The 288,358-nt window shown below is 42.1% G+C and overlaps 9 protein-coding genes across 11 annotated transcripts; 4 read left to right on the forward strand and 5 right to left on the reverse strand.

Moving 5' to 3' along the window:
- Nucleotides 1-9,109: 9,109 nt before the first annotated feature.
- cdk5 (cyclin dependent kinase 5) lies at nt 9,110-19,360 on the reverse strand. The gene is made up of 12 exons (XM_079569440.1): nt 19,167-19,360; nt 18,817-18,905; nt 18,652-18,719; nt 18,490-18,550; nt 17,910-17,966; nt 17,723-17,818; nt 17,543-17,617; nt 15,534-15,630; nt 13,184-13,253; nt 11,450-11,510; nt 11,280-11,360; nt 9,110-9,405 (listed from the first exon to the last, which is right to left on the reverse strand). The coding sequence occupies exons 1-12, from the start codon at nt 19,201-19,203 to the stop codon at nt 9,319-9,321; spliced, it is 879 nt and encodes a 292-aa protein (XP_079425566.1). The 5' UTR covers nt 19,204-19,360; the 3' UTR covers nt 9,110-9,318.
- A 1,213-nt stretch (nt 19,361-20,573) lies between these two features.
- abcb8 (ATP-binding cassette, sub-family B (MDR/TAP), member 8) lies at nt 20,574-27,457 on the reverse strand. Its single transcript, XM_079568910.1, has 16 exons — nt 27,280-27,457; nt 26,130-26,457; nt 25,848-26,003; nt 25,329-25,423; nt 25,054-25,159; nt 24,825-24,986; nt 24,193-24,278; nt 24,021-24,118; nt 23,822-23,927; nt 23,686-23,719; nt 23,454-23,590; nt 23,107-23,201; nt 22,628-22,761; nt 22,133-22,280; nt 21,106-21,356; nt 20,574-20,838 (listed from the first exon to the last, which is right to left on the reverse strand). Exons 1-16 carry the CDS (start codon nt 27,372-27,374, stop codon nt 20,755-20,757), a joined length of 2,115 nt encoding a protein of 704 aa, XP_079425036.1. The 5' UTR covers nt 27,375-27,457; the 3' UTR covers nt 20,574-20,754.
- A 256-nt stretch (nt 27,458-27,713) lies between these two features.
- atg9b (autophagy related 9B) lies at nt 27,714-40,137 on the forward strand. Its single transcript, XM_079569390.1, has 14 exons — nt 27,714-28,420; nt 28,554-28,597; nt 29,085-29,149; nt 29,516-29,686; nt 31,565-31,706; nt 32,769-33,517; nt 33,960-34,113; nt 34,595-34,774; nt 34,867-35,112; nt 36,257-36,498; nt 36,586-36,679; nt 36,791-36,881; nt 39,073-39,224; nt 39,366-40,137. Exons 1-13 carry the CDS (start codon nt 28,312-28,314, stop codon nt 39,204-39,206), a joined length of 2,421 nt encoding a protein of 806 aa, XP_079425516.1. The 5' UTR covers nt 27,714-28,311; the 3' UTR covers nt 39,207-39,224; nt 39,366-40,137.
- Nucleotides 40,138-46,631: 6,494 nt separating this feature from the next.
- Nucleotides 46,632-123,771, forward strand: obscnb (obscurin, cytoskeletal calmodulin and titin-interacting RhoGEF b). Its single transcript, XM_079569498.1, has 86 exons — nt 46,632-46,723; nt 48,149-49,211; nt 54,765-55,034; nt 55,352-55,612; nt 55,830-56,135; nt 57,750-58,016; nt 58,114-58,220; nt 59,059-59,227; nt 59,307-59,582; nt 59,813-60,088; nt 61,587-61,862; nt 61,977-62,258; nt 63,240-63,797; nt 63,873-64,148; nt 65,645-65,917; nt 66,020-66,286; nt 66,370-66,639; nt 68,287-68,553; nt 68,817-69,083; nt 70,109-70,221; nt 70,306-70,459; nt 70,543-70,704; nt 70,855-70,959; nt 72,090-72,356; nt 73,891-74,160; nt 74,287-74,553; nt 74,929-75,195; nt 75,400-75,666; nt 75,734-76,003; nt 76,421-76,690; nt 76,831-77,097; nt 77,719-77,985; nt 78,989-79,255; nt 80,853-81,119; nt 82,781-82,849; nt 83,722-83,802; nt 85,036-85,086; nt 85,366-85,413; nt 85,555-85,629; nt 85,928-85,978; nt 86,134-86,181; nt 87,502-87,582; nt 87,657-87,725; nt 90,227-90,493; nt 90,602-90,868; nt 91,806-92,072; nt 92,446-92,715; nt 94,271-94,537; nt 96,363-96,641; nt 96,970-97,227; nt 98,065-98,331; nt 98,426-98,695; nt 99,917-100,183; nt 100,716-100,991; nt 101,061-101,333; nt 101,734-102,024; nt 103,543-103,572; nt 103,662-104,918; nt 105,198-105,479; nt 105,553-105,631; nt 106,375-106,496; nt 106,682-106,879; nt 106,966-107,097; nt 107,747-107,965; nt 108,055-108,088; nt 108,174-108,226; nt 108,308-108,406; nt 109,461-109,517; nt 111,239-111,378; nt 111,469-111,669; nt 112,972-113,048; nt 113,123-113,293; nt 113,381-113,540; nt 114,758-114,874; nt 114,948-115,112; nt 115,195-115,353; nt 116,780-116,957; nt 117,032-117,145; nt 119,008-119,175; nt 119,346-119,448; nt 119,534-119,663; nt 119,739-119,832; nt 119,968-120,010; nt 120,574-120,896; nt 121,922-122,077; nt 122,673-123,771. The coding sequence occupies exons 2-86, from the start codon at nt 48,161-48,163 to the stop codon at nt 123,212-123,214; spliced, it is 18,894 nt and encodes a 6,297-aa protein (XP_079425624.1). The 5' UTR covers nt 46,632-46,723; nt 48,149-48,160; the 3' UTR covers nt 123,215-123,771.
- A 722-nt stretch (nt 123,772-124,493) lies between these two features.
- On the reverse strand, nt 124,494-134,243 carry guk1a (guanylate kinase 1a). Of its 3 annotated transcripts, none has more exons than XM_079569210.1 (7): nt 131,376-131,550; nt 128,945-129,058; nt 128,817-128,858; nt 127,157-127,392; nt 125,628-125,712; nt 125,469-125,554; nt 124,494-125,388 (listed from the first exon to the last, which is right to left on the reverse strand). In XM_079569210.1, exons 1-7 carry the CDS (start codon nt 131,425-131,427, stop codon nt 125,350-125,352), a joined length of 654 nt encoding a protein of 217 aa, XP_079425336.1. In that variant the 5' UTR covers nt 131,428-131,550; the 3' UTR covers nt 124,494-125,349. The 3 variants fall into 3 exon arrangements, with proteins under 3 accessions (XP_079425336.1, XP_079425338.1, XP_079425337.1); XM_079569212.1 differs by lacking the exon at nt 131,376-131,550 and adding an exon at nt 134,078-134,243 and having other exon boundaries at nt 124,495-125,388; XM_079569211.1 differs by lacking the exon at nt 131,376-131,550 and adding an exon at nt 133,244-133,396 and having other exon boundaries at nt 125,110-125,388.
- On the forward strand, nt 133,445-137,236 carry cUnh1orf35 (chromosome Un C1orf35 homolog). Its single transcript, XM_079569197.1, has 8 exons — nt 133,445-133,971; nt 134,615-134,765; nt 134,835-134,880; nt 134,950-135,032; nt 135,170-135,242; nt 135,312-135,397; nt 135,475-135,612; nt 136,740-137,236. Exons 1-8 carry the CDS (start codon nt 133,875-133,877, stop codon nt 136,975-136,977), a joined length of 912 nt encoding a protein of 303 aa, XP_079425323.1. The 5' UTR covers nt 133,445-133,874; the 3' UTR covers nt 136,978-137,236.
- A 2,792-nt stretch (nt 137,237-140,028) lies between these two features.
- Nucleotides 140,029-143,474, reverse strand: arf1 (ADP-ribosylation factor 1). The gene is made up of 5 exons (XM_079569218.1): nt 143,365-143,474; nt 142,816-142,986; nt 142,633-142,743; nt 142,414-142,538; nt 140,029-141,033 (listed from the first exon to the last, which is right to left on the reverse strand). Exons 2-5 carry the CDS (start codon nt 142,958-142,960, stop codon nt 140,872-140,874), a joined length of 543 nt encoding a protein of 180 aa, XP_079425344.1. The 5' UTR covers nt 142,961-142,986; nt 143,365-143,474; the 3' UTR covers nt 140,029-140,871.
- Nucleotides 143,475-156,619: 13,145 nt separating this feature from the next.
- Nucleotides 156,620-183,482, reverse strand: wnt3a (wingless-type MMTV integration site family, member 3A). The gene is made up of 4 exons (XM_079569436.1): nt 183,340-183,482; nt 173,318-173,559; nt 161,142-161,407; nt 156,620-159,173 (listed from the first exon to the last, which is right to left on the reverse strand). The coding sequence occupies exons 1-4, from the start codon at nt 183,453-183,455 to the stop codon at nt 158,694-158,696; spliced, it is 1,104 nt and encodes a 367-aa protein (XP_079425562.1). The 5' UTR covers nt 183,456-183,482; the 3' UTR covers nt 156,620-158,693.
- A 22,964-nt stretch (nt 183,483-206,446) lies between these two features.
- Nucleotides 206,447-241,870, forward strand: wnt9a (wingless-type MMTV integration site family, member 9A). The gene is made up of 4 exons (XM_079569217.1): nt 206,447-206,586; nt 236,506-236,765; nt 238,083-238,345; nt 241,018-241,870. Exons 1-4 carry the CDS (start codon nt 206,495-206,497, stop codon nt 241,501-241,503), a joined length of 1,101 nt encoding a protein of 366 aa, XP_079425343.1. The 5' UTR covers nt 206,447-206,494; the 3' UTR covers nt 241,504-241,870.
- Nucleotides 241,871-288,358: the final 46,488 nt, after the last annotated feature.

Below are 288,358 nucleotides of genomic sequence, written 5' to 3' on the forward strand. Positions count from 1 at the left end.
AAATTAACACTATTGTTCTGTTTTTTGGTTCTAGATGACAAACATCATAGTATAGGTATCAGAAAAGGTACTGTTCAGGTATCAGTATCGTAAACCAAGTACTGGTTTAACGGTGCCCAGCCCTACTTAAAGGCACACTGCGTAACCTTTTGGACTGTACTGTTTCCAGCAGTACAAAACATGCTCCTGATGATGATGTTACATTTGCAGTGGTAATCAAAGACTGGATTTAGGACCTAACCTTATTTTTGGCCGTCTTTAGTCGGATGGAGACGTCCCCGCTCCCGGTAAAGTTACAGTCACGTCGTAGGAGAGGTGAGCCGCTCATTTTTAGGTAGGTTTTAACAATAAAAATATCAGTAAATGATTGTATTTAATTCTACTCATTGGGTAAAATGTGGCTTTAACTATATGAATAACATCAGAATACTCCATCTCTATATGAGCTTTACCAAATTAATGAGGTCATTCTAAAGCAGTCAAAATCATTCTGTATCTTATTGTTGTAATGATTCCGCAGCATGTAAACACAGTCAATGTAATAATCAAGCGAATTGACATGTGCTTCTTCTAAACTAAAGCATTGTTGTTTGGAAAAAAACAAACACAAGAATGTAAGCTCGGAGAATGTCTGCTCACACGGCTGTTATAACACTGACCCACAGCCAGACAGAAGTTACAGACTGAATGTACCGAACCAGACGGTAAAGTTATACATTTTTTATCTTTGTTCTGCAAGAGAAATTCAACACATTTTTATCGAACTTGAAACGTTCTATATCCAGCATCCGCTACAAAAGCGAAAGTGTTGATGACTGTTCCGTCAATGCGTCTGCAGTATACACGGGTCAGATAGAATCTCCAAAATCTGAATGTGATTGTATCGCTCCTGGTGTTTGTGTTGCCTTCTGCTTCTCATTGGGGCTGCACAGATCGTATTCATTAGTCAAGTGTGCTTATGGGAACATGTTATTGTAAATACACTTACTGGGATTGAATGTAGAACCTTGAAAAGACTGTTCTGGGCGCTTTCGATGGATTTGAGTTTTTTATTCATTTGTATAATAAGGGTTAGAATCATGATTGTACCTTAATCCACTGTAAAGTCTTTATTTTGGTTTCCATATTGGATTTGGTTGTGGTAAAGAAGAGTCCATCAGCAGCACAACGCCCTGTGATAGTATTCTATTGGCTCTTGTCTAAGGCTCGTGGAGACGTTCTTAAACTTGACCGAAATGTGTAAATAATCACAATCAAATGCCATTGAGAAATTCCGTACCACTCACGTGATTTGTCAAAAATACAATATTTAAATAGCTATATAGAATATATATTAGAAGTATTTACGTATAGAGAAACTGTTTCTTCATCTGTTTGGAAGCAGATTGAGATGGCGTTTTCATGTGTGGACCGCAAGTGTCTTTGAGTTCCTGGTGATAAATAACCTGACCGTGATTTCATAGATTTTACCTGAGAATTGCCTCAAACCATAAGAACTGCACACCTCAGTCCGCTTCATTTTAAAATGCATTGTACAAATTTACCATTGTATTCTCTTCTTCCTACTACTACTACAGAACATGTAAGTCACAAATAAGAGTTTGTGATGTATAAATGATCGAGTATAATAAACTATATTTACCCATCTTATTCACGGACTGAACTCCTTACCTCTGTGTGCTTTTTCACCCTCTTGAAAGGGAGTCATTCTTTGAACCGTGGCTGCATTTGGATCTGTTCCTGTGAGCCAGAACATAAAAGACATGAGGGGTACACGTGAAGTCAAGATGATGACAGATGAGGATACTTATCACTTTTGTAAACCCAAAACATCAGCACTTGGTTTTATAAAGTCTCTTTTTGGAGAGCTAAACTATGCTTTGGCATCGTAACTCCGCTGCCAATGCAAAGCTGAACATTTAGTATCGTACTAACACGGTATTTATCAGTATTTATCGGTGTGTTTTTCTGCCCCATTTCACCAACTAAAGTGAATCGACAGAATTTGTGCTTTGTAATCACCAACTTCAACTGTCAGTCCTTTTCAGTGGAGGTGCCTTGGCGAACGTAATCCATTCACCATAATATCGTTTTCTTACCACACTTTCTGCATCTGTTCATGACCGGGTATAGTTACACGCTGACATGTCAGTCCATGCACTCCATACCAGCGTAGCTTTATAACTGTTGTCTGTAAATGACTGTTGACGTGAAGCACAACTAATCGGAAATCAGCCATCACTTTGAAAGCCACCGACCAGGCGTCTTTGGTGGTTACTACCTTGTGGCTCTTGTTTTTGGGAAAAGAACAGGCAATATCAGGACGACTCATGCCAGAAAGTAGTGGCCTGAAAAAGGTTGGGAGTAATGTTTATTATTGCGTGAGGTTGATTGACGTGAAGCCACAGGTCCGTGTAAAGTTTCTTTCCACTTGCATCGGGGGAGGAGAGCCCTCGTATATGAACCTCCAAAGCGGCTTCCCTCAATATGGATACTCGGTTTCTTCAATCATTTATAACTCGTTGATTTTATGTGAATGATCGTCAGAAGAACATCATTCAGTTGAAGTAGACCGAAAAGACAAAGACAATATCGAAGAAACAAGAAGAGTACAATTCCAATAACATGTTTTATACTTTATCTTCCAAATATGAGTTTGTTTAGTTTAGCTTTCAACTTTAATCATGAATAATGATGTACAGGGCTCGAGTTCATCCTCGAAACAGTTCCACACATACTCACTTTGAACCGACAATTTTTCCATTTGTTCACGCTCTAGATTTGCAAACATAAGTGATCGTCTAAGTTCACATTTCAAACAATTCCTGAACACAATCTGGAATCATTTTTATTTCACGCTTTAGATTGCTAATTTCATAATCAACGAAGTCACTACGTTTCAGGACTTTTGAACTGAAACTTATTCAGTTCAAAAGTCCCGATTACATTGATCGAGACGCACTGCACGCTTTTGTATATCGATAAAGTAAAAAGCAATAACCTCATGTGCGCAAACAGCCTAATGCAACATCAGATCTCAAGAATCCAGAGAGTCGGGTCATTGTCACTGTCACACCAACTACCAACAAGACTCTTCTCAATCGTTTCCAAGCTCACCTCCTCGGCTAATACTTTCTGGCATCAGCTTTTCAGGCACCAAGAGCCGCCATCTCGATGAGGAGACTTGAACGTTAAAATGTGGCGTTGTTTTTTTTTTTGAGCAATAAACGCACCGGGTCCGATACCACTGTTGAAAAATCTGGGTTCTCATTGGCATCGATGCTACAGAACTGTATAAACCTTTGAGAGGCTGTAAAGCTAGTTCATGTTACACTATGATGCTGTCTCTGATAAAGCTGGGATAGTGTTGGCAGCATTGATGATTTGTAAAAAGTAATAACTATGATTTTTAAAAATAAGTACTGCTGTTTACCTCCAGCCTCCGCCTTATATCCAGTCCCAGAACAGCAGAGTGTAACTGAAGTGGCATAAGCTACTAGGCCTAATGTTTTGTTTTGTTTTCTTATTTGAACTGTTTCCCAAAACTTCTTTGACAATTTCGGGCACATTAGCTGCTTCTACCTTGCATGACCATTGTGTAATCCTTATATCTCTGCTCTCAAATGTAATATTACCCATGCTCTTCACTTTGTATCGTTGACAAAAATGTGCTTGAGAGCCAGATGAAACAAACAATGTTCTCCGAAGCAGCCCGAGAAGTCTCCCAAATCCCCCTAAAGCTGTCCTGGGAATGGGAAGATCTGAGATTGCATCGCCCGACGCTTCATTTAGATTTGCACGGTTCAGACTAGTGTGCCTTTAAGACCGGTTTTTACAGGTAGCGGAGGAGATGCGAACAGCCGAGGGAGCTGGCTTTGCTTCATCTGGCTCAACATCTAAAGTGCATTCAATTGTAGATATGTGATTTTATCTCTCAACTGTACATTAAATAGTTATTACACAACACAGCTCTGCGTACTTCCCATTATTCAGGGACAAATGGAGACATGCTCCACTGGTTTGGTTTGTTTGTGTTTTCCAGATTGGAAAAAAACAAAGTCATTGTTTAGCTCCGTTGCCCCCACTCAATGAAACCCACTCTGGCTCTGGAAGTTAATTTCCCAGAGAGAGCAGTGGTTCTCAAACTGTGAAAAGTGGACCTCGAGTGGTAGTCGGGCTTCTTTAGCTGGTTTTCATCCCAAAGGCTCAATATTTGGTCAGAATAGTCCAAATCCGTGTGGTTAATGGCAAGCTCTCCATTGATGACATGACCAGGTTGAAATGGACATTTTTGTCATATTGTGTGCTCCCAGTATAGAGTTTGGGATGAAATGGTTAGTGAGTACTAGCAAACATTTTAATAAACAAACATTGGCTAAATGTTAAGCTATAAAAAAGAGAGGCAATAAAGCCGTGGAATAACTGTATTAGCTGCCGAGACACTAGGTAAATACATCTATCACACTGTGGCGTCCGAATGTTAATTTAACGTTTAAAATCTCCATTTGTTTATTATGGAAAAAGCCTGCAGCAAATCCCATGATGCTATATGACAGGGGTAGGCAAGTTTGCGTCGTGGAGGGCCAATATTATCATTGCCAAAACACCCAAGGGCCAAACTTCAACATTGTATCCTAAAGTAAAGGACTATTTTCTGCAAATGCCAATGTTTTCATCAGTGGTTCCGAAGTGGCAGGGCTTTCGGACCCACCATTATGTCATTATGTCGTAACAAATATTGTATTTTCCACACAACTTTTGTTGAACAAGCAGTAGATATTCCTTTAAGACTGAATTTCTGATCAAAACAACCCAATAACATTACATTAACAGACACAGTTAGTGTTTCCATGCAGTTTCAGATAGAAAATATTGAATAATTGGGTCCCGACCCACCAGTAGAGAATCACTATTTAACGTATATGACCAAGAGGGACGTTCTGACAGGACATTTTTAAAACACTGACACTATTTCCTCACTTTTTTAAACTACTTGAACAACAGGTATTTGATCTTTTATTTGCATAATAATATTTCTCAAAATCATCTCGGGGGCCAGAGGTTCTGTGCTGGAGGGCCGGATTTGGCCCCCGGGCCTGACGTTGCCTACCCCTGCTATATGACATCATGATCCTGAATGATATACCAAACTGTTTTTACAGCTCAAACAGCAAAATGTATGAGCGTTGTGGGTGTCTGGCCGTCCGAGGTTGCAGGGAGGACCTTTGATGCTGCGTTCATTCTGGCTTTGACCTGGTCCAGAGCATCCAGCGTCTGTGTGTGAGAGCCAGGGGTTTGAAACCAGACCGACCCTCCGACACCCTGACCTATACTACTGCCGTCTGCGCAAGCCTTTATATGGCATTCATCGCACTGAAATAAGTATCGGCACCTATAACTTGAACACAAGTGAACCATGTTGTCGTGACAGTGGAGAATGCTGTGGTGTGGGCCAGTGGTGAAGTTGCTGAACATTGAAAACCACACTCACACCTGGAGGTTGTGGGATCAAATCCAGCCTCTAGTACTTGGTCGTTTCCCTCTTCCCTCTCAATAAGGTCCTCTTTACAAATAAGACTATACGTTAAAGCTACTACCCACTGTGAGTCTGTCTTTACTCATGTCTTAGACAGATTTAAACTTTAAATTATAGGTAATGGAGACCCAACAGAGTTCTCCAGCAACATCAATTAAGTCATTCAATATAATTAATCTGAGCAAAATGACTTATGAACTTCCATATAGTTAATAATATAATAATAATATAACTAGGGCTGGGTACCTGCTGGGAATTTAAAAGAAAAAAAGTGAAACACAAGAAAGATTTAAAGAAACCTGGGGGGAAATAGAAAAATAGAACATTTTGGGACAATTTGGGGAAAAAACTGTATTGTTCTGGTATCGGTATCAAAAACCAAGTATCGTTAAAGTACCGGTATCGGAACCCAGCTCTATTCCTGACCATCTTTGTGTACCTGTGTGGCCCAGTGGTTAAGTTACAGAATGAGAAGTGTTTCTGCTGCTGGCTCAAATGAGGCGTTGCTTTGTGCTCTTGCTTACACAGACGAGGGCCTTTGTCTCCGCTTGCGGCTTTAATCTCAAATTATAAATTTGGCGTTTAGCTATCCCTGTTTGGTAGAGGACTTTTTTTTTTCCATCAGGATACTAGTAAATAATATAATAAGTCAAACAGATCTTTGTTCTCTGGGCATTTAATTATTAGTGATGGATGTACCGAGCCAAGGTGTCGACACGACGTGTGGAAAGTGCAGAAAGCAACGCCTGAGATGAGCTGCAGCCATTTGTGTCACTTTTGAAGACACGCAATGTCTACAGTTACTCGTTTCTAAAAGAAAAAAACAGAGCTCAAGAAAGTGCAGAACAGTTTTATGTTGACTTTACTGAATAGGAAATCTGCACAAAATACCAATGACAGCATTTGTTCCAAGTTTCGAACAACCCTAGCTAAATGTACGAGCAAAGTGCAAAATCCATGTTTCATTCGTCGTATAAAATCAACTACAGGAGTTTGTCTTGAAAAGTCCCGTTGTCACAAGCAAAAAGTCACTGACGTCTTCGAAGAGGAGGATGAATCTCGGAGACCTCCTTGTTCGAAATGCTATTGGAAACTGCACTAAATAACGTGACGCTACATTTCAAAAGAACAGATTAAGCAGACATTCCTTCATTAATAAATACATGCATCCAATATCTGGCTCTACATCAGCAAAAATCAATACGCGACTATGAACGAGGTTATTTTAGCACTCCAGAATGCAAGCTTTGACAGTGAGTGAAAGAGCACCGTGCTTTGGGGCCAGCTTCACAAAGGTGTTGAAAATTTAGTTTCAATTAGGACTACATGAACTACATTGTTGATATTTGCAAAGGATATTGTGCAGCCTGAATTACTGTAGTCTTCACTGATTTTGCAATCCTTCAAAATGGCAGTACCCATCCGATTAGCAATTAGCATTAGCATAAGGCCAGAAAGCAAACAAAGAGAAAATAACTACCCTTTCTCTCATTACTCTACAACTACTTGAACAAATGCTGAATTATGAATATATTTCCTGCTAGATAAAGATACAGAGACATGGAGAGGAGCAAAGTGATTCAACAGCCCATAAAAACATAAAGAAATGAAGAACGCTATCTGTAATTGTAACGTTAGCTTCATGCTACATGCTAACGCTAGCTTTGAGTGCCGGTTTTTCACTTCTACTGGACAATTTACAGTGTCCAAGCATTAATACAGACCCAGTTTTGACTCGACTATATTTGTATGTGATAAATATGTTTATAGGCCGCCGGAAATCTTCACATTGCCGTCTGTATCTGTGACAAATATTTCTTACATTTCACCTTTTAATTTTTTGTTTGTTTGTTATAAAGGCAAGATTCACCATTTTGGTAGTAACTCATATCCATAAAGTAACATTATCCAAATAATATAAAGAAAAAAGAGAAAAGAGCCATTGAACCCCGTTAGCTGCTAGCATTACCCATTCTGATGAATCCTTTTGAGTGAACTCTAATTTGAGTATTTTCAGTTTAACATGATTGCAAGTGAAAAAAACTGGATCTCTACACCACTTCGCAACATCAATTAAAATACAAATATAAATGCCATGTTAGCCTTCGTAAAGTCGCCACCAAAGCGAACAGTATACATTTTAGTTATTCCTTGTTAGCCGCTCTGTGCAGAAGCAATACAAAGGTAATTGGCTCACCACGAGAGAATAGCTTTTAAGTGCCTTTGTGAAACTAGACCCTGAAGTCGAATAACAGTGCGATCTGAAACCTAAAAAAACGCCAACAATGCAAAACAATGACATATTCTTATCTCTAGAGTCAAATCTTACAAAAGCGTATCCAAGAAAAGCTAAATACAAAGACATGTGTAGCTGCTGGTCCACTAGTCTAAGTCTTATATTGGCCCATTAAGTTATAACCGGATTTTGTTCTCGCTGTCAGTGTTCAACATGTAGGCTACTGTACTTATATAACAAATTAATCAGCAAATGGAAAAAAAAACAAAAGTGCACAGAAAACAAAATAGCCTGAGAAACAAAATGGTAACATTTTTTTTTGACAATCTTTGCAATGGTTAGTGGCACATCTAAAGAGTTAGGAATATGTAAATCATGTCAAATTGTGTGTTTTGCCTCTCCAAAAGTGATTCCATTATTGGCAAACGTTCTTAGCTGCCCAGGCTTTTGTGACAAACAGTGGGTTCAGGAAGTATTCATACTCCTCCATGAAATTTGACGCTCAAATTATTATTTACAGCCTCCCCCTGCTGCTAAACAGACTTTGGGTATTGGGCCAAAATCCTGCCATCACTGTTGTGGGCTGAATATATGGTAAACATCAAAATATTAATTAAAATTTCAACAAACCAGTTGGTAATTTGATCAAATGCAGTAAAGCAACTCAATTATTTTTATAAGGGCAAATCAGCATAATTTAACTTTGAGTTTTAACTTTCACAATGATTTTAAAATTGAGAATTGCCTCAGGGGCTGGGGGTCTGGATGTGGACCACGGGCCGCATGTTTTGACTATAGGATGTACGGCATGTACAATTAATGATAAATAGGTTTTGGGGCCAGTTAAAATATAATCAAATATGTCTAACTAAATGACTAAGAGCCTGAGGGGCCGTTTTGTTGTCCACTACGGGTGGTTTAAATATGCACCCAGCATGCCACGCTTTTAAAGATTATAAATTAACAAGCCCCTTCAAATTAAGTATTTCGGAAAATGTAAATAGAGAAACTTAATTCAGGAAGAGTGCCTTGGCTTTTCTTTTAAGTTTTCGCTTCTTTAACATCAAAGAGCACCTTCCCCACGGAAAAACTGACAGAACTTGCACAGCACTTTGACATTTTGAACTTTTCAAATTTCTACATTTAATGCAAGATAATCAGTCATGTTTCTTACAAATAGAATAGAAATGTAGACAATTTGAAAATAGGACTGCTACATGATAAAAAATAAATAAGTCTGAAAACTTCCGAAACCCACTGCAAAAGTATACATTAAAATGGAGCCTCTGAACAATCTCATCTTTTTAAACAAAAAGAAAATATGCCCCGTTGAAGAAACTAACATGAAATCTGTGTAGCTTCTATATAAAAGTGGTTTATCACATCCCGAGTATCGCAGGGGGAGTTTGTTATCAGCAGACATACGTTAAAAGCTTGCAGAGTGATTTTGTTCCACGCTGAGGCACAGAATACAGAGTAGGTGATGAGGAAACCGCTGAAGACTGAAAGATGATTGGTGGAATGGGTGGAGCTGAGGGCCAGATCCCTATGGAGGGCAGAAGTCGGCGAAGTACGGGTGCTGCAAGGCCTCCTCCGCCGAGATCCGCTGCACTGGGTTGCACTTTAACAGGTTCTGTGAAAGAAGGAGGGGGGGAAAGTATAGTGAGCAGTGCTATTTTTGACAGAGTTTTGTTACTGAAGTATCTTTGCTCAAAGAAACCACACACAACAGTTTGTACAATGCCACATTTTATGAATACAACTTCAAATTGTTTCATCAGAAGCTTAGACCCAGCTGTTCATTTTGATTACCTGAAAAAATACATATATCAATATTTAATGTTTATAATTGAAAATCATATAAGAATTTAACAATGAAATACAGGCTGGTGAAGAACTTGACTCCTCCCGCTGGCAGCTGTGGGAATAACTTATTTAATTTAAAAAAACAACTTCCAATTCCATTTTACGGCGTGTTTTACAGCTTCAGCACGCCGGGATAAACACACCGAGCGCAGAACAGCTCAGAACATACATAATGCTGGATTATGGGCTTTAAAAATGTGAATGACAGTTTAGGGTTTTAACAACGACGCAAGTGTAACCAGGAAGTACAGAACGAGGCGCTGACACCGTAGAAGAAGAAACGACTGAATTAAAGCATTTCTCAAGGTATGTCAACATTATAACATGAAGCTACACAAAATGGAACACCTTGTTTTGATTTTTCTTTGCTAAGCTCTATATTAAAGTAGTTATTCATTTCTAGCTAAACATGTCTATTTAGTTTTGAACCGTTTTTCATTTGTGTAATTTAATATCAGACATTTTTGCTACTTTTGCTGTTCCTTTACTTGGCAGTCGCAAAAAATATCCCTAATGTTGAACAAAATCACAGTGGGCATTACGTTGTTGAAGAGTCAATTACTTCTAAATTGCAATACTCTCATACAAGTAAAAAGTAAAAAACTATTCTTGGGAGAGCAGTACTACCCGCCTCCTAATACAATTTTAGGCGCTTTGGAGACCCATAATCAAGATCGAGTACTTCATTTGTATGTAAATATTTGGGCTGGAGGAAAATAGACGCATTCTTTGTTTTAAATGAGATTTGTTGTCTTTTCTTTTTTTTTTTTTTATTGAAAAGCTAAACCATTTTCCTGCTCTCCAGAATTGCTGGGGGCTTGATGCTATGGATGTAAATCAGGGTTGCACTGTGGCAGGGTTATTAGAATAAGCCAGCGCAGCACAACCCACAGACTCACTTTGGCAGGCGGCAACAGCAATTTATTCATTATGTCTTTAGTTCCAAATGTGGAGTGGGAATTTGCTAAACCACGTGCCATCCCACTCGAAAAGTCTAAGGCGGAGTTCCCCGGATCAATGGCTATTCGCAGGACACGCTCGGTGGATGAAAAAAGGCACTGCAGCTACAACTTCTTGGGAAATAAAAACTTGCTAATGCTAAATACGACACATGCTCAATTGCCAGGTCTGGATACGGCCCTGCCAGTTGGTCGGGCCTGTTGTTTATTTGTTTCCACTCAGCATTGATTCAGGCCGACTCCTTTTCTTTTATCCTCTTTGTTAGAGAATAAAATTAAAAAGCTATTTATCACACTGGGTCATGCTGTAAAGTCGTACTATCTCTGTCATAGCCTCGACTGTGGTGCTTCCCTCAGCCACTGAATGATTTGCCTGCATATCAGTATGACGCTCGACAGAGGGTATTATCTCTCTTCTGTGGAAGCATAGAGGGACTTGAATGGTAGGACTAGTCTAGCGCAATGTCTCAAGTTCGTGTCTCTCCCGCACCGATGGTAAATAAACTTCTCCTGCATAAGACATCAGGACTGCTGCCTGTTCTTCATCTATCCTCTCAGACGCCATTGTTATTTCTTCACTCTCAACCCCCACCTGAACCGAGCATCCCTAGTGGGAAATTGGGAATTGAGGATGTTGCGATAACAATGAATTAGCAACGCATTTCTTGCTTCCTGGCATTACCTGGAGTAAATCCCGTCCTGTGCTACTTAGTTTTGGAACCACGTTGACCAGCGAGGTGGTGGCTGGATACATCGGATATGGCTGTGGACAAAGACGCAGCACAAAACAAAGCCAGTGTTTTAGTCAGAAAATCAAACTTTGTACCTGCTGCTGGAAAATCAATAGCTCACCTTGTAGTCTGGCAGCTTGGTCATTGTGGGCCACTGCTCCTCCGTCGGGGTTCCCAACAACGTGCGCCGGGTTAAAGAAACACCAACGGAAGCGTGTTCCTCATCCTTCGGAGTAAATCATTCAACACACTAGGTCAGTTGTTCTCAGCCTGCAGTGCGTGCACCCCTGGCGGTGCTTGGGTCACCTGTTATTCTAAACTGTATCATTTTGTTACTTTAGTAGGTATTTTAAGTTATATTTAACCCCTTAACTCCCACCTGAACCGAGCACATTTTCTCCAGCTTTACCCCAATCCAAAAGCTTCTGGGAAAAAAGGTGTGAAAATAGCAACACAACTGAGACGAAAACAAGGATGAAAATGTGAAAAAAGTGAGGAAAAAATTGACGAAAAAGTGACAAAAAAGTGACAAAAAATTTACCAAAAAAATTGACAAAAATTTGACAAAAAAGTGAGAAAAATTTGATGAAAAAAATGGACGAAAAAGTGATAAGAATTTGACAAAAAAATGCGAATAATTTGCCGAAAAAGTGACCAAAAAATGAAAAAAAATATATATATATCGAAAAATTTGACGAAAACAGTGATGAAAAAAAAACTGATGATGTGAGGAAAAAGATCAATTTAGTTTTGTAGGTCTTAGCTTTCAAATGAGGTGTTGCACTGGCCTACAGGATTTGGGTAAAGCTGAACTGGAGAAAATGCTCTCGGTTCAGGCGGGAGCTAAGAGGTTAAGTTACATGTTTTCTTGTTTCGACATTGTGTTTAGAGGTCATTTTGGACGTATTTTAGACCTGGTTTAGTCCCAGAAGTGTGGTTCAAAGTCATTTCTAAGGTTCCTAATGCATTTTTAAAATCCCAAGTCTTCAAATGGATGATTTCATGAGCATGTTTCACTACTGTTTCACAACTTTCAGGGAGCAATATGTCAGGCCACACAACAACTAGCTGCTACTTCACAATCTCTAAAAAGGCTCATATGATGCAAAAAAGGTGTTTGTTTTACAGCAGACTTGAGGACAAAACTAACTTTTATTACAATGCTGGGGGGGAATCAGATATAGGGCCTTTAAAGAGGGGGTATTACGCTTTTTTCAGGTATTTGGTAAGAACCTTGTCATCATCTTACACTTTGCTGTTTAGTAGTAAACCTCCCATTAACCTCCTTCCACCCTCTACTCTTGCTCCCCTTTGCTACGCAGCCGTTTCAATAAAGAGACAGAAAAAATGCTGTTGGGAAGCTGTGGCTGAGGATCGTTCATTTGCGATAAAAGGATTAAGCTCAGCAAGAGATCGAGAGGCGAGGAAAGGATAGGGGTCGTCATGGGTGTTTAGCCTTTGATTAGCCTCTGGGGATGATACAAAGATTACTCAAAGATGCGCGAGTGGCTCAAAACACAGCTGGGTATGTTTTTGATGAGAGAATCGAAAGTGGTGCGGTGGTTCGTGCTCATTCTTCAACAGCGAGAAGGTCCCGGCTTTGACATATGAACTGACAAACTTAAACATGGTTTCTAGAGATTGGCAGGTTTTATACACAAAGCCCCATGTAGACTGGACTACTTGTTTGCAGAGGCATTGAACTACCCAAATAACCGCAGCCGTTGCCATTTTCTAATGAACCATTCCAATTGTTATTTCATTTCAAATGCAATGAATCTCCTAGCTCTATCTGAGATCAACACAAAACCCCTTAATTTTGGACTCGCTTTGTCAAATATTTCCAAAAGGATATCTGAAGATTCTCTTGAGCTGGTCGTCCACGTCGTTGCCAGGGAAAAGCGGCCGCCCCGCGTTGGCCAGTTCTGAATGGCACAAAGAACACAAAGAAAAGCATTAGGGCTGAACTGAGAGGTAATGTGATTGCGGTTACACTTGTGTTCTCGTTTTCAAAGTCAGGAGTATGAACACAAGCAGAGGTCTAGTTACTACAGAGCCAGTGTGCCTGCGTGCTTCGCTTTTCACGACCCTTCAAGTGGCGATTTGTGAGACTAGTTTTCGGGAGCTGCCTATAGAAGTACTGTTACAGTGGAAGCTGGACCCGAGGCGGCGTCAGGGGTTTTAAATTAGAGTCGAAAGTGCTGAGCCAAAGCTTTCAGGTTCTTCTATTGCGGTGAGGGTCTTATTAAGCCTATTAGGTGAGCTCACTTTTCAGAGCCCGCGGGCAAGGATTTGACGGAGCGCTGGTTAAGATATAGCGGCATATGCCTCTAATGAAAACAGAAATATAGAAGCTCACGTTGAAGCTCACAGATCTCTAACTCAAGGGGTCATAAGTCACTCCTGGCACTGGTTAAAAATTAAATATGGAAATAGTCTGCAAGTTTTCCATGCTATGTAGGCGTCTCATACTGTGTAGCAAGTTCTTAGCCTGACCGGCCAAGACCAAGTGCTTTAAAGGCGCTGTGCCCGATATTTTTTCTTTTTTGTTTATTTACAGAAATGAAAGATGGAGGGAAAGTTTAAACTGTTCCTGAACTCATTCCCTAACACATTTCTCACGTCCCAATTCCGCCCCGGGGAAGAATTGGGATGCTAATATAAGGTTGTAAGCATGTTGTGTAGTCTCACTTTTATAGTGTCTTTTTGGGGTCACGGTTTCAGTAATGCTAAAATATAAACAAGCTCACAATCATTATATTTAGATACAGACGCGTCATACAAGGTGGCGTGGCCAAGCTGAAGGGGGAGAAAACCTCTCATGGGAATCAAAATTTTTCATTGTTTTTACATATTTATCCCACATAAATAAAGTCAAGCCAAAATAGGGTCCATATGGATGTTTATCTACAGCAAATTGTTCAAAAACAGAGAATTGGTTACAAACAAGAAGCTAAATTGCTCAGGGTATACGAGGCGCATCATTACGCACAAAATTATGCACATACATTACATTACAAATGCGATTTGAAAAAAAGCAAACTATAGCATAAATCAATAGGTTTTCATTTTACAAAACACAATTAGGCTTAATGCTTGCCAGTGTTTATCGGGTTTTAGCGCATGTGCAATTCTGTTCGCAGGACGTATTGGAAATTATAAAATAACGCAGGTCCCCCGTCAAAAGAAGTGGGGGAACATAGGACCCAGGGAACATAGGTACGCACCCCATACATGAAGCTTGCATAACTTCCTGCTTTGCAAAGATGCCGTCTGTGTCTATGTACAATGAAGGATGACAAAACTAGTTTCATTTCACTACTGGCAAGAAAAATCTATATATTGTTGTTACTCCTGAAGTGTTGTCCTTTGGGATTGACAGATGGATTAACCGATCACACAAACACATACCGTGTCTGCATCAGAACAATGAAGTCTTGGAAACCAAACACTGGTAATCAGAGGCTAGAGAAGCTATAAAGTTTCCTCTGAATGATTGGGGATTATACAAGAAGAAATTTGAGGTTGACCGATATATCGGCCAACTGATATACTGGGCCAATATTTGGGGATTTTACAATATCGGCTATTGGCCGATGTAGCGCAGAAAGTGATAGAGACTTCCTGTTTATTTGGCGAAGTCAGGGCTCTAAAACGAGACCTCCCACAACTTCCTAGGCCTCAGGGGAACAGTTAGATACAAGTTTGTTAAATACAAGTTTCACTAAACCTCAGTGAATATGGATGCATGCTCTATGTCATTTTGAAACACAGAACCCGAAGAATTCAATCGGTGAGTGAGTGTGAACAATTGTATTTTTGAACGGAGATCAAAATGCCACGGCTAACAGTATGCTAATGCTAACGACAGCATGCTAATGCTAACGGGAACTAATCAAGGCTGGGACAAAAACTATGATTGAATCACCTAAAGTGATATAATACAATCAACCACTGTTAGAGTGGCCAAATATTTATGTTTTTACAGGATTATGGACCAGACATTTGAAAAATCTGCCAAAAATATCGGCCAAAAATATCGGCATTGGCCAACAAAAATCCCCCCAAAATTCGGCATTGGCTTTAGAAAAACTCATATCAATTCATATTTATGATATATTTATTTATTTATCACCTCCAGTGACCGAACCGTTATTAAACCTTAATGACAAAAGAAAAAAAAATAAGTGAATTGCAAATCTCACCTGCAAAAATACAGCCTGCAGACCACATGTCGATTGAGGTAGAGTAGAGCTTGGCGCCAAAGAGCACGTCCGGGGGCCGGTACCACAATGTCACCACCTACGACACAAATCACACCCGTCCGCTCTTACTGATGACAAATGTGCAGAGATTATAGCCACTATTCTGAGAGCGGCTGGACATTTTTAAACTGACAGACTTTGACAGATACGGCTCGGGCGACTTGGCAGCGCTGTCACTACCCGCCATCTGCTCCTGCCACTGTTTCTTGACATTTTTAACAAAGTCCTGCTGCGCAAGTCGGACGTTTTTTCATTTAGTTACGAGTAGGAGAAAAAAAAAAGTCTGTAATGAAGTGCACATCCACGCAGGGCTCAGAGATGAATTATGAGAAAGTGAACATTCCCAGCGTGCGTGTGGGCGGGTTGTATGCAGAGCAGAAAGTGCTTGAATTTGTTTCTGACGCGACATCTCACCGCCAGCTGACCCTCAAAAACTTTTACCGGCAATTTGGAAAAATAACAGCAGCAGTCAGCAGAGAATCATTTGGCAAAGTGGTTTGAAAATGTTGCAAAGTCATATGCAAAGTGACTTAAATACTTTCCATATTGAAATTCAGATACACAAACTATCAACAGAGCTAAAAGATAATGTCGGCTTTTTTTTGGTTGTTTAGGACTTTTGAATGGAGATCTAAACAAAGTCATGCGTGGATCATTTGAAGTATTTCAAAAGCGACTTCACTGCAAACAGGATTGGCTAATCAGCAAAATGACTAGACAGAGAAAGCCTAGGCTGACTAAATCTCAGGAACAACATTTTTGACAGATCCGAGTTTTGAAATGAGGTGAGACCTGTTCACAACAAGGACAATAAAGTATATCTTAAGGTTAAGGTTAAAGGTGCATTATGCAACTTTTTATGCCAAAAAAAAAGTTTATATTTGTACACATTTGAACTGGTAGAGTCCTAGCCGTTGTATGAGGGGTCAGCATGACGCCTTTACTTTCCATCACAGTGGTCTCTAAGGCGCTCCAGGATCAATTGTTTTGTTGGTTTTCTGGAGAGAGTGAAAACCTTCCACACAATTGATCCTGGAGACCACTGTGATGGAAGGTACAGGTCCTATTCTGACCACTCAAACAGTGGCTGGGTCACAACAAGGTCAAATACACACAAATATCAACTTTTTCTTTTCCACATAAAAAGTTGCATAATGCAGCTTTAAGCTCAAGTTGTCAAAAAGTGAGTTTGTGTTCTCAATAATAGCAATCTGACTATAACATACAAACATTCATTTAGGCATCTTGAAATGAAAATGTGCAATGCAACACCAATTATTAGAGGTGCCCCATAGCCTTCTACAAACAAAGTATCTGTGGCTTTTGCAGATGGCTATTTCCTTTCTTCTGATGTACACACGGGTCAGAAATGCCTGTGGTACTTTGTATACAAACAAAGGGGAAGCATCTTTGTTTGTTCCAAGTTGAGCAGGGGGTAGAGAGAGGAACGGATGGTGCTTTAAAAGCGTGGCAGGCACCAACTCAAGGCTAACTACAGAAATTAACGACGCTCAATAATGCCGCCTGATTGTGCGTGTTTGCAAAAGGCTCATGGTATATGACTCACATCAGATCTACAGCTGAAAAATATCAGATTGAGACTTCAAATATGCAACCTTGACCATCTAATAGCTTCAACATTAGTTATGATTGTTGCTAGGCTCCATGCATTAGTAAAATAGACAGCCTTAGAGGAACCATTGAACTTCCGCCATGTTCCGCTCATTAGAACGCAGTGATTTCATATTATAATAATTTTAAATTCAGTTTAAGCTTCCCTTTTATGCTTTTTTTTTAAGTTCATTGCTTTATTATCTTGGCGTAATTTGTACCTTGAATGTGTGTACAGATTTTTTGAAAAACATATTGCATTAAAAGTCTTGCTACAACATAAAAGCAACATGCTTTCATTTGTTTTATGTAAACACCGAATTTGGACCTAAACGTACCTCTGCAGAATAACACCTCACAGGAATGCCAAAAGCTCGTGCCAAGCCGAAGTCTGCCAATTTTAGCTCTCCATTCTGAGGAAAAGAGAAAATTAAAATATATATATATATATATATCACAGTCTGCATGAAAACAAATGAAGGAAAATACCTTCAGATGACCAATAAAACCAGCCTTACTCTGTTGATGAGCAGATTCTGTGGCTTCAGGTCCCGGTGAAGCACGTTTCGACTGTGGCAGAAAGCGAGGCCCTTCAACAGCTGGTACATGAAAGACTGAAAAAGAACATTTAAAAAAGACAACACGATTATTATCTAACAATAACTAAACATCGTATAAGGCAGTACAAAACACGAGATGTCTTACCTTCACAGTTTCTGGATCTAGATCACCGTTACAGCTGTCAAAATACTTCTTCAAATCCTGTAATAATGGTGATTAGTTAGTCTTTTTCCAATTTACGTTTTTAAATGATTCAGCTCAGAACACACATTTTAAAGTGTTCAGTCGCATTCAGACTCTAGAGAAGACCTAAATATAAACTAATACAAAGAATTGCCTGTGTTTGCAGAGATTAACTCTATATTCTATAACATGTTTTTTTAACGTGTAGCTTTGATAACATTTGGCGTGGCATTGTTCACTGTAATGTCAAAAGATTGGTGGCTAAATCATGGTGAAAACTAGGCCTCCCTGAACCGCCCTTTCACAACTTGAGCTGGATGAATCCTGATTTGGCTCATCAGGGAAGATACAACGTATTGATAAAATGGCATAGAGGTTACTCAGGAGTTGTTAGACCTTACTCTTACAGCGCTTAATGTTGCTGACTCTACACCTGACAACAAGCAGCAACACCGGAGCCTTGGCCAAGCGGTGTAAGAGCCCACAAAGTCATGTTTAAATGTGAATTAAAAGCTAGAAGAAAAACAAAAATCTACCTCACCTGGTCACAATATTCAAACACCAAAGTTAACTTCTTGTCACTGTGCAAAACATCATGTAGCCTATAGAAATAAAATTAATACATAAACAATTATCACAATGTACATCTTTAACATGGCAGATAAAAGCATACATCATGCACATAAGAAAATTATACATTTACCTAACAATGTTTTTATGTTTTAATTCTTTCAAGAGACAGATTTCTCTGAGAGCTGAGCTGGGCACCCCCTGAGATAAAGACAGATCATGACTGGTCAGTGTACAAAGTCATTATTCACAAAGTAACAGTGTTTTTTTGTTAATCTTCAACATAGGAAAGACATACCTCATCGTCGTCGTCTAGTCGGACTCGTTTTAGAGCTACGATTTCATGTGTTTCTCTATTTTTAGCCTTGAACACTGTGCCATAAGTACCTGTCAAAATAAACATCATTAGCTTAGCATGTCCTTAGCAGCTAGCTGGCTGCTGATATTTCATATGCATCGAAAATAAAGGCGAAAAGATTCCTGACACCGATCAGAAGCTGAAACTAAGGGGAGGTGCAGCTATAAAAAGATGATGCCGTTCTCAATCTGCAAAGCCCTTATGAATGAAGGCTAACATTAGCTCTGCTCAGCTATGTGGATGCTAGCAAACCACAATTTTATGTCTAAAATAGAGCAAGCAGAACTCACCTTCTCCGATCTTTTCAAGCTTTTCATACTTCTGCATGGTTGGCCCTTGTAGCCAGCCTCGACGATTTCTACAGAATAAATCTAGGGGAGTTTGAGGCTTTTTATTTTATTTTATTTTTTAGCTTTAGCCCCAAACAGGCTCCACTTGATGCTTCTGTCGCTCTGCAGCAGACAAGCTTCGCCTGCCTCTGCGGACCCCTCCAGGCCGAGCGAAGAACTGCAGCCCCGTGAGACGTGTTGCGGCTGCTGTACATCAAATGCTGGCTTTATTTTTTAGAGAAGCCAAAAATATTCAGTCAATTTACTCTTACTTGAGTACTGTAAGCGCTTCAGCAAAAAAGTGTGATTTATTTTCAATACGCCATAAATGGTGTGAAACAAAACATAAAATCATGTGGAATTTGTGATATTTACAAAGAAATTTCCAAGAAAATACAGAACAATATAAATAATTGTATATTTTATAAGTAACAATTGTTTTTGACTGAAGTAAGAGTACAGATACCAGTGTCTGCCTACATTGGTGTATGAATGAAAGAGTGAATGGGTGACTGATTCCTTGCTGTAAAGGGCCTGATGAAGGTGGAAAAGCGCACTATAAGTTGAGACCATTTACTTGAACTTTATCCAGGGCCACTCACTCACTCACTCACTCACTCACTCACTCACTCACTCACTCACTCACTCACTCACTAACTAAAGGACAACCCACTCACCCTAAGCTACTGTTATAATTGGGGGTATAATCTGGCCTGGGGAGTAGGAAATAGCCTAGGCCATAATATACCCCGGGGTATGAAATGGCCTAGGCCCCTTTAACCCCGGGTGTAGTCCAAATGGGGGTTACACTCTGGCCTGTTTCACCGGGTCACAGAGGCAGCAGTTTCAGCAGAGATGCCCAGACCTCCCGATCCACGCAGACCTCCAGCTGTTCTGGGAGGACTCCGAGGCAACACCGGGCCACAGAGACATGTCCCTCCAGCGTGTCCTGGGTCTTCCACGAGGCCTCCTCACAATAGGACATGCCCGGAACACCTCCCAAGGGAGACGACCAGGAGGCGTCCGAAACAGATGCCTCAGTACCAAAATGCACGACATCAAGTAATTTGTTGCATGATGTCTTGCATTAGAACCTTGAAACACCAATGAATATGAATTAACACAATTGCGAAATTGAAGCTCGAGAAAGTATGCTACAGTATTATTATGTGTGCATACTTTTAGTATGCCACAGTTTTAGTAAGTTTTCATGATGTTATATATGGCAATATTCTTATACTTTGCGTACTTAAATTACTCTATACATACATTATATACTGACAGTGCACACTTCACATGTATGTTTAGTAAAATAGTTTATTATTATACATTTATATAACAATAAAATTCCACATTTAAAAGAAATGCATTTAAGACAGTACACTAGTATTTCCTTGTCACTGGTCCATTACATACAGTATATCTCAAGAGGTGAATGTATGTAAACTTTCAAGCATAAGCAAACACCCGATTCATTTCCTTACGTCTATCCACACCACTTCTAAGCACATTTCCCCCCTACAGTAGTTTTGTAATGTCATCGGAGTGTTCATTTCTGCTCCTCGGCTCTTTGCCTTCGGATGAGATCTGCGTACAGTCCTCCTTTGCTCAGCAGTTCCCCGTGAGTCCCGGCCTGGAATAGAGGAGGAAGATGCTTGAGATGGTAATTAAATCCTACAGTTCACTTATAAGGAAGTGTTCACTAGAAAGGCATGAATGAACATTGAGTTAAAGGCATTTGCTCGAGTGCTACAATCAATCTTTTCAATATCGGATAAAATGTTACACGAGAATATTACCAGAGGGACAACCACCCAGGTCAATAACCTGCACTCAAACAACTTCTCCAGACAGACATTATACAAGAGGCCCGTGAGAAACTTTTAAAATATGACCATACCTCTACAATCCGTCCATTGCTCATGACACATATGAGGTCGGCCCCTTGTATAGTGCTGAGCCTGTGCGCGATGATGAGCACGGTGCGCCCTCTTGTGGCACGCTCCAGCGCCTCCTGAACCACTCGCTCCGACTCCGCGTCCAAAGCACTGGTGGCTTCATCCAACACCAGGATGCTGGGATTCTTAATGAGCGCTCTGGCTATGGCTATGCGCTGCTTCTGTCCACCGGATAACGTCACGCCTCGCTCCCCTGGGGGTGAAAATGTCAAAAAAAACATTTACAACTGAAGGTGGTTATTTTACAGCAGAAGTCAAACTTTGCATTGACTTAATTTATTGCATGTTGATGTTTCTGCCCTTTGGTTCTAACTTGGAAAAGGTCTTACTGTGTTCGTGAAGAGGATGGATATCTAGCAGGATATTTGTTTACGGCAAAATATAGCTGTAGACATCAAAGCAATAAAGCAACTGAATATTTAAGCAGCATCTGTTTTTCCATTGTGGCCGTGTTGTTAATTGGTATTTTAAAAATGTGCTTGTTGTTGTCGGCAAATGTAAAACACACCCACTCACATACTGTCAAGCGGCCCAAACGTTTGATCGCAAAAGCACTATTAGCTCGAGCCTTTCAAAATGAATTGTGAGACTAAAAAAAATTGTTTGGCCATCCAGCGAGCAGAACGAAGGAAACTTTGGCTATAATTTTATGCACACTTCTATTAATCTGTAGAGATAGGGATATTTACTTCTCAATTCAACGAAAGTGTAGCCGATTCAGATTTCGCTCAAAGTGCCTACCGTTGTACCCACTGGGTAAGACAATCCACTAAGCCCTTTTGTGAGGTTAATGCGAACATGAAGGGCATCATGTCGTGGGTCTCTGCGGTGAGAGTTCATCATAAGGTTTCTTTTGATATAAATAACTCTTACCCGAATGTTAATGCAACCCCGTAGTTTTCCGAGCCTCTTTATGATACGATACAAGTGGGTGATAGGTTTTAATTAGCGGTAAAGGGAAGCACATACCGACCACTGTGTTATAGCCGTCTGGGAAGCTCATTACGAAGCCATCCGCGTTGGCCTGCTTGGCTGCATTAATGACCTCTGCATCTGTGGCCTCGGGCTTCCCAAAGCGGATGTTCTCCATGATAGATGATCCGAACAGGACCGGCTCCTGCGCAGAGAGGAGAGGGATTCAAGCTGCCAGGACTGACAATAATTAAAAGGCCCTGCGCATAACTTTGTTGTTGTTTCCTCGGAGTATTGTCACTCTTGAAAAAAGTTTGTTTTAAAAGCAGCAATTTGAAGAATACTGTGTACTCGGAGGTCGCATGCTATGTACATCAAATTACACATGATTTAAATGATCCTGATCTAGTGTAAGAGACATCAACCTCCCAAAACAGAATGAAGGCTTGTGTGCATAAGGGCTTTGTTAGAGCAAGAAACGAATTGGGGCCTACAGTATCAAGGCGATGTACTTAAATAATTTGAACCCAATTAGCTTTCAGTCGCACACACCTGATTGATGAAGCCAATAACTTGTCCCCTGAGCCAGGATAGGTCCAGTGTTCGAATGTCCAGTCCGTCCAACATCACCACTCCAGTGTTTGGGTCGTAGAAGCGCTCCAGTAAGGACGCCACTGTGGATTTACCTAATGAATAACAAACAGTGAATAAATCATGGGGTTAAAGTGGACATATATTGTGTATAGTGTGGCCTGTAAACGTTCTTTTTGCCACTTCAGCATTAATATTTCACGTTTGCAAAGAAAAGAGAGGGTTCGCTCTTTAAAGCATATCATATGTTGCTTGGAGCACTCTCCAATGGCAGCAGGGGGAATTGCCGTTCATAAAAAAAAAAAAAACAAGACACAAGCTAACTTTTTTTTTTTCCCAGTGGCATGCTAACAAAAGTAAACATGTATGTATGTAAGATAAAGTTAAGTCAAGCACTTGTTATACATTTTTTTGAGAGTGCTGCCTAAAATGTATATTACCTCCGCCTGATTCTCCAACTATGGCAACGGTTTGACATGGGGGAAGTGTCAAGTTGAGCTTCTTCAAAACTTGCTGGCCAGGTCTGGTTGGGTAACTGTAAACACAAATAAAAGGCACGTATGATTTTCAAATAATAATGTGACAAAATTGTGATAATGTTGTTGCTTTTTTTTTCTAGACTAAATCAATATAGAGACTTTGTGTAAAAGAATAGTCATTGGTTGGCTACATTAGTATTGGACAGAGGGTGGGGTGTGGCTGTTCCACCTTGGGGCTTGTGCGGGCAGGGCATGAAAAAAAAGTCAGGAATAGTGCATTATTAGACCATCACACATATTAAACGAACCAAAAAGAGACATCCATGAAGTCCACTCTCCCGACGAGAGAATGGTAGGGGATGCGACCTCCACCGTTGATGGCAATCGTAGGCATCAAAGTAAGATATTCAAAAACACGGGCCCCAGAACTCATTCCTCTCACCACCTAAAATAAGCACAAGAAAGTATCAATACAATAAACATCCACAGAAAACATGGCATCAAATAATAAGCTTTTTAATCAAAGTGTCTGGGGCTTACCTGCCCGAACAGGATAGAAATGCTAGCCAGTGACCTAAGTTACAAAGACAAAAGAACAAAGCAAATAAGAGATCATTTGATACTAAGCTGACTTTTTTGAGCTTTGTGGTATTTCTTTTTTTCTTTTTTTTTTTACCTCTGCACTGTCTGGGAAGCTACCAGGAAAGACATGAGATCTCCAGGGGACATTTCATTGCTAGATATCATCGTACCTCCAGCAAAAATAGTTCCAAGTACAATGCCTGAGTCAGCGGGATACAGAATGTATGAGCGCAGTAACATTTTACACAATATACAGAATGTAGTTCATTGGAGAAAAAAAAATATATACTTACAGTTCAGTGCCATGTTTGACAGTCCTTGGAATATGGCTATTCCATTTCCAAGAGCCTCATTTATTTCACAGGATTTGTCAACTTCATGGGCATATAATCTTAAATGAAAACCGTGAATGATGAGTCAAGTATTGCGTTGCATCAAATTAAATTTGAGTAAAAAGTAACTTACTGAAGCTCTCGGTCTTCCATGGCAAATGCTTTTACTGTGCGAACATTGCCAAGTGCCTCGTCTGCGACGCCGGTAGCTTTGGCAACCTTTAGGGAAAGAAAATAAACATTATGACATCTAGATACTGTGGATACTTTGAACCGTCTGCACATTAAATTGTATATTTCCCATCTGGCTGTTAGGAATAAAAGGAATTACATGCAAATAACAGCAACTTTGAATCATAAGGAAAACATTTCTCTAAAAGCTGCTTTGTCATTTAACTAAAACACGAAATGATAAAATGGTACACACATTATTCAGTTTTAGTCGAGGTTAGGTCAACAAAAGCTTCATTTGGTTAATGCGAAGTTCATTTGTGTATCGTATGGCTTCAGGGACGTTTTAGCAAATGTAATAATGATCAGACTTGACAGAAAAAAATTGACTTGGAAGACCGGTCCTCTACTGCTCTACTTTGAAACTGTCTGGGAGAGAGGATGGGGTGTAATTACACATCTACTAATGATCCTCTATAGCAGTAGTGCTGTAGTGTGAGCCAGTGTCCCGGTGCTCCCGATGGCCAGTCCAGCCCTAGTTTTTAAAGAGTTTGGATTGTCAGCATTTAAAGTTATGTGTAAGTCACCACTTGCCTGTTCTTGGGCAGCTCGGGACAGTTTACGAAGAAGCGACCCGATCAGGGCTCCGGCCCCGACTAAACAGGGGAGAACCACCACCGTCAGTCCAGTGAGTTTGGGAGAGATGAGGTAGAGAGACACAAAGCACCCGACTGTTTGTGTCATGCTCCGCAGTCCCTACGAAAGAACAAATCAGTGTGAGGATTGTTCCGACGACTGAGCAACAGGTCCTTTATGAACCTACCTGAGAGATAACTAATTTGAACGATGACTTGAATTCTTGGATGTCGGCGGTCAAGCGATTCACCAGCTGCCCGGTTTTATTGCCATCAAAGAAAGCTACATCCTGCCTAAGACAAAAACAAAAACGTTTTTATCAAGATCAAGATTTTAGTGCATTCCAATTCCATTCAAAAAATCTCAGTACTGTAGACCATGAAGCACAAACATCAATACTTTACAATACTTTACATCTAACATCCAAACTTTTTGTGAGATCTATTTCTTTGCATCAAGTACCTCAATAAGGAGAAAAACAATGTCTTCCTCATGTCGGCTGCCACTCTCTCACCCACTCGCGACAGAAGAATGATGTAGCCGCTGGTGAGCAAGCCCTACGCACAGATGATGATTAATGACCAGTGAAAGAGGCCATTTTCCAGTAAACGACAGACTGACATTTATTATTAGTTCGTTTGGGTATTTGTTTATGTAGAGGGGTGGCTTGCAAAACAAGGCAGAGATATGTGAAGAAGTCATTTCTGCTCAAAGTCAAGGTGAGGTTATCTTTTAAATATTGTATTTAATGTAACCTTACAACAAATGTCCGCTGTTTACAAAAAAGGTGTGTAAGGCTGCAGACAAAAAACTCTTCTTGTTCTTTCCAAATACACAGTCTCTTAGAGTTGTCTCCTATGTATAGTCTGCCATTATTTTACAATGTATTCACCTGCCTCACTCCCAGTTCTGACCTTATCTCCACATTGTACACGAGCTCCCTCTTTGACGTACAAGAGCTGTTTGCAAAAGATATCGTACCTGCAGCCCGTACAGACCGAGCAGTTTCAGCGCAGGGCCTCTTATCTCCTGAACATAGTCTCCTGCTTGTTCTCGGAGATATCTCGCCACAACATTCACCAAGTCCCCGAGCATCAAGGGGATCTGAATATTGAGGATAGCAGCACCAAACGCAAGCTGGGAAGGAAGGAAGAAACAATCCACTTTAGAATGTACTTTACAACATAGCATTAAAACAGTTTCATGTGACCAAATACAGCTTAATGCCTGTGTGTGGCATTTAATTCCTAGTATTACACTCACCACAATAGCACCGATGAGAGCAATAAGCTGAGGTTTAACAAATTCCCAGAGAAGATGCCACTTAAATTCAGGGGCAATGTCTGTTGCATCAGTCTTTGTTGGTAATGTATTGTTGTTTAAATCGGCTTCACAGTAGGCTACTTTAAAAAACACCCGCCCTGATACAGTGAGAAGTGCTGGTCCCAGGATAAAGCGCAGGGCAGATTTGGAGGATCGGGGGTCCTTGGGCGAACACTGACGGACGGTTCTCTGAGCCAAGCTGCAGAAGCGACGGACAGCATTGCTGGGATGTGGTGAGGAGATGGTAGAGCCTGGAGACGTGGGCAACCTGTGCAGCAAAAGCAAGTGCAATAATAAAGGCACTGCCGACTTATTTTACTTCATAGTATCTGATAACATTGCGTATAATGGAAAAGTGTCTTAAAGGTGCATTTTGCAACTTTTTTATGGAGAAATAAAAGTTGATATTTGTGTGTATTTGACCTTGTAGTTATCCAGAGGCTGAATGAGTGGTCAGCTTGGCGCTTTTGCTTTCGATCACGGTGGTCTCTACAACGCTGCAGCATTCATTGTTTTGTAGGTTTTGTGGTGAGAGGGTCCATCAGCAGTGAAAACCTTAGAAACGAATTGATCCTGGAGCGTCCTAGAGACCACTGTGATGGAAAGTAAAGGTTCTATGCTAACAACTCATACGGCCGCTGGGTCACTACAAGGTCAAAAACACACAGCATCAACTTTTTTTCCACATAAAAAAGTTGCATAATACACCTTTAATATCGGCCAATAAAGACATTTTGGTTTCAACACTGTATAACGTGATTGTATTGTAATGTGGATATTTAAAAAAAAAAAGGATACAGGATTCAGTTCAACCTATGTTTACAAGAAAGGTGTTGCGAGATCATCATTTATCAGTTAGAAGAAATTCAACAAAACTGTATTATTTTTAGGGAGATGTCAAGCATAAAGTAGTATGCCCTTTTCTTGAAAATTATCATTGCCGTATTAGTCATACATCTGATAATGATTAAACAGTCACGTCATTGCAGCGATTTAATGGTATTAGTGCAAAGTAGTGTCATTTCATGTGAACACACTGCTCATATCAGCTGATTAGCCACACTAGCACCAGACACATAACAACACCCACCGTGAAAGTCTGCAGAACTCCGCCGCTTTTCTGCTCCTGCATAGTAACAACGCAGGTGCAGTCGTGTTCATACGACAGCAGAGTAGATGAATCATTGTGCAGCCTTTTCCCTCAATAACAAGCTCATAAAGCAGCAATAGTCATTAAGCTGTGTAGTAATCCACTGCAAACCTGCGGGCTGCCATATTGACTTTGACCCACAGTGCATTTCTGTCACCATCCATAGCATTTTCTCTTTTTAATGTACATATATCAGTCACATTAAACAAATTTTAAATGTATTTTGTGTACTAAAGCGCACATGTTAATTTTCTTAGTATAATTTGTACAGTTGACAACTCGAGAAAATACTTTTGACTTCATTTTGGACCAAGTGAAACTACAAGTACGTACAGGAAGTGGCGCAGCGCCGAACCCGGAAGTTGCGTCATTTGCGTTTTGTTGACATTTGTTTGTGTAAGACAAAAACAGTGGACGCGCACGGAGGATGGTGTATTTTTGGACACTGCTTGACCTCGACAGGCGCTGAAAAGAGGGACCTCGCTGCGATTCCAACACAGCTTTGTAAATTTGAAGTCGTCGGACCAAGAAAGGGCAGCGGGCTGAGCTAAAACCACAGTAAAGCTGAGCAGATGGACAGAGCAAGTGGCGAACAAAACAAAACCGTGTCACCCTGACTACACGAGAGAGGCTGAATCATCCACAGCCTATCATCCCCAGCATCGCAGATTTAATGGAGATCTGATATTTTATGACATATATCTGAATCGGCTACAGCCATCGCCCGTTTAGCTTCGTGGCTATCGTAATCTGTCCCGTGTTATTACGCCGTTATTATGTTATGCATCTCCGCCAGACTAGCGTGCTAACAGTGAGCTAGCGTTAGCTCTAGCTGCCCTTATTTGAACTGCTACATTTACAAGGCGATCTGCGACAAAATGTAGCGGGATGTTTTGTATGAAAATAGCCCAAGACAGCGCTCACTAAATGTAGATTCACTTAAGGAGTGGGCATGAGAATGTAAAGAAAACAATGGCGAACTTTGAAGCGTATCAGGAGTATCAGAGAATAGAGGATTTTGAGGAGGACTCCCCACCAGGAGAAGAAGATCTGCTGGTACACGTGCCCGAGGGCCTCAAAGGTAGTAAACAATGATTGCGTAATAACATGTTTTTTACTCATTGCTGATACAATTTATTTGACTGTTTATTACTACACGTGACTTGCGTTTTAGGATCTAATGACTCATGTTGTGTTTTTGTGCGTTTTTTCAGACTCATGGCATCACATAAAGAACCTGGACAACTTCTTCACAAGAATATCCTTTTGTCCAGTTCTGTAATTCGAACATGAAACATTTTCACGGTGACAGTGCAATATAGCAATACTGATATTATAGGGATATTTCACTAAACCATTTCAACACAATATGTTTCCATTCTAGTTAAGCACACATTGTAGGTAACTAGTTTCTCAGCCAATTGTGTCAAAACAAGGCATCAAACACTACATCAGAACCAAAACAAGACTAGAATTGAACTAAATTAGGACATGTTTAACTAAAACTGAACTTAGTTTCCCCCAAAAATGTGTTATCTCAGTCAGATGAAGAATTTAGTGATATTGCGATATAGTGTGGCCTCTTGCGATCCAGATATTGCATCACCTAATATCACAACACAATATTTTTTATAATATATATAATATATATATAATATATTGTCCTGCCATCATTTCTCCGTATTCCCCCTCAGTCGTAGGCCATTTGGTTCTCTGTTCTTGTTTTCCTTGACCTATTTATCTACATCTATCATTTCCACCAAAAGAATGGATTCGCTTGTATGATGCTGACCGAGTTTTTCGAGCTTGTGTGAGTCTGGGTTATGTTATGTTTTCCGTTAATGAATGTGTCTTTATCGGCTCACAACAGATACAACTACAAATGCTTGTACTGCGACTTCATGTATGACACAGGGAATGTGCCTGTGGATGTTATTGTAGACACATGCTCCAGGCCTAAGCATGAACAAGCTCAACCAGATGATTTGAATTGTTCCTGATGACCCCAGTTGCTACAAGTCAAGTTAATTCTTGCTTCTGGAGCTTGTTTTGTGTAATAGGTTGGAGAATTACTAAAATGTATAATTTAGTTAATGATGAGTTTTCAAAAAGTCTGCTCAACTTAATAGTGTTAGTGTTATCTGATTTCTATCCCTTTTTCTTCTGACCTAAATAGTCAATTATTGTTCGTCGTCACTTTCACGACCTTCCTCGTCAACTGCGTGGAATATGACGTCCTATTCGCCAACCGACCCGTCAATCACACCGAACCAGGGCACAATCCATTGGACCGAAACAAAGTCACCCTCCCTGATGCCATCCTACCAAGCCAGCAGTGCACCCAGAGGTAATTACACTCAAAAACCTCCCTTTTGACTGCTTGGAAAGGGGATTGTAGTCTTAATTCCTCCTTTTGACGCTGGTTAAAAGCTTTGTTATCTCTCGCAGACAGTTCTTTAGAGGAGTCTATTGTAGCCGGCTTAATACACTTTTAATCACAAGCCTGTAATTCTTGTGGGATATTTTTCAGACCATAAGATAGAAGTCGGCGTCCCAGGCTGGAAAATTGGCAGTGGCCTATTAATCTATAGCCGTGGGCCGTTTGCTTCAGCCTGAGACATGCCTATTTAAAACAAGATATCTATGGTTCCATGAAAAGGGGGTTTGTTGCAGTATTACAGGCATAGATGACTTTTGAAATTAAAAATGAACCATTTAATAGATACAAAGACCTCAGATCAAAGCTTTCAACTTCATGTCATACATTTTCTAACTTACGTTATGAGCTGAGACAAAGTTTTAATTGTACTATTACCTAATTGAAATGATTGTGTGTGAGAAACCAACCGTGGATGATAAATGGTTTGGTCAGTTTCAATTTGAACCATTATAATAATAATAAGGAGCTCAAATTCTAAAACTTGAGCCTCAGTGCTTATTTTAATGGATTTTGTAGCACTTGTAGATATGAATTTGTGTGTATCCTTGAGGTGGAGTTTGACTTGTGTTGTGGGCAGTATATTTTTCCCATCCCCAAAGCTTCCTCGTTCTCTGGTTGGCTCTAGGGTGTCATTTAAGATTGGTTGTTTATCACATCTAGTTGCTCTTGATTGCGACATTCCTTGTACTTATAGTTGTCCACACGACGGCATTTAAGTGCTATGTGTCCCTGCTTACTTCAGGGAACAGAGACGTGTAATTGATAGCTCTGCTGAGGTAAAACTGTCGTGCCGGCACACTGTGGTGACTGCACTGGGCCAGCAAGATGACACTCTACCGAGGAACATTTTCTGACAGTACTTGTCCTGGCATGTCTTTCCAAAACACAGGCTTTTCTTCATTTCTATATTTTATATAATTGTGTATGTACAAGCAATTTATTATCATAATGATGCATAATTTCATCATTTGTAATGGTCTTTTTTTTCATAGCAACATTGTGCAATGTCACTAAGCCTAAAATGTGACTCTTAAGCTTATGTTTATCAGAGTGTAAGTGAGTGTTAGGCTGCTAGTATGGATTACTGCTAAGAAGGTTTTGACATGGAGTACTTAGAAGTTTTTATTTGTATAGAGTTAAAGTGAACAAGCAGACCTGAGTACTCAGAATGAATTGGCTCAAACTCACATACCAACCTTACATGGAAAAAAAAAACAGATTTTCATGTGACTTTCTAGTCAAACATGGTAATGCTCACTTGGAACAAAGCGAGCTGCACTGGCAGAAGCACAGTTTACTCAAGTCTGAGCTTTGTTTCACACATTCTCATCAGAAAGGACTCACCGAGCTGATGTGTTGATGACGTACAAACCCTTTAAGTGATATAAAATCCACAACGTACAGTAGTTTTAGCCTGTCCTTTAGATACCGTCAACAATGATAAAACAAATGAATAGAACACAAAGCCTTGTATAAATTATAGTTCAAACTATATTGATACATCAATTGCCTACAGAAGCATAAGTTAATATTTAGGTGGGAATATAGGCTGAAATACAATGTTCACATTTGTTTAACCGTCATGTTGCTGATATAATACCTACTTAAAATAAGGTGTATGTTTCTGGGTAAAAAAGAAGGTGACGAATCAGCTTTCTTTGAGACTCTTGATATCGTCTGTGTGGTTGTGATCATGTTGTGTGTGACTGACCGGCTGTTAGTCATGTTATTATTTATAGACTTAACAAACCACATTTGTGGTTGTTTTGCTTCTTTCATCTCCAGGATTCAGGAAAACAGCTGGATAATATTTCTTCTCATCATGGCGGCAGTATTCTGGATTTATCGACTTATCAAAGTGTTTTGTAATATCCTGAGCTACTGGGAAATAAGGCAGTTCTACATCAAGGCACTGAAAATCAGAATGGTAAGAAAACTGTCGGCTCATAATACATTTTTGCCTTACCTAAACCTAACCTCTCACAGCAAAAAGTGCAGTTTTTGCACAATAACCATAACCACATATTTTCTCACTTGTTATGATTTATGGACATTTTAGATGAAAACGAATATTATGCCTTGATTTGTTTGCCTGATAAACCACACCCACAACCTGTTCTCAAACAACGGCATTAAAAACTATTCTGATTCTGATTCTCTGCGTGGAAGAAGGTGAGTCTGGACATACACGGTAAACAAGTGACTAATTGGAGGCTGAGCCCGAACCAATCACGACCGTCACAGAGAATTGACAAGGTTATGTCACTCACTGCATTGTTCTATCAACAGTGACACGTGCAGAAGTTATTGGCCAAAACTAATCATGGATGAAGGAGTCGAGGATTTTGCCTCCGCGTTCTCGCGAGTTTATATTCAGTTCATATTTTCTGAATTGGACTACAGCTGTCGTCATGTCGGCTAATTGCTGATTGGTTTATTTCACTGACAATCTGTGCATGCTAGGCCCGCCCCTTCAAACTGCTCCAATTGCTCTGTTACCAGACTAACTTCCCTGCGTAGAATGGACACGGAATAGTATGGCAGAGACAGGCAATTAATTTGTGCATTTGCGTAAAATACAATTTGCCAACAAAGAGGGTCTTTAATGAATACAGACACCGAAGAGCAAGTGTATGCTAGAGACTAGTATGTAGCTATTTGTGGGCAAATGTACAGTTTGAAGTTGTGTATTTTATAGTCATGGGGCCTCAAATCTGAGATGTAAATGACAAAGTGTTGCATGAGTAAAAACTTTGCAAATGACTATGCTGCTGATTCTCTTTTGCATATGCTACTCTCTTTGCACAAGAGTAAATAATAAGTCTATACGAAAGTTGAAACAAGTTCAAAAGGCGTGTTTCTCATCTTGGAGGTTCTTCTTGAACAGGTTTCTTGCATAAATTTCCAGTGTGACCTGAATTTAGGCTTTGCTCAAGGGTTAGGCTGTGTCATGGCTGTGGCGTAATGTGTTTTTTGCTCTCTTCCCCAGGATGAACTATGCAACTTCACCTGGCAGGAGGTCCAGGACCGCCTCATCAGCCTGCAGCGCGAACACCAGATGTGCATTCACAAGAAGGAGCTGACCGAACTCGACATCTACCACCGCATCCTCCGCTTCAAGAACTACATGGTGGCTATGATCAACAAGTCCCTGCTGCCGGTGCAGTTACAGCTCCCCCTGATGGGCAATGTAGTGTTCCTCACCCAGGGCCTCAAGTACAACTTCGAACTCATTCTCTTCTGGGGTCCTGGCTCGCTTTTCCAAAACAAGTGGAACCTCCATCCCAAATACAAGCGCAGCGGGAACAGGCTGGAGCTCGCGCAGCAGCTGAGTCGGGTCATCCTGCTCATCGGTTTGGCCAATTTGCTCCTCTGCCCGTTCATCCTGGTGTGGCAAGTGCTTTACGCCTTCTTTAGCTACACAGAAATAATCAGACGAGAACCAGGAAGCCTCGGGGCGAGACGTTGGTCGCTGTACGGCCGTTTGTACCTCAGACACTTTAATGAACTGGATCACGAGCTGCACGGGCGGCTGGGAAGGGGATACAAAGCCACGTCGAAATATATGAACTCCTTCACCTCACCCATGCTCACCGTCCTGGCCAAGAACGTGGCCTTCTTCTCCGGCTCGGTTTTGGCGGTGCTCATCTCGCTCACGGTCTACGATGAGGACGTGCTGACAGTGCAACACATTCTGACTGCTATCACTGTCCTGGGCGTGGTCATTACCATAACCAGGTGAGAGCGTTCGTAGGGAAGTCTGGCCTCCTCCATCCATTATCCACTAAAAATGTATAATCAGAGGAGTAGAGCAGTCTGTATTATGGTATAGGTTTTTTTTTTTACGTAGCAATTTACCACAGTAGTTCCAATACCAGGTGAAACATTATTAATAATAGTAATGACTTGGATTTTGATTGTACTTAACAACAAGCTTGACTTTTCAAAGCAACTTACTCATACGACATGCAAAGTATGCGAAGTGTCTTCATCGAAGCTACGGAGCTACGCATTAAACAAAACATGACGGACGTTGACTTTAAATCCCGAGACGCTTTAGTGTAAGGGTTTGGACTCTCTTGAATTCCATTATGAACTTCCTAAATTCCCCTTTTTGTGCTGCCTGTGACTCCTGTTGAAAGCCCAATGTCTTCTGTGTTTTGTCCCCGTGTGGTGCCAGGTCCTTCATCCCAGATGAGCATATGGTGTGGTGCCCTGAGCAGCTGCTGCAGTGTGTGCTGGCACACATTCACTACATGCCCGACCACTGGAGAGGCAACGCTAACAAGAGCGAGACCCGCGACGAGGTGGCACAGCTGTTCCAATACAAAGCGGTAAGCAAAGCGCTGATTGGAAAGGAGCATCACACCTGAGGCATGGCAACTAGAGCAGCATCGAAATGACAGGTTAATTTGGGGGGAAACAGGCCCATTCTGTTCCATTACAATGCTTATCACAGGACTGCTGTCTGTCTTCATTGGGCTGAGGGAGAGAGATGTCATTATTTAGTGAAGGATATCTACCACATATACATATAAAGGGTTAGTTTAATGGTATCTGTACACATATTTCATGGGGTGGGTTATTTAGATTCAAATTAAAGTTGTGAAACATACTTTAAAGTCATGCATCTCATCTATTAGGATGTGATAAAGAAATTGTGAGAGCTATAAATGCTTAAATTGAACTTCCTCCCTTTGTAAACGTTTGAGCACGGAAGAAAGGGGGTACGACGCCTTTAAAACATCGATGTGGAATTATGTAGATGACAATATACACTAGAAGCTTTGTAATAGTAATGTTTGCCCAAACCAGGTGTTCATCTTGGAGGAGCTGCTCAGTCCGATAGTCACGCCCTTCATTCTGATTTTCCACCTGCGGAACAAGTCTCTGGAGATCATCGACTTCTTCAGGAACTTCACTGTAGAGGTGGTGGGGGTCGGAGACATCTGCTCCTTTGCTCAGATGGACATCAGGCGCCATGGAAACCCAACGGTAAGGGCTAGCTTCTTATGTCAGAGGTCCTGAACTGTTGAAGGAGGGGATTTGAAAGACAGGCGGTTCTGACTGTAACCGTTGCCTTGCAGTGGATGTCCGAGGGCCAGACGGAGGCCTCCATTTACCAACAGGCAGAGAACGGCAAAACGGAGTTGTCCCTGATGCACTTCACCATAAAGAACCCGCGCTGGCAGCCCCCGCAGGAGAGCTCCGTGTTCATCAGCCACCTGAAGGAGAAGGTCCATCACGACGCTCTAACTGGGCCCAGCACACAGCAGCTCCTGTCCGAGGCTCCGCTCTGCACCTCCCTGCAGTCCCACGAATCTGCCACTGGGGTAAGTCGATCAAAAGATAAGATGGAACTTTATTGATCTTACAATGGAGAAATTCACTGAGCTATATCAGCTCTCAAGAAACACTCCAGGGGTGCAAATAGTAAATGAAATAGAAAATGAAGCTCTGTTTGGTGCAATAACGAATGGTTTAAACTTTAAATAAAAAACGTAGCATCTGTTGTTTAGCAGTTAAAGTGTATTTAACTTGATTATAATACAGACGGCATCGCTGGAATCACCCATATATGGTCATATTTGAAGCAGTTGAAGATAAAAATCTTTCTTTAATTACTCCTAAACTTCTTTAACAAATGCTGAATTATTAATACAGTTTTCTACCTAATAAAGATACAAAGACATGGAGAGGAGCAAAAAACAGCCCATAATTACCTAAATGACGGAGAATGCTAACATGATGCATCATGCTACATGCTAACGCTAGCTACGTTTTTTCGCTTCTACAATCTGTTCAAAAATCATCCATATGGACCCGATTTAGACTTGACATTATTTCTGTGTGATAAAAGTTTATATTCTGCCAGAAAATGGCAAAAAATTGTATTTCCCAAAACATGCTTCCTTCCCCCTCGGCTAGGCCACGCCCCCTTGTATGACGCGTTGCCTTGTGTATGTATATTGCAATTGTTTTTGCCTAAGAATAGCATATTTACATCAACAGACCGCTATACTTAGATCATAATACTTCACACTATTATAGCAATACATTTTATACAACTCCGGGACAAGGATGTCATTTTCTGAATTTGAACAAATTTTCGGCTTCTTAAAACCCAATACAGAAGACTACTTTTGCTTATGAGAGTGATGTGTGCTGTAGTTCTTTATTGCGTTTGTACTATGGCTGCACAATACATCGCCAAATGATCCCAATATTAGGAGACGCAATATCCAAATGTTATATAGTTTCTGACTGAGATCTTCAATTTTTTTTGTTAAACACAATAATGTGTGGCATCTTAGAAATGTGCAATGGTCCCGATTTTTTTTCTTCTTGGCTCAGATAAGATTCAGCAAGTCTTGTTTTGACCGAAATTTTTAATTTTTAATTCAGCAAAACAATAATAGCGTTGTCTTTTCTCTTCTCACTCTGACGTATCCGTAACAGTCCTGTATAATTTTGCAGCCTGAAAACCTCCTGGCCAGCGTGTTGGCTCACCCCATGCTGACCGCATCCGGGCTGCAGGGCCGCGAGCACCAGTTCATCCCTCCCAGCACCGCCGCCTCTGCCGCTGCCAGCGTCCTGGCCTCCCTGTCCACCTCGCAGATCCACGGGCACGCCAGCAGAGGGCGCCCCCACGGCCTGCTGCCCACCTCCATCCACCCAGAGAGCACCATGTACCACAGCGCCCACACCAACAACGACAGGTACGGTATTCGCACGTCTGTCAGTGGAGTGTGCTGTTTATACAAGAACATCAAAACAATAATGCTAATAACAACGTGTTCTTTCAGTATGTCAAACAGTGACTTCCGGATAAGAAGCAACGCACTGCACTCGGAGTTTGCCTCAGCAGAGATGAGCCTCCATGCCATATACATGCATGAGGCAAGTTTCCATTTTAAAAAAACCCAGAGAAAACAAGCGTTACAAGTCAACACTGAAGTTTTACCGTTAATTGTCCAAATGTTTTAAAAAACGTATCTTCTTTTCTTCTAGCTCCACCAGCAGACCTCTCATCCCCAGAGACTTTCAGGACATTGGCAGAACCCAGTTCCAATGAGAGATCTCCATCCTCAGCATCACTCTGGTATTGATATCTTTTATCCTATCCATGACTTTTCACACGTTTTTTATTGTTATTTATTTCAGTTCTGTTCATCACAGAGCTACCAAAATCACACAAAAGGTATATTAGAGTGTCTAGTTTCATAATTTAAAAAAACTTGCGGAAAAAAGATTTTCCGTTTTTGGCACTCAGCGCATGGGAGCGGAAAACACGTTTTTTCCGTTTTTGACACTCAATGTGTTAACATACAAAACAAAAGTCATAACTATTATTAACATACAAATACAGTTATGGCGTCATTGAATTCTACATTCACATTCTCAGAAACATCAGTGTGGTAATAGTGGATCTGTTGTCTTAACCAGTTCTAAATGGTTTCCACTTGAGTTTGTTGATGCGATACCTAAGTCACTCCTGTCCGTTTGCTCTGAATCCGTAAATTTCACCGGTTGGCTCTTACTGTAATACGGACACAGTTGCAACAGTCTCTCTTGATACGAGAGTAACCTGTCAAGTAGGGCTGAAACAACTAATCGATTAATCGACAACTAATCGATTACTGAAATAGTTGTCAACTATTTCAGTAATCGATTAATCGTTTTCTAGTAAACACAGACTAAAATAGAGCTAAAAAGACATGACAATTATGTATTTTGGATGAAAACCTACTTTGTATTTTTAAAGTTCGGGTCTGCAGTGTTTTGTACATTGTAAATTTAATAAATATCTGTCTTTGTCTCAACCAATCAGAAAGCAGAATTAGCACAAAGAGCCTCCTACAAACGTTTACTTTAAGTTTACTCCATCAACATGTCCTCAAACGGTGCCACTTTAGCTTTATGTGATAAAATTAAAAAAAAAATACAATTTCCATGCACCTTTCACAGTCAAGCGATTAATCGATTAATCGTAAAAATGATCGGTAGATTAATCGATTACCAAAATAATCGTTAGTTGCAGCCCTACTGTCAAGTAACCTTTTCCGACCCCATATGCCGATGGTTTTATTAATCTCTTCTGAGGTGCATCTGTACATATTTAAAACCGCAAAGTCGAGATCATGCGGCATGATTTCCACCACTTTCCTCAGGACAAGTATACTTATCATTCGGATCAGATTGGACCACACAGCAGAGAGTGTTGATCCCATCTCTAATGTCTTCTTCACCAGGTCAATCACACTGTCTTCATCCTGTTTGTCTGAAGCCAAATGTCTGTCATGGATCTGGGCGCGCTCATCTCTGCCAAGGGGTTGTGTGACAGACATTAGACAACACAGTTAAGCTCCCTCATCGACAGTGTAAACGTTAATCAGTGGCCACTTCAGCTTCAGATATTCTCCCATTTCTGTAAAGCTTCTCTCTTGCTGCTTCGTAGTCATAGGAGCCGGTGTCCTTCAGAATTGACTTGGCTAGACAGAGCCTGTGTAACATCACTGTCAGACATCTCAGCCCGAGGCTGTTTATCAGACATCTTAGAAGCTGCCCTCTCCGAGTGCCTTGACATATCAGTGCTTCTTTTTCCCTGGGAAGAAATGTGTCTGTGCAAAACTACAGTCTCTTCCTTGGTTGGTGAGCAGAAAAAAAAATCTTGCAGAAGTTGCAGTTGCTTGAAGCCAAATTTGTACTTTCAGCTTAGTGCATTTGTCTTTGAAGATTTGTCTTCTTCTTTATTGATTTGTCGTCGGGTTGACTCTCGCCGGTCTTGCCTTCAGAGATTTTATCCCCAAAGCACTGCCCGTTGCCCCCTTGTCTTGCCCTTTTCGGTTATTTCCAGGAAACATCCTTCAGTCACTCACTAAATCTGTCAGCTGGACAATAGGTCCAATATTGCACAAAAGTTACTTCCGGATCAGACACATTCTTCCACTCTTAATGTACTGAAATGTTCGCACACACACATGTACAGTGGATGTTTCCATAGGTCTGAAAACCTCATTCCATGGTTGAATTAGGAAATACACGGATGAAAATTTCTATTAATGTGAACAATGAAGCAAGTTATAGATGAGACATTTCCATAACACAAAATATCTAGCAGTTTTAAACGCTTTTCTTGGCAGCAGAGTCTTTCGATTCTAGGGATTTTTGCCCTTTCTTCCTTACAAAAGTAATTCAATTGAATCCTGAATGATTACTTTGTGCACCCCTCTGCAGTAAGTATAAACAGACACAGCCTCAGTGATTCAACTGTACTTATACTTCTTTCCCAGGTGGACTCAGCCTCTCCATGCCCGCTCCTGTCCACCTCGGAGGCTGGAGAGAAGAGGATGAGGAGGAAAATGAAGATGATCAAGAGATTAACAGCGGTTCTACTTCCAAACAGGACGCTGGGGGGAGCTGCTGATGCCTTACGTCATATAAGGTATGACTTACATTTCGTCTTGCATTTTGGAGCTCAACCAGGTCTATAACAGAACTATAGTGAGAAAAACCTAGCGTGAAACAGGCGGTGTACCACAGTGTGAGAACCACTAATGTTGTATCTGATTTCTTTCTTTTTCAGTGTTTACATTCAACTTTCTTCAGTGAACATCGTGGCCTTAGAAGATCTTGATTTGGGATATAGCGTGGACCTTTCGGACACCCATCGAAGCTTGCGTCAGGGCGGGCCCGTTCTGTAAAAAGGAAAACCACTGTCTCACGGCACCTTTTTGCCTGGTCCTGTCCCGAGCTACGACAGACCACGGCATCAGGGAAAACTTTTTTTTTTTTTCGGTCTTCCGTCCGCTCCATCGAAATACATGCCATGTTCTTGTACAGACAAACTGTGTGAAGTGTGTGACAGAAAAACGCTCACCTTGTGGAGGTTTTCAAGTAGGAATTTCATTTAGGTGTTCACAATGTCTCGTTTGTGTTACCGTCTCTGTACATCAATAACTCTATTTTATTATGTAGTGGCAGTCTGATACTAAAATCGTCAAAAAACGTGGAAAAAAAGGAACATAAATTTTGGTCTTACATATAACAGCAACAAGCAGAATAAACAGAAAGGTATGCATACTTCCTGAACCCACCTCACTATTTTAACATGACCCTCACCTCACTTGTAAATACACTACGGCTTCTTATTTAAGCTTTTAGTTTTAACCTACTGAAACGCACCGATAAAAAAGCCGCATGCCTGGGTCATTGTCCTACTAGACGTAACGTACAAGCTTTGATGCTGCTACTGTGATCCGAATACATGTTTTAAACAGTATTGGATGAACTGACGAAAAAACATGGCCACCCACCTCTTGACTCGCTCTGGAGTAACATTTCCATTGGATTTTCTCCTTTTTGAAAGGTTTATAGAAGCAGGCACAACTACAAATCGTAGTGTGTTTGTTAATGAAACAACATATAAAAATGCGAAATGCTTACAATACTTTTTTTCAGTGCACAAAATTCCAGTTAAATATTTTAAATAAATATTTGTTTTGTGGTCGGTCACCACATAGAAATCATATAAACAGCGGACTTCTGTTAGCAAAAAGCTTCCTGGATCTGTATGAATTGCGCGTTCTTTCCCCGCACAAATGAATTGTGAAGCCAGTTCCTATATTTATGCATGGGGAGGTATGCTAAGTCCGTTTCATGGCTTTTTCCTATCATTAACAGATCATTAACATATTATGAGATGATGTTAAGTGGATATTGGCTGTGTATCCGACCTCATGAAAAGTAGAAACTTAAAGGAATAGTGTTTAGCATTGAGCTCAGAGGTCACTTTTATATGCGAATTCTTATCTAAAATGTTTCTCAAAATGTATTAATGATTTATAACTCAGCTTTGACCTAAATGTAGTGGGTTGACAACAGCTGAAAACATCTGGATTATTCATAATTTGCAGTGTATGATGGCTAAACGCTAACAGCTACGAGCGTGCATGCTAACTGTCCGCAGACGTTGGGATAGATTATTCTTTCTATGAGGAAGCAAATAGCAAATGAGTTTCCTTCAACCTTTATATGCAAGTTAGCCATTGTTTACAATCTTTTACCTGTATGGGAAAATAAATGGAAAATGTACTTCCAGAACCAGAGGGGAGGTCTCCGGGTGGGCAGATTTTGTTGCGTTCCATCGGACACAAACTAATGCAAGATGTCAAAAAAAGAGAGAGAAAAAAAAAGCCAGCTTCTTGCCTTAACACCAGTATAACATCTTCCTTTGATACCTCATTGGTGGTGGAAAAAAATATCTGTACCTCGTACTCATTTCACTATGTGTAAATATGAAGATACGTTTTGTTTTTTACAGTGTACAGATAAAGGCGCATCACTGACCTTGTTTTTACAGCAAGTTGTACATTTGTAATGCTAACTGACGCTTTTATGCGCTTGCTTTCCTCTAAATATCGGAGCCTCGCATCAGTGCTCCCTGTAAAAAAAAAAGAAGAAGAAGAAAAATGCGAGAAAGAGGATGAATCATGTCTGAAAACAGGGTGTGATTGCTTTTACAAATCGAGTATGGTGTTCTCACGCATGATGTTGTGCTAAGTGATAGTTTGGAAAGATTTACGACTCAAGCATTTCACAGTATTCGATTACACAGACAGTATGGGAAACCCTTGCTTTGCTTATTATTTATTATCTGTCCCCTAGTTATTTAATTAGACAAGCTTACTATTTATTGGCAAAGTATTTAAATTATATAGAAGACATTATTTACCTTTACCTAAATTGTATGTAGGATATATGCCCCACCGATGTTAAGAATGTTTTACATCACTTTTGAATCATCATAATAGTTCAAATACAAAAAGACGAGAAAGGCTTTGTTGCACGGAATGGTTCTGGCTAACTTCCTGTCGGCCGGTGTAGAGTAAACCCTACTTCCTGTCCACATTTTAATAAGATTTGAAAAGCAGGAATAAACTTAAATAAACGTTCCGCCGAGTGTGTTTCATAAAAATGTGTTCAAATAGTAGCGATATTTTACCATTTGTTAGTTTTGAAAGTAAAGTTAGCCTTTAGCTTCAAAGCTAAAACACTAAGTTATACAGTTCTCCTCTAGTGAAGTATTTACATCCTGAGTAAAGTTTTTAACATGTTGTAAGTGATTTTCCAACTGTTGCATGTTACATGTACTAGATATGTCTAGTACATGTAACAAAAGACATAGCCAAAAGACATAGCTAACCCTCTATAGGAATAAAACATGGACAGGAAGTAGTCGTTACCCCAGGAAGTTAGCATCACGCTGCTATGCTACATTCTGTGCACAAAGCCTATTCCACTGCATATTACTGTACGTTTGGCAGTTAGTAATTATTAAGATTTATCAACACTGCCAATTTATTAGGGATAAAAATCACCATTGTGATCATTGGAATATTGAACATTATTAGCCACTGTTCAGGTATAAATGCTTTATTGCATACGGTTATGTTGAGCAGTAGGAAATAATCGTTTGGAAAATAAATTGCAATCTACTTTAGTGTGTGTTTTCTCTTTAATACCCCCTAAGCTGTGTGTCATGGTTTTTTGAAAGCCAGCAAAAAACATTTCTTCAGAAATGTTTACAATTTAATGCAAAAATTACGAGTAATACTGAAATAGCATCCAGTTTAATCCCTTATTACGTAAGAACTATTACCAATTACGTACCCCATAGTGCTCGACACCATATCATGGATTGGGAAATGCTGATTGAACAAAATCAATGTAGATATAGAGATCTGGAATGCTCTGAATTTTCAGTTAATGTAATCATGTCAAACCAATGTTGATTTTAAAATGTACAATGCTTAAGTCATTTTGACAGCATCCTGTGTTGTATGTAATAACTGGCTAAGAGAGTTATTCCGCTGGTCAATTCTCTACTTTTAATTTTTTTTATTTTGGTTAATGTTAATATCTGGTTGTGGTTAGCTAGATACTGAGTGAAAATGGCGGATTTTGCCTAAGATACTCAAATATATCATCCGATCTTGAGCTCCATATTGTACTGTCCCTTTATGCACTGAGTTTTTCACATAAAGAGACACTTGCTTTTCATCCATTTCAGTAATATCTACACCGTGACAACTTTTATTTTGTCATTGTACGTATACAGCATAGCACATCCAACTATTACGCCCGTCCAAAATGTTTTCTGTTTGTCACTATTGTCAAATGCACATTCTTAATAGTATTGCGATCACTGCTTATCTGTGTGTTACCAATGCAGTGAGCTAACAGACACCGGCTGGAACAAGTCCCCATCTGTGTGTACAACTCCGTGTAAGGTTTTCATTTAAGCAGTGCCTTGTTGTTAAGGATTTGCTCACTGTGAAAAGCCATTTTAGATTTATTGTCACAGCTTGAGCACTGGATACTACATGTACCTTTTCATATCATTGGAAAAGTTGCTTGACGGACTAGTTGGCTCTTTGTTTATACTAACGGTGTTCCCGCACGCTACCACAGGACTATATATCCACAACATACCAGTCAAGGCGTCATCGTGACTGGCAAAGGTGCTACATTTTCAAAACTGAAATTGTGACTGTTTTGTTTTTGTTACATAGTTTGTCGTTTGGTTCCTAAAGAAAAACGCTAGCTAAGAAGAAGTCGGACATGCCAAAATGTCTTTGTTTTGGGCACAGCTTTATGACCCGTGTTATCTGTGTGTGAGTAGAAGAACCAAACCTATCTTCTCTGGAGTGTATTTAATCGTTTTAAGAGTGGCTGATGATGTGATGTTTACCTGAGAGAATAAAAAAAGAAAATCTACTGAATGAAACATGGTGTGTGCTTTTGAATCATTTCATGCCCTCTACTGGTGATTGTTTGTCAGTATCCAGCATCCAAAGTCAGTTTGACATTTATCCTGTGCGGTGTGAAAGGGATACAGTCTTAGTTTTGAATTACAAAGAGTGAGGCTATTCTAAAGGTCATGAAAGCTAAAGTATCCCTTGTTTACACTTACAAAATGTTCCAGCTCTGTTAACAGCAGGAAAGGTGCTACTGTATGTGGCTATAAACTCTGTACTTAAAGGCACACTGCGTAACATTTTGGGCTATAGTATAACCATTAATACTCTTACAAGTACATGCTCCTAAATTTAATGACCTATTTTGCAGTGAATAATCAAATCATTGATTTAGTTGACGACCTAACTTACTTGGGCTGAAACTCATATTTGGCTGACTTTAACCTCTTAACACCTGCCTGAACCAAGAGCATTTTATCCAGCATTAGGCCAGTGTAACATCTCATTTGAACGCACTTACATCTCATTTTTGTTACATTTTCATCGCTTTTCGTTACATTTTTTTGTCACTTTTTTGTCACGTTTTTTGTCACTTTTTGGTCAAAATGTTGGCTTTTTTTTTTCACTTTTTCCCCCGCTTTTTTGTCAAAAAAAATTGTCACTTTTTTTCACTTTTTTTTTTTCACTTTTTTTGTCACATTTTCATCCTTGTTTTCCTCTCAGTTTTGTTGATATTTACACACTTTTTCCAGAAGCTTTTGGATTGGGGTAAAGCCAAACTGTAGAGAAAATATGCTCTGTTCAGGTGGAGGTTAAGGGATTAATCAACATCTCCAGTAAAGTCTCATTCATTCAGGTGTCACAGCAAACGCACATATGTGTTCTTTTTTTTGTATTTTTAAAAGCTGAAAATAGAGTTTAAATTAAGAGCTGGTTTACATGGTCTTACAAAGCAGTCTGGGCATTAACAACGCAACAAAAACTAAACAGAAACACAGCTTCAAATGTTTTGCACATTAAAGTATAAGTATAGAAACGAAACAATGGCATTTGAAAGTGTCAGTTCCATGACTCATGTAAAGTAGTAAGGCCCTGGTCAATGAAACAGGAAGTTTAAAGGCCCTATACCTGCTTTTAGGGAGTGAGTAAATGAAACTGTGTATCTTTCCTTGCACAATTCTCACATCCCAATTGTTCTCAGGGATGAATTTATATGCACATAAATACAACATTCAGGGTCACTTTTCAGAGTCAGTGTAACAGAAATAAAAAACTAGCCTGTTCACAAAATGTATACAAATGCTTTATAAGATGCACATATGTCTGAGTTTACACTAAAGGAGGACAAAACACAATTTTGTTTGTTGAAGGCCTGTATGATCTTGCTCCTTAATCTTCTCAGATACAGCTCTAAAATATCACATGACAATGAAATAAACCCACTTGTTTTTTACGTTGCCAAATTTCCATAACGGATGTACTGGGCATGATCTTTTCCATTTGGTCTCACTTTGTTTCCAACTCATAATAAAGCAAAGCGAGCGCAGCAGCCAGGAGCAGATGGGAGGCGAGCAGCAACAGTGGATTACCGTGTGCTAGAGTTTCTGCGGTTTAAATCAGGGCCGAACGACCTGCTGCTGTCACTCACGCGCACCGGGGGAAAGCCCACTGCAGAGACACAGTGACTAAACACCATTCATCCATCAGGCGCCGAGTGAGAAGGACCTGTGTGCAACAAAATCGATTGGCCAAGTGACTAATGCCAGCAGCTCTGATTTATCTATATTCTTTATATTTAACATTTTTGAACATTTTATAACAACAAAAAACAAAGCATCAGCAACCATGTTTTTTTATTTATTTTGTGTGATGTATGATATGGTGCACATATTTTAACCATTACATGTTTGGTTGGATTAGGGCTGTACAATGTGATGTCATGTTGTAATCATGAGGAAGAACAGCTGATTCACACAGCTGTTCAAACCCACAGTGTGAGTGCTGCCTGTACACACCACTGTAAACATGGGCTACAAATGACACATTTGACACAACGTGAAAATCACATGAGAAAAATATGAGAATTTAGTATAATTAATTTGCGTAGATGATCAGATTATATTGTGTATCTCACTTGCTAAAAAAAAACATATAGTGTTTAGGCCAAGGATATTACAATGACATACAAATACAAGGCTAGAGGGCAGGCTCATTTTACAATTGCCAGATCATAGCAGGGTCCAGACTGACATAAATGTAGGTGCTCGTACTACTAAATAACTAAATATTTTTCAATGGATGGACCGGAGTGACCAGTTGGATCCGTGTCACACAAGTGACATAGTGTTCTTTTTGTAGTTTAGGAGAGGAACAGCCTACAAATAAAATGCAGTCTTTTAGACCTTTTCCTATTTAGTTCATTGTAAGATTATATTTATCTTAATGTAAAATATATTGCATGGCTGTAGAAGATTAATTTAAATATTGTAAATAATAGTGTAATTATTTGATTTTCTGTGGGAATGTTTGACTTGTATTATGGAGTAAATCAATTAATACAATTCTGAGGTAATCTGCTTAAATTATTCTCCAGTGCACTTAAATGAAAATCTTGAGTACATCAGTGATTTTTTTCTTTTCTTAAACATTTACATGTAATAGACAAATCCAGGCCTTGGTCTATATGTATGTATTCATAAGTAGGCAACTACTAGTAGTAGCAGTGGTAGTAACTATTACTGGAGTGCCTGTGTGTAAAGGCCTATTGACCTATGTGAAAAGTACACATGTACCCTAATACTAGTTCGTGTCTACTTCAAAAAGCCTGTGCATACAACAGTGTGTGGTCCAACCATGGATGCATTAGGCTGAACAGAGGCCAGTGTGCTCTTCTCCTGAGTCCGACCTCTCCACTCACTCCTATCTCTGCGGTAAATGACAAGTCTATTTTGGAAAAGAGGCCGCGCCAAAGTAGGCACGTCAGCTATTGGCATCAGGAGGCTCGAGAGAAGAAAGAAAAAAATAGGTCTGGTCAGCCGCCCACTGCAGGAGACTGGGGGATGTTCCACCACACTGGATTTACAACCATTTTACGGATATTTGAGCACAAACAGCATATTTCAGGTGGATTTATTTTAACATCTGAAAAAGGACATCAAGCGAACCACAGTGAAGAAGAACCAAGGTGAACTGAAGTCATTGAAGCTTAATATTATTGTGGTGTTTTTTTTTGTAATAGCATAAGCTACAATACATTAATGCTTACTGCAACATTTAACAACTCGTTGTTTTATTTTATTGATTTTTACTTCTATTGTGCCACAGTTTTGGACACTTTTACGCGCACCATTAGCGCAGCATTTTACTCAGGCTAGCTTACTCTCAGGGGACTTAGCTCAACAGCTGGACAAATTTTACATCGTCAACGAAATTAATTTAATAAAATAGTTCACTATGACGTTTGTACTTGCAGTGAAATATTTAAGTGCGCTTTATCAACCAGCTGATATCTTTTCTCTTCTACAAATGGCCATGGGCAGAGACGGGCCCTGACAGCTGAGGTTATTTTTGGGGGCAGGCAGTTCCAGCAACAGAGGTGACAAAGCAGGCAAATGTCACTGTGAAAGGCACATATCTGTGCAGCATGACCTTGTTATGCAAAATTGAGTCTGAAATGTTGTAATTATTGTTTTAATCACTCTTAATGACACGGCTGCATTGTTCTAATGTTAAAGTTGAACCAATGTGAAGCCTCACAAGCCAAGCCAACACTTAAGTCCTGTAGCCCAAAGAGTCCTGTGTGGCTGACACTGACATCCTGCTGTAAATGCCAAACTGAACTGAGGATTTATGTTTATTTTCATAGCATAATAGACGGCCAAAGGTCACCCACATAGATAGCCTGTATTAGCCTACTTCTAATCTGCACCAACTCAGGTCCTTCTAGTAGGCTACTATAGGCCTACATTTACTATGACTGTAGTAAAGTTATAAGAAATGAGTGTCCAAGTCTGAGTCTCTTGTCCGAGTTGAACTCCAAGTCCAAGCCTGTTAGAGTAACATAACAAGTCCATAGTCCAAGCTCGAGTGTTCCTAGTTCGAGATAACTTCTATAATTCTGGTGACAAATGACTGAAACACAAACCAATATTGTTCAGGGATAAAGTAATTCTACTTATTACCCACCACTGTAATTCTGTCTCGGAATTAGTTACTGTATGGTTTCTCGTATTTATATGTATAAACCAAGTTTTTAGATGCAAAATGAACACTAACCTGTTTTCCAACTATAGAGATTAGCAACAGTGTGGCAACAGAACAGAAGGCGCATGAGTGTCTGTTCTACATTGTTATTACTGCTTTTGTTTTGACACCGAGTCTGGAAACCCTGAAGCTCTGTTTAAAATGAAAAAGAATTGCATCCCCTCTATAATGCACTGGACTCAAATGTTTGTTTTTTCACATTGGAAAATGTATTTTTTTTTAAGTGGATGTACCTTTTGTAGTAGTGATATAAATACATTCCCCAGGGGATTGAAAAAATGCTGAACAACCACAGAGATGCATTGTAAAGTATTTCAGAATTGTAATAGAGTTTTTTCTTTCCCAGGAAGAACACATAATGGATCCCAGCCTGTTTGGTGGCGCCCCCAGGTTCCTCACCAGGCCCAAAACATGCTCCATGTGCACTGGGAAAGATGCCACCCTCAGCTGCACCATAGTGGGCAGCCCGACTCCCCTCATCACCTGGGAGAAGGACAAACTCAAGCTCAAATCCGGCGGGCGCTTCAAAACCGTGGATGATGGAGACGTGTACCGCCTGACCATCTACGAGCTATCGCTCGAGGACAGCGGCCAGTACATGTGTCGGGCCAAAAACAACGTCGGCGAAGCTTATGCCGCCGTGACCCTCAAAGTAGCTTTACCTGCGGAGATGGCACAAAGGGCGCCTGTATTTTTGGAAAAACCTACTTCTGCGCGAGTAGGTTTAGGCGGCGATGTTGTGTTCCACTGCAGGGTCGCCGCCCACCCAGAAGCCAACTTCGACTGGGAAAAAGACGGCCGCTACCTCGGTGAAAGCAATCGCATCAAGGTGGTGAGCGAGAACGACCTCAGTACTTTAAAAATCCAAAGCGTCCGCAACTTGGACAGCGGCACGTACACTTGCCGAGCCCAAAACTCAGTCGGACGGGCCCACGCCTCCGCTGCCCTGGTCGTCGACACCCAGGATTCCCGCCAGATCACCGCGGACAAATCCACCTCGCTCCTTTCTCACCTCCAAAAGCGCAAGGAAGAAATGAAGAAGGATATCGCAGTCTATCGCACCGAAGAGAGAACCTCCACCACCATCACGGATAGTTTGGACCTGCAGCTGAGAGCGACCATGTTGGCCAAGCTGCCCAAAGGCGTGTTCACCCGCACCTGCACCGTCACGGAGGGGAAGCACGCCAAGCTGAGCTGCTTCGTGACGGGGCACCCGAAGCCTCACATCATCTGGAGGAAAGACGGGAGTAACATGAGCGAGGGCCGCAGACACGTCATCTATGAAGACCAGGCGGAGAATTTCATCCTCAAAGTCCTCTACTGTAAACAGAGCGACAACGGGCTGTACACCTGCAACGCCACCAACATGGCCGGACAAACCTACAGTGCTGTGCTGGTCACCGTCAGAGGTAAGGTTTTTGAGAAGAGAATGGGGTAATGGGAGAGGATTCGAATCTCTTTTACAGGATGGCAGGGGATGATCATGGTGAACATGGGTCAATCCTTAAACCGAGCATTCACTTTATCACTTTAACCAGCGCTAACTTCCGCTACCATCCTGGTTAAAAAAATTGCGATGCTGGTGGTGAAGAAAAGGAGATGGTTCTGCCGCTGTGGAAGAAAGAGTGTTGAATAACAGAGATGAAATGTCAAGATGATGGCGGTGAGAGAGGGTATTGAGGTGAAAGGTTGAAAGGCAAAAGTAGAAGGCTGGGATTGACTAACAGATAATAGGAAGTTGGAACAAGGTCTGGAAAGTTTTGTTTTGTTGAACAACACTATCTTCAATGAAGGTTCGCGAGTCGTCTTCTGTACTCTGTAGTTGAAGTGTGGAAGGTTTCACCTCTCATCCAAAAGGATTCATCAGCGACACTGACTGATGAGAGGGTTAGGGTTAGGGTTAGGGTCAAGAACTTTCAGTGAAGATGGACAACTCCTGTACGACTGAGAGCCTACACACCCTTGAACAACACTATATTAAAATATGTTTAAGGCTAAGATTTAGTGGCATACTGTGTACAATATAGGTGAGTAGAGTAGCCGAAATATTTACAAAAGTGACACTATGAAGAAAAGAAATTAGAGCATAAAAGTCTGATTGTTGTTTTGTTGATGTAATTCGGCGCAAATGTAAATTCTCTTAAAATTCGGACATTTACAAATATCAGAGCTAATATAAATATGTGATTAACTGAATAAGGTAAAAGCTTAAAATTAGATAAAAATGACAAGGTCAAGGTCTTTTCTAGACACACCACCTATTGCTTAAAGCTACACTGTGTCAGCCAATAAAATGAATAAATACATTTTTTTTTTTACTACGAATATTTTTATTGTTGAAGAAGAATACCTGAAAACATGTTACAACCAAACATTTGCTGTCAGTGGTTCACGTCTCTTCAGACTGTAACTTTAAATGGTAAATGGACTCAACTTATACAGCACTTTCCTACCTTATCAGGCCCAAAGTGCTTTACAGTAAGGAACCAGTCACCCATTCACTCTCTCATTCACACTAGTGTACGCACACACTGGAGGCAAGTCAGGTGAAGTGTCTTGCCCAAGAACACAAGGACAGTGTGCATTTGTGGGAGCTGGGCTTCGAACCCACGACCCTCCGATCACGAGACCAAATGCGCCACCGTCGCCTGTACAGGGAGCGGGACGTCTCCAGCTCGTCTCCATGGTGATGTGGATTAAAGAGCCATTCTTTGATTACCCACGGCTAAAACAGCATTGTCCGTGTCTCGCTGGACGCTGGATGCTTGGGTGGTTAGCACAGCACTGTACTTAAGAAGCCTGAAATAAAATGTAGCCAGCGGGATGTAGAGGCGCCAACCTAACCGCCAATATGAACGCTGGGTCACTGAAAGGTCAAATACGCACTAATGTCAACTTTTTTAACATAAAGAGTTGCATAGTGCACCTTTAAAGGCACACTGCCTAACATTTTGGAAGATACTGTTGCCATTGATGCAAAACATAAAAATATCCATAATGAAATAAATGCTTGTGTTTATTCATTTCATTGACTAAAATGTTACAAAGTGTGGCTTTAAGTGAAGAGGGGGTATTATGCTTTTTTTAATCACATAGCACCAGTCTATAGCACACCACAATGATGACCAAACCTTCTGTTGGTCTGTAGATGCAGTAGATTAAAATAGCTGCCTTGTATAAAATTGCTCTCTCAAAATGGCTGTAGTGAATGTCTTGAAATAGGCCTCTGTCTCTTTAAGAACCTCTGAGCCTTTCCGACACGCCCCCTCCACACACTGTCTGTGGCATCAGTGGGGAGGGGGTTCTGCTGAGGAGCAGTGGTTGGTTACTCGGCTGGTGACGAAAGCTCGGAGGCGTCTCCAGGAGGTGGGGGCGTTCCTAGGAGGACTCAGGCAAACCTATCCCTAAAATGGCCGCCATCAGAGTTTTTACAGATTACTCAAAAATACGTGAATGAGCCAAGGCAACACTTCAGGCATGTTTTTAATGAGGGAATGACATAATAACATGATGTAAAGCTTGAAAAAGTCGATTTTGCATAATACCCCCACTTTAAGTAATGCTTTACTTGAGTACTCTTCCACTTAAAGCAGTACAACGTGTTTACCTTAATAAATCCTTTTCATAGTCCCTGTGGGGGTGTTTATGGGATGATTGGAGGGTCTTTCATCTCCCCCTGGTGTCTCTGGACAGAAAACCATGTTTGCAACTTCACTGCCACCGGTCCGGAGAAAGCAATACACACTAATGGAATCACGAAGAAGAAGCTAACATGCTAACAGGCAAAGCTAACTGCGGGCTAGCGTCACTTTAAACAGTATTTACAGCCAAGTTTGTGTGAAAAAAAATATTTCCATTGTATAATTGAACGCACAGTACCCCTCTCACCCTTCGCCTTTCCTGTCAGCGTAGTATTTACTCTCCAAGACAATTAATAAGTAAAAAAATCGTAACTTGCTACTACACCTGCAGTTGCGCTTATGGCCTCTAGGGGGAAGAGTTACTTTGTACCGCTTTAATATATGAAAATGAAATGTAATAAATAACCTTGACATTTTTAATCTAATTTTAAACTCATAGATTTTTACCTTATATAAAGAATGATCTTTTTTCACATATTTATATTCATTCTGATATTTGTAAATGTTTAGTCCGCTGAATTACATCAACAATACTACACAACAACATCAGACTTTTACGCTCTAATTTCTTCTATTCATAGTTTTATATCATAGGTGATATAAAAGTCACACTGGATTCTTCTCAGTTAGGGCCGTGTTTAGGTTTGACAGAGACACATAAGCTTCATGAACTCTGGCTCTCGTGTTTGTGAGTTTACTTTATAAAGACTAAACATATCTTTACTTTGAACTCAACCGTGACATTCTACTGGGGTTCATGATTACCTTAAACAGGGGAAGGCAAATCCACTTACCCAAACCCTCCAGCCAATCCTAAATCATTTTTAGCATACCACTAATGACCTGCTCTCACCCACAGATATAATGAGTGTGATTATTTGGAGCCCTAATAAAAACATGCTATTTAAAGGTACTAGATCGCGCCTCTCAAACTTTCTCATTCAGTCTTGGAAGGATCATTGTTGTGAGCAAGTGTAATTATGAAGTAATGCCAGTGTCATCCTCATAATCAGAGGCTCGCTCCGTGTTAAAGCCTATACAAACTATGCGTGTCTTTTTCACAACAACGCCGGGCTGTGCGCTCACTGTGGAGGGGCGGTGTTGTGTTGCAGCTATTTTCTGCTGGTGATGAGTAGTTCGCAGATTCTAAGATGGCCACTCACTTACCGGAGCACTTTGGCGCCGTCGCTAATGTGACTTCCCCCGGGCAAAGTCTCAAACTTCAAATCAAATGGGTTCATGAAATGTTTTATCAAGTATCAAATCTTGTCAATAGAAATGTAGTAAATAAACTTTGTAGGGATTAGATTTAACGTGTTGAGACTTTATTTTTGTCTGCTGGCAAAAACAAAATATACAAAGGGACTTTTCTATCAGTACTCTTTACTACATATTATTCTTCAAAGCATGTGTGAGATTAGTACTTATATAAATTGTTAATAAAACATTGCAAGCCTTATATACATATTTTATTATGCTAGCCTTTTTGAGCAGTGGGTTCATGGTTTGAATACTCGTACTACCCTAATCTGTTGGAAGTAGTTATTATGAGTGTATCCAGGAAGTGTGAGTGTATCTACCAGGTGGACAACTCACAGTGCTCTGTACACAGACAATAAGAACGTGCATATTTTACCCAGAAGACATTTTAAACTAAGTTCCTCATTCTGTCCATGAGGTGCCATAATGTTCAGAGTGTGAATGCAAAACATTTCTCTCTGGTACAACCACATCGATCTGCTACTCTTTACATTTTGTTTGTTATTATGAGTATTTCAGTTTTAGTATTTCAGTATTGCAGTAGTTGCAGCAGTGAAGTTTTTTTTGCGCTCCTTCAAAATTGTATTTCAGATTTTGTCTTTGTGCCCCTTGCCATAAACATGGCCAGGCCACTAATGCATGAGCTAAAAAGAGTGAACAATACAACCCAATGTGGCCTTTGGATAATGAAGTTTGCCCATGCCTGATATAGTACAAGAGAGGCTGAATGTGCTGGTTACTGTGTTCCCTCTGCATCATAAACACCTAAAACCTGCTGTTGAGCACTGTTAGCAAGAGAGGACTTATTATTGTTGTTGTTGTTGTTGTTGTTGTTGTTGTTAGCATTACAAGATGGTCCGCTGTATCCAAATTCTTTTTTTTTTTCCTAACACATTTTTAACATCCCAATTATTATTTACAAATTTGGAGATAATACATTTATCAGGCCAACAATCTGTTGATGGGCCAATATAGATAGATAGACCTTTATTGTCCCATGGGGGGGACACAGCTGTCACAGAGGCACACACAGACAAAGAACAGAACTCATTTCAACACACTACATAAAAATATGTAGGATTTTTCACAAGAATGACTGGTCGTTTTATGCGTCTGTGGTGGAGGGGACAAAATGTTTTCTAAAGCGTGCACTCTCCCACCTCGGAGTCCTGTACCTGCGGCCTGTGTGTATGGAGTCAAGTCAACGTATTATTATTATCTAATTATCAAGACAGGCTTTTGGGGAAACAAATGTTGGAAAAAGTATAGTGCTAAGTAACTACTTTTCCTGTTTAGATTGTAAGTGGGTTTAGGGGTGTCAGCGACACTTCTGTCGTACATTTCCCTGTAGTACTCTTTCTTAGTCTGGCAGTGATCCAAAGCTGAAATATAAAACCGTTTGAAACACCATCTCATACTGGTATGTGCAGTGTAGTAGTTAGTTTGAACATGAATCCACTGCCTGCACACTCTGCTAGTTTACTCAAGGTCAACAATGGGTCTTTTTTTAGTGCCCCATAAGCTGTAAAGTGCATTACAAATTAAAGGTATTATGATTATTATTATTATTATTATTATGATTATTATTATTATTATTATTATTATTATTATTATTATTATTATTATTATTATTATTATTATTATTATTATTATTATTATTATATAAAAGGATGTAAAGATACCTTTACCAAACCAAGAAAATCTTTTTTGAAGTATATAAATAAAACCTGTTCTAAAATCAAAAATCAAAACATTAAAAAATGCAACATCTGATACTAGAACTGGAACAACCCTAAAATATAAAACAATGTCATGATGACAGTTAGGAAATATTTACCTTTTCCGATCTGTTCTTTTTACCCATGTTGAATGTATAAGTAAAATAGTAAACATAATAGACATGAGCCAGAGAAAACTAGATATTTTTGACACAGGTAGTACTTGTCATATGCACAAAGAGAAGCTGGAATTATAATATTGGAGTGATATATTTTCTGCCCAGGTGCTTTCTGGGAGTTTCACTTGAGGATCATTTTTCATTGATTGTGTTATTGTGTACAGAGCCTAAGGTGCCGTTCAAGAGGAAACTGCAGGACGTGGAGGTTCAGGAGAAGTCCTCTGCCACCATGATGTGCGAGGTTCCTCACAGCATCACCCAGGCCAGCTGGTTCATGGAGGAGACCAAGCTGGAGCAGAACACCAAGTTCCGCATGGAGCAAGACGGCACACTGCGGCGCCTCACCATCCACAACGTCACCACCAACGACGACGGCGTGTACATCTGTGAGACGCAGGAGGGCAGCCGCACCGTGGCCGAGCTCACTGTCCTGGGTAAGGATCACCTGCAGCGCTTTGACTATGGCAGCCTGACAGAAGGGAATATACGTATATGTGGGTATAACTTCAGTAAGAGCTTGAAATATTGTAATGTTTGTTTTGTCACAAGGAAAATATGTCAAATTGGAACAATTATAGCAAGCATAAATAAAGGCTCCAACTTGCTTGTTGCTCAATAACTGAATCAGTTTAGTCTTCATTTTATTTTCACTAATTTAATCAATGCATGGATATTTGTATCTCTCACTATCTTACTGCTGTGACCTTTGTGTTTTTAAATATTTTATATTATAAATTTGATTTTTTTTCAGGAAACATCACCAAGAAGCTTCCCCGGAGGACCGTGGTGCCGGTCAGTGACACAGTGATCTTCTGCGTGGAGCTGGAGCACCCCTGCCCCGACTCGTTCTGGACCCGTAATGGGGAGAAGCTCAAGCAGGATTCCCGCATCTCCATCGGCTTCAGCTTCCGTCAGTACACCCTCACCATCCGGGACTGCCAGGCCCTGGACTCCGGAGAGGTGGCCTTTGTGGCTGGAGACTGCAAGACCTCCACTCGCTTCACCGTCACTGGTCAGGACACTTTGATTTGATTCAATTTTGATTCAAGCTTGATTTTGATTAAATTACACATTTTGCTAAATCTTGAAATTGATGCATTTATTGCTCTTGTGGCATGTATGTTTGGATATTGAAACAGCATTAAAAAGCACTAAATTCATCTTCTTTCCCCTTTCATAAACCCTGTATAAAGAGTACTTGATTAAATGTACCTTTGGTTTTTCCCTAGCTGCAAGAAAGCACCCCCCTGACCCCCCAGTCGACGCCGTGGTGCACAACAAGACCGACTCGTCCATCACCTTCCATTGGTCCCCCCCTGAAAGCGACCGCCCCGTTCCCATCAAAGGCTACGTGGTGGAGAAGAGGAAGATCGGAGCTCAGCAGTGGCAGCGCTGCAACCCCGGAGAACTGGCCAATGCAACCGAGTTCACCATCTGCAACTTCACCGAGGAGGCCACCTACCAGTTCAGAATGTCTGCCGTCAATGACTTTGGCCAGAGTCCTTATCTGGAGGTGCCTGGGAGCTTCTACCTGGGTGAGTGCACTATGGAAGCTCTGATCAACAGTTAAGGCAAGGTACTGCAGGGGAACAGGGGGAAAAAATTACACATTAATGATACTGGAAAAATACGATATCGGGTATCGACTACAAATATCCGATACTGAACCGATATCTGTTTTGGCGCTCACCGTTTTAATAACACAACGTTCACCAACTAAATCTAAGTGAAGACGAGCATGCTGTACCACAGAATCCAATCGCCGAGTTAGTTTTGTATATATATTTGATCGCCGCACAAATTGCCACGGCTAGTAAGCTAAAGCTGGCGGCAATGCTAGTGCTAGCGGCAGTATGCTAACGCTAACGTTAACCAATGAAAGCTGGGCAAGAAACTATGATTGGATCGCCTAAAGTAGCCTAATAAAGTAAAATAATAGCAGTTTGATACTTTTGCTGTAGATTACTGACATAAATATGAGGGAAAAAAAGTGTATTGCAAGTTTTTTGTTATTTTATGTCTAGGCCAAAATTTCCTCTATGGGCTCTATACACAGTGACCCCACGTGATTTCCGCCTGGACAGTCAGCCAGACGCTGTCCTTCCTGTCCGTTATCTCTTCCCATTAAAAATGAGCAGGTCCCACAGAAATGAAGCAATAGCTTAAGATTTGGTAAAGGACAGCGAGTAAAAGTTAAGATGTGACTGGAGCAGGTTAGAAAATATTACATGAGACGTAACGACTTCACTGGAGGAAACCTCCGTGTTCATAACGGTGGATGTTTTTGTCTTGAGGCTAACGCGGCTAACAAAATGAAAATGAAATCTAGCGCAACGTTTTGAACGAGCCTGCGCAAAAAAGGATCGTCCTGTTAGTAGTTTAAATAATATTTACTTGTTTACATTTTATATTATCATTTTTTAACACAGCCTTTATCAGCCTTTAGCTCTAAGATAAAAGCTCCTTCCCTACGACAGCTGGCGTTTCCTTTGGGTGCTGGATTCACAGTGAACATGATGTTTGTAACACGTTTCTGTGACTGTCCATCAGTAACTCGTTGTCCTTAACCAGATCCTGAGCTATCTCTATATTTGTGTGAGAACCTGCAAATTGTGAATGTAAACGATCGGCGACAAGAAGTCCAGCGTCTGGCTGACTGTCCAGGAAGACGTCACATGGTAAAACTGTGCATATAGCCTATTAGAGATTAGAAATCTATAGAATAATTGGATCCAGGTTTGAATTCAGTGTTTTATTTTACTGATATATTAGTCGGAAGAATTTTTTCAGACGGGGGTTTTTCGATAACTTGTTTAGTTTGGGACCTTTTTAAAGCTACTCTACAGTATAGGTAAGGTAAAAAATCTGTAAAAATTCAATTGTTTTTTGGGGGTTGAATTTTAAACCCAAAAAACATGGTAAAATTAGAATAAAAAAATAAAAAAAATATAATCCCTCAAAAATAAAGTACCAGATAAAGTACGAGCCTGGAAAGTTTGGAGGCTGTCATACGGAGAAATACATGACGCTGTGTTGTGTGGTTCAGGCACCTTCATCAAACCTTCTCTGATCCTGTTCATGGTCAAACTATCTTTTCCGTGACCGCAGCCCCTTTGCATGTTATAAACGTGCGTCTCTGTGTGTTTCAGAGCCCACCGCGGAGCTGAAGAAAGGCCTGACCGACAGCGTGGCCATCGCCGGAGAGGAGTTCTCCATCTCCGTGGAGCTGTCGGCCGTCTGCTCCGGCTTCTGGTCCCTGGGCGGACGCTTGTTGCGCAGCGGAGGAGACTATCTCATCACCAGAACCAAGAACGTGCACACGCTCCTCATCCGCACCGTGACCATGGAGATGAGCGGGACCGAAGTCAAGTTTGTGGGAGGAGGCTCTCAAACCTCTTGTGTCCTGAATGTGAAAGGTAACAGCCACTGCAAACTTAGGAAGGAAACCATCTTCTGCAAATGCCTTCTTCAAAATGGCTACTTTTATTTGTTAAAGTGCGTGTGTGTTTTTAGCTCCTCCTGTTAGATTCACCAACAAGTCATCGCAGCAAGGGGCGGTCACATGCAGCGTCCAGGACACGGCCGAGCTGACAGCAGAGGTGTCCGACTATGATGTTAAGGTAGTTGAAACTGTGTATTTGAGATCTTTCGGTTCTAATTAGAATGTACTAAAACATTCACAAGAACGAAAATCATGGAAAAGAAAATGGCAATATTTATTTCTATTCCTGTGCCCCTTCAAGGTCAACTTGCTCATGCCAAACCAATGATATGAGATTAATTATAGATACTGGCAGAGTACAGCCTGGACATGAAGTAGCCAAGATGATATTTCAACAAAAAGAAAGAACATTTATTTATTTTCTTTTTGATGCTTTACTACGTATAGTTTCGTTATTTGTTCACAAACAAGAATTAAGTCAATAAAGAGAAAATGCATCTGTAAAGCTGACTTCAAATGAGGCGAGAGAAATGTCTCGATTGTACCCAAAAGCTACTCCTAGTTTGCAAAAATTAGGAGAAAAAATCAGGCTTCCCTCCTGATTGTACTTGATCGGCCGGTTCACAGGAAAGCTCGTCTCATTGATCAAAGTTATGCCACTGGGGATTGTGATTAGTTGCTATGACTCAGCAAAATGTTTTATTATTTTGTATTTAGTATTTGTATCATTGTACTATTTAGTGTTGCTTGTGTTATGGCAAATTGCAGTACCAGGCGGTCAACTATATATAATCGAGCAAATTTGTAAAATATTTAAACTTCCAAACTGTCTCTTTAATATGAGTTGTTTTGCTAAGGCAGTCATCACATGACTCCTCAAATCCTTTTGGAAGCTGGAGAATCCTCCATAAACCATAGGATCTAAAGTAGTGGTTTATTGTAATTTATTATTGCTACTTCTGTGGAGCCAAAATGCATTAATAATTCCTGATATATTTTTGCGGATTATTTTTAAGGTTATCTGGATGAGGAATGGACGTGAGATTAAAATGGGAAAGAAGTATGAATGTGTGACCTACGAGCGCAGGAGGATCCTCATCATTCACAATGTCACAGAGGAAGATGTGGGAGTTTATGAGTGCTCTTTAGCTGAGGACAAAATTGCACTTCAGCTTGCACTCAAAGGTACTCCTCTACTTGAAGACACGTATAATATTGCATCCTCATGATATTGGTCATAAACCTTTCTTTGACTTTTTTAAAGATGAACCTGCCAAGTTCCTGAACAAGGGCAGGGGTCCCATGGGCATGGCCTCCTCCCTCAAAGGAGACCTGGAGCTGAAGTGCGAGGTGTCTCCCGCCAGCGCGGCGGTGGTGTGGAGGAAAGATGAGGCGGAGATCACAGAGGACCAAAGAACCACCTTTGTCTCCAATGGCACCCAGAGGAAACTGGTGATCAAGGGCGCCAAGAAGAGCGACGAGGGGCATTACTCGTGTGAGACGGCCACAGACAAAGTCACATTCCAGGTCAAAATCAAAGGTGCGTGACCGAAAATGATAGAAAATATGGTCTATCTTCAGTGTTTAAAAGGTTTTATTTGGAAAAAGGCACATTCGGTTACAAGAAGAAATGTCAATATTTCCTTTGACAAAATGTGAATAATGGATGCTAGGCTTGAAATTCTGAGCTTTGGGGATTTGTTTCACTTTATATTGGTTTAACACTGTGTTAGAAAATTAGCTATAACTCAAACATCTTTTTCTTTCCAGAAACTCCAGCTGCCTTTTCCAACAAAGAATCTGTGCAGAAAGACATCAAGGCCGTCCTCACACAGAAAGCCTCGCTCAGCTGCAACGTGTCCGACAGTAAGACGGAGGTGAAGTGGTACAAAGACGGCAAACAGATCATCTCCAGCCGCTCCGTGTACACAGAGGTCAAAGGCACCACTCGCGGGCTGGTGATCGAGAAGGTGGAGAAAAGCGACGCCGGGGAATACACGTGTGAAGCTGCAGGAGAGAAACTAGTCTTCAAGATAGCAGTTACAGGTAATTCGGATTGGCCCCCGCTTGGCCGGAAATGCAAAACAAAACAAATGTTCACCTCCACTCTCCCACAACCCCTCTTCCAGACTCCCTTCCCGGCCATGGAGTCTGGTTGGAGGAAAAAGCGTTTCTCCTCCTCAGTACTTCCCACTTAAATGCGCTAAGTTTGGAGCTGCAAGATCACAAAGTGCGCTCCTTCTCAGCGCTAAATGTTATGCTATAGTCTGCGTTTTGAAACACAAGATCAGGTCCATAGTGTTGCTGAAGCCCAGATAGTAACGGTCGGTTAAATCCAGGTACAGGAATTGTATGTAGCTAGAAAACTACATAAATGATTCAAATTACAAAGGTGTCCTTAAACCGATATTTGAAAATAGCAGTAGTCTGTTCATATTTTGGGGGAAAATATTTTAAATTAGAACAATTTCAGTTTCCTTTTTCCTGCAAGTTATTGCTCAGTGACGAACACAGCGTAAAGTCAAATCCATTTTACTGTCAAACTTGTTCATTCACACAGTTAAAGGAATAGGCCACCGTTTTTACATACTAAAATATGTTCTTACCTCACTTTAGACGTGTTAATATATCCCCGTCTGGTCTTTGTCCGTGCGCTCTGTCAGGCAAACGGAGCACATACGCAGCCTCTCCCACATGTCACATAGCTCCGAAAAAGCTCACGATAGAAGCTACCAAGCTCTTCCACGTGTTCCCTATTTAAATAAAGTTACGTGAAGTGTTTTCATGCGAAGTATATTTACACAGAAATGTAACATGTCGATTTTATAAGCAAATAAAAAGGGGGACTATATTGTGAGGCGTAATGATACGAGGAGTAAAACGTCCGCGCAGTAACTCCTAAAGGTTATTGACGGAAGTGAGCGGGGGAAGTCTTTAGGAGTTACTACGCGGACGCTGTGCTCCTCGTATAATTACGCCTCACAATATAGTCCCCCTTTTTATTTGCTTATAAAATCGACATGTTACATTTCTGTGTAAATATACTTCGCATGAAAACACTTCACGTAACTTTATTTAAATAGGGAACACGTGGAAGAGCTTGGTAGCTTCTATCGTGAGCTTTTTTGGAGCTATGTGACATGTGGGAGAGGCTGCGTATGTGCTCCGTTTGCGTGACAGAGCGCACGGACAAAGACCAGACGGGGATATATTAACACGTCTAAAGTGAGGTAAGAACATATTTTAGTATGTAAAAACGGTGGCCTATTCCTTTAAGCGCCGACATGAACTCATTTAAAAAGATCATTCTCCAAAATAAATGTAAATGTTTGAAATGATCACAGGCCTCACATCTCCACTTAAAATGAGTTCAAATGTAGAAAAAGACAAAGGATCTGAAGCATCTAAAATAGAAAAAAAAAATGGATACAACACCTAAATAAATGCTTCAAAATTATTAATTGTGATTAATTAATTACAAAGGCCATAATTAACTTGATATTTTTTTTAAACTGAGTCCCACCGTCAAATTTTTTACTTCCAGAGCTGCAGCCATCTTTCTCAAACAAAGAGTCTGTCCAGAGTGAGGTTAAGGCCACTCTGTCCCAGAAGGCCACTCTGAGCTGTGAGGTTTCGGAGTCTAACACTGAGGTCAAATGGTACAAGGACGGCAAACTGGTCACTTCCTCCAAGACGGTCCACGCAGAGGCCAAGGGCAAGACCCGGCAGCTGGTCATCGACAGCGTGGAGAAGAGCAACGCCGGAGAATACATGTGTGAAGCTGGGACTGAGAAGCTGGTCTTCAAATTACAAGTGTCAGGTAGGAGGAAGTATGAGTTTCATATTACAGGCTAATATTCTTCCTTTGAATTGCATGTTTTCAAGTATTAGCCACAAGTTCTTGGTGTAATGTTGACAGTTTTGCCCTTGACAGATGCGAAAGTGCGGTCTGCCTTCTCCAACAAAGAGTCTGTCCAGAGAGAGGTGAAAGCGGTTTTGTCTCGGAGTGCCACTCTGAGCTGCGAAGTGGCCGACTCCAAAACTGAGGTGAAATGGTACAAAGATGGAAAACTACTGACCTCCACCAAAACGATACACGCAGAATCTAAGGGCACGAGCCGGCAGCTGCTCATCGACAAAGTGGAGAAGAAAGATGCAGGAGAATATATCTGTGAAGTTGGAACTGAGAAGCTGGCTTTTAAAATGAACGTTGAAGGTGAGGACATACAGTATAGAAGCATTGCTTTAGCTTATAGGCTGAGCCCTCTTCACAATGGGAGTGGGATCTCCATTGGGACAAAAATGTGAAAGAAGGAGGCAAAATTTGAAAATCTTGACTGACGCTAAATTAAATTTTCACACCTGCACTATTTGGTCTGGAGTGGACCTTCTGTTTGCTTTGATCTAAAGTGCCAGGTGTTAATGCTCTTGTGGATTATTGGTCCAGGAGAAAGAGTTGAACGCATCCCGGACCAAGGTCTGATTCTGTGTGGAATAAAAGTTAAAAATTCAGAGTTTTGGATCAAACACATAGAAATTAGCAGAGCAGAGACAGATTTAAAATACAAGCACTCACAGAGGGGGCCATCTTCCCTCCGGGTAAGCTGCAGCAGCCCCAGGCTTCAGGGCAGAGGAGAGTACAGTGAAGGAGACTCTCCTTGTGTAATTGATTTAAAATGGGCCTTAAACATCCTGTTGCATATTGATATTATTGATATTATTGATAATATTGCTTATAATAATAATAATATTTTGCCCTTACAATAAATACACTTTCAGGAAATGTTTCCTCCAGGCTCATGATCAAACTTTAGTAATGTGTTAAACTAAAGGTTTGCAGATCAAACCAAAATTAATAGAACACTTTCTTCATTTTAAGTCTATGGAAGACTTTCAGTTGTGGCGACAGTGGCGCAGATAGTCGAGCAGGTCGTCTTGTGAGGGTTGGCGGTTCAAATCAGGTGCACACTGTTGTGTCCTTGTGTCATTGTGCAAGACATTTCACCCACCGTGCCTCTAGTGCGCACATTGGTGTATGAATGAGAGAGTGAATGGGTGACTGGTTCCTTGCTTTATAAATGTGACCATTTACTTAGTCAAAAGACCAATATTGAAACTAGATTGAAATGTGTTGTCAAAATAAACCTTGTTGCTTGAGACCAGTTTGTAACCGGACGTTTGTTGTTTGTCTTTTCAGAGGCTAAGTCGTCTTTCCTCAGTAAAGAGTCCATCCAGAGGGAAGTCAAAGCCACTCTGTCTCAGAAAGCCACACTGAGCTGTGAAGTGGCCGACAACAAGATGGAGGTGAAATGGTACAAGGACGGCAAACTCCTGAGCTCCAGCCGCACCGTCCACATGGAGTCCAAAGAAAAGACTCGCCGGCTGATCATCGACAGCGTGGAGAAGAAAGACGCAGGAGAATACATCTGCGAAGCCGGGACTGAGAAACTCTCTTTCAAGATACAGGTCACAGAAACCGAGCAGAAATCAGCATTCTCCAACAAGGAATCGGTGCAGAGGGAGGTTAAAACCACGCTCTCACAGAAAACAACTCTGAGCTGTGAGTTGGCCGACAGCACGACCGAAGTGAAATGGTACAAAGACGGAAAACTGATCTCTTCCAGCAAAACTGTCCACGCCGAGTCTAAAGGCAAAAGTCGGCAGCTGATTATTGAAAATGTGGAGAAGAAGGACATGGGGGAGTACACTTGTGAGGCCGGGACTGAGAAGCTGCTGTTCAAGATTCAAGTAGCAGGTAAGAGATTGCAATACATCTTTCCGCCCTGCTGTGTCTAGATCATCTGCATTGCTGTACCGCATGTTCTTGCAGATGCCCCAGCTGGCTTCGCTAACAAAGGATCGGTCCAGAAGGAGGTGAAAGCTTCTCTGTCTCAAAAAGCCACCCTGAGCTGTGAGGTCTCTGATTCTAAGACCGAGGTGAAGTGGTACAAAGACGGCAAACTCCTTGTCTCCAGCAAAGCGGTTCATATGGAGTCCAAGGGCAAGAGCCGCGAGCTGGTCATCGAGAAAATGGACAAGAAAGACGCCGGAGAATACACCTGTGAGGCTGGGGCTGAGAGGCTGACCTTTAAACTGCAAGTGCAAGGTGTGGTTTTAAAGGTTTTCTTACTGATACAGAAAACTCACATCACAAGAGCAGGTTGTACACAGCAGATCAGTGGTTCTCAACTGGTGGGGTGAGACTGAAAGTGAGTCGTTGGCCTTTTCTGTTCAAAATTGTTTTGAAAGCCAAAGGACCAATGCTTGAATCCAAAGAACTCTGTGAGGAATTGTAGTATTCTTCTATTTAGGATTAAACAAAATGTCTTTATGATTTTAAAGTTGAAATTTATATTTTTATTTGGGTTGCTGATTCTTAGGGATGCATCTATCCAGTTTTTTTGCTGCCAATAGATTGATTGATTGATTGATTGATTGATTGATTGATTGATTGATTGATTGATTGAACTTCTGCATTACAAGCATGAGGTATCAGTTAGTCTTTAGCAGCATTTCATAAACTAAAATACAAACTCCAGCAGTGGCCAATATTATTGTATTACTTTAGATCAGTGGTTCTCAACCTGGGGGTCGAGACATATTTGGGGGGTCGCCAGATCATTTAGATAAAATATACATATTTTCATTCGCATATAATCTAATGTTTTATTGTAGCATGTGTTTGCTATTGTACCAGAGTGCCATTATTTGTTCCTAGTTTCATGAATTTTATTTCAGCCATTTTGTTGTTGTTGTTGTTGTTGTTGTTGTTGTTTTTTTTACAATTTGTCCATTGACAAGTCAGAACCACTGCTTTGGATGACCTAATCATAGTTTCTGTCCCAGCATTAGCATTTCTCTCTCCAATCAAACGTTTTTGATAAAACTAATTCAATGATTGAATTCTTCAGGTTCAGAGCTCCAAAATGATTTACGTGAAGTACATATTCACTGAGATTTAGTTGGTGAAGGCTTTGTTTTTAAAATGGTGAAAGCCAAAATAGATACCGGTTCAGTATCGATTATATTTGGAATACTCAATATTGTATTTCTTCCAGGATGGGCTCTAATATCCGATTCCTGTATCAGATCGGTGCAAAGTGGGTCTTATGGTCCATTGGAATAGAAAGGCCAAAATCTGGGGATAATCTGGAGACAAATTTACAAGTGTACCTTGACTGCAGCACTGTTTTAATCAAAATAAGGTCTTCCTTCTTGGGCAGCTATCGCCTATTAATTTATTAATTTATATTTGGTAGGGACAGTGCATATTAATGAACAGCTGCACTGTAAATAAACCAGATTATAGCAGAGATCCTAAGTGGCATAATCAGTTTTTAGAAAGTAATTGTCATGGTAAGGTAAGGTATACTTTATTGACCCTTGTATTTTGTGGTAATTTGTCCACTGAATTTCACCCAGTCTTCAACATCAGAGAGTTGGAGGATTATTAACCTGTTTAATATTGACGAGGGAAACCTGAGTACTCAAAGAAAACCCTCAAAGACACAGGGAAAACGCACAAACTCCAGACAAAAACACCCGGCCCCAACATTCTGGCGTTGAGTGCTACCCACATCTATTTTGCTTTTCGTTTTGTAGAAGTAGCAGCAGTCAAGTTCCAGAAGAAGACTGTCACGGATAGCTCCGTTCAAACCAAGGAAGACATCGTGTTGACCGCGGAGCTGGCCACGGAAGGCGGCACCGTCAAATGGTTCAAAGACGGCGTCGAGCTGAAGGAGAGCGTCCAGTGTCAGATGAAAAAAGAGGGCCTCAAGCGAACGCTCGTCGTCAAATCCAGTGAGGCCAAAGACGGCGGAACCTACACCTGCCAGACTTCAGACGACAAGCTGGAGTTCAAAGTGCAAGTTAAAGGTAAAACTAATGCAAGAATCACTGGCATTTCAGAACATGGTTGTGGAAGAATAAAGCGTTCCATGCAGCATTCCATATAACCGTTTTTTTCTGTATTTTCAGAGGTTGCGTTGAAGTTTACAGTTCCACTGAAACCCGCTGCAGTGGAGCTGGGAGGTACTCTGGCCCTCGTCTGTGAGCTGAATCTGGCTACAGGGGAGGTGGTGTGGCGCCATAACGGCCGCGAGATCAAAAACGGAGGCAGGTACAGCCTAAAGGCCGACGGCGCCAAACGATTCCTCACCGTGACGGCTATGACTAAGCAAGATGAGGGAGAATACAGCTGCGATTGTAAAAATGACAAGACGACAGCAAAAGTCACCTCTAAAGGTTAGTTAGTTGCTTGATTTTATATAAAGCCTTGTTAACTTTGATCGTTAAAGTAAAGCAGTACGGCATTTTGTTCCTGTCAGAGCCTAGGCAAATGAAGATTACGACCAAGCTGAACAATGTGGCAGCCATGGAGGGCAAAGAGGCCGTCTTCAAGTGCGCCGTCACCCCTGCAGATGCTAACGTGAAATGGTTCCACAACAACGTCCCGGTGACAGCGGGGCCGAAGTACAAGGTGGAGCACGGCGGCACCAGCTTCTCACTCACCATTACGGCCGTCACTCAGAAAGATGCGGGAGAGGTCAGCATGGACGCAGAGGGCAAGACATGCAAGGCCACTCTACAAGTCCAACGTAAGAATGTAGAACGTTTTTTGATCAAATCTGTTTTTCTCATGATATGGTAAAGTGAACTCTATAAGTCAAAAACTGGGATCAAATCAAAATCCACCATTTTGTTGGTCTACAGCGTCCATAGAGGAAACTTAGTCAAGACAGTGAACCAAACAGCCGCAGATCTACTGGTTTTTCTGCTGGGTCTCTACAATAGACTGTAGAAAAGCAATGGACTGAGTGAGGTTGGCTTCCCCATTGTGTTGAACACGGGCTAACGAAGGTCATTCATGCTAGCAATTTTACTGCGTTTTTTGTTTTTTAGAAGAGGGAAATAATAAACATTTAAAAATGTTAAATAGCTAAAGGAAAAAATAGGATTATGTTGCGCTTGTTGTGACAAACTCGTGGAGGTCAGAATGACAAGCCTATGTTAAAGTGATAGTCTGTAGGATTAAATGTTTTACGAATTGAATATATTACATGTGATTAAACGCCTGGGCCTGCAATTTGATGTCAAGTAAGTACTATAAAATGATAAATTTATTTCTAAAGTCCCTCCCTTTTCTAATCTCAGCAACTAATCAAAATCCTCAGTGCCATAGCTTTGACCAATGACGAGCTTTCCTGTGACCCGGCCCGTCAGGTCAAATCAGTAGGGGAGAGGAGAGGGCGCTTGATAGTTTATTTTTGAAGTCGTTATCTATCTCCTCATCTTGTAGACCAGGGGTTGGCCAGTTTGCTCGGTGGAGGGCCGGTTTTCTTCATCGTCAAAAGACCAAGGGCCGGACCCTCCAATTGAAGCCATTGACGTAAAGCATCATTTTGTACATCATATACACTGGGAAAATGTAAATTTAAGATGAGATTAAAACGCTAATGACAATCGAATAAATAGAAATCCCACTGGAAATCAGACAAATTAACTTTTACTGTAAAAAACATTTCTTTTTCACTTGAAATTATACAAAATAATCTGAATCAAGAAAAAACTTGGAAAAAAACGTGCTTGTTCCATTGGCAAGAATAGGTTTTATCTGCTCTAAGGCCAAACCAGATCTATTCAAACTTTAGATTTAATCTCTTAATTCAAGTAGATTTAAGTCATTTCTTCCTTTAGATGATTGTTCTTTAGGATTATGGCCTTAAAGGGTGCTCTGCTAAGACATTTTAAGGAATTGACAGTATTTTTCACATTTCTAGAGTACTTTAACAGGCATTCGATCTCTGATTTGGGTCATAATATTTCTCAAAATCATCTCGAGGGCCAGAGTTTGATGATGGAGGGCCGTTGCCTACCCCTGTTGTAGACTATCACTTTAAATAATAACTTAAAAGAGAGGCAAGCAAGTTTTAATGGAAAGTCTATTAAGCAATGAGCCTCTGGCCGGCTCCCATTTTCTATAATGCTTCCCACAACTAATTGTAATGCTATGTCCATGTTTTTTTTCCCAACAGTCTCTGGTCACTACTGATAAACACAATTAATACACTATACTAGTGTCAGAATATATCTATTTGATCATTAGTATTGTGTTTGTTTATGTATCACAGCAGTTTTACTGTTCTTTTGGCGTATTATATAACTTGGAATGTTTGGCTTTGGACGCAAAACCGGACGTATACTAAATTTGTTATCTTTTTCACCCATTTGACTTTTGTTTTCAGATGAACCGGTCACATTCAAAAAGAAGCTCGAAAACCTGACCGTGGAGGAGCAGAGCGACGCTAAGCTGGAAGTGGAGCTCAGCAAGGCGTCCAATGACGTGAGGTGGATGAAGAACAGTGTTGTGATTCAGCCCGCGGGGAACATTCAGATACAGGTCAACGGAGCCAAACAGACCCTGGTCATCAAGAGCGTCACAACGGCCGACCGCGGCTTCTACTCCTGCGAAACCCTGGACGACAAGACACAAGCCAAACTCACCGTGGAGAGTAAGACGTGCAATTCAATACAATTTGTTTGGTTCAGTTCAGGTCAGTGGAAGCGCAGGGAAGCTTCATTCAAAAAGTTTGTAATGTATCCTCAGACATTGGGTTTCAAGGTGGGACAAAGTGGGTAAGACTATACCAAACTAGACTATAAAGCTTGAAGAAAAGCGGCTTGCCAGGCTTTAACAAGCTCTTTCAGATCTTATGGGCCATGAAACTATTCAAAAGTAAAAGTAGAAGTCTGACTCGTTCATTTTTCTGCACAGTGAAGAAGATCCAGTTGGTGAAGGGCCTGAAGGAGACCAAAGCTTGTGAGACGCAGACTGTGACTCTGGAGGTGGAGCTGAGCCAGGCCGATGTGGAAGGATCCTGGACCAGAGACGGATCTAAGCTCAGATCTGGGGCCAGCTGCAAGGTCACAGTTCTGGGAAAGAAACACGTGCTCACTCTGTCCAGTCTGAAGAAAGAGGATGCCGGTATGATCGCCTTCCAAGCAGAGGGCGTCCACACTTCCGCCAAACTTATTGTCACAGGTAAGAGAGCTTTTTATCTTTTTCTGAACTGGTTGTTCTGTTTTTAAAACTTTTTTTTTGTGCCCTCTGCAAACCTTAATTTGGATAGTTACGTTGATTCCATTGTTATTCATTTAGCCGACCATTAACATTACATGTTAGCTCTCTGGAACCAGAAATACACTGCAGGCAAAATTACATTTTTTTGGCCAAAATTGGTCTCTTAAAGGGACTAGACAGTGTTTAAAAATGTTAAAATGATGCATTTTCCTCCACCTGTTCACCACAACTGCCTCTAAAATCCTGCACTGTTTATCCAAAGATTTTGCTAAAATATATTTTTCTCACGTTGGTGCGACAATATCTCCACATAAGTAACTCCTACAGACAAACTTTCCAGCCTTAGACTAAACATTATTTTGAAGATTTTTTTTTAATACATCTAATTGCTAACCTGATTTATTGAGTTTTGAATTTAAAAAAAAGCCCAAATTATATATATATATATATATATATATATTTTTTTTTACAGATTTCTCCACTAAAAAAGTGCTTATTTTAAAACTGAACAAGATATCTAAAATCCCCTCTGATAAAGTCTTAAATAATATGTCAGCGAACTATAAACAAACCAGTATCGATCCATTATTCAGGTTTTGTCACTGAGAATATGGGAAATTTGGGGCATTTTTTGGCATAAAGGGCTTATTTTCGTATAAAAGGTAAATGAAAGAAATCTTGCAATACATTTTTTCTCATATTTACACCAGTAATTCACAGCAAAAGTTTCAAATTAATATCTCTGAATTTAAAAAGTTTCCCTATTCACCTGCATTGTCTCACCTTAAACGCCTGGTGGTACATAAACATGCTCCAAAGAAATTATTAATCACCAGGGAATTTTTTTCACTTAAAAAATACTGCATTTTTATCATAAGTTACCAGGGACATAATCTGGTAATTCTGGTGAACAGATATCTTAAGTACAGGCAGATAAAAAAGTACCAGCCCCAATAAAAAATAAAAATATGGTGTGGATTTTACAGAACCGCCCGTCATGATCTGCAAGCCCATCCTGGACATCACGGCTGCTGAAAAGGAGAAGGCCACATTTGAATGTGAAGTCTCTCGAGCCTCTGGAGACATTAAGTGGTTTAAGGTCGGTAGCATTGAAACATAAAAAATGTGCCCGTCATGATTAAGTTATTGTAGTTTTTTGAGTTATGAGTGCACTCATTTCCAGGACGACGCTGAGATCAAATCTGGAAAGGACTACTCGATCCATTCCCTGGGCAAAAAGCACTCTTTGGTCATTGGTAAATGCACATTTGAACACACCGGGATGTACGTCTGCCGCACTCCCGACGACAACACTTCTGCCAAGCTCCAAGTTCATGGTACTCAAACTCAACTCCAAATAAGTCAGTACAGCAAAAACACAAACAAAAACACCCTAATATTTCTACATCTTTGTCAACAGCCAGAGAGATAAAGATAGTGAAGAGGCTTGAGGATGTGGAGGTGATGGAGAAGGAGAGCGCTACATTTGTCTGTGAAATCTCCCATGATGATGTGGACTATCAGTGGTCCAAGGGAAGCAGCAAGATCAAAGCCAGCGACAACGTCAGAATGAGACAAGAGGGTACGAGAGCATTACATGTGTTAAACAAAGAAGGGTCAGTTTGATGTTTAAAAGAGTAGAAACATATGAAGAAAAAAACAACATGACGCTCTTCCTGCATACAATTTTCATACACATGTTCTAAAAACAATGGTTGTTTCATTTACGCAGGAAAGACGTATTCTTTGGTGTTAAAGTCTGTTTCCATCGAAGATGTGGGTGAGATCAAATTCACAGCAGAGAAAGCTTCTTCCTCAGCAAAGCTTAAAGTGAAAGGTAACCGATGTCCTGTGGTCACAGACGTGTCTATTGTTGCATGGTTCATGTCAGTTTGTGGATGTGGTTGCAAATGGATTATTTCGATCAATCACGCAAATCATTGTCGGGCGACTGCAACAGCAGCACACCAAGATGAGGGCAAGATTTAAGGGTGGTATTTATTTATTCATTTGTTTATTTGACAGGGACTGTACACATTAATGCATATATGAATATTAGCTGTTGTCCCTGGCAACGTGTATAATTATAAAACAATTTAAGGATTTTTAACAATTATAAAACATATAGAAAATGTAAAAAGTTGAAGCTACATACTTACATAACATAGCAATTATTCAGCTCAGAGGCCTCTTACTGTATATGCAAATTCTTATCGACACTAGTCGTGATTGAATGATTTCGAACATGGTTTTGACCTCAACTAAGTGTGGTTGATTGACTGATAAAAAAAATACAATGAACTGGCTTAACAGATTAATCTTATCTACAATCTTATTTACAATTGCAGCTTCTCCTTTGTATTTCTAAGGCCACAGCTAGAGGGAAAGTTCCATAGGATTCAGACTCACTCATTTCTCAATGGTATAAGATGGTTGGCGCAGGAACAGTTCAAACTTAAAAGTGTTTAGTGATATGTACAGTATGCCACATCTTGACCATGTCCTATACAGAAGTGAAATGATAAACATCACAAAAAATCTCAAACTAAGGAAATCTAGCTAAATATCTCAGCAATATCTTAGGTTTATTTGTGTTAACAATTTTTTTGTTTTGTTTATTTTGTCCGATGTGTCACATGCACTTTGAATATATGAAGCTAGAATGAATATTATCAAAAACATTCTTAACCACTTGTGCCATGAAGCCACCTGACAATGCTTCGGTGGGTGACTGAAACCATCCATTTGCATATACGTTGTTGTGCCTCATTGAGACCTGATGGCAAAGCAAAACACCAACTCAAATTTGTGGACTTATACAGTAAAGTATACTGTCCTTTATGTGGAAAGGGAATTATTGATGCACAGCAATTTGATTCCACTGGCTGTTCAGGACATGACTGCTTTCTGCCTCTGAAATAGCAACAGAGCTCCTGTTATAAATTAAATTGTGTTGATGAATTGTAGAACTGCCAGTCAAGTTTGTGAAGAAACTCAGGGATAAGATAGCCATATATAAGCACCGCGGTCACCTGGAGTGCAAAGTGTCCCGGGCTAGCGCCAAGGTGAAGTGGTACAAGAACAAGACGGAGCTCAAAGCCGGCAAGAAGTACGAGATAAAGAGCGAGGACGTTTACCGCCAGCTCACCGTCAACGACGTGGACTCGGGAGACGAGGACACGTACGTCTGTGACGCCGTTGATGACAAGACGTCGTGTAAACTCCTGGTGGAAGGTAACTCAGAAAAGCAAACACGAGGTTGTTCTGAGCTGAAAAGATGAGCAACACAGAAACATTAGTGCCATCAGACTGCTTTTGCAATGAGGTATCTGTTGTCTCATGTCTGTTGTTTGTTGTCATTTTATTTTCTCTGATCACTTCCGTTGTCAATTCTTCTGAGGTTCCACTGGTAGGGCACACACTGCAGCTGATCACTTGGTATAGCGTTTATTCAATGCTTGGCGGTCTGATTCCAGCTCCCAACAGTGCTTATCAATATATATCATTGTATCCTATGCTTTGGGCAAGACACTTAACCATCCTTGTGAGATCTCAGTAGCTTAGAAGCGTCCAGCCTGGTTAGTAAAAGTAAGGGAGACCGTGTATGTACAGTGGGGAAAAAAGTATTTGGCCAAAATTCAATAGAAAGTCTATGGGGAACTGACCAAATACTTTTTCCCCCACTGTATACCAGGTGCTGTAGATCTGAGCTGACAGTGGCTCTGTGGTTAAAGGACTTTTGCTGCAGATAGAAAGATCGGTGGTTCAAACATTATACGCTGTGAATATATATGTGAAAGAAAGGATAAGTCATTGTAAACAACCACTCTAGTTGCTAGTTTATCTTCTCAATTTCTTCTTAAAATAACTACACTTTACTAGCCTTAAAAAATATGAATTAACACTTAATTCATCATAAATAATTAATTAGTTAAGTGTTAACACTTATTAACCAGTTAATTACGACAGTTAATGAATAGTTAATCACATACTTCACTCATTCATTGTTAAGTAGTTATTAAGCCATATAAATAACCATATACATTTCTGTGTTGATAGAGTAATTTTAACCATTTTGCATTTAAAATAACTTGTGTTTGAGCAGCATCAGCTTCGTGGTTGTATAAGCTACGCAGCAGCGGAGTGATCTGCTAGTAAATAGTCCCTCAAAATGCGATCATTCATGTGATGCAAGGTCAGTTATATTCCAAAAATAACATTTACAGCGTCTGGCGTTATAAGTGATTTGCCTCAGGTGCACTGTGGAGTCAGACTGTTTTTAATGCAGGCTCACTGATACCATAGAAATGCACTAACCTTGCACTAGCCTAGCACCACGAAACTCTTCAAACATAAGAACTGCATGAATTACAAAAAAAATATCTCCAGAAATCAGCAACACTCTGGATAACTAGGAAATGAGACCATATGTCAAAAATCCTGAAATATCCCTTTAACAAATGAATTGTTCATGGTGAATTAAGTTAACTCATCATTTAATAAGGCTAAATAAGGTGTAGTTATTATAGAGTGTTACCAGATTGCCTCTTGGATGAAATGTGGAAAAAGGATAACAGTATTATGGAACATGCATGGATGACAGAGGGATTACACACTCACATAAACATAAAATAATCAAAGCAGCTAAATACTGATAAGTTTATCTGTCTGACTGACGCAATGAGAAATATATATAATACGTAACATTTTTGTTCTTCGGCCAAAACGTCTTTTCAGTACTTGTTTGTCCTTTGATTGCCGTCTACAGAGCAGGCCATCAGTATTGTGCGGGAGCTCAGTCCCGTCGAGGTGACGGAGCCGTTTGCTGCCGTGTTCGAGGTGGAGATCAGCATGGAGCTGGTCAAGCCTCCCGTGTGGACTCTGGGCGGAGCAGCAGTGAAGGAGAGCGCAGACGTGGAGCTGGACAAAGAGGGCACTCTGCACCGACTTACATTCAAGAAGACCAAAGCCTCCATGACTGGCCTTGTAGTGTTCACGGCCGGGAAGAGCAAGTCTCAAGCACAGCTCACTGTCAAAGGTATTTCATGCATTCTTGGTGGTGCTTCATCTGGCAAAATCTAAGCTTTTAGCCATGTTATGATGTTGTATCTTCACCTTTCCTCAGGTTAACTTATGAATTAACCAAAATGTATCTGACTTACAGAGCGTCCTCTGGAGGTTAGCGAACCCATCAAGAACGTGAAGGCCAAAGAGAAGAGCTCGGCGATCCTCAGCTGCAAGTTCTCAGCTCCGCCTAAAGACGTTCACTGGTTCAAAGGTGACACCGCTCTGGCCACGTCAGACAAGTACAACATAAAGCAGGACGCGACCCGGGCGCAGCTCACCATCCAGCGGCTCGGCGAGGAGGACACTGGGGAATATCGCTGCCAGTCCGGACCCGCTGAGACCAAAGGCACTCTCACAGTTGAAGGTACATGTTTGCACCACTTTGGATCGGGTCATACGCTGCTTATTCATCCTCACTTGACCACTTCTAATGTCAGTCACCGTGGAGGTCACCTGAACTGTTTGACGGTGGGACAGTCCTGGGCCAAAGTCCAGGACATCGTGGCCCGCTTATTGATCCAAGATTCTCATGGGGCCCCCCAATAATAATAATTTACCCCAAAATAGTTTTACAGCTATAAAGTAACCACTAGCAGTACTTCTAAAGTTGTTACCATCAAATTAGCAAATTGCACAGCTTATCCCTTCAACTCAGACAGGCAAAAACATCCACCAAAGCTTTGCACCAACCATCGCCACCTTTGGTTTCACTCTGTCTCCCATTGTATGTTCTTGGCAGTGCGTGACATACAGATCACCAAACACCTGGCGGACACGGAGGTGGATGAAGACGGCGACGCTGTGTTGACGTGTGAGATCAACTACGCAGACGAAGACGTCCAGTGGCTGCTCAACGACAAAGTGCTCTTCACCAACGAAGTCAACACTATCAGCCACGAGGGGAAAGTCCACAAGCTCACTCTGAAGAACCTGGCGCCTAAAGATGGCGGCACTATCAGCGTTCAAGTGCGTAAGGTCAAGGAGTCTGTCACTCTCAAGGTCAAAGGTATGGAAAAAATTATATATTCGGCTAAACTGCCTTTTTTTTTTAGCTTTTAACCATAGATTATAGAGTTGTACTGTTATGTATATTTAAGTTTTCCTACCTATCATACTGTACATTATTTTAAGTTTCAAAACATGCTTCAATGCACAAAACATTTAAAAAGCGAAACAGTGATGTGACAGAAATTCCGCTTTTTGCCAACAGAAAAGCGTGCCGTGTTCCTCAAGTCCCTGGATGACGTTGTTGGCGAGGAGAAAGGCATGATAACGTTGGCCTGTGAAGCCAACAAGCCCAGGGTCTCTCCCACGTGGAGGAAGGATGGTAAGGTCCTGAAGGCTGGCCCCAAATACGAGCTCCTCCACACAGGCAAGTCTTTGGGGCTGATCGTCAAAGACGTGACCAAAGAGGACGCTGGAGAGTACATCTGCGACCTGGGGACGGAGGCTTCCAAAGCGATCGTCACTGTCAGAGGTTGGTAGAATTCATTTCCTTTAAAATACTGATCTTCAAACATAATATTGTTTACTGTCTGTTCTAGAAATTGGCATCGGCATCACCAAATGGCTGAAGTCTGCGGAGGCCAATGAAGGGGAGACGTGTGGTTTCGAGTGCATTTTGTCCCGTGAAAGCACAGACGAGTGCTCCTGGACTGTGAATGGTAAAACCGTCACAAACGGAGGCAAATACAAAATCAGCAGTAAAGGTCGCAAGTACATGCTGACCATTAATGACGTGACTCCCGCTGATGCTGGAGAGGTGGTGTTCAACATCAACGACCACAGCTCCAAAGCAACATTAACGGTAGAAGGTATGAAGTCATTTCACGTAAAGATCATTATGCTAAATTGTTTTTGTTACCTTATTAAAGACATACTGGGGGTGATGTTTTGTTTCTGGCATGTTCCAATCATGGCAATGTTTAAATTACCGCCACTATTCATTAGCTTCAATTAGCTTTCGCTTGGTTTGGACACGGGAGAACAAAGATTCTGGATGATTTTAGAGAAACTAAAATGTCTATTGTTTTCAAACAGGGCATGGAATTTTCTCTACATACATTACGCTAGGCTAAACTTCAGGAAATAAAAGACTAATGGGTTCAAAGTAGTATAAAGTCTGTTAGTAGTTTACCTTGACTAATGCATTATATTCAACCTATAATCATTATTTTCTTACCAAGTGTTTCTTGGAGCTCAACATACTAATGCAGTCCAACTTGTTCCAGGAAAAGCTTCGTCTGTTTCAAAAGCTCTGGAAAATGTGAGCGTCGTCCAAGGCGAGGACTCTGTCTTCATCTGTGAGGTCACAAAGTCCAGCTCAACTGTAAAATGGGCCAAAGATGGAAGAGCCATCAAGAAGAGCCAGAAGTACGACATCATCCAAGAAGGCACAGTCGTCCGGCTGATCGTCCACAACGCCTCGGCGCAAGACTCTGGAGAGTACAGCTGCGAGGTGGTCGGAGGGGCCACCACCAGAGCCCAGCTCGAGATCAAAGGTGCTCGACTACCTACAGTAGCTTCTTATTCAAATGTACAATAATGTTGATAGAAAACCCAGGACCACAGCCCAGGAAAACTACGTACAATTCACCTGCAATAACAATCGTCTTGTCTTCTTTTTTTTGTTCATGTTTAGAGCCAATCCATAAATTCACCAAGGCTCTGCAGGACAGCCAGGCCGAGGAGAAGGGTTCGGTGACTCTGCACTGTGAAACTGCCCAGACCCCGTCCACTGTGGTGTGGCTGAAGGGACACACTGAGCTGAGAGCTGGAGGGAGGTACGAGATGACGCAGAAAGAGGGCCTCCTCACTCTGACCATCTCAAACCTGGAGGAGCAGGACACTGACATCTACACCTGCGACGTGAGCACCGCCAAGAGCATGGCCAAGGTCACGGTCAAAGGTGAGGGTTCGGTCACGCTCTTGAAAATCTCAGCTCTTTTCCATTCACAATAACTGTAATTGTAGGTGCAGGGCTTGACATGAACTTTTAAGTTAATGTAGCTCACGGGCCACAAGTCTTTTTCAAATGTCACAAGCAAATTAGCGGTAATGTTTCCACTTAAAGCTCCTGACTTTTTGTTTATGGAGTGTTTATCTTCAGTAAATATTTTGAAACAGCACAGTTAAGTGGTGAGTGAGGCTAAAAACAAAATCTGCCAGAATTTGGCGAGCCTGTTAATGTCAAGCCTTGTGAAGGTATTTTGACTTAAAACTAACAAGCATCACAAACACACTGTTTTTGGTCATTTATTTAACAACTTGTGCTTGCCCACATGCTGCAGCCATGAACTACTAAAGGTAATAACACAAGCTCACTCTTCCTACAAAATGTGAGGTGTCCCCTGCAGAGGTTTCATAAACAATACAATAAAACGTGCATAATCACAGCTTATGTTGCTACAACCCTATTGACAATACTTCCTTTCATCATCAAATTCCATTGCTTTGTCATAACAATAAATACTCTAGTGTACAAAGAATTGCGATATCATGTCTGAACGCGTGAGCTTGGATTGTTCAGCGCTCCCAGCCACCTTTACAAAGAAGCTGCAGAGCCAGGAGGCCGAGGAGGGGGCCAGTGTGCGCCTGTGCTGTGAGCTCTCTAAGCCCGGAGTCCCAGTGCAGTGGAAGAAGGGCGCTCAGAGCCTCACGTCTGGAGACAAACACCAGCTGAAGCAGAGCGAGCGCGTGCACGAGCTGCTCATCGCCAAAGCTCAGCCGGAGGACGCTGGAGACTACAGCTGCGTGTGTGGAGAGCAGCGCACCACCGCCACACTCTCTGTCAAGGGTAGGAGGGGGGCTTTTTTTATACTAATGACTAATAAGAATCCACGTTGTATATCTGTTTGTTTGTCCCGTGTCCTGGCAACAATTGTACAGCTTTTGTCTGCTAGTGTTCTCCTCGACCAAAAATGTGATGGAAGCAAATTGTAAATCTTGGTTTTGACACTTAAAGGTTATTCAGGGCACAAACTGAATATATATATATAATCTATACATGTGCAAATGAGTTGTTCCATCAAGTAGGGCTGGGCAATATTAACAAAAATGACTATCTCAATAATATATATTGGGGACTTACTCAACAACTACAATGAAGCGATATTTACAAACCATCAGAAATATGCAAAAACGCACTGGAAACTAAATTTACATTGCTTTGTCGCTCAAGATAATTGTCCTGAACAGACCACAAAAGGAACCATCTTCCCACATTTGACCTTATTTACCACATTTTTTTTGTGCTATTTTTTCCTCATTTCACCTCCAGATTTTTTCAATTTTTTTTCTAATTTTCCCCCAAAAATTCCCTAATTTTTGTTACTTAGTTTTTATCCTATTTTTACCTTATTTTTTTCTCTAGTTTTTCCCAATTTTGTTTAATTTTTACCCCGTTTTCTCCTAAGTTTTCCCAATCCCCCCACATTTCTTGCCCTTGGAGATCAACTCAATATTGTAAATTTGCATATCATCCGAACTGCAGTTTTGATATGATCTTATAGGCGATATATTGCCCACCTCTACCACCAAGACAGTTATCAACTTTGACCTCCTCAAGCTCATGTGATCTTTAAGGTTCATTTTGAGGAAAAAAGTATGGATGAAAAGTCTTGAAAAGTGTGTATTTGCATTTTTTTTTGTCTGGATCTCAGTAATGAAAGCTTTCACTGTCACTTGTGCAAAGCGACTTGTCAAAGCAGTGCCGTTGTGTTACTTGTGTTTACTTGCAACACTGTCTTTAATGCTGTCTTGTCACGTCCATAATAACGAACTCACTAATACTCGCTCAGCCCTACCAGCGACCTTCAGTCAGCAGCTGCAGAGCCAGGAGGCCGAGGAGGGGGCCAGTGTGCGTCTGTGCTGTGAGCTCTCTAAACCCGGAGTCCCAGTGCAGTGGAAGAAGGGCGCTCAGAGCCTCACGTCTGGAGACAAACACCAGCTGAAGCAGAGCGAGCGCGTGCACGAGCTGCTCATCGCCAAAGCTCAGCCGGAGGACGCTGGAGACTACAGCTGTGTGTGTGGAGAGCAGCGCACCACCGCCACACTCTCTGTCAAGGGTAGGAGGAGGATTACTGCACGATCATGAGTCCACTGTTGGAGATGTCTGTCTGAATCTTTGTCGTCTCAGTCCTTGGTCACTCCGGTTTGTTTACCCAGTGCCATGTAGCAAGTCTACGTGATGAGGCTTGAAACTTGCGACCTTAAAGTGATAAGAAATAATCATAGGGTGAATGAAAAGTGTCTATCAAGTGACTTTTTCCAATATAAGTAACGTCCTGTTGCAAAGGAGTTGTTCACCTGTTGATCTGCTTTAATGTGCTAGGATTACCTATGAACTTCTACACGCCAAAAAGTAATCTAGGAATAAGTAAAATTGTCTTGAAATAAGTATATTTGTCTTTGATATGAATGACTATTTTTTAGGAAATCTGTCCTTGGGGCAGGTTTTTCACCCATAACCTGTTAAACCCCATCTGAACTGAGCACATTTTCTCTAGTTTGGCATTATTATTATTATTGGCAAATCTAAAAGCAAAAAAGTGGCAAAAGAGTGACAAAAATATGCTGGAAAAGCAAGAATAACACACGACTAAATAGTGATAAAAAAATAAAAAAAATTAGATGAAAAAGTGACAAAAACACGAAAGCAACGAAAGAGACAAAAAAAAGCATTTCAAAAATACGAGAACACAACAAAAACAGTTCCAAAATGTGACAAAAACGCGCTGCAAAAGCAACAATAACACAGCAAGTAAAGCAACAAAAACACGACTAAAGAGTCATGAATAATTAACAATAAATCAAAGAAAGAAATCAAAATTGAAATGTGACCAAAAACTACAAAAAAACACCACGACATCATGACACTGGCCTATAGGCTCTAATCTCCAGTCAAGAAGCTTTTAGATTTGAGTAAAGCCGACTGAAGAAAATTCGCTCCGTTAAAGCGGGGCTTGAGAGGTTAAAGGCACACTGCGTAACATTTTGGATCATGTTGATACAAAACATGCTCGTAATGAGCAGCTCGATACAGAAATGACTATTTTTGGGCAATCAAAGAATGTTTTTGGACGAGGACCTGATCTATTTGAATCTGATGTTTGGCCTTTAGTCAAACATCTCCATGGAAACGACCGGAGATGCGCTCTGCCTGGTCTGAGTAGAGTTGAGCTGCTCAGAGCAGAAACGGACGTGTGATGGGATTGTTACTCAAATCAAGGACAAATGTACTTCTTTTAAGGAAATAGTAATTATTTCTCGATTACTTTTTTGCCGTGAACATAAACTGACCTAATGATTCATGAAGTAGACTAGTTTAAGTTTCACCGCTAGTGCAGGTGACTCCCCATTTAAAATGTGTCACCCCTTGTTTCAACTCAAGCTATTTATTGGTTCAACAAATTATACTTTTGCTTATTTTGGTATAAAAATATAATGTACAGTATGTGATGTAAAAATGTAAACATGCCTCGTGCTTTGCCAAAATGTGCTGTGGCCCCAAAGGCTAAATCTGTGTCAAGCTTTTATATATGTACACATGTAAGGCTTTGGTGTCAGCATACTGTGTATCGTGCCCTGCTATATGTCAGCTACTGTCATGTCACTTCATGTTGTCTTTTGTGTGAATCTACTAATCTGCGAATACTCACTCAGCCCTACCAGCGACCTTCAGTCAGCAGCTGCAGAGCCAGGAGGCCGAGGAGGGGGCCAGTGTGCGTCTGTGCTGTGAGCTCTCTAAGCCCGGAGTCCCAGTGCAGTGGAAGAAGGGCGCTCAGAGCCTCACGTCTGGAGACAAACACCAGCTGAAGCAGAGCGAGCGCGTGCACGAGCTGCTCATCGCCAAAGCTCAGCCGGAGGACGCTGGAGACTACAGCTGCGTGTGTGGAGAGCAGCGCACCACCGCCACACTCTCTGTCAAGGGTAGGCAACGTGGTTTTGTGCGGTTTTCATTCATTGTTGTTGTTGGAAAAAGTATACAAGCTCACTTTGTACCATCATTTTGGAATAATAGATCCAGGTCTGACATTCTGCTCCTAATGGCATACATAGCATACGTTGGTTAATGTTAGTTTGCTGAATATTTGAAGCTGGGATGGAAATTGACGAGTAAACTGTTCTCTGCCAAAATCTGTCCTCCAGCTTCAAAGCCACCTGTAGTAGCTCCAGTCACTAAAGTTGAATCTGAATTGGCCGCAGAATCATTACAAGGTATGATGAAAGGAAGGCAATGCGCTGCTCCACGTGCTTTCTCCATGTCCTGTAACTGTTTCCTACAATGTACACCAGCTGCAATGTAAAGGTGGAAGAAAATGTCCGCCTAGCTTTTGCTTTTGTGCTTTTTGCGGTTTACAGCATTTGCTTCTATGGAGATTCTGTGTTTCGAGTGTGTTACAGATGTGCAAAGTTGTCATGTCATTGATTGGCGTAAACTTAAGTGCCCTTTGGTGCCAAAGTTGCATTGCTTTTAATGGAGTTGGACCGATATATCGGCCCGATATTTGGGTATTTTTACATATTGGCTATCGGCTGATTTAATTACTTACCGTTTTTTGCATTTGAAAGAGTCCAGTCAGAGCTTTAACATGAGTCCACCCACAACTTCCCAGGCCTCCGAAGATCAAAATCACAAGTTTAAATTTGTATATTTTATGTTGCAGACTATTGATTATAATTTCGAAACCATTAGCGATAAAGACACACCATTTTTAGTTTTGGAATCTGCTGATTTTTCTCTTTAAAACAAGCTCCATCTGAAGAATCTGCTAAACAGGAATGTTTTTGATAAATCAGCCCTATGCCCCTAATAAAGCACCCCCTGCTACACATTTTACAGTTTAGAAACATGATACACAGGATTATAGACAAGACATCGGCCAAAAATATCAGTGGCCGTACATTTTGGCATCAGCCAATAAAAATCCCCAAACATCGGCCTCTAGCTTGTACCATCGTGATTTGTTGTAGCTTTCTTTCTTCACACAAGTTGTATATTTCAGCCAATAAACCTGAAGCACCATCCATACTTCTCAAAGACAAAGATAAGCAAAAGAAGCAGGTGGTTGATGCAACAGCGGAAGGTAATTGAGAGTCAATTGGGAGCTTTGTTGTGAGTCATTTCATGTTGTCTTTGCTCCACTGTGTGTGCTTTGGTATATTGTTTTCTTTATTGTTTTAAAAACAGTCAATCAGACCAATTTTTGTAGCTTTTCTGTCATAAAGCTTTCGCTCATAGAAGATGTTCCATGTTGGCTGTTCATTGCTGGGCTGCACAGTTCTAAGAATATCGCAACAACAATTACGTCTAGAATCAACATTTAGTTCACACTGTTCTCTCTGGAAACATTCTTCCCCTAAGAGAAGACCAAAATATAAACTGCTAAACTTATACATACTGGTAAAGGTCTAAACTAAAATGATATAGACGTGTTATAGTGTGGGATAATGTGCTGTTTGTGAATTGTGCAGCCCTAGTTCACTTGTGTTTAAATTGTATACAGTCGTACGTTTTTATTGTCTCTTAAACAAAAACATTTGGAGAAAAATGGCATGTGACCAGGTTTCTGTCCATATGTGTCCTCCAGCGTCGCAGTCGTCATTAGCAGCGGCTAAAGTTGAATCTCAGAGGCAGGTGGCCGCAGAAACATCAGAAGGTATGGCAAAAGGAAGGCAATGCCCTGCTCCATGTGCTTTCTCCGTGTCACGGTTTTCTACTGTTTGCATAAGCTGAAATGTAAAGATGGAAGACAGTGTCCGGCCGAGCTTTTGAGCTAACTGGCATGATACAGATATGTCCATACTCAAGTCCTCATGTCATTGCCGTGTACTCAAGTCCTCTGTGGTCGTCAAAGTCGCTCTGCTTTTGGGTTACTGTCATAAATTGAGTTTTTTGTTGTTTTCATCCTTCATACATACTGTATATTTCAGCCAAAAAACCTGAAGCACCATCCATAGTCTCCAAAGACAAAGATAAAGACCAGCTAAAGAAGCAGGTTGTTGATGAAACAGCACAAGGTAATTTAGAAGAACAACTGGGAGCTTATGTGTCATTTCATTCATTGTCTTTGTTCCACTTGTGCACTTTAGAGCTTTTGGTAATGATGTTTTGTTTTCTAAATTATTATTGACTGAGACCATGCAGCTTCATGTAGCTTTTGGCAAATGTCTACTTTTCTGTCAGCTTTTGCTCATGGAAGGTGGCCTTGTTCCACCATGGTGTTCATTGTTCACTCGACTGCATTTTATGGCAGCAATTTGTCTCGTGAATAAAATCCTGTTAAGAGGAATGTAATGTCCATGTGCTTTGTCCATTTCATGTCCCGTGACTGTCACCGTTTGTACAATGTTCATGAGCTGAAATGTGGAGAGAAGGTGGAAGAAAGTCTCCATCTGTTCGGCCTATTTTCGCTTTATTTCGGTTTGCGACATGCCTTGTTTTCGTTGGCTGGAGTTTAGCTGGAATTCACACTGGACAATTCAAGTTTTCCACGTTATCAAAGTTACTCAAACTATTTTTATATTTCAGTCAAAAAGCCTGAAGCACCATCCGTCATCTCCAAAGATCAAGACCAGCAAAGGCAGCAGGTGGCCAGTGAGACAGTGGAAGGTAATATAAGGAAGAATTGGAGCTTTGTTGTTTGGCCTTTAGTGTACTCTCTTCCTCGTACACTGTATGTGTGGCTTTCTGGTGTCTCGTGTCGTGGCTGGCTTTGAGAAATACACATTGTTGTTATTAGTTTAATTATTTCATTCCTTTACAATGTTGCTCATTCGTCTTGCGAGCTTTATAGTTGTGCGGCTTTCTGTGGCAGTCGTGGTGTTGGGTTTAAAGTGGCACTGCCGTGGTGGTGTTTGCAATCAGAGTGACTTCTTCCATTTCTGTGATCCTCTTTTCAGACAGTAGGAGTGGAGCAGGGGCCAAGCAACAAAAGCAGGAGGTTAAAGAGACAGTAGAAGGTAATGCATTTGTCAGATGTGGCTCTGATTTGTCTGTATTTGTTTTAGCAACAATTAAAGGCACTATCAGGGCCGGCGCCAAGGGGGGACAATCGGGAAAATGTCCCTGGGCCCCAGAACCAGGGAGTCATATGTATATTTAACTACAACATTATTGCTCCCTGAACGTTCTGAAGCTTATGATATGATGCGAATGAACTTATCCCATTTATATACTTGTTTGTAAACGTAAAAATCAGGTAAAGGGCCTTAAAGTCAGTGAGAAAAGATGTAAATGTGAGTAAGAAGGGGAGACATTATAACTTGTGATTGGCTAAAATATGATCAAATTCATCATCACCAGCATTATATATTTAGCATTAAATTGTTGTATTTCTCACTGTTGTAGCTGTTGTCCTGACGGCCACCCAACAGATTCCTAAAATTCAGCAGATTTCTCAGCAGGAAACAATCACAACAACAACACAAGGTAAATTAGCCCGGACTTTACACATTGATGCTTTTGCCTTTCATTTCAGCTTAAAAGTGGTTGCTTTTAAATACACGTATGTTGCTTTTAGTTTGTCGCTTTTTTTTATTGCTGACCATTGAAAGTGTTGTTTTCTCGCGCTCTCATGTGTCGGCTGGTTTCATGCATTCATTCATTTTTCACTTTGCAAAAGCTTAGACCGGGAAAGGCTGTTTATGCTTGCACTGGTTTTGTGGAGAGCGTGTGTGTTTCTGCCTGTGGAGCTTTCTCTCTGTTTTGTGTTCAACGTAAATGGTTGGAGATCATTTCAAAGCTTTCACACAGGAAGTCTTGTTGGAAATAATTTGCTTTTGCTGAGGAACTTTCCTCTGTACTCTTTTGAATCATCAGAATTAAAATTGTTTTTGATCGTAGTCGCTGTAAAGCAGGCAGAGCAGCAGCAGAGGACCAAAGATGCTGTTGAAGGTACGGGAAATGTTGCCTCTAAGAAACAAAATATTCACGAATATACCACAGTGAGGTTCTACTTTTTAGATTACTAACAAAAGATGTCTTCAAATTGTATTTTTTAATAATAACAGTGTCTTAATATGTAAAATGGCTTTGGTAATCCTCATATCCTGTAAAGAAACAAACTCTATGGCATTATGTTGAGGACTATTTAATGAGTTATTTAATTCAATCGGGAATAGAAATGGTGTGGCTGCAGTATGAATAAAGAAGGCCTCAATTTTGTCATGACAGAAGTGAAGTTGGTGGAAACCTCTGTTCAGACCAACAAATCCGTGGAAGGTATGTCTTTCTCTCTTTCTTTCCCTTCTCTCTTGTCTGTTGGTTCTTGTGCTGTCATTGCGGTAGCTTGTTGGATATATTGCTTCCTGTTTGGTAAAGGCAAATGTTGTGTTGTCGTAAAATAGTCCGTTTGAATTGCAGAGAAGTCTCTTGCTTCAAAAGAAATCCCCAGTGCTGAGCGTAAGAAGGAGGAGTCAGAAAAGTTGAATGGTGAAGGTATGTCGTGAGTGTTGAACGTCGCCGGTGTTTCTTTGTCGTTTCTGAATCGTATCTTGTTTGAATTTGTCCGTATGGCTTTTTTGACGGCTCGTGTTTCTACTTGTGGAGCTACTTCAGTGTTTTTTTGTTTACGTGTGTTTGTGTGGATTTCTAAAGGCCGGAGCTGTTTAAAGTGGTGTGAATGTCAAGCTTTTTTACAGTCCGTCTTGTTGGAAACCACAATGTTGGTGAATGTGTTTGTTCTTGTTGTTAGTCACTGTTTCGTAAAGTATTTTAACACAACATCTGATCTTAGTTGCTGCAAAACAGACACAGCAGACACAGAGGACCAAAGAGGCTGTTGAAGGTATGGAATCAGCTTTTGATTTCACATATGGAAACTCAGGTTGGGAACGATTACAAAATATGAAACACAACTCCTAAATACTCTACCTTTGAGTTGGAAATGGGGCTGAAAATAGTAGTATTTGACTGAAGAAGGTCTTGATTTTGTTATAACAGATGTGAAGTCGGTGACAGCCTCGGTTCAGATCAGCAAAGCAGTGGAAGGTATGTTTTTATTTCACATGTTGAGTGCTTGTTCTATAAATGAGTTGTTTTTTTTAAGTCAAGCTTTTGGACCTGGCTGCGTCTGTCGTTACAGTATTTGTGCTTTCATTGTGAAAGACGTCTCGTTACCTGTTTACCAATTTATGTTAAAGGGATGTTTCAGGATTTTTGACATAGGGCCTCATGTCCTAGTTATCCAGAGTGCTGTTGATTTCTGAAGATATTTGTTTGTTATATTCATGCAGTTCTTATATTTGAAGAGCTTAGCGGCGCTAGGCTAGTGCATTTCTATGGTATCAGCTAGCCTGCATTAAAAACATTCTGACCCACTCCACAGTGCACCTGAGGCAAATCACTTGTAACGCCAGAGTAACCATATAAATGTCTGTGTTAATAGAATCATTTGAACCATTTTGTATTTAAAATAACTTATATTTGAGCAGCATCAGCTTCGTGGTTGTAAGCTACGCAGCGGTGGAGTGATCTGCGAGAAAACAGTCCCTCAAAATGCGGCAATTCATGTGATACAAGTAGGGCTGTGCAATTAATCGAAATTCGACTACGATTTCGATTACAACAGTAAACGATTACAAAATTAGCATAATCGCAAAAAAACGATTATCATTTTTTTCCTTTTTTTTTTCCAAAAAAAAATAAAAAAATTCTTTGGCCAATTTTTTTTTTGCAAAGCCTACTTGCATTATTTCATGGCGCTGGGATTATTTTCCCTTCGCTTTTCACGGGCCATGGCTCATGCTTTTGTCTGACATAAAAACAAACAGCGCTGTGTGATGATGTCATCAGGCCGCACTGCTTAGTTTACTTGCGCAGGTGTGAGGGCTGGCCAGCAGGGGGCAGGTGTGAAACAGGGACCTCTCTTTAATCAAGGCGTACTTGAAATCATTTGTACTTTTATGACTGTCCAGAAAACATAAAGTGTAGTGTAGTGTTTTGATTAATAAATAAATAAAATAAAGATATACTTTTTTTTAAAGGCAACAATTAATCGTTTGAATAATCGTGATTTCAATTATGACAAAAATAATCGTGATTATTATTTTTTCAATAATCGAGCTGCCCTAGATACAAGGTCGGTTACATTTCAAACGTGATTCTATTAACACAAACATTTATATCATTAGTCTGGTGTTTTAAGTGAATAGAAATGCACTAGCCTAGCGCCACTAAGCTCTTCAAATATAAGAACTGCATGAATTTAAGAAAAAACACATCTCCAGAAATAAACAACACTCTGGATAACGAGGAAATGAGGCCCTATGTCAAAAATCCTAGTAGTACTGAACTTAATTTGAATTGCAGCGGAGACGTCTCTCGTTATTTCCAAAGAAACCTCCGGTGTTGAGCTTAAGAAGGAAGAGACAGAAAAGCTGAAGGTTGGAGGTATGACTTACGCGTTGAATGTTGCTGGCCTTCTGTGTGTGTGTTGTTTCTGAAGACACTGTATATGATTGTAGCAGCTGCTGAGGTGGCTGTGAAAGAGAAAGAGGGTGAACTGAAGCAGAAGACCAAAGAGGATGCAGGAGGTAGGGAAAGCCATGACTCTTGTGTCCGTGATGTGCTGTTGTTTTGACATTACATAACATGATGGTTTGGTAGAGCGGCGGTTTGAGCTTCTGCCATTGCATTGTGTCATGGTGTCCGTGGCTAAGATACTTATCTCGCCTTGTCCCCATTTTTGTCTGTGTATGAATATGTGTGAGGATGGGGCGGGGCTTAGTTTATTTAGGTAAATGTATCCTTGTGGCCAGTGTAATTAGGAAAGTGCTTTGTATATTGTGACCAGATATGTGGCTGACTTTTTTGGAGCTTTTTACCATGTTGTTATGTTGGTCTCTCCTCAAAAACATACCTGAGTTGTGTTTTGAGCCGCTCACACATCTTTGAGTAATCTTTGAATCTTCTCCAGTGGCTGTTCTTAGCATCGCAGCGACAACTCCCAAAAAGCTCCTTCTTTTCTCAAAAAAGCCTCTCGAAATGCTTTACTTTCCTCTTGATGTCTTGCTGAGCTTAATCCTTTCATTGCAAAGTAAAATCATTCGCCATAGCTTCACTACAGTTACACGGGCTGAGCAAAAGTGTGGAAATCAAGAAGTGAAAGTTGTTTTCAATATTGCATTTTCTAACAAATTCCTGGAAAAAAAACATCATACCCCCTCTTTAACCCCATACCTCCCACCTGAACCGAGCACATTTTCTCCAGTTTGGCTTTACCCCAGTCCAAAAGCTTCTGGAAAAAAGCTGTGAAAATAGCAACAAAACTGAGACGAAAACAATGATGGAAATGTGACAAAAAAGTGAGAAAACATTGACAAAAAAGTGACGAAAAATGGATGAAAAAGTGGCAAAAATGTCACAAGAAATTGACGAAAAAATGACAAAAATGTGACAAAAAATGACAAAAATGTGATAAAAAATTGACAAAAAAATGACAAAAATGTGATTAAAAAAATTTACGAAAAAATGACCATAATGAGACAAAAAATGTCAAAAAAAAATGACAAAAAAATGACAAAAAAGTTACAAAAATGAGTTGAATACCCAACAAAAAAATGATGGAAAAAAAATCTGATGACGTGAGGAAAAAGATGCTCTCGGTTCAGGCGGGAGTTAAGAGGTTAAATAATACAGTGTCAGTATTTTCCTTTTTTTTAAAAATCATTTTATAAAACATGACCCCCTTTTTGTGAACCACTGCTCTATATTGGACAAATCTGTGGTGCTGTTTTGATGCTTTGGTGCTTTTGGACATTTGTCTTGTTTGTCTTGTTGTTAGGCTTCCATTGCTGTTGCTGTATTGTAATGAATGTTGTAAGATGTCGATATCCGAGAGAGCTGATTTGCTGGCTGGTTTGTCAATTTCCGGTTGTTGCGGAAGTGCAAGTAAGCTAAAACGGTTGAAAATGTTGAAACTGACTTGAATTGCAGCTGAGAAGTCCGTTGCCCCAATCGGAACCCCCAGTGTCGCCCCAAAGAAGGACGCAGCGAGGAAGGTGAAATTTGAAGGTATGTTTTTGTGAGATCGGTGTCCCACAGTGGCGGACATCTTGTGTTTGTATTGCTGGTGACGCTGTAGGATGAACATGCTGGTTGTAGATCTAAGCTGAAGCTGCTGCTGAGGCATTTTGTGATGTCATCCCAAAGCCAGTGTCTACAAAAACTCCTTGGATGGATATTTTCTTGAATAATTAGTTTTCTACAGTAGATAGTGGTACATGCTGTGAGTACCTGCAGTTGTTGGGTCCTTTTTTAGCTTTTAGATGTTGCTTTTAGTTCAGTTGCTAATGACGTAGCTGGCAGATTGTTTCCTTTTGTTGTGTTGGTTGCTTGTTGCTGTGGTAAACACACTTCACATTGTGATTGATGGCTGGTCGGACAGAGTGCTGTACTAGGCTGTTAAAAATAATAATGTGCATAATTGCTGTAAATTAAGAATGGGCTTAGTGAGGGTTGCTTTTCACCATAGTGTTCAGTGTGGGCTAACTGAAGCTTGTTTATGCTAGCAGTTTGGCTGTTTTTTTTTGGAGCCAGCTGTTACTCTTTTGTCTTAGGTACGTTACATGTCATTCAGCTAGGGGGCACTGGTGCTTGTGTAGCACATTCGAATGGTGGACCACGGCGGTTGTGGAATAAACTTGCCTGAACTAAAAGTGGAGTTATCTTTTGGACAAACACCAGCTCACTTATTTAGAACAGGTTGAAATAAAGAGGACGACATTGCGAGTGTTAAGATCAGAATGGCGGGCCTGTGTTCATTAATGACTTAAAGAGGGCAGAAAAGTTTAAATGGAAAGTGCATAAGAGCAAGAGACTTCTGGAGCCCAATTTCCTTATGTCTTCAGGAAGTTGTAGGCCTAATTAGTCCATTCTTAATTTACAGTTTATGGTGCCCACATGTGATTGACTTCCAAAATGTTTTATGTGCCGACTCTTTCATCAGTTTCACACACTTTCAGGGTGCTTGTATGCAACCTCCCATAAACTATAAAGCACATCAGACGTGTATTTGTTTCCATGTACTCTCCAGTTGTGCCGGTGACAGTGGTTGAAGGCCTGCAGAACCAGGAGGCCCAGGAGGGAGGCAGTGTGACCTTCCGCTGTCAGCTCTCTAAACCTGAGCTGCCTGTGGAGTGGAAAATGGGAGCACAAGTGCTGGGTTTTGGAGAAAAGTACCAGAAAAAGCACACTGGATGTGATTATGAATTGCAAATCTTTAACTTGAGGCCTGGAGACACAGGCAGCTACTCCTGTTGCTGGGAGAACAACACCAGCTCTGCCTCTCTGATAGTCCATGGTAGGATTTGCAATTTCTATCTTTCATTTTTGTCGTTGGTGTTTTTGCCATTTTTGTGTTTGCGATCAGTGACATTACAATTACACTTTTGTGTTCCCTTTTCGATAGCAATTCCAGTGATTTTTACAAAGGAGCTCGATAGCCAGTCAGCTGATGAGGGGGACAGTGTTACGTTGCAGTGTGAGCTGTCTAAAGCGGGCATTTCTCTGGAGTGGAGAAAAGGAGAGCTGGGCCTTTGTCCTTGTGCCAAATATGACATTAGGCAGATGGGACAGCTTGCCACATTAGTGATCCACGACGTAGACTTAGAGGACGCAGGCTCTTACACCTGTGACACCGGACACAAGCAGAGCACGGCACGGCTCACGGTGAAGGGTAGGCTCACAAATGACCTATTTCTACTACAACAGATAAAGATGCCTTTTACAAATGTGGTTAATGAGATAGACTTAGCTTAAACAAAACAATGCACACTTTCCTCTGTAGTTGTCCCTTCCAAGGGCCTTTAGGGAATGAACAAAAAAAGGGTTGATCTATTTGCAGGTGAAGGCAGTCAATAAAACTTGTAAAACATTTAAACTTGACAACTATCACTTTAAACGTGCTGATCATTGTGATTAATGGTGATGTTGGGATTACAAAGTAGCCCTAAGTAATCTGATTACTAATTTCTAATTTCTAGTTACTTTTTCTTTTTTTTTAAGGATTAGTCCAGGCTGTTCAGGTCTTCCCTTGCCTTGAAACCAGACTCACCACTCACCAGGCTAGGATTTTCCTTTTTTTTTTTTTTTTTTTGCAGTTGAGACAGTCTTGTTTCCCATAGAACCAACAAAGAGCCACAAAATACTTGAGTGAGTAAGACATTTTCAGCTGTCAAAGTACAAAAAGTAATCAATAGTTATTTCATAAATGCTGAAAAAGTAATCTATTGGCAACTCAGGTGACTCATAAGTGATTTAATCAGATCCACATTTTGATTAACTTTGTGCAAGTAAATTGTACAGCCTTTCTAATTAAGCACATTATTTCCAGCTATTTTAAACTTCTGGATGTTTATATTTAAATCAACATCACCCTAATTGATCAAATTTGCCTTGTGATTTTAAAAGGTGTAATAGACTGGAATAAAATGTGATTCTATTGTAGAGTGTATTGTATTAGATCATTTTTTCTTCATCCAGGATGCGTTTATCTTGGATTGATGCCATTGTCCTTTAACGCCCTAGTGCTGGAAATGGAGAGACTTTTTTGCCTTTATCTTAAACTCTTTTTAACATTCGTTTTTTTCCCCCCACATTCACCTTTCCTACAGCCCAGCCCGTGCTTTTCAAGACCAAACTGAAGAACACTGACACTCATGCTGGCGATAGCGTCACTTTCCGTTGTGAAATCACCAAGCCCGGAGCTCCCGTCATATGGAGGTGCGGCGACAAGACACTTGAGTCCAGCAGCAAGTACCATCTGAAACAGGAGGGAACGATGGTGCAGCTGGTCGTCTACAAGGTGAAAAGAGCGGATTCAGGAGAGTACTCGTGCGATACAGGCAGCCAAAAGACCTCAGCCGTCCTCTCGGTGAAGGGTAGGAGTCTTTTTTTTTTTCTGTTTTTGATCTTCCCTGACACGTTTCACTTCTTTTGACAAGCACTGAGCATGTTTCATACTAGAATGTCACCGTTTTCAAACTTCCTTTTGATCTTTTTACCTCAACCTTTCAGAAATTGTTCACTTTCCCCTTTCACCTTTTCTGCTTGTTACTCACACAACCACGGTCTCTCATTCTCACATCGCGCTTTTACAAAATCCATACTCCTTTTTATGCTTGCTCATTTGACGTCTTCCTCTCTCAAACGTTCCCACATCCCTCCTTCCTTTATTTGAGTTTCCCCGCCATTTCTTTGACCCTTGAGTGAATCCCTTCTGGACATTAAACGCTGTTGGGTTTCCTCGCACAGAAGCCGACGTCAGCATCGTGAAGTTCTTGGACAGCCGCGTCGTCCGCGAAGGAGACGACGTCCGCTTCGAGTGCGTGCTCTCCCACGACGAAGCCCCCGATGCCCAGTGGAAGCTGCAGGACGTCCCGCTGCAGAACAACGAGATGAATGTGATCGAGGCGCAGGGCCGGGTGCACAGCCTCACTTTAAGAGGGGTCACTGCAGCAGACTCGGGCACGGTCATTTTCACTGTGGGTAACAACACCTCCACTGCCTCTCTCACTGTCAGAGGTAAGGACGTCTTTTAACTGGGCTGGCAGGGAAATAAATGTGAGCAAACGCCTTTGGTTTTACTTTTTGAGCTTGAGCTGTAAGATTTTGGCCCCCATACATACTGTGCATACCTGAGTTTTTGTTTCAAGGATTTCACTTCATCCCACACATTCAATCCGTCTCCAACTCGAGATCTTTAAACACTTGCCCTCCACCTGCTGATGTCATGTTGTAGATACAGGGGGAAACGCATCATACAAGGGGCGTGGCCTAGCCGAGGGCGAAGAAAACCTCTCATGGAAATCACAAGCAGATTGTGTAGTGGAAACGAAAAAACTGCACTCTTTGGCATCGTTTCATCGCTTCCTGGTTCAGTTTTTATGGGCTGTTGAACCACTTTGCTCCTCTATGTGGAGAAATAGGAGAAAGTTATTTTTTTTTCGCTTCTTTGTTTCCCCCCATGTCCTTAAAGCCCAGACAGCTTTACCAGACTTTTTATTGCCATTTTATTGCCCAATTTTCCCACCACTACAAATCGTTTCTTGTAAATAGCTGCCAGCAATTTTTGTTAACTTTGTTTGTTTAACTGTTTTACTCAACTCTACGTTAACTCAAGCCAACATATATACAGTACATTATAAGCCCTTTTTACGTACCGTTATGCTTCTGCCTTTTTCTCTCAGGGAAGTGTAGACATCTTGTAAGTTTCTATGAAAGCTTATGGAGAATTGAGCAGATCTCTGGCAAATAAATCAATATTTTGAAATTGCATGCTGGACAGCAAGTTTCACTGCGATAATCACTTAAAAGATGTTACAAACTGTCTACAGCAGGGGTGTCCAAACTTAAAGGGCCATGGGTCGGTGGTTAGTTCCACGAAACCTTCGAGTAGCAAAGGTTTAAATTGTTCCTCATGCCTTTATTTATGCTTAAAACCTAATGCCAGCTCTGTCTCACAATAAAATGCTAGTTGTTAGGTTAGAATTGTGTAGAATTATTACATATTAAATAAAAAGGACCATCTCTGATGATGTGAACCGATTCAACAAGCAGCCCGAGGGCCACCAAAAATTGGTCTGAGGGCCACATTTGGCCCGCGGGTCGCACTTTGGACACCCCTGGTCTACAGGATGTGAAAACATGAATAAGCAATGATTACGTACCACAAACTGCTTAAAAAGACTTTATAAAATTGCAAGTTTTTACAGAGCACATTCCAAACCCAGATAGTGCTGTATTTCTATATTTTTTTAATGTAAAAATCAAAACACTGGGGTATATTTTTTTGTTGTTGTTGGCATCTGTCGGGCATCTTTGCCTCGTCAGGATTGGATTGTGGTTATAGATCTTCAATTCACACATTTATTTGGAAAACTATCAAAGTGTGCTTCTGTGTCTGCTGTATACATTATGGACTCGAAGTCTGACTGTAAATTTCGCATTGTGAAAATTTTTAGCATTGTGACACTTTCAATTTTTGGAAACACTATGTTGCATCCGATGGGGATATTCGTATTTTGCGAGGTCTTGTTCTTCTGGGCTTACGCTAATGCTTACTCAAAATTTCTGACAGCCGCCCTGGTCACGTTCACAAAAGCCCTGGAGGGTCAAGAGGCCGTTGAGGGAAGCAGGGCCACGCTTTCATGTGAAACCTCCAGCGCAGACTGCAGAGTGAGCTGGCGCAAAGGGACACAGGTGCTCAGCCATGGAGACAAGTACAGCATTGAGGAGCAGGGCGCCGTGCACAGTCTGCTCATAAACAAGCTTAGTGTCGGAGATGGCGGCGAATATACGTGTGATACGGGAGATGAGCAAACCACTGCCTCCCTCACTGTCAAAGGTAAAAATGATCCCAGCTTCCGTCGTCTTCACCGCTCATCCAGTCCATCTCTCATCTCATTTTCACATGGAAAAATAACCGTTCAACTTGTTACCTCATGGATGACTGAAGATACACTTGCACATTGCCTGCTACAGCGTCAAGTGTTTGAGGAATGTCTGTCCCTCCTCTTCATTTCATTTCATTCCCAGTCCCACTGAAGTCTACAGGCCAGTTGACAATACTGACTGCCCTATGGATAATTGAAGATGCCCACTTTTTCTGTACAGGCTCCTATATTTTGCCGAACGTCTCTCCAAGCTCATCACGCCATTTCATGCTGTTGTATTGTTTAGGCTCTCTGTTGTTCCATGAGTACTCCACTTAACGTCTCTGCTACGATTTATGGTGTACTGTATTTCAAAGCCAAGGTTGTCCAAACCTTGTGGGCGACATGTTGTGATCGGTCCTCAATACAGTGGGAGGAAAAAGTATTGCAAACTTCAAACGTGCAGCAATGGTTTTTAGCCAGCAACGGCTTCCTCTATGAACCCCATTCTCTTTCACTGTTTTACATATTGTAGATGTGGCAACAGAGATGTTGGCATGTGCCAGTGATTTCTGTAAGTCCTTAGCTGAGACTCTAGTGTTCTTTTTTACCTCATTAAGTATTCTACGCTGTGCCCTTGGAGTCATCTTTACAGGACGGACACTCCTTGGAAATGAAGCAGCGCCAAACTGTCTCCATTTATAGACAATTTTCTAACCGTGGATTTATGAACATCATGATTTTTAGAGATGGTTTTGTAACCTTTTTCATTTTTATACAGGTCAATTATTCTTGATCGTAGGTCCTCAGAGAGCTTTTTTGAGCGAGGCATGGTGCACATTAGACAATGCTTCTCTACAAGAGACACTTGTTAACTGGTGTGTGTTTTTCAGTGGACAGGGCAGCTCTAAGACACATCTCAGTGATAGGACCTCAGGTTGGCTCACACCTGAGTGTAAATGTCTGCATACATTTGTCTAATCAGCTCTTGGAGCATCCTTAGCCAGTGGGTGTACTCACTTATTCCTCCCTGTCCTGTGAATGTTTACATGTTATGGCCAATAATACTATGACAACATGTAATTGTTTGGGTGGTATTAGTTTAAGCAGACACTGCTTACTCATTCTTGTGATTTAAATAAAGATCAGACCATACTTAATGACCAATTTATGCAGAAAGGTGAGTAATTTCAAAGGATTCACATACTTTTTCCTCCCACTGTAAGTGTAAGTGTAGGTGGTTCTGGACCACAGATGAATGGTCAGTGCTGCGAAAATGTCAATGAAAGTGCATATGACACAATAGACAAAAAGTTTGCAAAAAAACAACAACAATACCTTTAGTACACCCATCTGGCCCACTGGGTGCACTTTGGGCACCCCTCGTGGTGACAACATATTTGTCACCACGTGAATAACTGAAAATGTCATAAAGGCACTGCACAATGGCCCAAGGGTTAGTTTGCAGTACTCACTCTAAAAATCTCCATCATGAGTTTGGGTGCTGGCTCTCTTTGCCCCATTTCTTGCTTTACTGTCCCGTCAAAGCCTATGGTCCGAATGGAAAATTTAAGATGTATTCGCGGTTGTGCTGTGTAGTGGCCCAGTGGTTAGGTCATAGAGCACATGGCATTGTGTTTGCCATAGCAACGAAAGCTCAAGTCCTGGCTCCAACAGTCTCGTCCTGCTCTACCATCAGATGTATTCCTAATTACTGAGGAATTAGAAGACTTTCAAATAAAGTAGCTATTTAAAACACTAAACTGAGCACCTTCTGATAATTCCATCATTCCACAGAGCACGTCCGAATCATCCGCGAGTTCAGCGACATCACAGTCACCACCGGTCAGGACGCTGTTTTCGAGGTGGAGCTATCCCACCCGGGAGTCACCACGGGGGAATGGTGGCTCGGGGACAACCTCCTCCAGAACAACGACCTGAATCAGATGAGTAGCCAAGGCGCGGTCCACAGGCTCGTGCTGAAGATGGTCACCACGGATGAGTCCGGTGACGTAGCCTTTGTCCTGGGGGAGGAGAAATGTGTGGCCTGTCTGCTGGTGGAGGAGAAACCCAAAGGTAACGGACGTGGCCAACGTTGAATTTGGGGATGGCAAACCTTTGAATTTTTTTATTGTGTAGATGATACAGTATGTGTCGCTTTTATTGATCGTTTTAAAAAGAAGACCTTGTAAAATCCTTCATAAGTCTAATAGATTGTCAGATATATATTTTTTCTTAGGATGAGTTTTATGTTGATCAAATTGACATGGGTTACTTTTTTGGAAATTATTTTTCATTGATTCATTGATTCAATCCAAATTCAATCAATGACATAACAAATTTAGTTCTTAACAATAAATCGATTACGTGTAAAGATATAGTTTTGGGTTTATCATTTTTCCAGTGACGATTTTGGAGAAACCTCAAAACACTGTGGGGGTAGAGGGTGAGACGGTGACTCTGGCCTGCACCATCTCTGACGCTAACGTTAGCGTGACATGGATGAGGAACGGCGCTGCCCTCAAAGCGGGGCTGAAGTACGACCTGAAGAAGAACGGGGCTTTCCAGCAGCTCCGCATCCACAACCTGAAAGCGGAGGACTCGGGCACCTACGCCTGTGACACTGGAGACGACCAGTGTGAAGTCACGCTCACAGTGGAAGGTAAAGGAATCAAGACTGACGCTTGTTCTCCTCTCCATCTCGATGGCACAAAGATTTTCAAAAACGAGTCATCTGGACCTGGTTGTTTATTATGTTTCTCCTCTCATCCAAGAAGCCTCCTCGTAGACTTTGCTAGAAAATGCAATATTGATCTAAAACAGCTGAAACTAAATATTCAGTCTTTTCAGTTCCTGATTCTCACACAATCTCCCTGTAAGCTCCTTCTACCTCCCTCTTTTTGCTCTCCTTTGTGGTATAGCGGTGTCAATGAAGAAAAACAGGTCCATGCATGGAACGGTTAAGCTTAGCAAGAGATCGAGAGGTGATGATAAAAGCATTTCCGGGATGTGAGGAACCCCAGGAGAAGCTTTTTGGAAGCCACAATGCTACAAATAGCTACTTGACAAAATTCAACGATTACTCAAAGGTGCGCAAGTGGATCAAAACACAGCTCCAAGTATGTTTTGAAGAGATATCAAATGTGACTTGGTCTAAAAAGCTGGTTTTGCATGTTACCCCCCTTGTAAAGGCGGCAAATGGGCCTTTTGTGAGCTTTAAACCGTGTTATAACGTTGTTCCCAGAGCTAAGCCTTACTCCTTCACTTAGGGCAAGCGCATACTTCCAACTTCATACCAGAGGGTGACCAGAACTAAGAGGGCTTCTTGGATGAGAGGCGAAACTGCTTTAATTTTCAACCACCTAGTTTAGGATGACCGCTCATTGAAAACCTTTGCTACAATGGAGTTGTCCTTGGACGGCTGAGAACTTTCACAAGCGTCACAACCTAAATGTCTACCTTGTCCACGTCTGATATCCCTGTTTCGAAATGTCATCAGGTGCCCCGGCCTTCTTCCAAAAAGAACTCAAGAACCAGGAAGCTGTTGAAGGCGATGATATTGTCCTGCGTTGTGAGCTGTCTAGGCTGGGCGTCCGTGTGGAGTGGAGAAAGGGAGGCACGGTCCTCCATTCCACTAAGAGGGTTGACGTAAGGCAGGAGGGGTGCGTTCAGGAGCTCCGGATACACAATGCAGAGCCAGAGGACAGTGGATTCTACACTTGTGATGCCGGGGATCAGCTGACCACAGCCTCTTTGACTGTGAAAGGTAGACCTGCTGTTTTAAGTTTAAAGGGAAATCAATATGTCCTGTCTAGTTTTGAAGTGTTCAGTCCATGTCTGTGTCTGTCTTGACTCGACAGCAAAAGAAGTCTTCATTTTGACTGGTCTAAAGACAGTCGATGTATTTGTCGGGGAGTGGGCAACTTTCTCCTGTCAGCTTTCGGGCCGGGCGCCTGGTAGAGTGCAGTGGTGGCTGGACGGCACGCTGCTGGAGAACAGTGCCTTTAGTGAGATAGAGAGCCAGGGCCACATCCACACGCTGACCCTAAAGAACCTGGCCACAGACGACTCGGGCACCGTCATGTTTAAGACAGGCAGCCTACTCTCCACTGCCAAGCTCTTGGTCAAAGGTACTGCTTTCAAAAGAGCGAGCAATGGCTGAGACAAACAGTGCTTCACTCACTGTATGGAAACTCTCCCAGCTTCCTAACAATGGTTGCTTCACCTAAACTCATGCTTTCAGACACTATTGTACTATGACTATATCAGTGTAGCATATACGCTTAGGAAATTACACTTATACAATATCTGCATGGGCAAACCTTTATACTAATAGTGCATATCAATATAGCCATGCACTGGCGATGGCACTGGGTGCAGCATCACGTCATTATAAAATGGGCAGCTCTAAGCGCTGGGCTGCCAGTGTAATCACGATTATGTGCATCGTCACAATGTGGCGGTTTTGAATCCCCTGTATGTTTACGTGGCCTATCGCTGGACTAAGAGTGGAAGAATGTGGCTGTGCTGGGGTTTGTTGTCACCAGAGAATGGTGCTTCTTGAAATTTAACTTGGAGGGTTACCTGCCCTCAGTAAGAGATCTAGGTTTTTTTTTTTATATTTCCCTTGTGGTGAAGATTTGATGACATGAAGGCTTGCGATGAGTGTTCATCAGGACTGAGGCGGTTGAGAAGGTGATAAGTTCAACTCATTCAGTGGCCAGTCTTTGCAAGTATTATCTGGCTTGTCATCATAGTGAAAGGGCACACAGACTGTGCCAAATGAGGTCTGTTGAATGTTTTTGGAGCTGCTTCTTTTCCTGTGTGAAACAGTTATTATTCCCAAGAACCAGAGAAAAGTGTTTTATACACAGCACATCATTTTGACTGGGAATCAGACAAAAAACATGATCGTGATTATGGTCATCTTGCAGCCCTTTAAACTGTTATCTAAATAAAAGAAAATCTGGCTTTGGTGATGAAATATTGAAAGAAAACAAGGCTTAAAGCTTAAGTGCTGCTCCACCCATCCACTCTCATCTGCTGCCATTCAATAATGAAATCCCCATTACGCCATTCCATTATCATGCATCAACCCTGATAACGTTGAGTCTGTGAGTCTGGCTTTTCTTACTTACCATGCTTTCATGCAGTTGTGACAACTTCTTATTGCTGACAGAAGGGTTCTGACAGTTTTCTTTTAAATTTAACAATAAAATGTCAGACCAATGCATACAGTGGCAACAGTTACTTTGTAAAGCAGAGGCTTTGGCTAAACCTGTCTGTAGACAGCAGGCATGTCCTCTGCATGTGGCTCAGATAGTGGCCTGCTGACCCTGGCTTCTCCTCAGACCCCACAGTGGAGGTGGTGAGTGAGATGCAGGACCTGCGGCTGTTTGAGAAGCAGCCGGCTGAGTTCATCTGCCAGTACTCGCGGCCCGTCAAAGCCCAGTGGAAGAAGGACGGGCACGCGCTGCAGCCAGACGGCAGGAGGGTGTTGGTGGAGCAGGACTGGACTGTGGCGCGCTTGTTCATTAGCCATGTGTGCACTGAGGACAGAGGCGTGTACTCCTGTGAGGCAGAGGGCACGTGTGTCATGGCTACACTGCATGTGGAAGGTGAGCTCCTCCACAAGAGGGCGCCAGTGTCTCTACATAAGGGTGTGTTCACACCAACCCTGTTTGGTCACATTTAATCAACTTCCTGCAGAAATATTTATGTCAAAGTTCAAAAGTTTATGAGCTTTGACATGAACTTTATGTTTATCATCATTATGCATAAACACATATGTTTACTTTAGTGGACGTTTGGTGTCAGGGGCAGGAATCATTTACAATATATATTATCATCTCTCAACAGTTTTGCCTTGGTCCTTAGAGAGACAGCAGACAGTTAAGTGTGAACACACCTTCACTCTCCTTTGTTTACTTCATATTTTTATAGCAGCCTTTTACGCTACATACTTATGTTTCTCATTGACAGGACACGTCTGTCATTCAACTGGTTATTGTGTTATTTCCGTCCTATTACCTAGTTATTAATGTCCTGTAAAGTGTGGCCTTTTTGCTACACATGGTCCATCATATGAATTGTGATTATTTTTTACATTTTAATATAAATATGACTCATCATTATGTTTTATTGCTATAGACAAGCCAATCACCATCGTCCAGAATCTGGAGAACATGGAAACATTCGATGGCGGCGAGGCTCTGTTTGAATGTGCCCTGAGTCGCCCTGAGATCAAAGACTGTCAGTGGCTCTTGAACGGACAGCCAGTGAAGGAGTCTCCCAACGCGGAGTTGGTGTCGTTCGAGAGTGGCCTCCGTCACCTGCTGCTCCTGAAAGAGCTGCGTGTGGAGGACAGCTGCACGGTGAGCTTCAGAGCAGGCGCCGCCACCACCTTCGCTCAGCTCGTCGTCAAAGGTCAGGCATCCATGGACAAAAACATCAACATTTTCGATCAAACTTGCTTCACATTTTCAATTTCGGCAGGCTGGCAGCTCGACGTGGTGACGGCCCTGGAGGATAAAGTAGCAGCGGTGGGAGAGAAGGTGGAGTTCTGCGTCAAGCTGAATGAGCCCGTGCCCATGTCTGAAGTGATCTGGTACGCCAACGGAGTGGAGCTCAAGCCCAATGACCTCTGGTCGATGAAGACTGACGGCAGCTCCTACCGCCTCGTCCTGAAAAGAGCTCCTCTCATGCCTCAACAGGAAATCACCTTTGCAGCAAGAGATGCACTGTCTATAGCAAAACTCACCATTATCAGTAAGTGGAAAATTTAGCATTCAGATAATGTTTAGGTCTCGTCTTTTATATTATGTGACAATTGAATATTTAAATATTGTAAATATAATTCTAATAAAATATCTACACACACATTAAACATGACATTTCTCAGCTATTTTCACAGCTGATGTTTTAGAATGTTTTAAAACATTCAAAAGGAAATAATGAATGAATAAAAATATTTCATAGTAAGTAAGTATTCAGAGTAGGTATTCTACACTATTGCTCTCAATCATAGTTGTTCTGTTTTTGAACATTCATATAACATTCATTATTGCTCTTTTTTTTTTTTTTTTATCAAGAAAACTCAAATAAATGACTCTCTAAATTCACAGTTTGTCCAAAAACAGGCTTTAATTGTTGTTAACTGTCCTCCTAGCTGTGCCAGACCCACCAGAGGATCCTGAGGTCTTATTTCAGTCTAACCATTCCGTCAGCCTGTCCTGGTTCACCCCGCTGCACAATGGAGGGAGTCCCATACTGGGCTACAGAGTGGAGATGCGGCTGGTGGACAGTGCTCTATGGACGCCCTGTCACTCAGAGCCCGTCTGTAACACGGAGTTTGTGGCGGAGAACCTCACGCCTGGAGCAGCATACAGGTTCAGAATGGCCGCCATCAACAGAGCTGGGACTGGAGAGCCCGTCGAGCTGCCCCAGACTGTGCAGCTCGGTGAGTTACTGTACCAAGTTCTGCTTTATGGAATTGTCACTAAAACCTTCTACTACACCCTCCTCTACCATAGAAATATAGGAAAAGACCAGGCCATTAGCCTTTAGCCATCAAACATTGCAAATTATGAAAGATCCAGATGTTCCTAGAAGTTGTCAAAACATCGATCACATTTAGGAGCGGTCAAAGCCTAGCTAGAAATCATTAATTAATCATACATGTCATCTGAGCTACTCATAAAACGGGAAAATGATGATGCATGACAGCTGAAAGAGGTCCAGGAAGCCTTTGGCTAACAGAAGTATGCATTTGTTGGTGCAGGCTCAGGTAACCAAAGACATGATTTCTGTGTCCCTTCCTGATTGGGCCTGAAAGCCCCTCCTCATTTCCTGTGCACGTGATTGACAGGCCGGTTCATAGGAAAGCTCATCTCATTGGTCATAGTCCTAGCAATGGGGATGCTGATTAGATGCTGAGATTAGCAAAGGGTGACTTTTAAAAGAAAAAACACATATGATTTAAAGAGATATTTCAGGATTTTTGACAGAGGGCCTCCTTTCCTCATTATCCAGAGTGCTGTTGATTTCTGGAGATATATATTTTTTTAAATTCATGCAGTCCTTATATTTGAAGAGTTTAGTGGCGTTAGACTGGTGCTAGTCTAGTGCCAGGCTAGCGCATGTCTATGGTATCTAGTAGCCTGCATTAAAAACTTCTTCAAAATATCAGGTAGTCCTCCAAACAATGCCGTATCTGCCAGCTGCAGGTAAACAAACTACTGTAGATCCGGTAACCTAGCAGATGACTCTGCTGCTACGTAGCTTACAATCAGGAAGCTGATGCTGCTCAAATATAAGTTCTTTTAAATGCAAAATGGTTATATTAAAAAAAAAAAAAAAAAAATTCAGTCAACACAGACATTTATATGGGTAGTCTGGTGTTAGAAGTGATTTGCCTCAGGTGCACTGTGCTTGGGTCAGACTGTTTTTAATGCAGGCTACTAGTTAGCATAGACATGCGCTAGCCTAGCACTAGCCTAGCACCACTAAACTCTTCAAATATAAGGACTGCATGAACAAACAAAAAAATAAATCAAGAAATCAACAACACTCTGGATAACTAGGAAATTAGGCCATTTGTCAAAAATCCTGAAAAATCCCTTTAATATCACTTAAGTTACTTCAAACTTGCAGACCCAGGTGGTCAATCTAATAAATTTGTAAAATAATTCAAACTTACAGACTATCTCTAAATAATCAGTGACATTATTACTTTTTTGCCAAATATACCACAGATTTGAGTTGAGAGCTGCGTATATGTAATTTATGAATCAACATTTAATGTGCTAAATGGGGCACAAACATTATACATAAGATAATTTCGTTGTGAAAGCAGAATCCTCAAAACAAATAACAAAGTAGAACTGCCACTCATTTGACCACTGTTGTCACGCTGTAGTTAAGCTGTGACATCACCTACATACCCTCTATTTCTCAAATGTTACCTTTTCTTTTACAGAGGAACCTAAGAAGCCAAGTGTCTCTCAAGGTAATACGCTCTCCTTTGTCTAATGTTCTTAATTGATTTAGTAATTTCATTTTCATAAACTAACAAATGGATGTGGTCTCTGCGTACAGATGAAAAGCCAAAGGAGGTCAAGGCTCCTGTGCAGCCTAGTCTTCCTCCAAAACCTGCTGATGAAGCCGATATCCACGTGGTCAAAGGAGACCTGGCCAAGAAGAGCCTAGAAACCACTCAAACTGCAGTGGACACCAAAGTTAAAACCGCCAAACAGGAGGCAACCACGGCAGCGGCAGTCATGGAAGTGAAAACCACAGAGAAGGAGCAGGCTGTAGCTTCAAAGACTGTTGTTCAGACCAGCTCCCAAGAAGAGGTATCTCTTGTTTCCTTCCTCAAGCAAAGCAGCAAGACTACGGTCAAAGAGGCCGCGGTTATAACTAGCGAGAAAACACAGATCACACAGACGGTCCAGCAGTCAGAGGTCAAAACGGCTACAGCCACCTCCGCAGTCGTGTCCACCGCAGTTTCCACCGAGGAGAGCGGGCTCTTGGTCATCAGCAAAGAGGACGAACCGGAGCTCACGGAAGCCGCCATTAAGATACAAGCCGCTTTCAAGGGCTTCAAGGCTCGCAAGGAAATGAAGCCGGTGTTCAAAGATGTTTTCAAAGACCAAACCAAGGAACCCAACGGCACCATCCACCTGGAGTGCATGGCGGAGGGCAAACCTGAGAAAGTGCGCTGGCTCAAAGACGGAGAAGTGCTCGCCGACGGTAAACACCACCACATCGACATCTACAACGACGGCACATGCTCGCTGGTCATCACTGCCATCACTACCAAGGATACGGGCGTGTACACTTGCGAGGCGACTAACAAGTTCGGGGTTTCCACTCACAGCGCCAAAGTGACGGTGGGCACGGCGCGAGAGTCTTCCGGGCGCAGACCCCTGACGGTGGGCTACAGCGCGGACAGCGAGCCCGACAGTTCCTCGGGAAGTGAGATGGACGAATCGCTGAGGCAGGCCAGCAGGCGCCTCCGCCGGCTGTGGCGCACGCGGCTGCCGCCCGACGTGGAGGAGGAGCCGTTTGTCAGTGCGGATGAGGGGGAGCTGAAGGCGCCCGACCCGCACTCGTACAGAGAGGATGACACCTACATCTACATTAAGTTCGATAAGCGGTCGGATGCTGATGTCGCATCTAAGAGGTTCCAGCAGATGTTCACGGTGCACGGGGTCCCTGTGGAGACAACTATTATAGACGCGGCGGCTCAGAAAGTGGAGCTGAGGATCAGGAAGATGGGATACACGCTGGACGGGACTGAGACACCCACGCCGGACAGACAAGCTCCTCCCGCCTTCATGACTGGAGCTGCTGGTGAGTGTTATGGAGACTTAGTTTACTTTATCAGACTTTACTTGTCTTGAAGACACTTTCATTCCGTTAAATTTATTTTACCTCACTATTATTTACATCTTTTTACTACACTTTACTTGACTTGAATACGTGACTTCACTTTGCTATGGAACAAATAAACAAATTGAACATTCAATTTACAACATCTGATTCTGAATTCTGTACTTTATTTCCCATACCTTTTCTGTACTTGACTATACTGTATTTAACTTTATATGTATTTCTTTATCCCTTCTCCAGCCGCTCCAGTTTTCCTGACAGAGCTGCAGAGCCAGGACGTCCCGGATGGGTACCCTGTGAGCTTCGACTGTGTGGTCATCGGTAAACCCCCTCCCGCTGTCAAATGGTACAAAGACGGGAAGCTTCTGGAGGAGAACGACCACTACATGATCAATGAGGACCAGGAGGGCTGCCACCAGCTCATCATCACCTCTGTGCTGCCCACGGACATGGGCGCGTACCGCTGCACTGCGGAGAACAGCAGCGGCATCACGGCCACCAAGGCGGAGCTCAGGGTCGATAGTAAGTTAGAGTCACGAAATGTACAGGGCGGTCACTACAACAGCTTGCTCTTAAATTGTATCTCTGCTCTTAGTGTCTTGCAGCTCGGATTATGACACTGCTGCAGATGCTACTGAGACGTCTTCATATGTCAGCGCCAAGGATACTTCCAGGTAACTCGCTGCAATGAAAGTTTGGCTTATTTACTTGAACGAAAAGCTTGTAACATTACACGCAGTGGTCAATGTTTACTTTTTTTAATTATTAAAAGTTCACCCTTAAAGCAGTACTAAGTAACTTGTTTACCTCAATAAATCCTTTTCGTAGTCCCTGTGGGGGTAATACAAGTGTTGATAGGATGATTGGAGGGTCTTTCATCTCCCCCTGGTGTCTCTGGCCAGAAAAAACACAATTGTACCTTTGCTGCCACCGGATCGGAGGCACCAATACACACTAATGGAATCACAAAGAAGAAGCTAACAGGCTAATCGATCAAGCTCCTCCCCCTTCCCCTCCTGATTTGATCTGGCAGACCACTTCATAGGAAAGCTCGTCTCATTGGTCAAAGTGGTATCCCGGGGATTCTGATTAGTGTATGAAATCAGCAAAGGGAAGGACTTATTTAACATTACGTACTTTAAGAAATTTTAGACCCAGGCGGTAAATTATACACAATCTATAACATTTGTAAAACATTTAAACTTACAGACTATTACTTTAAAATCTGAATACAGCCTGATTTATTGAAAGATGAACTGCAAAAAGACAGACAAAGATAAAATCCCCTCTGAAAAAGTCATTGTAGTTATTACGTCAACAAAATAAAACCAAAAGCTAATGGTATATTGCCCTCAATTGCAAATGAAAACAAAAAACAAGCCTGTTTTGATGCATTCTTTCCTCAACATTTCTACAGGGAAACGGAAACATTTGAGTCTGTTACTGAAGACGATCAGCTTCCTCAGGTGGTGGAGGAGCTTCACGATATCCATGTCAGCCCAGGCTCCCCTGTTGTCAAGATGCAGCTCAGAGTCAAGGGTATGAACTCCGATTTAATCAAAGCGGGGTGTTATGCACTTTATCCAGGTGTTTGGTGATCATTTCAAACACACCTCAGTCACTATCTTATATTTGATTGGTTAATCGGGACATGAGAACAGGACATTTTGCATAACTCCCCACTTTAACTTAATAGAATACCTACTCTGATCTTTCTCCTGTAGGATTCCCCAAACCCCGAGTGTACTGGTTCAAAGATGGCCAGCCCCTGCGCTCATCAAAGCGAGTGTCCCTGCAGGCTGAGAGAGATTCTCACGGCGTGGAGATCGTGGAGGTGACGAAGGACGACATGGGCGAGTACTCCGCCTTCATCAGCAACGCGGCCGGCTCTGCGTACTCCTCTGCTCGGCTTCTCGTGCTCAGTATGTCAACAAATATATACATAATTGACTAACAACAACATGATATCCATTACTGGTCTCGCTAATTTTCTTATGTGCATTGTAAGATCCGGGAGAGAGGCTTCCACAAGACAAGAAGGATTCTAAGTTGCCCCTGGTGCCGCCCCGCTTCATCGAGAGGTTCCCCAATAGGAAAGTCAAGCAAGGAGCCAGCATTACTCTGTCCGTCAAAGTGGAAGGTTTGTTGCCCCCTTTCTGCTTATTTAAGGCGAGGCACTGCAGGTGAATAAGGAACAAATACATACATTTGGATATATCAATATGAACCTTTTGCTGTAAAACATTTTTTTGCAAGTTTTCTGTCATTTTATGTTTAACAATAAGGCCAAAGTTGCCAATATTTTCAGCAACAAAATCAAATCAATGGATCAATTTTAAAGTTACGGACATTTTTGTTGATATATTTGTTACAAAGACTTTTTCAGAGGGGATCTTTAATTGCTTTTGAATAAGCTGGTGAAAAAATCAGTAAAAATTCAAATTTTAGCCTTATTTTTTGAGGTTCAAAGCTCAGATTAGAAGTTACATATTAAAAATCCATGCAATTACAGCTTTAAAGTATTGTTATGTACAAGACTGAGAGCATTGTAGTCTGTAGGAGCTACTAAAGTGGAGATATTGTTGCAAGAGTGTAAAGAAAGTTTGATAACGTCTGTGTACAAGCCTGTATACTGCTCTAATCTTTCTATCTGAAATGCTGAGGGAGAAAATTAGCTAAAAATCTCAACATCAACCACCAATCCATGTTTTCACCTGCCGTGTCTCGCCTCAAGCACAAATTTACGCTTGTGCTGCATGAAAAACGACACCCACCTATGATGATCTCAGGTTCTCCCGCTCCGACTGTGAACTGGCTCAAAGAGGAGTCCATTGAAGACGTGCTGTGGATCAAGCCCGACACCAAAGGGTACAAAATCGCCAGCTCCGGGCGCCAGCACAGCCTCATCTTAATGGATGTGGGCACAGAGTACACCGGCGCCTACACCTGCATCGCCACCAATAAGGCAGGGCAGTCTATTTGCACAGCTCACCTCGAAGTCGATGACTGTGAGTGCCAGTCTATTTGAATAATACACTTTGTCTGTGTCTGTCGTGTTCATGAATGTGGTTTGTGGTTGGTTCGTTCCTGTTTGTAGCACCACAACCGAAGAAAGAAGCCAAAGCAACCGAGTGAGTTTTGCTGCTCTTAAACTCTTCATGTTATCAAATCCTAATCATGTTGCACAACTTTACACAAAGCTGTTTTCTCTCTTAGGGTCCTTGGGATTACAGTAAGTCCACCAGAGGATGAAGCGGCCCGGCCAAAAGGTACTAAACCACTTCCACTGTGTTTTCTTTATACTAAACAAACATTAAATATATTTTCTTCTGCTCATCTGTGAACTTTAGAGACCAGAATCCCGTACCTGGGTGAAGTCGGGACGGAGGAGTTCCTCATGAAGCTGACCTCCCAGATCACTGAAATGGTGTCTGCCAAAATCACACAAGGTACACACACACGCACACAGACACACACACTCACGCTCACGCTCTCCAAAAGTCATAGCTCTTACCTCATTCTGTGTTTCACCTGGATTCAAATAACAGCAGTCAGTCATCAGTGTGATATTTTTGAGTGATAAATGTTGTGTTTTTGTAAATCTAACTTTCACTTCTCAGGTCACAATTCAGCTCTTTACGGGAGTGGGTTCTGACCGTTTCTTTCAGATGCATACGAGCTGATTGCATAGTTTCTTGTGCACGGAGAGCTTTGCTTCTGGCACTGCGAAATGCAATTCACGCCGTATGCATCTAAGGCATCACAGTGATGTCATTCCAAACAACAAAATGATGTTCAGCATCTGTTGCATTTGAATTGGAATCTGCTATGTAGTTGATACATAGATACATAGATCATAGATTTAATATTGCTTATGCTGCATTTATGTAGTCCTCAGAAACTCAGACTCAGAAAGGACAGTTGTTTCTCAGATAAACGTGTAGGTTTACTTATTCAGTGTTTCTGCGGGGCATTAAAAAGCAATGAAAGACAAATTGTGCAAAAATTAAGGTCTTTAAAGTCATTACAAGCATTCAATTCAACCCGAACCTGGCATGAAATCATTTTTTTGTGGGAATATGATGTCATTGCTCAGCTATTATTAATGCCTAAGTTTATTGAAAATCCCCAAATGATGGTTAAACACATTCAGCTGCAGTTTTGGTTGGAATTGTAAAAACCTTTGACCAAAAGTAGCTTTTTGTATCCAGTTTGCTTTTGAATATCACAATTACCCCTCATTTGCCATTGTGGCATTAAAATATAGAAGATTAAGATAAGTTGAAGTTTCTAAGCTAAATCTACATGTAGTAGTCAGGCCAGGCAAAACGAAATTGCAAATATATAATCATGTGTGTATAAGCCTAAGGACTAAAGAAATGCAGCAAAGGCACAATATGGAGCATGTAAAACCCCATGAGCTTCATGCAAACATCTGCCATTTACCATTCATACATTAGCTTCCCAGTCACTGACCACTCACAGAATCAATGTGTTATTCAGACAGCTCACAGAATCAGGAAGTGCTCCAGTGGATGAAATCTTGGCCCAAAAACACCAGTATGTATCCCGAGTGCACCAGCCTCACTACTGCGCTTTGACTATTTCAAATATTGAATATATGGCCTGTAAGCGCAGACAGGGTATTCTTTTCTTTTTAACAAAGGGTATGTTCAGTGAATAGAGCAATGACACTCTCCTATTTACTACACACTTTTGTCTGTGCATGTTTTTGAATGTAAATGTCATCTCTGTGTTTGTATGTAGGGTTGCAGTGACCCTCTGAAAGCTGACATGCTGCATGGTGTGCAGAAAGGCATGTGTGTTTCTTCTCTCATAATCGATCCACTCTGTCACTAATGAGTAAGGCACGCACTAACAAACAGGGCTTGACATGAGTTATTCACTTATTTATATATTTATTGTTTTATTTGACAGGGATGTTGTTTAGAAATAAACATGCACCGGAATTTGCCAAAAATACTGATTTCGTCCGTAGTCCCGGTCCGGACAGCTGTAAATAGTAAATATTCTCCCTAAAAGCTGACAAGTGATGAACATGGATCCTTGATGTTTAGGGGTGTTACACCAGATGTTTTATTTTAAAGCAGATTCATTTGAGTTGTCATCCTATAGGGGTGTAGTTTTTACATCAATTGTAGATTTCAAAATATCTTTTAATCTTTTTTATGAGCTTTTCTCATCGTTTTTCCTGTTTGAATGTCCTGTCGCATGAAAATGTCTTAAAGGTACATTATGCAACTTTTTATGCGGAAAAAAAGTTGATATGTGTGTGTACTTGACCTTGTAGTGACCCAGTTGCTGTATGAGTGGTCAGCATAGCATCTTTACTGTTCATCACAGTGGTCTGTAGGACGCTCCAGGATCAAGGTTTTCCGGTGAGAGGGTCTGTTTGCAGTGAAAACCTTCCAAACAATTGATCCTGGAGCGTCCTAGAGACCACTGTGATCAATGATCAAAAGTAAAGGTGCCATGCTGACCACTCATACAGCCACTGGGTCACTACAAGATCAAATACGCACAAATATAACCTTTTTTTTTTCCCACAGAAAGAGTTGCATAATGCACCTTTAAATATTATTATAAATATTCATACTTAAATAATACTAGTGGGACCTTAATGCAAACGATGCAATGGTTTAAATGATAATGTATAACTACATTTTGCACATTTTGACAAGACCTTATTATTCTTGAGTGTGAGACTGCAAGACACACTGTCACACCGCAGGAAACTCGACAAATTAATATTCAAATAAAATATGAATACATTATTTCAAAATATTTAAATATTATTAAATAATGTCATAAACGTCATCATCACATAAAATAGGTTATATAGCATGTAGCTATGTTATAGTTTAGACTTAATAACATAAAAAATTGACATGTCAAGTACACAAATACCAAAAATTGCACTGTAGATATTACTTACAAAAGAGTCAAAAGATATTATTTACTAACATATGTTGGTACATTTGTGGTTTGGCCAGTAGTAAAACCTTTGAGCTCTTGCTACTTTGACCAATTGTACCATTAAGTGAGTGAGCAAAAACTTTAACGTCAAGCCCTGCTAACAAAGTAATATGTTTGAATGAAAACAACTGGAGTTTTAATTAATTTTGCAGATAATAAAGAGTGTGTTTTTGCAAGGACTGGATTTGAAATGCCTCCAACACAAACGAGAATCGATACAGACTAAAGGATCATCAAGAGACTGTTTGTTATTGTTCTTATCTGAACCTGTCTGTGCCGTCCAGCCTCCCTACGCGTCCCCGGTGCGGACAGTGACGAGGAGACCAAGACGCCCTCAGCCACGCCTCACCACGGACGCTCCAGACCCGCCTCCCTCGTCGCAGACTCCTCCTCCGAGTCGGACGAGGGAGACGCCCGCGGAGAGGTGCACTAGTAGTAGTAGTTATTCATTTCAAATCCAAATTACTGTCATGAATTTGCGTAATTTGTGGCGTATGGATGTGTCCTCTTCCAGATGTTCGATATCTACGTGGCCACAGCGGACTACAACCCGACCGCTGCCAGTAAAGAGTCCATCTCTCTGAAGGAGGGGCAGTACGTGGAGGTTCTGGACTCGGCCCATCCTCTCAAATGGCTGGTCAGGACCAAACCTACCAAGACTACGCCGTGCCGACAGGGCTGGGTCTCTCCGGCCTACCTGGACAAGAAACTCAAAGTGAGAACACAATCCAAACTGTTAGAAATGCTCAGTGTTCGGGAGAATACTTTGAAATTGTGCCTTAAAATGTATTTTAGAGTACTGTATTCTGACTACTTTGAATACTTTTAGATTATTTTCACATTGATTGTCATTATATTTATGTATAAATATGGCGTATAATTACAAAAATGTAAACTACGATTGCTGAAACACCTGCTATAAACTCACTTACTCTTAAACTCTCTTGGCAAATGGAGCAGCAGATAGGCGTTTTAAATCACGAAGAAGAAGTAGACAGGCTAACAGGCAGTGCTTAATTTGATCTCCCGTTTGGGGGAACGCATTCCTCCAAATTTCAGTTTTTCAGGGTAAAGGATCCGGGAAATATTAAGGAGTATCTGGCCAAATATGGATCTGTTCCGGCAAATGTTTTGGCCTGAAAATACAAATTTACAAATTAAGCACTATAACGGGCAAAGCTAGCTGTGGCTAACTGTAACTAGCGCCACTTACACAGTATGTACAGCGAGGTTTGAGTGAAAGAAATGATCTCCATTGTGTAATTGCATGTACAATATCCCTCTCTCCCTTTGTCTTTTCTGTCAGCGTAGTATTTGCTCTCACGGACAATTAATGAGTAAAAAACTCAAAACATGCTCAGACTCCTGCAGTGGCGCTTATGACCTCTAGGGGCATGTTTCTCAGTACTGCTTTAATAATGTTGTGTAATATGGAGCTAAAATGTAATGATTGATACGGGGGTGTATTCCCATGATTTTAGGAAAGTAACTGTATTCTAAATACCCTCACATGAAAGTATGACTTTACCAGAATACAGTTACTCAAAATGAAATATATTTAAAATACTCATTTTGTGTTTGTATTTAGTTACTCCCCAACTCTGGAAATGCTGTATAGTTAAACCTCTTAACCTCTGCCTTAATCGAGTGCATTTTCACCAGTTCAGCTTTCCCCGAATCCAAATGCTTACAGCCTATAGGCCAGTATAACGCCTCATTTGAAATTTAAACTTTTCATTGTGTTTTTGTCACTTTGTTGCCACTTTTCTGTTACTCTTTTGCTGCATTTTTGTCACATATTACATATTTGCGTTTTTGTCTCATTTTTGTTTTTTCAAGAAACTTTTAAATTTAGGTAAAGCCAAACTGGGGGTAAACAGGGTTAACTGCATCTTGCATATTCAGTCCCTTTGTCAAGAGTTCAAAAATAATAAAAAGTACTTTAGCATCACTACTGGATGGATATGATAGAACTTTTAACTTTTGAGTAGATCCTAAAAGTACCATGTGATTGCAGCTCTCTGCTGATACCGGAGACGTTCCAGAGGCCCAAGCAGAGGAGGTGTCTGAGGCCGAATACAAGAGAAAGCTTTTGTAAGTTAATAGAGCCTATATTTTATCTGCCCATGTATTTATCTGAATGTATTTGTACCTCTTTCTGTTTGAAGCCAAATGATCCAGGACCTGATCAACTCAGAAACTCAGTTCATCAAAGAGGTCGACTTCTTCACCTCCCACCACCTGAAACACGCTGAGAGCGCAGAAGCCCCGCCAGACGTCCTCAACAACAAAGACACCATCTTCAGGAACATCCAGGACATAAAGGTCTTCCACAACAGGTGAGCTGGTTATCCAGAAATGCATTATATACAGTATGTTTCACTGGTCAGAGCTGTAAGATCATCTGCTCTGGTGTCATTTCCCAGAGCGCTCCTCCCGAAGCTGAACGAGTGTGAGACGGACGACGACGTGGCCATGTGCTTCCTGAAGAACAAGGAGGGCTTTGAGAAGTACCTGCAGTACCTGGTGGGCCAGAGTCAGGCGGAGGCTGTGGTCAGCGAGAAGACCGTTCACCGCTTCTTCAAGGTACTCCCGGCGCTTTGAGAGGAAGTGAGACACGGCAGGTCAAAACATTGATGTTAGTTAGATTATATAAGACCTACAAAATTGATCTTGTTGCTGTGCTATTTGTGCGATTTCACTGCACTTTTGTCACTTTTTTGTTGATTTTCACCCTCGTTGAGGTCTATTTAGACACATTTTTCAAGAAGCTTTTAGATTTGGGTAAAGCCAAACTGGAGAAAATGTGCGCAGTTCATCTGGGGGTTAAGAGGTTAAACAAGAGGTCTTAAATCATACACTTAAATCTGCCTCTATCCATTATTAAGATTTAATCATGAAAGATACAGTCAATTTGTGGAATTTTTATGCATAAAATGCCTTGTTTTAAAAAAAAATGGAAACATAAAATGACTGACCACTTGCAATACATTTTTTCATTCATTCATTCATTCATTATATATCACTAATTTACAGCAAAAGTTTCACATTGATATCACTAAATTACATTTTCCCCTTTTGACCTGCAGTGTCTTCCCTCAAATAAATATGACTCTTGTTTTAATTTTGCCAGTGTTCATTTTGTCAACATTATTTGATCTGAACAGTCACTTCCGATCATGTGGCCCCCTCTAGTGGTTATAGTGCTGAATAAATACATGTAGTATTTATGCAAGGTGGTTGAGAGCCTATTATTCTATAATTACTAAACTATTACCTGAAAAAAAGAAGAGACCAATAAAGCATATCCAAGCTAGGAATAATCTAGGACTCTAGGATTAGCATGTGTCATGTGTTTACTGTTTTAGTTGATGAAATTGCATTATAAAATGTCTTACTCTTCACTCTCAACAGGCTCTGTGTCCAGACACATGCCCAGTGGTTGGTCAAAGTACTTGACTTCATCACTTCAGTAAAAGCACAGACGGTTAAATGCTACTGGTTAAATGTTACTCCATTACAAGTAAAAGTTGCTCGGTCAAACTATTACTTCAGTGAAAGTACTGAAATATTCAAAGTTGAGTACAAATCTGTGCAAATAAGTGTTATGAAGAGTAACTTAAGATTTTAAGTGGGACAAAATATGCTGCTGATTTGGACTGTTCAGTATGGAGCCTTTTTAGAAATGTAGTGAAGAGTGATTGAAAAAGTTTACCAATCTTCAAAAACTTTACTAAAGGTACTCTCGTCCGTTATTATGTCTGGTATACTGTAGTTGTGATGATCTTTGTTCGACATTTCAGGAGTATACTGAAAGTGAACAAGCCAGTGCGGACCCTCACGGCCCCCCTGTACTGAGCATCAATGCCTCTCTCCAGCAGCCGATGGAGAGGATTCAGAAATACAAGGCGCTTCTCAAGGTGACGGCTTCAACCAGTCATTTACAAATAGTTTTTTTTTTACGACAGATCTAACTTGTATGAAAATGTGCAGGAGCTGATCCGAAACAAGGCGAGGAACGGCCAGAACTGCTGTCTGTTGGAGGAGGCCTACGCCATGGTGTCTGCCCTGCCCCAGCGCTCGGACAACACTCGGCACGTGTCTCTGATCGAGAACTATCCCGCCACTCTGGAAGTGCTGGGAGAGCCGATCCGACAGGTATTCATTAGCTCCTTTGCAAGACATTATTATGATCCCGAAAGATTATTTGTATAGGGGCTCATTCTTCTTTTTTCTGTAGGGTCCATTCCAAGTTTGGGAGGGTGCGCCTGGTATCCGATCGTCCTCTAGGGGTCACCACCGCCAGGTTTTCCTCTTTAAGAACTACTGCATCATCTGCAAGCCCAAACGAGAGAGCAACACGGACACGCAGAGCTATGTCTTCAAAAACATGATGAAGGTAAACAATTCATGAAAAAAAACTGAAAACTTAAAGAGCTGATTTTTCTATTTGTTTTCTCACATCAAGAGTCACAGTGCACATTTTGCTGCATTAGCACAGAGTTTTGAGTGAAGACCGAAATAAAAACACTTCACAAACATGTTTGTTGAGTTTTAACCTACAGAGTTAGTTATAAGAATGTTTCATAATTTTTAGCAGGCAAAACTATCACAGTATTGTAAGCAACAACATTTCACCTTCTGGTTTACGACAGCTAAAAACTGTAAAGGTTGTTTCCCAACAGCCTGAGTGGAACCTTTGAATAAAGAGGGTTGAGACTAGAACAAGCTAACCCCTCTGTAGTCGGCCTGAGCAAAAGGCCTTTGTGTTGCTGACGAAGCCTTTTGGATGAGAGGCGATAGTACAGGCGATGACTCATGAACCTTCATCTAGGATAGACAACTCCTGTACAACTGAGAGCTTACACTGACAGAAAGGCTTAAAGTGCATATGACAGGTTTTGATGCTTTTGAAAATATGACTTATTTAGATAGACAAAGTTCATCAGTTGCATAATTATCATTTTATTTCAGTGAAGCAGCAATTTTGATGAAGAAATTACAGAAAAGTTATTTTTTATTTACATTTTTAAGCTTCTGACAGGAAGCGACACAGATGAAGGTAAAGTTCAAGAGCAGTTTGACTCATTTCCTAACAACTTAACATGGTTGCACGGCAACAGTTTAAAATTGTTTGCCTCTATCTATGTCACTTCCTGTCGGTGTCCAATAAGGAAGTGAAACTATAAACATCCCCAAAAAATAGCCATAGTAAAGAAAGCTGGGGAACAATCTTTAGCAAAATCTTAGATGTAATTGTGTTAACTATGTTTTAGCAAAATAAGGTCTAATGAATCATATGCACTAGTCAGATACAGGAAGAGCAAATCTAGTTATTTTCCACTGCCCCACCCAAAAAACAAATCAGGTATTGGGCCTTTTAAAAGGGGCTGTTTTGCTTTTTACAAATATTTGATAATAATCTCAAACACATGCTCTTTATCTTTGTTTTGGGAGCTGTCACCTTGATGCTAAGAATGGCCACTGGGGAGGATTCAAAGATCATTCAAAGATTATTCAAAGATGCGCAAGTGGCTCTAAACACAACTCTTTTGATGTGAGAACAACATTGTAACAGGCTTCAAAGCTCTAAAAAGTCAATTTTGCACATTACCGTGTTTTTAAACAAGAAAACAGAAAAACATTGATACGGATCCAAAGGTTGGTGGTTCAGATTCAGCTCTGACCGGTGGATACTGTTGTTGTGCCCTTCACACGACACTGAATGAAGATGGCATATACCGTGCAATTGTGCTTAACTCGGTCTGCTCAGATTTGATCGTTTTGTTGTTATTGCCATCTTAAATGGATCGTTCTCTTTGCAGCTGAACAACATAGACGTGAATGAGACGGTGGAAGGGGACGACCGCGCCTTCGAGATCTGGCACGAGCGCGAGGACTCTGTGAGGAAGTACACTCTCCAGGCGCGGACGGTCAACATCAAGAACTCCTGGCTCCGAGACCTGCGCGAGCTGCAGCAGAGATACAGCCTGCCAGCGTGGAGTCAGTGCTCGGACATCAGTGGCGCATAGACAGTGGAGCCCGGTGTGATGAGAATATGTTTATTGTTTCTGTAGGTCCTCCTGATTTCGATGAAATCCTCGCCAACTGCACGGCCGAGCTCGGACAAACGGTCAAACTGGCCTGCAAAGTGACGGGGGAGCCCAAACCGGTGGTCACCTGGTATAAAGGTAGTCACACTTCTCAATGATTGTTATATTATTTTGTTTATATATAATTTGAGGTTGTCTGGTAAAAGCATTTTGTCTCCCATCTTACCTGAGTAGGTTTCGTCAGCATCTCTCAATTGTTTGAATCATCAGACTGGATATAAGCAGATATGCAGTTATCTTTCCATATATCTACTAAAAATCAGTATGGCATCAACATTAACATTAAAACAAACCCCAGTACAGATGACGGATTACAATTTTTTTTTACGATTTTTACGATGGAAATCTCTTCTAAGAGCTTACACAACTAGCAAACAGAGCAGTTTACAGTTAAAAGTTTTACCCACTTTAATGAAGCCAGCAGAATTTAAAAAGTCATGTTCTGTGTGATATTGAATGAATGATTTGTTGTAATGCATAATGAATGTAAGGATTTTCAATTACATTGTGTCACTCTAAGACATGCACAATACACTAAGCACTAAGAACCTAGGCTTGGTACAGCAAGGCCATTTTTATTTATAAATTGTTTTGTGTGTGGCATATATCATGTCAAAAGACAGATGAAGATTAAGCCTTCTGTGATGATTCTACTTGGGTGATTGAGGACAATCTTTGTTGGTTTTTATGGTAATCAAAGTTTGGCAAGTTTTAACCGTTGCAATCTACAACACCTGTTGCGCTGGAGTATGTCATCACCCAATCTAACATCTGCTGGGAATTAATAGCTTTGGCCCTTGAAGAAGAATTGGATGATTCTCGAAACGTGGGCTATGTGTATAAAAAAAAAAGCCTTCTGTAATTTAAAAAATAGTTATAGTATTAAAGTTCAAATACTAGTTACCACATACATGACCATATTCAGCCTAGTCTTAAACTCTGTTAATCTAGAGTCTGGGCGTCTGTCTCATGTATTCATATTGACTGTAAAAAAAACTGAAATGCAGCCTCACCATGTCCTGACTCTGGGAACTCCCACGAGGCCATGTCCTGGGGATGGTTCATAAAGCTCTAACGTATTAGAAATATTCTTTGCCAAGCCATTGTAGGCGATTTTACAGGAAATATTAGCACTCTAATTTACATAAGATCTGACTCCATAAGATCAATTTAAACACAGTTAAACAGTTAAGTTTAAAGTGTTTAAGTATCAAAAAGGTCTAGCCAAGCGTGCTCGTTGATCCCAAGGTCCAAGGAGAAACCACCAGAATTCAGTAGCTTTAGTCAAAGAAGATTTATTCCCTATAACAATTACAATTTCTAAACACAGGTTATCTGAATGCTAAAGTCCCTAACAATATACACGCCGTGCTCGAATGGGGCAGTCCCAGGAAACAGCACCGTCTAACTGCGCTCTTACAAATATATATCAGAAAAAATGTGACGTTCACGAAGAGATAGGAGATGAGTTGAGCTCAGGCCAAGGTCATCAAGCTTTTCTCTCAGTAGTTTTCCACTACAAGTGTCTTCCTTATGCCTTATTCTGAGTTGTTTTTCACAACACTGGTGTGGGCACCTGGACGTCTCCATAAGTTTGAGCAAAAGAATGCAAGAGCAAGAAATGGGGTATTGTTACAGGGATGTGCGTGTGAAAAGATTGGTTTTCAACTGAAACTTAAAGCACATAGATTAAACTCATAGAAAACATTCAATAGCATTAGAAAATATAACATTAGCTAAAAATCATCAATTTCCCACACCATAGAGAGATTTGTACATTTGTCTATTCTTTGAGACCTGAGCACTGGATTAATATGGTCATATTTCTTAGTTCAACTCTGAGCCATGTCACGTAACATTCGATGTTATTCACAGAATATGAATTTGGCTCATTTTGGACATTGAACTGTATGGAAACTTCATCTATTACATGTGTGCAGATGGCCGCGCAGTGGAGGCAGACCCTCACCACATCATCATCGAGGACCCGGACGGCTCATGCACGCTCATCCTGGACAACATGAGCGCCGACGACTCGGGACAGTACATGTGCTTCGCCTCCAGCGCAGCCGGGAACGCCAGCACCCTGGGCAAGATCACCGTGCAGGGTAAGACACAACCTTATGGGGGCGATACTGTGCTAAACATCTTTTTCAGCATTTAACCAAGATGTCATTTTGTTTCATTTTGCATGTTGAACGAGTAATTCTTCCCATTCTGTTTATTCACGTATGTCTTTGGGTGTTTTTAAGAATAATTGTAATGTTTGTTTGTGCAGTCCCTCCCCGCTTTGTGAACAAAATGAGGAACGCTGTGTTTTACGCTGGTGAGGACTCTCAGTTCACGTGTGTCATCCAGAGCGCGCCCTCACCTAAGATCCGGTACGCACAAGTGTCCGACAGTGTAAATCAGTGGAGGGGGAGTTTTCCTGCTGCTCATGCTTCCGCTTGCGTACTGTCGCTGCAGGTGGTTCCGAGAGGGCCGGCTGCTGACTGACCAGGAGAAGTACCAGACGTACAGTGAGATGAGGAGTGGAGTCGTCGTTTTGGTGATCAAAAATCCAACAGAGAGAGACTTGGGACATTACGAGTGTGAGGTAGGTCTCAAATACAGTATAGCTTTTAATATGTTATATGGGTTTTAACTGCGTAATATTTGTTGCTTTTATTAGCTTTCTAATCGTCTTGGCTCAGCAAAGTGTGCTGCCGATTTAGTCCTCCCTACAGTTGTGACACGGGGTGGAGAACAAGCCATTGCAATCGAAGGTAAATCCAATCCAATCTGCTTCATTCACAAAGCAAAATGAAACAGCAAAGCAACATTGAACAAGTGGGAAAAAGTGCTCTATAAATAGGAATAAAATAGCTCTAATAGCTGTGTTCCTTTCCTCTCTATTGTAGTAACTGAACAGGAGACGAGAATACCCAGGAAAACCATCATCATGTAAGTATGGCAGTAGGTATATATAAATAACGTGTCTGTGAGATTTTTCTACTGTGTTGTAGGCATACGTGTGTTGCATTTGTTGTAAAAGTGTAAATGAGTTCCTTCACATTGAGGCTGTGAGGGGATGAGATGATGTCACCTGAGCACTGTGGTTTTAGGTCCTGCTGTTACTTTCTAATAACAAAGCTTTAAATCTTAATGGTTCGGAACAGATTGTGCTGAAATGTAAAGTGTAATGTAAAGTATCAAGACAGCCCTCAAATATATGCATTTGTCGCATATTGTGCAGTTCTAATATGAACATAATCAGACTTCATCGTAATAATATAAGAAAAATAGAGTGACAGGTGTGAATACTTCTTGATGCCATTTATGCAAAATGATTAGATTTATTCAAATGACATTTTGTATTTAGTCCAATTTTGAATGCAGAGAAAATAAATCATTGTACATAATTATTTCCGATTGACTTTCCCCATTTAAACATCATCATTTCACTGTTTAGTGTCAGTTTCCACTGATGTATGTGAAGTCAGTCCCTCTACTTCCTTTACCAACAGCGAGGAGACCATCACCACAGTGGTAAAAAACCCGCGCATGAGGAGGCACCGCTCCCCGGGGGCAGCCCTTGTCGCCGGGCAGCGCTCGGAGACCTCAACCCCCGAACCCGTGGCCGGAGCCCGGGCCAGACGGGTCCTCACGCCGCGCAAAACCACCATCCCCACCGTCTACGTCACCCAGAGCGAGGAGACTCGGCCGCGCTGGGTGGAGGTTGAGGAGGTCATTGAGTACAAGGTCAACAAGTCCCCACGCTTGCCCAGGAGAAGAGGGTTTTCTCCGGCCGGATCTGATCGAGCTGGGACCCCATCGAGACCCAAGAGAGGTGTGTTAGTTATTCATGTTTGTGCAATGTCTACGACTAACTTTTGTCACTTTGACCTCTCCAACCAATTGTTCAGGGCTGCCATCTTTTGACCAAACCGTGGGGTGAGATTTTGTTTCTGGGGGCCGGACAAAATAGGTCCTTATAATCAGATCATATTTATAATTGAAAACTATAGATCATATACTTCCCGTATTATGGTGTATGTGCTGATTAAATCATGATTACAGTTATGCCATTAATGTTATTAAAAAACACAACAGGAAGAAAGACTTAAAGTAAATAAAATATATATAGTTGTAAGGAGAGATGGGACTATTTGCAGCAAGGGCAGCCAGTATTGTGAACTACAGCAGCCTGCTTTATGTGAAATGATCTGAAACAACTGGAGGTATTATTTATTAGCAGTCCTGCTAAGACAGAGACTTTGAATGGAGAAACTCAGCTGAACATGTACACATTCTTTATGAAGGCCCTTTGCTCATTAGTCAATATCCACACTAAAGCTACACACAACAGGCTCATGTTTGTACTGCTTCTGCAAAAAGGGCCTGACCCATCACACAGCAGCTTTGACCATTATAACACCGAACACACCAGCTTTAATCATGATAAACTCAATGCTTAAATGCAATGTTGGGTACTTCTCATTTACATTTACTCAAGTGCTCATACTCATGTACTTCAGTAATCTGGAAAAAAACCTTCAAACTGAGGTTTTCAACAAGTATTTATTTACTGGATTCAAGTGATTTCAAAGTAACACTACTCTAACACGAGTAAATATTTGGCTGCTCTACCCACCTCTGTGACATTGAGCCATAACATGCACTATATAAAATAATAGCAGTCTTACCATTAGAAGACTAGATTCGATTGAGGCCGGAGCTTTGTTTTAGAGGTTGCATGTGTTTGTTTCTCACCTGGCAGAAAGCATGACAATGCTTGAAAATAATGACTTAATAAATAATTTTATATAAATAAAAAATCTTATCTTTGCTCTTCTTACTCTTCTTCATCTTCAGAAAACCCTAATGCAAATAACTCCAACAACAAGCTGGTGGAGCAGACCCAGGCACAAGCTTTGTCATGGGACCAAGAGGAGAACACCGTCCCATCAGTGGCAACATCCACAGAACCACTGGAGCTGTCCACAGTCCTGAACGCAGCCGCAGACAGAGGTGGGTCGTTATTTGTGAAGATTGTGCACTTCTTATCATTCTTGTTACTTGAGTATTATTATTATTAGGCTATCACTACTTGAGCAAATATTCAAATATATTCCCAGTATCGACCATGAGTAAAAGTGACAAAAGCTTTGAATAATATCAAGATTTTGCAGAATTTGATTTTTATTTTGATTGATTCTTATTTTTCGATTCTTTTTTGGTTTATAAACGGCTAAACCTGAAGTTAAACCTCTACAAACCGCCCTGTGAGGCCACTCCTGTCGTGATATTGGGCTGGACAAAACCATTGATTGATTGATTGAAACATGCATTGAACTGTATTCATTGTCAAGCAAATGTTCTCACTACAAAAACATACCTGGAGTTCTGTTTTGAGCCACATGCACATCTTTGAGTAGTCTCCGGATCTTCGCCGGTGGCTATTCTTAGCAGTGCTGCGACAGTTCCCAAAAAGCTCCCCCATAGGTCACCTCTCAATCTCTTGCGAAGCTTAATCATCTTATTGTGAAGTGAAAACACTCGTCTAATCACAGCCCTACTTGAATGCTCCATGTTGATTAAATATTTTTTTCTTCTCTGTTCACAGATGACAGCGATGAGGACGGGCAAACAGTCATTCTAGTGGATGAAGATGACAGCCCAAAGCAGCAAGTCCCAAAGGAAAGGGTTTTGACTTTGGAAGACTTGGAAGACTACGTCCCACGAGAAGGCGAGGCGTACGGGGCGTCGAGCAGCATCCCTCAGGAGAAGCCGTGCGAGATCTCCGTTTTGCAGAGAGAAATCGGCGGCTCTTCCGTGGGGCAGCCCGTGCTCTTGAACGTCGGCCGCCCCGTCGTCACCCAAAGGCAGCGCAGCGGCCTCTTCAACCGGTTCAGAGATCATTTGTCGAGCGGTTTCTTCGCCTCCGCGCACCCACGTGCGAGCAGCGGCGTGGCGGAGAGGCAAATCCCCATTGAAGTCGCGGAGGCCAAGCTGGAGGTGAAGCCGTCCTACTGCTCGGAGGTGCAGAGAGTGGAGGGGGGGCAGCGGAGCTTTAAAACCAAAGTCTCCACGCACACTTGCGGATACAGCTCCGTGGGGAAGCCAGTCACGCTGCAAATCAGCGAAAAACACCACCAGAAGAAGTAAACTAAACCAATAGCAAGGGGCGAGCTAGGTCGGTTTGCTAGTCTTACAGTGTGCCTTGATAAAAACTTCAATTGAGTGCTTCACGTGGGGATTTTACTGGATATTTTGCTATTGTAATGTGTCCTGATCAAACTTTTGAACAGAAAGTAACCAAAACAACCATTGCCACAGAAATGGGCATTGTGTTTGTTCTCGATGGTGTCAGAGTGGTGTCCAATGGCAACTTTTCCAACCAAGACGAGGTTGAAAAACACTGTGGTTCAGTATGTAAGTGTTGCCAAGCTAATGAAGAAAACAAGCTGATCATTCCATTTTGAGGCTAAGCTCCTGAGGTCAGACCCCTTGTTTCTCTGGGTCTGTCCCGATGAATGGTTAGCATCAGATGGTTACTTTAAAACAGGAAGTGATAGTGGCGTGGAGTTGACATTTGAGCGTGTCATTTAGGGAGCAATGTAAGGAGTGGAAAGGATCTTCTGATTCGAATTGTCGAATCAAGTACACGATTTATCACTCTTTAGCCTTCCAATGCAACAGTTCAAGGCCTTTTATTGGCTAAACAAGAGTATTTTTGGTTTGTTTTGTCTAATATAGAAGTTCTTGCAAGGCTGGATCATGGATTCTTGGAGTGGCAAAGAGATTACCACTGAAACGGCTTTTAACCACTAAGTAATCAATCTCTTAATGGAGGGTTAATGCTCATCTTTTCTATCATTTTCATCGACTCTATGACTATGTTTCATTGGTTTAAAATAAAAGTGAGTTCAGGAGACTTTCGGAGTTACCGGCCCAGTCCTGTTGTGATGTTCAGCTGGGTTAAGTGATATCTTTGGTCAAGTTTCATCAGTTTACAGAAACCAAACTTGGCAGTTCTGTTTGTGTTACATTATGTTGTGGCTTTTCCTGTGTAGATAAAAATATATTTGACCATAATTAAAGAATGGATAATCCATATCAAGATGTAATGTGTGGCTGTGTGTTGACTGTAGTAACATTGGAGTAAGCAGTTCCTCAATCTATTACTAAACTACCTTGACAAAGCTACAGACGCAATTAAAGGGGAGTTTGTGATTTAAGTCACAGAGAGAAGCCCTGAGGCAGTGTGTTTGCTTACATTTACATGTACATGTGTTATTTAAATGGTAAAAAGGTTGTATATCCGATGCCTCATTATTAAAATGTCCTTAAACAGTCACGTGTTCTGTGTGATTTCACTATAGAAATGAGAAGCTTCATGATGTAACATTTATTTAAACTGACAGTTTGATTTATGGACAAAATGATACAGACGAGCACTTGACACATGCATTTTGGACTTAGTTACTTTAGAATAACATTTTCCATATAAAACAGAACCCCTTGAACTTGTGTTAGGGAATGAGTGTTGCAGCAAAGCAATAAGCCAAAAAATTAATAAGTTAGAAAAATACATGACATATGCCGAATTAGCTGTAAAAATATGTTCTTTTCCTGAACAGCTGAAAGCAAAGTCACAATATAAACGTGAAAGTTACACAACATCTTCATCTTTAGCATCTTTTCCAGAGGATTTGATCCTACACACTGGCGAAGCAAACAGCAGCATTAGCACTAATGGTACTTTACATGTATGGACAACGCACTGGAATAGTAGAGCTGTTTGCACCTGCCCTTCCAAAGTAAACAGCTGTGAATGTGGGTCTGTTGAAATAAAAAGAACTGCCTCAGGAGCTGCCTTTCAGGTACACTTCAAATCCTTTGTGGATTTCTAAGAAAAAACACAATGTCGTAAGACTCTAAAAAGAAGGGAAATAAGTCCTTCCTTCACTTTAAATGTGATGGAGTTCACGTTGTCAAAGTTTTGTGCCAGTTATTCTTGTTGTATCTAAAACAAAGATTTCTACCTAGACGGAGGCAGCATTTCATGATTGGCCAATCACAATGTTCTGAGAACCAAACAGATTATATACAACGTAAACATCAGTGGAGTAACATTTCCTTATATTGATATAAAAAGCAGCACTGAAGGACTTGTGTGCAGTTGTTACGGTAGAAGAAGTGGTTTACAAAGAGCACATTAAAAGTGTGTTTCCTCTGTAGGGAGAGGGAATGTCTGGAGCGGAGGTGGTGATTGTGCGAGGAGTGAACAGAGCGCGCTCCTACGATGACTCTGGGCGCTTCTTTACCACGCTGATTTCCTACAAAAGGACAATTATTACATTTATATTTGTCAGTTTATATAAAACAAAAATGAAATGAAGCCATCTCCAAATCTCACCTCAAGAAGAGATTCCTTCAACTGTCCGTACGCGACATCCAAGTCATCGTTGACGATAATGACATCGAACATTCCGGGCTCTTTACCTGGAGCAGGACAGACATTTATATTAGCGTTCATTTCTTTCACAAATGATGCAGGAATTATCCGCAGACTTACTGTACTCCATGTCCACTTCAGCTGCATGTAAACGCTTTTGAAGACTCTCCTCGCACTCGGTTTTCCTGTCTCTTAGGCGCTTTTCCTACAGTACAGCACAAGATTGGTTTTGTTATGGGCATTTTCGGGAACAAAAAAAAATCAACCATTAAAAATATACTTTACATAATAATTACTCCAACTTGTTGTCCAACACTAATAACCTAGCAATATACCAGACATAAGAGACAGCTTAGATTTTTGTTTTAGTTTTAGTTTTGTGTCCTTGGTGTTCCAACAGTGTTAATGTCTAAAACATTTTTACAAAAGGTTGAAATTTTGTCTAAGAACAACATTTTATTAAATGAAAGTGTGAGGCTGTAACACCAGGGATGAATTAAGAAAACTCTGACCCTTTTCCTGAAAATTGTGTGCCATTTCTAAAATAAGGTGGTGCATCATTTTAACTTTAACCAGCTTTAGTATCACTTTTTTGGTTCATTTTGTCAGACACTAAGGTTTGAGATGTTAAAGATCTTTTACCTTTACATGTTTCAGCCGCCATCTGCAGGCCGTCATCAGAAGTATCACCGGCGTGCGGTGACGTGTCACTTATCAGCTGTTCTTACTTCCGAGGCGTGACCAGTCTGGGACCGTCAGACTGGTCACGCCTCGGAAGTAAGAACAGCTGATAAGTGACACGTCACCGCACGCCGGTGATACTTCTGATGACGGCCTGCAGATGGCGGCTGAAACATGTAAAGGTAAAAGATCTTTAACATCTCTAACCTTAGTGTCTGACAAAACGAACCAAAAAAGTGATACTAGAACACAAGTAGACACAATGAACGTTACGAAGTTTAACCCGCTTTGTTTTTCTCCAGTCTACCGATCAAATGACGTGTCAAAATGACAGTAAAAACTGTTAGTGTCTTTGGTCTGTGTAATCAAAAGACATCCTTTGCATTTCCAGGAAAGACGCTTTTTAGATCAGAACCATATTTCCTAATTTCTTAACCTGACAAATACTGGAAAGTGATGCTGACAATGACTGATGATTTTCATTTGAAATCTCCACGATATTGAAGCACAATTCTGTTTGTTTGGAATTAGTAAGAAAAATGTCAAATTTGGACAATTGAACGTTTTGATTTTAACTGAAATAAGGTGAGAAAATGGGTTCAGGACATAGGGGTTTTCCACATACACCAGAGATTAAAAGTCAGATAAAAACATTGGGCGAGGAAAGCCCTTCTCTTTCGTCCACATGGCAAGGAGCTGACATTGCTGAAATACCACCCCCTAGTGGCCAGAGGGAGGTGACTTTACATTTAACCAGTTGTCTTTGTATATTATATCTATGGATAAAAAATTAAAAAGCGCAAAGATATGATCTGAAATTATGTGCACAGTGTAATTTTTTTGGTTCACCTGCATAACTGATTTTACAAATATTTTATTTTCAATTTCGGGGATGAGAAATGTAGCAGTTGATAATGTAGAAAAAAAGGGCTGATCTTGCACTCATCATAATCCGTACTATTTCGTACCAAGACGTCCATGGAGGGCGGCTGGATGGAAATGTAAATGGGGTTGAGGTCAGTCCCTTTGATGTTGCGGACGCCCTGCATGTCGATGTCCAAGATGCAGATGAGGTTCTTGGCCTGGACGTCCTGCACCGCGGCTTTACTCGTGCCGTACATGTTCCCGGAGAACACTGCGCTCTCGATAAACTCGCCGTTGTCTATGGCCGCCTGCATGGCCTCCCGAGTCACGTAGTGATAATCTGGAGACATTTACACAATGCATGTCATACTGGGTTTAGAAGGATATTTCAAACATCATATTGTTGAATAACAAATGACTTCTGAAACTATCTGTTTGAGGATAACATTAAATCGCTATTTATCATACTGGGTCAGGCTGTACAGTCGTACTATCTCTGTCATAGCCTTGACTGTGAGGCTCAGGCGCCCACTCTCAGACACTGAATGCTTGCGTATCAGTCAGACGCTCTGAGAGGGTATTTATCCCTCTTCTGTGGAAGCATAGACAGACTTGAATGGTAGGACGAGCGCAATGTCTCGAGTTCATGTCTCCGGGTCCTGCACCGATGGTAAATAAACTTCTCCTGCATAAGACATCCAGACTGCTGCTTGTTATTCATCTATCCTCTCGAACACCATTGTTATTTCTCTAACACTACCTTTGACAAAATGGAAACTCAAAATATTAACCAATGGGAAAAGATAAAGGACCACCGATGAGTTAACTATCGTATACAAAGCAGTGTTAATTTTGACAACATATTTTAATTTAGTTTTAGTCTTAGTCTTTTGACGAAAATGTAATTCGATTTTAGTCTAGTTTTAGTCAAAAAAATATCTTCAATTTTAGTCTAGTTTTAGTCGACTAAAATTGCAAGTGAATTTAGTCGACTTTGCATTGATGATATTCATTATAATCATATTTAATCTTGTTCCTCTGCTTCATGGGGCTGCTCCACATGAACAAAGCTCAGAGCTGATCCTTGGGCAGAGAATTTACATGATCTGAGGCTCTTTCAGTCAATGGAAGTTTGGATGATTTTAGTCTCTCCTTTTCCTTTTTATTTAATCTAGTTTTGGTCGACTAAAATATCTGGACATTTTAGTCACAGTTTTAGTCTCATGAAAAACTGTTCATTTAGTTTTAGTCGTCAAAAATAACACTTTGACTAAAACTAAGACTAAATATTTTAGTCGACGAAATTAACACTGATGCAAAGCCATTGTGTACATATCAATACAAAATATGAATAATAACAATAAACCCATTAGACGTACATCTACGTAGTGCATAGATTTTTTTTATGTGACGGCCAGGCGTGTGATCTCTGCTAAGCGGCGGCTGCTGTAGTGACACAAACAGCAGAGCGGGGAAGAGAAGAAAGTGTGACCAAATTAAAAACACTAAAAACATGTGCAATAGGCACCCCTCTGGGGCCAGGACTCCCCTGAAAAAGAGATTCTTAAACTCAGTGGGTCTTTCCTGGATAAATAAAGGTCAAATAAAATTTAAAAAAATAAAGCGTAAGCCTGTTGATTATTCATTTTATCCATTTACCTGCAAGACAAAGATGCATACGGATATAATAATAACAAACATAGCTCCTATAACTGCCTCATAAATGAGCCCATTTGATTGTGATGCATCAAAACTGGCACATACCTTTGCCATTCACCTCTCCTGGCCTCGGTTTCCTTGTCGTATCTGCAATACAATCAAACAGGTCCTTAATTCACTTTTCAATTGAGCTCATTTCCCTTGCGTCCCCATCCTTCCACCCTTCCACTCACGGGAGACGCTGAATCCGAACACGCTGTCGAACTCCTTCATCAGCTTTTTCAGCAGCGTGCTCTTCCCTGCTCCGGACGGTCCGCTCAGCACCACGGGCCTGGGTCCAGCCATCGCTGCGGCACCAGATGAAAAACACAAAGTTAGGAATCAGGAAGCCAGGAGTGGGAGCGGCTTTCTCCATGTGTGACGCGCACAAACCGGTAGGCTGCCGTGTGGTATGCGTCACCCTGACACCCAACTACCCGCGCGCACTGGGTGCACTTTTTAAAGGGCTGTTCACGGCAATTCAGCAGAGGTCGGCGAAACAAACGCACCCTCGAGACTTCTCACATAAGAGGCACATTTTGGAAAGTGGTGACGTTGCCATGGAGCTAAACCAAGAACAATTGTGGTCTAATTGGAAAGCCCCACTTAGCTCGCGATGATGGCAGAGGAAGAACAAAGCACACACATGAAGTAACCCGGGCATATTCATTGAACATGTGGCAACAAAAGCGCAGTATTTTACCTCAAGAATCAGATTTCTTCTGCCCGGTTCTTCTGTTCTGTTTACACATTAGAGGAGTGAATGTACAGGGTGTGTCACTTTCGGAGCATATAGGAAGAATATGGGAGGGGCACCATTTACTCACACACACATATTTGTGAGCAGAGGCGGGTAGTACTTGGTTACATTTACTCAAGCACATGTACTTGAGTCACTTTTTTTTTAAGAAATTGGACTTCTTAGTGTTTTTTTTTTATACAGTACGTTCTTCTTCTACTTGAGTCAAACTATAATGAAGTATCTGCACTCTTACTCGGGTAATAATAATTGTTACTTTGGCAAACGCTTCATTTGGATCTACATTAAGTAAATTGTCTTGTGCACCTTGTTCTTTAGAATTATGTTGCTTTTCTGTATTTTCTGGGTCAATATTTTAGTCAACATCACGTTTTCCACATGGTTTTATGTCGGATCTATTTATGGTGTCATTGAAAATAAATCAGACTTTTACGCTCAAGCAGTTCTCAAGTAAAAAAGTACTTGGAGAAAATGTTCCTTGACTCACTGTTTGGATCACCACCACTTTTTACTTTTGCTTGAGTCAAATTGTTTTTTTATTTACAAAGCAACTTTACTCTTACTTGAGTAAATAGTTTGGCTACTCTACCCACCTCTGTAGAATAAATGTAGTACAACTATGACATGTGCTATGATCAGAGGGAGTAGAGAGGAGTAAGAAAAAAAACAACTTCTTGAATATTGCACAGCTGTATTTTTTTATTTTTTTATTTAGTTTTAAGTGGGACAATGTACATTAATGAACATTAGGACAATGTAAATGTTCCCGAATTAGCCAAAAGGCTAGTTTTCATCGGTAGTCCCCCTGCCAGATCTCATAAGGCAACCTAAAAAGAGTAATTTTGTGTTGTCATGTGTTTGGCTAGATTTGTACTAGAGCTGCACAATATATAGTTAGTTATGTTATAGCATTATCAGCTGTATTAGCAATATTACCTTTATGAGAAATATTAGCTGCATAACCACTGTGGTTTCCAATCTGACTTGATCTGATCGGAGTTTTATAATTTTCTTACAAAACGAAAACATACAAAACATGTTCAGCTTTAGTCATGTCATAGTTATTTTTGAAATAAATTTAATGAAAGATATTTGAAATGGACTTGTAGAATGTATCAAATATTAGTGTATTTTTATCATCACACTGCTATTTGTATGTTGTTAGTTTTTTCATCTTACTGTATCACTGTATACTAAATAGGGCTGAAACAACTAATCGATTATTGAAATAGTTGTCAACTATTTTAAAATTTTAGTAATCGATTAATCGTTTTCTAGTAAATACAGACTTAAAAAGAGCAAAAATTACATGAACATTTTTTATTTTTGATGGAAACCTACTTTGTTTTTCAAGTTAGGGTCTGTAGAGTTTTGTACATTGAACATTTCATAGATATCTGTCTGTGTCTCATCCAATTAATAAAGCAGAACTGGCACTACAAAAACACTTTACAACACAGTTTAAGTTTACTCCATCAACATGTCCTCAAGAGATGCCACTTTAGCTTTATGTGATTAAAAATAAATGAGAAAATACAATTTTCATACACCATTCACAGCCAAGCGATTAATCGATTAATCGTAAAAATAATCGGTACATTAATCGATTACCAAAATAATCGTTAGTTGCAGCCCTAATACTAAATGTATAAATTTACTTTTAAATGTATTTATTTTGTCTACAAAGATATTGAAGACATCACGCCAGTCTATGACAAATAAGTAAAATACAAATCCCTTTTCAACTGTCCACGACATGGGCTCCAGTTGTGATGCAAGAATGATGCTGGCGCTTTGGCAGCTTGTGGTGGAGTTACAGTCTACAACATTAATGCCATACTGCCTCAAAGTCACAAAACACTTACATGAGCGGGTACCAGCAAGCTCCATGATTATCCCACAGTGGCACTGCTCCATGTTATCGACATTTCAGTCAGTCAGGACAATCCATGCTCATCCAAAGTGTTTAGGCTAACGATCAGAAACAGTGACCAGGTTTAGCCGTCAGAGCTGGGCCTCTCCAGGTGCATCTGACATGGGTCACTCTGCTGCGCCTCTTGAACACTCCCCCCAAACACACCGTGGCTAATAAAAGGCACACGTCTCCTTGCTTATTAACAGGTCAGTAGGGCTATTAATAATTGCGATTACAAATTGGTCCAGGCTGCAATTACAAAGCTAATATGTGGAAACTGACAGCATTTCTAATATCCATGTGGTCTTATTGTGTAAAAACAACTTGCCGACTCTGTAAATTAGTTTTCTACAATTCATGGGATTCTTGTACCATAAACCGTCTTCTCTCAAATGTTAAAGCTCCCGTGCAATGTGATCTAAAATGTCATTTTTAAATCATACATGGAAATATAATCTACAAATGCATTTTCCCCCCCAAAGCTGTGGACCTTTGATGGAAAACAAATGCCAAACTTGTAACTGATTCACAACATAAACTAGGTGGAACTATTGTTGATTTCTAGCCTTAGGGTCATAAATAGACGAGCTGAACCATTTTGGAAATATCCAATTCCGAAATTATGATTATCATCTTTTAACCGAAATTCAATTCAGTCAGTACAAATCTTGATAAACTAGTACACAAACCACATGCATTTCAGAACTATGGATAGCAGCTAGGCCTACATAATGAGACCCCATGGAGGAAGGATGTTCAGTTCACTAGGCATAATATGTTATACACAAAATGCCAGTGTCGTGTCTACATCCACATTTCAACAGTTGAAAATGGCAACAGATTGAACGCTTGTTGGGGCGCATGACTGAAAATGACCACCATGTGATTTTACTACATCCACATGCCCACAATTATTAAATGGCACTGTTCTGCTCCTTTAACATCTCACAACCAGTCAGTCATGTGCAATCTGTTACTCACCGCAGCACCTTCATTAAGGCAACAGAAATGCAGTTTGTTTAGTGCAGATGACAGCTGTTATGTATGTATGTATGTATGTATGTATGTATGTATGTATGTATGTATGTATGTATGTATGTATGTATGTATGTATGTATGTATGTATGTATGTATGTATATATATATATATATATATACACACACACGCGCACGCGCACACACACACACACACACACACACACACACACACACACACACACACACACACACACACACACACACACACACACACACACACACACACACACACACACACACACACACACACACACACACACACACACACACACACACACACACACACACACACACACACACACACACACACACACACACACAGTGGGGGAAAAAAGTATTTGGTTAGTTTCACATAGACATTCTATTGGATTTTGGCCAAATACTTTTTTCCCCCCACTGTATATTATAGCTGTGCAGCTGGCCTTCTATTCAGAATGTGGGCCACAGCCTTCATTCAGAAAGTTGCAGATGAATGAGAACGCATGTGCACAACGAATAGTGAATATTATATATCCACCTTATCAGCTTTACAGTGCCCTTTGATACACACAAGCAATAAAATAAAACTTTAGATAGACAAAGGACGCATAGGTAGAAGGCGATCTGAAATACGATGTAGGTTTCGCTACAAGGTTTTAATTACCCTGTAAAAATGGCACGCATTCCTGTTCATTCTGAAAAACAAGCCAAAGCACCTTGAAGGCACTCAAGGAAATGTACCCGGCGGGGCGTTCTTGTTGTGATGTGCTTTCAAGAAAAATAACAAATTGTTCGTCCTACCTGAAAAGAGCCTGGAAAAGTATCTCATGTACATCAGAGTGTGCGCTTGTTCAAGGTTCAGGCGCAGAGTTGGGAGGATTTTGTGCCTCCACCGCGCTTTGCTTTTGCAGTGAGAGGCATCTATGGAGCCATCAGGGTTTGTCTTTTAGTACTGCCTACGTCATCACTCCGAGCCAAAACATCAACACGCTCACCGGCGCCCTAAATATGCGTAACGCCGACACACCAAAACGTGTGTTTTATGTTATGTAGCCGTAAATACGTGAGTGGAATTTCAATCACACGCTCAACCAACATCAGACTAACGCGAAACGAGAAAATGATCACACAAGTTAGTGTTAAAACGTGCTTTATGTCACTAGTGTGTAGATGTTAGCATAGCATTAGCATAGCAAAGCAAGAGACAAGCGCGCCGGAGTCCACGAAGTGGTTTTGCAAGTCAAAATAATTATATTAATGTTTGGAGTTATTCGTCGAACCTTCATACTAACTAGTGCCAAAAACGCGGGAAAGGGTTTGTGAAGACCTTGTTGGATGAGTTTAGTGAAAGGCCTGATCGTTGCTACAGCTAGCTCAGCTACAGCTAGCTGTGTGAGCTACACAATCTTCAGTGTCCCTTTGCTGATTAAACATGTTTGGTTCGTCGAGGGCTGGCGGAGTGAGAGGAGGACAGGACCAGTTCAACTGGGATGACGTGAAAGTTGATAAACACAGAGAGAATTATCTCGGTAAGTGCCTCACACTCCTATCAGCTGCTCGCAGAAGCATGACTTTCGGCTCAGATGGAAGTAGCGGTGCTTTAAGTTTGTTCCCACCTCACAGCCGCCTTCATACCTTTAACTGTCGCGTCCCTCATTCCACAGTGAAAGTTTATTTCCAACTCGATGGGTATTGATCTTGTGCTCTGCTGCGTTACAAAGCGTGGGTCTTTGCCCTCATGGCTCTGCGGACACGTCTCCAATGTGGGCGCACCGCTGTCGCTGTGCCAAAGCTCTACGCAGCTGCAGCGCTGCACAATGCAATGCAATGCACACAACCAGGGTCAAGTGCCCCCCATTAATGAAATATAAATAGATCTACCAGTCACTAACGCTTTCAGGGCTGTATTGTCAGTCTTACAATCGTAATACTTTACAGGGACTACGACTGTAGCTGTGCTCAAACATTTTGGAAATCAATTGGGCTAAACACTTTGCCCTATGACTGAACAATGTTAGAATACATAGAGCAACAAATTTCAGCCCTAAGTGGTTCTTAGTGCAAAGAAATCTTCTCAACTTATATAGTTAAGAGAAACTCTGAAACTGTGGACATTAAGTTGTTACCACTTATGCCGGTGCATCTCTCTTCTTTCCTTTGTTGTAATTGTAGGAAACTCATTGATGGCTCCTGTGGGGAGATGGCAGAAAGGGAAAGATCTGACCTGGTACTCCAGAGACAATAAAGGTGGAGCGGGTTCATCCAAAGCAGACGAAATGGCAGCAGTGAAAGCTGCAGAACATGAGGCCATGATGGCGGCTCTGTGAGTCTCAAGTTTAACTCACTGAATAAACAGTAAAGCATGTATTTATTCATTTTCTCTTTTATGTAGTGGTCATAAGAATATAAAGAGACAGCCCACTGGCCTCACCAAAGAGGTAAACCATTCACCATTCCAATACAGGCATACATTATGGCCTTGATATCATCGTTTTCCTCTTCAACAGGACCTTGCAGATGTTTACAGAAGAGAAGAGCCAGATGGTGATGAGAAAAACGTCGATAGGATCTCAGGACTGGGCAGCTCTAGGTTAGTTTAATTAGTCATTTCTTAAAATATCAATTATAACAACTTGAAATCGTGTGTGTACAGCAGTAATCACAAGTCAATGTGCCTATAGAATGAAGCAACAGCACCTGAATGTTTTTTGTTTGTCTTGTTTACAGTGCAGGTGGGAGAAAGATGGTGCTGTCTCAAAAGGAAAAGGAGGCTGCCAAAATGGGGCTGCCTGTTTTTACTGTAAGTGAACTGTAGACTACAACCATTCAGAGATATTTCCCAAAATTCATTTTAAAACTTGTTCTCCAGCACCATAAGACGGAGGGTCAGTCAGATATATCCTCAGTGAAGACGTCAGAGAAAGTGCAGAAGGACAAAGACGCTGAAGAATCAAGGTGAGCCAATAAAACAAGACCACAGCTTCAAATCATTCTTGTCCATTAATGCAAATTACTGTTTTGTTTTTTATCAGAGAGGACAGCAAAAAGAAGAAAAAGGAGAAAAAGCACAAAAAGGAAAAGAAGAAGAAGGACAAGAAGGAGAAGAAGAAGAAGAAGCGACACAGAAGAGACTCGGACTCAGAGGACTCAGAGGACGACGACCGGAAAAGGTCAGTCTGTGAAGCTGTAGCCAAATGTCACCACTAGAGGGCACTGAGATACAATATTGTTGTCTCTACTCTGAAACGTGATACAAAATCTCATACACTCACACAAAAAATCAAACCGGCCTCTGCACAGACTAATCAAGCACTAACCGTTGTAATTTAACCTCCGCCTTTACCGAGCACATTTTCTCCAGTTCAGCTATACCCAAATCTAAAAGCTTCTGGCTGGAGAGCAACAGTTTCTCATTTTCAAAACTAAGGCCTACAAAACTAATCGCAACTTTCTTCTTTGTTGTGTTATTGTCAAGTTTTTCTTGTGTTATTGTTGCATTTCTGCCATGTTTTTGTCGCTCTATAGTTTCTTCTTTGTTGCTTTTTTTGTCACTTTTTTAATTGCCTTTTATGGCTTTTTCATTACTTTTTTCGTTGCTTTTCTGTTGTGTTTTTGTCACATTTTTGTCACATTTTTCCTGCTTTTTGGTCACTTTTTTGCTTTGTTTTTTTGTTTTCATCCTGGTTAATTTGACACTTTTTTTCAAGACACTTTTAGATTTGCGTGAAAGCCAAACTGGAGAAAATGTCCTCGGTTCACGTGGGGGTTTAAGCGGTCGAAGATGAGAATGTTGCCAATATCTTTAAGGCAAGGCAACTTTATTTATACCACGCACTTGTACACAGGGCAACTCAATGTGCCTTTAAGAAAGTCTTGCGGTCTAAATATTTTTAATTCAGTACAAACTTGAACTTGCCAATCATCGCCAATCCAAAATACCCCACATTTTTGACTACTGTTGTTTATTATTGTATAAGAATATAATATTCCATGATATTCAACGTTTAGTTTGTAAAATAGTGACTTATGGGATATATTTAGAGCTGAGTCAACCTTCTTGCCTTTTAAATAACTCATCAGTTATCGTTTATGTTATGTTTTTGTACAGTATCATCTTGTTGCAGGTTTTTTTCTGACTTAATTTAATGTTACTCTGAGTTGAAGGAGCAAAAACATCTTCACCCAGTGTCTTGATCTAAAGTATGAGTTTGTGTAACGGTGTGATATCCTCGGGGACCCCTCTCACTTACCGAGCCGCGACCCTATCACTGATTGTTTGCTTCCTTTTGCTCTTCAGGCACAAAAAGGACCACCATCGTCATAATCCATCATACCATAGTCAGAGCGGAGCCAGACCCCATGACAACCATTCACGGGGGGGAGCAAAGGGCGACGTGCACCCCTCCCACGGCGGGCGGAGGCAGCGGCACGACACAGACTCGTCCGACGGGGGGTCTCCCAGGGCCCGGCTCAGGACGGCCCCCGACAGAGCGGCACAAAGCCACAGGCGACGCCACGACACGGACTCGGACTAATGTCGGCCCACCCCCTCCACTTAAGGATGCGTCACAGGGGGAACAGGCAGGAGAGGCTCAGGACTCGACCCCAAAGTGCTGATGCTAAAACGCCGAGTGCGCGAGACGGAGGCGTTCGCAAGGGGGCTTGAAGTAGGGCTACACAACCGCAATCGAATCGAAACTGCTGTATTCGCAAATAGACCGCACAACCAGTACAGTACTTTTGCAAACAACAAAATACCCGGTCTATTATTTACTGTATACATCAGACCTGGCAACGCTGTAGTTTAGATCTCTACATGTGATTCTTGCAATTCATATTTCAATCTTTCGCTCCCACCAGACTTGTGAACTGTGAACTGGGGTTTTATATAAATTGTAGATCACAATGGAATTCTAGATGCTCGACATTTTTTCCATATTCTGCAGCCTAAACTATAAGTGTGTTTTTCTTTTTGTTCCTGGACATTTGCGTTTCGCTTTAATTTTTTTAAATTATTAATTCTCTGGAGTGAAATGCTATGCAATAATACAGTGTGTTTAGATCAGACTCATTATCTTTTGTCTTCATCTGTGCTTCTACAATTATGCCACTCTTGTGCTTGGTTCAGGTGAGAGTTAAGCGGTTAACGCTGCATTAAGTTAGACCTGTGAGTGATCACCACTAATCATTCGTTCGAATTCGAATTTTAGTTATTTTTATGCTTTGTGATGCTGCTGCGTTTTGTGCCGTACTCCGTGGTTGTTTTGATTCCTGTTGCCGCTCTGTGACAGTAAAAAGTGAGAAAAGCAGCAGTTGGTCGCTTTATGATTTGAATTCCAGTTCAGTTTGACATTATTTGCATTAGAAACATGAAAAGAAAATCTTCTAATATTTACAGCAACAACAAAAAACATGCAAGTATTTAGAAGATGAAACAATAGAAGTTAAAAATAACAATTTAAGCAAAACACCTTTGCATTCATCTGCTGGAATCAATGGCCGAACCGGTATCAGTCTGTGTTGCCAGGTAAGTTTTAGACATCCTCTTCCAACCTAAACTACAATATCTCATCTTATCTCCATCCAGGTTAAGAAATACAATGTTAAAAATCAACATAACTTTTCCACCATGTAAAACCCTTTTCCAACTCTCTCCCCAACCACCCCAGCCTCTGCCCCGCACCGCCGCTGTGATCCCGCTGGAATGCTCTCCACTGCCCAGAATGGACTCTAGTGTTTGCGTTGGCACCGAATTGCCCTGAAAAGGGGGTTTATTCTGCCGGCGCTCACCTAGGGGGGAGGAGGAGGAGGGGGGAGACGCACACACACACACTAAAAAGAGCAAGCCATTCACAATGAGGAGTGCGGAGGAGCGGGCTGTGTCCTTTTCTTTTACACGTCCCTGCCGCACCGTTAGGCCACCTCACACAGGCATCAGCGGGGGACGCGCCGCTGACAATGAGACACCCAGGATCTCCTTCAGCCCGTCGCCGTGTTTTACAGGCCTGGCTGCGTTAACCATAGCAGCCTGGTCGAGCTAAAAGAATGCCGTCCTAAATTGCCGCCGCCGTACAATGTGGAGAGGGTGCGCTCCGCTCATTACGGCCTGAACCCAAATATTGGCCAGTTTCTAATACCTCGGGGCGACACATTTCTTCCCAGGTCAAAGATTGTATGGCCCAGTGGGAGGCTGCCACACAGGCTTAGAGTCAGTTTTCAAGTGTTCTCCTCACTATTATTGTACGCATTCAGTTCACCTAACTCAGCCCAATACAATAGACATTTTTCTTTTCACGCCACCATTTTATTCGCAGACGTAGCTTTGCTGTACGGTGCGTAAATGTGCGCCATGGCTGCATACACACAATATAACACAGCCGAATAAGTGAAATTTGCTAATATATGTTTTGACACTTCCTCCGGAGCACAAAAATATGGCAAAAATGAGGACAAAGCGAGCAAGTGTTCAAAAGTAAGCGATCAAGCTCCCTGATTGGCCGGTTCACAGGAAAGCTCTCGTCTCATTGGTCAAAGTGATGGCACCGGGGAGTGTGATTAGTGTTTAGAAAGAACTTTAGAAAACATACTTACATAATTTTACTTTTTTTGCGTTTAATTGCTGGCCCAGGCAGCCAATGACATCCAAGCTGTCCAATTTGGAAAGCGTTTAAACTTACAGACTGTCACTTTAAGTGAAATGTGTTACTGAAGCCTAATGAATGAAGTCTGACCCTGAGTAGCATCAGAGGAAATCCTTGCGCCACAGTTTGAGAGCCAGCCACGGCCAGAGGTGGGTAGTACTCAGTTACATTTACTCTACATGTACTTGAGTATAATTATAATGAAGTATCTGTACTATTGAGTAAAAATAAGTTACTATTTCTACTGTGAGTAAATAAATATTGAAGCAAATTCTTGTAGTTTGTCTGATTTACCATGTTCTTCAGAATTTATGGCATCACTCAAAATAAATCAGACTATTACGCTCAAACAATTACCCAGTTACTCACAGTACTCGAGTAACATTTTCTCCAAGTACTTTTTTTTTACTTTTACTTGACTAATTGTTTGGGTCAATACTTTTTACTTGTACTTAATTTTCCTAAAGTATCCAAGCCAAAAAGAAAAAGGATTTCAAACATTGGTTCTGGGTCCAATGGAACTTTTACTTTTACTAAACATCTGTTCACGCACACACATTATACATTTATTCTGGCTTTTGAAATTTTTTCCATACACAATTTTTTTTTTATTATGAAACATATTAATTTAACTAACCATTAGAAGTGCTACAGATGTTGGCCTTTTGTCATTATCTCACCATAAGATTAAGATAAAAAAAAAAAAAAATGTGTTTGTCTAGGAAGTTTAATACAGTGGAAGTAGCTTGGTTATTGTGAGCGATGTCGCAATAACACAATAGGTTCATGCCAACAGCCTCCGTGCTGGTGATGTCCCACTCCCGGCCAAGTTAAGACTCCGGTGTCACCCATAATACCCATGACAAAATAAATGCTTGTATTTGTACAGGATTAAGACCAGTTCAACCTTACATCTTAATAATCAACTTTATTGCATAGAAGAAAATACAGAGATTCAGTTACAGAAATTATCCAGTCACTTCAAATACAGTGCCATATCTCACATTGCAACACGGAACGTAAAATCAAAAAATAAACAGTTTTCCGAACATTCAGAACAAAGACATTTTATCCACACATAAGCAAAAGCCAGTAGATTTGGACGAACATGCCATGTAAGCGGTTGGACATTCCTAAAGATCATACCAATTAAAATATATAGACTATAAAGCTAAACAAAATAGAAATGATTAAAATTCTGATTTGATACAGCCTTAAGGACGAACCTGTTGGGCTCATTTTACTTATCACAGTGCAGACCAGTGACGAGTAGAGAGTAGGCATCAGGAACCTGCTTGGCTAGAAATGCTTATTGCTAAATGCTCACACAACCTGAGATCTTTACACATGATTAAAATAAAAGGCTGCTAAAATGAAGGAGCGTGGAAAATGTCAGTTATTCGTTGTACAAAGCTAGCCAGTATTAGAGCTACAGATGTTGTAAAATGATCAGATTGCCTTGAAATGTGGGCTCAAAGTTGCTGCTGGTGAGGTGTTCTTATTTTCTTAACAATGCCTCCCACTGATTTTAAAACCAAAGGCTGCCCCAAAACAGAACGCGAAAGACAATGAGTATGTGCAAGAGGCTTCCCCATAAGCAAAATCTATTTACAGTTCCATAAAATAAAGTTTACAAGAATAGAATATCCTAACCCTCATCTGCTTTTCAATAAGGGCTCTGAGGTCAAGGCAGCTTCCAGTCTCTTGGACATGGTCGCTTGGTTTCCGACACCTTTTGAGTACAAACAAAGACATTTGGTGGAGTGCACTAGAGTGATGAAGCTGGGATTATTTGGCGTTTTTCAACTGGTTCGAGAGCCAGTCCAGTCCTTCGTACAGGCCATCTCCAGTGGTGGCGCAGGCGGCCTGGATATACCAGTTTCTGTTCCGGAGCGAGTGAAGGTTCAGTTTTTCAGTCAGTTCAGGAGCTGTCATGGCATTTGGGAGATCCTACAAAACACATATCGCAGCACTCAGTTACATGTGAACACATGGGGACATGAGTCGGGCTGTCATGTGTCCCCCTTGTCATCCTTTCACAACTTTTCTACAGTCGGGTGACAGCATCTTCAAGGCGTCCTGCTCTCATTATCATAACAGACAAGTATCTGAGCGGTCTTCCTTTTACAAGCATCAGGGGCTGTAATAACTAAAACTTGTGACCCGCTATCATCAAGTTTATTTTTCATTTAACCAAGGTTTGAGGAATTATTTGTATGAATGAGGTAAGGCTAACTTCTACTTTGTTTTCCCTGTAGAGAAAATCCCTCAATATCGCCAGGACCAGTGTGCCCACAGTGCAGCACCTGGGGACTCAAGGTCAGAATCTCCTAACGGTAGGATCAACCTACCAATGTTTTGGGTTGATGGGGGAAACCTACCAAGACACAGAGAATATGCAAACTTTACGATCGTCCATAGCCGTTTATTGGACGCTACAAATGTCTATCATATGTGTCTACATGTTGCCATAGCCAATCGTATCAATTGTATCCGATGACATTGACGCTGTAAACTTTCGAGTTAAACTATTTAGAACACGGTCAAAAGCTTGATCGAAAGATGGAGTCGCATCTGCTGCTGTCATGTTGGATCCGTGAATCAACTTTTTTTTTGTTTTATCCGTAAACAAACTACAAGCTTCTGCATGTCCAATAGCGCGTCATCGTCTTGCCGACTCTCCTCGTTCTGCGATTGGTCCCAAAATCCATGCAAAGATTTTGGCCATGGTCCCCAGGCTGCTGTGCAGTTTCAAAATGATTCGAGCGCACACAGCAGCCTGGGTACTCCCAGGTTAGTCATTTTCAGACTTTATGCTTTTTCACACACCCAAAACCATGCGGCCTATACAACGATGTGGCTAATGGAAAGATTTTTAGTTGTCCCGTAGTTCAGCCCTTTCTCCTACTCAGACCACTCCCTGACTGCAGCACGGGGAGGGGGTTGCTGCAGGGGGAGTGCACGTGCTGAGTGTATTGGTCACTTTTCTAAAGCGGCGAGGCTAGTGCTTTGATACCGGAGCTACATCCAGGCCATCACCTTGTTATGCTCTTTCTCTCCGAACAGTTTTTAACTCACAGTGGGCTAAATATGTAGTTAATGTCCATTTAGTGCGTAAAAGTATGGATAATTTAATGCAATGTTTGTGAAAAACGAGCGAAAAGGAGATGAGATGAGAATGAAACGGTAAACGACTAATCTGTCCCTGGTGCAGTGTGCGTGTGCTCTCATGTTACAACATAAACAGACACCTGATACTTTACTTATAAATTATGAAGTGTTTTTTACAAATTTAGAGAACTGCGAGTAGTCCTTCAGCCTCAAACTCACCTGTTTGTTGGCAAACACTAGCAGGACAGCGTTCCGCAGCTCGTCCTCGGCCAACATCCTCATGAGCTCCTCACGCGCCTCATTGCACCGCTCCCGATCATTACTGTCCACAACAAAGATCAGACCTGAAGCACAACAAAAAGACAAGACGTTAACACCCACCAGCCTGTATTCATCCTCATGTTGCACATTCAAACAAGTCGAAGACAACTGTTTTACCCTGTGTGTTTTGGAAATAGTGACGCCACAGTGGACGGATTTTGTCCTGACCACCAACGTCCCACACTGTGAAGCTGATGTTCTTGTACTCCACCGTCTCCACGTTGAAACCTTGAGGAGAGAGCATCACACTCATTAATCGTTATGGGAGAGGGAAAACACTGAGTTTATATGAGACCATACCTATTGTGGGAATAGTGGTCACAATTTCTCCGAGTTTGAGCTTGTACAGAATGGTGGTTTTCCCAGCAGCGTCCAGGCCCACCATAAGGATCCTCATCTCCTTCTTCCCGAACGCATTGAAGAGCTGAGAGAAAAGACCCCCCATCGTGATGTTCACGGGGACCAAGTCAGCTGCAGACAGGCATGTGTGAATGAGATCCGGTTGTTAAAAAGGTTCTTTTTCTAAAGTCAAACCTAACTTCATTGAAAATAAAACCTAACTACCTGTAGCCTACACATGAAACTTCCTCAATCTGAGAAATTATTCGTGAATAATATGGTTACGAATCGGGCATTTTTCGAGCATTTCCCGATCATCTGAAGTGTAATCCAGGAGGCTAATCACCTAAAGTAACCGTCCACAGCCGCAAGTTTAGCTCTAGTCCGCCTTTGCGTGTAAACTCTACAACCAAATGGATATCAGAGTTTTCCTACAGGCGTATAATAATACCCACTGCGATGTGAGGCACTATAACACGCTAAAAACAAGTACTAAAAAAAGTCACTTACGAAGTGCTAAAGTTGCTTGTTGACTCGTTTAGGCGTTTCCTTGTCGAGGGAAAATGGCGTTGTTTTGACACGTCAGGGGACACCACTTCCGGTCTGTATGCCCTCACAGAGAAGTCCCACTGCCCCGAGACAGACACACTGCCCCCTGCGGCACACAGCGCGCACTGCAACAAACCTACAAGCAGACTGAGATAGATAGATATACAGATATACAGATAGATAGATAGATAGATAGATAGATAGATAGATAGATAGATAGATAGATAGATAGATAGATAGATAGATAGATAGATAGATAGATAGATAGATAGATAGATAGATAGATAGATAGATAGATAGATAGATAGATAGATAGATGGGTGGGTGGGTGGGTGGGTGGGTGGGTGGGTGGGTGGATGGATAGATAGATAGATAGATAGATAGATAGATAGATAGATAGATAGATAGATAGATAGATAGATAGATAGATAGATAGATAGATAGATAGATAGATAGATAGATAGATAGATAGATAGATAGATAGATAGATAGATAGATAGATAGATAGATAGATAGATAGATAGATAGGTGGTTCTCAACCTTTTGGACCTGTGACCCCATTATGGTAGTTAAAGGGGTTCGGGACCCCCTGCCCCGGTCACACCACGAGAAATCGGAACACTAGCTTACATAATTCTTAAAAACAAAGAAAAAAACAAATGGCTGAAATAAAATTCATCAAATTACGAACATACAATGGCACTCTGGTAAAATAGCACACACTTGCGACAATAAAATGTTATGATATACGCTAATAAAAATATGTATTTGTTATCTACATGATCTGGCGACCCCCCAAATTTGTATCGCGACCCCCAGGTTGAGAACCACTGCTTTAGACAATCAATTTTCAGTCCTGCCTCAGAGATGAGATAGCAGAGTCTTGCTCTCCCTTTCCCTCCCTCTGCTGCCCCCTACGGTGTATATAGGCTATATTCAATATTGTTTTATTTTTAAAGGTGCATTATGCAACTTTTTATGTGGAGAAAAAAGAGTTGATAGTTGAGTGGTCAGCATGGCGCTTTTACTTTCCATTACAGTGGTCTCTAGGACGCTCGAGCATCAATTGTTCAGAAGGTTTTCACTGCTGACGGACACTCTCACCAGAAAACCAACAGAACAATTGATCCAGGAGCATCCTAGAGACCACCATACAACCACTGGGTCACTACAAGGTCAAATATGCACAAATATCAACTTTTTTTTTAGACATACAAAGCTACATAATGCAGCTTTAAGCCAAGTCTTTTGACTGAACTGAACAAACTGACCTTTAAAGCGTAGCCGATTTTTCTTGTTCAAACTGATTTTTTTTTTTTTTAGTTTCGGCACAAACTCGTTTCTAGCTCTCGAAATCCCTCCTGCACATTCAAATTGTTCAGGCAAATGAATTCTAATCATGAATACGTGAAGTTGGGGAAGACCACCCCCAAAATAAACTAGACTGATTTTGATTCTACTTCTATCTTCCATCATTCAAATATAATGGCAGGTGAAGACAATGCGAGGTCTGTTTTTTTTGCTGTGTTCACAACATGCAAAAATAAATTGACACATTTTATTTTTTTCCATTAATATTTTCCATTACATTATTATTGTTATCCAAAATTCTTGTTTGTAGCATATATTAATTGTTTGGCTCATAGAAATTTTAGGCGACATGTTTTGTAGCGGGCACCTTACAAACCCAGCATCTCCATCACACATGCTGCATTCCCCTGGCAATGATTGGCTCGCCACTCAAATGAAGGAAATCTTTTGTTAAGTGCCGGCGGTGGTGCCGTGCAGTCTGTCCTCCAGTCGGCTGCGACTCCAATCACTGAAGATCTATGGCCGTGTTTATAATCCGGGACACTTCCACTTTGCCCCTGAACGCCCAGGCCTGTTATTGTTGAGGTGTTGAATTTTAACCAGGGTCAACTATGCCTCCTACCCCCCAGCAGAGGGGGCAACAGCAGGAGGCAGGAGGGCTGATGGACCACACAGTGCAGTCTCATAATGCCACCTTAATTTGTGGGTGAGCTGTGCCAGAAGCCTTTCGGGATGGCTTTCGGCATATTTTCACATCGACGGCGCACAATTTATGTGTTTTGGAACATGTTTACAGAGCGGTAATTGTTCGCCGACTTAGGGAACGGCATTAAGATGAGAGGGGAGAAGTGCGTCTCGTGTTTGTCTGATGAGTCAGTGTGTTAAAAGTACAAATGAGGTGCTTGTAAAATTGATCTGGAAAAGAATGTTGTCACGGTGATGATGGTGGAGGAATGGGTGAAAGAGAAATTGGGGAATAGCAAATCTAGAAGAATTTGAGAGCATTATGTGTTTTGAAAGACATAACAAATTTTTCTCCGTAATAAAATGAGTTTGAAAAGTGTTAAGAAAGTGACCAGACAACAGTTTAAAGTTGACACACAGCCACCTTCTATGTTTGTGGAAAGAAATAAAAGAAAGAAAGAAAGAAAGAAAGAAAGAAAGAAAGAAAGAAAGAAAGAAAGAAAGAAAGAAAGAAAGAAAGAAAGAAAGAAAGAAAGAAAGAAAGAAAGAAAGAAAGAAAGAAAACTTCATGCACCTATGATATAAAGCCCAAAGAATGTGCATTAAACTGGACCTATATATTCCTCTTGTCATATGTTATACAATAATTAAAAAGTAGTTGTGGCAACTCACTTTTGCATTCATTCAATATGTTTTCATTAACTTTGCCAATATAACTATGTATCTTGAGCATTGGCAAACACTCGGCCAATGTGCATCACAGTGTAAACAAGAGGCTCCTTTCAGACTAATTATACATATATGGCTTTGTTTTTTTCTGGGAAATAAAGACAAAGATAACTCAACGAAATGATGCAGCAATTTGGAGACCAAAAAAAAAAGAGTTTAGCAACTGCGTGACATTTGTTTGGAGTAAATCAAATCGGCAGTATGTGACCATAAAGCTAACTGACTAACTTTGGCTTCTGAAAACCCTGCCCTCTGAAAACTATCCTCAAACATTACAACAACATGTGTCTCATCCTATAAACAAGACCGATTGCACCAGCACAGACTTAAATTCATGCGATTATTTCATTATTTCCAACATACCTGGTTTATCCGGCCGATATCCATAGAGTAGATCCAGGTAAGGCTCCAGTCTGTCGAGGATCACATGCAAGTATTATTTTTTAAATTCATCCATGATTACATAGTGGTCGAGTCCATCTAATGATTCTCTGCTACATCCTTTTTTTTTTCTTTTTAAACCCATAAAACCCTTAGAAGTACTTTGTAAATGCTAGACATCGCGGTAATCCTTCCGTAATGGCAGCTGGGTTTCTGTACCATTAAAAGTAGCGCGTGAGATTTCTCTGCAGACTCATATCGGAGCAAGTTCACGGCTCACACCGACGGGTATGAGACTCTTATGAACTTTGTGAGAGAGAAAGGATTGCCAAGGGGCCATTTTGGGCCTCGCAGTAGGGCGCATTGGGATCCCAGTAGGAGCCTTACTCCCCTCTGAGAAAGGGCCCAGCATGGATAAAAACACCACAAGGGGCTTGGGAACGCTGATTTGCAGTGTGAAGACACCAAAGAATGGATCAAATTCACATTTTTTTCAAGAAAAATATTACGATGAAAGTTTTTATTGTCTCGGTAAAAGTTGGGATGGCAGACACATCATAAAGCCGTCCTTGGTGAGTCATTGGTTTGGAGCGTGGGGTACAAAGGGTCTACTTTGGGCAAATCAGTGCTAGAACTCGGGTAGACAGGCGTGGCACGAATCCCCCTGCGCCTCATGTATCGGATTATACGTCTGGCAAAATCCCAAAAGATGTTTGAAACGAGCAACAAACCGAACATTATTACAACGGCCCTGAGCATTTCCATGTGAGGATCCATGCTGGCTACATCTACTGGCAACAAGTGCAACTGGGCACCGTACCCCACGCCTCTCACAGTAGGGGGCGCCACAGACAGAGGTGGGCCGGGGCAAAGGATAATTGTGTGCCACTGTCGACTGCCAATCAGCTTTGTTAGATGATTCTCGAAGGCCTGAAAAAGGTCATTATGGGGATTTACATAACATTTTGCTCCCCGCCCTGGTGCATACGGAAATGTTCAATTTCATATGGAGCCGTGTTCTACAGCTGAACATGTGATCACTTGCTTCATGTCGCCAACAGTTAAACACCCGTGACCTGCCATATTTGGAAGAGTGCAAGTGTCAGTAAATTCATTTCAGGACGTTCACAGAAGTGCCATACTCTGAACAATACGTTATACAGTGTTCGTGGGAGCCAGCGGAGTCAATGGGAGAAGTACTAGGACATCCGTGACAGATGGTTGAGACAAGCCCTTCAGGGACGTCCATCCTCCGAAAGAGGATGGGGGCCTCTGCGTGGGAGCGGAGCTTTGGAGAATGGGACGATGTGGGACGATGCGGCAAACTGGCAAGGTAAAATGGTACGCACAGAACAAGGTGTCCATGCCAGGAGCGGGATTTCCTGGTGGCGAATGACTTGGTTGGACGTGAGGTTTCCAAGCACCAATGGCCTTCGGTTGACCTGTGTTAAAGGGACATTTCTTTACCTTCTGTGAACTTTTGGGAGCCCTCCATGACCTGGTACCTTCTATGGAAGATGAAACAATAGCATGTCTTTGAATGACTTTAAGTGGGTTGGTCTGATGTGGATTCATGTTTGCTGTGTATACAGGATTTTAAGGGCTGTCCCGCCCTTGTTCCCTGTTATAAATCCCACTCTATCCCATCGGAGAAGGCATCAAAGATTGAAGTGTGAACCTGTTGCACCTTGGGGTAGATAATTGGTTGGAATGCACAGCATGTTGAAGCAGGGCCTTCAGGCCAAGAGGCACCAGGAAAAAAATCAAATCAAACCAAAATCAATTTTGTGTCTGGATCTGTCGTTTCAGTCTTGTCATGCTGCACTCAAATGATTTGTAACACGGCCCGGCTGATTTCTTCAAATGTTCATCCACAAGTGACATCGTCTGGTTGAGTTAAAGTGGACCTGTAGGCTGTTAACCTCTCATGATGTCCCCTCCCAAGGTGGTCTGGGCTCTACAATGTTCATTACTGACAATCCCATTTACGTAAGCCCCTCAAACGTCATTCTGAAAGAATACTGTTTTTGCAGGATCATTGCTGTATCAAAGATTCCCAATGCAAATGTCTATAGACTTTGTTTGTGACCTGAGGAATTTTCATTTCATTGATGTTTGGTTACATGGATGCTTTCTGACGTTTCGTAGCAAGTTCCACCTGATAAAATATTTGACCCCCCAAGTTACTACCAGGCCTAGCTCATGATCAAATCATAGCTAGACTAAAAGGGAATTCAATTCGACCTTCACTGGACTAAATTTTGTCCAGACTGGGTGAAAACCATGTCTAAACTAGAAAATCCAGGAACATAAATGCATTTAATGAATAAATTAACTGAGCAAAGTCTGAAATTGCACCTGACATAAATTATCACCCGTAGAGGCCCAAACACCAGCAGTGGAACACCAATTTGAGAACCACTATATAAACAGTAATCTCCCAGGAAATCAAAAAGTCCAAAGTTTGGTTTGTGATAAGCACAGCGCTTCTTACTGGTCCAAATCTCAACAAACTCACTCAAAAATGTATTCAGGAGACGCTGAGACGTAAAGAATGTATAGAATATTGTGCATTGTACAGAACACACAGGCTACAGCACTGTATGTTCCATGCTTTAGTTTGTGGCTGGTGTGTTGAGTTTGTCAGCGCACCTGTCTGCCTGCAGGCGGTGAGAGCTGCAGCCTCTCATTTGTGCTTGGCACTCGTGGGCTAATGCATTAGCAGCCTTGTCATTGTACTTCACCGAAGGCCCCTGACAAGCTGTTCGACACTGGGACGGGGTCAGAGGTGTCAGCACACTCGCACTGACAGAGAGACGGACACCAGGGCACCGCAGAATTAGACCATAGCCCTTTGCTCCCTCTTTATTATTGACGACACTTTTAGTCAATGGAATCTATTAATAACAAATGTTGAAGAAGTAGCATTTACAGTTGTGACAGTGTATCGTTAACTGCCTGAAAATTGTTTGGGATTTTGAGGCCTTCTCTGGACTGAAAGCCAAACATCAAGCAGTGATAGTTTGTCCTGATATGTGTGGGGCAATAAATACGGGAAATCAGAGATAAAGCAGAGAGAGGTGAGTATTTGCCATAGGACTTAGCTCTATAGCGCATGGGGAAACACTGCCACAGATACGTATAATGTCTTTTGAATTGATTCGGGCTCGCATGGACAGCAAAATGGCCAATGGTGACGCTGAGTGTGCTTAGAGTAGAAATAAAGGGACAAAGGATTCGAAAGTCTCAAATCCCAGTTAAGACCCTCCATCTCTCGAACTAAACTGGATCACACCAAGAATCTCCTCTCCCTTTATCCCCATTCCATCCTCTAATCCCACAGCCACTTTGGTTTCTTTAGCCTCGTCCTTGCTGCAAATGGCAACAGTTTGGTTGTCCGGCAGTGGAACTCGGAGCATCTATGTTCGTAGTAAATGAAAAGTAAGCAAGGCCCGCGTTGGGTTCGATCGAGCCAAGAATGTTACGGATGTGTTTACAGCTATAGTGAGATGTTGGAGCTTGCATTGACACGGAGAGTGATGATGAGTGCAAAGTAGTGCATTGAGAACCATAAGGGCGGGTGGGGTGGACTGCAAGAGCGCAAAGTCTGATTGAATTTCCTTTTTCTTTGAATAACCAAGTAAGTGTATCGGTCCAAAGCAGCCACTGTGGACAATTGAATAGATGGAAGACATACAGTACATGCCGAAAATGAAAAGTTCTGCATCAAAGTTCTGTGTCATCACTACAATGTGTTTAGCTTAGAACATGTTTAGATATATTTTCTTTGTGTCTTTCAGAAGAGCTGTTTCTTTCGGGTAAAACCGATCTTTTTCTACAACTGACCTCTTGCTTTCCTATTTGGCGACAGCTTCCAATTAGGAGCTAATGCTATCTATATTAACCCCTCGCCCCCTCCCTGACTTCACTTTATTGAGGCGAGGGAGGGGCTGGGGCTGCCTCAATAAAAAACAGCACTAAAAAGCAATTATAGTGCTGTGAAGAATAGGACTTGTCAGTAATTTGCTGTCTAAAAGTGAGGAGATTGCAGGTCTGGGGCCGATTGGAATTCTGAGCCTGCGGTTCAGTGTGGGAAAAGCAGTGGGAAGGCGAGCACCACCCTTTGTGCAGTAATTACTGGAACTAGCAGAGGCCAGTGCCAGTCCTGCTAATGATAACCCCAATCCTCTCCGAGCCCTCACCTTGTGACTGATATGTCCACTATCGACACGCCCACTGTGATCCTGAATCGTTTACCCACGACGAACGTGTATACTAATCAAGTGGCACTGCAAACATGGCTGCACTGTGCGCCTTTCGCCCTGCCATTCCACAGAGCCCATGTATTGTCCCTTTTCTGCATTTCGAAATGGTGCTAGCAAGACCAGGGCCGACCAGTGCTCATTTTGGAATCGGGTGTACCTATGTTTCCCATGGTTCCTATTGCTATTTCAACTAATGTTTGAATGTATTCGTTTATGGCACTACGTCATGACCGAAGTTCTTTGCAAACCATATTGATCCAACAGTGCTAATACCAATAGCAACTATAGCAACTTGCTCTAACGCCCGCTGAATGACATTAGATCAATATTATTTGTAAGTTAGAGAATTGACAGAGGCTGAAACTTCCCTGTACCTGCTGTCCAAAGTGGAGGTGACTCATAACGGGGGCCTCCCCCTTCCAACTGCCATGATCTGATGACCCCTTAACAACCTCTGGGGACCCACCCCACCACCACCTGTAGGACCGGACCACCTCTCACATCCAAGGCAGTGTAGAGCTTTCTATAGGCAACGTCAGGCGGAAAAATCGGGTCCCCAAGGATATATCATCTGGATGATTTTGAGAAATACAATATTGCACAGAAGAGAGATAAAATACCTCTCAGAGGACTCAAACAATACACAAAATATTCTCAGTTCTTTTGAAAATGTACCCTGGGAGAGACCCCTAGACCTCCCTTCATTGTCCATATAAAGTTCAATATTAGTATCAGGTCATCTGGGGACAAACAAAAAGTAATCTAAAGTAGTTCAGCCCTTGATTTGGAGATCTGTAAAAGTTTAACAAAAAAATGTATACTTTCTCGGCACATTATTGAGTTATGTGATATTACTTAACATTCTTATCATGAATACAGAATTAGCACAACTATGCCCAGTTCCCCGACTACTACCCCTGTAAGTGCTGAGGCGGCGGATATCTCTCCAGACCTCCAGCAAAGCAAAGAGAAACTTCAAAAGACAGAAGGGGGCTTAAAGGTGTCATGTCTCCATTCATGGCGACAAACCCCTTTGTAAATCTAAATAACAGATCAGACTCATCGAACCCATTCAAGGCAGGTGACACATTTTGCATGTCCTCCTCGTAGGCCATTAGACACACCTCTCCAAACGTGAAGATATTCGCGGGGATTGAGAAGTTTCATCTCGTCTGGTTATTTTTACAATGTTTACAGTTTTTCTTGCATTAGGCCTGTGTGACAAGCGGCACGTAAGATCCTGAATGGAAATAGCGGTCGAGGCGAGGTGTGAAGGCCGTCAATCTGTTTGGAAGTGAGAGGATTTACCACTTCCAGGCAATGCTGAAACTAAAGGTTTTGCTGGCTCCAAGTTGACACCAAAAAAAGAGCTGCCACCACTTATGTTTTTCAACCTTTATTCAATCGCTTAAAGGAGCAGTATCATGCAAAAATGACTTGTAAGAGCTTTTTTACTATGTTGCAATGTTGTTCTCTCATCAAAAAACATACCTGGAGTTGTGTTTTGGATCGCCAGCGCATCTTTGGATCTTCTCTAGTGGCTATTCAGCTCCCAAAAAGCTCCTCCTGTCCCCGAAAAAACTCCCCCTGAGGTTCTACATATCAAGGAAATGCTGTCCTCACCTTTTGATCTCCTCTCATTGTAAATTGAAAACACTCGCTGTAGCTTCACCACAGCCACACGGGCTACACTGACTTTGTTTTTGTACTTTTTTGGGGGGAGGGGGTTACCCTTCATTGAAACAGCTGCGCAGCAATGGGGAGCAAGATGAGGGAGAATGGGAGTTGCTTACTGGGATTTTGTGCAAATATTATAAAGTGAAATTACTGGATGTTTTGTTTTGGCTGTTTTAGATCAATATTGCATTTTCAAACCAACACAGTGTTTGATTGTGGTAAAGATGTGTTTTATCAAATACCTGCACAAAGCATAATACCCCCTCTTTAAAGGAACAGGGCACCGTGTTTCCATACTGGGATATGTTCTTACCTGAGCTTAGACGAGTTGATGCGTACCTGTCTGGTCTTTGTGCGTGCCCGTGGAAGAGCGTGGTAGCTTCCAACTTCATCCCCGTTTGGAGCCATAGGAATATACTGGGAGAGGCCAAATGCTAACAACATATTTGGTCTTTTTGCGTGACTGAGGGCACACAGTTCTTCCATACTGAGATATGTTCTTACCTGAGCTTAGACGAGTTGATGCGCACCTGTCTGGTCATTGTGCGTGCCCGTGGAAGAGCGTGGTAGCTGCTAGCTTCATCCCCGTTTGGAGCCATACGAATATGCAGGGAGAGGCCAAATGCTAACAACATATTTGGGTGACTGAGGGCACGCACAAAGACCAGACAGTTACGCATCAACTCGTGTAAGCTCAGGTAAGAACATATCTCAGTATGGAAAAATGGTGGCCTGGTCCTTTAACTCAAATGCCTGCCAACGTACCTGTAGACAGTATTGTTTTGACTTGCTAGCGTGCCATTAGCTAGTAAGGAAATCTTTTATTTACTGTCTTACCAAGTGTCATTCCCACTGCTGCCTCCAGAGGGAAATCCAACTTTTCAAAGTGAAATCAAATAAATGTAAGATATCAATGCTGAGGTGCATCACACAATGCTTGTATGTCACAATTATGCTAGTTCTTCTATAGTTTAGTGGAATGAAGTTTTGTCCTTCAGTACATTGAAAAAGCTGACAGTGGAAAAATACTTTTGTGCGCTATGCATTCAATTACAAAGCTTTTATATATTGTGAACTATCAGACTTGTTGTTGTTGATGTTGTTTACATTGCAGATACAGCATTGCTCTCTGAAAGTTGAGAAATGGGTCGAACTCCTTTTAAAACAAACTCTTTCCTTTATCTTTTTCTTCCTTCTTAGTTGCCATCGACTCGTGCCAATCATTTTGAAGACCAGTTAGCCGTGTTGCGCTCGACGCTAAAGCTCCTTTCTGATCTAGTTTCAAAAAGACGAACACATAGGACATCAAACGCCGCGGCTTCAAAGTGGCTTCGATAATAAAATGCCCACAGAAAACCCGCCCCCTTTTGCACTTCTCCCCGTCACCTCTGCTATGCGACCCACACAATAGCGGCATAATATTTAGAGCAGCACATTCCAATTCATATCACACGAGCCACTGTATTTCTACACAATGGCATCAAAAGGTCTGTGTGGTGTGGTCGTGGTGACACATCAACTACATCAGGGGTTTTAAACATGCAGTAAGTAAACACAGGCTCCCCTTTCCAAATAGCTCTCCAAAGAGTTCGGCATAAGATTGATGATTGATTTGATTACAGCAAAACAGCTCATATATATCAAGTTTAAAATCAAAAATTAAAATCAAAATGTCGTCTCGTATCTGGGTATACCATGCCTATGCCCTGAAGTAGATATATAGTAGATAAAAGGTTGTCTGTTTTCAAAAATGTATTTTAAACTTGGTAATAAATGTTGATAGTATGCTCCAATAGGTCTATTCAATATAAATAATTTACTAACCTCTTAACCCCAACCTGAACCAAGCACATTTTCTCCAGTTTGGCTTTACCCGAATCTGAAAGCTACTTGGAAAAAAGCATCAAAAGAGCAACAAAAATTAGACTCAAAAAAGGGGATGAAAACGTAACGAAAGAGCGTCACAAACGTGAGAAAAACTCGATGAAAAAAGTGAGAAAAATGTGGGACGAAAGCGTAGCAAAAAAGTGACAGAAAAGCCTTGAAAATGCAATTAAAAAAAGCCACAAACAGCAGAAAAGTGACAAAACAACAAAAATGCCACAAAAAAGTAACCAAAAAGCCACAAAAGAGTAACGGAAAAGTGAAAAACAGTTAAATAAGTGACGACAACGCGTCAACAAAAAGATTAGTTTTGATGAGTTTTGTCGGTCTTAGCTTTCAAACGAGGCTTTACTCATGACTTTAGTCTGTAACCTTTGAGATTTGGGTAACGCTGAACTAGAGAAAATGCACTTTGTTAAGGCGGGGATTAAGAGGTTAACTCACATTCAGCATCACCAGCATAGTTCAGTAGAAGTCTGATCACTTGCACTGAATCTATAAAGATTTAAAAGGACCTGAGATGACAGTAAAAAGCATTTACTTGCCTTGGACTTGTGAGCCACTGACTTGGGACTGGACTTGGACTTGCAAATCTAAGCAAAGGGCTCGTTCCCACCTCTGCCTAAAACCAAATGTTTTATTTAAAAATAGCTTGGTTTGAGTTGAAAATAATCTCAGTGTGTTTACATTAAGCTTTTCGTTTATTTCCCACGCATGAACCCTTCACTTTCACCGATACATTTAAATATAAGAAGCTAAAGAGAATACATTTATGGTCTCCTTTTTATATGGTTATTTGGCTGTCGCCCCTTGAGGTCTGGCCGCGTCGAAGTTCTCACAGTCAGGATGCTCTGGAGCTCAGTGCTGGCAACTATCTGCTAACAATGTCCGTCTCACTTGGGTGACAACCCGGCTTTAGGTGGCCCGCCCGACGTGAAGGGGAAGACCCATTTCCTAAAGGCTTGCTGCAGGGCCGGGGTTTCTGTCCATCCTGTGATCTGTTTCATGTTTTTTTTCTTTCTTTCTTTTTACTCGTTTTTCTCCCATAGGCTCGGTGTGAAAAAGGTCAAAGGCCGAGGCAGCACGGAGAAAGAGCCTTCCAGTCGCTGACCTGAGCTCCACTGGTTTCTTTACACTGCAGGTGGCTGAGCATCATTTAACTGCCACTTTGAGGCTAAGTGAGGACGCTTTTTTGGTTGTTTTTCACCTCACAGCACAGTAACAATATGGTTGCAACTTTAGGCTAGGTTAATTGATGTAACATGACCGGAATAGCATTGCAACTAGCCATAATGTGAATATGCATTTTTCATTTTTCATTCTTGAAACTGGATGACACTTTTGGTACAATGCTAGTTCCATCCAATTGTACACTATTACCCACTTCTACCGTGCTGCCAGTTTTACTTTTCATGTATGAGCGGGAAGATTTGCTTTTGGCTAACTTCCTGTTGGCCAGCGTAGGGTACAAACTACTTCCTGTCCACATTCTAACATGAATTATAACCAAAATAAGATAAACAAAACAGACGAAAACTTGCGTAAACGTCAAGTCAGGAGTGTTTAAAAAAAAAAGAGTTCAGATGGCAGTGCTAGTCTATCACTTGTTAGCGTTAAAGTAGCGTTAGCCTTTAGCTTCAAGGCAAAAACAGTTGTGGTTATTAACACAAAAGTCTCCTCTGGTGAAGTATTTAAAGTTATAAACATAATTTAAGTATTTATCCCACAGCTGCTTGTTTTCTTGTTTTCCCTATGTTCTGTTTAAATATATTTAATTCAACAATACACGGCTACCTCCTCATAGCAATAAAACATGGCTAGGTCACAGTCTGCCTATTGTCGGGGCAGGGACTCAAACTTACGACCAAATCCCAAACAACAAGTCAATATTAACAATATTAAAAGATCTTTTAAGCACAGCCTTTTGATGGGACCCCTTGTCTCAGTGCTCATAGCGTTAGATGCCACTGGAGCTGGCCTCCGGTGGGGACATTGTTGAAGGGCTAAAAGGCGATTGGGGGTCCTGGTCTGAGCTGGCGAGGCCTAGTCATACTGTGCTGCTAATCTGCCCTGACATCTGCCTTTTTCAAATACCACAAGCATCTATCTTATTTAAACATGGCGCCAACGTTTTTCACTTCTTACATGTTGTGAATAACATCTGAACTTAAAATTCAAGCTTAATATATCAAATAGGCCATTTAAAATTGAATTGACTAAATTGAACTAAAAGGCCAATCCTTTCTTATCCTGTTGCATAATAATAGAAAACTTCTCCATAAAATGAGCTCTGGGGGAATGTAAATGCTCATAGGGCTTTGGTCTCAGGTCGTTCAGGGGTCAGCCTCACTGATAGACACTGGCTCGACTGACCTGCATTGACTAAAATAAAGAAAAGCGATCCAGAATATGTTCAGTGTGTTCAGTTGTTTCTGCAGTTTTATTTTCATGTTACAGAGTTAACAGTTCTACGGGAGGCAGTCGGACAAACAGCAGTGTGCAGTCAGTGAGAACAAAGATGAGGTAAAGGCCTACAGTGTTACCAGTCACACTGCTGCTTTAAATGGATTTACGGAAATATATATTTACATTTGCTAATATGTACACAGCAAAGAATAAATAATAATAAAAAACAACTTTTAAAATCCATGACACAAACTAGTTTGTACAAAACTTTGGATTTAAAAAAGAATAATTAATTAGAACTCATGGACATGCCGATGATGCATGGATGGATAGACACAGGTATAAAGTGAAACAAGGACAAAGAGAATGAGTAGCGTATTATACATGAGTACAAAGTGTGTGTATGGCAGAACTGGAATCATTTCTATTGAAACAGCTTGATAGGAATCTTGTAGGCAAACACAGGCCTGAGACAGCAGCGCGTTGGCTGTAAACAATGACTGATCAGCAATGCTGACACAAGCAGTGAAATGGCACTTTGTCACAATCTTTTACCTTTCGTCTCAGTAGTTTAGTCATCTCCAAACAATAAATAAAATTGCATTTCAAATAAAGGGGAACAGTAGAATTTACGTTTGGCCTGATGTTAAGCTTGACAAAAACAACTACACAAAAACAAAATATCGACTGGTCTAAATTGTTAAACAGGATATTATTATACGCATTAGTCAAAACTTCACATTTTTTTCAACTATAAAAAGATATGTCTTTCACAGAAAGAATCAATGTACAAATATACACAGAGACACAAACACACAGTAAAACCTAGACTCAGACACAGGCACACTGTAGCAGCATTAGGACACAGAGCTGAATGATGCTGCTGGTTTAGTTCAGGAACAACACAATTATCTCCCAGGTTTTGGTCACGTTTTACTGCAGTTCAGAGCTTATGTTACAGGAGAAGCTTTTTAGTAAAAAAAAAAAAAAAGCCAAAGAAATTGGACAGGAACAAGTAATGTGTTTTTATAAGTCACCAGTGGCACAGCTAATACTGACTCAGATCAAGCTTCTAATTGTCACTGGGACACAAGTGCTTACCTTTTGTGGATTAATTTAGTTTCTCTGGAAATAGCTGAGAAATATTTTAATCTTTGGTCATCTTTTTGTTGTTGTTAATCACATGGTACAAACAGTAGAAAACTGACCAATGAGCTGTGACAACCTCTGCATGAATGGATTTGATTTTCTATTTTTATGTGTTCACTTTCCAGGAAGATTTGTAACAGGATGTTTTCACTCAATAACTGGTTTGAGAGAAAAAAGACAAATGTTAATGTGTTAGCTTAAGAGCATGTAAACAGTGTCATAACTACATTCACTCAGGTGCAAGTGCATTCTTCTTACCCAATCACTCTTGGCACACTCATCCACATGGGATTTTTGTATCGTAATGGCACACAGCGAATCAATGAATACTGGTGCGATGGGTGGACACCTTTCCCATGAGTCAGACTGACTGGAGTAGACAAGTATTGCTACAGAAAAGAGAATGCATGTGTGTACTAAAAAGTTCTGTGAGAGGTTGAGCACTTAGTGTGAAAAAAGTTAGCAGTGCAGCATTATAACGTCTTTAAAAAAGGAAACACAGACAAGGCATCACCAATATGGTGTTCGTCTATCATTCCACAGTCTTCTCCTACGTCAAAAACATAAAAAAAAGTCTTTACTGGCTCTGGCTCGTCTCTCCCAATAACCAGTGAGTTTTCCAGTAGATTAAGGCAGGCCGACTCCTTTCAGCTTCAAAGCGCGAGGAGACAAAAGCACTTGTGTCTTCTGCCGGCTTCACAGGCAGTCCCGACAGGTTTTTACAGTCCCCCGCGTCTTCTGCCCACCGCTCTCTGACATTTTGGTGAATACAAAAAAAAAAAGCGCACAAGCGGGCGGCGCGTCTTATTTGCAAGTGTGCACGTCGTAGACCCTGACGCACTCCTGGCAGCTGACGTAGCAGCACCAGTGGAAAATACAGTGGCACTTCTCCTTGCGCTTCTCAGTCCGCGTGTTGTGACCCCGACCGCAGCACAGGAGGTCGCAGCCGTCGATGCCGTGGGACGTGAGGTTGCACACCCGGTCGCGCGTCCCGAACGAGCCCGTGTGCGGGTTGGGGTCGCAGAAGTTGGGCGAGCTCTCGTAGTACACCAGGTCGCGCTCCGTCGGGGGCTTGAAGTAGTTGTACTTGGGTCTGAGCGTCTCCACCCAGCCCCGGGACTCGCGGTGCTTCTCCACCACCATCTCCGAGGCGCTGTCGTACTTGTCCTTCATGTAGTCGCCGATCACCCGGAAGTCGGGCTGAGACCACCAGCAGGTCTTGACTTCGCAGCTGCCCGACAGGCCGTGGCACTTGCACTTGAGGAACATGTTGTCGTTCACGGACTGTGAGGGAAGAAAAGGGGAAAGGTATTTTTGTTATCGACATATTCGGTAAGAGCCTACACCGCAGAAATAAAAAGGAGAAGCAGAGTTTGATCGTAACGTATTCCTTTGCACATATACCAGGGCTGCCAACTTTTCACCAAACTTTGGAGTGAGACTTTGGTCGGTCCTGAGCTGGGTGGCCTTTTTCATGGCGATAGTGTCTCATAATCGTATTAAATTCTAAGCCAAAAACAAATATACGTGAGCACATCAGGAGCTGCATGATGGATCAGAGGGCACTCTGATGGGGGGGTTTGGGGGTCCTCCTCCAAGAATTTTTTTTATAATTCAGATTTGATTTCCTGCAATCTGGTGCATTTTAGATCGTAAAGAATAATTTTAGCTGGTCTATTTACTGGTGTTAAAGAATTATATTTCTGGGCCCCTTTCAAATTGGGGCCTCTCAGCAAATGCCCAGTGGTCCCCCTTCATCGCTACAGCCCTGCCAAAAGGTACAATGACACAATGTCTTTGTTTCTCTGCGTCAGTCATTCCAATTATTACCAACAAAAAGCAGCACAAGCTTTAGAAAATATGAAAATGTGTATTTTGCAGTATGTTAGAGCATGTTTGATGATTAAACTTTGAATATGATTATTCAATGTAAGGCCTCTAAGCTAAATGCTAAATCATATTCAGTTAAGTTCGTGGGACAGCCATCCAATAGCCACTAAACGTTATCTAATAATATGTTAATGATGGAGAAACCAAAGAAATACTATAAATGCCATGAAACGGACATCTCATACCTAGCCATACTTTAACATTGGGCCTGGCCTCACCATTCATTTGTGTACTGATGCTGAATTCTAACAGGTCCAGGAAGCTGTTGGCTAACACAAACCATTTGAACAGGCTCAGAACTAACGCTACATTTCTATGATTTCTATGACATGCACCTTAGAGATCGTAGGTAAAGTCAGGAGAGGGAGTCTGTTTGTCCGTTGTGTTTGACCCATCTTTCTACAGTTGGCCCTGGAACAACCTCCGCCCGGGGACCCATCTCTAAATGTCTGCAATCCAACAATTTCCCCAACTCTTCAAAAAGAGATAAAAATGTGTGATTTTGATTGATGTAGTGATATGTGATAGTGTTCTGGCAAGCTTTACAAAATCATTTTGGCTGGTTGGTGAACGCTGCTTGTCAACCTTGAATTATGTCCATACTGAAATCTTTTAATGATTTGATTAGATTCATTTAGGTTTATTTCAGTTTGAGTTTAAGGAACTTTATTGTCGCTATAGAAGATCATTGATGAAAGGATAAAGGTAATCGGCAAGGCTGCATAGTAGCTCAGTAGTTAGCACTTTTGCCACACAGAAAGTCCTGGGTCGGATTCCCAGACAGCGCCTGTATTAAATTTTCCACATCTGGGTAGGTTTTCCTCAAATTGTTTGGCTTCCCACATCAGTTACACTTTAAAGTGATCAGGCATTACTTTAAAGCGTTTACAAACAAGATAGTAAGCACGGAGTTAATGATATATATTTCAAATTGTGTTTAAAATATCCATCATTAATTCCGTTCTTTGAATATGTTTTCATAATTTGTTCATGTACTTTGTTTTGTATTAGTTCATGACAACTAACTAGTGTTTGTAAATGCTTTGTATGTAGATATGCCTTATTAAAAGTGTGAAGCTTCAACCAATTCAAAAACATGTACAATACTGTAATCCTCCAATTTGTACATCCTAACTCCGGCTCAAGATCTTGGGATTGTTCCACCGGCACTGCGCTTCCCTGCCCCAGTGGCATTGAAGGAGGGGGTCAAACACAGAGAACACATTTCTAAATGGGGACAATTAAGTAAAACAAGCCTGCCCCCACGACCCTTAAACGGAAAAGTGAAAGAACATGGATGGATGGATGGATGGAGTTGTGAAAGTTTGTGAATGTTTATCCAAAATCAACGATTGCACCTACCACCCTCCCCGCCTCATTGTTGTGCCGGTTCATGGCCGATCGCGCGTCAGGCCTGTTCTCTCTGGCGTCGGCAAACTCTCGGGACACCATGCTGCCGAACTCCACGTCCTCGCTGCAGCCGCCCCACTTCCAGCCCTCGCCGGGCGGGCCCTTGTGCCGCGTGTCGCACCCGCAGATGGTGGCCGAGCCCTCGGAACAGGCGCGGGTCACTGCGAAGGCCACCCCGGCAGAGGCGATGGCGTGGACGAACGACGACTCACGGGTCGCTGCAAAATAAGAACAGAAGAGATTAAAAATATATAAAGTGATAAGGGACAAATGAAAACAACGTCGAAGTCATATAAAGCATACCAACTCTAGAAACATTGAAGATTAGAGAGATAGCTGAGAAACATTGGCTGAAACAAAATAAAGACGGAGGATTCAATTAGTGAAGCGCAAATGCCTACTAGTATCTCAAGTAAGTACCTTTCGTCAACCCAAAACAGAGAACTCTTTTCGTGCTTGTAACCATGATTGATTTGTCGCTGGGCCAGTCCCTGCGTCTATGAAAGGCTACCTCAAACTGAGCTGTCAAGTGTCTAGCTCTCGTCTATAATCGTCTGCGGTGTTGTTGAGCTCATGGAGGCGGAGGTGTAGCCCAGACTTCAATGGCCTTGTGTCTGAATTAGGGCAACAGCGGCAGGACCTCGGGTTTGTCTGTGCGTCTGACATAGCACAGGGATGACTCACGCGGATCAGGATCTTCCAGCGAGATGAGAGGAAGAAACCCATCTGACAGGCCTATCATTAGGAGACTCAATGAGGCTTTTGAACGTTTTAGGAAGCGGCCCCACACCAGGGCAGGTCACGGAGCTAATGAAAGTAGTGCCCAGCAAATGTGGACGTATACAGTGTATGCTTGAGCTGCTTCCTTGCAATTGCGTCATTGGTTGCGTTCATGTCATTTCATGCAATTCTTAAGGGCCAATGCATGAGTTTCAACTGATGTCAAATTAGAACCATTACAATAACAACAAGCAATTCAATCATTGATGGTTTTCGTCAGAGAAATTACAGAAATAGATACAGGCAGCATCTCTGGAATCGCCCATATATGGTCATGTTTGAAAACAGTTAAGGGGGAAAACAATTTTGAAAAAATCTAAACTTTCTCTAATTATTCAAAAACTACTTTAACAAACGCTGAAATATGAATATAGTTTATACTAAATAAAGATACAAAGACATGGGGAGGAGCAAAGTGGTTCAACACCCCATAGATACATTAAAAAAAAACGGAAAATGCTAAGATGATGCTACATGTTAGCATCGGGCTAATGCTAACGGTTTGCTAGCGCTAGCAACAACTGACGTTTTTTCACTTCTACTGCACAATCTGTTGTGAGAAAATATCCATATGGACCTGATTTAGACTTGACTTTATTTATATGTGAAAAATAAGTTCATATTCCACCAGAAAATGGTAAAAAAAAAGAGCGGAAAATTGTGTTTCTCTAAAGATTCTATTTTCCCCCTTGGCGAGGCCACGCCCCCTTCTATGACGAGATGCCGTCTGTATCTATGCTGTTAGCTTCTGTTAGCTACCTGTTTGAATTGAGCGTTCTATCCCCGTACAAATGGATGGTGAAGCCAGGCCCTGGTTTAAAGTATGGCATGTCCGTTTCATGGCATTTATGTAATTTCTGCGGTTTCTCTATCATTAAAGCCACACCGCGTAGAATTTTACCCAATAAATAAAATTGAAATACTTTAAATATTTTATGAGTGATATATTCATCATTGAAAAATACCTCATAAATGTACAAACAAACATTTATGAGGCTCACCCCTGCTAAGATATGACTGTAAACGTTACTGGGAGTGGGTACGTCTCCAGCTCGTCTCCATGGAGATGTGACGAAAGCTGTAGAATTTGAACAGATTAGTTTCCCATCCAAGTCCATTCTTTTATTACACACTGCAGCAACAGCATTTTCTGTGTCATTAGGAGCATGTTTTAACAGTATAGTCCAAAATGTTACGCAGTGTACCTTTAACATGATTTTCAGTGGGTGTTGAATGTGTATTTAAGCCCACAAAAAGCAGAAGCTTAACGGCATATGATTCAGCTCAGAGTCCACTTTTAACATTCATAAATTTCTAACGAGACTTTGACCTCACCCAAAATGTGACTGATGGGTTGACAACAGCGGAAAACATCTGGACTGAAGATGTGCAATGTTTAAAGCAGTGCTGAGTAACTTGTTTACTTAAATAAATCCTTTTCGTAATCCCTCTGGGGGTAATGCAAGTGTTAATGGGATGATTCATCTCCCCCTGGTGTCTTTGGCCAGAAAACCACCGGTGCAACTGCCACCGGGTCGGAGGCACCAATACACACTAATGGAATCACGAAGAAGAAGCTAGCACGCCAACGGGCAAAGCTAACTGCGGGCTAGCGCCACTTAAACAGTTTACAGTCAAGTCTGAATGAAAAAAAAAAAGATCTCCATTGTGTTATTGGATGTACAATATCCCTCTCTCCCTTTGTCTTTTCTGTCAGCGTAGTATTTACTCTCACGGACAATTAATGAGTAAAAAACTGCAACATGCTATGACACCTGCAGTGGCTCTTGTGGCCTCTAGGGGCATGAGTTACTTAGGCTAATGGGATAGTGCAAATATATTGAACAGGCTAATGGATGTATTCCTATGGTAAAGACTACTTCTTGAGTGAAATAAAAATGAAATAAAACAAGATTCCAAAGATGGAAGAAAACTAAACGTCAAGCCGAGCGTGCTTATAAAATAATATGTTCAGATGGTGACGCTAGCCTTTAGCTTAGAGGATAAACAGCTTAAGATTTAGCCAGAAGTTTCCTCTATAGTGAAGCATATACAGCCTGAGTAAAGTTTTTTAACATATACTGTAAGTAAGTATCCCACAGCTGCATGCTTTCTGACATGTATTCATGTTTCTCAAAAGTTATTGTCTCTGTATGAGATACCAGTGTAGTCGATTTGACCAAGAAGGAGTGACTAGATATTTTCATTGCACTATATTGATCTGGCCATTAAAAACATTACTACACAAAGAGAAAATGACAAGCATCCATTGACAATTTTCAAAAACACTTAAAGGTGCACTAAGCAACTTTTTAGGTGAAAAAAAATCGTAATATTTGCGTGCATTTGACCTTTTAATGACTCGGTGGCATTATGGGTGCAGCATGGCACCTCAGTTTTCCCTCACAGTGGCCTCTATGACGCTCCAGGATCAAATGTTTTTCGAGGTTCGTACCAGGAACTGGCCAGAAACCCCCAAACAGTTGATCCTGGAGTGTCATAAAGGCCACTGTGAGGAAAAGTGAAGGTGCCATGCTGTACCCATATAGCCTCTGAGTCACTAAAAGGTCAAATACACGCAAATATCAAGTCTTTTTTTTTGTCACATAAAAAGTTGCATAGTGCACCTTTAAGTTTTTACTATGTAGGGTTAATCCATTGTAATCATTTGGTCTTTTGATGTAAAACAAACACTAGCATCAACTTCAATCTCAACCTTAATAAGAATTTAGAATCTTATTTCGACAGTGTTGCTATCAAAAATGAGGGATTTCAACAATTGTAGATTTTCCTGTTGATGTTTCCTTAAATTTTAAATTCAAATTCAAGACGACAAACTCACCCTTCATACATGCTAGGTGCATTGAACCTGTCAAAGGCTTAGTGGTTACGTTACGGCTTGGCTTAAAATAGACGCCTATACAAACATGGAGCGAGCCTGTCTATATTTATATCTACAGAACAAGAACAGCGCAGGCAGAGCAGGAAAAAAAAAAGCGGTGAGCATAAAGCTGAGGGTATGAGCTCCTCCCTTACAGCAGGTTCCAACCAGTTCGGAGACAAAAGGGCATTAGAAACAATGATGCAAGAGAAAAGGTCTTGCTGGCATCTTCCACCACCCAGCCCCTGAGAGCGAGAGAAGGGCTCGGTGCAGTCAGACTCTGCACAGCTGAATGGTCAGAGCATTACATTCACTTCATTACAGAGTGGAAAGTCAAAAAGATTCTCTGACTCTGAGTTAGGAAAGGTGATGGCACGCAAATACTATCTTTTAACTTTTTTGCTGAAATGAAGACCTTAGATGTTCATTACAGTTTAACCCTGTCTGTCACTCATGTCTTGCACAACAGTCGAGCTCGCCTCTGCAGTTAGCCAGCGCACTGTTTGCACTATGATGCTATGTTGCATCGAAAATGGGCTAATGACAACAAGAGCAAACTGGGCTTTCAACTTCATTTGGAAACATATTGATAACATCTTTTATTATTGATCACAAAAAAGGTAACGACATGACAAGTGCTTGTCAGATCTGCAAGGAGCGAAAGTAGAGTGCCTCCAATTGTGTGTATTCATGACACATATTATCATTCATTTATACGACAAAAAATTATTTTCTTTTTTCTTTTTATTATTGTATTGGCCCTTAAAGAGACTAGATGCAAGTTGGTAATTTCATGCTCACTACTGCCACCTCAGGTCTTAACTGCAGGTCTTAACTGCAGTCTCTATAGTATTCTATAGTCTCTATAGTAGTATAGTAGCTATGGTAAAAGTTTTGAGTGACAGTGCAGGATTTTAGAGGCAGTTGTGGTGAATAGGTCGGGGCCCATTCTACACAATAGGACATGGCTGGAACATGTAAGGGGAGGAAAATACTTAATTTTAACATTTTTAAACACTTTAAACTGTATAGTCCCTTAAAGTGCATATGACTCATTGTTAACTACTGTATGTTAACACACATATATTATATTAAGATTTTGCTAAAATGACATAAATGGACAATTTGAAACTGTTGCCGTGCAGCCATGTTATGTCAATGGAAAATGAGAGGCCAAACCATAGAAATCATACCTCTATCTATGTCACTTCCTGTCAGTGGCTTGAAAAATAAAATAAAAATAACTTTTATTCCCAACAATTCATTAAAATTGCTTCTTCACTAAAATAAAATAATTATTACTTTCAACAGATGTTATCCATCTAAAAAGTCATTTTTCAAAAGCATTAAAACCTGACATATGCACTTTCAGTACAATGCACACACCATTTGTCTATTTTGGCCAGAACATGATTGAGATAAATACAACTAAGTATCAGATTCATCCAAACAACCTGTATTAGCTTCACCTGTCGCTCACTGCCCATCACCGACCTGTGCGTCTCAACCCATCACCTCATTAGCCATTCACACAAACACACTCTATCCACTTCTTCATTCTGTCTTTTTCATTTTCGAGCCTCACTGCGTTCGATCGTCATTGCACCTGCAGGGGTCCAAAATATACAGCATCCTTTCAGTGAACTTTACAACGCGGCTTTAAGCTCTCTCCTTGCTGAAATTAATTCTCATGTATACTTGGAATTTTGCAAACCATTCAAATTGCAAATATAGCCTTGGTGGGGCTCCTTTGAAGCAGTAGCAATTACATATTTGTGCAAACTCATGCAGTCCAACACTGTCATAAAGTTTAATTTACTTTACTTTTTTTTTTTCAACAACAAATCACCAGCTTCCCCAAAAGTCCCACCGTGGGGCTGAAGGGCCATGGCTTGCTAATAGCACTGAGAGGATTTGCTTCACCTCGGAAAACACCAGCCCGAGGATTAGCAGCACATCTTTTCTTGCTTTTATGACCCATTTATGAGCTTTCCAGACACTTTTCCTGCGACGGGGCTAAACTCTGCCAGACCCTATCAGCCTAAAGTGGTCCCTGCGACCTGCTGGGGGGCTCAATCCCCTATTGTGCTGCCACTGTCACGCTGCGTTAGCTCCACAATGGGCCCAGATATTTTATATGAAATTTGCCCTGGTTGGTGATTAGTGGGGACCAAGTTAAGTCATAGCAACACAGAACTATGCACTAGCCGGACCGCGCTAGTCGGCAGACGGGGGGAAATCCCTATTCAAATGGTTTAATAAAACAATCTAAAGGGCGTGTGAATGGGGAAGAGCACTTTTTCTTTCGCTTAATCTCATGGTTGCGAAGATATTGTGCTCGGAGCGGCGCACACTGGGGAGTAGGGCTAAGGTCCCCCCATCAAGCCCATTTACCACAGACCTTCTTTCTCCCGGGCAGTGGTTAATGATAGCCTACACCCCCGGTTCGGAGGGCCATACGTCTCCCGAAAGGGCTTACAGCTCCCGGCTCATCCTTAGCGGTTGTACGCGCTCATCCTCCGGTTACAGGTCGCAGCCCACAGCCCCGACAACAACTGCTCGGGGAAATTGATGCAAAATGAGTTTTGGAAATAGGTGGATAAAACTGCACTCAAAATCCCAAGGTTCAACATGTAAACACAAAGTTAACAATGTATTCTAATTCCAGCTGGGTTTTACGACAAAAAGGTCTGTTACTTGCTAGCAAATGCAAGCTCAAGCATCTAAACAGTGCTTTGTAACGTACGTTTTTAAAAATACGATCATATTTGTCCAGCGCTCTGGTCTGTGCACTCACTGGCTTCCTGTCGCTCAGAGAACAGACTTTAAAAGAGCTCTGCTTGTTACAAGTCTCTTTATGGTCTAGCACTAACAATAATAATAATGCATTGGTTTTATATAGCGCTTTTCTGGACACTCAAAGACGCTTTATATTGCACTATTCATTCACTCCATACTCGGTGGTGGTAAGCTACTATTGTAGCCACAGCTGCCCTGGGGTAACTGACGGAAGCGAGGCAACCAGTCTGCGCCATCGGCCCCTCCGACCACCACCAACCACTCACTCACTCACTAGGCTTCCTGGTGTTACTAAACGGTCTCCCATCCAAGTACCGACCAGGCCCTTCCCTGCTTAGCTTCCAAGGTCTGACGGGATTGGGCATAGCATAGGCGGTATGGCCACACTAAAGTACATCTCTCACATGTGACAGCCATATGAACCATCTTGGGTCTGAGAACCTCAGGGCGTGGTCTCCTGCTGGTTCCCAGAGTCAGGACTAACTACGGTGAGGTTGCGTGTCTTCCTGAAGATGTGAGACAGGCCTCAAGTCTGACTACAGTGGGTTGCATAAGCATCTGTCCTCCTTCAACTTTTGCAAACCCCATTTTTCAGTTTTATATTCACGATTGTGTGTCTTTTACGTAAAACTTCTATTAAATATATTTATGTTTGTAGTCCATAGTGTGGCAAAATGTCGAAAAGTCAAAGGGGGATGGATGAAAACAGTCTTTTTTAAAGCTGTGCATACAATAACTACTTTATCTGCACCTCATTTATTTATTTTGTTTGTTGACTTTTAGATGTCGTTTTTATGTCGTCTCGTTCTGTAAAGCACTTTGAATCGCTCGGCGTACAAATCGCGCTCTACAAAAAGAAACTTGCCTTTCCAACTATGCATGTTTTAAGTGGAAGAGGGAAAACTGCAGCACATGGAGGAAACCAACCGAGGCATGGAGAGAAGACGACAGGAGCAGAGCGCGAATCTGTCAAGTCTACCGTTTTGTCCGGGGGAATTGCTGAATTTGACCTCTCTCGCAGCTTGGTAGGGGTGGTGGGAAGGCTCGCTGCGGCGCCAGAAAATGTCCCTCGAAACTTGACGGTAATGGTCATTTGAGATCAGTTCGTTTAGGGTGGGACGGCCCCCTGAGAGTTTGCGTTTCAAGTCCCTTTAGGAGGAACCGCTCTAGACCGCTATGACATGTTCGTAATGGCTTTAACTAGTGCTAGATGCATGGTTTTTGAAAGTTTCCAAGAGATGCATTGTTCTTTTCTTTCTTAAAGCCAGTGCCAAAACAAGAAACTTTGCATTGCTAACTGTCGCACAATTGCCATTCTGTAAATACATCCTATAACTAAACACATAAAATGACTAGCTTCTGTGGCTCTCTGTTTCCTAGTTTGAACTGCCAGCGCTTCGGTGTGTAAAGAAAATCCAAAAACGTCACTCTAATGATTTACGGCAACACTTCCCAGAGGGGATATAAACTAGTTCAAACTGAATGGATCTGGCCTGGCCCCACACAAGAGGTCACTGGGTCTTCCTTCACAACAAAAACTGAATAACATCAAGTATGGGTTTAAATCACGAGAACATTAATCTAGTTGCGAGTAGCTCTAACTTTTAGACTCCCTTTATATAAACACTTTTTCTTGCTTGAAATGATCAAATAAAACTACCAAAAGGACAAAGCGCTGTTTTGAAAGTTTGAAACACATCCGAAACATCAGAGAAAAAGTGAAATCGTCTAACAAGTCAAACACCCAACTAAATCGTAACTCAGATCTAGATGAACATGCTGAATTTGGGTTATGTAACCTTTCTTGATATTCCTTTCATACAGTGTTCCAGCATGAAACTCATTTGAACGTAATGGTTTGTGTATGTATGAGGCACTACAGGCCTGTACCTGTGTGGCTCGGTAACACCTGTAACACTGTGACCGTCTCCTTTTTCCCTGGGCCACGCTCCCCTCACTAATTCTATCATGACTCATAAAGTCAGGCCTGATTATAGTCGTATCGCGCGTCGGTCTTCAGTAAATACCTCAAATGCGGCAGGAGTGCTGGGATTGGCTCACGGGGCCGAGAACACCTGCGCAGCCTTCCATCGCCTTTCATCACGGCCAGATTCCAGCGGTGCATGTTTTGACACTTTGGTTAATGTAAATTAATGAGTGCTGACGCAGACGTAGCCCAAAGGCAAAGGGCCAAGCGCAGGGGTGTGGAGAGAGTGCAGGTAGGAGAACATGTGAGCGCTGAAGAGGCGAGAGGCTCTTCACAGACAGGGAAACTTTCTATGTGCGTAAACAACTTTGGGTTGATCTCAATTGTTATACTCAATTATCAAAAGGAAGACAATTGTTTCAGTTTGATTCATGTTTGGTGTAGTGTTGAAGTGTACAAAAAACATGTAGATAGGTCCCTTTAGCTGCTTTTACAAGTTCTAAAGGCCCTTGTGCTAAGAGGGCATGACTTTGAAAACTGGAAAACAAGTAGATGAAAGAACATAAGGGGGATTAACTGCTGCATTAATGAAAGAATGTAAAAAAGAAGAAGAAGAAAGGAAATAAAAGCCTTAAAACAAAAATGTAAAAGTGGATTGTAACACAATTTCATCCCAAAGATCCTCAATGATGTTAAGATCCGGACTCTGTGGTGGCCAATCCATGGGTGAAAATTATGTCTCAAGCTCCTGAACCACTCTTTCACAATGTGAGCCTAGCGAATCCTGGCATTGTCATCTTGGAATATCCCCATGCCATCAGGGAAGAAGAAATCCATTGATGTTATTCAGGATGCTCAGGTCGTCAACTGATCTCATTCTCTGAACCTAGACTTGACCAACGGCAGCAACTCCAGATCAGAAAACTTAGTTAAATCCAGGTGGACACCTTTCTTTTGGTCAGGCAGTGTATTTTGGTACTGTCTCTCTGACTGAAATATTGATATTTAAGCAACGTTCTTCCAATTAGTGAATCAATGGCTTCCTTTCCCTGCTCAATTTAGCTTTATTACCATCCAAATGATGTTGGACGTAAATACAAAAGGTTCCTTTTTTATTTATCTGTTGTAGGCCTCATTCTTTCCATCATATTAATTTGATTTCTGCACCAATTCCCAAACAAGGGCTAGTAACCATAATTTTCCATTATGTGTCAGAGGATGAGGCGTGGAAGTCCTGGTCAGTAAAAGGCTATCCATGCTAAGCCTCTAAGTCAATAAAGCTGCTTTCTCATCCTTTTGCCCTGGCCTTAAAAGACAGGAAGAGTCCAACACACGGCTCAGACAAACAGACACCAGCGCGGACAATGGAGCGGAGGCATGGACAAACCCCTGGCATCAATCAAAATCCAATGAAATGGGAACCTCTGGTGACTTAAGTTCTATCAAAGACCAAAGACCCGTGAGCCCCCTAGTCACTTCTCCACAGTCCCGGGACAATGGCACTTAATCCAGCCACTTCGACCCCTCACATTATTAAGGGCCTGAGTGACCTTAATCCAATCTAAATGATTTACTAAAGCCTCGGTAGCAGCCTCCCCTTTTCCCCTCACGAACCCGCGATTTAGGGATGCGCTTGGCGTTTTGCACCACAATGGGGCTCCAGAGGAGAACCCCTATCGTTAGCCACCTACTTGGGTTTAAAGCACCTCGACGAACTGAGTTTATTAAAAGCAATTGGCCCGCCTAACCTCCGCCCCCCCTGTGTCTACGGATAAGGCTGGGACGCTCACTGCATTGTCAGGGGGCAACAAAATACACCACCCCAGAGAGTTGGTCTCTAACCCCAGTCAGTTTAAGTAATTAGGCTAATATATAAGTGAAAGGTTGTGCGGAAAAATAAGTTTGCACTGTTAAAAAAGCTTTACTCAGAACATTATGCAACCCCATCTATTGGCATAAACACAAATGATTTTGGACTATCGTTTTTTTGGGAGTCACGTGACTAGAACGCCACCTGCCTCCATATTGGATGATGTTTCTAATGCCAAAATGTCAAACTGAACCTGAACTCTGAATACAACAACTGGGTACTGCACCAAATACATTAGCATAATATTACGATGTATTATGCCTAAAATGCTAACGAATGATTGGCAACTATGGTTAGCTTACAGGTCTAAAATGACATCTTCTAGCAGCTAAAAGATGACATGTAAATGTTCGAAACCTTCAGTGTGAATGTAAGTGACCAAAAAGCCGATTTGGTTTTAGTTGTGGTAGTGGTTTCAAACTTCTAGAGACAGATATCGATCAGTTTCTGCGTAATCCATGGGAAGCTGTACGGTGCTGACTGTCCTGCGTTACCATGGATACATCAGTTTTAATAAATATAAATCTCTCCAGGGGTGCAGCGCAACATTTTTGGGTCCTGTGTATTTTGGTGGACCCACACTAATAAAATATTAACCCGTAATGTTCTAGAATGAATTTTTCTGAAAATATTAAATGCATTTATTTGTATGTTTTACTGTGAGTGTTTGAACTGAACCAGTGCTTAACAATAGTAAACTACATTTCTTCAACATTTTGTGCCTGTACGCTTTAGTACATAGGACAGACTGGGGAGAGACATTCAGCAAATTGTCAGAGCTGAGGATTAAAGAGCCACACGTGACTCTCAAACCACAGATAGAAAATGTGAACCAATGACATGTTGTGTTATGATATTAAAATAGGCCTATTATGCATGTGCCAAAACCTTAAACCTTGATTTTTTTTTTTCTTTTGTCGATTGTGCATTGTAGAGTGGGGATTTTTTGCGCCGTGAGCCCATGATTACAGTCAAATTACTATAAGGCTAAGTGCTAATACATCATCTGGTAAGTGAATGGGAAAAATGTGCTGAGAAGAACTCAGTAAAGTCTGCTGTAATGCGCCTGAGATGAGCATAGGGCCAGACAATCACAGGGGATTCCCTCCAAAAGAAAACTCTGACAAGACCCGACTCACTCTCTCCTCTTGATTGTGTACATTATTGCACCGCTCCGCGCTCGCTCAACCCAAAGTCTATTTGAACATGGATTTGAATGAGCAAAATGAATGATGCGCGCGGGGAGCACGGCTATTCAGATGCAAATGTCAGACATGGGGAAGATTGTGCTCTGTTTATAGACACAAGTTTTTCCTGAGTGCAGTTATAGGGCTTAGGATTTCAAAAAATAATAATAAATCAGAAAATTAAGTGTTCACGATCTCAAAGTAGAAACCTTAAAAGTCTATCATTTCAATGCTGATTGGTTCATTGGCTTTAGACGTTGACAAACAGTTTCAACATTTGGCTTTTCAGCAACACATTTTTTTTATCATAGGAAAGTCTAATGGTCATGTGCTGGAATTGTTATTAATTATGTAGGGCTAAGTTCCAAGGGAATGTCTTTCTGGGCTACATCACTTTAGAACAGAAATGCAATAGCCTCTTTCTTTGAATGTTTGACAGGCTATTCCAGAGTCTTTAAGGCCTTGATGTCTCAAACTCAAATTTCATTTATCAAATACAAACAGAAACTGACAATTCCTATGCTTTTTCATAACTTCCCATGACAAAGAGACAACTCAGGCAGAATACAGAGAAGTAGAGTAGCCAAAAAATCAATTCAACAAGGAGTAGTGTCGCTTTTCATCACTTACAGCTTGACTGACTGTGGGAAGAGTAACTTTTCCTCTCTTTTCCTCTGTCCTTACCCTTGTCCAGCACCGGTCCGAAGATGGCCAGGTTGTTGCTGACAGTGGTGCAGTTCCAGCGCCGGCCTCTGAACTGATGCTGACACTCCTGGATGCCGATCTTGACACCTTCGGCCACGCTGGGCATGATTTCCACGTAGTTCCTGCAGAAGCGCAGCTGCTTGGGCACCAGGCCGGGGATGCTGCCGCACAAGATGCGCTGCGTGCCCAGCGATGAGTACTGGTGACCAACTGCTAGTGACCTGCAAGGACAACAGAAAAATGTTTCAAGTACTTTTTTCCCCTTTAGTTTCTCTAACAGAGGTAACATGTTTTATACGTAGTTAGATGAAAAGTAAGTTAACCATTATTTGTCCCTCATTGTAGCAAAGTACAAAAGTGCCACATTTCAATCAAGAGGTAGTAGCGAGGCAAAAATACTTCATTAAAATAAAGAACTAAAATCTAAACTTCAATGTAGTAATATGATAATCTTTTTGTTCAGTTTCATGGCTAACGGCAGACTGCTGTGTGCGCTCGAGTCATTTCGAACGGCACAGCAGCCTGGAGCCCATGGCTGAAATTTTCGCATGGATTTGGGAACCAATCACAGAACGAGGAGGGACGGCAGGATGATGACGCGCTATTCGACATACGGAAGTTTGTAGTTAGTTTACAGATAAAAAATGAATAAAAGTTTATTTACAGATCCAACATGACAGCAGCAGATGCAACGCCATCTTTCAATCAAGCTTTAGGCCGTGTTCTAAATAGTTTAGCTAGAAAGTTTACAGCGGGTACGCCATACGTCATCGGATACAATTGATACGATTGGCTGTGGCTACGTGCAGACATATATGACAGACATTTGTGGCGCCCAATAAACGGCTATGGACAATCGTAAACCACACCTCTCCTATGAGAAAATGAATTGTTGGTCCCCAGACTAAATATCACTTGTGACCATTGACCATTGTGACCTTGAAACCATTAAACTCTGAAACACTGTAGCTGGAGGGCAACCCAACCTGTTGTGAAATTGACACTCAATCTTTAGTAAAAAAGGTAAGGCAACTATTGACAAATGAGACGATTAGGAATTCACCAAATGGCACAATTGGAGGGCATACGGACCTGGATATTAGTTGTTTAAGATCAAGCAAATATATACGTTAAAAAAAAACCTTCAAATGGTAACAAATATTTGATCAATGTAGCTATAACTATGTTTTAGCTTTTGTGCTTTCATCCTCTATGCCAGGGGTCACCAAAACTGTCGCTCAGGTAGGAGTCAATTTTGATCAACATCTTGGCAAAACAGCTCTTATCCAGTTCCATGCATAATGGCTTGGTATTTGTGTGGTTTTGTGCACCAAACAATATGAAGACGTGCAACACAATCTGCAAAGTTGCAGGTACATTTTGCAAGGTCTTGTTAGAGATGAAATGTCATAATGGGTATGGTTATTAGCTGCATTAGCTGTAGGCTGCTCATCCACAAGTTGTAACTGCTTGTGTTTGGTTGTCCTGATTGGGAAATGTGCTGAAACTAGAGTGGAGACGCAATGAAACCTCCCTGTCATTGAACAAGGTGAGGAAGAGCCATTTCCCTCCTCTGCTTCTATGTAATTTGACGTCTGCGTTGTTTGTTTATTGGCGGTATCACACGTGTGACTATTATTAGCTGTGCCCCGCCTGATCCACCTCACCTGGCCTTTGTGCCTATTGAAATTGCAGCCTGCCACTTCAGGAGCAGCCTTGCTTTTGGTGGAGATGAAAGTCCACGCTCCATCCAGAGGTCTTCATACAGACCTTAAGCTGACAACTGCAGAGCTTCGCCTTGTTATTAACTGTCCGCACACTCCGACATGCCGTCAGCTTAGGCTAATGAGCGTCTAAACCCCGGCATTGAAACCTCTCAGTGTATTAGCTCTTGTAGCGCGCAAGTCGAAGCCCTTTCTTCTCTTCTAGGCCCCGACATGTGCAAACTTGGTTCCCTGATTACATCTGTGTGTCTTGCGCCTTTTATTGCATTCTCTCGGCGCTCTCGATTAAGTTTGCCGGTATGCGCTGACATTGTACGGCTGCGTGCACAAGTTTGGAAACGCTGCAATTATAAATGGCACTTGTCAAAGAGATGTCAGCCTCATATTTATTAGTGGGCTGACTTGGACGATACTCTTAAGCTTTTTATTACGGGATAATATCAGAGCTGAACCAGTGAACTTGTGACCCGACGTGCACCTATTAATTAAGCGTTGCCAAAAATATTATGCCCACTTGGTCGTGTCACGAGTGAGGTAAACTGTTTAAAAGCCGAGTTCAAATTATCTTTGGCACACGTCGGCACAGACGGTACAAAGTAGCTGTTGGCAGAGCAGACCAGCCCGCGACTCGCATCAGTTTTTGCGAATCACGTGACTCAGCCCCCGATCGCAGATAACAATCAAGTTTTCAGGTTACGCAAGCGCCGCTCATAGCTCAATTAAGACATCCAACCTGGAGTTGATCCTGGAGTTGACACCCAAAAAAGGAAATTGATCGCGTTGTACTCTTTTGGTGATGATGCAAGCACAGCACTTTAATTCTAATCTTTTAACTTTAGGCTAATCATTTATTTATGCATTTATTCCCTTCTTTAGTTTAGTTTAGTTTAAGTTAAGTTTAAGTCCCGAGGAAAGTTTAGAATCTCTCTACCAGGGGAATTCACACCATGCTTTACTGACCAATGTTTCAATCAGAATAATAGGCAGAAATATGTTTTCCAAAGCTTGATGTCTCAGTTGTCTTTACAACAAGTATTGTTTCCAGGCTTGCAGAAGTCGAGATCCAGAATGGAGCTCTGTGCATGCAATGTTGTATTGCAATAAGATGCTAACTTCCTAGGGTTACGAGTGTTTCCGACAACCCTCAATTGTGACAACCTACCAATCCGAAACATCGTCATTCCCACAACCCTTCATTAGACATCCCGACAATCCAACACTTTTTGATACCTCTATTCCGACAATAGTTTTAAGCATAGCCTGTTCTGTTTGTAAGCTCTACCATGCTTAAGGTTAGGGCTAAGGGTAAGGGTTAAGGCTAGGGCTAAGGTAAGGTTAGGGTTGGGGTTAGGGTTAGGGTTAGGGTTAGTTTTGGGGTTAGGTTTGGGGTTAGGGTTAGGGAAGAACAACATCAACAATAAGAGACACATCATGCACGTCGGTAGATGCCTCTGACGAAGACGGAAGTAGTTCCTTGTCCGTCGAAACGCGTAAGGTATTTGAACAGCTTTGTTTGTTTTTACCTAGTGTCTTTCAAAAAGAAACCAAAAAACTAAAAAAGGTCAGGGTGAGTTTGTAAACTCCACTATGCTTAAGGTTAGAGCTAAGGGTAAGGGTTAAGGTTAGAGCTAAGGGTAAGGGTTAAGGCTAGGGCTAAGGTAAGGTTAGGGTGAGTTTGTAAACTCCACTATGCTTAAGGTTAGGGCTAAGGTAAGGTTAGGGTTAGTTAATAAACTCTACACTGGCCAACAGGAAGATAAACAATAGCCTATATACAGGCATAAAATGATGACACAGTTTTTTTAGAAAATGTCGTGATCAAACCTGAGACCACAATGCCGCAGTAGAGCAGGTGTGCAGCCTGTAAGTTGCTTGCTAACCTTCTCTGTGTATTGACCCATTCAGTGTTGCGCCGCGGCTAATTGCTGATCACAACAAGATTACCTGGGCCCTGACACTGGCCCGGGGCTGTCCTCCTCAGACATGTGACCCTTTGGCCGATGTATTCACGCATACCGACCTTGAATACCGCCATTATTACATTTTAATGCTCTGTGTCAAGGTGTGCGTAAGACATCAGCTGACCTGCCAACTGAACCGTACTGTGCGGGTGCGAGATTTCGGCAGAATTTCTTACAAGACCAGACCGCGTGGAGATAATCATAAACGCTGCACACCAGGAGCAAGTGGCGGCAAGTCGGAAAGGACGTAATAGGAAATCGCGTTTGTCTGCGTTGTGTCTGCGTTGTCCATCAGTAAACGGGGGCGCTGCTGTTACAGGCTGACCTCTGGTTGGCCCTTGTCAATCCATGGCTTCCAGCGATTTAGGCCTCTTGCAGAGCGTATAGAGCTGCCATTCGTGAAAAAGCGAAGCATATTTTTACAAGTGTTTACTGGAAACTGAAGGAGGTGAAATCTAGTGCCCCAGGTCTGCATTTTTGAACAGATTTGTTGCTTGTCAGTCTGGCGTTGATGCTTTAATTTTGCCCAGAGAAAGAAGAGGTTGTCAAAACTGAGGGTGGCAAACTGCAACTTCGATGCTCTCTTATGTGTCTCAAGTTGATTTATTGTGTTGTCATCTAAAAACACTAATGGCGAATAAAGTCCTTTGCATCTAATGACGTTGGAAGGGCAACACCACTTGACCACTCTGAGGAAGTGAGCCATTGAAAACCACACTTGTCTGATCAATCTTTGTACCAGGAATTCTCAAAGATGGGAAGAGATGGCAAACTTCCATTCAGAGATATCGTAATGCAGGAGAGCTGTGGTTGGATTTCCTTATTTCGGGAACCTAAAGAATTGCAACGACTTGCGACTTAAAGCTGTTGAAAAACTTGAAAGGTTTCATCAAGGTGGGCAGCAAGCCAGACAAAGCAAAAGTGCCGAAAGTACCCATACCGTAGTGGGCTATGCATCACTTCCTACTGCAAGCTTGTACAAAACGGAGCAGATGAACCACTTCAAGTTCTAATTTGTTTTTCTTTAAGAGTCAATCGCCTTTTATCTCCTCCGCTCGTATCGTTTAAAGCCCCATGCGTCACTCTGTCTCATTGAAGCTGACTAATGGTTCTTGCTTTTCTTGTGTAACCAAATTGCAGGGCACGTTGCACTCGCGATGATTTACGATTTCAGGACGATTGTGTTCCATCACTTTGGTCGGGGACATTCACAAAGCATCGACCAGCTTTGGGAAGAACTTGCAACCTTCAAATACACAAACTGTTGTACACATTCAAAATCTATACAGCACTTTAGCAAACCTCTCCAAGCTCCATCTCATCCCGCGTAGGTTTTTTAATGCATATTTCAGCAAGCCCATGCAGGGTACCTCCGAATTACCACTTTTCGCTGGTGGGCCCCGGGGCCTTGGAGTCGACTTTGACATCAAGAGAGTATGTTTGGGAGAAGGAATGCGCGGCAAGCTTTCACCTCCAGGTATTTATCTTCAGAGGCGGGGTGGACCGAAGGAGAGGGGGCAGGGAGGGGGTTTTGGAGTATCGCGGATGTCCTAAGAGTCCAACATCAACGTCCGTTTAGGCAGGAGGAGATCGAGAAGATGAGGAAGTTCAGTATAGACGTTGGGGGGGCTAATTGTTTACTCATTCATTTATTGATTTTTCATTCTTGATCATACCTTAGAGTTCTGGCCTGTTCTTTACCTCAATATTAAACTGCAGACTTAGATTTCTATGACGTCAAAAGAGTGCAACCAACTGCAGTAATTGGGTGGCTTGGGGCTATAAGTTAATCAACAGGTCTATGATGGAGGTTGCATTGAATAAATAAAAAATATATATATATGTTTTTTTTTTTTTTAGATCAGTCAGTTTGAGGAGAACAAAAATCCATCATGACCGGCCCAAACATCTATTTATTTCATATTACAACCGCATAGCTGCATTATTCAAGCTTATTTTCATTGATGGACGTGAATTCAAGTCAATAAATCCTTCAATGTGGCAAATTTAGCAGTTTCAGCCAAGTGTTCCAAGTACTTTGTGAAAGTATAGTCTTGCTGTAGAACAGGGGCACGGATTCTGACTCATTCATTTTAATGTTATAGTTTTTGGTGTGTTGTTGGATAATCTGGGCACTGGACTTCATCATGAATAGAAATGAAGATGAAACCTGGACATTTTGAAGTTTCGGTTGTTGTTTAATGAAAACATCATAGAATCAATACAGGGACACTGACTCCCCAACTATTTCATGGATTGGACATCGTTGTAGACAATTAAAACCATCACCATCATTACAACACTTAATTCCAACAAGCAACATCTCCTTTTGCCTGGAAAAACCCAGACTCACTCCTGTACCAACGATTGAGTCCGGTTAGAGTCGGCATCAACTATTTCCAGAAAACATTCGCAAATAGGAAGTGGGCTAAACCAATCAGAGAAGGGCAATCAGCGATGTTATTAGCGGTTCTGTGTTAACATTCAAACAGGCTAATGCATCACAAAACTCTCTGTCGATGTGTTTTTTTGGTCATTTACCGGCGATTAGAGCAACAGATAGTTACAGTTAGAGTTGTTAGAGTGACGCCGCTCGCGAACAACACGTGACCACAAATAAACAGATCGGATTGCACAGATCGGTTTGAGTTTGGAAGCTCTGCCCTCACAGAAGGATATCATTGTGGATGCCAGGCTACCATCTCTTAACAGTAAATAAAATGTTATGATCGAAACCAATGGAAAATCGATGGAACAGCCAGTTGATCTGTGCTTTTATATTGTTCAACATTGGCTTGAGGTGTTTGTGCAAGCTCTCAGGTGTCCAGAAATGTTCCACTGTAAAAGTCTTAAATTCTAAACAACACAAATCTGAATGACTATTTTTGACGTTTTGAAGCATTGGCTGTAGTAAATGAACAATGCCATCAGTCTGTACTTAAGCACTTGACCATGGAGTGCTGCACTGTCAGCAGCGCCATCGGGGAAGCGTGCATTGATATAGATCAGAAATTTTAAAGACACTGTGCACACCTTACATGCTCTTGGTCGCTACAAGCCCCAATTTCTGCACATCATAATTCCTAAGCCTGACTTTTAGAGTTTCCATTGCTTCCATGCCAAATCATGATTGCAGCTCATCATGCTATTAACAGCGCAGAGGCTCTTCACAGTCTAGAAGTACATTCGTCTCATAAATTTTGCCAAGTCAGTGCCACGGCGAAGAGCAAACCACCACCCCCCCACCCACCCCCCCCGCAACGCATGGTAGCTGTGGCACGTATACCCAAAACAATGAAGATGCTCTCTGGGAAATCCTGAAAGTCGTCCCATTATTTGACTTGGGATGAGTTGCCATGATACAGAAATACATGCAGCGCCGCGTGACGTCAGCAATATGAGACTCTGGGTGAAATAGCAAATACAGCGTGCCCAATGTTTAGTTTAGCTTTTAATCTTTGACAATTCAACGCCAAAACCTTAAAGTACACGAGTGGAGCCTGGCATTTGTGATGACGGAATGGTTTCCCGGTGTCAGTGTCAGGTAGGTTAGAATGTTGAGTTGTTGGCTAGACAGAAAACAAAGAGACGTTATAGTAAAAATAAACTACTTAAACTTTTACCCATTATTGTGTTTATATTCGATAACAACCCTGGAGTATTTTTTGTTTGTTTCATGCGGACAAATGCTTAAGAAATCCCAGGGATCTCCGCAATGCTCACAATGCACACACACTGGACTCATTCTGATCATTTTAGTGCTTAAATTGCCTTCATTACAAAGCATCAGTATAACAAGACAAGACAATAACTGGGCTACTAAGTTTGTCCCTTCATTTTGGGGCGGTACTGTGTGTGTGGTACGTTCTCCCTTGTGTCTTTGCATCATTTCTTTAACTCGGGTTTCCCCAATACCACGGAAAACACGTACAATAGGGCTCTATCTGGGTCCAAAACATATTCTGAATCTTGGTCGGACCCAATTTGCTGAACGAAGGCCAAACGATTCATCATACCCCCACTGTAATTCCAGATAAGTTACGTAAAAACGCTAAGAGAGGCGCCCAGGTTCCCAAATATCCCCCTGAAGTGCGTTTGTTTGGCCGAAATCTAAATTCAGCCGATCGTATGTGAACGCATTAGGAACTATGAGGCGATCCTTTGGCTCAAACCAGAGGGCCACTTCTTCCCATTGCCTCAGTCCAAAGGGCCAGTGTTGAGAGGATTTCCTTCCAGCTGAGCGTGTAATTAGTTCCTCATCAGAATTAGCATTGGGGGGGGGGGGGGGGGGGATCATTTAAGCAAAGGCCCAGTGTCTGAACGGCCAAACTTGCAAACATTTCAGTACGCTATAAAAAAAATAAAAAAAAACAGCATGAATAAATAATTGACAAACGCAATATTGCCCGAATAGAAGGGATGGAAGGAGAGGTCTGCGCCGGATGTTCATAAGAAATAATGCACTGTGACGTTAACATTTAGCCAAGTGCAAGAACCGATTTTTTTCAGAAAAGTGTCTTTCAGCGACAGGCCCCGGTTTGACAGGGGTGCGAAAGGGGTGCACTGCAAGCTCATTCCCCTCAGTTTTTACTTGTATCGCAATTCAATTTATCGACTCTCGCACTGCAACTTAAATGGCGTCAACGCAAATCACTTTCACGCAGACTTTTGAGGAAACTCCTTGTTAACGCCGGCCTCGAAACGCTGAAGTATCGATTCGGCGGGTGGTGAATTTGTCCGAGTTTTGGGTTTGGGTTTGAAAAATGTCATCGAGAATTATGCAGAATGATCAATTTGGCGTTTTCCTTGGTGCGACGCGTGTTCATTTACGTATTACGGAGAGACAACTCATCGGTGAAGTTGACAAATCATAAGACCTTGATCCCACTGTTAGTTCAATGATTCAACAGTAGAAAATGATAATCCCAGAAATGTTGCAAAAGGCCTTACAAAAAAAGTTTAAACTCAGCATTGTATGTAATTTATCAGAAATTGTAGATCGATATATGATTTTTTCGGATAGAACGCACAAAAAAATAAGTTGAATTATTTATACAATCATCCATAAAGTCTATATTCTGAGATGAGTCACGACTGAGTCAGAGTCAGGGATGTTGGTCACAGTCTGCAGGTTTGGTAAACAAGCGTACACAAGAAGTAATTACAAAGATAATTTGGAAAGTTTTGGATCCCATTCAAAGCTGGCCCCAAAGTCTGTGGCAGCAGTCTCCTCAAAGGGAGCTGATTGAATGAGCGGGCCTTCCCCTGCCTGGAGTTAGCATGTTCTCCCCAAGTCTGTGCAGGCTCGTTCCTCCTTCACAACCCCCAGTGTGACTCAAACACAGGTCATTTAGAATAAGTTATCAAACAGAAGATACGTAGGAAAGCATAATAGTAGTTTTTCCCCCCCATATCGTTAGCCACATAGCATAATTGCCTAACTCATTTTTGTTTTTTAATTTTGGAAAACATGTAAACAGACGTTTTATAGGAAACACATTGTTTTTCTCTTATTGCCATTTTAACAACACAAAATGACTTAGGCAGTTGGGCTACGTGGCTGACGATATATACAAAATTGACAATTAAACATTTTACACACATTTTCCCTGAAATTACAAATAATAAAATTGTTCTATTATGGAGTGAATTTGGCATAAAAAAAACAAAAAACAAAAACACATGTCCTAACACAATTGTGACGAACCAGCAAATGATGGCGAAACAACACAAGGCACTATTTCACCAGAGACATTCAAGAAAATTCAAGTTGATTTTAGTTTTATCGAACCGAACCGAACCGAACCGATTGATTTATTTGAAATTTTCTTTTCCACAGACACATTTTTTTTTTGAACAAAACGCACATCTGCCTAATGTCGTGCTATAATGTTAGACTCTGTGCTGTGTATAGCCTTCTGCTTTTAGATTTTTTGTTTTTGTTATTTGCCTCCCTTTTACCGCTTGAATTACTGTCCATTTCTTCATCTCCGACTTTTCCCTCGGATATAGTACCGCATTTTGAAATTCCCCCCCTCACGTGTCCACGCAAACTGCACCTGCCGCACTCGCAACAACAACATCGGGCAAACTGATCAAAAGGACGCCGCGGCCACTCTCCACGCACCCAAAGCTCTCAGGTGTCACGAGACTTCTTTTTAATTCTTTCAGCTCCTCAGCCCCCAGTCTCTCTCTATTTCTTGAGGAAACGCGTCCCTGTCAGAACGTCAGGAGCGCTGCCCGTGTGCGCTGACGATAGGCTGTGGGTACTTTTCATACGTGCGCAAAAATAACAACAACAACAGCAACAACTTACCACCAGATGGGATAACTTGCCATGGCGTGCGTGAGCCCGCAGAGCACGAGGAAACATCCAAAGAGTATCATCCTTAAATTGTCGCGGAACGAGCGCTTCAAAACGTCTCTCCACATCCACTCGTGCGGAGCTTTACGCGCCGACTTTTTCTGGAGAGGAGGTGGAGGAGGTGGTGGAGGTGGAGGAGGAGGAGGAGGGGGGCAGGCGATGGGATGCGCAATTTGCACCTTAACCTTCGCGCACACTCGCACCTCGCTGACAGGGGCAACTAATGTGTCGCGAGATCTGGGAGAAGCGGGGGCAAATATTAACAACAAGAAAAGTTTAAAGCCCTCTTGTTGCGCCGAGGACCCGATCAGTGCGCGTTATTGCCGGGGGGATTCTGGTGATGATACGTTCCCCTGCGCTCGCTGCCGCACGCTTTGAAGCCCAGGCGTATTTAGCATGAGTGAGTGTGATATGTAGTGTAAAGAAAGACAGAGAGAGGGAGGGAGGGAGGGAGAGAGAGAGAGAGAGAGGGAGGGTCCCGGGGCCTTTTAAATAGGCATCAGAACCCCTGCGGACTGCGTAGCTATAACAACCTGTCCGGATTTCACTCCCCGGCTTGAATCTTCTAAAATGCACAAATAAATATGTGTGAATTGCTCCCGAAGCGCTGTTTAGCCCCGAGCGCCTTTATCTGCTCCCGTTTAGCGGCGGTGTCAAATGAGGAGCGCGCAGGGCGTCCTTCCTTACGCACGGATTAAGGCCGCAATAAATTATACAGCGTCAGTTAACGACGTTTAGGAGTCGGGCCCAGGCTCACGATTTGTTCGACGTTCCATCAGTGCGTTTTATTTTATGATATCTGCTTCTTAAAGGTAATTCAACCCGTTAATAATAATAATAATAAACATGGTTAATGGGTGGCGAATGGAAACGGTGGTGAAACATGACAGGCTATAGTCCAAAGCAAAAAATGTGCTTGCATTTTTTTTTAAATCATGTTTTTTTTTTTTTTTTATAAATGTGTGTATGCAGATCAGCAGAGAGGAACGGGAGCCTAATTTAAATGAAATTGCTTAAAGGGCACGCAAAAAACTTTCACACCGAGGCTAGCATCTCATCAGATATTTCACGCGCCAGGTTCGCGCCCAGATCCAGATCAGATCCGGACTGAACCGGTCGGGTTGAAAATACGTAAATTGAAGCAATTTGGTGTGAACCATGTAAAAAAAAATAAAAAAAATAAAAAGGCAAATAGTGTAACTCTAAAGACCCCGAAAAGCACCATCTGAGGAACTTTCAGTTAAACAATATATACAAAATATATACAATTCAATGCAAAGGCAACAACTTGGAATAATGAGGAAAGGAATTTATATTATAGCCCGGGGCCTGTAATAATTTAATAATAATGGCTAATGAAAATTCTAATAATAAAAAGTGTAATAAAAATGCAAGCTTGCTTTACTGTAATGATTAATGATAATGATATTTAATATGTACCAAAACGATCCCCAAATTATTTTTTGTGCCATGTTTCTCGTGTGATGTTCGTTGCAGTCCATGCCGGCCTAGTGGACTTGTCCAAAGGAAGGACAGACCGCTCAGGCCACAGTCACGCGCACTGAAGCAGGAACCCTGCTGACATCTAGTGGACAAGCTTTTACACTGCAAGCTTCTGAAAATGGTAAGAAACTATAGGTGTTTTTTTTTCTTCTCTGCCTGTCTGCTATTTGAAACCTTTGACTATGTAACGAGTAGTTGAACTAAAGAAGTACAAAAGGACTCAAAACAGTGGCAGCTCTTTGACCTTTGACCTGCCTCCTCGATCACGTACAATACTGTTTTGTCGTGGAAGATTTCTCATTTCTTAAGGAGTTAAGAAACCGAGAGATCTTTTTCCTCACGTCATCAGATTTTCTTTTTCCATCATTTTTTTGTTGGGTATTCAACTCTTTTTTGTACCTTTTTTGTCAATATTTTGTCATTTTTTTTGGTCCATTTTTTGTCCATTTTTTTTTATCACATTTTTGTCATTTTTCTTTGTCACATTTTTGTCATTTTTTTGTCATTTTTTCGTCACATTTTAGTAATTTTCTTGTCAAATTTTTATCACATTTTTGTCAAATTTTTGTAATTTTTTTTGGTCATTTTTTGGGTCACATTTTGTCACATTTTTGTCAATTTCTTGTGACATTTTTGTGACATTTCCATCATTGTTTTCGTCTCAGTTTTGTTGCTATTTTCACACCTTTTTTCCCCAGAAGCTTTTGGATTGGGGTAAAGCCAAACTGGAGAAAATGTGCTCGGTTCAGGTGGGAGTTAAGGGGTTGTATTTCACACACCTATGCTGACCGAAATTATTATTATTATTATTTTTATTATGGAACAATTGATAGATTTATTTCAGATGTGTACAAATATGACGTGTCCACCAGATGTCAGCATTGCACAGTTATCTGTTAACAAATCTCGATGATCCCACCAATACAAATCAGCAAATTTGATTATCTTTTTACAGTGATGGGGTCAGAGGATGAATTTGGGTTTGGGGACCTGAATACTTGCTCTTATTGTCCCGCTAATATCAGCTCCTGAACATGTTGAAACTCCACGTTCTATTCCCGTGGAGCAGAGCGGCGCATGGGAACAGAGCTCTCCCTTTGTTATCTTCAGGATGGGCACTGGCAGAGGCGTTGACGTCCCCGTCCGACCACCGTGCCTCTCAGAGGGGGGTGTGGCGGCTGTGATAAGAGCCCTTCTGCCTTTAAGTCAACTGTCAGGGTCAGGGGTGAGCTCATCGGCGCTCATCTGTGTCACAAACGAGATGCTGAGAAAGTTCAGGGAAAGATTAGGTGTGACGTCAGGGGCGGACTGGCCATATGTCCATTCTGGAGGAGCACAGAAGGGCCACTGGCTCTCGGGCCACCAAGTCCCGCCTCAACCGAGCTTTACCCAAATCTAAAAGCTAAAAAGAAAAGCATCAAAATAGCGAGAAAAAAGAGGATGAAAAGTCAACAAAAACGTGAGAAAAACACAACAAAAAATGGTAAGAAGATCGAAAAAACTATTAAAAAAAACAACAAAAATATGACAAAAATGTGGCGACGTGATGAAAAGTTTCCATCACTTTTGTAGGTCTTAGCTTTCAAATGAGGTGTTACATTGTTGATCTCCAGTCGAGAAGCTTTTAGATTTGGGTAAAGCCCAGTATAAAAAAAAACATGAATCTAAAAGGAATTCCGTGGAGTATGGTGTACCACAAGGTTCAATTTTGGGGCCATATTATTTATTATTTATATTAATGATTCTGTTTCTACGGCCACCTTTCCCGTTCTTTTTGCTGATGATACCAATCAAAAAAATAATAATAAAAAGCCGAACTGGGGAAAATGCACTGGTTATTGTTCAGACGGGGGGTAAGAGGTTAAAATATGTATTTGTGGAAGTGCACAATTACGCTGATTTGGGCCAGGCTGGTCAGAGTCCAGGGCTGTTTTTCAGTCCCAGTCCGCCCCTGTGTGACGTGCAGTAAGTTGGTTCACAGCATTGGTGTTTATAGAGTGATGCATATGCAGTTGAAATGTGGCTAAACTGAGCTTCCTACCTACCTGATTACAGAATCCAATTTCATTTTATTTAATCCCAGAGGCTAAAATCTAAAACTGTCTAAAATCTGAATGTCTCTCAAAATCACTAAACCCACACAGTCCAACAAAAGCTTTCCCTCTGAACCCTGACTCCAGATCACACATATATTTTGCAGTATGTAGTTATTAAGCATCATCAAGTATATCTGTGAAATATCATTTTGCTGCTCCTCACCAGTTCAACCCAGGTCGCAGCGCAGCTCCAAATGGGAGGACACACTCACTGCAGCTGGACTACGCTACGTCTGCTCTGATTAATGAGACATAACGCAGATGGCTCTGTATTGTCAACGCTGCGGACTAAATATTGTCCACGAACGCTAACCTGTCCTTTGTAAATCATCACTTGTCCCGACTGAGAGCGCCGACTTGGCCTGACCCTGTGTAAATGGTTTTGTTTGTCAAATGATGGTAGGTTTGTTTGGGAATACCGGAATTAATGTTTTAGAAGCCAAAAAAAAGCTCTAGTAAACAGCTTTTGATTGCCCTGATAGCTGTTATTTTTGCGTTTCATTACTGCAGCACGGTCTTATACTAGCGCTGATGTCAGACAGTAGCTGTATCCGCAGAGCCAAAAGTACAGCCGAAGTTTGTTTTGATTAGCGAAGGTTTGTAAGTACGTAAGTAAGTTTATAAGTACACCTTGAGCTTTTGACCTTGTTATAAGTGAAAGTAAAGTTAGATCCTCTTCTTTTTTGTATTATGTTTGTGCAGCAGACTATAAAAAACATAGACTTTGCATCACCTAGGAAATTAGGAAATGGAGGCAGGCTCCGGAAGTTTATTGCTAATGGCTTTTCTTTTAAACCTTTGTTGCCCCTCTTAAAGTCATTATTGAACGCAAGGCTGTGATTTCCACCTCCCCGTGTTTGTCTTAATGCTCAACATTCTGCCCTATTCAATATGGGAACTGGCTTCAAAAACCGAGACATATTGCTAGCATGATCAAGCTTCAGTTAGCCTACGCTTATATATACGGAAAGGCCACCGTCGCTTAGTCCGTTGTTATTCTACAGTTTAAGCACATTTTTATTGAAGCAAACAACAACACTCTTGTGCCCTCTACTGGCGGTGTTTCTCTATCTAAGATCTTTGATAAATGTGTGTGTGAGCTCTCTCTCGTCCAGTGGTTTTCGAACACACATGTGCTGCACCACACTCACTGCAGCCACAACAAAAGCAGTATTGCTCAGAGGAGACATGTTCAAACAGGTGCACATTGGCCTATGTATATATGAGCTATTATGTAGGTTACATTCCTTCACCCAAGCACATGTGTATCAGACCAGAGATGGATTACGCAACATTAAAGAGGGGGTATTATGCTTTTTTCAATCACATAGCACCAGCCTATATCACGCTACAATGATGACGAAACCTTCTATTGGTCTGTAAATGCAGTAAATTAAAATAACTGCCTTGTATAAAACTGCTCTCTCAAAATGGCTGTAGTGAATGTCTTGAAATAGGCCTCTGTCTCTTTAAGAACCTCTGACCCTTTCCGACACGCCCCCTCCACACGCTGTCTGTGGCATCAGTGGGGAGAGGGTTCTGCTGAGGGGCAGTGGTTGGTTACTCGGCTGGTGACGAAAGCTCGGAGGCGTCTCCAGGAGGTGGGGGCGTTCCTAGGAGGACTCAGGCAAACCTATCCCTAAAATGTTTTTTACAGATTACTCAAAAATATGTGAATGTGCCAAGGCAACACTTCAGGCATGTTTTTAATGAGGGAATGACATAATAACATGATGTAAAGCTTGAAAAAGTCGATTTTGCATAATACCCCCCCCTTTAATCCAGAATGTCATCTGGTCACCCACTGCTGGCATAAGTAGAGCATGTTGAAACGGCAGCACACCAATTAGAAAGATGAAGCTAACAAACAAGCTATATTTTTTGTTCTAAGCCTATGTTCCTGGAGACACACTTGCGATTTACAACTGTGGCCAGCAGGTGCCGCCTCACTGCTTCACGTTTCAACATCCGCCCCCTTCAGCCGCCTCCAACCCCTGCATGTCTTAATTTGGCTGAGTGACTTGTGGCCAGCTTAATTGTACAATGATCTCACTAATTACTGTATGCGATGTAATCAGGGGCAGAACAGAAGACTTCCTCATCCGAGCTCGGAGACGCACCGTCAGCCTGCAGGCCTCACCACAAACATGTCTGGAGCAGGGGAGATCATGTGGTCCACCCATCCCATCCACATTCCAGCCCGGGACGCGATACCCAGACAAGGTCGGGGCCCGAGCTCATTTGTTGCAGCAGAACGGTGCAAATGGACGTTCTACAAACAATCAAGCCGTGTCTTTGAAGGGCAGTTGATGTCTTTAGTGTTTCCAGGAATGTCAGTGAGTGGAATTGAATGGCTTTAGACAGACAGTGATTATTTGGCGGTTGATCACAGACGTTTTGAGTCCGCGCCCCCCTCTTTTTTTTTAAATATCTAAATAGATTCATTCCAGTCACATTTTTTGTTCCCGTTAATGACTATTGATGATTGTTTTAAAGGGAAAATCGACTTTTTCAAGCTTTACATCATGTTATTATGTCATTCCCTCATTAAAAACATGCCTGAAGTGTTGCCTTGGCACATTCACGTATTTTTGAGTAATCTGTGAAAACTCTGATGGCGGCCATTTTAGGGATAGGTTTGCCTGAGTCCTCCTAGGAACGCCCCCACCTCCTGGAGACGCCTCCGAGCTTTCGTCACCAGCCGAGTAACCAACCACTGCTCCTCAGCAGAACCCCCTCCCCACTGATGCCACAGACGGCGTGTGGAGGGGGCGTGTCGGAAAGGCTCAGAGGTTCTTAAAGAGACACAGGCCTATTTCAAGACATTCACTACAGCCATTTTGAGAGAGACATTTTATACAAGGCAGTTATTTAAATTTACTGCATTTACAGACCAACAGAAGGTTTCGTCATCATTGTAGTGTGATATAGACTGGTGCTATGGGACTGAAAAAAGCATAATACCCCCTCTTTAATTTGTTATTATAGCGAAGGTCACCATAAACACTTTTTAACCCTGCATTGACAAAGACCCACAAGTAGTTTTGAAATATAGATACACTTTCATGCTCAGACCCCAGTAAAGATGTTAATCAGTTCCCTATAGTGCTTGCTTGAACGCTCAAGGACGCTTCATGTTGCTTTTTTTTATTCATTAATGGTAAGCTACAAGTCAATGCTGCCCCAAGGTAAAGTGAACAGAAACATGGCTGCCAAACTGTGCCCCTCCGAAGTGAAGTGTGTAGAGTCGCATCCTGGTTGTGTACGACATTCTGGTGCCGCTGCTCACCAATCACCACAATTGATAGATGCCATATGATTTGGCATCAAAATGGCGACGAGCATCAATGACTGCAAGTGTCTGAAAGAGACCAATTGTGAAAAGATTTGCAGTCATTTATAAAGGAAAGAAAAGAGAGAGAGGCCTATATGAGCGACTGCGATGATGTTGTCATGTCAGAAGGCTAAAACTATGTATTTTCCACACCCACATGCTCCAGAAATGTCCTTATGTGTAGAATGAGCCCAGACCTATTCACCACAACTGCAGCTACAATCCTGCACACATAAAGTCGTTATTGAATATTGAAACTGCAGTTACGCGTAAGACCTGAGGTGGCAGTAGCGTGTGTAAAAATGCCAACTTCCATCTAGTCTTTTTAAAGGTGCTCCATGCAACTTTTTATGTGAAAGGAAAAGTTGACATTTGTTGCGTATTTGACCTTGTAGTGACCCAGCGGCTGTATGAGTGGTCAGCATGGCACCTTTCCATCACAGTGGCCTCTATGACGCTCCAGGATCTATGGTTTGGAAGGTTTTCACTTCTGATGGACCCTCTCACCGGAAAACCTACAAAACAATTGATCCTGGAGCGTTGTAGAGACCACCGTTATCGAAAGCAAAGGCGCCGTGCTGTCAACTTAATTTTTTTCCACATAAAAAGTTGCAAAAAGTTTAAATGAATAAATCTATCATAGACAAAAAAAATGTTCAAATCGGACATTCTCTAAACAGTGTAAGAGAGCTGGATGCATCAGCTGACTATTCACCAAAACATCCGGCCAAAACCGCGGAAGTAAACCTCAACAGGAATTGCTCGTATGTGTACTGCGGCTGCCTGCATCGTATTATGAACTGGATTCAGTGATATTGCTAAGAGGATGTAGCCCGGCAGTAGCCTTGATGCACTGTTAGCATGTGAGTTGTCGCTAGCATGCTGACAACATTGCTGCCTGAAAGTTGTTTTGAGAAAAGGTGGAAAAGGTGAACAACTTGAGCTGTTCTCTCTGTTTGCTAATAGTGGGAAATTGGAAACAGAGCCTTCAAGCCAAATATCCAAGGCCGTGGGAACCCAGGGTGCTGAGGGGGCTGCAGAACCCCCTCGTGGATAGTTTGGGAACTGCAGGTAATATCAATAAATAGGAAATATGCGCAGAAAAAGCGTTTTTGGGGTAAATCTGGTCCCTCAGCACCCCCTAAGTGAAATATCTTCCCACGGCTCTGCAAATATCTCCCCCCAAAGTCCAGGACACATGATGTTGAGGAGGAGGTGCAGATAATAAGGTTGTGGTGGACGGTCTGTGCGTGTTGTGGTTAGCTAATTCCTTCCAACTTTACTTATTTCTTTCATCCTAAATTCATGTCTCCCGTGCCATAGCTCTGCGTGGACGTTCTGCTCCACCACCTCGAATAACCCTCTGCTGATCAAGTGAAAGCTCGTAAAAACAGGAACCCATGAAGGAGTGCTGAAAATCTCAAGAGTTGTGAGAGACATAAGCCATTCTTCTGAACATCAGCGAGTGATCTGAAATGATTTTTAAAAAAAGAAAAAAAAAAAAAGTCTATGCATTGTCCAGAGCACATTTGAGGAGGCTGCTCTGAAGTGAATGTTCTCCAGCACATTCCACCTCATTGACATGTCTGTGTGTGACCTCAGTGCTCAGAGAAAACCCATGTAATTACACACAAGAAGAACAATCTGGACACGGCATTCTTAACAGACTTCTGATTTCGAAAAAGGGTTTTCCTACAACTTAATCTTTCACGTCAACTTCTACATTTTAACCAGGCTATAGAGCAGCAAGTCATTTGGGTGTTTAATGTGTGCGCTGAAGGTACAGAAGCAGGACTAAATTAGGTCTAAATGAGGGCCGACACCAGATTTGACTGGGACTGAAGCATGTCCTCCTAACCACGACTAAACCAGGACTTTACCAGACCACCTTTCACTCTTGCCAACGAGCTGTAATGGCACGGTTGAGGAGTTGCACGTGGCTTTAAAAACAAAAGTCGCAGGTTCCCGTTCTTCGCAAATTTGCTTGAATTCATACAGAGGCGATTCATAAAAACAATCGGAGCAGAAGGTTGTAGCATTAGCAGTTGATCAGTAGTGGTTCAGTTAGCTTTATTGTCAGTTCCACCACATAAAGCACACAGTGAATCTAAATTACTCTTAAAAAATCAACGCAAAAAGACAATAGTTGGACACAGACCAGGCGTGATTGCCACAAAAACGTTTTATATAAGGAGTCAGTAGTAACTTGGGTCAGATTTTTAATTGTAGGTGAATTCCAACAGGTCATCACGAATGTGCAACAGCTGTTTCAATGTCCTTGCACGTTTGATATGGGACAAAATACTTTCAATAGATGGCAACATGAAAAAAAAAACTCCTAGAGAAGATGAAGGAGCAACATCTACTTCTCAAAGTAATAACAGAGTGTTCAACACCGTCACAAACACGAGAACAGTGAAGAAGGTTTGTCATCGCCCTTCGCTCTCTAAGTCGACCACATGGAAAAGCATAACACGGCTGTGTTAACCTCTTAACTCCCGCCTGAACCGAGAGGATTTTTTTCCTCACGTCATCAGATTTTTTTTCCATCATTTTTTGGTTGGGTATTCAACTCATTTTTGTATTTTTTTTGTCACATTTTTGTCATTTTGTCGTCATTTTTTTCTCTCACATTTTTATGTCAATTTTTCCATAAATTTTTCATCATTTTTTTGGTCATTTTTTTTGTCACATTTTTGTCACTTTTTTGTCACATTTTTGTAGTTTTTGGGTCAAATTTTGTCACATTTTCGTCATTTTTTTTCGTCCATTTTTTGTCAATTTCTTGTGACATTTTTGCCACATTTACATCATTATTTTTGTCTCAGTTTTGTTGCTTTTTTCATAGCTTTTTTCCAGAAGCTTTTGGACTGGGGTAAAGCCAAACTGGAGAAAATGTGCTCGGTTCAGGTGGGAGTTAAGGGGTTAAGTAACCGTACATTTAACCTGTTACTTGGGGTTAGGGTCAGGGGTTAGGGTTATGATAAAGGTTAGGAAAGGCATTTAAGTTGTGTTTCACTCACACAGATCTTACACATAGTTTTAGAAACTAGAAGGTCTCGGCTTGCAAATGAGCTATCACACTGGCATATAGGCTGCAAACTCTTCTGTCAATACACTTTGAGATTTGGATATGGATAATTGCAAACCCTAGCTCTAACCTTAACCCTAAGCTGGCAGACAACAGGGAAGAAATGTTTAGCTGTGGTTAATTCTTCATTCGTCTTCCTGTCATGACAATGTGGTCTGTGATTGGATGGATAAAAAGCATTTTCAGTTTTGATTGGCTGTTTGCAGAGTTCCAGACGGTCCTTCTTTTGAACAGAAACACAAAGCCGGGGAGGCTCGCTCGCCAGGCTGGGACAGCAGAGGGAGACATGGGGAGAGTTCAGCTTCCTGACAGCCTGGCGGATGAAGCTCTCCGTCGGTCAGTTGGACATGGCACACATCGAGACACTGCAGTCGTCTTCCTGAAGCAGGACTGAAGAGGCTGTGATGAGTTTGAGGCCGGGAAAGACGGCCCAACGGATCGGTAAGGCCTCTACCAAGTTACCAAAACAAAAATGTGTTATTTTAACTGTGAAGCACAACCCGGAGAAGCTCTTTCTCTCCTGCTCTCTTGACTGCCTTACAGGATTAGTGTCCATTACCAAATTTTAGCTTGCACCTACAACACTTCTGTCACTCCAGCCCTTGAAGTAGTTGGAAAAAAATACACACACATTCTTTTGCCCATAGAATCACCTCACGCAGCAGTAGCTAAGTTTTCTAGCGAAGCGGGGGCCGGGCGAGTTTTTAAGAAGGGTGTGGGAATCGATTATCCTCTGTTTAGGCCTACACGACCGCTAGGTAGAGCAGCGGATTAGTGTCCATTCTTGTCCTCGCTGATCTGCCTTTAAACCAGGTGTTATTAAAGGAAAGTGCAAAGAGGTGGGGGCACAGGGGGGATTTGGTAATATGTGCCCTCTAGGAATGACTGACAAGCTTATTACGGAGCGGGATGTGAGGAGGGGGAGAGAAAAAAAGGCAAAATTCCAGGGCTTTTGTGTGCTCACCTGTAGCAAGGGATACGGGCCAGTTTTGCAAAGGAAATCATGCAGACAAAAAGTGCAAAGTTATGTGGGAAAATGTGAGGTATCGGTGCCTGTTTTCATCTAAAGTGTGATGCATTGTATTTGAGAAAATGATACTGTATTGTAGTGTGCCTTTGGTCAGTTTGTAGATAGAGACCTTTGGCAAGTTTAGTAATAATTAGGTTCTGTTAAAGTGGACATTTGCAAATGGGGCTTAAAATAGACTTAAAACATACATTTGGGGCCTCAGCATTAAATTGTAACATTTTATAATTTAAAATTATGTCTCTAATAATAAGAATAAAATTAAATACAGATGCTAGAGCTGCATAGCGAACTTTGGCTGGGGCTCCGTCTGCTGTGGGAATAACCTGGTGGGGCACGACTAGGCCTGTGAGCAGCATTCATGCCGGGGAACAATATTTTAACATCTACTAATAACATCACATGTTAGTAGGTCCAGTTTTATTCAATCCTCCAGGTAGGTAGTCACAAGTGAATAAAGAAAAGGATATGACGATATATTACAGTAATACTTATTCCCCTTTCCCGTAAAAATGTGTCATTTTCTCACAGTCCTTCTCTAAAAGTGATATCATTTGGAGCTGAAAACAGGAAGTGTTGAGTCACAGACATGTCCCTTGGCTTCGGAGTGCATTGCCTTCCCATGTCAGACCAATACCAAAAAAAACAAACCCTACAAACAAATGCCACACATGTCGTTTTTCACGGCACCTAAGATTCTGCCAGGATTAGATCGATCCAGTGAGGTCAACCGATGATTTCCCATGTGAAGCTTTAACAATTCCAGCCAAACTAGTGTCTGTTCTGGCACCGAATACATGACATTGTAATGTTCGTAAAGAGCCGCTGTTTAATTCGGCAGACGTCTTATCGCAACATCGCGGCACGGTAGTACAGCTAGAAGGTCCGGGTTTGAATCCTACCTGGGATGGGGCCTTTCTGTGTGGAGTTTGCGTGTTCTCCCCGTGCCTGCGTAGGTTTCCCCTACCACTAAAAACATGTACAATAGGCCAGGATGAATGAGAGTGTGTTTGAGAGTGCGCATGAGGAACAACGGATGGAAACTAGTCTAAAATCCGGACCATACACAACATCAACGAATCATAATATGGCGCAAATGTCACGCATAAGACGGAGTGGCTTGTTCATTAACATGCACTGTCCCAAACAAATAAACCAATAAATAAACAAACAAGAACATCCCACACAATGCACAAATGTACACCGTTTTATCAGTGTTTATTGCTCTTCTCTTCTAAACATTGGAACCCCAAATGTGAAGTTTATAACGGCTCAACACTAACTTTATAGGTCTCAAATGAGAGTCAGCATAATTTTCAAGTCTTTAACTGGTAGAGGATCATTTAAATGTGGTGGAAAAAATCTCCAAGTGATGACAGTATTTTTTTCAAAAATGAATGTAGTAAAAACCTCAAAATCCACTGTTCCAAACTATTATGCAACTTATCGTTTCAATACATTTTAAAGATGGAATTAACTCAAAATGGTAATTTGTTGAATTTGTAGCATTAGGAGGTCATATTTACTGAAATCAAAAGCTATTTCAATCAAAAAAATCTTAACAGGTCAAGTTATATTCTACCATAGGAAACCTTGTGTGATTGCAGCTTCAAAACTCTTAAATCCATTAAACTTGTGAGTTTTTGGACAGTTTCTGCTTGGATTTCTTTGCAGGATGTCAGAATAGCCTCCCAGAGCTGCTGTTTGGATGAAAACTGCCTCCCACCCTCATAGAAGTTTTTTTTGTTGAGGCTACAAATGTTCTCAACAGGGTTGAGGTCAGAGAAGGAGGGGGTCCACATCATGAGTTTCTCTCCTTTTATTCCCATAGCAGCCAGTGATGCAGAGGTATTCTTTACAGCAGGACATGGTGCGCTGTCATGCATAAAGATGATCTTGTTAGGGAAAGCACGGCTCTTCTTTTTGTAGCATAGAAGAAAGTGGTCAGTCAGAAACTCCACATATTTTTCAAAGGTCATTTTCACACCTTCAGGGATCCTAAAAGGGCCTAAAGGGTCGACCAGCTCTCTCCTCATGATTCTGGCCCAAAACATAACTCCACCACCTCCTTACTGACGTCACAGCCTTGTTGGGACATTGTGGCCATTCACCAACTATCTACTACTCCATTGATTTGACTGAGTGAACAAGACTATTTGAAAATGAGTCCTCATGTGTTTCTGAGCCACTGCAGCCGTTTCTATTCATCAACATTCAATGAACAGTTTAGGGGAGGCCCGGATAGAATGTTTATGCACAACTGCAGCCTCTGGAGGGTCCTACACCTTGATGTTCGGGAGACTCCAGCACCAGCAGCTTCAAATACCTGTGTGCTGCTTTGTAGCATCTGTTCTCTTAATCTAATGTGTTTGTCTGGCAGAAACCGTCCATATTGTGCCATTATCTGCACAAACCCGAGTGTGCTCTGAATCATCCACAAATCTCTTATCTGTATGATGATTACGCCTAATATTTCATGAAATATCGAAGGTTTTCATACCTAGACCAAGGCATTCAACTATTTCACGGTTTTAATCAGCAGAGAGATCCTTTTTCTTTACCATATTACTTGAAAATGATGATCTGCATAATAAAGTGGAACACCCGTTTTCAGTAATTTTCCCCTTAACTGGGCTTAACCTGACAACTACTCATCCCAGGTCTTTGAGATTAATGTCAGTGATTCATAGAGCCCCGAGACACGATACCATCCATGAGTTTCATTATTTATTTATTTATTTTTACCTTATTGACACAAGAATACAACTTGCATATTAATTTGGAACGCAGTGTGAGTACACTGCGTACAACTGCACTTTCCTTGCCAACACAGTTGGTAAACAGAAACTTATCTTTGATTCAAGTTTGCAAACAGCACAGACCTGATGGAGAAAGCGGGTGCAGGTGGAGAACAGAAGTGCTGGCTGCCTTCCCGTCCTCGGATACCTCCGGCTAACCTCCTGCCAGGAACGGAGGCGTGCGCGGCCCCAAGCATGCCGCTGCCATAGAAGGGTGCTTACACAGGGCTTAGGCATGGTTGTCCCTCGCTAAAGAAACTGCTGCTCTGCAAACACGTATTATTTACCAATCAGAAGGTCAACTTAGTCAACAGCGCTGTGCTGAAACGCTCTGAATGTATTATCACAGCGAATATGCTAATAAATCTGTCACAGCTTCTGTCAGAGTCCCAACAATGTAAGCTATGATTCATTATGCTCTGGACTACTGTTGTGAGAGCTTGTTGATCTGTTACTCAATTGAATGCTAATTTGTTTAAAGCACATCATAATAAACACAAGGATAAAGGTTCAACTTTGTGCAGCCATGTCATGATGTCTACTGGTCAAAAGTAGAGGCGCTAATATGGCTAATTGCAGAGATAACAATAACAAAGTGTAGGTTTCAATGCTGAGAAGATCGGACTCATAAGTTGTTGGGTCAGCTATTATAACTTTTTGCACACTTGATAATTGTCTACATGATCACACACATACAATAAAGTTACTATTGATAACTCTAGTTCTCCGAATAAGACAATTCCGTCATCTTATCAATCATTTACTTGCATATTTTTTGTAATGGATTTTTAGTTGATTTTCAGAAACAGTTGGATCCAGACGTTTTTCATGACTGACAACTAGTTAAAGTCCAGTGGTGCTCATACATCACTCCTCCCAAGCTTTCACCTAAGCTCTTCCCGTGGTCCTGAATAACCAGGAAGCACTTGATTCTCTCGCTCAGAATCCAGGAATCCATAGCAAAGCTCACTCTTCCTTTGCGGAGAAAAACAACAGCCCCTTCTGATACTCACGCTGATGTCCATCCATCCATTTTCTTCCGCTTTATCCGGGGCCGGGTCGCGGGGGCAGCAGTCTCAGCAGAGATGCCCAAACTTCCCGGTCCACACACACCTCCTCCAGCTGTTCTGGGGGGACCCCGAGGCGACACCAGGCCAGCTCAGAGACATAGTGGAAGGCCCAGGACACTCACGCTGATGTCCGACAGTAAATTCCCTCACCTGCCCAAGCATCTGCAAAGGAGACGCAAAAAAGTGAAATGTTTAAAAAATGTCAGAAGCAAGAGCTAGCGCGTGGCTTGGCTTTAGAGCCTCACAAGGGCACGACTTTACAGAATGAAGCGCTAACAACTTACTATGTACATAAAGAAATACTTGTAAACAGCACATTTACAAGTATAAGATCTAACTTAAAATTCACTGTTAAAGTCCAGCTAATCCACTGCTGCAGTCACAAAAATAGTCCACATGGTCCAGATATCGATAGTTTTCCTCTCTTCTTCTCGACACTCCTTGCGTGTTTCTGTTTTGCCCATTTGACGAGTTAGCGGCTTTGTAGCTGATTTTACACTTAAAATCACCAGGTCCTCTCCTCATGCTGCCGCATGTGCCATCCTGTGTTTCCTGTTTGTTTGGGCCGAGTGTTTCCCTGGGATTGACCTGGCAGGCACTGCAGCATCGCATATTTTTCCACAATGCGACAGGATTGGCCAGTTCTCCTGTCGATTAAAGCGCAGAAGATAAACCTTATTAAAATTGCGATTAGATTCAAAATCGATTAATCGACCAGCCCTACAAGTCTTATTAAATCAATGTGGAATTTATAAACCAACGGAATTCAAGACCGTGATCTGGATGTGTTTGAAATTTTTACCAAATACCCGTGAAAAAGCATAACACCACTGCTTTAAAGATGGATGGTATTTGATACATTCTGGGTGGTATCAATATTCAGCAATACTCAACAGTGACCAACGTTATGAACAGGCTACGTTGTAATTAGCCTCATACACGGAAGTTTACGACTGTTTTGCTCGCGGCCATCGCTTGTCATCACGCGTAATGAGGCCGGTTGACAAGGTTAGACAGCGCTGGCCACATAATGGTCTCATTTGCGTGTTCAAGTTTGTGTTCCTGACAACGGTAAAACTTGTTGGATAAATAATCCAATCAGTCTCTACAGAAATAGCAACTCACTTCGGGACGTGTCTGTCACAATGTTTTGGTTATCGTTCTCATAAACAATCAAATATGTTGGAAACATGCTCGGATTTGGCGCGCCTACACTGTCCCTTGCCCAAATCACTGATAGTTTGTCAATTGATTTATGACGCTCATTTTGATGTTTATGCACAACACCATCACAGGGGCGTGTGATGTGGAAAACTGGTGTGCCGTTTTGGAGAAGCTCAGAGCTGTTGTGTTATACATTGCTGTATTGCGAACTGCTGAACTCGTGGTCGTGTTGAAAGTTACTGATCGGTGGGGGAAAAAAAGCACTTCTTCAATCTTTAACAGAAGCAGGTGCTGTGTGGGTCTGGCTATATTGCATTGTAGAATCATTACATAGATGTGATGAAAAATGTAGGTTAACTGTATGTGGTTAAAACGCCTCGAACCAGCGACTTATCGTGTAAACACAGGTATTTACACATGTTGACAGAACTTGTGGATTAATAAGTCTTTATTGCTTTTACTGCAAAGAAAGCCACAGTGCAATTGTCTATGTTTGAGTAGAATGGCCGACACCCACCCAGCCCTTTCTTTACATCCAAGCAGTTCTTGTCTAGCCACCCAGAATTTTGATGGGTGAGACTGACAATTGGAGTAGGATGGCTCACAAAACCCCAGTGCTTTTACAATATTACACAAAATAGTGTAAATAATGTCATTTATTTGTTTGAAATAAACCTATATTTATAAGCAAGAACTAAACCCGCCCTAATCGTAATGGTTTTCATATGGTCCAGGTGGATGTTTTCTGGCCTGGTATCGCCAAATGATATTTAGTCTGGGGACCACCAATTCATTTTCTCGTAGGAGGTGTGGTTTATGACTGTCCAGAGCCGTTTATTGGGCGCTACGAATGTCTATCATATCTACACGTAGCCATAACCAATCGTATCGATCGCATCTGATGATGTATGACGTACCCGCTGTAAACTTTCGAGCTAAACTATTTAGAACACGGTCTAAAGCTTGATCCAAAGATGGCGTCACGTTTTTTTAATCCGTGACCAAACTACAAGATTCCGTATGTCGAACAGTGCGTCATCCATAGACTGTAAAAAATAATAGACAACTCCTCTTCACTCCTCCTCCCCAAGGGGGAAATCATGGCAGATTTACAGACTCCTCCTCCCCAGCTCTGACGAAGCATGTTCCTAAAAAGGGCATAAGGGCGGGATCTTCACTGTAGACTCGGCACTTACGTGACGTGTAGTTCAGTCATAGCCGCACAGCTCCAATGCTAACAGTCCGGCTCTCATTAGTATACGAGATTTTTAAAATGTTTCTTACGAAAACCAGCCTGGTCCCTTTAATTGTGCCTAACCCAGCGTTAACACAGGAGCAATATCTAGCTGTAGACAGTTTTTAAAAAATAGGCACCAGGCTTTACAGTTGTTTAGAACGTGTCTAAAGTCCAATGCTATGAAATGTAAAAATAGCTTGTTCTGCCACCACTATATGGAGGTGCTACAGTTCGTCGATGTGAATCTCTGCTACAAGCGGCCATTGGCGTCATTGTCTTGCCGTCCCTCCTCGTTCTGTGATTGGTCCCCAAATCCATACGAAGATTTAGGCCATGGTCCCCAGGCTGCTGTGAAGTTCGAAATGATTGGAGCGCACACAGCAGCATGGGGATTCCCAGGTTAGATGTTTTCAGCAACTTCTGAATTCACATATCCACCTTGAACCTATCAAACAGAGGATTCTCAATTCAGCTTTTTCCGGGAAGTTTGCGTGGGTGACACTATTCATTGTGCCCACCCCTTCTCTCGTATTAGTTTACATAGGACTGCAGACGTCAAAAGAAAATCAAGTTACTACATGGACGCAAAGCCGCTTTCAGGCCGCCAACAGAACCAGTGCAGAGTCGACTTCTTGGTGGACATCAACATCAAATGAATCTGCTGTACATCAGGTTTTTGGCAGTAAACATTGTCTCTCGTTCTTCGCTTCGCTCTCTACTGGAAATGCCATGACCAAGGAAGTGTGGATCCGTGGCAAAAAGAGGCAAAAGTGGGTGGGGCAGAATGAGGTGAACACATTTTGAAGACCAGCCGTCCTCAGCCGTGTCACCCTTCCACTTTCTACCACAAAAAGGAACATGAATCCACATGTGGAGATAAAATAGATTTTTTTTAAATGTTTTTTTGGAGCCGGTAACCAATCAAAGAAATGCAGGAGGCTCGGCACAGTGGCAGAGTGGTCAGACTCACATCAAGAAGGTTTCCGGACAGAGCTGGAGCTTTCTGTGTGGAGTTTGCGTGTTCTCCTTATCTCCTCCAAGCACTTTCATGTAACCCATCAAACTAAAACATGCGCAGCAGCATTCTCCCCATTGCTAACCAGTGCTTCGCCTTTACATATTCGCTTTCCCTCTGGGCTGTTCCGTGCTAAATGTTCTCCCGCCAGTGTTTTGAAGTGACTTTGAGTCTTGAATTCATTTGCTTTGTAGCATCTGTTCTCTTAATCTAATGTGTTTGTCTGGCAGAAACCGTCCATATTGTGCCTTTATCTGCACAAACCCGAGTGTGCTCTGAATCAGCCACAGATCTCTTATCAGTACGATGATTACGCTTCATCTTTCATGAAATATCAAAGGTTTTCATACCTAGACCAAGGCATTCAACTATTTCACGCTTTTAATCAGCAGAAAGTCCCTTTTTCTTTACCATATTACTTGAAAATGATGATCAGCAAAATAAAGTGGAACACCCGTTTTCAGTCATTTTCCCCTTAACTGGGCTTAACCTGACAACTACTCATCCCAGGTCTTTGAGATTAATGTCAGTGATTCATAGAGCCCCAAGACACGATACCATCCATGAGTTTCATTATTTATTTTATTTTTTTTACCTTATTGACACAAAAATACAACTTTAATTGGGAACGCAGTGTACTCCAACTGCACTTTCCTTGCCAACACAGTTGGTAAACAGAAACTTATCTTTGATTCAAGTTTGCAAACTGCACAGACCTGATGGAGAAGAAATCAATAAAAGAAATGCAGGAGGCTCGGCGCAGTGGCAGAGTGGTTAGACTCACATCAAGAAGGTTTTGGGGACGATTTCCGGACAGAGCTGGAGCTTTCTGTGTGGAGTTTGCGTGTTCTCCTTATCTCCTCCAAGCACTTTCATGTAGCCCATCAAACTAAAACATGCGCAGCAGCATTCTCCCCATTGCTAACCCAGTGCTTCGCCTTTACATATGCGCTTTCCCTCTGTGCTGTTCCGTGCTAAATGTTCTCTCGCCAGTGTTTTGAAGTGACTTTGAGTTTTGAATTCAGAGCGGCGCACGCTAATACGTCTACATCATGCGGCGTGGTGTTTGATTTACCCAAATCAATCTCGTCTTGCACTGGAAATAAACTGTGGCTGATTGAAGGTAAACAAGTTGAAACCTAACAGCACAAAGGCCAGCTCCAGTCAGGGCTCATTATAACTACCACACAGGAGGACACAAACATATACAGCAGACGTGGAAAGGCTTTTAATCTCAGATGCTTAACGTATTGCCCACAGTTTTGCCTCTTTTCCTGGCATTTAGTAAGTAGAAATAAGGCTTGTAATGGTAAGAGTGAACATTCATTGATAGGCAAGGTGGGCGAAGTGTTTAGCTGGGATTTCTAATCCTGACTGTGAGATCTATGGACAAATGCTCCAATCACTGAGCCGTTATTGAAATGTTTATTGTACTGTAAAATGTACGGGTTGTGTGGAACGGAATGTACTTTTACTCAGTTACACAGTGTTCCATCCTTAAATACATATTTGGAGTGGTGTTATGGGCAATTCATGTAATGCTACCGTTCAACAATACCCGTATGTTATTTAACAAAAAGTTTAGGTACTGATTAAGGCCACCATCACCAGCAAAAAAATATCAAATACTGTATACACTGCCTGACCAAAAAAGTGTCCACCTGTCAACTGTTCTGATCTGGGGGCTCTGCAGTTGGTCAGGTCTAGCTTCAGCAACACCATGAGCCCAAAGAATGAGCTCAGCTGACGACCTGAACGTCCTGAGTGACCAGGCTATTCCATTGATGGATTTCTTCTTCCCTGATGCCACAGCCATGTTCCAAGGCGACAATGCCAGGAGTCATCGGGCTTACATTCTGAAAGAGCAGTTCAGGGAGCATGGGGCAGCATTATCACAGACAGTCTTAACCCCATTGAGAATCTTTGGGATGTGCTGGAGAAGGCTTTCCGCCAAGGCCAAACTCTCCCATCACCAATAGTCGATCTTAGACAGGCTTTATAATTTATTAACCATGATTCACATTTTGAATTCGAGCCCTGCTTGGAACGCCCATAAGAAGGCTAAATCATCGCTTAACCAGTTCCCTGCACGCCATCTACCACCTTTTGTGTTTTACTCACACTTATCTTACACATATTTTCAGAAATGGCAATGTCTTAGCTTTCAAATGAGGCCTTGCACTGGCCTATAGGCTGTAGTCAATAACCCAACAAAAGACACGACAAGAAAGTGACGAAATCGCCGAAAAATTGACGACAAAACCACAAAGAAGAAAAAAGACGAATACCTGACAAGTCTTTGACAAAAACGCAACTAAAATCTGATGAAAAAGCAACAAAAAAAGCAACATGAAGACGACAAAATTGCGTCCCAGAAAAAGCAACAATAAAACAACAACAAAAAACAACACTAAAAAGCGATGAAAACGCCACACAACACAACAAAAAATAGATTAGAATGTTCCGGAGAAGCAACAACGACACAATAAAAAAAAGCGATGAAAAAGCAAAAAAAAAAAAAAAAAAAATGCGACAATAACGTGACGTAAACGCAGGGGTGGACTGGGACTGAAAAACAGCCCTGGACTCTGACTAGCCTGGCCCAAATTAGCGTAATTGTGCACTTCCACAAATACATATTTTAACCTCTGACCACCCGCCTTGACATTAACGAGTGCATTTTCCCCAGTTCAGCTTTTTATTTTTTTATTTTTTTTATTGGTATCATCAGCAAAAGGAACAGGAAAGGTGGTCGTAGAAACAGAAGCAAAATCATTAATATAAATAATAAATAATAATGGTCCCAAAATTGAACCTTGTGGTACACCATACTCCACGGAATTCCTTTTAGATTCATGTTTTTTTATACTTTTTTTTTTTACTCACGTTTTTGTAGGTTTTTTATTGTCCGTGTTTTTGTTGACTTTTCATCCTCTTTTTCTCGCTAAACGTGGCAAAGACAAGACAAGAAAGCTTTGTCGGTCTTAGCTTTCAAATGAGGCGTTACAGTGGCCTCTAGGCTTTTAGATTGGGTAAATGGAGAGCTGGAGAAAATGTTTTCGGCTACAGTGGGAGTTCGGAAGTTAAAAGACTTCATTGCAGTGGCGGCTGGTGATGTGAAAACCAGGGGGGGCTGTTGCCTCGACCTAACTTCAATTATATTTTAGAAGATACTTATAAACATTGTTTTTAACTTAAAAAAGAAAGTTATCTTTGGGGCATTTAATATTATTATTTTTATGTAGAATATATTCAAAACTTATTGTTTAGTTTTATTCAACTAAAAAATAAATCATTTCTGACTAAAGTGTAGTGATAGTCACTATACATATTTGTATTGTGCACCACTGATATGTGTTTTGTACCAACAGAACCAGAACAAAGGCAGGAGGTGTTTCCTCTTTGATTTCATGTACAGTTTTAGTCCCAGACCTGCTGTGGTTTCATTATGAGCCTCAGAGCCACAGGTTTAAACCCGTATAAACTGTCAGACAAATGATCCGCTCAGAAATAATGTGCAGCTCACGTTTAGAAGAGAGTCCTCCTCCTCCTCCTCCTCCTCCTCCTCCTCCTCCTCCTCCTCCTCCTCCTCCTCCTCCTGTAGCACCTGGAGCTCCTCCTCTGTTTCCCTCAGTGAATGAATGAAGTTCCCCTCTCCTGTCGTAGCTCCTCCTCACGGTCCTGAATCTTCTCTCCATCAAATGTCCACGTCCTGGGACAGAACTGTCTGTCCAAGTCAGCGAGGGTTTGTCCCAAAGTGTGAGATAAACAAGCAGCAGCTAAAGCAGACGAGCTAGTTAGCATCGTCATGCTACCTCCAGGAAAGTCCGTTTAGACGTGACTTCTGACGAAGAAAGTTGTCCCAAGTCCATTAGTTTGACTAAGTCCTTTCACCTCCTCTCAGGAAACAACACGAAGCTCCTCCGTCTCTCAGATGAGAAGTTTTTCCTCCGATCGTCCGTGAGCTCAGAGCTGCTCCCACAACGGGCTACTCGTTTTTGTTTACAGTAGAGCTTCCTCGTCTTTCACCTGTTAAATCTCCGATGGGCGCTCGGCCTCAGCGCCCATCGGAGATTTAACATTGCGCGTCTCTGATTGGTTGAATTAATGATATACAGTGACGTTTTTATACCATAGTAGAGCGCCGTTGGTTAGATGTTTGGGGCGCTGTTCCTCGCCGCCCCAAGCACAAAACTACACATTTATGAGGCTGTTACAGCGGTTACAGCACACAATGAACCAGGCAGACAAAATGACACGCTCCTTCACCTCCACTCCCCCTCCCTCCACTGTATAAAAGACCTGTATATAAGAAAGTTAGGATTTTGCTAAGCTTAAAACTTGTTATATTATTTGCATAATTGATAGGAGGGGCGGCGCCCCACCGCCCATAATGGACCAGCCGCCACTGCTTCATTGTACAACCAGGCACAGAACAAAACAGCACTTGAAGAAATGCCGTCGTTCCTCGCCCTGCATTCCGCGCCTCTCCGGCACAGAACGCGCAGCGCGGCGGGGACAGCCCGACACTGGCCGAGGTGGTGCTTCCCATCGCGGGTGAGGCGGAGGGAGTTAAAGAGCGCACAGCCTCTCTCTCTCTCTCTCTCTCTCTTTCTCACTCACCCTTTTTTCTCCGGTGCGCGTGAGGCCGAGGGGAGGAGCGCGCTGCTCGCTCCCGGGCCTGTCCGTATAAGAAGTGTGGAGCGTTCAAGTAGGGATCTCACACAGCTACTCAGGAGCTACGAAATGATCTGCCCTCGAGCCGCTGCAAAATGCTGGATGGACACCTACTCCTGGGATGGTTATCGTTCACGGTCATAGTGTGGCTCGTCGGCTTGCCCGGACCGACCGCTGCGTATTTTGGGTAAGGCGTTATAGAGTTTGACAGCGTTTTCTCTCTTGCCTCGTCCTCCAGCTCTTCTTCTATGTTCATTTGATCGGCTGTTCAATTTACCTGTAAAAGTTAATTGGGCATGTGGGAAGTTGGCAACTGGAGGGACATGGCTTTACGCAGCGGGTGCGCGCAGAGCAGGTTGCCTGTTTCAAACTAATAAAAACGACTGACAGTTTGCCTTTTTCACTGTTCAAGTGAAAAAAAAAAAAACAGCGCTACTATTAAGGGAAGCCCTCTTCGTTTCATTAAATGTACTTTATAGCCATGTCGAAAGTACTTTGTCCGGCACTTCGCTGCGTCAGGTAATAACAAGATTGTTACATGTTTTGGAAAAGTCGTTGTGATTAGTCATAGAAGTTGTAAAGATGAACAGAATAAAAAGAAAATAAACAAGTCAGTGCTCAAACCTTTTACGCACAGACTGGCTAACCGTGCATCGCGTAATTTACACGCAGCATTTGCAACTCTTGATACGTTTCCCCAACTTTATTCTTAAAGAAAAGTGCACTGGACTGGGTTTTGAGTGACAGGTAGATTGTTTTACCGAAACACTTGTAAAATCATAACCTCCTCGAGTATACTTACGTCTGCTTGAGACCCAACAGCTGGTAACAATAAAGCAATCTTGACGGAGTGAACCGGTGGCCGGAGCGTCTTGCTCAGTCAGCGTGTGCGCTGCGAAATTCCCCCCATCTCCAGCATAAACATCACACTTTCTTCCCTTTTTTTTTTTTTTTTTTTTTTTGTACCCCCTCCTCCTTGTCATTTCTGCTGCTCCCATCAAGAAAAACAGCCCGAACACGTGCGAAGGCGAAGGCAGTGATGTTTTAACTGTGCCTGAATCATGTCATGCAGGCACAATAATGTGGAGTTGACTGAAGCTAAGGGGGTGTACATTTCAAAGTAGAAGGCAGTCCCGGGGAACGCCTTGGAGTTTTAGGTGTAGTCGGCTATGTTCCCCGGCGCTAGTCAGGCTGCAGGCAAGTTGCAGAGCTGTCTGTGGAATTGTAGGGAGTAACAACTGTAGTGAAAGTCGTTCGAATGAGGGCATGAGAAAAATGGACATTGAGCTGTGTTTTGTCCCAATCTTCAACATTCACAAGTTCATAACACTCAGCCAACACCACCTGCTGATGTCATGAGGTGGTGCTTCTCAGAGACAGGGCTTGTTCGGGTCATTTCGGCACTCGTATTGCCTCCGCTAGTTATTTCTGCATTTTCGTTTTATGCGTTCTGAAAATAGGGCTGAATGACTTTTACTTTAAAGCCACACTGCGGAACATTGTTTGTATGCTGCTGCGGCACAAGAGCCACTAAAAACAAAAAACACTGACAATGCTGTTTTTGCTGTGTTAACAAAATAGAGCATTTGGAAGAGGACTTAATGTATTTAAAGCAGCATTAAGCAACTTTTTATGTGAAAAAAAAGTTGATATTTGTGCGTATTTGACCTTGTAGTGACCATACGGCTGTATGAGTGGTCAGCACAGCGCCTTTACTTTCATCACAGTGGTCTCTAGGACGCTCCAGGATCAAGTGTTTGGAAGGTTTTCGCTGTTGACGGACCCTTTCACTAGAAAACCTACAAAACAATTGATCCTGGAGTGTTTTAGAGACCACTGTGATGGAAAGTAAAGGTGCCAAGGTGCCACGACAAGGTCAAATATGCACAAATGTCTCCTTTCTTTTTTGGGCATAAAAAGTTGCGTAATGCACCTTTAAACCTTTTGTTTGGCTTACTGTGGTCAAAGCAAAGCGGCCACATCTCCACGGAGACGACCCGGGGATGTCCCGCTCCCAGGCAAAGTTACGAGTCACTCTCATAGACTTTTTTTTTAACGGAATTTTCATCAACAAAAGTGCTTGTGCTGATAAACATGTTCACGTTTTATACTATTGGCAGAAATGTTGTGCAATATGGCTTTAAAGTTATGTAATATCAGTGTCAAAAAGGTTTAATAGGACCTTTGAAATGAATCCATCCCGGAGTGGGCACGTGTGTGTTTAGCTGTCATGAGCTGGCATACATACACGTTGATTGTTAACCAGAAGACTGGAGGATGTGGTTCTTGGATGGTATTTGTTTCCGAGTTATTCCAAGTGCTCCGGTTGTGCATAAATTATGACAATGACACACACATTTCTAACGTCTTAGCTCACTGTGAAGCATGTTGGTGCAAAGGAGCACTTTCCTTAGAGACGAAAAAAAGGGTCCAGGTTGGATTCTGTGCAGAGTGTGACTTTTCTGTCTTGTACATCTTGAATTGGAATTGGTTCACTTGTCGTGTAACTTTCTAAAAAAAAAACTCTTGCAGATTCGGTCTCGATGTTATCACGATTCATGCGACCTTTGCATCTGGCATCAACATTGCCTTTTAACATACAACTAAAACCACCTTATGCTTCTGAAAGCTCAGACTTTACTGTGATTGGCTAAATCGTCCTGTCACTCACTCAGAGCATGATTGAGCATAGAATTGTGACAAACCATAGCCTGAACGTCCAGAATTTTGTGATAGAATTTGCATTTTTTTTTTCAACAGTACGACACGGGCAAGGGAAGGTGTGATTTACCTTTCTCCATCTCTTGAGCTAAGTTTGGTCATGACCACCTGGCTGGAGGACGTGGTCTCTTGTCTCAAATGTTTTGTAATGGAGGATTCAAAAGTAATAGCAACATTGATCCACACAGGCCATTTACGCAAAAGGACTTCATGGCATGTTTTAGAACCCTAACAAACTATGGAAAGGGTATGGCATTATCTGGGCTACTTCCCTCCATCACAATCACATAAGATGTGGCGAAGAGAAGCTATTCACCTTATTCTGGAAGTTCGCGTGGGCGCCGCCATGAACTCCCCGCCCCTTCACTCCTATTCGTCAACATAGGACTGGAGGATTCAAGAGAAAATCAGTTCTACACGGACACAAAGCAGTTTTTAGGCCGTGCAGAGAAACGGTGCAGTGTTGACTTGTTGGTGCAAATGAACATTGGACGTTTTACACAAATCAATCTACTAAACATCAGATTTTAGGTCAAAAGAGGCAAAAGTGGAATCAGGTGAATTCAGGTGACTCAACACTCTACAACCTGATAAGACTCTAAGTGGACATAGGCAAAATGTCAGCACTTCGTCTGTACTTTCTCGATACAATTGCGTCATTGCCCAAACCCAAAGTTGTCCTCCACATTATCAAAGCCCATAATCCAGTGTTATGTCCTTGTTGTTCTGCTCAAAGTTTTCCTCTAAGGCTATTTTTAAGCCTCCTGTGCTTGATAGTATGTCCACTTCAACAGCCCTGGCCTTTGAAGAGTAGAACTGGATGATTCTCGAAACATGGGGCACCCAAGCAAAGAAATGTCCAGTTGAGTCGATTTAGTGGACTCTGTTTACACGTTTTCCTGATGTTTTATTCTGTGAATCCAATCACTGTTTAGTGCGTTGGTGTCAGTTAATGGTCTTGCTTCAATAGACATACTAACCTGCAGAGATAGAACTGGGGTCACTCAGTTTTTGACTTGCAAAATTGTCTCTAACAGAAGAAAAAAACGACCAGTCTAACCCATGACCAAAGATTGTTTCAGAATTTCTACTGATCATAAGACATTAAAAGCCATAAGCTTCTTGCCCGTTTAACCCAACGTAACAGTGGCTCACTTGGTCAGAGCATTCGTCCCCAGATCCAAAGGTCAGCGAAATCCATCTCCAACCGGTCCAGACTGTTCGCTGTGTCCGTGGACAAGACACTCATTTGCTATTGAAAGTACCCAACCCCAAACCTTGTCCTTACGTTCTGCGGTCGCCGTGCTCCTGTGAAAGCGGTTGTTTTCTGTCCCGCTGACGGATGGGGCTGGTGCTGAGCTGCCCCGAGACAAATGACTGCAGACTGTGGAGTGATGACACTTGAAGCTCTTCCAGAGGACAGGGATTTATGGCAGGTATGGAGGGGGCGAGGGAGGGCTCTGGGTTAGAGCAGGGTGAGAGCGCCTCCAGGACTGTCAGCCGATACCGCAGGCTCGCCCGCTCTGTTCCGGAATTGTCCCCCGAAGCAAAGGTTTGTCTGACGCAGCAAACCGAAGCTTGGACGTAAAAGTTTGAATGATGGTAGAAACGCGTCTTATCGAGATGAAAAGTATTGCGATTGGAATCAAGATGTGGGTCCATAACCTGGTAAAAGTCAGATTAAAATTACAGGTGCATGTAACAGATATCATATCAATCTGGAATGGGATCCTGTTAAAATCATTAGGAAAGAGAACACACTTTCAGCTGAACTGTAACCATCAGCCAGGTCTCAAAATGTAATAGACAAAAAATGTGCGAAAACTGTAAAACAATTGAATATTTAGAAATGATTGCATTTTAAGTTGTGGCTGCATTACTTTTCATTTATGAGGTAACCCCTTTATTTCTTAACCCCTTAACTCCCACCTGAACTGAGCACATTTTCTCCAGTTTGGCTTTACCCCAGTCCAAAAGCTTCTGGAAAAAAGCTGTGAAAATAGCAAAAAAAACTGAGACGAAAACAATGATGGAAATGTGACAAAAAAGTGAGAAAACATTGACAAAAAAGTGAAGAAAAATTGATGAAAAAGTGGCAAAAAATGACCAAAAAATGTGACAAATAAATAACAAAAATGTGATAAATATTTGACAAAAAAATACAAAAAATGTACAAAAAAAATGGCAAATGTGCCAAAAGTGTGATAAAAAAATGGACGAAAAAATGACAAAAATGTGATAAAAAAAATTGACAAAAATGTGACAAAAAATGACAATAAAATGACAAAAAAACGTTTAAAAAAATGATTTGAATACCCATAAAAAAAAATCTGACGTGAGGAAAAAGATCCTCTCCGTTCAGGTGGGAGTTAAGAGGTCAACAAGTCTATGAAAGTGCTTGTTTGTGACATGTTATATATCTCATTCAACCAGTCAATTTGAGGCAAACATATGAGCACAAGTGAAAGACCAAATGTGGATTTTAGTGGGATTGTGGTAAAAGATTACTCAGAATAGATAACGTTTTGGGAAATTCCAAACATTTTGTTCTAAAGCGAGAAATGGTCAAAATGAGAACATGTACAAACTTGGCTCAATGGGTTCCTGTACCCTGTGAACTCCATCTCAAACCTTTAACTTGCTTCACAATATAGACAGACACAACACCGACATCTATAAATGACTAATGTAGATCAGATTGTGATATAACAATAGGAGTACAGTACATTGTGCCTGGATGGAGAACTCAAAGGCCCTGTACCAGATTTGATTGTCTGTGGAGCAACATTAGTTTTGTCCTCTTCCACTATATTGTAAACTGGGATAATTGTGGAAAATGGCTGTGCCTATAAATTTGTATGAATTTCATGAACTTGCAGGTGGATTTCTAGCATTTCTGTGGCAATGAACCTGAAAAATGACCCTTCATGTTTGTGAAATGCCTATATACTCATCCCTTTTAAGAATTGGGATGCTAAAAAATGTGTTAGGAAAGTTGGGAACGAGTTTGGACCTCAACTAAAAAAATAATTTACTCGCTCTCTTTTTGATTGTCAGGTATAGGGCCTTTAACATGGGATTATAAATTTGTCAGAAGATTTTTCTCATGTGATGTAGACATTTGTGGAATAATAATCAGCCCTAGTCTACAATGCAACAGCGCAGTTTCTGATTCTACTTACTGATGAATCCGAAGCTTAAAGCGCACACCGAAATAGTTGGTACGCTCCAGATTTTAAACGTCAGCTTCGACCAAACATGATTGAAACCAACAGGCCCGAAAGTGCAGATATAAAAAGCCAGCTGACACACTCTGTAGTAATTTATGTCTCTGGGTAAATGTTGTTCTCCGGGGTGTTGCACCCTCCGGTTGGCACGCGCCTCTGGAAAGTGGGTGATGCAGACATAGTGTATGGCACCTGTAATGGCTGGAAACGTCTCTGCCCTTCTCTCTGCAGCGTCATCGCGTGTAACAGGCATGTAACTCTTCTGTAGCTAACATGGCACTTTAGCGAAAACATGACTCCACTCCGTGAGGTGATGTAAGCGGCGCGTACAGTGGCTTCAGAATGTTTTTCGGTCCGCTTTTTTTTTATTACCCACCGCAGCTGGTCATGAGGTGAAGTGTTTTATTTGGAAATGGAAATGATACAGAGTTGGTATTTCATCTCCGTTTGTCCAATTGCAGGCTCTACCATCGAGCGACTACAGGATTTTGGATTTCACCGAAAAAAGCGCACAAACAAATGGATCATAGTCTTGAAGTTAAAAAACGTATAAAATTCAAAATACAGTGTCTGGTGGGGACAGAAAGGGTGTAAAGCTAGGGTGACCAGACGTCCCAGTTTAGCCAGGACCGTCCCGGTTTCGAGCCCTCTGTCTCATGTCCCCCTGAGTTTATCCAAAAGTGATTTGTCCCAGTTTTGCTTGTTCCAGGTGTCCCGGGATCGTCACCAGAGCCATGCCCAAAGCATTGTTCTGACTAGAAACGCTTTACCCAAATCTAAAAGCTTCTTGACTGGAGCCCGTAGCCCATAGATACAGACGGCAACGCATCCTACAAACAAGGGGGTGTGGCCTAGCCGAGGGGGAGTAAAGCATGTTTTGGGAAACACAATTTTTCACTCTTTCTAGCCGTTTTCTGGCGGAATATAAACGTATTTATCACACCTATCCCAAGTCTAAATTGGGTCCATATGGATGTTTTTTTCACTGCAGTCTGTTCTGTAGAAGCGGGAAAAAAACAGCAGTCATAGCTAGCGTTAGCATCATGTTAGCACCATGTCTTTGATAATGTTGACTATTCATAATTCAGCATTTGTTAAAGTAGTTTTGCAGTAATTATAGAAATGTTGTTTTCCCACACAACTGCCTCAAACTATAGGCTAGTGCAGGGGTCACCAACGTGGTGCCCGCGGGCACCCAGGGGCCCTTTGGGGCATGTCCAGTAGCCCTTGGGACTTTTTCTAAAGTGTAAAACACTAATTCTTAAAATTACAGTTATTTTGGTTCTTGTGACTCAGTATGAGTTTAAAATAAAGCTATTTTAATATAATATGGGGCCAATATCCTATAAGTGAACAGTGTACGTTTAAGTCTTTAGGATTTGTTTTTAACTGGTAGTCCTCAAACAACTTAATGCTCTTAAAATAGCCCTCAGCTGAAATAAGGTTGGTGACCCCTGGGCTAGTGTAATGACGACTCATTTGAAAGCTAAGGCCTCCAAAACTGTTTTTGTCACATTATCGTCACATTTATGTCCAAAAATTCGCTCAGTTGGGGCGGGGGTTTAGAGGTTAATGTAGAAAATCTGGTATGTAAAGCTGCAACGCTAACACTTAGCCATACCGTTCCTGTCGATTAAGTTACATTCATCATAAATCTATAATCAGTGTATGGCGTTGTTTCATATTCTCTCCAGACTTGTGCTAGCTGTGGAACGCTTCACTAACAGCCAAAAAGCGACCGAGTGTTAGCCCTTGAAACGTTGTCAATTTTTAAGCTAACCGTTTTTAATTGAACACCTTTACCCTGGCCTTTGTACTGCTTAGAGGCAACACGCGAGACACTACTCATCCATGACAAAAGCGAGTGAGTGAATAATTCAGCCTTACAATCTTAAAAAGGAGTGCCGCCCGGTGGAAAGTGCGCCATTTCGTAAAGATCTGACAACTGAAAGCCAGTATTAGCCGAACACCGCGCCACGGCCTCCCGGTCCGGCCTCCCGCGGCACTGATTTCCTCCAGAGTAGCGGGTCAATGTTGCATACCCAATTTCCCGAGTGCGGTGGAGCGTAAGTGTAACATAAACAGCCTCTCTCCTCGCTGTAGCGCAAACGCTGCTCGGGGCGGAGTGGGATTCCTGGGGTAGTCTTGCAGCCGGTTTAAATTGTCATCCATCGGCGCCGCAAGAATGTGGACTCCTCTCTTCCTCCCCGCTCTCTCTCTCTCTCCGTTTCGGCTTGTTGTGGCAGGTGCTAAAATCGCAGCTAAAATGTCTTATCTGAGATCGGAGCGTTTTCGGCAAAAAGTGTCGGAGGAAGCGAAGCCCGGCTGACCTGAATGCCTGAGTTTAAATGTGCGGCGAGGTGGCGTCCTGAGGTCTTGTAAACCAAATGCGAACACTGAGTCACGAGTTGGATTTTATTTAGGTGTACAGGAAAAGGCCGGGGTATGTGGAGCTGCTAAAGAATGGGTTACTTTGGTCGTTTCTTCGTCTACTGTTGGAATGCTACTATTTTTACTCGCAGGATTCTGTAGTAAAGCAAACCCATTGAATCATCACCGGACCCGTTCTGAACACTGCGTTTATCACGGTGCCCTTTCATCACTTTAGCTAAAAATGAAAGCTTGTATTAACTTTTTAACAAAACTTTCATTCCACTGATGCCTGCAGAGGGCGCTCCAGCCACACGATAAACAACACAGTCTTGATAGGAAAAGGCTTTCAGGTTTAAGCCACATTTATGAAAGGTTTACTTTTGCCTACTGCTTAAAAAACATCAGAGAATGTTTGTGTGTGTGCTTGTCTACTGCATTTTTCAGCAGATACGGATAAAATCACCAACAAAAAATGGATAAACCACATAGGTGATGGCTGTTTTACCTAGGGATGCACGATACTGGAAGAAGTTGCGATACGGGTGTGAAGTATTGTGAAACTATATCGTATGTTTCGTTATATTTTATTATACGGCTCTTCACAACAAGTAGAACACTCCATTGACTTGAATGGGATTTTCCAATGTTCTAGCGGTCATTATTTTATGATAGAGGACCTCTGAAAAAAAGAATGAGTTTGTGCTTGTAATACAATCTCTGTCCTCGTCCCTGGGAGAGAGGTTGGGGGATCTCTCGTGAAGTTAACGGGAGTCCGACTTTGAACTTACCCAGAGATTCACCACCATTCCTCCTCTCCAACTGCACCTTCAACTAAGTAGCTAGGCTAGGAATAAGTAGCTAACCTTGCTGCTACTAGCCTGGCCAAACGTTGCCAAGCAATGTGCAAACGTTTGGGAACTATTTGCCGCGGAAATCATTGAATACAGCTTTCGGCCTTCATAAAAGTGTGTGAAGTTTATGTTCTGTGTGTTCAGTTGGCAAATGGCCGTATAATAAGCGGGATAATGTATAGAACGCTGGTCATTATCGGGAAAATAAGCACCTTCAGGGCGAAACAAGACCCCTCCGCTTCACGTCGTGGGTCCGGTTCGCCCTGTCGGTGCTTATTTTCCCGATAATGACCAGCGTTCTATAAATGATCCCTTACTTAACACAAATTGTAAGTTTGTATTCAGCAAACTGTCCAAACAAGACTTCAGAAAACAGTAAATCACAACCAAAACGAGGCTAAAACTAAATCTGAAGCTCATTTATTAATCCCATGCTGTTGTTGATCCCAGTCAGATTGAAGACTTTAGTGATTTTGCGATATACTGTGGCTTCTTGCGATGCGGATGTTGCATAACCTGATATTGTGATCTTTTTTGTTTTCGTGATATATTGTGCAGCCCTTGGTATAAGCATTGTAATAGATTTATAAATGTGAATGTATGAAAATGGCTTATGCTATAATGCAATGTTTTTCCATCTTATTTCCCTTTCACATTTTTGATAAACATATGTACCCAGCACCAAAATGAACTCACCTTGTTGTTATGGAGTTGATTGTGACCTTCAATTTATGTTTTTATGACATAATCAGACTCCATGCAGACTATAAAGGCATACAGGTGCCGACTTAGATGTTCAAAGAAAATAGATTTCATTCATGTCTTCATTGAGTTATTGTATCAGCGTGTCACTCTGCTATCTCAGGACTCATCAAAAACGACGGGGTTACGTTTGCCTTGAGCTACGTGTACGCAGATACGATCTGCAAAGCCACAACACAAAGCGGAAAAAGCATTGCACACGAGTATAAATTAGCCCAATATCCTTAAGCCATCTATCGCCGGCCCGCTCTTGAAGTGCGCCTGTGCCTTTTCTCGGTCGAGGCATCATTGTTTTCAGCGCCCCATTAGGAGAGGCAGGCTGCCAAGAACAACAAACACGCTAACAAATGTGCACGAGCGGGGAGAATGTTTTTGAACGTTTACCAAATTAGCTCCCTACGTCTTACATTTCATTTTTGCATGAAGTCTGAAAATGTACAAGTCTCCCCCCCCCTGTTTTGCTCAGTCGGTGTGCGTGCCGGCCTTCCCTTGCCGTGGTTTGTGGTTAGCTGCTGTGATCGCTACCCATTTAGACGACGTAGGAGTAGCGGAGTTGCTTGCAGACAAGGGAGGCGGTGCGGGCCTATTATCGAAGACTAAACAAGCAATTAGGCCTGAGCATTGTTAAATTGTTTTAGTGTTTTACTCTCAAACATAGTAGTACAATTTTGCGTCATTGCTGCAGGTTTGGGCGTCCTTGTGCCGTCCCCTATATAGACAAAAAGAATTTGTTTTTTCCTGGATTTGTTGCATTACACCTATGTAGAACTTGGAAGCCAATGAATCCGGCCTATTCAATTGGACTGTTTACAATCTGGTCTGGCCCACTGCTTATTTCACACAAGAAGAAGTAAGTATTAGGCTTATCACGCAAATGCTACGCCGGCTACCGCTAACGTCCACAACCACGTATGCTCTCACTGAGAAATCCTAGTTCCTATTCCTATTGCTTCTGTTTAGCCTTTAGAGTAGGGTCAGAATCAGTCCAACAGCTGAGATCAAAAGCTGAAGCATGTCCTTTTGTTTATGTATATTAAGTAGCCATGTGCTTCTGGTGTGCGCATGTAACGTTTCGGGCCTTGGCCCCTCCTCAGATATGTCTAGTTGTGCGGACTTTTTTTCTCATCTTCACAGAAAACCATGCTTCCCTTCACTGGGTCGGAGTCACCAAGACACACTAATGGAATCATGAAGAAGAAGCTAACAGGCTAACGGGCAAAGCTAACTGCTGGCAAGCGCCACTTGAACAATATTTACAGCCAAGTTTGAGTGAAAAAAATGATCTTCATTGTGTAATTGGATGTGCAATATCCCTCTCTCCCTTTGTCTTTTCTGTCAGTGTAGTATTTACTCTCACGGACAATTAATGGGTAAAAAAAAAACGCAACATGCCACAACACCTGCAGTGGCGCTTATGGCCTCTAGGGGCATGAGTTTTTTAGTACTGCTTTAAAATGCTGGAATATAATTAAAACTTTTATGTTCAGGCCTAAATTTGAGCAATCATGGTAATGAATTTCAACCTGAAAAGATTCACAGAAGCAAAGCGTCATTAGAACAGTTTTTTCGGACATGAATCATGTTCCCCAGCGGAAGAGAGTGAATCAACGGTATGAAATACATGAGCGTGATGACTTGTCTTCCCCCCCGAGGTCTGGACACTGGTGGTGGTAGTGGATGAGGTCTGGGGCGACCAGTGGATGACGAGCAGAGTAGAGAAGAGGCCAGGTGAAGGAGGGGCGGAGGAGGGTCACAGCACGCTGGGATCAAGGAAGTGAACGAGGGGCTTGAAGAGGGGAATCCTGGGCAGTGATTGGTTGAAGCAGGAACGTGGTGCTGTCATGGAGGTGTGGCTTGAGATGAGGCGATGAATGGAGTGCTGCAGGTTGGTCTGGCAGGTTGAATTTACACTTAAAGCTTCATTTCTCATTTAGTCATCACAAAAATATCAATATGTTGCTGCTGGTGGGAGTCTAACTCAAAATCTGGCCCAATAAAAAACATCCCTGCCATCAATTTTCAGCCCTTTTCAGCACTCAAATTGCATCTACCATGCTGTTAGATAAAAATGGTTGCTTGGTCTTTTTTTTCTTGTTTAAATCAGAAAACACAGGAAGTTGCAAGTCTAAAACATAAATACTACTGTTGCTAAAGCATTATGCACTCAACGTTATTGGAAGTTCAGATATTTTTAGCTCCTTCATGTCTGTTTAGCTTGTCTTCAACAAAATGATTATATTAACTCTAAAGAAATAAAGGCTACTTCACTGAATTTAACACAGGGCTTGTCATGCAAGTAGCAGCAGCAGCAGCGGCAGGGCGGGGAGCACCACTGATAGTAGGGATTTCCCAACTTGCATGGGATATCCTGTGGCTAGGGACCACGCCTCGCAAGGGTATCGCTTTACTAAGAGCGAGGAAAGATAGGATTCTGCTTTGTGGTGAGCTGCCATTGTGATTGAGGTGTAAGTTTATCAGCTCGTTGTCTTCCTGATTTGAGATCCAGGGTTGCTGCTCCTCTATACGCCACATGGGGGTGCAAAGGGCTCTCCGGTGTTTCTTCAACGTCTTGTTGCCTTTAAGTGTAACAGAAGGAGAGTGGGAAATGAAACGTGAAAACATCCCATGTAAAAGTAGCCAAGTCAGAGAAATACTAATGTACGAAATGAAAACACAGGAGCATGTGCGGCGTTGTAGGGAGACGTGTGCAAAGTGTCTCTTGGCAGCAGTCCCCGCTGCAGTGGGGCAGGCTGGATGTACACACCTTGTTTTGAGCAGAGGGGAACAGTGGCTCCAGACGGCGAGCAAAAGTGCAGCTTTTGGATTAGTGATATGACAGAAGTGGGTTCAATAATATGAGAAGTGAATACTTTGTAATGTTTATGATTTGCTATTCCTACCACAACTTATACTTAGGTGTGATGAGAGTTAGCTCCATTCGATTGTCTTTAGATTTAATTCCAAGGCATTGACAATTCTGGTACCACTAATTTCAGTCAATATGTTTTCTTGTGAGGTATCAATTCTGTAATTTGTACAGTATTTAAAGTATTGATTATTTCGAACACCTCTGGGCTGGGGGTGACTGTAGTTTGTAAATACATAGGTCTAAGCAGAGCAAGGGAGGGCAGGGAAGAGAGTTCATCTTAAAAGCTACTCAGTAGGTTACCAATCCAAAAGAGATATTGCTCCATATCGATATTTCTCCATATCAGGAGTAGGGAATGAAGCACCGAAAGCACAATTTTACTTTCTGTTTTCCTTTTTAACTTAACACATCACATTTTCACTGCTTCAGCTTTACCCAAATCTAAAAGCTTCTCGACTGGAGCTTACAGCCTATAGGCCTCGTTTTAAAGCATCAAAATTGATTTTAACTGAAATTTTTGCTTTGCGTTGTTGCCATGTTGTCGACACTTTTATTCAGCGCTTTATTGTGACTTTTTTTGTCACTCTTTGGTCCCCTTTTTGTCACTGGTTGCTTTTTTTGTGACATTTTTGTGGCTTTTTTGTCACGTTTTAGTCGCTCTTTGCTTGTTTTTTGTTACTTTATTGACACTTGACTTGCATTTTCACCCTTGCTATGTTCTACTGTGGCCAGTACAGGCGGGACTTAAGAGGTTAAAGTCGTCTGCTGTTTTGTCCACTTTTAGATCTTGATGAGCACCTGATAACTGCTATATAACAATATATTACAATATACCTGATTAGTCAAAGATATCCAGATGTGGTTTGGTTTGGTTACGTATAATGATGTCATGAAGAAATTTAGTTGAACATTCATATATGACTGCTACCATTTTGTATGTCATTTTAGCGTCTGTTCCGAGTAAGAGCTCTGATTTCCTGCCATTGTTGACGATGCATTTGAGGTCAGGCTGGAAGGTTATCCACTTTCCAACATCATGCACATCGGTCGACATGGAAACCCGTTTTTCAGAATTTCCTAGGGCCGCTTAAATGCAGCATTAGTCGTCTTTCGGTATTAGTCATCGCTTGGTCTCTGTTGGTGTGGTCTTGACTGCAGTTCACCTTACCTGTCAAAGCAAACATGTATTTGTAATTTCAAATGACAGCCACTTCAGTGTGTTCCTGCACAGGCACAGACTCTGGGAACTCCCGCTTAGGAAAGTCTTGTTGGTCAAAATTTCACATACTGTACAACATAACGATTTCAGCAGATGGAGTTTTTCTTTTGGAGACATGGGCCATTTAGAAAACAGGAAAACTAATATAGACTCAAGATAGTTTTAGTGGTCAGGCATTGATGAGATGATGCTAGTTAGTGCGACCGCTGCGTCCGGTGTTTTCCATGCTTGACCGCAGCCTGTGGGAAAGGGAGACATGGGAGCTGACATGTGCCAGGATTAGCCGATTGGCAAGCTCTCATTATAGGATAGAACCCAATTGAACCTGACTTTTATATTCAAAGCTGGAATATATAATGATATATTATGTTTTATAGCGCATAGTTTTAATATAGTTTGGTGCGATATAGATTGTTTGCATATTTTGTAGTGGTGTAGTGGCTGCAGTGACTATGTGCTCTCGCCTATACAGCAAGAATCCTTTCAGTGTGGAGTTTGCGGGTGTCGGGTGGGTACAAACAACAAAGAATGCTTCATTGTTTGCATCATTTGGATGGCAAATTAATTAATTACAGTTGTAAAGGTGATTTGAAATATTTGAAATTGTTTGGCTTTTATTAGAGAGAAACAAAGGTTGGTTTGGAGGAGTCCTTCCCTATAAAACAGGGGTGCCCAAAGTGCGGTCCGAGGGCCAAATGTGGCCCTCAGACCAATTTTTGGTGGCCCTCAGGCTTCTTGATGAATTGGCACACATCGCTAGAGATAGCCATTTTTACTGAAAGTTTAATATTTCCCACACGATTAAGACAGAGTCAGAGCTGGCATTATTGTTCCCAGCCTATAGGCATGGGGAATGGTCTAAACGTGTCTTAAATGCACCCAGTTGAATGCTTTACTGTATTGGTCACCGATTGTGGCCGCCGATGCTTTACACATGCAGAATGTGGCCCAGATGGAAACCCCTGCTATAAAAAAAAAAAGAAACGAAGCAGTTGTCACTGCAGGTGTTCTGGCTCATTTTAGATATATCCTCACTTTGGCAACACCACTTTCGCTACAGGCAGGGACAATAAAGTATATCTATGTATATATATATGTAAAGTGTATCTGTGGTACATCCTCCACTCATCATCTGGTCATAATTTTATCCAATTTTAGATTTATTTTTAGACTTTTCAGAACTGTAAGTAATCTTTATGACGGTTTTCCTGTAAAAAAAAAAAAAAAAAAAAAAAAAGCCTGGTGGCTACCAAATGGTGACATGGATTGAAAGCATATTTTGTTCACAGGGCTACAATGACAACTCTTGATTACTTGAACTTTAATTTACTATATCCTAGTTGTAGCTTTGGCAGAGTGTCCAACAATTATTTTTTGACGGGCATGTTAATCAGTCTGTTTTGTGCCAAGGATTTATTACAGACACACCTAACTCTCGAGACATTATCCCAACTCATTTGAATCCCATTCAGTCCATGATTGCTTCTGAAATGGTCTGTTATCTTGAGTCTGTGTGGCCATACTTAGCTGTGGAAACATCTATGGAGACAGTCAACATACCTGCCTGGCAACCCAAAACATCAACTATTATTCCGATTGTTGGTCTGTAGCAACTTGTGTTATTTTCATGTTGTAATGGATACGTTTTGGAATCCTTCAATCGGATTCCGAGCGGCTACTGTTTTGTTTTGGATTTTTGCGGTCTGACAGCACATGCATGGCTGGTTCCCTGAAGTGTTTTTGTTTGGGAGGAACAGACTTGTCATGGACACATTTGAAAAGGCTATTTGACGTCCAGCGTTTGAAAAATATCTCTGAAGGAATAGTTTATACTGACTTCAACCTTTAGAGATGTAAACAGAGACAGGCAAATGAGTGACATATGATGGATAGTTTATTTAAAAGATAAAGTTGATGTTTAGACCCTGTGAAGAGGAGATTCAGAGACCGGTGGTTCCTCTGCTGTCTTTCTCTGGCACTTTTTCTGGATATTTTCTTGGGTATACAAGTGTCGATTTCACAAATGACGACAAAGCTCTGTGCTAACTAAGCTAAACGCTAACATCTGCTTCTCTAAACGCATTGTTTGTTGTAAAAGCGTTCAGTTATGTGTGTTCGCAACCCTGCACGTGGTTCCTGGGGCAATCATATTTCATGGTTGAACTGTGCTGCCCTGGCCGGTCACAGTAGTAGCCTGTAGTGTGAGCGTGAGTACAGTGTGTGCAGGGGGTGTGCCGCGGCGGCGCTGGTACTGCCGGATCTGTGCCATGGCGTGGACTTGAACAGGTTAGTCATGTGGAGGCTGCTGCTGGACGCCCAATCTGTGCCAGTCACACGCTGACTGGGAGCGGGCGGCTGACCTCGCAGCTCCGCTTCTCACATAGCACTTAAACCTCTTAGCTCGCTCTCACTGTTCACAGAGCCACCGCCGCCGCTCAGAGCGTGAGTGAGAAAGTCGAAATCGAGTTTAGGCAACAGGGTCTATTTCCTGCAACTATTACAAGTGCCTGCAATAAGAGACTCATCTTGTAAAATCAACTTTAAACTAAATTACAACATCATTCCTTCATCAAAGACCTGGAGTAGTTTTTCACTACATTCACGCAGTTTTGAGTAATCCTTGGGTAATCCTGTTTAACGTAGCTGTTCTATGGTACCGGCGCTTCGTTCTGTACTTCCTGGATACAGTTGTGTCATTGTTAAAACCGCAAACTGTCCTCCACATTTTCAAAGCCCATAATCCAACATTTTTATCGATGCTGAGCTACTCAAAGTGTGTTTATCAGGTCGTGCTGACGCAGCTAACTATGCCGTAAATCGAAACTGTAAGTTTGTTTTTAAAAAGTTATTCCAACAACTACCAGTAGGAGGAGCCCCAGGCAAAGTCTTCACCAGCTCTAGCGCCTGTATTTTAATGTTACTATTTCATTCTTACAGAGACATAACTGAAAGTTGTAAAACGTAAAAACAATGTCCTGAAGTCCCACATGCATAAGGAGAAGCATATTTGTTTGAAAGTGTTCTGCCTTGCACATGAGCCATCCTGGCTAGCATAGATCAGTGCTGTTTATTAAAGTGTGGCAGCAGTAGCTTCACAACACTGACTTTAAGTGAAGAGTGAATGAATTGTTTTCAGGATTTTGAAGCAGCGACCATTTCTTTCTCAAAATGACTCACACTGCTGATGCAATAGAGGGTGGCATGGTGGCACAAGTTTTAATGCTCTTACATTTTTACTCCTTTTACTACTACATTCTTTATAACTATGGGAACAGAAAGTACAAGTTTCACAAGTCAATCACCAGGACACACAACACCATTCAGCATAGCGAAGTCAACGTCAGAAGAGTTCGACTTCATTTTGGAGAAAAAAATAGCCGTCGATGTCTGGTGAGTGGAGTGATCCTCAATGACCAGAGAGGACAGATGACATAAGGCTGGCTCATATCCTGTTAGGTCATCGCCGATAGCTGTTTCCTCTGCCGCGTTCTGACTGAGCCACAGAGCTTCTACTCATTACACGCCAGGCTGAAAGAAAGGCCTATTACTTAACTAATGCTGACTTCCAAAGCAGGCAGCCAGCACCACTTACATGTCCTATTACTGTACTGTGTCAGTCACAGCGCGTTAGCAGTGGTCACAACAGCCTGCTGACTAATTGACGTGAAAAGGTTTTAGTACTGGAATGAAAACGGCCAAACGGGAGAAATACATTTTAAAAAGTGTGAAGATTGGACTACGTTGTAAAGCATTAGTGAGGAAATGTACTATTTTTTATATGCACTGCTTCTATGTGGATGTTTATTTAGTGAATTTTCCATACTTTGATGGCAATTAATTTTGCTAAAATGCATGGCTTGGCAAAAGGAAGAAACAGGGAGAGTAATAATACAAACAATGCCAAGTCGAGTGATCTTCACATTCCATACACAAAGCCTTGCGGATTAAATTCAAAATAGGCTCTAAGAAAATGGGTGATATGTATATGATAATAATAATATAATTGTATTTTCACCATATCGCCCACCCCAAGCTGCCAATCTGTGCCAATAGCCCCAATGTGCCAACAACATAGTCAGCCTGGGTGAAGCTGCAATGTCTTGTGTAAGGACACAACAATAGAGTGTATGCTGATATCATTTTTATACACTGCCTGACTAAAAAAAGTAACTGTAGTAAACTTTGGTTGCTGCAGCTGGTCAGGTCTTGGTTCAGCAACACTATGTGCCCAAAGAATGAGCTCAGCTGACGACCCAAACATCCAGAAGGACCAGGTTATTATTATATTTACATTCCAAGATGATAATGCTGGGATTCATCGGGCTCACATTGTGAAAGAGTGGTTCAGGGAGCATGAGATTAGCCACCACAGAGTCCAGATCTGAAGCTCATTAAGAATCATTGGGATATGCTGGAGAAGGCTTTGAGCAGTGGTCACACACTCTCCCATCATCATTACTAAGATTAGCGTGTGACCTTTTTAATGTGGTAGCTTTTCGGAGGGGTACTTAACCGAACTATAGAATGAGAATAAAAAACAACATAACTCAACTTTGACACTCATTTGGCTTCTGTAGTCATGCTCTGACATCATCTGCATACCTCCTATACCAGCCAGAGCCCAGTACGAACGGCTGACATTTGGATCTGTAAACAAAAGCTTTAACCACTGAGCGTCTGTCGAGAACATACAAACAATGGTACATATAGCATCTTCCGAGACCTTAGCTGTAAAATGCGTTGGTAAACTTAAATAATTCGATGAAATCAGATTAACTCAGTCCAATTGAGTTCAGTGAAGTTGCTTTTACAGTGTATGGAGAGTGTAAGTAAGCATAATTGGACTATGAAGTATGGTTTCTTCAATTCTCCGAGCTGTCAAGCACATTGTCAAGGCTGGTTTGAATGTGCCAGAGGGAAAACACCAGGCACATTCTGCTGCTCATGGCCCTGGCATGGCAAGGGCCGCGATACACCAGGGGCAGGGTGGTCTCGAGTTCATCCAACTCTGTGCAAAACGAGGCACACTTTCCTGCTTTAAGCATTTAAGCAGGAAAAAGTGAGAGAGAAATCATAGCTTCCATGGCATGTGAAGTTTCCTTCTAAAGCGCAGCTAAGTAATCTGCTAATGTACGCAGATGGAGCTCAGGTGAGCCGGGCAGTTTGTCTTCATGACATGTTAAAATACTCCAGGACCACCTTCTATCTCCTAAATTTAATGCCTTTTAGAGACAAGCATAAATAAAAAACGCATTAGCAGAAACATTAGGTATCGAGTTTACATTACTGACACTAAGGGGTATTTTACGTAAGAATCCCCCTGCTCCACTTTTCACACCCAATTCAATACAGAAAACCAATGTAGTTCTGTAGACTCTGTGACTGTTAGTGAATGTGGAACAACTGTCGCTCTGGATTTCTACCCAAATAAAATGTGTATTGGGATATACCTAGAATTTCTAGCCCAAAACAAAAAGCACAAGATCTGGAGAGGGTCTCCTGATACTCAGACGCTCGCTAATACACTCCCCAATCGTATGCTATGCTAGCGTTTATTCTGCTTTTCTAATTACAAGAGACCCTGAAAGTTTTGATCAAGTTTATGCTGTTAAAATGGTGTTATTCTAATTCATTTTCTTGTAGTAGAGTTTTTTTTTTTCTTCAATATGCTTTGTTTTAATAGTGACATGCGCTGTTAGCATAGTTCTCGATTGCTAGCATGTTAGTGATTTAGCGCAATGTAGCCGCATTTCTTTGGTGGTCCGCTCTCTAGGCCTATCACTTCACTGTCTGTACGTGCACCCAAATGTTTTTGTTTTTGGTTAGGACAGTGCAAGGTGATGAATGCACATAAGACTCATGCATGTAAACATGCCATGCTGGATTGTAGCCATGGGTTCACTTTCATCCGATTGATATTAGCCATTATCAACACACATGATACCACGCTATATCAGTTGTGTGTGTCATGTCTATTCATCATCTTGCACTGTCCTAACCAAAAAATAAAAGTAAAACATTTGGGTGCATTTACAGACGGTGAAGTGATAGGCCTAGAGAGCGGACCACCAAAGAAATGTGGCTATATTGCGCTAAATCACTAACATGCTAGCAATCAAGAACTAGGCTAACAGTCACTATCAAAATAAAGCATTGTGAAAAAAATTGAAAAAAAAAAAACCTCTACTACAAGAAAATGAATTAGTAAACAAGAATAACAAAATTTTAACAGCATAAACTTGATCAAAGCTTTCAGGGTCTCTTGTAATTAAAAAAACAGAATAATGCTATGCTAATTGCTATGCTAGTATCTGCGACTTCAGCAATGGCAAAGCGTTTTTTCTTTTTGACCAATTGTGACCCTGTTGAACATGTTTCAGTTGTAAGAGGCAGGCACAGGGAGAACACGCAAACTTCTGCGTCGCCATGCTACATATAATTCATTCACGCTAACAGTTTGCATGTGCGGGAGATGTAAATTAGATCTGCACAATAGTTTGGGCAGTTGCGAACAGTTTATGCTCTACAATCTCCAACTGTCACTGCTTGAAAACTTGAGGAAATGGATCACGTAGCTTCAGATCAAGAACCTTAACAGCCCTCTTTAGCACATTCTTGACTCGGTGTTCAAAAGTCTTTCAGCGATGAAATCCCCAAATAGTCATATTTTATTGTCGTTCTGGCCTAGAAACTCTACTTTTCTTGGAAATCACGGAAGACTAAAATAGCAACAAAAATTCTCGGAGGACGCGAGCCAAGGACACACGTCTATCACCGCGTGGCGCAGCCGAAACTACCAGACAGCTCAGTTTTGTCTAGTTTTGTTTTGCGCCAACAGCTGGTCGGAATGATTGGCATCCGTTTATAGTAATTGACCGGTGGGAATAAGGCTAGCTGGGGAGAAGAGGAGAAAAGCACAGAGGGAGAGGAGGGGGGGGGTAGACGCTAGACCACACAACCGGCAAGTTCAGGCTCATGCTCTAACCCCTGGCTTTTGTGCTGTCTTCTGCCTGGGCAAGTTCACTTCTGGAGCTGTTGACTTAAGCGCATAAGTGGCGGCGTGTTTCCATGTATCCACGCTTGTATGAGCACATGCGCAGGGTAAACGCAGGCCTAAAGCACCTGTTAGTCCAACGGGGAGGGTGAATAAGCACTGGCTAAGAGACACTCTCACATGGCCTCTTTGGGATAACCCTCGCACTGGCCCCAGTTTCCTTAAGGCGGTTGCAGGTAGACTTATTCTTGTGCTCTGCGATCCACTCCACTCTCTTGTACAAGGAGTCTTCATTGAAATGTGTCTCATCAGACTGAACCATTGCCACGTTCAAAACATCACCATTTCCAATCTTCTAAGACAAAGTTTGATGTTTTTGAGTTTCTTCAATAGACCACGGTTCTCTCATCCTACCATGACATGTTTCAAACTCTCTCTTTCAAAATGTACCCGAGATGTTACAAGTTTCATTGAGTGGGTTTTCTACGAAGAGGTTTTGATCTTTGTCTTCCACCTGGAGAACTGGGGCTATCTGTAGTCTGGGTTTGTAGTATCCATGGGTCCTAGGGTGACCAGACGTCCCAAACAATTCGACATCACCCTTCAATACATTCGATGCATTACCTCTGAACCGGTCAGGAGCTTGGAGCGGCTGTCTTGGAGCATATTGTTTATATCCAGACGCAAGTTCTTTTCCTGTTCAGAGCAACTCCTAGTCTAGTCAGCCTGCCCTTCATTGCAGCTTCCTGACAAATAGAACCGAGCCCATCATGTTGGTTTATTTGTATTCTGCAATGACGCGTGCTTTGTGTTAGGTAATTGACCGAGATCCTTTACTCAAAACAATCAAGATGGCTTAAACAATCAACATGGCTTCCGGAGTTTATTCACTTCTGCTCTAAAATGATCAGATAAGCATTATGTTTGTTTATTGTGAGAGAGATGTGCCCGGGCGTCTACACCTATAGTGCAATATATAGTGGTCACGCCATTTTGTAGTCATGTCCAGAGAGGAAAGAGTAGTTCATTCAGAGTTTTATTCAGAGGCATTTTTGAAAGTAGAGAGACGGGTCAATATAGAGTAGATCACAATGCATCGCAAGAATCGGAAGAGAACAGCCGTCAACGATAGGTCTGTGAGCTAAACATAACCTGAATGAATACTGTAATGATTTAGCCTATATTCAACTGGTTTATTTATGAAGAATATGCCACACACGATCAAAACAGCTGTAAAAGTTAGCTTTAGCTTGAGCTGTTAAATCAATAGCTTCCCCTCTCAGGTAACAATCCAAGCAGTTTCCATCATTAAAGCAGAACTGAGTAACTTTTGCCCGTAGAGGCCACAATGTTGCATTTTTTTTTACTCATTAATTGTCCGTAAGACTAAATACTACGGTGACAGAAAAGACAAAGGGAAAGAGGGATATTGTACATTGTGCCACAACCCAATGATTCAATGGAGATATTTGCTTTCTACTTGGCTGTAAATAGGCCTACTGCTAAAGTGGTGCTAGCCCATGGTTAGCTTTGCCCGTTAGCCTGTTAGCGTCTTCTGATCGTGGTAACCAAATAACAACGTTTTGCAAAATGTTCATCAACAAGCCGAAAGCTGCAAGACAGAATGCAGTCAGGACTTACCCGTCCGTCATGTAATAAACCTCAGAAATGCGAGCCAAAAGTGATTTTGTAGACGGCTGAGAGCAGTGAGGGAGATGTTTTCCATTAGTGTGTATATGGGCTGCCGGGTCGGAGGCAAGGAAAGTTGCAAGTGTTGTTTCTTGACAAAGACACCGGGGGAGATGAATGATCCATTAACAATTGCATTACCCCAGAGGGACTACAAAATGGATTTATTAAGTTAAAAGGTTACTTAGTTCTGCTTTAATGTCATATTGCAAAAATCTATTACCAGAGTCATTCATTCTGTTGGTGATTTGGATACACAGTCCACACTAGTTTCTCCTTGCACAGCCATCATGCTTTTGTTTTGCGTGTCTTGAACCAGGATCTCAGTTAAGTCTGAGTCTACCTGTATTCGAAAAATCCTCTGAATGATTGCATAGCTGTTACTTAGCAACCTCCTTTGGAAATCTGTGGCATTTTCGTAGACTTTGAACTTCATGTTGCGGTGAAGTGTTACTTGAGTAATTGATAAATGTGCCGATTCAACGAGCATTACTTTGGGCTTGGGCGGCTTCCACCTTCCACCAAGATGACTTTAACACATGGACTGGGACCCTGTGTTTATACAGCGTACGGTTGGGCGAGTGCATGACCAGCACCGCACCTACGAAGATATATGACTTCTGAAAAACACACTTGATTCAATATTGTAATTAAACTGGAGGGATACGTTTTCCATTATCTAAGATTTGAGGTGTTATTGTACTTTCTTAACTATTTACATACCGACCCGGTGAGCGCACGGGGCCAGCTGCGGGCCACTTGCGGGACCCTAAGCTAACTGGGGTGTGATGATGGCAAAAGTTTAGCGCTAGTCAATGATTTTCTCAGGGGATCGACTGCATGAAACGCAATGAGGCGTTCTCGCACAAGCCGGCATGCTGGAAAATGTATATAAAATAGATGTCACGGCCAATGGGAGGCGCTGACAGGTGCAGAGTCGGGCCTAAACAAACTGCAGAGGCACTAAGTGAAAGACAGTGCAGGAGACGCAGCGTGAGACTGGGTCAGCGCCGTCGGAGAATGGAAAAAAGGCAAAGCTGAGCAAACAGCCGAGGATCTCGCCTATACAGCAGGATAATATGAGGGTTTTTTTCATGCTTTGGCTTGAGGTTAGATTCCACGTGTAATCGGTGTTACTGTGCCAACACCTGAAACGCAAACAGCCCCCCTGCAAATGCCCCGAGTTGTGAAAACAGACTGTACATGTTCTCCTGTTAAAGGTAATAGTGACCAGAGCTGTGCTAATGCATTGTGAGAGCTGCTTTCCCCCTCTAAATGCAATGTGCCAGATAATAGTTTAACTGCACCTGCTGGAGTTTGGAGATTAATCCATTTTGAAATATATATTGACCATAGATGTTACACTTACTACTACTATAATCAATGCTTTAACCAAAATAACTTTGTGACACTTTGATGTGTTTTGATTAAATACACAAAAATTGGCTACTTCAATTGAAAACCACAAGACAATCTAGTTCTTCTCCATGAAGACTGGCCTTTCCACCAGTTCTGACCGGACCAATCACCACTTTGGGAGCTTAAACCAAAATGACATTTTTGGAAAGAAAAAAAGCAACTGGTTACTCCAAAATACAACAGAAACATGTTTTGCCATGTAACTGTACTTAAAGGTGCATTATGCAACTTTCTATGCGGGGGGAAAAAGTTGATATTTGTGCGTATTTGTCCTTGTAGTGACCCAGTGGCTCTATGAGTGGTCAGCATGGCATCTTTACTTTCGATCACTTTTGAAAACCCTCCAAACAAGCGTCATCAACACCACTGTGATGGAAAGCAAAGGCGCCATGCTGACCACTCTTACAGCCAGTGGGTCAGCACAAGGTCAAATAAGCATGAATTTTAATGAATGAATGATGTTATGAATATTAACATTTGAATATTAACTAATGAATATTAACTTTTTCCCCCTCATAAATAGTTGCAAAATGCACCTTTAAAGTCATCTCCTGATGTCTTCACTGAAATAAAGGAAGATCAACAACCTGTGAAAAGTCTCTATCTGGACATTTCATCTGGGCATTTAATCACAACGAGGCACAAATGACCATGCCCCTCATTAGTTCATTGTGTGTTTTCAATGCCCCGCCCCCGGGCCTGCAGCAGCAGTGCTGAGGAAATGAAAGCAGAGGGGATCTCCTGCACACAACAATGATCTCTGGTCTCTTATCGGCATCATAATCGTGGACCAATGAGGTCAACAAGCCGACAGTTTTGTATGATCTAAAAATAAACCTTGTGTCAGACGCGAGGGCTGTTCACCACGGGTCACAACGTATCTGTCTCTCAATATTTCAGCTCCATGTTGTCTTAAAACAACGTGAAACTCACCCCCAGACATTCTCAAATGAGGGAGACAGTTGTGTTTCATAAAACACGCAGTATCTCCGATTCTAGAAAAAAAAACTGTGATTCTGATCAAAACTAGCCTCTGTTAACTTAGGATTTCTCAGGAACCGAGGCACATAGAATTAAACCGTTTTCACCTACTGAGAGCCTAGAATCTCATCTTTCAAACATGTGTGTCATAGCTATAACATAGAATATGCTGTGGTGCTACAAATATCGTGAAAAATGGTCTGAATTGTTGGCAGTCTACAGCTAAATCCCCCAAAACAGTGTGGCACTCAATGTGTTGGAACGTTCAGTGATATGAAGTGCGAAAGAAATACAATATGTTAATGAAGCTAATTTAGCGTAAGTGGCATCTCATGGCATGAAGTACAGATCGCTGATCAGTGGCTTAGCATATTGTGACGTTGATTCATTTTCAGGCAGTTAAATAAGTTTATAATCCCTTCCAACGTTGCATGTATGACAATTAAAGTGATAGTCTGGAAGTCTAAATGTTTTACACATTTTATTAAATGTGCACTTGGCCACTTGGTCTTGCATTTTGATGTAAAGTAAGTAATAATGTATTTAATTTCATGGAGCTCAGCAACTAATCAGAGTCTAGCATCCTCCCGCGTTGACCAATGAGGGAGCTTTTCCAGTGAACCAGCCTGTCAGGGTCCAATCAGGAGGGAAGGGGGAGGAGCTTGGTCGTTTGAGAACTCTGTTCCTGTTCTCCTCATTTTGCAAACTAAGAAGAGCTTTCTGTTTAAAGAGGGGAGGAATTTGATTGTTTACTTTCAAATTTCACTCTATCTCTCCTGACTTTGCAAACTTACAGACTTTCACTTTAATGATCAGGATATTGACACAGTGCAAGTTGAACGGACAATAATTTTTAAACGCCTTTCAAATTTCGAGCACACATAAAAAAGACAGAAAAGCCCTCTTGTCATGACCACAAAGCCTGAGGAAACAAGCAGCAGCCAGCTTTTCATGCAGACACCCGCCTTTTTTTACACTTTGCCCAAGGGCTCTCTAAAGTCATTCCAAATATGTCTCTTTGTGTTCAAAAAAAAAAAAGAGGTCCTCCAGCAGAGACAGTAGCGGTGAGATCAGCGGCGGCGTGTCATCTTTGGCCATTATCCAGCCACACTCGAGCCGCTGTTTTTTCGGCCCCAGACAAGCAGACGTCACACGGGCAGTTGAGGCCTGCCACTCCGACGGGGCTCTTTGTTTTGGCAGCCATCGCCAGCTTTTTTGGAAGATTCGACTGCGGGATACGTGTTACTATGCATGTCTCCCGGAGGAATGCGCAGGTCACCGGGTAAATTAAGACCGCCATTTGTCGGTGGGATCTAGCCGTTAATCTATTCTCAGTCAAAACTGAAGCTAATCTGGGTAATTCGCCGACATATAGCGCCGCGCTTCAGCCTTTGGCACTACCCGTCGGCTTTTGATTTTACAGTGACAGTGCTTCGTCTTAAATGGTATTAGGCGGGTCCTCTGTGTGGCGCCGTCATTCAATCCCAGACTCCCGCTCTGCCGCCACTGTTTTTTTTTTAACTGCCAATCAAAAACTGCTTTCTGAACGTTCTCGACGCCATTGTTAGCAGTCGCATTGTGCGGATTGTGCGGTTTTCACGTGCAAATTGCCAGCTTTTAAACAACCATAATAGTTCATTGTGTTCGTTCCGCTCGCTGGGAACGAGCGGTCCTCGTCAAGACGCGGCCTGCCTCGCCAGCTTTCCGTTTGGAGAATTCATAGCTGTCAGACAAGTTAAGAAAGGCAAACATGTCTTGCAACGAGGGCAAGCATTTGACCCAATCCGAACCCCGGCTTCTTCATTATTTTCGCCTGTTTCTGTTCGGTCATGGATATAACCGATGTGGCATGTGCAAAGTATTAAAATTCATTCCGACGAAACTGCAGGGGAAACTTTTCAATCAACCTCCGCACATGGCACAACAAATATCTTTCAGGGTTAAGAATGTGTGACCTCGACTTATGGGGCAATGTGGTGACAGAATTACATTTAAAAAAAAAAAGTAATGTATTTGAAAGTAGCGGCGCAGAGCTGGGCATTCAACACTCCTGCCTGCACTGAGTGATCCGTAGTGACACGGAACAGGTGCCCGGTGCTTTTAGTGAAAATAGCGCGGCGTAAAAGTCTTTCACACGGGGGCCCGCGCTGGCCCGGTGCCCGTTCCCTGCGGTCGGAGCTCGGAGGAGGCGCTCCCGCGGACCCCGGCGGTAATTGAATTGGCTTGATGTGCAAACTTCACACATGAGAGAGGAAGGGGCGGCGAGTCACAGCGATGAGTGGATTAGGCCGTGATTCTGTGACGGACTCTTTCTGAGCATGGTTGGTGTTGCTGGTTTTCAGTTATGCGACGTATATGATAAAGAAACATGTGGCATGACCTGTAGTGTTCTGCAGTGTGGCTTTAAGATAAGATAAGATGATAAGATGGTACTTTATTGATCTCACAGATGGAGAAATTGCATTCGATGAGAGAGCATCCGGCAGCAGCACCCATTTAACATTAGTGATGGCCGATATCATAGTTTTGTGAATCGATAACGATACTATTGGTGTCATTTTAGTCGATATTGTATCATATAATCAGTATTAAATAAGTCACGTAAACAAAGTATAAAATGAATACTTTAATGACAAACAGAACATAAACTTGCAGCTCCTGTCACATGATATGGGTCAGTGTAATTCTCTGCTGTGGATGTGTTTTGGTTCAGAAATCTTATTGTGCAACTAGAATTTGTGCCGCTGTTCATATTATACTTTTGCTAATTGGTATCGATACCCATCATCATCATACCCATCATTGCGTGTATGTGATGTATACGTTCTCTATAAGAAAAATAAAAATTTAGAGCCAATTCATCTTTTACTGTACAATTTTCTTGTTTTTATATTGATTTAAAAATGTATGATCCAGTACAGGTAATAACTCTAAAAACCTAGCCACGAAAAATCCTCAGACTCAACTCTGTACCAGGCTGTGAGTCTGGTAAGAGTCCGCATCAACTTGATTTCTACAGCGCAACATACGCAAGCAAACAGGAAGTGAAGTAAACCAATCAGCGAAGGGCAGTCAGTGGCGTTATTAGGAGTTCTGCGTTAATATTTAATATGCGAACAGAATTATGAATCACAAAACTCACCTCCTGCCGATGTGGCACCCGGGCACCGCCCGCAGATTGTTATCAAGGGGCCAAGCGTGACGCTGTTCACAAACAACACGCGACCACAAATAAACTATTCTGATTACAGATCCGTTTGAGTTTGGCAGAAGCAGCAACAGCCAGCTCCCTGCCCAGACTGATGTCCCTGTGTATAAAATATACAGAGGGGGATCATTCTGGATGCCAGGCTCCCAAAAACTAGTGTCTGGCCCTCAGACGTGATGCGTAGCTTTGCGGGAAGTGGGGCATTGTCAGCTTACGGGAAGTGGCCAAACATGAGGTTTAAATATGTTGCTCTAAGTAAGTACAGATCCTTAGAGCACATTTGGTATCACTTGAATATTTATTATTGCTCAGCGTTTTTACAACAGTTTTGTTATAGTGACATGGCATCCTTGGCCAGTGTGGCTTTAACTCATCTATAATAAAACTCACAGATCTTAAATAAACGCTTAAGAATTGTGGTGGCCATCTTGCAATGTTAGCCAAATTCAGGTTGCAAACAACGTAATGAAGAAAAAAAAGAACTCCCCATGAATAAAGTGAAAAATGAATAAATAAATCTGACGCTGTGGTAAATCGTAATAACACAGGGAAGTCCATCTGTCTGTATCAGTGTCTTTAGAACATTTATTTTACCATTAGCATGTTTTGTTTACTCACTGTGTCAAGTTTAGATGTCGCCGATATATATCTTGTATGACCTTTAACCACCTCTCCAAATGCACAACGGCAGAGCCCAGATAAAACACCACAGCGAGAGCTTCTGAAGGGAGCCCCTGGGCCACTTTAGTTCCAAACTCTCGTAGAGTTGGTAAGAGTTGTCCATGATGTGGTAAAAGCAAATCCTTGTGAACATAGTTTCTGTTCCTCTGTTCCTCGTCTCCCGATGACGCCCAGAGGCGATTTCAAAGGCGTCTCCAGCAGCTCGATAGCTGTGAACAAAAGAGCAAACAGTAAACTCCGCTTTGAGTGACAGCCAGCAACAGAAATTGAAACCCATTTTTCTAAGGGCAGGTTTGATTTTCATTGGGTCGAGCTGGGCAGGGTAAGAATAACACGCATTACAAATCTACGCTCATTAAAAGCTTGCTTGATGCTGCGTTGCTGCTGCTTTGCTTCTGTGAAATCAGTTTCTTCAAAATGACCTATAATGAGCAGGTCCAGTGCCAGTGCTGTCAGCCCGGTGCGACCAGAGTGGTGGCAGTGCTGTCCCGCTGTGTGAGAGGGAACGCTCTCCTCACCCCCATCACCGCCTCACAGCCCCGCAGCCTGTGGCTTCAGTCAACCCTGTGGAACTCCGCGCTCCCGTGTTTTATATACGGCGACTTTAAATAAACTGACAGAAGCAGAGCGATGGCAGCCACATGTTCGAAAAGATGGTTTTGGGAAAAGGGTGTAATGGCTGATCACCTACGTCAAAGTTCATCGAGAATATGCTTTTACACCAGTTTCGTGCTGATAAGTACCGCAGAGGATTCACTTTCCCCCACAGAGACCGCTTTCAGTTGAGTCAAATGTAGAATTTCTGTAAACATTAACCACCGACCGGCTGAAAGCTTCTGAAGATTAACCAAACTTTTGCCCCAGCGCTGCTTCCTGTTCTGCAATTTGTTTATCAAGGACCGCATCCAAATTTGACCATAGCTACAATGTAAGGCTGGGTTTGGATTGCAGGCCAAAGTGACCCGAAGCCATTGCACAACCTTTATTTGATCTTTTCACTACGGTCTTCCAAATGTCACCCAGGCCACTAGTATATGTGGTCCTAAACCCGATGTGTGTTTGATCTTTTGCAAGAAACCATTCTGGAGCGTCTCCTGTGTGTGTTTCCGCAGGTTGACCGGGAATGAGCCGCTGTCCGTGCTGCCGCTGAACGCGCTGCCCGAGGAGGTGACAGGAAGGGCCCACTACAAGCTGTGCGACCGGCTGAAACTGGAGAAGAAGCAGCGCAGGATGTGCCGCCGGGACCCGGGCGTCGCAGAGACCCTCCGAGAGGCCATCACCCTGAGCGCCCTGGAGTGCCAGTACCAGTTCAGGTTCGAGAGGTGGAACTGCACCTTGGAGGGGCGCCATCGAGGGAACATTCTCAAGAGAGGTAGGACGGCTGGTGGTTGAGGGACACTATACCAGGACTAACACTAAATGGTGAAGTCAAAATGCACTCTCTGGTTGTGATTTATTGGGGTTGGTGGTGTAATAGTCAATGTTACCATGAAGCCCTGATGAAGGCACGGCTGTCATAACCCAATGGCTCATCCATGTAGAATGATTGACTTGACAAGAGTGGGTATTACGCTTTTTGCAGGTATTTGGTGATAGATTTAGATGGATAACGTCTGTTGTAAGTAATACATTTCATTTTATTTGAGTGACGCAGAAATTTAAAGAAGAAATGTTGGGCAGAAGCAGTTATTTTTTGTTGAAGTTTTAAAGAGGCTAGATGCAAGTTCGCCATTTTATACTCACTACTGCCACCTCAGGTCATTTGCGTAACTGCACACTCTATATTAAACCCGTGCATGATGGCACTTCAGGTCCGAATTAACACCAATTTGAGTGACAGTGCAGGATTTTAGAGGCAGTTGTGGTGAACAGTTCTGGGCTCATTCTACACCTTAGGACATTGTTGGAACATGTAGGGGGAGGAAAATACATAATTTTGACATTTTTAAACTCTGTATAGTCTCTTTAAGCAACTGACAGGAAGTGACATAGATAGAGGTAAAGTTCCATAGCAGTTTGACTCATTTCCCATTGACCTAACGTGGTTGCACAGCAACCGTTTACAATGGTTTGCATCTATCTATGTCACTTCCTGTCAGTGTCCAATAAGGAAGTGAAACTATAAACATAAAAAAGTTAAAAAATAATTAAATCTGGGTAAAATGTAAATATAATTGTGTAAATTAAGTTTCTGCACTTTAAGCTTAGTGAGAGGTCGAGAGGTGAGGAAAGCATTTCTTGGATACATAGGACCTCACGAGGAGCCTTTCTCTTACTTTTGCCTCAGCTTGTGTTCCGTCGTACTGTTCTGTTGAAAAGTATGAGCAAAATTCAAATACTCCATCGGAGCTTTGTTACTACAGAACAACGCGCTGCAGCCTCTTCAGAATTGATGCGCCGATGTCCGACAGCACTCTACATCCATTGAGCCACAGGCTACTGGGGATTTTTGTAATGTGGAGTGAGGAGAGTAGGGTTTTAAAGTGACAATTTGTAGAGTCACCCCAGAAGAAGGGAAGGAAGACTTTGAATAAGCCATTTTAGGTCCGTGTAGCGAGCAAAATGGATGACGGTAAACAAGAGGTGCTTGAAATGAGAAAAGCATAACATCCCCTCACATTTCAATAGTTGGTATGCAGTCCTTTTTGTACATGTCACTGATACCCCTTTCTCCCCGCCATCTTCTTAGGATTTAAGGAGACAGCCTTCCTTTACGCCATCTCCTCAGCGGGGCTAACACATGCCTTGGCCAAAGCGTGCAGCGCGGGCCGAATGGAGCGCTGCACATGCGACGAAGCCCCTCACCTGGAGAACCGAAAGGCGTGGCAGTGGGGAGGCTGCGGGGACAACCTCAAATACGCCAACAAGTTTGTCAAGGACTTCCTGGGCAAACGCTCCAACAAAGACTTACGCGCACGCGTGGACATGCACAACACCAACGTGGGCATGAAGGTGAGGCGCCAGGGAGCCTTTGGCAAGGAGTGAGATGCTATTACTGGATTAGTTTTAGATTATGGGAAGGTTGGGAAATCCTTCAATATGGAATATGTTCAGTGTTGTGGTGCTTTGCTTTTGGACTGAATTACACGTGAGTCATATATCGCCCCAGGATGCTCTGAAGCATTATTTATCCACCGTAAGATCCAGTTATATCCCTGTCTTTTGATGCTTTTTATGCAGGAGAATGAGAAGATACTGAAATATTCTCTGGTTGAATTTCACAATATGCATATCATGAAAATCTGGCAATAGATTTAAAATGTTTCATTCTTGTTACAGGCTAGTCTCGTGTTTGTTAACTGTGTCTCATAAAGAGGATAGGACAGGGGTGTCCAAACTTTTTTCATCAAGGGCTGCATATTGACATGTATACGCATGGGTGTATTTAAAAGAGGTTCAAACTGTGCCTCATGAGCTCGCTCTGTCTCATAATAAATGTTACTTTTGGAGAGTGTATACCAATAAAACAAGAAGCCTGACCAAAAATTGGTCTGAGGGCCACATTTGACCCCTGGGCCGCACTTTGGACATGCCTGGGATAGTTTGTAGAAATGTTGAGAAATGAATGACTTGGACTGAAAACACAATACTTGACTCTCAATCTTAAATTACACAAGTACGTGGCTATACTGTTTCAGCATCTGTCTTTCTTGGATTTTTCACACTTTAAACCTATTTAAACCATCTATGGTATGGCCTTTAGCAAAGGTCATACCACCTTTGCTCTGATGGATCCCGTCAGATCTCGGAAGCTAAGCAGGGAAAGGCCTCGGTACTTTGAATGGGAGACTGTTTGGGAAAGACCAGGAGGCCTGTGTGAATGTAGTGAGTGAGTGAGTGGTTGGTGGTGGTCAGAGGGGCTGATGGCACAGGCTGGTTGCCTGGTACCCCAGGGCAGCTGTGGCTACAATAGCAGCTTACCACCAGTGGGTATAGAGTGAATGAATGATGATGACAGTGTAGTGCTTTGAGAAACTTGGTAATACAGGCTTGTAAAGCGCGATACATGTGTAAGGCATTATTATCATTATTAAAATAACAATGACTGACAAAAAGATCTGTCTCTTTTCACGATTGAGATCCAGTTCGAACAGTTCACCTCAAAGAGCCGTTCAAAAGGAGCCGGTCGGTCATGACCGTCACGTCACTTGACTTCATGGACATAGTCAAAGTCGAACAAACAAACAAAGTTGAATCGAGTTTAAACAGGGTCATTGTTCAGTTGGATGGCGGCCAGACAGTGTAGAGACAGACGCACATTGGCTTATCGCTCAGGCAAACAGTTAAATGGTAGGAAAACATTGACAATACTTTCAAATCGATAAGATTTCAGGGCAGTTATGAACACAAACAATGCTCTGTAAGATACCGCTTTTGGTCATATTTACATTTTGAAGTGGGTCGCCTGATTTGTAAATGATCACATATTAAGTGTGTATCCTGTTGAACTCCAAAGCGACAGCCAATATTTGCTCCTCTCAGATCAGCCTGGCTTTGTGGTTCGTTCGCATCGCCTTTCTACCTTGAAGCGATAACAGTTTTCAGCCAGGAAATAAATAGTGAAAAGTACTTTTGAGTCTGCAAAATAAAGTTTGGGGGAATGGTTTACCAATTTATGGTTTTTGCATTTTGACCGTGCGATCTGCCCGACTGTGAGACGAAGCAGCTACCCGGAATGTGCTGGCCTCTGCAGACCCTCACCACCAGCATGTGAGCGCTCACCAAGCCAAGTGCTCTGGACCTGCTGGGTGGATGAATATGCACTTCCCAAAGAAAGTCTGCAAAAGTGCGCTCTCAATCCAAAACCTCCGAGACAATGTGTTACTGTGGACCCCTCTCTGTCTCTCTGTCTCTCTCTCTCTCGCACGCACGATTCTTTTTCACTGTGCGGTCGGGGCTGCAATAAACTTTGGCCAACCGCAGTGGGGTCAAGCACTGCTAAGACAACATGACAAGTGCGCTTTTTAGCTGACGCGCTCTGCTCTACTCGTGCTAATGTACGACGGGCACCGGGACAAGATGTATTAGCTACAGCCGTGCGTACTCTGCGTTAGCGATAACAGGGTTTAAATGTGCAGAAGTTTCACCGAACAAAACTGCAACTGAAAGTGCTTTAGACCATCATGTTGGTATTCTCTGAACCTATACAGTAAAAATGTAGAATCCAATTGAATGCCTTTTAATGACATTTAAGGCCTTGATATTGGCATGATTCATGTAATGGCTTTTAATGCTTTTAATGCTTTTAATGCCCCGTGGAAACCCTAAGATAAGTTCAAATCGAGCCATGCTGGAGCTGCACTGCTGAGGCTTGCCTTCCCTGTGGGTCATACTTTAATAAAGCTTCTGTGCGATAAACAGTACTTAGTACTTGCACTTGTGGAATTTAATACGTTTAACAAACTGTTGCCTAGCAATATAATGAAGATTAATATTTGGCCATCAGGTACTGTATAATTAACCTCCAATTTCAGGAGTCCTGTGATCATGTGTTCCTTTATCCTGTGTCATTATTTCCCAGTAAGAGTATTATTTCGTAATTCAGTTCTTTGAAATGCTGCTGACTCAACAGATCCACTCTGTTCCTTCTGTGCCTCATTACACAATGTGTCTGTGTGTCCCAGGTGATCAAGGCGGGAGTGGAGACCACATGCAAGTGCCACGGAGTGTCGGGCTCGTGCACAGTGCAGACGTGCTGGAGGCAGCTCATGCCCTTCCACGAGGTGGGCAAACAGCTGAAGCAGCGATACGAGTCCTCGGTGAAGGTGGGCAGCTCCACTAATGAGGCGACCGGAGAGGGGGAGATCTCCACGGGCCGCAGCCAGCCGCCACAGCCCCTCCCTGGGCCCAATGACCACATCCCTCGCACTATGGACCTGCTCCACATCGAGGACTCGCCCAGCTTCTGCAGGGCCAGCAAGTACTCCTCAGGAACCGCAGGCCGCAAGTGCTACAAAGACAAAAACTGTGACGCCATCTGCTGCGGCAGGGGCCACAACACTCAGAGCCGAGAGGTGACACGGCCGTGCCAGTGCCAGGTCCGCTGGTGTTGTTATGTGGAGTGCAAGCAGTGCACGCAAAGAGAGGAGGTGTACACCTGCAAGGGCTGAAGCCTGGGCTTCTCTCTGGACTGGTCTGCAGGAGCAGTGAGCACTTTGAGGGATTTCTGCCCAGGTTCTTCTCTTTTTATCTGGGCTTCGTAGAGGTCAGCGCCGGGTCAGCATCTCATGATCACCACGTTGCCTTGTCAGGAGACAAATGTAATACAACTTTTATTGTATTATATCTCATACAAAGTCTATACGATAATGCAACCTTTGCAGAAAACCAAGCCAGCCACAGCGCTGGGACACCAGCAGACTGATGTAAATGACTGTGTTTTTGTACTTGTGGTTTGTGTGAGCACATTGACGACACTTATGGCAAAGGAAACCATATTCAGAGACTGCTATATAAAGACAGGGTGTAAGAGTTATCTTACACGCACATATTTACACTCAAACACACTGTGTTTGTATATCTATGTTCATCATGTAAAGATATTATACAAGCCACTTATCCAGCTATGTAAAAGAAACCACTAACCACACAAATGTTCAGTTTGTGTGCTCTCGCTCCTCTGTCCTCTTGACTCTTTCTGACATGGCCCTTAGGAAAGCAGCGCACTTGTGTTCAATATCGTGCTAATTTATAAATCCTTTGGGACTACTCCTTTACAGGAAGAGAAAAATGTTATTGTTTTATTCAAACAAAACTGTATAATACAACAGGAAACCATTTAGTTTAGACTTATCTCAGCCTTGAGCAAACCAGTGTTCAGGGAATAACTTAAACCACTACTTGGATAGAATAAGCAACTGTATCCAACGTAAGAGCTGACAGTCTGTGCGTGACTCCAACCCAGTCTCACAAATCAAATCTACCTACCTTGAACCGCTTCCAAAGTGACATCCAATATCATGTGTACTCCAAACTTTTGTTCTGCATTTCCAGTAAGTGCACGTTCATCTTTTATACGGAGTTGTAATTGCGTGGCATGCCAAAATAGTTACGGTTCGGGCACATGCCAAGGCTCCGTGAGTCACTGTCCACAACCATTCTTTCAAAGTTGCATCACTTCTCCGTTTCCAAATACAAAATTCAATTGGTTTTGCCCCCCCTCGACATATCAGATGCATTTCAGCCTGAAAACTGTTACACCATCTTCATCTTGTCTCAGATTTTGACCAGCGGATTGCATTGTGGTGTGGTATGCACATTTCCGTCTTGAATTCTATTCCGAAGTGTCAGAGACTGGGTTGAGAGACTTTAGCACGAGGTCAATTCATTAGCTTGTGTCTGAAGCGCTTTGAAGTTGCAAAGAAAACTGTGGAGGCCCGGAGGAATGTAGCCCCCTGCCATTTCACATCCTTCTCCTCGCTCTTCTGAACGTTTGATTGAGCCATATTATTACATTACGGACATGCATACGGGGCCGGCCTGAGGCGGAGGTCCACCTTGTGAAGACCAACGCGCGCCGGCCCCGTAGCGAACGAAAACACACTTTTGTATAATACTTGCTTGTTCGACAAATTGTGCTGCAGAATATATTTAAATACGTTATACTAGCCACGCAGTTAGCTCATGTTTAGCATCCCACACGATACAGTATGAGACAATGCAGAGAATATATGTTTCATTGTGTAATTATGAAATGAATGAACTACTGAGTGAGGGACCCAGCTTTGTAACATAGCGACATTCACGCACTGAAGCCCAGAGAAGCCCTTTTTTAAAAGTATTTAAAGAAAAAAAAGCTGTGTTTACACATACGGCGCCGTTTTTTTTTTTTTTTTTTTTGTAATTGTAAATAGCAATGGTTTGTTCTCCTGTGGTAATGCCAGACAAACGTGAGGCACATCTCTCACACGCAGCGGTAATTGGTCCGACGTCACCGTGTTTCGCAGCCCTCGGGCGCCGGGGGCCACTTGTACTGACGAGATGAATTCCAAGCATTTTGATAAGAGAAGGCACGCCAAGTAAAGAGCGGTCAGAAATATATATATATACATGCATACATAGAAACTTTGCACGCTACATGGAAACCATAATAGCTATGCAGAGGCGCGGAGCTTGAATGCCTGCTTCCCACAGCTCCCCACACACGCTGAGGTTAATCTGTAAACAGCCGGCCGTGCTAGGGGTGTCACGGTCTCCCACCGTCAACATGAACTCATATCGCTGCGAGGATTCAGGGAATGCGATAGAACAGGGCAGAGGCATGCTAACGCTCCAATGCTACAGCCAGCTAAACTAGAACAATCATGTACAGTATTGTTGGGAACAATATCCAGAGGTGGGTAGAGTATCCGAATATGTTTACTCAAGTGAGAGCAATGTTACTTAAAAATAATTCTACTTAAGTAGAAGTAAAAAGCACTGGCCCAAATAATTACTCAAGTACGAGTAAAAAAGTAGTTGGAGTACATTGAGTAGTGTGAGTAACTGAGTAAATGTTTCAGCGTAAAAGTGGTGACAAACATGCTGAGAAACAAAACATGAAATTTGTAATATTTTCAAGATTATGAATGAAGCAAACAAGAGAAAATACATCTTGTGTTGTCAAAATGGATTAAAATTAAGATTTGTCACTTAAAGATTTACTTTAAAGAGTACAGACACTTAATTTGAATATTACTTAAAGGGACTATACGGAGTTTAAACATGTTAAAACTAAGTATTTTCCTCCACCTACATGTTCCAGCCATGTCCTAATGTGTAGAATGAGCCCAAACCTATTCACTACAAAAATCCTGCACTGTCGCTCAAAAAGTTAATTCGGGTCAGAAGTGCCGTCATGCACGGGCTTAATACAGAAACTGCAGTTACACATAAGACCTGAGGTGGCAGTAGTGAGAATAAAATGACCAACTCGCATCTAGTCTCTTTAAGAAGAAGTAAAAACAAACGACTTGCACTACTTGTAAATGTGACTGAGTACAACCCGCCTTTGGATATATGAAAACAAGTGGTTCTCAACTGGCAGGTCGGGACCCAAAAGTGGGTCGTGGAAACATTTTCAGTGGGCCGCGAGCCGTTTCCAGACTTCGAGTATTCATCAACTATAAAAATACAAAAACATCTGAATCTTTAACATAACTTTAGCTTTATATGTTTATTTCATGTTTATTCATTATTCATTTGTGCACAGTATTTTGCATGATATATAAGAACATTTCAGTTGGGTTTTTATTTGGGTTTGCCGTCCTCGGATTGTGGCGGGCCCTGACAGTTGAGAACCGCTGATCTTAAACAACATGAATCCTTAATCATCTCGCTTTATTTTGCAACTTATAACATGTAATACATCGGCATTATGAAGCATAAATGGAAATGCACTGCAAGTAATCAACATTTCGACATAGGGCAATCATTTAAATTATAGTAATAACGTGAGCCAATCATACTCCACTAAATTATGAACAAACTAAACATGGGACATTGTACTCAGTCATTTAATGTAATCAGTAATTTGTTTGAACACATTGCCTGAAGCTACAACTCAAGCCTTAAGTAACAACCATTATGCCTTAACCTGCTTTTACCAATAGAACAACATTTGACAAAGCCATACCGCGTAGCATTTGTTTACCCACTGCAAAACTGAAAACGTGGTAATCCGTGACACCCCGAAATCCATCCAACATTGCGATCATTTCTCACTTTGCAAGTCACCCTCTGCTCTGTTCAGTGGATCATGTACAAAGGTCTATTTTGTAGAAAAGATAAATTATTTTTTAAAATATATTATAAGCATGTGTCTAGTGTAAATAATGTCAAAAGACTAAATTGATTTTATATTCTGTCTTTGTACTTTTTTTTTTTTTTTTTTTTTTTATTTCTCTGGGTGTTCTGTTTGGGGTGGAGGCTTCAAGATGCACGTCACATTTTCAACCAGCGTCATTTCAGATCTCAGCAGAAAGCACTGACAAATCATAACAAACGCTCAATTATGTCCATATCCTAATCTGTGATCGGTTTATCAAATCCATTCCCCCCCCTTCCCCCCGACAATCTGTCAGCTCTCGACTGTTTGGTCAAGTGCCTGTTGTTTAAGAAGCGTTTTGTGCTCGTAAACAGATTCAGACTTGTATTATAGCCATCGTGAGGATACGCAGACAAAAGCTTCGTCCATGTTCACTTCTTCATGTCTTATGGGAATCCTAAATTATTTTCCTCTACCTCATGTGTATAGCCTGTAGGTATAAACAGATCACAAATGACTGGCAAGAATGTATTTAAGTTATTTAACATCTTTGTATAACAAAGGCGGAAAAAATCTGAAATAATAAATGAATTTTTAAATGACCCGACTTGTGTGTTTCTGTCGCCTGCTTTAAGAAGGGGAATGGGGGCATTATCAGAACAATTTGAGGCATGGTATATTGAATCCAGTTTAATGTTCTTGCTCTTTTATTCATGGTTGGCTGTAGTACAGTGATCAGAGTCTGGCAAGTCTTGGAGGATATGTATAAGAAACAGTTGAATGTTCAATTGCTCCTTAAACCTGTTACTTGCCGTCCCGGTCAGGGGGTTAGGGTTAGGGTTAGGGTTTAGTTAGGGTTAGGATCAGGGGCTAGGGTTATGATTAGGGTTAGGAACGGCAAATGTCATGTAAGTTGTGTTTGACTCACATGGATCTCACACAGATTTTAAGAAACGAGAAGGGCTTGGCTTTAGTCTTGCTCTCCTGTCAACACACTTTGAGATTTGGATATGCATAATTGCTAAACCTAACCCTACCCTAATCTGGCAGGTAACAGGTTAGAAGGGCCATTCTCTCTTTAAAAGGTTAGTGTCTACGTACATTGGTGTGTGATTAAGATCTTTGAAGGTTCTTGAGTCATCGTCTGTACTCTGCAGTTGAAATGTTGAACTTTTTGCTTCTCAAAGGCTTAAAGGCTTCTTTAGTGTCGCTGATGAAGCCTTTTGGATGAGGCGAAACATTCGACACTTCAACTACAGAGTACAGAAGATGACTCAAGAACCTTCATTGAAGATGGACACCTCCTGTACGACTGAGAGCCTACACAGCCATGTATGAATGAGAGCATGAATGTGTGACTGGTTCCTTGCTTTGGGCCTAGTGATATAGATAATAATAATATTGCTTTGGTTTTATTTAGCGCTCTTCTGGACACTCAAAGCATTGCATTAAAGCGTCTTTGCATTATTCACTCACTCCATACTTGGGTTGTGTAGCTGCCCTGAGGTAGACTGATGGAAGCGAGGCTGGCAATCTGCCCCTCAATCGGCCCCTACGACCACCACCAACCACTCACTTACTACATTCGCCAGGCTTCCTGGTGTTCCCAAACGGTCTCCCATCCAAGTACCGACCAGGCCCTTCCTGCTTCGCTTCCGAGGTCTGGCGGGATCGGGCAGAGCAAAGGTTGTATGGCCTCGTTGAGACCATTTACCATTTACCATAGTACAGTGATTCTCCAGCTTTTTACACCTAGAATCACTTCACTAAATACAAAAAGTCGTCACCTGGATGTACAACTGTTATGACCTTGAGTTGCTGCTGTTGGTCAGTTCTAGGTTCAGCAACACTATGATAGTGAGTGCAAGCTGGAAAAGGGCATATGCTTGTGGGCATGTTGCATCTAATTTAACCCCTTAACTCCCACCTGAACCGAGCTCCAGCTTTACCCCAATTTAAAAGCTTCTGGGAAAAAAGGTGTGAAAATAGCAACAAAACTGAGACGAAAACAAGGATGAAAATGTGGGAAAAAGTGAGAAAAAACTGACGAAAAAGTGACAAAAAAGTGAGAAAAATGTGACCAAAAAGTGACAAAAAAGTCACGAAAATTTGACAAAAATGAGATGACTGCCCACAAAAAAAGTGATGAAAAAAAAATCTGATAATGTGAGGAAAAAGATCAATTTAGTTTTGTAGGTCTTAGCTTTCAAATGAGGCGTTACACTGGCCTACAGGATTTGGGCAAAGCTGAACTGGAGAAAATGCTCTCGGTTCAGGCGGGAGCTAAGAGGTTACTATTTGAAATTGCCTGTATTACAGTTTTAGGGCCACAAGTCTGATGAGTAAATGAGAGAATTCTGCATGAATTAAAAATGCATTAAAAAACACATGATAAATGATGATCCCGAATGTGCCCAAAGAATGAGGTCAGTGGGAGCATGATACATCATTTTCACACATGGATTGGCCCCCACAGAGTCCAGATCTTAACCCTATTGAAAATCCTTGGGATGTGATGGAGAAAGTCTTTGTGCAGTGGTCACATTCTCCGATCATCAGTACAAGATCTTGGTGAAAAACGAATGCACCACTGGATCTTTTGACACAGCAGACGCTTATTGAAACAGTGACACGGCAAATGCGTGCTGGAAGCAAAGCGAAACCCCCCCCACAAGTAGGTATAGGGAACTTTACCCTCTGCATTCGACCCATCCTTCAACGCAACTTACTCGCTTCAGAAATGCAGTGTGGTCCCTTTGGCTCTTCGCAGCTCCCACCAGACCCAAGTGAACAGGGGCCTTAGGTTAAACAGTTTGACAAAGTGAACCAAACAATCTCCTCTGTCCCAAAACCGCACGTCACTTCAGTTTATTGTTTACAGAAATCTGACCCGCGTTTTCGAGCCGCTTCACAGTTTAGACACTGATTATTGACTCAGTGTAAACGGATTATGAAGGCCCTCCGCCGCTGTGGCCTTTACGCACTACTATGACAGCCATGTTTTCATACCAAAAGTCTAACACGGTTACTATGACGCTCGCTTGTGTGGGATGTAAACTCCAGCGGCTGAACGGTGTTGGGACGCGTGTTTGATTGGGGGAATTACACGCCGGCCCAATGTTATTTCAACAAGTCCTATTCCCCGAGCAAGATGAGGGGGAGATTTCAGGGAGTTTTCTCTCTCAACAATCTCCCGGCCTCATCGGACGAGCCTCGGAGCGTCGCTAATCCGCCGGGCTCGGGGCTGTGTGATCGCAAGGCCCGCGAATAGGAACATCCGGGTAGCGAAAACAAAGCAGGCGTATCGGGCTGTATTAGCTGAAACATCAACGGGAAAGCCCTCCATATCCCCGACACGTGCAAGCTTAATTGGCAAAGCACGGAGCGGCACCCTCGCGGCGTTAGCGATTCGTCCCCGGGGTCGGAGTTTTCTTTGCTCAGAGAAAGTGAGAAGCTTTAGAAGTAGCCGCACCCGGCGTGGACTCCTCCCCGCTTCCTCGGCCTCGACCAGCCTCCCGTACGGACTCCCACTTTGCGGTGTGTGTGTGTGTGTGTGTGTGTAATCCGACGACGTTTTGACAGCTGCTACCAGAAGGGAAGTGGGTGCCCCCCCCCACCCAAAAAAAAGTTACCTTTACCTTTTTTTCCCCTTAGTATATCCTAACAGAAACAGCGACAACACTTTAAAGGAATAGGCCACCGTTTTTACATACTGAGATATGTTCTTACCTAACCTTAGTCGAGTTAATATATACCCGTCTGGTCTTTGTCCGTGCTCTCTGTCACGCAAACGGAGCACATACACAGCCTCTCCCACATGTCATATAGCTCCAAAAAAGCTCACGATAGAAGCTACCAAGCTCTTCCACGTGTTCCCTATTTAAATAAAGTTAAGTGTTTTCATGCGAAGTATATTTACACAGAAATGTAGCATGTCGATTTTATAAGCAGATAAAAATAGGTACTATATTGTGAGGCGTAATGATACGAGGAGCAAAACGTCCGCGCAGTAACTCCTAAAGACTTCCCCCGCTCACTTCCGTCAATAACCTTTAGGACTTACTTACTTAAACTTACAGATCGTTGACGTCATCCGGAAGCAATGGTTCACATGTTGTCGTGTGGGGCTGTACAAATCGTGCTGATCCCGGCACAACAAAATCCAAAAAGTGATTTATCACCGAGGAACAGAGACAGAAAGGCTTTTGTACAAGAGACGAATCTATGGCTGATGAGATTAAACAGAGAGGGCTTCGATCCTGACCCAAGTCACTATAAAGTCTGCTCCCAAGATTTTAACACAGGTAAAGTGAAAACATTTCCTTTAATTCTAGGACTTTTGTTTTCTTGATTATCATGCATGTGATCGATCGCTAGGCTAACATAATTTATTCATTTATTCAAGATGGGACAGTGCATGTTAAAGCAGTACTAAGTAACGTGTTTACCTTAACACATCCTTTTCGTAGTCCCTGTGGGGGTAATACAAGTGTTTATGGGATGTGTCTTTCATCTCCCCCTGGTGTCTCTGGCCAGGAAACCATGTTTGCAACTTGACTGCCACCGGACCGGAGCAAGCAATACACACTAATGGAATCAAGAAGAAGAAGCTAACATGCTAACGGGCAAAGCTAATTGCGGGCTAACGTCACTTTAAACAGTTTTTATAGCGAAGTTGAGTGAAAAAAATTATTTCCATTGTATAATTGGATGTACAATTTCCCTCTCTCCGTTCGCCTTTCCTGTCAGCGTAGTATTTACTCTCCAAGAGATAAGTAATAAGAATAAGTTAAAAAATCGTAACTTGTTACGACACCTGTAGTGCGCTTATGGCCTCTTGGGGCAAGTTACTTAGTACTGCTTTAATTAACAAGTTCTCAAAGTCCACTTGTAAATAGAGTTATGAGTTAACTTTATTTATACTGCGCATTTCGTTCACAAGGAAACTCAATGCGCCAGGGCTACACATTACAATAATTACTGTAATGTGCACTTCATGATGACTATGTTGGTCTACATGGATCACATGTCACTTATGTGCATGCGAGCCGTACATAAACACTGGCGCATGGAGGCTCGCTGCGGAGGATTCAAGAAATGAAATCTAGATAAACGATAGAGGTTTCAAATTGTGTTTTTATTTCACTGATATATTATTTATGTTTTTTGTTTTTTTTTGTTTTTTAATAAGCTAAAGTGAAAACATTTGTAAAAAAAAAAAGGAAAAAAATACAAATTGCCTTGTTTTTTTGCGGTTCAAAGCGCAATAAATCAGGCTAGCAGTTAGATATTAAAAAATCCCTCTGAAAAACCCTTGAAAATTAAGTTCAATATTGGGAAGTTTGGAGTCTATAGGTTCAACTAAAGTGGAGATAATGCTGCAAGAGTGTAAAGAATAACCTCATTTAGATAAAGCGAAACCTTAAGTTCCGAAACGCTTGCACATGTGCCTGTGTTTCTCCCATATTTTACTACAGATACCTCCTCGAAAAACTACAGCATCATACCTCGATAAATCCTTTCCGTAGTCCCAATACAAGTGTTGATGGGATGATTGGGGGGTCTTTCTTCTCCATGTAGAATAACGAAGAAGAAGCTAACAGGCCAACGGGCAAAACTAACTGCGGGCTAAGCGCCACTTAAACAGTATTTACAGCCAGGTTTGAGTGAAAAAAATGATCTCCATTGTGTAATTGGATGTACAATATCCCTCTCTCCCTTTGTCTTTTCTGTCAGTGTAGTATTTACTCTCACGGACAATTAATGAGTAAAAAACCGTAACATGCTGCGACACCTGCAGTGGCGCTTATGGCCTCTAGGGGTTACTTCGTACTGCTTCAACAAAACAGCTAGGAATAAGCATAGGGTTGAGTTTGGTTTAGAATTTTAAGATGTGAAGGGAGAAAACTAAGCAAAAAATCTCAACACTGACCGCCGTGTCTCACCTTCAAAGTGGTTTCATCCTGATATTTTACAGCAACATACACAACAGAACTCGGTGACACATGCTGACATGGTGTAGCGGCACATGTGCGCGGAGAATTGTGAAAACACCTTAGCTCATGCTGCCCGTCGGTTCAACCTGTACACTTCGGATTTGTTTCTTTGGAAAGTGTGATATGGCTGCGAAGGGTTAGGTGCCTTCCTCCTTCCTGCGCCCTGCCCAGTAGCCCGAGCGTGTTTAGCCCTGTTTGTGATGGTCGTTAAGTACCTGTCAGGCCCCGCGCTCTGTCCTGGAAAAGTGTGAGCTCAGCATCTCTGCAAACAGGAGTGGAGAGAAGCCGGCCAGCGCTTGTAGGAAAAAACAGCCACCGGCCAGTCCACGGTGTGAAACGTCTGGACCTGCGCGCCGAGTGTCAGTCAAGTTGAGTGAAAAGTTTGTACTTCTGCTGCCGCTGGTGACACCCGGGTCTGTTCACTGTACGATCTGTTTGACCTACACACACAGGTTTATGTTACCGTCTCTAGATCCTGACAAAATCTGTTTTTGTCAGATTTGACTGAATGGATTCCAGAAGAAGGTGCAATAAATACAAATGGAACATGTTGGACCATACGAGTATCAAATGAATCCTGTGAAAAGTAAATGTTTTAGCAGAGGACATTAAACTTAGAGTCTATGAAGCATCTGGGTGACTCACCAGGTAGCACTTTGATGACTCTTGGGTCAGTGCAGTCCAAGTGACTCCGCTTGTGCACCGTTTGCACAGAAACAAACAGCATCCACGATCAAGCACCAAGCGTTTGCTCATGTGCAAAACGAGTAGCACGTGCAAAAGTGGGCGGCACGGTAAGCGCTTGCATGTTTGTGTGTTCTTCCTGTGTCTGCGTAGGTTTCCTGTAGGTACTCCGGTTTTCCCTACCACTAAAAACATGTACAAATGAGTGGTGGTGGTCAGAGGGACTGTTGGCGCAGTCGTGACTGTGCTTCTGTCCGTCTGCAGGGGAAACTGAAACTGGTTAAGCTGAATTTTGTAATAACAGTTCAAAATGTAATCGAAAAATGTAACAGGTGTCAGCACTGTTAATGTGTCCAGTGTAAGCATCTGTACAGGTACTGGGACAATGTGCTCCATCTGTGAGTCTGGTTGAAGGAACAGGCCACCGTTTTTCAAAACTGAGATATGTTCTTACTAGAGCTGAACGATATGGACTAAATTTCATATCTCGATATTCATGCCAGACATCTCGATAGCGATACGATATAACTATGGGTTCGGCGAAAAACAAGCATTTTTCAGAAAAATAAAAACATAACACAATAGAGTGCAGTTTCATTGATGAAAATCTATATTGTTTATATCTTGCTTTTTCGAGATTAATGTTTTTAATGTTTTTATCTCGATATCGATACGATAACAATATAACTTTCAGCCCTAGTTCTCGCCTGAGCTTAGATGAGTTGATACGTACCTGTCTGGTCTTTTTGCCCGTGGAAGAGCGTGGTCGCTTCTAACTTCACCCCGTTTGGAGATATAGGAATATACTGAGAGGCCAAGTGCTAACAACATCTTAAGTGTTTTTGTGTGACTGACGGCACACACAAAGACTAAGCTCAGGTAAGAACATATCTCAGTATGTAAACACGGTGGCCTGTTCCTTTAAGGTCAGGGACTGGTCAGAAATAGTAAATTTTGAGAAAACTGTTTGGGCATGTTGTATAATTGAATCTAAACTTATTCAATGACTGAACAATAAAGGTAATCACTTATGGCACTTATGGAAAGCTTTGTAAATGTTTTTAAATAAGTATTTACTATTTATTTACTTTAATAATGCGCCATCATCATAAAGCATTACTGCACATTTAATCACAATATATAAGCTGTATGAAATGTATATTGATGATGTGTATTGTTGACCTTTTTAAACACTATACATGTGTTTTGTTAATGTAATAGGCCACCGTTTTTAAATACTGAGATATGTTCTTACCTTAGCTTAGACGAGTGGATGTGTAGCTGTCTGAGCATAGACAGCGTTAGCATAGCCTCTCCTCTCCTCATCTGTGGATCCAAACGGAGGAGGTAGAAGTAACCAAGCTCTTCCACGTTATCCCTATTTAGATATGGTTACATGATCCAAGTGTACTCACACAAAATTAAACATGTCGATTTTCTAAGCGGAAAAAAATGGGAACTTATATTGTAAGGCGTAGCAATATTACTACTCATTATTTTAACGACAAAACAGAGGTTAAATGTCTTCCAAAAGGCAAAAGATAAGCACTTTAGGGATTAGGTAAAACAGATTGGATGCAGAATTCTGAATTTCTCATGAACGTGGCACATTCCATTGGGAATTCAAACTGAAGATATTGAATGTAACGTCGTCAGGCCCTTTTCAATGTCAGGAAACACTGTATAATCATCACGCCGCTCAGCTTTCCTCTGCTGCTGATCTCTCGTCCAGGATTAGGAAGCCCAACAGGCACCATTTTCAAATTCGCATTTCTACTACAATTTCTATTAAGTTTTATTAAACAGCTACAAGTTCTGAATAAATCATCAGCAACATAAAGTACAGTACGATCACAAGCCACAAATGCAGCCCTTAAAAGCAAAACATGAAATCACATCTGTTTGCATTTGTCATCTTTCACACCCGCACACTTCAGGGAACGCTTAAAATGAACGGTGTTTAATGCCTCGCGCTTATTGGACGCTCCACGCTGATTTTTTTTTCCTCTCCCCCCCCCCTTCCGCATTCCTCCGCCGCGGTCTCGGGGAGTGCTGGACATCTCATATGAAATGGCTCGGCTCCAGGGGTTAGAGCAATATTGTTTTAATAAGCGCACGAGTTAAGCTTACCAGAGAGCGGCCCCACCGGCGATTAGACCGCGGGACGATCTTCAGGTGTAATGTGTTCCTAAGTGATCTGCAATGCCGCGCACGCTGTTTGTCTTTGGAACGGGCCCCGGCTGCGAGCTGGAGGTCCCTCTTTATTTTGGTGGGGCTCAGCGGGCCCGTACAAGCTGCGGCGGGTTATTGACGATAACTGGGACCGGGGGGGTGGGGGGGGTGGTCGGTGAGTTTTCAACGCTAGCTCGCAATCGTAAAAACGCCAACTTCGCATGACAAAGCTCATTTCTCAATATCCGTTTTAATGAAAAATCCACCGCGTGTCGTAAATAAAAGATGGCGGGATGCGGATCTGGCAAAGGCGAAGGATAATCGGCAAACAAACGCGGGCCGTAAATAATAGCGTAGCATCGAGCTAGCATATGTTTGCTTTAACGGCTCTTCTCCGCGGAAAGCCCCGTAGACCCCCGTTGTGGGTTTTTTTTCTTAGGGGGATGGGATCGACGCAGACGTGCACAGACGCCTGGAGTTTTTTTTTCTGGCGCGGCTTAAGCGCTAGTACGCCGTGGGACGAGCCGAGCGCTTGCCAGGAGAGGTGCGGGGTTAGAAACATTTTATTCTAGAAGGAAATTCCTCCTATTACCCATTATTCATCGGAATCTCAGGAGGAGCCGAGCGATCTAACTGTTCTAGCAGAGACGCTTGGCGGGGGGAAAACAGTTCATCATGCTCCATATCCCAGACAAGAGGGTGTTCTGATGTTTGCAGGGATGGACTTTGACCAGGGGTGGGCAATTCATTTTCATAAGGGGCCAAATAAGAAGCCTGAATTGAGTCGGCGTGCCGAACTTATTCTGCTCAACTTTATCCTATTGTACATTACACTAAATTGTGTATTTTGAATAGCTGATACCTACTGTTATTTAGTAGGAGCATCGTTATTTAGATTATTCAACTTCTATCCGCGCTAACCTCTACCATCGCACTGAAAGCACCTCTGCACTTCCTTCAAGCGGAATTTGTGGGAAATGAAGCGATAGCAGAGGTTTCCAAGTTTTTTATATATATATATATATTGGGCGTTTATTGCAGGGGTCCATAAACAAAAGATTCAAAATGAAAATGTTTTGATTGGGAAAATACTATTGAGGAACCTTTTTTCAATAAATGAATAATAATGAGCCTGGCAGGACTGTAGTCTCATTAATGATGGTTTACACTTGTATTGCACTTAACAAGCCAGAGTCACAAGTTTCTGCTACACTGTAGTCATTATTTATTCACACACTGGGTGCTTGTAAGCTACTATTGTAGCCACAGCCACCCTGGGGTAGACTGTCCATTTCCCACGTGGCTACAATGTGTTGTTTATATCCTGATCCCTCATTATGTCAGTGCCCTCTGCTGGACACATGTGGAATTCTTTCCATCCATCCATCCATCCATCCATCCATCCATCCATCCATCCATCCATCCATCCATCCATCCATCCATCCATCCATCCATTTTCTTCTACTTTTCCATTGCCAGGTCGTGGAATCACATAGCACCAGCCCCTTATGGCTCCTCCTGCAGGTGATGGGTCCACAGAAGGACAGCCACTTTCTCTGACCCGTCACCTAGGACCTGTTTGCCATGGGAGACCCTACCAGGGGCACGAAACCCCCGACAACAGCGCCCCCAGGATCATTCAGGTGCTCAAACTCCCAACCACGTTAAGGTGGCGGTTCTAGGAGGGGTGGAATTCTTTCCTTTTATTTTCATTCAAGCAAAGCAATCTGGATAATAATAAAACCAGACTGTTTTTTTTTTACATAGGAATTTATGCCCTACAAGTCGCAGGTCTGATTGAATCATGTTGCGGGCCGGAAGTGGCTCACGGGCCAGGGTTTGCCCAGACAGTCGATTATGAGGAATGGGGATGCAATGAGGTAAGAGCACGGGGGGGGGGGGAGCCGCCATTGTTTCAGCACCTGCTGGAGCATCGATAATGAAATCGTGTTGGTTTAGTCAAAGGACAAACTGATACACTTAAAGGCACTATACCCGATTTTTTTTTCTAGTAAATTTGCTTTGTCCTTCTTTAGTTTATTGTAAACTCAGAATTTGTGGGATTAACACCTCTAATTATAAAGCATTTGGAAGAATGATATGAACTTGCAGGCGAGCATTTCAGTGAAAGTGACCCTGGAATCACCCATGTGTTTGAAGCAGTTGAGGGGGTAAACAAAGGGGGCAAACAAATCTACACTTTCTATAATTACACCCAAAACTACTTAATAAATGCTGAATCATGAATGCAGTTTTATACCCAATAAAGATGAGAGAGACATGGAGTGGAGCAAAGTGGTTTAATAGCAGCTAATTGCATAAATAACGGCGAATGCTAACATGATGCTTCAAAATGTTCGTCTACAATATAAACCAGTTAAGCTAGCCTGAAGCATGGAGGATTTGGTGGCTCATAGACTTCACTGAAAAAGAACATGGCTATGTTAAAGGAAAACTCGCTGAAGCTGGTCCAGAGCCAAGCAAGTGTGCCCGTGACCAAACCCGTCCGCAGACTACTCAGTTCATCATATGACTCTATCTAAAGCTACGTCAGTCAGTTCTCAAATGCTTTCCCGAGCCATTGTTTTACATTTACACCGTGACTGTTCCCCGACTCTGAATCATTCTACTGCTTCCTCCGAACTCCCACTTTCACTGTATGACAACACGTGATTTATCCTCCGTGTCATAAATGTTGATGAGATCCCCGAAAGCCGCGTTTAAGTCGTTGGGATCGGGAAGTGTCTATCAGCAGCTGCTCTGACCTCCGACCGCCCCCATTCACTTGTGCGCGCCTCGTGCTTGTACGGTGCAGTAAAGATTCCCCAGCTGTCCGGTGGATTAGCCTGTGTGCTTATGCGATTAGGACACGCGGCACCGCGGCTAGACCCCGGCGCCTGTGACCCGGAGTGGGAGCACAGAACCGGTCGGGGGGTGGGATGAGGGATGATGGATAGACAACAGTGATGCTACGATCGAACAATCATGCGCTGAGAGGTCATCAGCACCTGTTCAGGCAATGTTACTCAGGAGCTAACTGAGAATGAAATATAAAATGTAAAAGATTTGAACTGTTTGGTTCATATTTTTGTCCTGCATTTGACCCATGTGGACGGCAAAGGTGCAACACACGTTGACCTTGAGGTAAATTTGTGGAGGATCTATTGTACCTTGTGATGTTGGAGAAAACCCACCCACTCTACATTAAAAAAGGCCCACATGGCTCAGGAGTCGAACCCGGGTCTCTCTGGCTGTGAGGCAAGAGCGCTAACTAGTAAACTCTGATTTGTTGTGTTTACATCAATATCAAACCCCCCCGACAGCCAGTGCAAGGAGTTGGCAAGTTTGCCGTATCACAGGTTAGCTTTCTTTCTGGTCACAAGCATAGACTGTAAAATAAGAATGGACTTTCCCCGCAGTGTCAAGCGTGGGCTAGCTGAAGCTCGTTCATGCTAACAATTTGACGGCGTTGTTGGAGCCATCTCCATTATTTAGAAATAGTATTACAAATAGTAAAAGGATAATTAGGATGATGTTGAGCAAATTCATTTTGAAAAAGGGGCAAAAATGTTTCAATGGAAAATCCACAGAAGCCAAGAACGTCCGGAGCCAGCCACCATTTCCTTACGATTACAGGAAGAGGTAGGACACGACAAGTCCATTCTTTCTATATTTTCTATTTCTATTTATTTTATAAGGAGTTCAGGGAGTCTTGTCTGAAGGAGTTTTTAATATCTTTGGACTTTTTTTTGTATTTTAGTAGGGTTATATTTTTCAAATTGTTCTGAGGTGCTAGAGCAGTGGTTCTCAACCTGGGGGTCGCGAGACAAATTCAGGGGGTCACCAGAATCTATAGATAAAATGTACATATTTTTATTAGCATATAATCTAATATTTTATTGTAGCATGTGTGTGCTATTTGTGCCATTATTTGAACGTAATTTGATGAATTTTACTTCAGCCATTTGTTTCTTTGTTTTTTAAGAATTATGTGGACTAATGTGCCTATTTCTCACGGTATGACCAGGTCGGGGGTCACGAACCCCTTTAACTGTTATAATGGGGGTCGTGGCTCCAAAAGGTTGAGAACCACTGTGCTAGAGGATACATGCCTGAGGCCTGGATTTGGGCCTGACGTTGCTTATACCCCTGCCCTAGTGGGTACGGCTTCACACATTGTTTTTAGCATCAATGTTGTGGGTTCAAAATCCTTCAAATAAATAAAGCCATGTCAAGTGAAGGAGGGCCTCATTATCTCTCTATGGTCTCATAGCCCTAATACTATGTTCACCATGGCCCACAAAGCTCCAATCATACCCTGAGAACAATGTCCTAACCACAGACATGAGTGTAATGTTGATAAAGGTTAAAAAAAATGTAAAAACAAGGGACCGACGTAACATAGGTGTGACAGGCCCCCTCTTGAGCATAATAACCTGAAAGAAAAAGAACTGATTTCAGTGTGACAAGCATACTGTGGGTTTACTGCATGTCTATGGCTCCGCCAAGGTACAATTTGTCAAAGAATTCTTGAATATTGTTGAATTGTGTTCATCACTACACTCAAATTTAAAGGTGCATTATGTAAGTTTTTATCCTGAGAAAAAAAAAAGTTGATGAGTGCATTTTGACTTTTCAGTGACCCAGCAGCTGAATGGAAAACCCTATAAAAACAATTGATCCTACCAAAGAGGCTACTACGCTAACCACCCATATAGCCGCTGAGTCAAACTTGCACTAATATCAATATATCTTATTTTCTGTAATAAAAGTTACATAATGCACCTCTAAAGCATTGGCTCATATTTCATTTACCAAATATTCACAGTTTCATAATTCTGTGAGAGAGGCCCAACAGCTGAACATGTACAATGCATGCATCCTCCAGCCAGGTCTTTCTGTCCACCGGCCTGGCTCCACATCATGGGTCCCCGGGCGCAGCACTGCCGCTGTAAGTAAATCATGCCCCTACAGGCCATAAGTGCCACTGCAGGTGTCGTAGCATGTCACTTTTTTTACTCATTAAATGTCCGTGAGAGTAAATACTACGCTGACAGAAAAGACAAAGGGAGAGAGGGATATTGTACATCCAATGAAACAAATGAGATCATTTCTTTCACTCAAACTTGGCTGTAAATACTGCTTAAGTGGTGCTAGCCCGCAGTTAGCTTTGCCCGTTAGCCTGTTAGCTTCTTTGTGATTCTACTGTGCATTGACGCGAGACAACAGGGGTAGATGAAAGTATTACCCCCAGAGGGACTTCGAAAAGGATATATTAAGGTAAACAAGTTACTTATTACGGCTTTAAGGTTCATAAAGTAGCATATAAGGACCAACTTAAAGTCATTTTCATTGAAATATCGTCATTAGACAAGCCTGTTCGATGCATTACTAGCTCTGTGTTGCTTTTGTTACATAAAAGTACTTTATCATGTAAAATGTTTGGTGACCCCCTTGGCTTACAATGAAATTCTTACAAGTGCTTTGTCTCTCAGGTCATGTGTGTGCGCAGATACAGGCATGTGTTTGGTCGAAACATATAATGATGCGATTAATTCATGATTAATGCACTACTAATCGTGAGCTTTAACTTTAGCCCTAAAAAGACTCAGCATCCTATTATCATCATTCAACTAAAAACTGGCACAGATTGATTAGTAGAACTTAGTGAAGATGGAACATTCATTAAAGCTTCAGCTCAGATTGCTTTATAACAAACCTCTGCCTCCAATGCAAACTAAGCACCGGCCATTTCTTTTTTTTTTTTAAAGTAATGATGTATTTTTTTCTGTCTCGTCAGTAAAGAAACTTCCGTATTCGCCCCCGGTTGCCTGGAGACCTCACTATAACAACAAAAGTCCAGGAAGTCCCTCAGCTGCTGCCGGCCAAGGCCCACCACATTTAATACGGCTTGACCGCGAGGTTTCTCTCACACTCCGAGTGGTAACTGTTACTATTAGGAGGTGCTGATGAGTGGATTTATGAAGACTCGCGGCACTATTGTTTGTACAGATAATAAAGCGCGCTAATGTCATGCTAGACACCTAAAGTATTTTGAATAACTGAAATATCAGTATTCAGAAGCAGCAACCGACTGTTTTTGTCGTCACTAAGTGGTTTCTGCAGCTGAATGACGCGTTGGTTTGCCCCGATGTTAAACGCCGGCCATAAAAGTGTCTGCAGGCGTTTGTGCTCAGTGTGACTGGTAGCCGCGGGAGCTTATGGAGGGTGGCAGCATGGGAAAGCTTAAGCATGTGGGAAACATTGATGCTGACACAGGAAGAGGCCACACTTTCCTGCTGCCGTCCCGTCACCGCTCGTGTTGTTGGCACAGCGCGTGGCATCTGCGGCGACGGGCGCCATGGCACGGCTGAGGTCACACCGTCGGCACTGGGTTCACTCCGACCGACGACTGCGGAGGTAGGTTCTGGACATGTTATAAATGTCACAGGTGTTTTTTTTTTTTATTACATTCATAAAATTATAAATGACACTTATTATATCTGCAGTTTGCATGTGTATAGGCTATATTACATCAGGGTGCAAGCAGGAATCCATAAATCAAATACCTTTTTAATACCATCTATTCAAGAGTTTGCACCACATTGAAAAGATAATCTGTAAGTCAAACAATATTACAAATTGAATGTGTATAATTGACCATGTAGCATAAGTAGTATGGCTTCACCCAAATCTAAAAGCTTAAAGGAACAGGCGATGGTTTTTCCATACTGAGATGTGTTCTTACCTGAGCTTAGACGAGTTGATGCGTACCTGGCTTGGCTTTTGTGCGTGCCCGTGGAAGAGCTTGGTCACTTCCAACTTCACTCCCGTTTTGGAGCTATAGGAATACATTGGGAGAGGCCAAATGCTAACAACATCTTTGGTCGTTTTGCGTGACTGAGCGCACACACAAAGACCAGACAGGTAGGTATCAACTCGTCTCAGCTCAGGAAAGAACATATCTCAGTACGGAAAAACGGTGGCCTGTTCCTTTAAAGGGGCCAGATGCAAGTTGGTCATTTTATACTCAATACTGCCACCTCAGGTCTTAACCTAGAGCTGCAGGTTTCTATATTAAGCTCATGCATGACGGCACTTCGGACCCGAATTAACAACTTTTTGAGCGACAGGACTTTAGGGGCAGTTGTGGTGAACAGGTCTGGGCTCATTCTCCACCACTGGACAATGCTGGAACATGTAGGGGGAGGGAATTTTTAAACTCTGTATAGTCCCTTTAAGAAAAGAGCATCAAAATAGCGACAAAAACAAGGATGAAAATCAACATAAATATGACAAAAAAACAAAACAACAAAAAAAGCAAATTAAAAAAGCAACAAAAAAGAGAACAGCAGAAGATTCCTTGTCAATCAATCAATCAATCAATCAATCAATCAATCAATCAATCAATCAATCAATCAATCAATCAATCAATCAATCAATCAATCAATCAATCAATCAATCAATCAATCAATCTATTATAACTATAACAAGCCTTATATAGGGCTGCACAAATATTAGTGATTTACAGCAGGAAACCACCAATGATGCAGTTGTGAAACAGACAGACAAATGTAACATACTAGTGAACCACTTTAAAGGAACAGGCCACCGTTTTTACATACTGCGATATGTTCTTACCTGAGCTTAGACGAGTTGATGCGTACCTGTCTGGTCGTTGTGCGTGCGCTCAGTCAAGCACAATGGCACTCTTTCACGGGCACGCACAATGACCAGACAGGTACGGATCAACTCGTCTAAGCTCAGGTAAGAACATATCACAGCATGGAAAAACGTTGGCCTGTTCCTTTAACAGTGATAGTCTGGAAGTATAAATGTAAATCAAATTTTATATGCAAAATCGACCACCTGGTCTTGCATTTTGATGTAAAGACCGGGTGACCGGACCCCAGGTCAGTGTGAAATAAGAATGGAAGTCATGCAACCATTATTTTGACTGTACTTAGCTATGGAATTTCAGACTTACAATTTAGTAAGTAAAAAAAAAAGCTTCAATTTTATAGCAATTGGACACAGTTGTAATGTACACTGAACCCCAATGCAAACTTTTCATTTAGTGTGGGAAAAAGAGCGGAGGAGATAGTAATCCCATCTATAAATGCGAGACAGTTTGCTTTAGCCCATTCCCACCCAGGCTGTTTTGTGACAAACATTTGCAGACTAAATTGAATCCTAAAGGGCGGTTGGGTTTCGTTTAACAGAGAGGCACTTGAAGGTCTGCTGCCGTGATCTCCGCACAACAGCCTCACATAAGCACACAAGAAAAGGAACAAGCGCACTGTGGCCGGGGGCCGCTCTCCAGTTTTTCACTGAATTTGGTCATTTGTTGGCCGAGGTCACCTCTTTAAGCTTAGCGTTGCTGGTGTGTGTTAATCCGTTGATTTAGATGGAGTTAACATGCTGGCTCTAGTCCAACAAAGACTTAAGTCACAATTGAAGTTGGGCTCATATATGGAGGGGAGGCGGTGGGAAAGTTGATCAAATTCCTTTCTAGGACAAAAAAAGAGAGCTTTGGAGAGGAAATTGGGGTAAAACGTATGCAATGATTAGACGCTGAGATATGTTTAAAATGGTTTCCTGATCTTTTTCCAACTTGACCAGTCAACATCTGTTCTGTACGGCATCTGAGCCTGGACCTTCAGCCCTTGATAGCCTTTGGTCAACATTTCTACAAGCTAAATATGAGAGTATCTTCCAAACATATGTGTTTATCTGTATTGTTTTCACAAAGCATCACGCTGAAAAGGAAGAACTAATGGAAGACTTATTCATCACAATCGTGATAGCACCAAAGCACATCATGAGTTTGTTTACTTCAACTCTGTATTCTGTTCAGAGGACCAGATAAACATTAGAGCTGTTTATTTATTTTGTAATAGAGACCCAGCACTTTTGTACTAGGACCATGTGTGTTTGGTTGACTGACTGGTTGGCATTCTGGAATCTGAGGACTGGACAGTCTGTGATTGGCCCGTCTGCTGAGGGATCCTTCGGCCCTGGGTCTCTATAGCCTGTCCGTCCATGGGAGTGGATCTCTCCTTCTGTGGTTCTCCCCAAGGTTTCTCTTTTCTCCTGCCGGGTTTTTGAGTTTTTCCTTGCCATACTGGAGAGTCTAAGGACGGGGGACACCCACGCCGCTCATCGCTACCTTTGGACATTATATTTGCCTGGATTCACCTGAACTTTTAATTGTCATATTTATTGCTGTGTTTTATTGCCTTGATGTTTGTTGCAGCCCTTTGAGGCGACTTCTGTTGTGATATTGGGCTATACAAAACCATTAAACTTGAAACTTGAACTTGAAACTGGTTTACTCCCTGTAGAAAAGAAGATGAATTCATGCAATATCCCAATGTTTTCACCAGTGCTAATAAATAGCAGCTTTATAATTACTGAGGTTTAAAAGTTCGTGACAGATTAATCGTTAGAATTGTGAGACCCACGGTAAACCGCGCCACGTCTCATGAGCCGGTGCGCATGTGCATCTGTGCCCCAAATGGTGCAAACTCACCTGACTAAAGAAGACTAAGACTAAAGAAACAACGTCCAGTGTTCAATCCACCCCAAAACACATAAAGTCAGCTGCAGGTCAAATAATCCAATGTGCGGTGAATAAATCTTATCCATTTTTCCTCAATACTTTCATAAGGCTGGCAAAGGAAGAGTCCCAAAAGAACCATGCGCAGCTGCGTTTGCCATGTCATGATAATAACACCAACTTGCTTCCTTTGGATATGGCTAATAATAATAACTATATTCTATTGCCTATATTAAAATCATATTATATCTTTATTTACATAAGGGTAAAAACATCAAGATAAGAGATAACAGGCTGATTGTAGGGATGGTATCACTGCCAAACTGCTACTTTTTTGCTTGTTTGTCATGCATATAATTTCACATTTCGTAATATACTTTTAATTGTAATTTACACATTAATAACATATAAAATAACCAGTATTACAAATGTATTGATTGCAATGCATTCACCCATGTGAGCGCAATCCATATCGGCATCAAGAAAAATATCGTATTGACTTTAACAATGTGGTATCGCCCATCACTAGCTGATTGTTCAAGGCAAGATCGTTCAATAGGTTTTCAATCAAAACAAACCTTAAATAAATATACAGCTGTACATGTCACAGGTTGAAAATACAGAGGGAGTTTAGAAATGGTGCAATCAAGGAGTAAAAAGCAATAAAAAGGGATTAAATTACATTTATTTAAAGGCCTATATACAAGTCAGGTAAAAATAATATTTAAAAAGCTAGAAAAACGGAGAATTCAAAAGGGCTAAAGTGGGGGGTGAAAGGAGAGCGTACATAAGGTGCTGGCAGTGGCAGATGGCACGTTCATCTCCCCCTGGTGTCCCTGGCCAGAAAACCACAATTGCAACTTCCCTGCCACCGGGTTGGAGGCACAATACACACTAATGGAATCACGAAGCTAACGGGCAAAGCGAACGGCCAAGTTTGAGTGAAAAAAATGATCTTCATTGTGTAATAAGCGGATTCGGCATTTCACAGAGTGCAAAGCATGCTGGTCCAGGTTAAAGGTCAGGACTACCCAGATCGTACCCCAAACTGTTAACATGACTGAGTGTGACACAGATATTGAATATTTTGAGTGTTGAAAATCAATGTTTTAAAAGAATTCTGTAAGAAACGGGGGCACAGTGTTACTGAGAAGAGAAAAAGAACTCCCCTTGCTAAACCAATAAATTAATAAAAAACTGTTGTTGTATTAAGTAAATAGATGTATTGGTTACAAATAGCATTACTAGTTAGCCATATGTCAAACTTACTAATATACTGGATCTTTTCTTTCAGTAGTAAACCACCAAAAACCTACTAAACAAAGAAGAAGAAGCAAAATGGTTAAGCAATCTTCCTATGGAGTTTGTAAATCGGACACTAGGTGCCACAGGAGGTACAATGGATCAGACAATGTGGACGGCCTACGCCCAACTAAATGTCTCCAAAATAAGCAAACATACGTCTGCTCTAAGGTAAGGCTAGGCTAACACCTTAGCATGCCAACATCTAACAGCTGTCACTTTAACTGTGGCGGTGACGTTTTAGAAGCCTACAGTCTCACATTATTTTTTGTGTCCCTTTATTATAAAAGTACTGTGTATTTTGTCTCGGTCCTGATAACTGGCTGAAGCCTATAGCTGTGGCACCTGCTTTTTACTATCGTCTCCCAGGGACAGCTTACAGACACCGGGGGCAGCGGTTAGCTATCCCGCCCGGCCTTCGAGGCTCCGAGCCGGGGCGGAAGTACAGCGGGGCAGTGTGTGGCTGAGTGTCCGCTGAAGGCAGGCGGGGAGGCGGGAGGTACGAGACCCAACTGTAGGGAGTCGGAACAGTCAAAGTCTGCATCATAAATCATCAGCTCGATAATGCACAGCAAAATTCAGTCGCTCCTCACGCCCATCGGATGAAATTTTGGGAGAGCAGAACGCCCGAATTGGATGTTCAGTATCCCTCTCTCCCTTTGTCTTTTAAGTCAGCGTAGTATTTACTCTTACGGACAATTAATGAGAAAAAAACGTAACATGCGACGACACCTGCAGTGACACTCATGGCCTCTAGGGGCATGAGTTACTTAGTTCTGCTTTGAATCCCCTGCACAACCAAGGTGCACGTGTGTCTGATTGAGGACAACAACTTGGGCGAGGCTTCCAAGGCAACGAGCTTGGGTATAGATACAGACGGCATCTCGTCATAGAAGGGGGCGTGGCTTCGCCAAGGGGGAAAATTGAATCTTTAGAGAAACACAATTGTTCACTCTTTTAAGCCATTTTCTGGTGGAATATGAACTTATTTATCACATATAAATAAAGTCAAGTCTAAATCGGGCCCATATGGATATTTTCTCACAGCAGATTGTTCAGTAGAAGTGAAAAAACGGCAGTTGTAGCTCGCGCTAGCTAACCGTTAGCATTAGCCCGATGCTAACATGTAGCATCAAGTTAGCATTCTCCGTTTTTTTCTGCATTTATGGGCTGCTGAATCACTTTGCTCCTCTCCATGTCTTTGTTTCTTTATTTAGTAGAAACTATATTCATAATTCAGCATTTGTTACAGTATTTTTTGAATAATTAGAGAAAGTTTAGATTTTTCTCCAAATTGTTTTCCCCCTTAACTGTTTTCAAACATGACCATATATGGGCGATTTCAGAGATGCAGTCTGTATCTATAGGCTAATTTAGAACATGCCTAAAACCAACACAAAAACATGCAGAATAAAACACTAAAAACACACCTAAAAACAGCCCGCTCATGCCCGTGTCATACACAAAATGTCTTTTTTGGTGAACAGTACTGGAAAGCTAATGAGAAACTCGCATTATTTCCCCTCGTGACTCAAACATTTAGAATCGTCGAAGTCATACAGGAATTGAGCAAAGTCACAAAGTTAATACCGCAGGGGTTATGTGTAACTTTGGCTGTTTTTCTCTCATGCTCTCTGAGAAAGGCCTACCTCCGAGCTGCAGAAACCCAGCGCTGCTCCTGTTCAAATCCTCACTGGCAGCGCAACGAGCTGTCCCGGCGAAAAGACAAATCACCCAACGCCACAATCAAACTAAAAAAGGAAGAAAAAAAAACTTAAGCAAATGTTTTCGTTGCGAGCCCACTGACAGGAAAGTGTTTTCTTGGCGATGTTTAAAGTTCGGAACTTTGTCATGGTGCTCAAAAACTCGGATGAATAATTTCTTTTGCGAAAGATAATGGAACAAGGGGTGCATTGTGGTCCGGGGGTGACCCGCAGACAGATTCATACATTCTTGGAACAAGTTCAAACAGGACAGTGAAAGCGCGAGCATTCGGGACAAAGGCGCATTCCTCGCGTCAATGATACTTGTGTTTTTTCACGTCCGTGTTTTCAATTACGCTAGCCAACCTGTTGAGAGAGACAAGCAAAGATTAGCATGGAGGAGGGGGGGGGGAAGGCACTCATCATCGTCGACAGCTATTTAAGGAGTCGGCGTGTGTCCTTGTAGGAACGGTCCTCCACCTTGACTTATTGAATTTGCGGAGAAGCTGTCGACAAGTTGAGCAACTGTCTCCATGTGTGTTTCCGTAGCATCGGTTTGACTCGACAGAGCGCCGCAGATGTCAATTTTGTGCCGGATTCCTGGTCTGCAGCCACCCAGGGCAGGCTCGCTCGTCTCGAACCGGCGTTGACAAGGGTATCAGGCCGGGCTGGCTCAACGGTAACGCAATTTAAAAATGATCGGATGATGTCACTCTGCAGAACGTCGCCAGAACCTTCCTCATCGAGCTCCTGTGTCGTCGCGGTCCGACTCATCCTTGGCAGGGGGATCCGATATGTTATTTTAAAGGGACTATAGGGAGTTTAAAAATGTTTAAATTATGTATTTTCCTCCCCCTACATGTTCCAGTCATGTCCTAATGTGTAGAATGAGCTCAGACCTGTTCACCACAACTGCCTCTACAATCACTCAAAAAGGTGTCACTTTGGGTCCGAATTGCCGGCATGCACGAGCTTAATATAGAAGGTGCAGTTACACATATGGCCTGAGGTGGCAGTAGTTAGTATAAAATGGCCAACTTGCGTACAGCCCCTTTAAAGACATTTTGGTTCATTTTTCAGGACATTTGCGAGGGTGAAAGGGGGCAAGAAAGTGGGAAACTCTGAGAGGTAACCGGACACGCACACAGGTACATCTCTTAGGGGTGGGGGCATCTTAACCTCCATGAAACCACTTTATTGAAACTATACGTTGTTTGTGAAATGTCCGTGTATATTATTGTGTATTTTCTTACGGATGAAAATTAGTTATTGTGCAAACTCTGATATATTTACATTGAGGCTTTCTGCCGACACATGTTGATTAATCTGCGTTGTCCTGATTCAAGCAAATTGTGAACAAAAAGTGCCCCAAGTACAGTATGTTTTGCAGGCTGTGGTCTTTACCAATGGGGTGTCCTGCAGAACAGGAACCGACATCTTAAACTCTTCTCTCATCTTGCAGACAGTACTGATGTGATGATCATGACTGAAAGGGCTCAGCGGCTCTCTGACGTCTAACAGTTTGTACCAGAACTCATTTGTGAATGGAATCTAATGGCCACTGGCTGCTCTGCTTTGTGACAACAACATTAGGGGCCGCCATTGCTGTAGTACCTCCATATAGCCGCTAGTCCCCCATTGGAATGCATTACGCTTTAGACACGATAAAAACAAATTTAAAGCCGGGTTTCGAATGTTCTTAACATTTCTACAGCTAGATATTCCCCCAGAGATAATGCTGGGTTAGTGACAATTAAAGAAATATAAATGTAGTAGTCTCGTACTAATGAGGGTCTTAGCATTGAAGCTCCGCGAACTACACGTCACGCAAGGGCTGAGTCTACAGTGAAGATCCCGCCCTTATGCCCTTTTTAGGAACATGCTTCGTCAGAGCTGGGGAGGGGGAGTCTGTAAATCCACCATGACTTCCCCCTCGAACGTGGTCATTGAGGCAAAGTGAGGAGGAGTCGTCTGTTATTTTTTACAGTCTATGATGGAACCATATCAATTTTATACAGATTTAACCATAAGAGTTTGTATGTTTTTCCTTGTGTCTGTGTAGGTGGTCCTCAAGGTACTCCGGCTTCCCCACCACTAAAAACATGTACAATAGGTGAATCCTCAAACCAGGTGAGGTGGGCCCCCAGGCGCAGCACTGTTCCTTACGGGTCAAATGCAGAGGACAAGTTTTCCTACGGGAACAATAAAGTATACCTTACCATACCTATAAGAAACATCAGAGCAGACAGCACAAGTTTTCTGCCAAACATTATTAGTAGTTGTTTTGTTTACATACAGGTTAATTTCCTGTAAGGCAGTGGTTCCTGACCCTTTTTGTTTTGCAGACCCTTTGGACCTTTCATTTGTACTCCAAGCACCTTAGAGATTGTTGCCAAATATTAAAAGTTACCATTGTTATTCAGTAAAAAGGCAATGTTTTGTTTCCAGATAAAGACGCTCAAATCTCTTTTACCTGTTGACTGCCAACTTAGGGTTAGGGTAAGGGTTAACAATTATTTTTTAAAGCGTATTGACTGGAGAGCTTGCAACCTATATGCCAGTGTGTCATTTGAAAGCCAAGACCACTAAATTTCTAAAAATATGTGTGAGATCTGTGTGAGTGAAACACAACTTACATTACATTTGCTGTTCTGAACATACCTGAATCATGTCCTGAGTAGTGTTAACCAACCATAACCCTAACCCGAGCCCCCTGATCAAAGGTTTACGATTTAAAACCATCTTAAAACAGTATTAATTCACTCCTTTTTTATTCTGAAATAACTCCAAGTACCTCCCAGTATGTGCGTGTGGGTTGGGAAACACTGTTGTAAAGTATTATAGCTGTTTTTTGGAATGACCTTGTTAGCTTTGGCTTTTTTTTTTGATGCAGGACTTAACATAATGCTTGTGTCTAAAAATACACCTTGGATCTAAATTGTTTTGTCCATGACGAGTGCACCTTGCAGCCTCACGTTGCCAAAGGCTTTCACTGACAACAGGAAGGTCACGGGAAACCGCTGTGTGAAAGTCCAGGAAATATGCCCTTGCGGCTAACCAGCAAATTCCCGAGAATCCAGCAATTATTTAGTCTGTGTTCTGTTTGAGAGTGGAACCGTGAACAAATGCCAGTGATTGCTTTTCCTGCCCCCAAATCAATCGATCCGAAACCGATTTGGAGAGCGTGGCCTGCCCAGAGAGCTCGAACTGAATATCTAATAAAGCCTTCGATGTGATGTATTCCAAATCTAACTTGACCATGTTTAATGCGGAACATCTTTTCAAAATCTGCGGTCGTTGTATAAAATGTTGAAATGATTGAAGCATGCATGCTCTGGGACATTCTGTGCCCATCACAGACTAGCCCATCTTATGTCCTTGGCTGATGCAAACACAGAAGACATTACATCTGAACTGAATAATCCTTCTCTGAAACGTATTGGTTTGGAGATGGATGTTTTTGACGGGAAACGTTCTTTGATGACCCTGGGAGTTGTGCCTGTTGATTCCAAGTATAATATAGTTCTAGAAACCGTCCTTTTTACAGCTATTTCAAGTTTTTCCCAGATTGGTTTTTAGCATAAAATCCATCCATGTTATCACGAAGACATACAAACTATGTTTCCTGTAACTTACAGTCTTTACTGGGTTAGCCTGTAAAGTAAAATGTAATGCACAGAACTGGCCAGAGATAGATTTCTACAGCTAACCTTCAGATTGTTGGGAGAACGCCTTTCTCTTTCCTTCGCTCAGCTTGCTCAACTTCCTTCGCGAGACCCCCTCGGCAGAGACAGAACAGGAGATGGGTTACACATGCTTGCACTACTGAGATGGTCTGGCTTTACAGCATGACCCAATATGATGAATTGAGATGATTTTAGACTGTGATTTCTCTGTCACATCTTTTTTTCCTACCTCACGATAATGTCACAGAGAAAAGCGCGTTTCGCTACGAGGACAGTACTTTATTCAACCTTCCTAAAGAAGAGTTCACGCGCCAGAAGTTGGAATTTCTTTCCAGGATTCGGCGACTATCAGCCAAAATAGTGTTTTTCTGTGACTGTCTCTTGATGGATGCTTAGAGAGCCTCGGCCAGAACCAAAGTGGATTAACTTTTATAACCAACGCGAGTCCTATAATGTAAACACCCGATGAGGCGTCCAGGACAGAGCGGTGAGGCAATCAAAACGTGTGCTAGCTTGTGTGTTAGCCATTTATGAAGCTGTGTTGCAGATGTCTACTCCTTATAACTGCATTATTAAGTAACTTCACTTACTGCTGTGGTATTTATATTTCTACTGTTGCATAAGCGGAGAGAGGGGGCGGAGTTAACTGAATCCAAGCGTCTTGTCTTCCGGGTTAGAAATAATACCTCCAGAAAATACTTATATTTATCAAAAAAATATAGTACTCCATAGTGGTAGAGGTACAATATATCATATAAATGCCTACACTATACATTGGAATGGCTAAAGTAGCAGGATACAGATCCTTTAATACACAATAATTATACTTAAACTTAACACAATGCACTTGTCAAGAGCACTAATCTGTGCTTAAAGGGGGGGGTTTATGCAAAATTGACTTTTTCAAGCTTTACATCATGTTATTATGTCATTCCCTCATTAAAAACATGCCTGAAGTGTTGCCTTGGCACATTCACATATTTTTGAATAATCTGTAAAAACTCTGATGGCGGCCATTTTAGGGATAGGTTTGCCTGAGTCCTCCTAGGAACGCCCCCACCTCCTGGAGACGCCTCCGAGCTTTCGTCACCAGCCGAGTAACCAACCACTGCTCCTCAGCAGAACCCCCTCCCCACTGATGCCACAGACAGCGTGTGGAGGGGGCGTGTCGGAAAGGGTCAGAGGTTCTTAAAGAGACAGAGGCCTATTTCAAGACATTCACTACAGCCATTTTGAGAGAGCAATTTTATACAAGGCAGTTATTCTAATTTACGGCATTTACAGACCAACAGAAGGTTTGGTCATCATTGTAGAGTGCTATAGACTGGTGCTGTGTGATTGAAAAAGCATAATACCCCCTCTTTAAAAAAGTCTTAATTTTCATAATCATGCTTAGTATTATAATAGCATTCTGAAAATAGCACTTCTAATTAATAAACATTAGTATACTTTTTTTGTTGTTGCTTGGGTTAATGACGAGAACATTTGTGCAGACCGGAGTCAGCAAATCGAAGCTAGTTAAACTTAGCATTGAAGGAATTTAGCCAAAAACCACACTCAAGTCCTGAGACAGGTGTGTTCTCCGTAAGCTGACCGTAACGCAACGCACACAATGACCCCGCACTAAAACCAGCCGACTGCTGCAACACAAGATTTGTTTTCTCAGCTCTGTCGTCCTAACAAAAAAAAGTGCCCGTTATGGCTGTGTTTTACGGTATTGGCCCGGCAGAACACTCCGGCGATACAAAGGTTGCATGTTATGTCACTATTTTTCAAAGGCCTTCACTGGCATTAGCTTACTCACGGAATATGAGCAACCACATAATGCATGTCGAGTCTTTGCGGCGGTGTTTTGAAATATGGCCGCCATTAAAAACGTTTAGCCGTAGCTTTGAATCGGGGGCCAGGCTCTTGCCCTGCCTGGAGGGAATAATGTCATCACAGTAGGAGAGTTTGGCACTGCTTTACGTCGGGAAGCTGGAGTGAAGCGGTCCCGTAGTGTTGCGTTTCATCCAAGTCGATGCGCCGCTTGCCAACCGGAGAGCGCGTTAACGGATCTGCCACCTTTTTTCGGGGGCTTTTCCAGCTGCTTGGTATTCTTGGCGACGATCATTCGAGGTAAAGGTGTGCCCGATTGCACGCTGCCTCAGTTTCCGGCAGCGGAGGCCATTACGGAGCAGTAATGTAAAGCAGGTGTTACGAGTCTAGACGTGTAGAGAGCGCTGGAGAATCTGAAGTACAGGTGCAATTTTGGTCTCCTGCCAGTTTGCTCGACTGCCGCAATGTTTTTAGCACTTTCACAAGTTTTATGTTGAAAGGCTTAATGAAAAACAACGCTTCCAAGTGTGCGTACGGTAATGCGCTGAGTTGAAAAGATCTAAAATGACTTCACTCCCTGATCCATCCAAGTGAGCGAGGCCTCTCCCACCCCCTCCTCCTTGCTCCCCTTTGCATGTGCAGCTGCTTAAATAAAGATACAAAAGCACATCGCTCTGCCCATGCGGCTCCAGCGCAGTGATGGCGAGTGTTACCATTTTGCGATGAGAGGATTAAGCTCAGCAAGGACCGAGAGTTGAGGGAAGCGTTTCCTGGAGATGTAGGACCTCAGCCACGTGAAGATCTAGAGATTACTCAAAGATGTGTGAGTGGCTCCCAACTAGGGCTGTCAAAAGTTTAACTTGTATTACCAAGTATTGTAAGCCATGGGTCTCCAACCTTTTGACACGATGAGGCACTTTTATGTTACAAAGAGCTACTAACGCATCAAAGAGGCTCGTCTCATGTTATTTCAACGAAAATGACTTCAATTTTGTCCTTTAACTCTACTTTATGTACTTAAAGGTTTGCAGATTCTGTTCGAAGTGTTCAGCACCTAAAGACAATGGATCTAAAATGTGACTTATCAAGCGCCTGTAGAAATGTTGAAAGCCTTGGGCGAGCGAGATCCCCGTTTTAAGCTGTTATTATAAAACTGTGAATATTTGGTTAATGAAATGTCAGCAAATGATTTAAATTTGAGTGTTCTATGTCGGCCAAGTGTTAAAGGGGGGGTATTATGCAAAATCGACTTTTTCAAGCTTTACATCATGTTATTATGTCATTCCCTCATTAAAAACATGCCTGAAGTGTTGCCTTGGCACATTCACGTATTTTTGAGTAATCTGTAAAAACTCTGATGGCGGCCATTTTAGGGATAGCTTTGCCTGAGTCCTCCTAGGAACGCCCCCACCTCCTGGAGACGCCTCCGAGCTTTCGTCACCAGCCGAGTAACCGACCACTGCTCCTCAGCAGAGCCCCCTCCCCACTGATGCCACAGACAGCGTGTGGAGGGGGCGTGTCGGAAAGGCTCAGAGGTTCTTAAAGAGACAGAGGCCTATTTCAAGACGTTTGCTACAGCCATTTTGAGAGAGCAATTTTATACAAGGCAGTTATTCTAATTTACTGCATTTACAGACCAACAGAAGGTTTGGTCATCATTGTAGTGTGATATAGACTGGTGCTATGTGATTGAAAAAAGCATAATACCCCCTCTTTAATAATTATTCGAGAAAAATTAACCGTGATTAACTGTGGTACCCGGCGCTACAGACCGGGACAAGCATCGACTGCAGAGCATTGTGCGTGCTGCTGAGAAGGTGATTGGCTGTGAGCGACTATCTCTTGAGGACCTGTTCAACTCCAGGACCCGGAGGCACATGGGTCGGATCAGTGCTGACCCTTCTCACCCTGGACACGGACTATTCCCCCCTCTCCCCTCAGGCAGGAGGCTACGCTGTTGTTCTATGTCAAATTGTTGTCTTTGTCATAGTTTAAATGTAATCTTCTAATGCATGCCCGTTTAGTCTTATAGTTTATTATCTATCTAAGTTACGTTTTATATATTTTGTGTTTCATGTTGCATGAGCACCTGAATGATCCTGGGGGCTATGTTGTCGGGGGCTTCGTGCCCCTGGTAGGGTCTGCCATGGCAAACAGGTCCTATAGGTGACGGGTCAGACAAAGAGCGGTTTAGAAGCCCCTTATGAGAGACCAACAGGCCTGGTCAGAACCATGAGGTCGTCCTTCTGTGGACCCACCACCTGCAGGAGGGGCCATAAGGGGCTGGTGCAATGTGATTTGGGCAACTCCAACAGCTGCCCCCACGACCTGGAAACGGAAAACTGGAAGAAAATGGATGGATGGATGGATGGATGGATGGATGGATGGATGGATGGATGGATGGATGGATGGATGGATGGATGTTGCATGATTGAACCGAAATGGCCAGTGAAACAATTGTGATTCTGATTCCTATTAGTCAAATTTCACAAGTGTGATTAATCCAATTTCAACATTAACCGATGGTAAAATGCACTTAAAATGTTTCCCTTAAGCATTTTGCTCTAAAACTGCTTGTCCTGTTTTGAGTATGGGACTTAACATGGGATTAAATGCAAGTAATGAATTTGATCAATAATTCCTACCAGTAGTCACGAGGTATTCAGAATCAGCGTTACGGTAAAGAGATTTTTCCCTTTGACTTCAACAGTGGACAAATAACACTTCTGTAATCAAATTAAGACTACAACACTGTAATTCCAGCCTGCAGACAGATCAATGTGGAAATGCGGTTGACGCAGAGTATCCTGGCTTCCATCGCATCGTTTTGAGTAGTAATTATGTCCTTATTGTCTTTCAAAAGCTCCATCTGTAGAGAATTACTCCGGCAAATAACTGGCCAATCAGCCGTCACCTCAGCCCATGTGGGGACAGTTGACCTGCTCCTCTTTACGGCATTACATGGGATTGCTCTATCGTGACTGTGGTTAGCGCTTGAGGCCAGCCACACACTTTCCATTGTGTTCATCTAATGCCTTGTGAAGTGGAGAGGAGACATTACGTTGCGTTATAATTTGACCAGAGCTACAAAGGACGCACATTAGGGTTTGGTCTTGTCTCTCAGCGCCTTCCTTTGATTGTTTGAAATGATCTGCACGCACATGACAGAGAGGCCGATGTTTTCCTTCTATAGACGGAGAAGTGGAGTCTGAGCATCAAAAAATACAGAAGTGAATCTAAGGAGCTGTACTTATGGACGTACTGAGATCTAGTGAGGAAGAATATACTTTTCATAGGGGAATAATCAGCAATTATTCTTATTAGCTAAGCTCATTTTCCAAGCTGGAGTACCTAATTGCCACCATAGAGTATATTAACTTATGTATTTGGTGGTACGCTCTGCTTCACTTTAATGCTGTACATTTGCCTGAAACGTGCATACATTCAGTAATGTGAACGGTAGCAATGTGCAAGAGAGATTGTGGGAGCTAGAAACAAGTTGAGGCTATCGCTATCTATTATTAATGCACTACACCCCCTTTCATGGCCATAAAATGAAAACAAAAAAATAATAATAATAATCAGGCACCCTGCACCGTTAATAATATCATTATTAGGGCTGGGACTTTTTCCGATTAATGTCCGATTAATTGACTACATAAGGTTTAATGCAGGGTTGTCAAACATACGGGTGATTTAATCTAAGTCTCTAGTCCATTCCTGTGCGAAGTTCTGAATTTTTAAAGAATGACTGGAATGCTCATTCCTGCCACTAGGGGTCATTACATTTAAAAAAAGGAAAGAGTTCCACACGTGTCCAGCAGAGGGAACTGACATAATAATAGCTCAGGATATGAACAACACATATAGCCACGTGGTAAGTGGACAGTCTGCCCCAGGGCGGCTGTGGCTTCAATAATAGCTGACCACCATTGAGTGTGGAGTCAATGAATAATGACTACCATGTAGTACTTTGAGGAACTTGTGACACAGGCTTGTAAAGTGCAATACAAGTGTAAGCCGTTGTTATTAATGAAGCCACAGTCAAGTTGGGGCTTTGACCAAATCACAGCTTATTATTATTCATTTATTGGAAATATGTTCTCTATTATATGCGGGCCGCGACCCCCCATGGGAGCTGACTTTCGGCCCGCGACCCAAAATGAATTTGACACCCCTGATTTAATGCGATTAAACATATCAATTGAAATTAATCCCACTACACTTAAACACCATGTGAAGACAAACACATTTTTTTTTTAAATAAATCAAACTGCGTCCATCTTTGAAGTGTTTGAAATGATCACACAGGCCTTCCGTCTCCACTTCCAATAAGTCAAAATGTAGGAAAATACAAAGAAGCATCTAAAATATACTTCCAAAAAGTAATACAACCCCGAAGTAAATTATGCTTAAATGCAATTCATTGCGATTAATTAATTACAAAGACCATATTTAAGTTGATTACCCACCACTAATCATTATCATATTTAATTGAATCATATTAATCCTATGTACTATATATATTCTATATGGGCCTCATGGTCTACTTTTCATTGAGGGGCCACCGTCTCCTGATTCCCCTCTCAGCTCCGCCCCTGCAGCACTCAGATTCGGTCTGTGAGAATTCACCCTGACCGCTCTGTGCCGGATCTGCTCTGACCCTCGAGTCGGGCAAGAGAGAGAGAGCGAGAGAGAGAGAGAGGGGAGCGATGAACTTAAGTTTAGTTCATCAGCGACAGCCACTAGCGGCACAGTGAGTTCTATCACGGGCTGTTCTTTCAGGGCTGTCGGAGGTTATGCAAATCAGCCATATGGTAAAGTCAAGTTTCTAAATGAAAACAAAAGTTTGCAAAGCTGTCTCCACTCGGGCCGTGTCGTTATGTGATAATATTTCAAACGGTCTCGGCTCCGTCTTGTTTAACCAATGAGCGGTGTTTCTTAAATTCATTAAAGACCAAGTTTGCCATTGGTCCTGCATGCTTTCCCTGAACGACTTCTGCGGTGTCTCCGCTACCGCCAATACGCGCCGGGCCTTGGATCAATAAAGCAGTTATATCAGATGTGTGTTCAATTTACTGTTGCTGTCAGAGCATAGGGCGTTTCAGTCGGCGACCCGCACCGCCGCCGCTGGCTCACGGCCCTCGCTGGCTATCAGTCTCCGGGGCTAAGAGGATAATGTGTTAGCTGATATCTCAGTCACTGCGGTGCTGAAATGGGAAAAAGGGGAGTTTTTTTTTCTTCTTTTTTTTCTTTTTGGAGGAGGTAATGATGGACCACTTTGGTTTCTCCTGAGAATGAGGAATTCAGGGCCCAGTCTCGGAACATCACGGCTAAGACCCGTTGATACGCAGCAGCGAGCCCAGCGGTTTCCTGAACACCGATATTGTTTAAGTTATAACTGTGAGAATTCGCCACAGAGGATTTCTAATGCGCGCTATCATAACACGACATGAAACTGCGGTAAAACGACTCCGCCGGTAATCGCTGTTTGTTTTCAGTCGGGAATGTAAGTAGGACGTGATATTGGCAGTGTTGTGTAAGGTTAGGATGCGGCGAGGGTCCTCTTTCTCCGCTAACACACCAGTCATGGATCACGGCGCTGGAGAAGCAGCTAATAGCTCTCTCTAGCCGGGCCCGTGCTAAACACTCCCTCCACTAAAATTATTCCTCGGGGAATCAATGGGCCCATTCTTTTGTGAGCAGCAGTTTGCTTGATGGTCCCAACCTCTATGTGAAACATTAGACAGCGATGGGGAAAACATAAAACATAATACTTGTGTGACCAGCTTGTCATTGGCTGTGTTAAGAATTTCACCCAAGATAGTAGGTTCAGTGAGGCTTATACACACGGGGGCCAGAGGAGTGTTCTCTGACAAGTGTCTCCATTGGGAAAGCATGGAATGGTATGGCATTAATCAGGACGGCACAAATCATCTCAAATGGACTGAAATTGAAGTCAAAAAATTGCTGAGGCAGAATTTATTTCGGGAATACAGTAAATAATGTGTTTCCATAGGGATTCATTGTGTGCTAGAAAACTTGCTAAACCAATATACAAATGGTTGTGATTCAGGTATTTGTTTAGGTTCATGTTTTAGTTCTTGTCTCAAATGTGAAAGGATATGCACCATAAACTAAATCCAGATTTTAAAACTTACACAGCAAATGCTCGTTAGGAACGTCACAGTATGACTGTGGCTCGTGCTGTGACCCACCTCCACCCCTTTCCCGCCGTATCTATCCACGGCTTCACCCTGCTACATCCTTCATCTGTCTCCCATTTGACCACCGGTGTCCAGGGGGAAGACATCTCTAACGTCAACCTGTCCATACTAACTTTAATTCATATATCAATGTCTACTGCCGGGGTCTGATCGTCAAGAAAAAACAAAAATATATATATGTATATACATATACATAAATGTCACTAAATATTTCGAATTGTGGCTTCTGTCTCTTTTTGAGTCAATCCAGGTTGAATTGACCTTTGGTTTAATAAATCATCAATCAAACATACATCAAATTCAATATTGTAAATTGAAAAAAATATTTTCTTGAAATCATCTCACAATCGACTCACTGGATTAGGGGACAAACTAACCAACCAGACATGCCATGACACTAAACAGTTCCCCGTATTAGAATAGCCATCGTTCTGGGCTGGGGTGAAACTTATAAAGCCATTCTGCTTTCCGTGCGATGCTGGTACATTCTTTTGTGCAGAGGCTGGTCAATCATAAACAGAAATACAAGGAAAGCCAACTGTGCGTCACCATCGTTAAACCACTCACTATACATTTGGTGATAGTGATGGAAAAACTGTGGTTTGAGAGATAGGTTTAGGTAGGCAGATTTTAAAAAAGACCAAACCTCAATGCACAAGGGGAGCTGTGTTATAATGGACTCCTAGGATGAATGCAAATGAGACCTGCAGACTGTCAGTTTATCCCCATCCCAGAAAAATGGCTATTCTAATCCTTAAAACTGTTTAGTATAAACAGTTGAAGCGTACGAGTGGCTCTTGTGTCCTTCATTGTTTCCATAATTGTACACAGATTCCACATTAAAGGAATAGGCCACAGTTCTTCCATACTGTGAGATGTTCTTACCTGAGCTTAGACGAGTTGATACGTCTGTCTGGTCTGTGTGCCTGTGGAAGAGCTTGGTCGCTTTTAACTTCACCCTGTTTGGAGCTATAGGAATACACTGGGAGAGGCCAAATGCTAACAACATCTTTGGTCCTTTTGCGTGACTGAGGGGACACAGTTCTTCCATACTGAGATATGTTTTTAACTGAGCTTAGACGAGTTGATACGTTCCTGTCTGGTCTTTGTGCGTACCCATGGTAGAGCGTGGTAGCTTCCAACCTCACCCCCGTTTGGAGCTATAGGAATACAATGGGAGAGGCCAAATGCTAAGAACATCTTTGGTCCTTTTGCGTGACTGAGCGCACGCACAAAGACCAGACAGCTACGCAGCAACTTGTCTAAGCCCAGGTAAGAACATATCTCAGTATGGAAAAACGGTGGCCTGTTCCTTTAAGAGCTAAAAGAATAAACAATAAACACATTCATTAAGCTGTCATTGTACTAAATTATTTAAAGAATGACCTTGTTTCTGATCCACCAGGGAGCTAAATCAGGACCATGAGGTGTCATGACGCTACAAACAAATGTAAACTCTTTCACAATTGGTTGGACAAGGAAGTACTTCATGAATAATTCTCATGGGACCATTGCAAAAGGCGTGATAACATGACTAAATGCTTCCACATGCCCTTTAAAGAAACCCGGTACAATGGGGGGGACATCTGCAATAAATGCGAGTGAAACCAAAGGACACAATCAAAACATTAGGAAGGGGAGCTCCACGAACCCTTGAGAATCGCACACATCCAGATGAATGCTGCACGTGCGTCGCTTCCCTTTTTACAACACAATGAAAATCAAAAGCATCAAAAGATAAACCTCAGCCTCCGCGTCTACATCCTCTGTTTGATTGAGCTCCACAAAAATGCGGAACGCGTAAAAGCGAGCGGAGCGCCGGGTGGAAAAGCAAACATCTCCATTTCAGCCCCTTATAAAGTTCATCCCGTTTCCTCGTGAACTCCGTTTTAATCTGTCAATAATTGTTCTGCGTAGCATTCACCCCGAACATCTAGCCGATCCCTGCGCCACAACATCTCCGCTGTCTCGCCGCAAAAGCCCCGGTTTTGGATACACATTTGACCATTGCTCGAATGCCTTCCCCGAGTCATTCATTTCCACAACACGATTATAATGCATTGCTCAGGCGTTGTTCCCACCTGATGATGGGAAATTTCCTGGTATTCCGAGTCCGCTCGCGCCGGATCGCATTCGGGGTGAGCTGTCATCACACAAATCGTAGTGAAAGTCGAGGAACTACGAGTATGACATAACCGTAAGAATCAGGCATTTGTAATATCTGAGGGGGGAATGTGAAAGTCGCGCGGAGTGGCACAGTACGAATTAAGGAGCTTTAGATTCAAGTGTTCATGGCAGACCAGCAGAGTAAAGTACCCAAAGCGGCTTAATGCAGCTAAGCCTAAATATTTATAAAATCAGTTGTAATGGGCGACTCCGCTGGCCGTACCATCCACTCCAGCCGCTCCGAACGTAAGCTGCACAACCCTGACTTTTGATGTGGCTCTGCCTGTAGTTAAGTCTGGGATTATTGTTGTTTAGGAGAATAAAAAAAAAACATAAAATCATTGGAATGCCACCTGAGCCACCTGAGCCAGTTTCTACCAATGCATACTTCTGTTAGCCAATGGCTTACCGGACCTGTTTGAATTGAGCATTCAAAGCCAAGCCTTATATGGTGAGGTACGACATGTCAGTTTCTCTGCCATTAGCATATTATAAGATGACATTTAGTGGTCATTGGATGTGTATCCGACCCCACAAAACGCAGAAGCTTAGGCTAACTGAACATGATTTAGCTCAGCTACTTTTGGTACGGTAATTCTTATCGAAAATAAGATCTACAAAGGTTGGTACATTCATTAATGATTTCTAACTGGACTTTGACCTCACCGTAATGTGGTCGATTGGTTGACAACAGCTGAAAGCTACTACATTATCCATAGTCAGGGATGGCTACATGCTAACGGCTAGCAGGCTAACAGACTCGGATAACTTTTCTGGACCAGCCAGCATGCTAACTATCCATAATGATCGAATGGATCGAACGCTGCTTCTTGTTTTTATTTCTATGCGTGGGCGACACGGTGGTGAAGCGGCTAGCGCTCATGCTTCACGGCTAAAAGGTTGCGGGTTTGATTCCCATCTGGACAGGGGGCTTATGTGTGGAGTTTCCTCTGGGCACTCCGGTTTCCCCTACCACTAAAAACATGTTCATTAGGTTAATCCTTCAGCCAGGTATTTCTGACCATTAGCTTGCCTGACCTGCCAAACTACATGCTTTTTCAGACATATTTCAAAGACATATAGTCAAGGGACTATATGGAGCAAGCTTGATCTCAGCGATTTCCCGGTGGACGTGATGGACAGACGGTATCAGTTAGAGCAACACTAGACACGTTTACGAGGATCTCTTCGAACGCTGTTTCTTGCTCCGGTTTTAGGGATTTAATATTTTCCAAATTATTTAAAACAGACGAAAGCGCAGAAGACAACAGTGTATCGGTCGCCGCGCCACCATCTTTAATGTTCGAGTGCGTGGCGGTGACAAGTGACAGCTTCCATGTCTTGGTGCATGATTGGACCATTGTGGGTAAAATCGAAGTTATTGGTCCAAGAACCCAGATGGTTCTTCTTTTGAACAGAAAGGATGAGTGTCTGACAGGCCAGGCAAACTATGAGCCTGGTTCTACATCTGGAGATAGGTCCTTTGCTCCTACATTGCATTGAGGATGAGGATGGGTCAAATGTAGAGAACAAAATAATATAAAGTATACCTTACCTTGCCTTGCCTTGCCTTGCCTTGCCATGCCTTGCCTTGCCTTGCCCAGTCTGTTAATGGGGCTGATTGCAACTAGATACATTTTGCCCAGACATTTAATTTGTTACCTGCTATCTTAGGGTTAGGTTTAGAGTTATCCAAATATCAAAGTGTATTGACTTGAGACCTTACAGCCTATATGCCAGTGTGCTAGGAATAGGATTAGGGCCAGGACCTTCTCGTTTCTATAACTATGTGTAAGACCTGTGTGAGTGAAACATTTGCCGTTCGTAACCCTAATCATCCTTAATCATAACCCTTTCCCTAGACCCCTGATCAGGGGGGACGGCAAGTAAGTTAATTCTTCTTGAGTTTTCATCATTGGTAAAGTAAACATAAAGGAAATTCAATTGACGAAACCAGACATTTAATCATGTTCCCAGAAAAGTCTAACCAATTTCTATGGAAAACTTCAAAGTCATGCCTGATTGATGAAAAACAATCGCTGTCTGACAGGGCAACGCAATTCCTTGGAGCTTGGTTGAACCGTGTGTCAATTGCTCCATTATTTTCTGCGGGCGTGGCTGCAAGTGTGCGCTCCCGATTACAGCGATCCCACCGAATGGCCTCATCGCTCACACACTGCATCTTCAGACACAGGCCTGAGCCTTATCAGCGCGGCATACTGTCTCATGGCAACCGGCCCGGAGCCCGAGCCGCTTCCGTACTTTCCTGGTCCAGGGACATGACTTATTTGTCAGTCCCATCAGATCCGAGCGAGATGAGAAGTACCTGAGGAATGTTAAGTGCACCGTATAAGGAATAACATCAAAGCGCGTGGCCGGGCCTCGGGCAGACTGTAAAATTAATGGTCCAAATTGAGTCGGGCCAAAAACAAAGAGCCCGGAGAATAGGCTTCTGTATGCAAGGGGTCACAGTTCAAGTTCACGCGCGCTTTATGGTCTGCTGAACAAGAGTGTTTCACCTTCTGGAGTCCGGGGTAATCTTAGGAGGAATCTGGGCACCTGCCAACAGGGTGGAGACAGCTTTGATTTTCTATTGACCTACTGAGATAATAATTAAAAAGAAGGGGCAGTATTGTGACTCAGACTAACTATTTTATGAACTGCATTTGCAAGAAACACATCCAATTGGGGAAAGTTTGATTAAACATATACCAATATTACAATATATTCTTGGACCGCCTTTATTTAACTTTGACAACAGCAAGGCTACTATAGGTTTCTGAAATGTCGAACAGAGCTGAAACTACGGTTCCTTGGCTCACAATTGAGGGAAATGAGGCCAGGGTTCAGGGCCCTTGAAGAGGCTAGAGTGGACTACAGTCTGTGAAATAAAGGTAGAATCGGAGGGCAGGAAAGGGAGAGAGTTCAGCTTCCTGACAGCCTGGCGGATGAAGCGGTCCTTCAGATGTCTGGGCCTGACCTGGAGACAGTTAACCAGCTCACTCCTGATGATGGGAGTCGAATAAAGTCAGACAAAGAACAATATATGGTCTATAGTTTGCCGAACAATACTTGTAACACATGGGGCAATTCCCCCTGTCATGATAGCTATACAGCTGACCCCACTGGCTGGAACACACACACACACACATCCTTGTCACTGGATGACGTTGCCGAGTTGCTAAGGGCCGGCCGTTTAGACCAATTACTCATGTACACAGGCGGTGCGATCCTGGATAGTGTCCAAATCCCCGGGGCCTGGCAGATGCCTGTGTGGTGCCCGAGAGCTCCTCCCGTCCATGGTGACAATCTCCGCGAGAGAAAAGCCACAAAAGCTGCTTCCCTCGGGGGCAGCAGTGGCACTGGCGCCTGTGCGAGGGTGATATAAATCCCTGCTGCTTTGAAAATAATTAGAGTGGGGATCAGGGCAGCCAGGGCAGTCTCCCCGGCCTGGCGCTGGCAAAGGGACAGGTGCAATCAGAGGCCTATCAGCTTCGGCCTTGTCATACCGGGAAAAGAGTTAGTGATGGGACCGCCATGAAAGAATCGGATCTTTTGAATGGCTCTGGATCACAAATGTCGTATGTGGGGGACTTCAACTGGCAAACCAAACAAACATAAATGATCCGGTCTTTGAAAACCGAAACAGACTCCCATGAAAAAGCCACGAATCCCATAACTATAGTCAGAGTCTAACCTTATCCATGCGATAGGCCCGTAGCAGTCCTCTGGGTGTGGGGCTCGGAGAATTAGGCGGGATGTGTTTGTGTCCAGGGCTGTGACCTGACCCGTTGGACTAGGCCCCCGCCGTGATGAAAGCTGTGTTTCTGTTCGGGCCGCTATCTACAGACAGCGGTGGACTTGCAGCACAGTCCAAGGCAAATAGATGATGAGCAGAGTGGAGGGATGGAGGACTCTTGAAATAACAGTGTGCGGGGTAAGAGGGGGCTGGACAGAATTGTGACAGTACAACACAAATATGCACTGATTTTGTTGCGTAATGTGTGAGGGGTATAGGTTTGAAAGTACTGTTTTTTGTCTTGCTTTGAACAATGTTTTTTATGTTTGCACTTACAACAAAAGCCTCGCCAAATCACAGTCAAATTTGAATTAGACTGTGATTTATTTTGCAACACAAGCACATCAAATATTGGAAGATAAATGGGATTAAAGTTCCGTTCTAAATACAGACTTGGCATTGGTGACAGATGGCACTTGGGGCAGCACCCTCCTCAATTTTCGTTCAAGTTTGATGCCAGGATTCCACCCGTATGGTGTTTGCGTTATACTCCCAAGATTCTGATCAGGTTTTCTTTGTGGTATTCCCCTCAGTCTAAAACAACAATCTGCAAATCCCCCTGCAAGGTGCTCCTGTAGTGGCTTTATCAACACTCACACACAAAAACGACTTCATGCTATTGCTCTGTTTCTATACTGGAACATTTTGGAGGAAGTGAATCCCTCTGTAGTGAACTCAGAGGTGACACTCACTTGAAAGCTATATTTCCTAGTTTATTTGACCTGTTGGAAACTCCTCCTTCCTCGGCGCCTGTCTGACATTTTCCATGTTAGAGGTGAGGGGATCCCTGGCCACAATAACAGGATGCTCCGGAGTTCCCTCAGGTTGGAAGTGGGGATCCCCTCTCTACTATTACTCATGGCAGTGGAGAACCGGTCAGTTGAGATTTTCCCATGCTGGATTGCCTATTGTCTTTTGCTCTTAGGTCAGGGGGGGGGTTCTCTTTCCACTCCATGATGGTTGTGACTTCAGCAAAATGCCCATCTCTGATTCTGAACATTTAATTCATGGAACGGGGCGGCGTCAGCAGTGATGCGGTCGCTGTATCGGTCTGTCGTGGTGAAGAGGGAGCTGAGTCGGGGCAAAGCTCTCGATTTACCGATCGATCTACGTTCCCACCCTCACCTATGGTCATGAGATTTGGGTAATGACCGAATGGACAAGATCGCGAATACAAGCGGCCGAAGTGAGTTTCCTTCGCAGGGTGGCTGGGCGCACCCTTCTTCGAGTGAAGAGCTCAGTTACCCGGGAGGAACTCGGAGTAGAGTCACTGCTCCTTCATGTCAAAAGGAGCCAGCTGAGGTGGCTAGGGCACCTGTTCCGGGCATGTCCTAGTGGGACAAGGCCTCGTGGAAGACCCAGGACATGCTGGAGGGACCATGTCTTCGAGCTGGCCTGGTGTCGCCTCGGGGTCCGCCCAGAACAGCTGGAGGAGGTGTGTGTGGATCGGGAAGTTTGGGCATCTCTGCTGAGACTGCTGCCTCCGCAACCCGGCCCCGGATAAAGCGGAAGAAAATGGATGGATGGATCGATGGATGGATGGATAAATGGATAGTGTCCAATATGTAACAGTGAAACCTTTTTTTCTTAGTTTGAAAAAGTTATGTGTGGGGTACCCCAAGGCTTGGTCCTGGGTCCAAAATTATTCACACAATAGTGTGTATATGCGTTGATGTGACCACTAAAATAAAATCACTCATTCATTGCCAACTCTAAAGGTGCACTATGCAACTTTTTATGTAAAAATATTTGACTTTTCCGTGACCCAGTGGCTGTATGAGTGGTTGGCTTGGTCAATTTTTTTTTCAGGTTTTTTGGGGTTTCTGAGGTTTACTGGATGGAATGTAAAAACAACCATGGAGACAGGTCAATGAGCAGTGAAAACCTGCATCAACCCGACAAACAATTAAGCATAGAGCATTGTTGGGGCCACCAGAATGGAAAGTAAAGGCACAGAACTAACCATCCAAGCAGCCGCTGGGTCACTGAAAGGTCAAATATGCACACATATAAACTTCCATAGTGCACCTTTAAGCACTACAGGACTGTAAGCTCAGCTATTGCAGATTATGAAAATCAATGTTAGGTGGCACATAACTCCACCGAGACAGTGAGAATGTGTACTGCCATCACAGCCTTTAGCTGACTCTGCACTGTCCCCTGTGGAGTCAAGTGCAGGTTGTGGATGCTTCGAGCTTTATGCTTCTCTGCTTTCACACATAAAACATTACATCTGACAGCATATCTTTTTGGGTGGTAAGGTGAGCAGCGGAGTGCGTGATAGCTTAGATAGGTTGGATATGTTGGGGGCACAGAATGGCTTTATTTAGCCGTGAAGATGTCATCAGTCACTGCGACATGAAAGGTATTCAAAGCCCTGCGGTCAGTGCCGTCACACTTGAACCTGCTTTACCTTGAACTGCAAACTCCCACCAGGTCTGGTAACAACTCTGAAACGCATTGTAATCTGCCACGATGACTTTGCTACGGTTTTTATTACCTTGGTGTCCAATAAAAATGTATTTGTCAGCACTAAATATAACAAAAAATAATATATATCCCGTGATAGTAGAATGGAAAACTGTATGATAAAGAAAATGCGTTTTGGGATGTCTCACAAATATGAAGAAATGTATGTACTATGAAAGTGGTCACATGATGGACCAGTTCAACCCATCGAGAGTAACCATTTTTGTACAGAAAGGTTCTTAAGCCACTCTATAGTTGATGTGTTTTAGGTGACGTTTCGCCTCTCATCCAAGAAGCTTCGTCAGCAACACTAATTATCTTACTTTTGGCAGCAGGGGGTATATACAACTTCAATGAGAGAACTTGAGCCTCTACTAGTACCACCTATCTTTGAACAGATGACAGCTTTAGAACCTGCAATAGCTGCTGGTTTACATTGCGCAGTGTGACGTCAGACATCCATCTTATACGATAAATCAAAATACTATGCATACGACAACCGGCTCAATGAGATTCGTTTGTGCGAAAGCCGAAGGCAAAGTATCTCCTGCTACACACCACAAACACATTCAACCCTTTTTCGACGACTGGCTCCGCCTTGGTTTCCGAAACGGACTCGTACGGTGCGGCGGCCGTGGGGTCAAGAAGGCACCGCTTTGCTCCCGATCTTGACCTCCCACGCAGGATGGACCAAGCGCGACGCCAAAACACCTGACTGAGGCACGCAAGAGATTTACGGGTGTTGACTGAGGACCACAAGTTCAGTTTCTTATTATAACCCTACCCCAAAAAAAAAAAGAAAAACTCCCACGCTCCGAAAGCTAAGTGTCAGACTGAATTATGAGCGCCTTTGCCTCGTGCCAAGAGAGTGTGCCAGAGCCTCTCAGTAACAACAGCCGCGGCGGTCGGATCATTGTTGCAGCAGCACACGATCGTCTCATTAACCGGTGAGCGATTGTAGCACATTTTTGTTTGTTGAAATACTCACTTTGGATTTATTGCTTCCTCTCGCGGAGGAAATGTGGACACTTATTAAACACCTCCAATGCAAAACACGGAAAAAGCATGCGGAAAAAAGCAATCGAGAAAGCGTCGGGGGAAGGATGGGCGAAGAGCTTGTTGTGAGGAAGTCGGGCTGCGGGACAACACCCAAGCGCTCGTCCGAGGCCCATCTGAGGTCACGGCGCAGACTTGACGAGGTGACGAAGCGCTCAGGTACTTTTCGAAAAGCCCCTGCTGCTTAACCAGAACTCACCGACAAACGCGCCTGATTTAAAAGCATATATTTTTGAATGTTATTTCAAAGCCGAGCCAGTATCCACAGCGCTTTTGGGCCAGAGGGAGCGGCCCCGTCTGCTGATATTCGATACATCTTCCCCTGAGAAGCATTTATTTGGGCTTGATTCAAGTAATTAGCATTGGAGGATAAAATCAGATATGTTTTCAGCAGACATCCATTCCCAATTTTCACGAGAAATCCTTCTGCGAAAGTTCGGCCGCGATGGCTTTGCGGCCACAATTTGTCAGTACAAATCATTTGACTGAGACGCTTCCTCTTCTAGGCAGCGTTTAGGGAACCGCTGAAATTTGACAATCAGCGCTGGGTTTGAAATTAAAGGGCAGTGGGTTTACGGCTCAC

This window comes from Gobius niger (genome assembly GCF_951799975.1).
Source record: "Gobius niger genome assembly, chromosome: 13".
Lineage (NCBI taxonomy): Eukaryota > Metazoa > Chordata > Actinopteri > Gobiiformes > Gobiidae > Gobius > Gobius niger.

What these genes read in the sequence shown, in the direction of transcription:
- abcb8 (XM_079568910.1), bottom strand. Translation starts at nt 27,374, where the DNA reads ATGATTCATCTACTCTGCTGTCGTATGAACACGACTGCACCTGCGTTG. An exon ending in ATGGAAGACCGAGAGCTTCA is followed by an intron (nt 24,119 to 24,192) that starts GTAAGTTACTTT and finishes TTTTCATTTAAG; the next exon opens with ATTATATGCCCATGAAGTTG. An exon ending in TTTCTATCCTGTTCGGGCAG is followed by an intron (nt 23,591 to 23,685) that starts GTAAGCCCCAGA and finishes TGCTTATTTTAG; the next exon opens with GTGGTGAGAGGAATGAGTTC.
- wnt9a (XM_079569217.1), top strand. Translation starts at nt 206,495, where the DNA reads ATGCTGGATGGACACCTACTCCTGGGATGGTTATCGTTCACGGTCATA. An exon ending in CCGACCGCTGCGTATTTTGG is followed by an intron (nt 206,587 to 236,505) that starts GTAAGGCGTTAT and finishes GTGTTTCCGCAG; the next exon opens with GTTGACCGGGAATGAGCCGC. An exon ending in AGGGAACATTCTCAAGAGAG is followed by an intron (nt 236,766 to 238,082) that starts GTAGGACGGCTG and finishes CCATCTTCTTAG; the next exon opens with GATTTAAGGAGACAGCCTTC.
- obscnb (XM_079569498.1), top strand. Translation starts at nt 48,161, where the DNA reads ATGGATCCCAGCCTGTTTGGTGGCGCCCCCAGGTTCCTCACCAGGCCC. An exon ending in AGCAACATTAACGGTAGAAG is followed by an intron (nt 76,004 to 76,420) that starts GTATGAAGTCAT and finishes AACTTGTTCCAG; the next exon opens with GAAAAGCTTCGTCTGTTTCA. An exon ending in GACCAAAGAGGATGCAGGAG is followed by an intron (nt 87,726 to 90,226) that starts GTAGGGAAAGCC and finishes TGTACTCTCCAG; the next exon opens with TTGTGCCGGTGACAGTGGTT.
- wnt3a (XM_079569436.1), bottom strand. Translation starts at nt 183,455, where the DNA reads ATGTGGAGAGACGTTTTGAAGCGCTCGTTCCGCGACAATTTAAGGATG. An exon ending in CGGACCGGTGCTGGACAAGG is followed by an intron (nt 161,408 to 173,317) that starts GTAAGGACAGAG and finishes CTTATTTTGCAG; the next exon opens with CGACCCGTGAGTCGTCGTTC. An exon ending in ACAATGAGGCGGGGAGGGTG is followed by an intron (nt 159,174 to 161,141) that starts GTAGGTGCAATC and finishes CTTCCCTCACAG; the next exon opens with TCCGTGAACGACAACATGTT.
- atg9b (XM_079569390.1), top strand. Translation starts at nt 28,312, where the DNA reads ATGGCGAACTTTGAAGCGTATCAGGAGTATCAGAGAATAGAGGATTTT. An exon ending in TGGACAACTTCTTCACAAGA is followed by an intron (nt 28,598 to 29,084) that starts ATATCCTTTTGT and finishes CTATTTATCTAC; the next exon opens with ATCTATCATTTCCACCAAAA. An exon ending in GCCCACACCAACAACGACAG is followed by an intron (nt 36,499 to 36,585) that starts GTACGGTATTCG and finishes GTGTTCTTTCAG; the next exon opens with TATGTCAAACAGTGACTTCC.
- arf1 (XM_079569218.1), bottom strand. Translation starts at nt 142,960, where the DNA reads ATGGGGGGTCTTTTCTCTCAGCTCTTCAATGCGTTCGGGAAGAAGGAG. An exon ending in GACCACTATTCCCACAATAG is followed by an intron (nt 142,744 to 142,815) that starts GTATGGTCTCAT and finishes TCTCTCCTCAAG; the next exon opens with GTTTCAACGTGGAGACGGTG. An exon ending in TAGTGTTTGCCAACAAACAG is followed by an intron (nt 141,034 to 142,413) that starts GTGAGTTTGAGG and finishes TGTGTTTTGTAG; the next exon opens with GATCTCCCAAATGCCATGAC.
- cUnh1orf35 (XM_079569197.1), top strand. Translation starts at nt 133,875, where the DNA reads ATGTTTGGTTCGTCGAGGGCTGGCGGAGTGAGAGGAGGACAGGACCAG. An exon ending in ACACAGAGAGAATTATCTCG is followed by an intron (nt 133,972 to 134,614) that starts GTAAGTGCCTCA and finishes TTGTAATTGTAG; the next exon opens with GAAACTCATTGATGGCTCCT. An exon ending in TCAGGACTGGGCAGCTCTAG is followed by an intron (nt 135,033 to 135,169) that starts GTTAGTTTAATT and finishes TCTTGTTTACAG; the next exon opens with TGCAGGTGGGAGAAAGATGG.
- cdk5 (XM_079569440.1), bottom strand. Translation starts at nt 19,203, where the DNA reads ATGCAGAAGTATGAAAAGCTTGAAAAGATCGGAGAAG. An exon ending in AAACATAAAAACATTGTTAG is followed by an intron (nt 18,551 to 18,651) that starts GTAAATGTATAA and finishes TTATTTCTATAG; the next exon opens with GCTACATGATGTTTTGCACA. An exon ending in AGAATCTGCTCATCAACAGA is followed by an intron (nt 17,618 to 17,722) that starts GTAAGGCTGGTT and finishes TCTTTTCCTCAG; the next exon opens with AATGGAGAGCTAAAATTGGC.
- guk1a (XM_079569210.1), bottom strand. Translation starts at nt 131,427, where the DNA reads ATGGAGCAGTGCCACTGTGGGATAATCATGGAGCTTGCTGGTACCCGC. An exon ending in AGGAGAGGTGAATGGCAAAG is followed by an intron (nt 127,393 to 128,816) that starts GTATGTGCCAGT and finishes AAATGTCTCCAG; the next exon opens with ATTATCACTACGTGACTCGG. An exon ending in CGCCCTCCATGGACGTCTTG is followed by an intron (nt 125,713 to 127,156) that starts GTACGAAATAGT and finishes GCTGTACTGTAG; the next exon opens with GAAAAGCGCCTAAGAGACAG.